Source organism: Muntiacus reevesi, chromosome 19 (assembly GCF_963930625.1).
Source record: "Muntiacus reevesi chromosome 19, mMunRee1.1, whole genome shotgun sequence".
NCBI classification, from domain to species: Eukaryota; Metazoa; Chordata; class Mammalia; order Artiodactyla; family Cervidae; genus Muntiacus; species Muntiacus reevesi.
The window spans coordinates 55,153,569-55,441,926 of NC_089267.1; positions in this window are offsets into that span (position 1 = coordinate 55,153,569).

Sequence of the window (288,358 nt, forward strand, 5' to 3'; positions counted from 1 at the left end):
AAAACGACGTTAAAAATGTATCCTATCTTATTTCAGAATATTGTGAGGGGTAGTTGACGGACGACAAGGTGAAGAGCCATCAGTATCAAATTTCAGTAGTGAAAGGAAAATAATAAGGTAATTCTAGATTCATCCATAGTGAACTAGTTTCAATAGTCATCTTTCCTCAAATCATGTCATATACGTGTTAGATGTGTTATTAAAGACATAGTGTTTTAAGTGTGACTTTACATACATTAATGGCTACAACTTATTGAGTGCCCACTTTGTGATAAACAGAATGCTGTGTGTTTTATACGAATAGTTTCTGCTGTTTAATGTGTTCTGCAGAATCTTTATGTCTCTTGTTCACTTTCACAGAGGGAAACAAGGTTCATGGAAATTGCATCTGAACTGAGGCCACCCCCATAGTGATTGGCATCTGGCACTGAAACCGAAGATTCTCTGGATGCTAAATTGATATTTTTCTCTTTCCTCATTTCATCTTCCCCCAGTTCACTTCCAAGGAACAAATTATTCTGCAGGGTAAGGGACAGTTAATGGATTTATTCCTGGTAGACTAAACCACAGAAGGTTTCAATAACTGGCCTGTGATGTCCCATAAATGAGTCAGCAAAGAACCAGACAGCAGGACAGAAGTGCTGGATCACGGTCTAAAAACAACCATAAAGGTTTTCTCAAAAACTCACCGCACTGGCTTGAGACATGTAGGGGAATATGAAGTCAGCTATCTGCCAATGAGGAACTTAAATTCTCACAGGTAAAACTAGCCTAACACAAATATTTAAAAAAAAAAAAAAAAAGCCTAGATACAGTAACACCTAAAATAACTGGCCTGATGAGAGAATAAGAGGATTCATACATTTATGAACTAACACGTCTTTAAGCACCAAAAATGATTGTTTCTTACTTGATGTTTCATGACATTCTAAACTCTATTACACACTTCCCTGGCTTCATCAACATAGCTTACTGCACACCATTTTTCCTTTCCTTGATGACTGGGGATCCTAACTCTGTGTATCAGCCGCTGTTCTGAGCTGTGGAAGCACAGTGCTTCCAGGAGTTACTGAGTCCTGGCAAGACAGCTGCCTGCGCACCAGTTGACCCTTGGTTTTAGGACTTCTAAGGTTCTTTTCCCCACACATCCTTCCTCCCCATCAGATATCCCCCCTTGTTACTCTCATGATGACTTTACTAATTCCTATCTGCTGCTTCCAGGTGTCACATGCAAGACCTGCCATGACCACATCTCTAGCTTATTTATTCAGCTTTATTTCCTAGGTTATTTTTCTCCTCCCATGAGTCTTATTCTCTATAATTATATCACAGGAATTCGGAAGTCCATTTAGGTTCTAAGCACAAATATATGCTCTTTCACACTTCCGCCACTCTGCGTTGAATGCCTTTTCCTTCACTTGTCCGCTTATAAAACAACAATCCTTGTCATTCTTTGAACCTAACCTAGAAATAAGAATCTCCAGAGAGATTTACTGATCCCATTTCTTGAGTCCAGAATAGAAATCATCAGACCTGTTTCTGGGCCACCCCAGCACTGGGTGAACTTCTCTGCATACTACCTGGAGCAGAAGGTAATTTTTTTGTTTATAAATTTGTTCTCTCTACTAAACTAGAAACTGTTTATCCACTTATGCCTTTATGGTGTCCTATAGAATAGGCATTCAATAAATGCCTGCATACTTAAGAAAATTGTCTTAGTTTTTACACACACATGTCCAGGCTCTCCTCTGCTATCAAGTGAGTGTTAGATTTACCTTAGCATTGCTAGTCAAACTTTGGCATGAAGAACGCATGGCTATTTCTAATTAATTGTGTACTACAGAAAACAAATACATTACAATGGACTTTCAGTGTGAGGAGATGTTTCACAAGCATCTTCCTGAAACAGCAAAGGTTTCAGGGAAGAAGTGAAGCTTGAACCAGCCCCTCTCACCTGATGGGCACAGATATTTGCTGCAGCGCTGGTAGGGAATGACTTGTTTATGGGGCTTACGTTAAGTGAATCCCTCCGTATCTCTGTAAAGATACTATATTGCCTTGTTGGTCTATTAAAAATAAAGTGTCTACCATAACGTTAAAGCTTCTTTGAGTTTAGCTGAGTCCCTTGGATTTACTGAGCGGCAGGCTCAGGGCCACCAAGGTGGCTCAGAGATGAGCTGAAGCAGAGGAACAAATAAAATCAGCTACAGTGGGGATTTCCTCGGTGGTCCAATGGTTAAGAATCCACCTTCTGGTGCAGGGGACTTGGGTTAGATCCCTGGTTGGGGAACTAAAAGCCCATATGCTGTGGGGCAGCTAAGCCTCTGAGCCACAACTACTGAGCCTGGAGCCCTCGGAGAGAGGAGCCCGCATACCTCAACAAAGGATCATGCATGCCACAACTATAAGACCCAATGCAGCCATAAATAAATAAGTAGCTAATTAAATAAATATTTTTTAAAAATCAGCTGTGGAGAAAAAATGTTGGGGTCATTTGCAAAAGCTGGGATCGTCTGTTCTTGATGTCCAGTGGGGAGGAGAGAAAAGCTCTGATTCTTTTTCTCCAAGCAGCTCTTACAGCTCTGGTGGTAAGTCTAAGATGCTGGGATGTGAGTCATTTTGTTCCTTAAAAATGGCCAATCAATAAAGTCAGACTGGATTCTCTGACCTTGGCCTCAACATCTGGCCACACTTTCAACTTCTAGACAATATGTATCTCTTGTGCTGTGCTGTGCTAAATTGCTTTGAGTCTGTCTGACTCTGCAATCCCAAGGACTGTAGCCTGCCAGATTCCTCTGTCCATGGGATTTCCCAGGCAAGAACACTGGAGTGGGTTGCCAAGCCCTCCTCCAGGGGATCTGCCCCACCCAGGGATAAAACCCTCATCTCTTTTGTCTCCTGCACTGGGAGGCAGGTTCTTTGCAACTAGCACCACCTGTGAAGCCATGTGTATCTCTTACTAAACCGTATTATCTTTCTAGAAGTTGAAAACTTCCAATTACTTTTCTCAGTAAATTTTTCCTTGACCCCAGATTTCACAGTATTACAAAATTAACCAATGCCCATTATCATCTAGGCAAAACCAATACAATATTGTAAAGTAAAATAAATAAATTGATTAATTAAAAAGAAAAGAAATACAGGAGGAAGAAATAGAAAGGTTTTGTTTCCTTTATCTAACCTTGACTCCAGCTTCCATCTTGATGCAATTTTCTGTTATGCTATGCAGCATTTGGAGAAACATTTCATGATACAGAAACCTCAAAAAAATTTTATGAAGTGAAAAGCAGTTCATCAAAAAGGACAGTCAGAGAGTCCACGGCAGCAGGTTATAAATGAATTCCCATCAGTAAGGGCACAAACATAGAAACCACTTATGTAAAACACAAACCAAAAGCAGGAGACCTTGGAATTGCATGTTATAACACTCAGAGCAATTTGTTTCATGTTTGTGTGCCAACGTGTCATACGAAATGAAGCCACAAACCACACTTCTAAGTGATCCATTTCATAAAGCCATTCTATTTAGGGCCATAATGCCTCTTTCCTTTAATCTTTTCATAAGATGATTTCCTTAGTATTAAAAGCAGGACCTGATCTAACATTTTGTTTACTTTATCCCATTTTAGTGATACATTAGCACTGTGTTAACCAACTTGCAGTGGCTTTCATTTGGAACCATAAAAAAAAAATGTTTTTATTTTAAGCCTCTCACCTTCACATTTCTTTTCTGCATTTCCTTCTTTGCTTTTCCAAGGGAACAACTCTCCACGCCTTCCTGATCAAGACAGACAACCTAATGGCTGAGTGGGCTTTAATTTCTAGCTTCTGGCATTCAAACCTGATTTGCATTGTCATATGGAATTATTTGGTATTCAGTACAAAACATTATTTCTTTCTCTCCTTTTCTCCTTCCTTTTCTAGACAACCAACCACTGGGAAATTATTGTCAAAGTCTTAAAGTGATTTCTCAATGATTGCTTGTTAGTATAACAATTTTTCTCTCAGTTCTGGTCGCTCTCCAGCTCCCTTCGGGGGATCAGGGGCTCCCCTGACGCCTCCAGCGGACACGGCAGACACACTCCACACTCACACACCTCTCCACTCCTGCCTGTGGCGCTCAGCGGGCATCTCAGGGAGCAAACTCGAGGGGTGAGGGGGGCAGGGGTGAAAAGACAAGAGTAAAGGAGGAAGGCTGTGAATGTGAAAAGGAAAAGTAAGATGATTCTTCACAGAGTTCAAGGGAGTTTTTCATCACCTGAAAAAGCCTGCAATGTTGGAAGATAGAGCGAAGCAAATGGAACGCTGGCGTTCAGGACACCCCCAGTGCAAACAGAGAGATGGACTGAAGTAAGCAGCTGTCGTTCAAGGCCAACAGTTAAGGGCTGTACATATGAAATGGGCTAAAATGAGTCCTATGGGGATGCAGGCTAGAGGCGATTTGTTCTGGGGGGTGGCGGTGCAAAATGGTAGGGGATGTCAGCACTGGTCCCATTTCAATAGGTGGAAGATTTGATGGAGGGAAAGAAAAAAGTGAGCAGATCGTAAAAAGAGAGAAGGAGAGGATCTGGGGGGTGAAAAGAGAAATGGGACTGCAAAAAAGGGAACAAAATGGCAAGAAACAGGGCCAAGTTTAATTTCCAGGGAATTAACCTGGGAAACACGTCTAACTGAGGAGGCTGTGAATCTAAGGACTTTCTTTTAAGTGCCAAAGGCATAAACTGATCTATTTAATTAGAAAAATATGCGTGTATTGCACTCTGAGTAATTTCCCAGAGGACAACTTGTTTCCTTCACAGCTAAAAGTTTTGTTTAAAGCCTCCCATCCCCCATTCTCCTTTCTCTGCCTCGGAGCCCACACCTCTTGGGCAGGTACTCGCTCCTACGCAATTATCATCAATGGGGATGTGGGTATGACCCTTCTTAGAGCTCACTTTTGTTTTTTTGGGTACTGAAATAGAAACACATTAACCTAGATATACCTGAGCCCTCCAGCTTTATAATCAGAAAGAAAAAAAAAAAAAAAAACTCAAAAGGCAGTTTCTTCAATGACTCACCAAATTTTCACAATGGCAAATAATTCGACAGGATAATTCAATAGATCTTAGTATCTTAGATGGTAGTGAAAATACTCAAAATAAAACAGAACATCCCTAGTCAATTCACAATCCCCTTCCAATAAGTGAGTAGTCTAAGAATATCTTCTCTGATAGCAGTAAGGCAAAGTACTTAGTTTATCTCGTACCTGTAATAAGAGGAAAATAGATTCTGAAGGTGGCCTGCAAATTGAGTCAAGATAAGCTCCTATTTTAAAAGATGCTACAGGCAAGACTGGAAATAGAAAGTTGAATATTTTAGCACAATTTTGCTCTTGAGGAAGGAAGTTTGATCACATTAATTGAACAAATACAATCATTTATTCAAAGAAGATTAAAATGCTCTAAATATGCTTCTTGTGTTTTCCAGTGAAAAAAAAAATCAAAGGGGCAAATATTCATTTCTAATCCATTTCTGCCTAATTTTGTACTTCTAGCTCTTTCTACATATTTACATATATGATATAGCCTCAGATAATAAATGGCAAATGGAATGTGATCAATTCAAAATAAACACACTTACCTAAGAATGAAACCAAAGCAGGACAAAGATGCAATGGATGGGAAAGAAAAGAAAGTTCGGGTATGCTGCTGAAACCCTGCAAATACCAACACTTAGTAGTTGAGAAACGTATTTTTAGAATCTTTGTGGTTCCTAAACAAAGTTAATAAAAATTTCAAAACCAGCGCAAGTTGTATTTTCCTTTCCTTTAATTCTAAAAACAGAAATGGGTAATCTTGGGACGCAGGGTAGAGTGACCTATAACCTGCTCTTGAGCCTAGTGAACTTTATTATCTGGAGACGCTGAGTCCGCAGTCAAATCCAAAACATTATTAGAAACTGTGACCAAAGATTCTTTCCAGGTAGGTTTCCTCACATGCAAGTGACCGGAGCTTGAACCTGTGTTTTGGTGGCTAAAGGCAAAGTATCTCATTATAAATAAAGTATGGAGTTTAAATGTCAAAGAAAGCTTTCTTAATATCTATTTTTGCACTGAATATTAAATACACTTCAGCTTACTTTTATGAACCCCTATGACTTATGGTTTCAGAAACATGTGTATGTAATTGTTCTGTTTTTATAGGTTCTTTGAATGCATGCCCCATAATTCTTTACACATTCTGTATGCCTATGTGTAAGTAACCCAAAAACTCAATGACTGTATTTCTAAAGGTTAACAAAGGCATGATGAAAGCTTTATTTTGATCTGTCTTTACTATTATTTACTGCTTCATGCAAACCATAAAACTGTTTTTGTAACTAACAACTAGATCTGCTAAAATGATCTTACCCTAGGAATTAGACAAACACAACTTGCAAGTTATTTTGATATCAAATCAACTCCAGTTTGAAATAGTTTCCCCAATTACTAACAGGCATGCTTTGCTCACATAAAAGGATTGATATCCCACAAACGTGCTGCCGTGCGTTTTTTCTTGGAAAACTCAAAATAGGATCTGTCAGGTATATCCGCTAGCGTAACAAACATGTCACCCAGATTTGCATTGGGAATTAAAACATTCTGTAGCCTGACAAAAGGCTGCGTGTCTCTAGCAGCCGTGACGAGAAGAAGGCATTGCAGTACTTGCATGTTGTGAGTTAAAAGTCCCTCACCAGTCAGCTTGAGAAAGCAATAGCACCCCATGATGGAGCATCCTTGAGTGGTATGCCACGCTGCCAAGAGCGGTGGCCGCATCCCCACCCCAGCCATCATCATCGGGCAAGTCTAATTCTATCTGCTGCAAGCCCGACATTGTCTTCTATTCTTGTATTTATACACCACTTATGTTGGAACCAGGAATGTAAGAAAATGCATGTGTAGATGGTAAGAAATGTCATTGATATTAAAAGTCCAACCCACATTTTCTCTAATGTCAATGTGAAACCATGGCATTTATAAAATAATACTACATCACTGTTTGATAAGCAAACAATAATATTAATTAGCTTACAGGACAATACCATACATCTTATCTCTATTATTGTAATAAAAAGAAGAGTGTTACTAGTTTAAATGAGAAGCAGGGCTAAGAGTTTCTCCATTTATATAGTATATTCTTTATGCACTGACTTAAATAATTTCACATTATTAGCCCATTTTTTAGTGTCCAAAGAATGCCCAGCAAATAGCTCTAACAATATTTCGTACACTTCAAAAGGGACCTGCACCTATTTGAATCATAGATAAGTGACAATCGAAAGGAAATCTCTTCTGCATAAAAGAGCAGAAATACTGTAATTCACACAGTTTTGTTTAAAATGCCACAGACTTCCCTTGTTTTTCAAGTCATTAATGGAAAACAGGTGTCAACTTATTAGCAGCTTCATAAAGGCAGTCTTTTAGAAATATTTCTTATCACTTAACTCTCTGTGTAATTCGGTCATGTCATTAGTTCCACAAGTAAGACTTTTCTGTAGAAAAAATGTGAGAGAAACCAAATAAAGTGCTCATCACCAAGGGATAGACTTTAACTTGTTCAAATGAAGAACAGATTGCCCAGCGAATGTTCTAATAACTTTACATTTTAAAACACAGTGTCCATTAAAGTTATTTATTAAAAGGGTTCCTTTATTGAGTAAGCGTTAACTGACATGCTAGATTCAACTCTGAAACATGAAATACAGTTTTTGCCTAAATATTTCTACACTGGCATAAAGTTCAATGAACCACATTCATCATAAAGAAATATTAGTACTTACATTCTTCCATTTTTATAAGACAAAAAAAAATACAAATCATGAATTAACATAGGCTACCATTCCCAAACTATAATTTAACACTTTTTGGGCCATCTTATTATATGAGACTACTGTTTTCATTTATTCCTTAATAATGCCTATTGTTACATTTAACAGTGCTTGCTGATGTGTTTAATAGTGTATATTGATATGCTAAGAATATAAGTACATCCTTAAAAATCAGAAGTCAGACATATATTCACATTCTATACCAAAAAGCAAAAATGAATGAATGCACTCTTCATGACGGACACTTACCTTCATGGATTTAATCTTCACCTTCAAGTGTGAGGGCTGAAGTTCATTATCCCACTTCCAGAGAAAGTAAGCAGTATAACCAAGTCATACAGCTAAGACTGTTAGAGAATTTGAAAATAGTTCTGAGTGACACCAAATGATGCTGCCAATGCTTGCTTTGAACGCTATAGCTAATTCTTCACTAGCTTTCTCCGAAATATTGATATACGTAATGTGAAAGGTGGCTGTACAGATTAACATTCTTTGGTGTTCCTTGAATTTTTTTTCTTCTATACCCTTCTTATTGAATATTCAAAAACTAAACATCTACCCATAGACCTGTGAGCCCGCCCCAGTCACAGGTGACTCAGTGCTGCCCCCTGTGGGGATGGGGCGAAGTGGCGTGGCTCAGTCGCGTCCGCCTCTCTGCGACCCCCATGGACCCGAGCCTACCAGGCTCCTCCCGGGGGATCTTCCAGGCGAGGGTGCTGGAGCGGGATGCATTTATAGGAAGGGATGCAAGCACACCTGCGCGCCATCCCGCCTGAGGGAGTTCCATTTTGTCATTACCCTTCCCAGAGGGGACGCTGTTCTGCAATCCACATCCAGTTACCATTTGTCACGGCCATCACCCCAAATGCTACCAGGATGTGTTTTATTATTTTCTGTGACAGGATTTAGGAATTTAGAAATTCATTAAACAGTTTCTTTTCTTTCTCATCTTCATTTATTCTTCCAGACAGAACAGACATAAGACAGAGGCGATGGTGGAGTCGGTTGCTAGACTAGGGTCTGGAGATAAGCGGTTTTCACTGAACTCGTTTACTGATGGGAGTTACCGAGCTGACGGGTCTCCGAAAGGGGAGGCATTCTCAGGATCTTTACGGGAAAAGACACGTGACTGGAAAGATGCATAAGGAACTGTCATTCCAGAAGAGAGGATAAACTGAGAGGTGTTAAGAGAAGCTGTCCTAGTCTTGGGATAGCATCCTTTCTCTGTTACACAGGAGACATCCCATGTGTGGCAAGGAAGGTGGGAAAGAAGTTTGGGCAACTGAAGAAAGAGCTAAAAGTGGACTGGTATACTAACTCCTCTTACCTTTCACTTCCGTGATGACTTTTTAAATTATTAAAACACTGGTATTTAGCATACACATTCAGTTTCCAATAATACAAATAGAAAACTGCTCCCCAAAAAGCATCTTTGACCTTTTGAAAATTTCACCTAAATCCTCTCACAGATAAATAGTAAATAGTTGTACTGGTTTAATACAACCTCAGTCTGAACTTTTCTTTCTAGCTCTATGAAATGGCAACTCACTCCAGTATTCTTGCCTGGAGAATTCCATGGACAGAGGAGCCTGGCAGGTAGGGTCACAAGAGAGTCGGACACGACTTGGCTACTAAACACCTGTGAACTTGTTACAGTCATTTGCCTTCTGGGAGGTTTTTTTATTTTATATAGAAATCATTCTGAGAATACGATTCTGCAAGGATTAAATGAGTTAAGGTATGTAAAATCCTTACTTGGCACAAGGGATGGCATTTTAGGAGTTATTAATAATTGATAGATGTGACTTGCTGATTTGGTTTATTGGCTGGTTTGTTTGCTTGCTCTCTGACAAACATATGTCCAAAATGCCTGCAAGGAATCTGACTATTCAATATTTTTAAATTAAATGGACAAATTAGCTTAATTCCTAGGGTTTTTTTTTCTCAAGTGAACTTTCTTGTCATTTACATGGCAGTCTTATTTTTAATAAATGCAACAGAAAGCTGCCATCTAAAAGCACTGAGAGCTGATGAATGGGACCAAAAAGTATGTTTTCGTAACGTTAGTACACAATGGCTCTCGCTTAAAATTGATCTCTTCAGTTTCAATTTTTAAGACGCCTCAAAGGCTATCGTGTTAGACCATTACTATGTACTAATCATAGATTTCATTCTTGAGAAAGCCCTACTAAGAAAGAGAAATCACTGGGATTTTTATAAAACAATCACAACAAATTTCTTTCTGCCCTCTTCCTTCCCCAGTGAAAATGAGAAAACAATATCATGATGAAAAGAAAAGAGGCTGGATTCGTAGATAGACATGCTCTGAAGAACAAAAGACAGCTAACAGTGAAAGATAATTCAAATAGTGGGATTTGATGTTCTTTTTCAGCTGTCCTATTAAATACTTTTTTTCTTTTTTCACATTTCAATTGCACCGAATATGAAAAGCCTGAATACAAAAGAAACAATAAAATGCTTGTTAATCTAATAACAGAATGCCAAGAACAGAAAACCTATCTTACCACAAAGTGTAATTGAGATTGCCTGCAACACAGACAGTTTGTGATCAAAACCTTGGGGAAAAAAAAAAAAGCCATCAATAGAAATGATGTTTCCACTGTGAGCTCATGGTCACAGCAAGGCTACAAGACCAGAGACATAAAGCCCTATTAATTGTACCTCCCAGGGGTCACCAAACATCTCTGTTTGCCTGTAAGAGTCCTGATTTATGCCTTTTATCCAGTGTAATTATTAATAGAGTTCCTTTAACTCCAAAAGTGTCCCAGTTTGGACAATAAATTATACAGTTGCCCTCAGCTTACCCCTATTCCTTTTTGCTTCCTTTTCCTTTCCAAAAAAAAAAAAGAAAAGAAAAATATCCAAAGCAAAACACCTGAGGGGCAAGCTATTTTAACTCTTCAGGTTATATGAGAGCCAAGAAAAGAGATATCTGTTGCTTAAGCTCAGCTATTCATTTGACTACCTTTCATTTTCTTGATGAAAATAGGGCTTCCCTAGTGGTTAAAATGGTAAAGAATCTGCCTGCAATGCAGGAGACCTGGGTTCAATCTCTGGGTCAGGAAAATCCCCTGGAGAAGAAATTGGCAACCCACTCCAGTATTCTTGCCTGGAGAATCCATGGTCAGGGAAGGCTGGCAGGCAACAGTTCATGGGATCTCAAAGTGTTGGACACACCTGAGCAGCCAACTTTCTTTTTTTCACTTTCCTTTTCTTAAAGCAGGGAAGATTTCTAGTCTGAATTAACTTTGATGTGGTCCCACTCATCCATGAAATATTTGGGAGCAGAACTAACCCTATCTTTTTCCACCACCCTCTCTCTCTCTTATGAATTTCTGCCTAACTCTAAGCTACAATGTTGAGTTCACATATTAAATCCTGTTTGAAATTTTAAGGAATTATACCTCACGTGAGCACTCCTTAATATAATTGCTGTGTGATATTTTTTTTTAACAAAAAAAAAAATCAGATGTTCAAGCTAGGTTATATAGCAGCCAAGAATAGTAGTTCATATCAGCCTCAAGAAAGGCCGAGCACCTTAGTGGAAGAGCCCTTTAATCAAAAAGCAATCTTCAGGGATGAGTTAGCAGTCGTTTGCCTCTGGCACTAACCAGATCCCCTAGTTTCATTGTATATTTCCACAGGAGTCTAAGGAAGACACACATTAGATCTTCTCACAGGTGCAGTCGAAAAAGCATTGCCTTCCAAGGGTCACATGGTCCTTCTAAAAACAAGGGGGTGAAGGTCAACAGCAATAAGAGCATCCAAACCAACAATGAATTCTGCAGCTAAAGTCTTGACAAAGAAGGGGAGAAATTCCCCCCTTCATAGGAACGTTCATGGCAAACTCAGGATGTGCAATTGTGAAGAAGAGCAACAGGAAATTTTGGTTTTTTTCATGGGAGGGGTTAGGGGTGCAAATCTTTGTTTAAAAATTATAAACTTACCCTTTTAGTTAGGAGGATATCCCTGATCTTTATCCAGAAAAGCTTCAAAACTGTAAGGAAAAAAAAAATAAAATTCATTTGAGGGCAAAATATTCTGGTATTGTAAAGATTTACATTGATCCAGTGGGTTTTATCTGTGGGTCTAGATCTATAAAGGCACAAGCCTCATTTCGTAGGAATGTGGTTCTTCATCATTTGCACAAAGAAGGCATGGATTGCATCTAATTGAGTTATTTTATTTATTTGTATTTCATTTATTTTCACATAGGCATAAAAAGAATGCACACACATATGCAGAAACAGATATCATAAAATTTCACTTTTCATATATATATCCGTATGTAAACACAGAAGCACCCTCACACACATCAAGTTTTCTAGCACATGTGGAAGACACAGTAAGTCTCCTCCCCACATTACGGTCTCATGACCGCTCCCCCAACATGGGGTCGCCCCAGAAACAGGACAGCAGGTAATAGCTTAGATTTGCTTAGATTTGAAACACCTGCCTCTTCTTTGGGTTCTGCAAGTAGCCTCGAGTCAAACAGGTAAGAACATGTCATGAATAAGGGTGAAAGGCTATAAATATGCCATGTTTGTGTTTTTCTCTTGGTTTTGTGTTTTGTTTTGTTTTGAACCTTCACTGCTTTGGGGGAAGTAATTAAGTGCTTTGGCATAAAAGATCTCATGCTGGGTGATAGGCTACATGGGAAAGAGAAATTAGAAAAAAGGTATTGAGTAATAACCACAAATGACTTTATAGACCATTCTGCTTGAATGTCAATAGAACTCAGAAGCAGAATTTGCAGATCATCAGCAATGACTCCCCCAAGAATAATCAGGAATTGACTATATAATTTGCCACTTGTAAACTCTTACCTGCCGTTATGATTTCTTAGCTGAGTGGGGAAAAATGGCATAGTGATGAAAAACTCCATATTATCAATGGCAGAAATTCCCAACTATAAAAGGCACTTACTATCTTACCAAAATTTATCAGCACTGAATTAATTTGGCAGATTCTTGATGATTTTGCCCAGTGATGAAGTACACATCCTATAGCACTGTACATATTATTGTAAGATGCTTCAAAGCTTTTGAGGAATGAGAGGAGGGCAAAAAATAAAATAAATATAACCACACATTGTTTAAATAATGGTTGTATAAAGAAAAATCATACTGGAAATAACTGAAGAATAAAAAATAACTTGAAGTACAGCAAAAATATATAGTCTGTCATGCTAGGCTTTGCACCAGAAGATGAAAAGTGTGTTTGGATGTATTTCTTTAATAGTGAAATATTCACTTAGGAGAAAGTGAAGCCGATAAGAAACAATAATTGTTTTATACAATATTAATTCGGTTACAATGACTTTCCCCCATATACCCAAGCTAATGAGCGTAATCAAAGAAGGAGCTGCTGAAAACAGACTAATGGTTTTGAAATTACAAAACCCTGCCTTCCAATTTAGATATGGAGTTCTTTAAAAGGGTTTTTTTTTTTTTAATTTCAAATTATAATCCATAAGAAAGATTTTTTTGGTCTATCAGAAATGTTTCCTAAGGCAGGCTGCACCTATATGTTATCAAAGTGCCTAAAAATAAGTTTTAAAAAATTGGTCATAATGGATTTAAAAAAAAAACAGTCACTTTACCCACATTATATTTACCACACTACAATTCCTGGGTGTGCTGGGCATTAGGAAACCCCAAGTAAACCACCTCAATGGTCATTAAGATACTATGCTAAAGAAAAATATTTCCCAACAGGAGGTACTAGTAAGTTAGCCAGTAGCATAAGAAAAGAATCAACATGAAAAATATTAAAAAGACAGCAACTGTGTCCAATCTGGATGTTTCTATTTAGCAGATAAAACATTGTTGAGCTACAATGATCTGTACATTGAAAGTCCAAGGGTTTAAGCTGGTGACAGAGAGAATTGAAAATTTTATTCAGTGCAATTTGACGAACACCTATTGTGCATCTAAAACATGTCTAGTTATATTCAGAGGAGTCTAAAAAGAAATCAGTTCTAAAATAAGGGGACTCACCCAAACCAGGGGTTCTAGATAATTGGAAATAGAAATCATCAGGTTCAACAGTATGTAAATAAATGTTTTAGGGGGAAAAAAAGCAATAATGAATATTTAATGGCAGGCCACTTTTGGCACTGATTTAAACACCTTATTAATAAATACTAGAATTTTCTAGATACCAGACTATTTTGAAATTTCACCTAAGACCAAGACTGCTTTAGCAAAAAAATAAAAAATAAAACCTCTCAAGGGGCAGTACCACAACTGCTATTATCAGACAGAGGTTCATTGACTGAATCAGTGACTTAAACAAAACCTGTTAACTTGCCTCAGAAAATATCGCTACTTACATGAGAACATAGTTCATCTAATTCCATATCTTTAACAGTCATGATCTCTTGGGTTTCTCCGTGGAGAAAGTGGGATCCAGGGTGAGAACACAGAGGAGAAGTTTGGGAAAAACCCAACACTGCATCTTCCCTGAACCGGGCTTTTGCCATTTTTTTAAATCAAAATTATTACCCCTTTGTCCAAGTTTGTGAGCAGAGGGAAGAGAGCCTGCAGGATGTTATTAATATAAGAGTGGTATCAGTAGAGATGCAAGAAGGTCCATGAAAGCGTCAGCTCTGATCAGTGGGGTCTCCCTGACAGCCCACAGCCCGTGGTATGGTGAGTTTCTCTGTCTTATGAGAGAGACAGCTGCCTTAACGTTAGGAGAATTGTCTCTAGGTAAATATTTATTCTAGATTTGGAAGGCAATTAAGCATCACCACATTCTCATGAACTTGTCTTCTCCTTTTAAAAATAAACGTTCTCCCATGAGGCTGCAGGAAAGCCCCATCAGATGGACTTTGGTTCCCTCACAGAGCGCTAGCCAGATATATGACCCATGTTGTATGTTTCATCGTATCATGTTAAATTACTGGGCAGAATCACATCAGACATGAAGTCTGTGTCTCTGTCTCACTAGGAATGATAATAATTACCCATCCGCACACAATGATAGATCACTGGATCCAAGGAGGAGGGTAGGCCTGCCTGACTGCAGGAGACATTCAGCTTTGCTGAACGCTTTGCTGTTCAGAAACTAAATAACGTGCTATCTCACTTAAGTTTTTGGGCGAGAGGAACATCAGCCGAATGAGAAATGCTTGACCCAGAATCTCACATCTGGGAGACAAGGACAGCAGAGAGCTTGGGGGTGTGGAGGTGGGGCTCCCAACAAAGACTGTGCAAATAACAGCAATTCATCAAAGACAGTGGCTTCTCTTCCACAGCTTAGTTTCTTTAAACACACTCACACAGGGAGCTAATGGCAGCCTTAGTGCAATTTCGTCAAATACAAAGATAACAGAGTACCCCTGAAAAAACTTCTGACTTAGCCAGACTGAAAGCTCAGCCCCTGCCTGAACTTGCTGCCAACTGGAGATGCTTCCTGCAAATCCTCACCTTCAGTAAAGGGGCAATGATGCTAAAATTGCTCTGGGCAGTTATAAAATTTTACTCAAATGCACTCTGCAAGAAAAAAAAATACACTTGGAAATATGAAGACTTCGACCAATGTTTGAGTTAATACATTTATGCCACTACCTCATTCTAGATAGATTTTCCTGTAGGTTTTAAGGCAGTGAAATCGGTGTATATAACATGCTTGTCACTTGGCAGACAAAAGACCTGGACAGTGGACTGCATTTTTCATGTTTTATGTTTCATGTTTCATCCAGATGTTTTGGCACTTTGGAGCCAGAATAATTTTTTTATTCCCGATGTGTCTCATTTCTGTTAGGACTGCCAGAATTCTGGCTGATGACAATAAGTCACATTAGCTCTTATCTTTTTCGGTTCAATTAATGTATCTATTGAAAAATCAAAGAGCAATTATGAATTTCTCTTCCAGTGAATTCTGCCCATGTATGAGGTGATGGTAATGATGGTGTGGGGGTGGTGACAGAGTATAACTTCAGAGTAGCTCTTCTGCAAATAATGAAGGCATGGATCAAGCATGGGAGAAAAAAAGCAATGAATCAACTACAGATGAAACGAGGGACTTGGTAAAAAATATAAAAACCTCAGGAGGAAAGAGAACAGGATTTGACTCTCTGTTCAACGACAAATATGCATATAAAGTAACTGTCCTTCATGCTAGAAGGCTAAGCTGCTAAAATGTCGGTTTCCGTGGCTAAAAGCCCCAGGCGCACAAATGAAAACCATGCCTTGGTGGGTGGCCTCAGTTGCTATTTACATTCTGCCGCCTCCTGGGGCCCGCCTCCGCTCCTCCTAGGGTGCATGCCACAGTTGCTCGCAGGGCAAAGCCAGAAGCCAGGTCATCTGTTGCTGGCTGTTTCCCCGCCTGCGGTAGCTGTTCCACTTGGCCTCTGGAATGCTCTGTTCTGGGAATTCTTAGAGTTTCCCATCTGCTTCCTTCCAAGCTTTGCATTGTCTCCCATTTTCAGCACAAAGTAGGAACTCAATGTGTATTTGCTGAACTGTTTAGTGAATGAATGAGTGAAAACATTATACTAACATTAAATATGACTCAGCAGTTGTATTATAGCTAGCATGATATCTGAATGAGCAGATCTCAAAGCAAGGTTATCCTCTCCTGCACTTCAGTGATACTATTTAACATGCCTTACTACCTAAAAACAATTCAATGCATATAAAATTTAACAGAAATTAGACTTTTAGCAACGTTAAGGAGCTTCCCAGGTGGCTCAGTGGAAAAGAATTCTCCTGCCACTGCAGGAGATGCGGGTTTGATCCCTGGGAGGGAAAGATTCCCTGGAGGAGGAAATGGCAACCCACTCTAGTGTTCTTGCCTGGGAAATACCATGGATGGAGGAGTGTGGTGGGCTGAGTCCCCTAGATCGCAAAGAGACAGGCACAAGTGAGCAACTGAACATACCCGAATGTTCTCTCTCTGTCATCCTCTCCTTTGATAATTTAACACTGTCTTAAGGTACGTCAGTAGGGTCATAAAGCTCGTTCAGTTCTCAGCAAAAGAAGAAACCAGGGAGCAAAGCAGCCAATGGCCTTGGCCAAAGCTTGGGCGAGACACAGTTGAGTTTCACAGAACTTTCCTGATAACGACCGCATCATTTTGAACTAAGGACGCTTTGATCTCTTTATATCTAGATCAAACCACATTTCTATCTTTTCCTGGTCCTCAAGCATTTTTGAAGATATTGAGCAATGTCTTCAGCAACAGCAGTGATAACTGTATTTCTGACCTGATCTTGACTTTAAGGGAAGATAATTTAAATGTTTCCATTAAAAATGGTGATAGCGTGTGATTTGTTTTGTGAGTGTGTGTGTGTGTGTGTGTGTGTGTGTGTACGCGCACGCGCGCTCAGTCGCGAACTACTTTGTGAGCCCATGGACTGTAGCCTTCAAGGCTCCTCTGGTCATGGAATTTTCCAGGCAAAATACTGGAGTGGGTTGCCATTTCCTCTCCCAGCTTTTTTGTCATATACTTTCTTAAAATGATTTTGATGGAAAAATGATGGAGACGGCATGATTATGAAAGGGACTTTTGATTCTAGGATCAAATAGGTTTGTAGATGGAATTTAGACGAAAAATATGTCACCCTCCCTCATCTTGCAGAGGTCCAACAAATTCTGAGTGTCCAGATGTATGGAGCCCATCCCTACAGACACGTTAGGTCTCCCTGTGTTTTCTGAGACCTGGAATCCTTTAAAAATCAACACTAAGGGGAATGTCGTGAATGTATGATTTGATCTTTCAGCTCAGCCAAATGGCTTACGAGGCAAGTAACTGCTATGCAGACCTTTGCAGCAGAACCTGGTGAGAACTGTCATTTTAGTCTGTTATAGAGGAGCAGGCCTCACCCTGCCACTCGCAAGTGAAAATAAGAAAGTTGGCATGTCAAAAGATTATCATAATATAGAGCCTTTCAAATCACAGTGGAGATTGCAAATCTGGCCACTTGCTTTCTACTCAATCAGTAATAAAACAGTTCTCCTTTTCCAAACTGGGATTGGTTTTCTCCGTTAACCCTCGGAAAAAAAAAAAAAATGATGCTTGGTGGGATATCCGAGATGGCACCTCCCAGAGCGGCCCCTGATGCCATGCTCCCACCAGGTTGAGTTGAGTTGGTATAAACTCGTTTATTTCCAGAACCAAACAGCTTATTGCTGTTAATGAAAAGAATGCCTGATCCAGGCAAAAAAAAAGCAATTTAGGTCTCTCCCATGACTTCTGGTTGCTGGGCTGTTCTTCGTATCTCCTCTCTCCCCGCTTAGAGCCAAATAAATCTCTGTGGGTTACAACTGGCAAAACCCAGGAAAAAAAAGTAGTTATAATACACATGTGGTCAATGAGGCAGCCTTTAAGGGAAAACACTGCTGATAAGATAAACAGCTTGTGATGTCCTTAATTATAATATTTCATACTCATTTAGCCATCTCCACATCACAGAGCTAACAAAGTGGATTTCAAACAGGAAATAAGGCTCCTTCCCACCAGCCCAGAGGCCTAATTATAAAATAGCAACCTACTTTTTCTGTAGTGGATACAGGGCTCTTTTTCTTTTTTTTCTCCTCCAACAGAATTTATTGAGCTCATTACCAGGCTGCTTATGAAGTGATTTGAAATGAGGCAACATTAAAGCCTTCCGTAAATCCCTTGTACTTACTCATCCTGACACTTTATTTGAACTCGGAGCACTGATATGGAATAACTGCCGAAGCCCCACACTTCTGACTCTATTATCTGACAGGAGGTCCAGAATCCAAAAAAAGAGAGAGATATCATCGAACTTTCTTAATCATCACAATAATGTGTCGGAAAGAACCAGGTACAATTCGGGCAACACCAGAGGGGCTTGGCTGCTAGAAGCCAGGCGAGTGTAACGTACATGCCTTACAGGAACAGAATCACATTAATCAGGCAGCGATACAACCCAAGGCCGCATGTACGTGTGTATTTTAAGAAAAATTGACAGATAGGCTTCAAAGCAGCAAAGCCCTGAGCTCCCTGTGTGCCATTAGTCCAACTCTAACTTCTGTTCCCAGGTAATCTGAGAGGCCGCTGTAGCCTGGCCCTCCCTGGGTTATCACTGAAGCTAATACAGCACAGTTAAAAACTGCATCTGCCAAAGTTTCAAAGAGGGGGGGAATATCTGTGAGGAAGGACACAAAAGTCTATGGAAGTTGACTATCTGTTATGTGAAAATGGTGCTCATTTTTGCCTTTTATTGCTTCTTTCCCTAGCTTACTGAACCTGTAATGAGTATCACTGAAGAAATATCACCTGTTAAAGAGAAATTATGTTTTATATCTCACTGGATCCTACATGTATCCTAAAGTGCAGTCTGTCTTCGAAAAATAACCATTTTAGGAGAAGATTCATGGAGGAGAGGGGATGAGTGTTCATGGGCGCACATGTGTGTGTCTGCATGGGTGAAGGGCGAGCGACCTAGCCTGCAGGAATAATGGGTCCCAAATGCAGTTCTAGCCTTAGAGAGAGGCCGTGTCTCTTCAGCTATAGCTACTCCTAATCCTTTCTATAGTCCACAATCCAGTGGCCAGACTTAAATGCAGTTGTATCATCAAGGAAGAATTACAAGAAACTTTTGAGCAACAGGAAGAACTTCTGGTTTTTCTAGTTTAGGTTTTGAAATAGTACCATAGCATGATAATATGTTCAGGGGAGCCCCGTTTGAAGAGAATATCAGAACATATGGTATCTCCTGTTACCCACGACATCTTCAACCTTGACAGCTAAAATGCCACGTCAAGTTCATTACATCTGAAATGAATACATGTCCTTCAAATGACTTCCTATAGGAAACTTATTCATCAGCATCCCTTAAGAAAGTATAAACAGAACAGACTTTTGAACTCTGTGGGAGAAGGTGAGGGTGGGATGTTTCAAAAGAGCAGCATGTATGTTATCTATGGTGAAACAGATCACCAGCCCAGGTGAGATGCATGAGACGAGTGCTCGGGCCTGGTGCACTGGGAGGACCCAGAGGAGTCGGGTGGAAAGGGAGGTGGGAGGGGGGATCGGGATGGGGAATACGTGTAACTCTATGGCTGATTCATGTCAATGTATGACAAAACCCACTGAAATGTTGTGAAGTAATTGGCCTCCAACTAATAAAATAAAATTAAAAAAAAAAAAAAAGTAAGTATAAACAAATGAGGGTGTAATATCTCCCTCAGAAGAGAGAGAAATCTGCCACGTGGTACAGTCTCCATCATGTGTACATATACTGAATGTTAATTACTCGTAAGGGTTGGGATTAAGGTCTGTAGAAGACTTTTTAAAAGTAAATCCCATAAATTCACATCCGGAAGAACTTTTTTTAACTCGAAGCTCTATAATTGGAAGAAGCAATCATGGGATTTAACATCTTCCATAAATATAAACTCCAAAAAGATCATATCTCCTCATGGTGTACCATTATTATATAACATGTGTATCACGAATAATATTGAGACGCTGTGCCTGGATTAAAGAAGTATCCTTTACCTAGGTTTGTGTCATGGCACTCTCCTCATTCAGCCTCTTAACACCTTCGTCTCATAAGTTATAAAATACTCGACATTACTGACCTCAATTTCTGCTCATTTTCAGTTATCCTATAACGCATCTCAAATCTCAGCATCACTCCACACTGTTCCACTAAGAACTTGAACTACCCTCCATTTCTAAGTAACTCTTACGAGACCTACTATTATTAATCATCAAATGCTTTTATTATTTTATCTCTTTTCTCCCAGTTTACCAGATCTCTTTTGTTTTTTGCTCATTCCCTATCTAGGCTCAATCCCATAGGAGTCAAGGCAAACAAAGTCATTTAAGTTAATGTTATACAGTGATTATGAACAAGGGCTCTGAGAGTATCAGAGTGCCTGGTTTACTCTTGAAAAGTGAAGTCACTCAGTCGTGTTCGACTCTTTAAGACCCCATGGACTGTAGCCTACCAGGCTCCTCTGTGCATGGGATTTTCCAGGCAAGAGTACTGGAGTGGGTTGCCATTTCCTTCTCCAAAGGATCTTCCTGACCCAGGGATTGAACTCAGGTCTCCCGCATTGTAGGCAGACCTTTACTGTCTGAGCAACCATACTCTTATCTAGGTCTAAACTCTATCTCCACCACGAATAAGCTGTGTATGATCTTGGGCAAAGTACTTGACTTTTGCGTTTTGTTCTCTCCATCAGCCAGAAGGTAATAAATACTTCAGCGTGCCATGCACTGTGGAAGACACTAAGGATTAAATATTAAAGTTGTTGAAAAATTTTAGGTAGAGAAATGATTTCATGTATCCTAGCTTCTTTCATGATCAGCTATGTGAATTTCAGCTAATATTAATCTCTTGATGCCTCAGTTTTCTCAACTTTAACATGGAGACAGTAGCAGTGACTTCCTAATAGGATTTCTGAGAAGATGGAATGAGATCATAATAAGCTACAAATAAATCTTAGCTATTGTGGTAACATATGCTCATGATATAATATTTTTGCACTACTGCAAATATTGTAGAAAAACGGCCTATATTCCCTGATTTTAACTGTTCCCAATTCACTTATTGAACCTTCAAGATTCAATTTTAATTATTCATTCATTCATTCATCTATAGAAGTATTTACTCAATGGTTCATAAGTGTGAGTCCTCTAGCAAGTGATGATGCTAAACAGTAAAGAAGACAAACATGATTTTTACCCTCCTATTTCTCACCAGTCAACTCAAAATAGGCATTTCCAATGATTATTCATAGTCTCTTCCTGATTAGCCTTTAATAAAATATTCAAAATTACTGAACAGCCCACTTTCATGGAAAGATTATCAAGTTCTCCCATTTCTTGGTACCCATGACACTATATTCCTTGGGGTCTTTTATTTGCCTAATCCTGCCTGCTAGCCCCTTTCTGCAACCTCAGTTGCCCACAGCCTCTTTCTATGAGAATATATTGGGTTGGCCAAAACATTCATGAGATCTTACAGAAAAACCCAAAAGAATTTTTTGTCCAACTCAATATATCCCTCTGTCCCTACATCATCTTTCTCATCAAAGTTCTCTGCTCTCATAGCTCCTATTATTACTTATTTGCAAATGACTCTTTATCTTCTAACCACTATACTCTCTTACCACTTTCCTGATTCTGTTCAATGCATCCTGGTGTCTGCATGACATCCCCATTGGGGTGCCCTGACAAGTCTTCCAAGTCAACATATGTTAAATTAGGTTTCCATCTTTACAAACACTCAATACCATCTCCTAAATTTCCTAATTTTTGTCTCATACCTTTCATGCAAAGATATGCTCAACAAAAGACAGAAATAGTATGGACCTAACAGAAGCAGAAGATATTAAGAAGAGGTGGCAAGAATACACAGGAGAACTGTACAAAAAAGATCTTCACGACTCAGATGATCACGATGGTGTGATCACTCACCTAGAGCCAGACATCTTGGAATGTGAAATCAAGTGGACCTTAGGAAGCATCACTGTGGACAAAGCTAGTGGAGGTGATGGAATTCCAGTTGGGCTATTTCAAATCCTGAAAGACGATGCTATGAAAGTGCTGCACTCAATATGCCAGTAAATTTGGAAAACTCAGCAGTGGCCACAGGACTGGAAAAGGTCAGTTTTCATCCCAATCCCAAAGAAAGGCAATGCCAAAGAATGCTCAAACTACCGCACAATTGCACTCATCTCACACGCTAGTAAAGCAATGTTCAAAATTCTCCAAGTCAGGCTTCAGAAATACGTGAACCATGAACTTCCAGATGTTCAACCTGGTTTTAGAAAAGGCAGAGGAACCAGAGATCAAATTGCCAACATCCATTGGCTCATTGAAAAAGCAAGAGAGCTCCAGAGAAACATCTACTTCTGTTTTATTGACTACGCCAATGCCTTTGACTGTGTGGATCACAATAAATTGTGGAAAATTCTGAAAGAGATGGAATACCAGACCACCTGACCTGCCTCTTGAGAAACCTGTATGCAGGTCAGGAAGCCATAGTTAGAACTGGTCATGGAACAACAGACTGGTTCCAAATAGGGAAAGAAGTACATCAAGACTGTGTATTGTCACCCTTTTTATTTAACTTATATGCAGAGTACATCATGAGAAACGCTGCGCTGGAGGAAGCACAAGCTGGAATCAAGTTTTCTGGGAGAAATATCAATAACCTCAGATATGCAGATGACACCACCCATATGGCAGAAGGTGAAGATGAATTAAAAAGCCTCTTGATGAAAGTGAAAGAGGAGAGTGAAAAAGTTGGCTTAAAGTTCAACATTCAGAAAACTAAGATCATGGCATCTGGCCCCATCACCTCATGGGAAATAGATGGGGAAACAGTGGAAACAGTGACAGACTTTATTTTGGGGGGCTCCAAAATCACTGCAGATGGTGATTGCAGCCATGAAATTAAAAGATGCTTACTCCCTGGAAGGAAAGTTATGACCAACCTAGACAGCATATTGAAAAGCAGAGACATTACTTTGCCAACACATTTCTGTCTAGTCATGGATGTGAGAGTTGGACTGTGAAGAAATCTGAGCACCAAAGAATTGATGCTTTTGAACTGTGGTGTTGGAGAAGACTCTTGAGAGTCCCTTGGACTGCGAGGAGATCCAACCAGTCCATCCTAAAGGAGATCAGTCCTGGGTGTTCATTGGAAGGACTGTTGTTGAAGCTGAAACTCAAATTCTTTGGCCACCTGATGCAAGGAACTGACTCTGATGTTTGGAAAGATTGAAGGAGAGAGGAGAAGGGGACGAGAGAGGATGAGATGGTTGGATGGCATCACTGACTCAATGGACATGAGTTTGGGTCAACTCCAGGAGTTGGTGATGGACAGGGAGGCCTAGCATACTGCAGTCCATGGGGTCTCAAAGAATCAGACACAACTGAGCGACTGAACTGAACTGAATACCTGAGATAGAACCCTTAAAATCACATTTCATTCTTTACTTAACCCACTATCCTCGTTTTTAACTTGTTTCATAGATTGTGTTCTACAGAAACTTTGTCTACCCTCAGGCCTTTTTGAAAAATATGATGGTCACTGTCCTGGTTGATACGACTCTTCACCTCTCACTTTAACCACAGGACTAGTCTCCTTGCTGTCCCATACCACACTACTCAGTCCCTTTATCTCTTGGTCCATCACACAAGCTACTGTGAGATCCAACTTCCTCAAGATCTACCTGGGTTTTACATTCCCTTTTATGAAAAATTTAAGGGTTCTCCATTGACTAATAAAGTATTGGGCTGGCCAAATGGGCTATTTGGGTTTTCCTTTAAGATGTTATGGGGAACACAAACTTTTTGTTCAACCCAGTATGTCAACACTCGTAAGCCTAATGTTTCATATCCTCTGTATTCTGGCCACACACGGCCTTCAAAAATAAGGTCTACATTTATATAACTCCATAGCATTTGAGTAGCATTTTGTACATATTATCTTATTTAATCTACTACTCATAAGATGTTGTATAATGTAGGTATTATAACAACATAAAAGTCCCATGTTATTAATAAATCTTAAAAGCCCCACAGATGGGGACACTAAAGATTAGAGAGTTTTAAGTTTTTCTTAAGTTACATAAGCATATCTGAACCAGAACATAGGCAGATTTGATGAGAGGATTTTGACCTAACAGTGCAATCAACACACTTTACTCTTGCAAATAATGATAATAATAATGATATCTCTCATTATCCTCCTTTGCAAAGCACAAATGTGGACTATTAGAAACCGTGGAAAGAAGTTGATTAAAAGGAATTAAAAGTCAGTAAAGCTGGGTTTAACTTTGGACTCTGTATTAATTTCCTAAGTCCATTAACCACTGCATGCTTTATTATATTTGTCTGCAAGACAGTCTTATAATTCCTGAAATGCATTTGCTTCACAAAGAAATAATGAAGAGTAATGGAATTACAGCCATTTTAAGTATTTAATTCTAAAGCATGTAGTTATCTTCTTTCATATGAGGCATCAAAGCATTTTATAATCATTAGGCATCTGCGTTATCCCTATTTTTACAGATAGGCAAATGTAAAGTCAAGTACTTTCTTTAAGGTCAGATACCATGCCATTCACTGTTGGATAAAGACTCAGAAACCTCAGCCCACGCACCCAGGTAACATTTTTATTTCAAAGTAATCTATAGAACAGCTTTACTTGAGAGAAAAAGGACAGCTTCATAATATCAGCTCATAATTTGTGTTCTTAAATAAAGCAACCATATATTTCATGTGGGTAAAGAAGACACAGAGTCAATGGCTCAAAACCTCAAAATATAATTTTTAAGAGCAATTATAATAAATCTTTGGAATTTCTAATGTAATTAAATCTTTTAGTACTCAAATCTATGTTCCTCACAATTCACTGTTTTCAAAAAGAGAGAGAGGAAAGGGGGAAAGTCAAGTAAAAATAAAAGAAAGGGGAAATTAAAAGGAAACAGCTTTAAGAACTGGATGGTGAACGATCGCCATGGTAACACACAACGCCCCATCATCACTGCTCATCACTAGAATGGGGAGGGCGGTTGCATTCTCAGCTCTGTGGTCGACAGAGCCAAGCAAAGGAATTTTGAAGAAGCAATGAAAGGCTACAGCTACTCCTTTCAGGATCAGCTGATCACGTTCCAGTTAAACGCTGTAAAACCTTTCTCAGCTCAGGAAAAAAGGCTCCGGAAAGTAACTCCCCAGCTGTTTTCTGCTGATAACTTGAGAGAAGTAGAAGAAAACTGTACCTGTGTCCTCTAGGAATTTCTGACGACCAGCCCACACAATGCTGAATGCAGAACTTAGAAAATCACTTTTGGTTCACAAGTATTCGAGATGGCTTTATCTCTTTGTGTAAAAAGGTATATCCTTTACAAAGACTCAAAGTGGCCTGTTGTTAGTCACAATCTGAAAAAAAAAAAAAATGGAACAAGAAGGGAAACCAAACTTAAAAGGATTCAATGATAAATTTCACACAAAGCTAGTATAATCCAAAAAGGAGGAATGTAGATGATTCATTGATTTATGTGTTTGCATGGGGCTTATCACGGCTTCCCTAGTGACTCAGTAGTAAAGAATCTGCTTGCCAATGTAGGAGGTGCAGGTTCAGTCCCAGAGTCTAGAAGAGCCCCTGGAGAAGGAAATGGCAACCCACTCCAGTGTCCTTGCCTGGGAAAGCCCATGGACAGAGGAGACTTGTGGGCTACAGTCCACGGGGTCGCAAAAGAGTTGGACCCGACTTACTAACTGAACAGCAACAACACGGAGCTTATCACGGAGCATTACTTACTGTACTCAGTGTGGATGTAAGTTTGATAATACTGTGTAGATCAATCATATATTCAATTTAATTAAGAATGAAAACACGGTGCTTAGTAAGTATTTAACATGTCTAGGTTTTCTTTCCTTAATTTACCTCCTTCGAAAATGTAAAGTAGAAGTCAGTTCATGACTCCAGTTTTTTTTACTCTTTGAATCTAAGTTTAATTTAATGAATGTCTAATCACCACATATGGAGTTGTGAAAGAATAATTCTTTTTCCCACCTGGTCCCACATATTTTACTTCTCATCTATTAGGTCATCTACCACCATTGTGAGTCAGATGTATGTCAAAGTATTTTTTCTGGTTTATTGAAAAATAGGAATATTAGTTCAACAAACTATTTGAGCCATTGAAAGAGCTCACGGGAAGTTTTTAAATTTGGTCTAAAAATTAGAGGAAATAAATTCTGCTTCTAAAGAACTGCATTATTCTTCAGTTGTGAAAACTAGTTCATTGCCCAATTCCAGACATGGGTCTGCCAACATTTATAGTGAAAATGCATATTCTTTAAAATGAGACATGTTGCGATAGAAACATTATTCCAGTTTGACACAATAGCTAACAAAACTTCAGTCCAACTGTGACATTCTTTACAACAGCTGAAAGAAAATATGTTTGCATTCAAAATAGTCTCTTTGTTGTTCATAGTGACAACATAGGTTCAGAATGCATTTTCTATTACTACATTTTATTTCATGCTTTTTTTTAACTAAGAGAAGTCAGAGCCCTGAATATAAATTTTAGCTTTTGGTACACGGGTTTCTTCTGTCTGGTAATATAGAATCATTCTTCAGACATAAGCAGTATCCATCAAAAAGACATAGTTAGGAGTAGATGTTTCATAATGTTTGACAGTTACAGTGTACTGCTTAATCTTACTTGATAAAGCATAAACTTGTTACAGCAGTTAATTTGAGCTTTTCATGGGTTTAAACACTTATCCTAACTATTAAATGGGAATTTTTTGTTTAATTTTATGTGTTTAGATCTTGAATGTTATTAATACACATGATTTTTCGTAATTTATAAAATTATTATGGAATATTGTTAATAGCTATATTGGGAAAAATACTGGAAAAGTAGTAGAATTTTTTCTAATTTTAGGACATGCTTTTAAATGTGAACTACACTGCTAAGAGCTAAGAAATGTGAAATTATATAATGGGTGTCAATAGAGCTATTAGGTAATTTTTTTTGTTTTTTTTTTTAAATCAATAGATTAAAAATCCATCTACACAGACAGGCCATCAGCAGGATTAATGTGATGAAATGTTCTTCTGGCAAGAAATCAACAGCTGGGTGAACAAAGATAGGTCCTTGGGTAACTCAATGTCACCGCAAAGATGCTGAGATGCGCAGATGTCTCCAGCATTATGGAATTGTGTGCCTTTTTATTCCAATTGCCATGTATTCTCAACTTACTGGGGATCAGCACAGAGGAAAATGCTTGGCCACTATAGTTTTTATAAAAGATTGAAGCAGGAAGAGTGAAAATGAGATGGTGAGTTTAGCGGGTAGAATAAGTAAGTAGAATGATAAATGCAAAGGCAATTTTTATTTCTGACAGTGATAAATCACACATGGGGTGGGTTCTGTCCAGAATTACTGCTGTGCCTGAACCAGTGACCCATTCGCTGTCTACCTATAGGAATAAAGATCACTTACTCTTCCTTCATCTCCTTTCCCCAGGTTATCTTCCTGAAAGTTTAAACTCTAACAACCACTCATGCTCTATTGAATTCCCTTATGCTTTCCCGAGTCTAGATCACTTCACAGTTGGTCTGGGAAGTGGTCAGGAGTGTTGATCAAACTAACTCCAATAGCCTTGATTATAGCAGGTCCCGCTCTTTAAAGGGAGAAGGTGAGAAACAGGCAAGAGAAAGGAAAGCTTGCTCTTCTAATGGGTCACAACATGTTCTATCTATGATGTCAAGCTCTCGAGCCCTAGGCATGAAAACCTCCGGTCCTTGATGGAATCCACAGTAGCTACATCCTTGACTACAGTAATGACATTGTTTAGAGCACTGATGCATCCACCTTCCCTTCTTTGTCATCGCTCTGCCCAACTCTGCCAAGATCTTAACTGCTACTCAGCCAAACTCATTTTCCAACTTACAGCAGTAGAAAAACCAAAATTCCCTTATTGTGGGAGGGAGGGCCATTGGAGAAAAGGGCTCATTTTTATATTCAGCTAAAAGGGCACCCTGCGGGGTACTTCTCAAGGAATATGCAAAGAACTGGTCTTTTGTTCACTGACAGTGTGGAAACTTCAGCATAACTTTAAAGATGGTGGAGAATGATGAGTGGCTTTGCAGAGGGAGGCGAGGCTCTAGTGCAGAGGGGTTAGAAGGAGGAACTTGGAAGTTTGGCAGATCTGGACTCCGCTTTCACATCTGTGCTCTTGGGTATGTTACCTAACTTAATTGACAAGATGGTGAGAATGGAATCCAACTCACTGAAAGATTTTATTAAATGAATATAAAGTGTTTAGCCTTGTTTCTGACAGCTATTGCCAACCAAAGGAGATCGAAAAGAAGTATAGTGCTCTAGCAAGGGTTCAGTAAAAGCATTTCCATTGGAGATGGATGTTGAGTGAGTTATCGTTAATTAGCCAGGCATTTTCTTCCCTGAAATATGTGTATCTTTGCTGAGTAAATGGAATACGGGCTTCGTCAAATCAGAGCAGACGATGTAATTCAGCTGGATTTCATTGCCCGTCATTTCCAATCACACTACATGGTAGGTGCCCTGAGAGGAGCCTTGTCCCCGGACAGCATACATCTCTGAGATCACTGAGGCGCCAAGCCCTGCGACCTTGTTCACACGGCCTGACTCTGCCTTAAAGACAGATTACTTGATACTTGCAGAACTGATGCCTGGATTTAATGTTAATACAAACTACAAGAGCCTTTGCTCTGCCATCAACTAAATTTATGTGTCCTGCCCTTTTCCCCCAGACATTTAAAAAAGGGAACATATAGCTAAGAAAAACAGACCAGACTAAATTTAAACTCATGGTCTCCATACAGTCTGCTTCTGTATCTACTGTTATCTTTTACATTTGTTTTCTGATACAAGAATACAATTTTTCTCCTTTGCACCTTTGAGAAATTATGGAAACAAATGCTTATTCACTTATGTGCACCATCAAATCCCTTTCCATGTGGTCCGCACAGGACCCAGACTGCTGACAGCCTCTGTGTACAGACCCGGGTGTGTTTATTTTGACATTCTCTTAAGTGCCAAGAGAAACAGCAGGGTGATTACTACATTTCTCCTTCCCTTCCCACTCTCCCACGCCCAAAAGTCAGCTCTAAATTTTTCATGATAACATCCCCATCAGCTTACAACTTTGTGTGTGTGTGCTTTTTTTAGCAAAAATCCAATGACTATGCTATATTTATTATTAGTCCTTAATGTGTTTTAAATGTTAATGAAATGGGAAATGCCCTCAGCCATCTCTAAATCTAGCATTTCTGACTAGTTTCTTGAGCTCACTAGCTTTGGAAGGCCAAATTTGGAAAAACTTAAGATCTCAAATTTTTGATTCTTTCAACAGCAGATGTATGTGGTTCCATTATTTATAAATAAGCTTAAAATGAAACAGATCGAGGGGTTAAAAAATAGAAAGCAGGAAAGGCATGTGACTGAGTTGAAGACCAAAACACAAAGCTAAGTAACTTGTCCAAAGTGTAACTCATTGACCAGGGTGCTCTGATGCTACCATAGTCCTGAATTCACTGAGGATTTTGTTTAATGTATTTCTCACTTTATTTGTTTTGGCCAAAACAACCATTTACTGAGAAGCTCAGAAATTAAAAGCAAAAGCTTATTTTTTTTTCCCATTGTGAAGGAGAGATGATCATTTCTCTTCATATTTTATTTCTTTCTCCTTTAATCAACTTATTTTACATATCTCAGGCAATACAACTACCATTGCTTTGGGAAGAGTATTTTGCATTTTAACAAGCCTTATTTTAATATATTAGTTGAGCAGTGTTATAAATAGACATTTTATTCCAGGGGTAAGGGTATAAACTATGATTACCTGAAAAAAAAAAAAAAAAAAACAACCAGAAAGAAGTGGTACAGATAACATTTCAAAAAGAGCCCGTGGCGAAGTGTACATTGGTACAATAATTCACTTCCATAAGTGAGGGTTGTAAAGCAGGACCAAAGGACAGTTTGCAATCACAGACTCCTGATGCAACATTTGTCATGATTGTGTGGCTCAAGATTGACATTATCTGGAAAAATTCCCTCACCCTAATTGTCTTCTAAGCTGTGACGTTTCTGTTGTAGTCTGTGTATTGACAGCCCCTCCTCTTGGGTACGATGATTGTAAATGAGAGAAATGGCTTTTCCATAAGTAGCTTTGCATTCAAAGAAACTCCTGTGTATGATTCAAAGAAACTTGGTACCTCACGGAAGATAGTTTAATAACCATGGAATCTACACGATTTTTCCTTCTATCAAAGAGCACAGAACATAGGGCCCATGCCAGGCAAAAGCAATGGAGGGAATATAAGTGGTCAGTTATGTCTCTTAGCTCTTCAAAGGAGGTCCAAAATATGAAGGAATGAATATTTAGAGACTCCAGGGCTTCAGAAGAGGCAAGCAAAGCTTAACTACTGAATGGTAGAGAAATACAAGATAATATTCTGCTAAAGCAATTCTCAAGACCCGTAACAGATCCGAAGAAAGAAGTGGCCAAACGTCATTGCATTTGGCTATATTACCATGTACCTAAATCTGTACTATTGTAGAAAAACTGACTTTCACAGGACAGTGGAGTTTGTGTATTAAAAGAACTGTGTGCCTAGAGGGCAGAGATATTTGGCAAAGTCCAGCCCATCTTTTTGATCATGAGTACAAGTGATAGGTGTCACAAAAGAGTAGATACCAGCTAAATGTTGGAGAGTAGAAAGACAAGAATGTGTGTGTGCACGCTCAGTCACCCAGTTGTATCTGACTTCTTGTGACTCCATGGACTGTAGCCCGCCAGGCTGCTCTGTCCATGGGATTCTCCAGCAAGAATACTTGAGCAAGTTGCCATTTCCTACTCCGGGGACCTTCCCAACCCAGTGAATGAACTTGTCTCCTGCATTGGCAGCAGGATTCTTTACCACTGTGCCACCTGGGGAGCAATAGAAACAATACTCAAAGCAATAAATTAAGGACCATACACCGTATAGGCTAAATTGGGTAAAATAATTACAGCCCAAAGGCCAAATATAGGCTCTGCCTCTTGGGTGAGTAAAGTTATACTGAAGATCAACCAGGTTCATTTGCTTCTGTGTTGTCCACGGCCGCATTCACATCACAGCAGCAGAGCTGGGCCACAAGGCCTGCGAAGGCTAAAATGTTTGCTTGTCTGACCTTTTCAGAAAAAGTTACTGGTCCCTAAACTAAGTAAAAAGGGGGGATAAATGGGTAAGGCTGACAAAGAAAGTGATGAGTTACTCCACCCAGAGCCTTAAAACAAAAGGAAAAAATATAATACCATGTCTAATCAGGATAATACAGAATGCATGGAGGGGAGTCATAGGATGGTAAAGATGATTCCCCCAACAGCCATGCCAAGATTACCAGGCTGCACTCTCAGAAGTTTGAACAAACACATTGCAGGATGAGAAGAAAAGGCTGTCCCCCAGAAAGCCATACAGTACAAACACACAGTCATTTCACAAACATCGGTTGAATCCTTATTGTTCTAGGCCCTGGACTAAGAAGGCACTGGGGATCTGAATGGCTGTGACAGATTTCTGCTTCTGCAGAGCTGGGTGGACAGTTGCAGAGTGGATTCAAATGGAACATGGACCTGGCCAGGCCAATGCGCCAACATTTTAAGAATTAGTGCAAAGAGCGTGCTTCCTCTTTCAGACAAACATCTTCATTCTAGTCACTGTCAGCAACCTAGTACTGGCTCAGCAAGCTCTTCACTGCAAGGGGCATCACTCAAACGAGATCTACATTTTCTTTTCTATGTATACAGTCAGAAAGTGCCAAGAGGTGGTCTGAAACAGAATAGATTTTCTTTTTTCTTATTGGAGTATAGCTGCTTTACAATGCTGTGTTAGCTTCTGCTGTACAATGAAATGAATCAGCTATATGTATACATACACTTCCTCCCGCTGGACTTTCCTCCGCACCACCCACACCTCATCCCACCCCTGTAGGTCACCACAGAGCCCCAAGCCCATCTCCCTGCTCTATGCAGCAGGTTCCCGCGAGCTGTCTGCTTTACTCATGGCAGTGCACATATGTGAGACCCAGTCTCCCAGTTCATCCCACCCACCTCCCCCTACCCTATCCACCTGTCCATTCTCTGCCTCTGCGTCTGTATTCCTGCCCTGCAAATATGTTCATCTGTGCCATTTTTCTAGAGTCCACATTTAACGAGTGCTTATTAAATAAACTTTTCAATTGAAGTTACTAATTTTATTCTCATCCTTATGACAGACCTCTCCGAAAGATCTTTGGTTCTATGAGAAAGAGGTATCCTATGCTTTGTGTTTTCTTCACCCTCTAATACAAAGAGAAATAATGAGTGGTTGGAAGACATAAGATGGGGAGGGAATGGCAAAGTTTTGAGACATTTGTAAACTCATTACTGAAAGTCACTTTTTAAACCATGGACTTCCTTTGATATTTCATGTACTAGAGCTACTTTATTATTAGGCATTAACTGCAATTCAGCTGGTAGAATCACTAGGTTCTGGAACAGACCTGTGCTGTTTTCCCACTTATGGTGGAAGCATCAACTCATACTATTGCAAGATAGCTTTCCCCTCAAATTCCATTTTCATGGACTACTTCCCTGAAAACAGTTAATGGTTCTGTGATACTTATTACATTAAATGTATAACCTCAGTGTCACATAAGACAAGCTGCTCTAGTCTGTCTTGTCCGTCCTCCAAGTTTGTCTCACACTATACACCCCTGTGCCCTGCTCAAGCCGATGGCCAGGCATAGCCTGAAAGAGAGGTTCGGCTCTGCCCCTTGACCTTTGCACTCTCCTGCTTGCTTCCCAGCTTCTCTTCTGAGGGCCCTTCACTCCTCTAGAATCTGGCTTAACACTAGGTTCTTTCAAAAGCTTTGTGATACTCTGCAAACTTCATCTCTAAAAATCCCCCTGATTTTCTTCTCTTCTCTACTTGAGGACTTACTAGTGTGTGTGTGTGTGTGTGTGTGTGTGTGTGTGTGTGTGTGTGTGTGCGCGCGTGCACCCGTGAACATTCAGTCCTGTCTGACTCTTTGCAACCCCACGGACCATAGCCTGACAGGGTCCTCTGTCCTTGGGATTTTACAGGCAAGAATACCTGACTGGGTTGCCATTTCCTCCTCCAGGGGATCTTCCCAACCCAGGAATAGAACCCACATCTCTTGCATCTCCTGCATTGGCAGGCAGATTCTTTACCACTGCACCCGCTAGGAAGAAAATATATTTTCTATATTACATATTATAATACATTAGTAATTATATATAATAAGATATTAGTAATTTTATGGACTTATGGACTACAGGGATAGGGGAGGAAAGGGTGAGATATATGGAAAGAAAGAGTACATGGAAACTGACATTACCATGTGTAAAATAGATAGCCAATGGGAATTTGCTGTACGTCTCAGGAAACTCAAACAGGGGCTGTGTATTAACCTAGAGGGGTGGGGTGGGGAGGGAGATTGGAGGGAGGTTCAAGAGAGACGGGACAGATGTACAGCTATGGCTGATGATTGACAAAAAGCAACTAAAGTCTATAAAAAATTAACCTTCAATTAAAAAATTTAAAAAAAATAATATATTGCTAATTTTATAGAATTGGCACTATATTATTATATATAATACTAATGTACTATTATATATACATATGCATGCATATATGTATACATATGCTGTCCTGTTGCTAAGTAACTTCAGTCCTCTCTGACCATTTGAGACCCTATGAACTGCAGCCCACCAGGCTCCTCTGTCCATGGGATCCTCCAGGCAGGATTACTGGAGTGGGTTACATGCCCTCCTCCAAGTGACCTCCCTGACCCAGAGATTAAACCTGTGTTTCTTACATCTCCTGCATCGGCAGGAGGGTTCTTTACCACTAGCTAACACATATTAGCATATGCATAGGATGTCCCACTGTTCTCATTCAGCCACTCAGTTGTGTCCAACTCTTTGTGACCCCAGGGACTGCCGCAGCACACCAGGCTTCCCTGTCCTTCACCATCCCCTGGATCTTGCTCAAACTCATGTCTATTGAGTTGGTGGTGCCATCCAACCAGCTCTTACTCTGTCATTCCCCTCTCCTTCTGCCCTCAATCTTTCCCAGCATCAGGGTCTTTTCTAATGAGACGACTCTTCACATCAGGTGGATAAAGTATTAGAGCTTCAGCTTCAGCATCAGTCCTTCAATGAATATTCAGGATTGATTTCCTTTAGGATTGACTGGTTTGATCTCCTTGCTGTCCAAGGGACTCTCAAGAGTCTTCTCCAACACCACAGTTCAAAAGCACTAATTCTTCAGTGCTAAACATTCTTTATGGTCCAACTCTCATATCCATACATGACTACTGGAAAAACAATAGCTTTGACTAGACGGAACTTTATCAACAAAGTAATGTGTCTGCGTTTTAATATGCTGTCTAAGTTGGTCATAGCTTTTCTTCCAAGGAGCAAGCATCTTTTAATTTCATGGCTGCAGTCACCATCTGCAGTGATTTTGGAGCCCAAGAAAATCAAGTCTGTCACTGTTTCCATTGTTTCTCTGTCTATATGCCATGACGTGATGGGAGCAAATGCCATGATCTTTGTTTTTTGAATGTTGAGTTTTAAGCCAACTTTTTTACTCTTCTCTTTCACTTTCATCAAGAGGCTCTTTAGTTCTTCTTCACTTTCTGCCATAAGGGTGGTATCATCTGCATATCTGAGGCTAATGATATTTCTCCCAGCAATCTTGATTCTAGCTTGATTCTATCCACCCCAGCATTTCCATGATGCACTCTGCATACAAGTTAAATAAGCAGGGTGACAATATACAGCCTCGATGTACTCCTTTTCCTATTTGGAACCAGTCTGTTGTTCCATGTCCAGTTCTAACTGCTGCTTCTTGACCTGCATACAGGTTTCTCAGGAGGCAGGTAAAGTGGTCTAGGAAGCTCCATAATATATAAGAAATATACTATGTATTCATGCCTATTGTGTATATATATATTATTAATGTATATATTAATGTATATATTACACATATAATCTAATTATCTTGCTCTCCCCAAACAGGGTGCAATATCTAAAGAGCAAGAGTCCTAGCACTCATACTCCCCACCCATCACCTGGTACCCAGGACAAAGGCCTGCAAATCCCAGTCTGAGTGACCGGCAGACAGGATGGCCCATATTGTATCATTTCTCCACCCCCACTTCTCCTGAGTGTATTTGCTGTCTGTGCCTCATTGTCTTGTCTATTTAATGCTCGGTTGTGCTCTCTCGAGGTCCTAACTCATTGCTGAAAAAGAGACATGGCTATGAAATCATCATCATAGGAGCACTTAGGCATTTTGCTGCAGGAATTGTGATTTAAACAATTTTTTGAGCGTGTATGTGCTGTTTTGTCTCATTATCTATCATGTTTGAAAGTAAGCCATTGCCTCTGCCTTTTCCCGATTTGCACAAGAGCTCAGGATGATATTCTGAGCCCAAAAGAGATATTCAGGGTCTTGAAATAAATAGGTTCCATCAATATTGGTGATTGCAGACTAATTCAGATGTGTTTTCCTGCAAAACATAGCAGGCTTTGTTTGAGCCTCATGTCAGATTATCCACGTTAGTGTTGATCTGCGGCAGAAACGGGAACTGGCTTCTCAAAATATCTTTTAGCTATTACCTATAAATGCTTGAAAGAATTCACAAATGCAGATACCTTGTTATGCATGCTGCTTTCTGAAACTGCCTCTGAGACACCAGATGGCACAGTGAGAGCTGTACCAGTGACAGATGATGAAGTGTATCAAGCCACATAAATTAACCTCATCATGGCCGTAGTATCAGATGCCACCGGGAAAATCAGGAGGACAGGGAGCAATGGCGCTATATTACCCATAGGGACGAATTTACAATCCATCTCGGGTCTCTCATGTGAGGATACAGGAACCCCAGATGGCCTCTGAGCTCTGAACATTTGTATATGCAGGGGTTGTTTAATCTTTCTGAAAATGAACTGACACTTTGGTCAGGAAGAAGGCTTTAGCCAGCACCAAAGTCATACTTCACTCAGCTCAGACAGCCTCTGAATATCATTAGAGGGAATACCCCCAGGCTTCCCCCGCCAGCATGCTATGGCGGTTCCAGGCCAAAAGGATTTGGGAGGGAACTGTTTCCTGGATGTGCTTCAACCCCAAACTAATGAGGCCATTCTGTGTGATAATACTGAGCTTTGTGAAGACACCAAGGGACTTTCTAGGAGACAGAACAACTGTCCACAAACGAGTTATGAGAGTATGAAAGCATTCAGAACCAACTGGAGCAAGAACAGAGAGAATCCCTGAAAGGGTCCTCTTACTCAGGCTTGTAAACTGAGATTTAGATCTCGACTGACATCACTGCTTCTAGAAGGTGAACTGCTTTCCTCTGAGCAGTTCTGTAAAGAAGCAATTACTCAAAATCACACTTACAGTGGGAATATAGAACAGCTCTTTAAAATGGACTGGCTGGACAGCAAAAGAGAAATAGAGATAAATTAAGAAAGTGTGGTCCTTCCCTGGTAACTCAGCTTGAAGAATCTGCCTGCAATGCAGGAGACCTGGGTTCGATCCCTGGGTTGGGAAGATGCCCTGGGGGAGGGCATGGCAACCCACTCCAGGATTCTTGCCTGGGAAATCCCATGGACAGAGGAGCCTGGCAGGCTACAGTCCAAAGGGGAACAAAGAGTTGGACACGACTGAGTAAGTAACACACAAGGACAAGTAGAGAGGCAGACCCAGGAGATCACACTAGGAGAGCGGCAGAGTGGTGAGGATACTGGGATTGCATAAAACCACTGATGCCAGAAGCGGAGAGGAAGACCGAGAGAACAGCTGCATGATCCAGGCACACAGTAGGAGACAGCCTGAGATGAGGCAGGATCCTTGTAGCCAGAGGACAGGACTTCTGAGGAGGGTGTGCTTCAGCCCAGAATTGGCCCTGGGGTCTTGAGCTAGGGCTGAGCCTGCAAGTGAGAATTCAAATCAGCTTGTCAGGAAAGACTCCTTAAAGCACCCATGTTCACTTTGATTCTCCCCCATAGACGTCGGCGCTCACCCTTATCCTGCCGTTGTCCATTGTCTCTGCGCCTTTTTCTCCTCCCACGTCTGTGACTCCTTGAATGTAGGAACTAGTATTTGCATTCTAAGTGTCAAGGGATGATCAGGGACTGATGCAAATTCCCCAAACCAGAATCACAGCAGCAGGGCTACCAGAAAGGCTGGAGGACCACGTGGAGCCAGGACCTACGAGAGGCTCAGCTCACCACAGCCACCTCGGGCCCACAAAGCCGAATATTTTACCATGCAGCCCTTTAGAGGAAAGTTCAGTGACTCCTGACCTGTGGAACCTGTGAAAATGCCGTGACCTAGGCCAACCCCTGAGACTCGGAAGTAGGGTGCAGGCGTGAGTATGAGTGTGTGTGAGTGTTTTCAGCTATGTGTGTGTTTCTGAGTATGAGTGTGTGTGTGTTTTCAAGTGAATATGTTATTAAAAGCTCCACAAAAAAAGTTCTGATATATAGAATTCACAAAAGAGAAACACCCAATGACAGCCTAGACAGAACTACTTCTTGTTTAAGTTGGAAGTTTAAATAAGCTAATATCATTCCAGGGACACTCAAAGGTCCTCCAACACTCAAAGTTCCTACTGAACTGGCCCCCATGACTGACCTTCCAACTGGAATTATTCTGTGTTAAAAGGCAGATGTTTTACTTCTTGGGGGCATTTTATATGAATTCATTGAAATTTCATGGAAAATACCTTTCAAAAATTAACTTTGGTTACTCCACAGGGTCAGGGGAGACTTGAAGGTATAAGAAGTAATTACAGGAAGGAAGTGGATTCAGGAAGAAATTGAGCATGAGGCGCTGCTGGAAGGTTGCTCAGCAGGGGTCCTCCTTTGGTGGCAGAGGAGGTAGAGAAAGGAGAATGAATGAAAGGCCAAAATCTCCAACATCATGGACTGCCGGGGGCGATTCTATGATTTTAAGAAGCTGTGGTGCTGGTGACTTAGTTGCTAAGTCGAGTCCGACTCTGCGACCACACAGACTGCAGTCTGCCCGGCTCCTCTGCCCATATGGTTTTCTAGGCAAGAATACTGGAGAGGATTGCCATTTCCTCCTCCAAGGTATCTTCCTGAGCCAGGGATCAAACCCGATCTCCTGCACTGCAGGGAGATTCTTTACCAACCGAGCTGTGGAATCTAACAAAAAATAACAAATGAATTTTTTTACAAAATAGTAACGATCTCATGATCTCAAAACCAAATTTATGGTTATTAAACAGGAAAAATAAAGGAAGTGATAAATTAAGAGATTGGGGTTAACATATACACACAACTCTAAATTGAAGGAGGAAATGGCAATGCACCCCAGCATTCTTGCCAGGAAAATTCCATGGACAGGGGAGCCTGGTGGGCTGCAGTCCATTGGGTCACAAAGAGTGAGGTATAACTGAGTGATTGAGCATGCACTACTATATATAAAGTAGATAACTAACAAGGACCTACTGTATAGCACAGAAAAATATATTCAATATTCTATAATAATCTATATGGGAAAAGAATCTGAAAAAGAATATATATGCATAGTATAACTGATTCACTTGCTATACACCTGAAACTAAAACACCATTGTTAATTACCTATCATTATATTGTCCAGTCACTAAGCTGTGTCTGAAATGTCTGACTTCAGTCCCTACGGACTGAAGCATGCCAGGCTCCTCTGTCCTCCACTATCTCCCAGAATTTGCTCAGATCCATGTCCATGGAGTGGATGATGCTATCTAACCTGCTTCTTCCGTCTCCTTTTGCCTTCAGTCTTTCCCAGCATCAGCTTTTTTTCCCCCCAATACTTGCCTATATATTCCTATGCTTTAATACATTTTTTAAAAAGTTGTTAGATCCCTTGTTGCTGTTTTATGGCTGTTGTTATTCTAATCCATGAAAAAGTCTCTTTAACTCTACCCCAAAGTGTATCTTAAATATCCCCTCCTCTCCACGCACACGGAGATGCCCTCACGGCCCCGCTGCCAACCCCGACCTGGGCTCTGAGCCATCCTCATCTCTCAGATGGGTCTGCAGTGTTGCTATCTCCCGACAGACTGCCTCTCAGATGCAGCAGCCTGCTCACTGTTCTCGCTTCCGTCCTTTCCACTTTCACCCACTGCCCACCCTGTGGCCTGGCTGATTTTTCTAAATACCATTCACGTCATGTTTCTCCTCTGCTTAAAATTTCCCCTTGGCTTCCCAGGATGCTTGGAATAAAATCCAAACTCTTCTTCCTAGCTCAGTGGGGGTAGGTGCTGCCCAAAGTCACAGAGCTAATTTGAGGTGGAGCCCTGTTTAGGTACTGAGCAGCTGTTTTCTGACAGGAGACCAGCAGATACTTTGCTCTGCCGGCCGGGAGCCTGCTTGCTCTGGCCCCTGCGCCCACACCCCTCTCCGCTCTCCAGGCCTGTCCCCGACCCGGCTCCCCAACGCCAGCTCCCGCCTCAGGTTTTATCTAGTCTGCTGGGCCAACCGGAGTGAAACAGGCCCTGCCTGGCCACTGTACCAGAGAAGAGAGGAAAGTAGATAAAGTGGAAACATACAGAGAAATAAACATATCTCCATGATAGTAAGAGCAAAAGTCAGTAGTGCAAAGTCCCCCCAAAATGAAGGATGACATCGGCGTGATTTTTCCTGAGATGTGAAAGACAGATAGTGGTGTGTATACACTTCCACACTGTTCTTCTTATCTACCCACATATGGCCATTTAACCACAAATCTTCAATATTCACCAATTAGATGGCCATGATTCGGGTCACAAAACTGCAAGTCTGGCCACAATGAATCAAAGCCCATCCCAGCCTGACATGTGGGAGGCCAGTGGTCCATTATAGGGCCTGGTTTAAGGACTCTATCCAGCAGGGCAGGTGTATACTGAATAAACTCTCCTAATCATACCCTTTCTTGGGAGTTAGGATACAAGACAAATAAGACATATATATGACATTATATATATATACATATACATATGTGTATATATATGTCATATATATGACATTCCATATAAGACATTATATGGAAAAGCAAAACAAGAGGAGCAGAAAAATTCAAAGAGAAGGTGGTACATGTGAGTCATGAGACTGAGAACAGAGACACAAAGGAATTTATCAAAAGCACAAGAAAAACAGACGTTCAGAGCTTTTGAGGGATTCTGAATAAGGACCCAGTTCTCCAGGAGGCTTGCATGTTACAAGGCTTTGCACACTTTCTTACTTCCAGTCCAACACATAAACATTGCCTGGGTCATGGAGGTCAAATGATGATGACTCTGTTTCCTGGACAACCCCAAGACAGAATTCCCCAACTTCCCTCGTTTCTTAGGCACGTCACTTGAATTTTCCACAGGACTGGTGTGTTTCATAGGTACTGCTTCTTCATGTTTCCTTGATGAGAAAAATGGCTCAGAAAATAAGTATGTAAATTTTCAAGTATAAACAAATTGTGTGGCTGCTTAATCGCTCAGTCATGTCTGACTCTTTGCACCCCATGGACTGTAGCCCGCCAGGCTCCCCTGTCCCCTGAATTCTCCACGCAAGAATACTGGAGTGGATTGTCGTTTCCTTCCCCAGGGGATCTTCCAGACCCAGGGATTGAACCCATGTCTCCTGCTTTGGCAGGCGGGTTCCTTACCCCGGAGCCGCCTGGGAAGCCCCACTTACCTGGCAACTTCCGTGTCTAAACCTTTAAGGAGCAAGTCAGGCTCCTCCTGTCTTGGTCTGTCAGTCAGCTGCTATAACGAAACACCACAGGCTGAATGACTTAAGTAACAGACATGTGTTTCTCACAGTTCTGGAAGCTAGCAGTCCAAGCCAAGGCTGTCAGAAAGGTGGTGTCTGGTGAAAGCTCTGCCCTGAAGTTGCAGATGACTGCCTTCTCCCTGCGTGTGCAGAGAGAGAGAGAGACAGGGGGTCATGGTGTCTCTTCTCACAAGGATGCTCCTCCTCTGGGATCAGAGCCCCACCTGGATGACTTTATTTGACCTTAAATGATCTCCTTAGAGGTCCCATCTCCAAACACAGCCAAACACAGTGGGGGTGAGTACTCCAGTGTAAGATTTTGGTGAGGACATAAACATTCAGTCCATAACATTCACTGCAAAAAAAAAATGGAGGGATTATAACTTTGTCTAAGATAGTTCATATCTTATGCCTTTTGTGCAAACAACAACTTTAAGAAAACAACAGTATATTAGAGTAACTTTTCAGTGAATCCTCCATTATTAGTATTGCAAAAGATAAGCAACTTATAGAAACTAGAGTTCCAACAACTGTTAAAACAGACTTCCATCCTGAGATCTTTTTAGCATCAGTACAGTGAAGATTCTCTCAGAGGTAACCTTGTGCTAATGTGACTGCTCTAAAAATAAAGGAATCAGGGGTTTTGCTTTCGTCAGACCTTTTCTAAGAGCTCCTAAACCTGCTGCCTTCACTCAGCTGGACATTTTGCTCAATGCCAAGATTATGTCAGGAGTTTTTATGTAAACTCTGGAATTTTGTTCACAGATTTAATGTGCCAAACCCCATTCCAACTGATGCCTCTAGTTCTGTGTCTTCACCCTCACAGAGAAAATCTCAGATGTCTATTTTCTCAAACAGAGAATGGCAAAATGCTCTATTTCTTCTAGAATGGAACAAGATTGTCCCCATTCATTTCCAAGTGTTTTTCTCCCTCTCAGTTTGGATAAGGCACTTGACTGCTTCTCCTCTTCCTACCCCACTCCGTGTGGATCTTTCATTACAGTCATCGTTATAAGAGAGCCTTTGCCCGTTGCCTGGCTATTTTCAGCCTGAGCTGCTCTAAACGTAGACGTTATTTTTCATGTCTTCATGAGGGGAGGTGGGCTCATCCTTTTACTCCACCACCTTGACCTCCCTCCTCCCCCAGCATCCACTTTTAAGGGAAAGTATGACAAATATGCCTGCTCTCTAGTCAGGCCTCTTTGCTTACCAGCATCAAAGACAACTTCAAGTGACCTTCAGTAGCAGACATTTATTTTCAGGATATGTACAAACAGATACAGCTTTCCTTCACTCTGAGAAAGAGCTCAAACTGGAGGGTGTTTCTCTGGCTGTAGGGACAGTGGCTCCAGGAGGCCACGGACCTCCACTCTAGGCTGGCCCCAGCTTCCCCTCCACACGGCTGTTCCCCTCCCCCGTACCCCACGTGTGTCTTATATGTTCACTTATTCCCAGTTTGGGCTCGCCTCTGACCTAGTTGCGCACATCACCCGGAGTAACAGGATGAGCAATGCGCGTGTCCTAATCCCCAGGGCCCAGGAACCTTACTTTATATGGCAAAAGAGACCTTGCAGGTGTGATTAGATTAAGAATGTTGAGGTGGGAGATTATCCTGGATTATCCAGGTGGGTCAAACATACTCATGGGGATCTTTACAAAAGAGAGGTAGGAGATCAGAGAGAAGATTATCCTGGCAAGGGAGCAGAGCGGGATTTAAAGACACTGAGGAGTCACAGGCGTAGAAAACAGACTCGATACCCAGGGGGAAGAGGGGGAAAAAAATACAACGGGATATCGGGACGGACATACGTGCACTACTATATATAAAACGGGTAACTAACAAGGACTCGTGAATAGCCCAAGGAAGTCGTCTCAACACTCTGTAATGGCCTATATGCGAAAAGAAACTGGTGAAGAGTGGGTATGCATAGGGAAGGAAACGGCAGCCCACTCCAGTGTTCTTGCCCGGCAAGTCCCAGAGACAGAGGAGCCCAGCGGGTTAGAGTCCGTGGGGTTGCAAAAGAGTTGGACACAGCTTAGCAACGAAACAAACACAAAACAGTATGAATATGTGCAACTGATACACTTTGCTGCATAGCAGAAAATAACACAGCATCATAAATCGGTTATACTCTGATTTTTTAAAAAATAAAAATAGTAAGGTACTGGCTTCAAAGATGAGGAAGCGGCAATGAGGCAAGAAATCCCAGGGATGCAGCTCTAGAATCTGGAAAAGGCAAGGAAAAAGATTATCCCCTGGAGTTTCCAGAGGAAACAGATTCTGCAAGCCCCTTGGTTTCAGCTCAGTGAAACCCGTTTGGGACTTCTGACCTCCAAACTGTGAGAATGCATCTGTGCTGTTTTAAACCACAAAGTTTGTTGTGATTTGTTTTCAACAGGAGAAAACCAATACCTTCAGCAAAACTTCACCTGCTGGTTGCTATACAAGGGATTTCTGCCTCAGTATCCGTTGTTAATGAGCTCCTTGCCTTGGTGTTCCTCGGTTTAAAGTCACAAGAGAGTTTCTTCCAACAAATTTAGTTTGTTGTGTATGTGTGTCTGTGTACACAGGTATCCCAGGTATCACAGGAGGGGGCTGGCCAGCCTAAGAATTGACTGGCTTGAGTATGGAATGAGCATGCATCAGCTGTGGCTGGGAGAGCAAAATCTTGGGATTACAAAACATGACTGCTTAACTACTTCCCTTTCATCAAGGGCTGCTGATGGAACATGGCCATGTAGAAGGGCTGAGGCAGGAAGAGCAGTTCCTTTGTAACTCAATTCTTATTTAAAAAATAACTTGTTAGCCTTCTGTCTCCAATGTAGTTGTGTCTAATTGATTATCCTTCACTTAATCTGAGAAGAGACATGTTCACTGAGATAAGATCCCAGGAAAAGACAAGTCCCTGGCTGATTTTTAGTCAACAACCCCTTCTCCTTGAATAAGGTCTGAAAGCCATGATCTTCTGTGAGCCCACCTATCCAAAAGCTTTCAGCTCACAGTTGTGGTTGAGAAGCAGCCTCGGCTCCCAGAGCAAGCTAGAGGTTTCCGCGCACAAATTGTTGGCTGTATTTCTCCAATAAATTTGGGAGAGGAGCCCCTATTCCATCCAGAGTGTCCTCAGGGAGCAGAGAATGCTGGAGGCTCGAAAAACAAGCCCCCACCATGGGAGTTAAGTCACATGCCGGTTCAGTGATTCACTTCTCAAGGGAGAATGCGGATCTATCTCCTGACTAAGTAAAGACTGTTTTTATTTTTGTTTATCAAAGTATCTAGAGCAAAAAGAAAATATCCTTGAAAGGTCACAGAGGAGATATATTTTTCCTAAACGTAAAAGCCAGCCTGCTACCTTCTCTTCATACTTCTTTTCCTTTAAGATTACACTAGAAATATTCCCTTTCCTGGGTAATATTTAACACTATATAATTGGTCAGTCTCTATGGTGAGAAAGCAGAATGTGAGATTATAGAAGCCTATAGATCTAATCTTTTAAGACAGTTATTCCTTTCATTATTTCCAATTGAATAACTAATAAAGTTAGTACAACCGAATGATCACCATTTGCTCATTTATTAGTCATTATATTATTTAAGAAGACAGCTCCCTACAGGATAGAATAGCAAATAATTTAACTTAATGCAAAAGATACATTCCCATTACACTTCTTTTTACTATGATTTTAAAGAACTGTATTTTAAAATTACATCTGGGTAAATTTCCAATAGGACAATCAAGTGAACATGAAAGTGAAAGTGAAAGTCATTCAGTTGTGTCCAACTCTTTGCGACTTCATGGACTTTACAGTCCATGGAATTCTCTAGGACAGAATATTGAAAAGCCTTTCCCTTCTCCAGGGATCTTCCCAACCTAAGGACTGAACCCAGGTCTCCCACATTGCAGGCAGATTCTTTACCAGCTGAGCCACAAGGACAGGCTCTCAACTGAAAATAGAATAAGATAATTTCTGGAAAAACTCCATATCAAGCCAAAGCATCAAGAATATATTTTACATTTATATAAATCTGCCTAAATATGCACATTTAGTATACTTGTATGTTGTATATCTTTGTGTATAAGTGCTTATTTCTGTAAAATAATATTTCATTCAGATTTTTATATATACATCCAGAAATAAATATTAAATATAATAAATATGGTCATTTGTCTGGAATTTTGTCTTAAATTATGAATTTAAAAGAATATATTTTTTCACTTTAGGTCACTCGGTGATGAATTTCTTCTTCGTATTATGATAACATAGTAGAGTGGTAACCTGAAATTAGATAATTTTCAAATTGCAACTTTTTAATCCTTTTAAAATTTTGCCCTCAAAATAAAGTTTTAAACTATACCTTCTTCATAATAACCATTTAAGTTTCAACCCTCATCATTTTTCCCTATAACCTCAGGTCAGTGCTGGCTAATGATGCTTAGAAGTGTAAAAATTCCTAAATGAGGGCTTGTGGTAGGAGAAGATGCAGTGGGCTCTAACAGTAAATTCATGGATAGAAGTGAGGTTAAAAGAGAGCCAGTAAAATTTTGTTGAAGATTCAATATTTTGGAAAAGTGATGAAGTACATAAATTTAAATAATGATTTCAACTTCTGAGTGATAAAATCATATTTTTCTGACTTCTTAAGGAAGATTGACTCCTACTGTGTTCTTCTTAGTAACTTAGATTTATATTTTCTGAATACATAGTAGCTAGTTGAGATAACTCAAGAATATGATGTCAGTCAAGAGAAGCCAAAAATCTGCATACTCGGAGTTAATTGTTCCCATAGTCACAGAATAGACATGGGTAGTGTAACTCATTTGTGCCATATTTCAGTTTCCCAATGACATGAGTATGGATACAAATTTACAAATACATTGTATTTCTGGCATTTGGAAAGATAGCAACTTAAGGCCATAAGACAATATTATGGAATTCACATAAGCCATTACCTACATTTCAGTTAATAACCGACTTCTGCCACAAAGCAAGTTGCTTACTCATTTATAGCTATGTCCTTTCCAGTGTTTTCTACCCTAATTTTTAATTATCCCCAGATGCTCATATTTCGTTTCCCATTATCTTTCCCCTGGTGTCTCAGAAGTTAAAGAATCCACCGGCAGTAGAGGAGACGCAGGATGGATCCCCGGGTCAGGAAGATCCCCGGAGGAGGGCATGGCAACCCACCCCAGCACTCTTGCCTGGAGAATCCCATGCACAGAGGAGCCTGGGGGCTGCAGTCCCTGGGGTCACAGAGAGTCCGACGCGACTGAGCGACTAACACACAGCAGCTGTCTATGCGGACGGCCTGAAGATTTTCCACAGCTAGAAGAATTTCCACAACTAAAAGCATAAAGAAGGGACCCCAACAAGGTACGTAGGCGGGACAGAGATGTGACACCGTCAGGAGCTACGACCCCCAGTCAGCAAACCACAAACGCGAGCAGTAGGAGTCGGAGAGCAACTCCTCAAGGGGCAGAGGGCCCCAGTCCCGCCTCAGGCTCCGCAGCCTGGTGGAAATGCACCCAGAAGATGACTCCCCAGAACAACTGACTTTGAAAACCGGTGGGGCTTATGTTTGGGACAGCCGCAGGGCTCCAGGAAACAGAGACTCCATTCTTAAAGATGCATGCAAAATGTCGTGTACTCCAAGCCCCAGTGCAGAGGAAGCAGTTTGAAAGGCCCTGGGTCGGATCCACTTGCTGATTCTGGAGCGCCTCCTAAAGAGGCAGGAGGCAAAGGGGACTCGCCCCGGGGACAGAATCTGGCAGCAGTCGTTTGGGGAAGCTCATTCTGAAATGAAACACTGGGTCTGGCAAAAACCTTTTTGGGATCCTTGTTTCAGTCTGTTAGTTCTGAGGAGCTGGATCCACCCACCAGCTGGCCTGCACCAACCCCCTTGCTCCCTTAAGCCACAAAACGCCTTCCAACGGGTCCACGCTCGCGCTGAGCACAGACAGTCACGTGGGAAGACCCAGCCTCACCCTCTAGCAGGCTAGAAGCCCTATATCCTCCCAGGTCATGCAACCTACCACACAGGAAGCCCCTCCTACCCGCCAGTGGATGGAAGGTTTTCCATCCATTTCTATTCCATTCCAAGAAGATGGAAGGTTTTATGCAAATCCAGTGAGCATAAGGCACAGCCTCAAAACCATGCAGGCCAGGACCCAGCCCCACCCACCCACCAACATGCCCACAATCTGCCGACCTGGACGTGAAAGAAAAGTGCATGTATCCCACATCGGGAGCGCCCCTAGAGGATATAGCTCAGACAATCAGAGGCAAGCAAGATATTGGACCCTATAGGTCATCTCCTACATAAGACCACTCCTCCAATATCAAGAAATGTAACTGACCTTCCTAATAGAGAGATGAACACAGAGAACTGGGCACAATGAGGAGAGATAGGAGTATGTTTCAAACAAGGGAAAAGACAACTTCAGAAAAAGAACTAAACAAGTAAGCAAAGTGGAGATAAGCAATCTACCCAATAAAGAGTCCAAAGTAAGAATCATAAAGATGTTCAATGAACTCAGGAGAGATTGGATGAACACAGTGAGCATTTAAACAAGAGGAAAAAGAATCAAACAGAGCTGAAAAATATAATAACTGAAATTTTAAAATACACTAAGAGGAATCAGCAGTAGATCAGCTGATACAGAGGAACAGATGGATCGGTGGTCTAGAAGTCAGATTAGTAGACATCATACGAGTTAGGAAGAAAAACACTTTTATAACTTAGAATAGTTAAAGAAACCTCTGGGACAACGTCAGGTATACTAACATTTACTTTATAGGGTTCTCAGAAAAAGAAGACAAACATAAAGGAGAAGAGAACTCATTCTGAGAAATACTAGCCGAAAATTTCCCTGACCTGGGGAAGGAAAAGGGAAATGCAGACCAAAATCACAGTGAGACATAGCATCACACCTGTCAGAATCGCTGTTATTAAAAGCACAACAAATAAAAGTGTTGCTGAGGATTTGGAGAAAAGAAACCCCCATGCACTGTTGGTAGGAATGTAAACTGGATGCAGCTTTTGTGGAAAACAGCATGGAGAGTTCTCAAAAAGTTAAAAATAGAACTACCATATAATCTAGCAATTCCACTTCTGGATATTTATCTGAAGAAAACAAAAATACTAATTTAAAAAATGCATGCCCTTCTATGTCCATTACAGCATTATTTAAAATAATTATAAGATATGAAAACAATCTAAGTGTCCATTAAGAAATGACTGGATAAAGAATATGTGGTATATATATATATATATGATATATACACACAAAATGTATATCATATATATAATGGAATATTACTCAGCCATTAAAAAGAATGAACTTTTGCTATTTGCAAGAACTTGGATGGACCTAGAGGGTATTACACTAAGTGAAATAAGGCAAAAAATGAAAGACAAATATTGTTTGATTTCACTTTATGTGGAATTCCAAAAGCAAAACAAATGAACGAATATAAAGCTGAAACTGAGTCACAGATACAGAGAACAAATGAGTGTTTGATGGAGTGGGGGGAGAGTGAAGGGTTAAAATGCATGGAGGGATTTGAACTGGGCTACAAACCTCTCATTATAAAATAAGTAAGCCACAGGGATGTCATATACCGCACAAGGAATATGGTCAGTAACATTGTAATCATGTTGTGTGGGAACAGATGGCTATGAGACTTATCATGGGGATTATTTTTTAATGGAAGCAAATGTTCAATCACTAGGTGGTATACCTGAAACTAACATAACATTATATATCAACTGTTTAAATATAAACATTTTAATAAACTTTAAAAATAAAATAGAAAACTTGATATTTGAATATGTCTGTTGAAAAATGCTGCTGCTGCTGCTGCTGCTAAGCTGCCTCAGTCGTGTCCGACTCTGTGCGACCCCACAGACGGCAGCCCACCAGGCTCCCCCGTCCCTGGGATTCTCCAGGCACGAACACTGGAGTGGGCTGCCATCTCCTTCTCCAGTGCATGCATGCATGCTAAGTCACTTCAGTCGTGTCCAACTCCGTGTGACCCTATGGACAGCAGCCCACCAGCCTCCTCTGTCCACGGGATTCTCTAGGCAAGAAGAGTGGAGTAGGTTACCATTTCCTTCTCCCTATTTAAAAGTACAACACACCAATTAAAATGTATAGGAAGTGCAACAGAGGAGACAAAAAAGGATGTTACCACGTGTCTCATAAAATAGAATAAGCCGAATGAATACATGTCAGGCCTGTTTTTGTGGTTACGGGGAAAAAGCAAAAAATATATAAGTGATATATCTGAAACTAGAGGAAAGTAAATAATTTTATTTTTCGTGAAGTGTTTCAGAGTTTACAAACTATAACAATTACAAAGGAAAAATATATTTTAACACATTTTTTGGTGTCTTATCCCTCTGGTTTCTTAAAATTCAAAGACCAATTTCCCAAGTTTACTGAAAAAGTCTTATTAGGATGAGATTCTGCTGTTCTAAGTCTCTGCCATTACTGTTAAAATAAACTTTTATTATAATAAACACTTTAGCATAAAAAGTCTATTGGAGAAAAAAATTTCCATAAGTGAGGAAAGATTCTTAGTAATTTTTCTTTGGGAATAAGTTTTCAACCATTTTTCTAGAAATAAAACAAGTATCTTTTCAGTTTCCATCTTTTAAAATGTCAATCCTTAAAGAAGAGTATGTGATTGTGAAATATTTATGCTACAGTCCAAGAAGAATGATTTAAGTTGACTCTGGAATTTTAAAAATTTCATTTCTAACAGCTTGATATCATTTCACTTAACTATCTTCTGTTCTTCCTCATTTCTAGAATGCCTTCTCAAATTACTAAAACCATAACTCTCACAAAAAATTTTCCCAAGAAAAAAGTATAGAAATGTCCATACAGGACACTCCATTTTATCTCCTACAAAGTGGAAATTGTTTTCATGCAGTAAATGAACAAAGGCATATTTATTCAACTTTTGCATACTGAAAATATGACATTATTAGAAAATGTCACTACAACAGGACCCATGGAGGCCTACAAATACAACCAAGTAGACTCTCGTCTGCATACCATTTAGAGAAATATTTAAATCTCACTCTTTTTACCACTAAATAAGGAAACCAGAGCTTCTATTTCACCCTCACAATTTACCATACTTAGCCTTCAATTTAGAGAGCAGTAAATCCCTTTCTTGAAACAAGAATTAGTCTAATGTAAAGAATATTAATTTGGAGAAAATCACTGAAAGTCCCTGGAAGTCTCACCCCCAAGGGACTCAGTGGAGAATGGAAAAACGATTTCTCCACCAGCCCCCAGAGAATCATGCAATCTGGTGGCTACTTTCTCTCGCTGGTCTACTAAATGCCAACCAAGATCTGACTTGTTGAAACCAGATGTTTGAAATGCTGGGATTCCCCCCCCCCCCCCCCAGGGGAAGCTATGAGGGGCAGAGAACTCTCCACCTCAGCAATGCTCTGAGGGAACAGTATAAAGAATACTCATTATCCTGAGTGGAGCATTAGCAGATCAGAAGATATGCCTTCTGCTCAAATGTGACCAAATGACATTCTGTAGAAATGGTGCTGGAACCAGGACAGATAAGATGAAAAATGGTAAAGGCGGCAAGCTCAACCTGAAGAAGATGGAATGTTTTATGCAAATCTGTTTTAACACATTGCTTAGCTGTTGCCTTCCCATCTGATACAATGTTTCACAGATGGACTCTGGAGAGATTATCATCAAGCTTGTGGATGAATGGATGATGGCTATCACCATGACATCTTGGAGATACTGAGGATGCAAACCAGTTCAAGGGCAGAGTGTCTCCAGATTTCAATTGCTCAAGCACATATTCTCAGGAAAAGAGCAAAATAACTGAAAGTTCCTAATATTTCAAACCATTGTGACCTCAGAGTTCATTCTTCCATTGTGTAATAATGAGACATTTAAAGTTTTATTCGTGTTACAATTAAGAGTTGGTTCTCCCTGAATGGTTACCAGATCATTGCGTTTTCTTTTCATAAATCTCTTTATTTCCCAATTATTTTCAACCTTTGAAAAATCATTCACTAATAATTTAGCTGTATTTTTTCTACTGTCACCAATTAGCCTTGGGAATCTGCAAAATAAAAAATATATATCAAAAAAGCCTAGAGGTCAATCATGTGTAATATACACATAAGGAAAGAGCTAAGTAGATGCCAGATAGCAATTTTTCAGCAGTTAGAATGAGTTCTAATTGTGAGGGGGTTGGATAATTAAACACTAACAGGCAGTGGGAATAAATTGGCCAGCTTATAAAAGGAGCCAAAAGAGCTCTTGGCTTTGCAATGAAGGAAGACCCTTTGACAGTTCAGGGAATAAAAGAGGAAAATCTCATGGTGATGATTTTACCCAAAGGAGACAAAAAGATGTATTAAGGAGTTTGAATTGTCTTTTGCCTGTTCCCCATTTCCTTGACCATGAAATATTTTCTCTATATAAAGGTTGTATATAAGACCCTGAGAGGGCTGCTGTTGACAAAATTTCACTGTGTAACAAAAATAGGGAGAACATTTCACCAGAACTTTCTCTCTAACTATCTCTATTTATATGGATATATTCCTATTCCTTATAGAATAGAAACCTTGTTAGTGGAGATAATGTTTTCTTTTGGTTAGTTTGATTTAGTTCAAGTTGTTCTACTATAGGAATATTCTTTTAGCTTAGATTGAGCTCAGTTGCGGGAGCATATATGAAACAGAAGCAGGAAAAAATATATATTTTCCTCAATAAAGGAATTTCTGAAATGTATGGCTATAAGTTTTTCCAGTAGTCATGTATGGATGTGAGAGTTGGACCATTAAGAAGGCTGAGTGCCAAAGAATTGATGTTTTTGAACTGTGGTGTTGGAGAAGACTCTTGAGAGTCCCTTAGACTGCAAGATCAAACCAGTCACTCCTAAAGGAAATCAGTCCTGAATAGTCATCGGCAGGACTGATGCTGAAGCTGAAGCTCCAGTACTTTGGCCACCTGAATCAAAGAACTGACCCATTGGAAAACACCCTGATGCTGGGAAAGATTGAAGGCAGGAGGAGAAGGGAACAATAGAAGATGAGACGATTGGATGGCAACACCGACTCAATGGACTTGAGTTTGAGCAGGCTCCGGGAGTTGGTGATGGACAGGGAGGCCTGGAGTGCTGTAGTCCACGGGGTCACAAAGAGTCAGACACGACTGTGGCTATAAGTGGACTTATTAAGGTCAGACAAAGCATGTGAAACTGTTTAAGTGTAACATTTCAAAAGGTCTCACCAGTATAGTTGTTAATACTGCCGAAATTGCCTCTTCAGGCTGTCAAAGCAGGCAATCTGATGAAATACAGGGCAAAACTTGCTGCTGTTAGTCAGAGTCCCGCTCACAGCCCTATCTAAACTCCCACACACATACACGTGCACACACACTTACACGCACATACGTGCTCATGCTCACATTCTCTCATTCCGTCTCTGACTCTCTCCGTCTCTCTCTCTGAGTCACACTCACATGGCATCTTCACCTCTTGGACTCTAGCTAAAATGTTAATATGTTGACTAACAAGAAATGGCAGAACCAACTCACATCTCTCAGGCTCATAAATATAACGACACTTAGATACAGAAGCAAAACCCCCAAAGTCTATTTTCCCATTGTTCTGTAGCATAAAGGAAGATTTCTCGGGTATCTCAGGAGACCAATAATCATAAACTCATCCTTTTTCCTCCCTACAGATTGGTTTAAGAATAAGTAGAGCATTGTCCACTTACACAGCAAAAGATCTGGAGGACAATCCATTGGGATCACTGAGTGGAAAATTAAAACCTACAGTAATCATTTAGCTAGAGAAACATATGAAGTAATGAGAATGAAGTGTCTAAGTGTAAGCAGAGGAACGTACTGGGATTTTTTAGTAGAAAATATGTCAAAAAGAAGGGTTTAAAAGAGACAGAATACAAACTGCAAAGAACTCAGAAAGAGAGGAGCATATTGAAACCAATGAAGCTGTTAGGAATGAATTCAGTAAAGAAAGAAAAAAGAGGAGCCTCAAAGAGAATCAGTCAGTTCTCCATCTATGTTCAGCATTCCGTTCATTTCTCTGTTTGGGAAATTAGTGTGGGGGATTCACAGGCAAAACAGTTTTCCTAGAGATTTTTAATTTTTTTAATTTAAAAAATTTACAATAGTAAATAGATAATGGCATGGCAGTTGTTACTGTGAAAACTAAGTAACCCCATGCAGCTGATCTGGGGACCAAGATTCCCTTGCTTCCTACAGAACTTGAAACAACTCCAAAAGGATGCATAAATACAGAGTAATCCAAACCAAAAACACGTGGCCTATGATTAACCTTTCCTTTATTGTTCCTGAGGAAGAATAGAAATAAAAGGAAATAGTCACAACAGATACAGAGTTCTTCTTAAGCCATGAAAATAGTAATTAGTAGTATCACTGGTTAACATTTGCTGAGTCCTTTCAAGGAGCCAGGCACTGTTATGCCTTTTCCATGGATAATTATTTTAATGTTCACAACAAGCCTATGAAAAAGACACATCAGTCAAGGTATAATCAGTAGACAGAAAGTACATTGTGTATTTTAACAGGGAGAATTTCATAAGAAGAACTGCTAGGTACTGAACTGAAGACAGAAAGGGACCAGGGTGTAGTTATTACTGAAAGCTGCTCTTACCATTAAGGCTTGAGGAACAGATGATGAATTTACAATCACTAAAATTTAAAAGCTTGAAGGAGTATTCTTGTGGAGCTAAATCTGAGATTGACGAGAAAGGGCACACAGCTTGGCTCAGTTCAGTTCAGTTCAGTCGCTCAGTCGTGTTGACTCTTTGTGACCCCACGAACTGCAGCATGCCAGGCCTCCCTGTCCATCACCAATTCCCGGAGTTTACTCAAACTCATGTCCATCGAATCGGTGATGCCATCCAACCATCTCACCTCTGTCGTCCCCTTCTCCTCCTGCCCACAATTCCTCCCAGCATTAGAGTCTTTTCCAATGAGTCAACTCTTCACATCAGGTGGCCAAAGTATTGGAATTTCAGCTTCAACATCAGTCCTTCCAATGAACACCCAGGAGTGATCTCCTTTAGGAGAGTCCAAGGGACTCTCAAGAGTCTTCTCCAACACCACAGTTCAAAAGCATCAATTCTTTGGTGCTCAGCTTTCTTTATAGTCCAACACTTTCATCCATACATGACCACTGGAAAAACCATAGCCTTGACTAGATGGACCTTTGTTGGGAAAGTAATGTCTCTGCTTTTTAATATGCTGTCTAGGTTGGTCATAACTTTCTTTCCAAGACTAAGCGTCTTTACTGCTTGGCTAGTGCTAGTATTTTTTATTAGGCTCAATGAAGCTGTTTCTATCTGCGCTGGAAAAACTTAAATATAAGTATAAATCCCTGCCTGCATGCTTAGTCATGCCGACTCTTTGCGACCCTTTGGAATTAGCCCACCAGGCTCCTCTGTCCACGGGTTTTCCAGGCAAGAATATTGGAGTGGGTTGCCACTTCCTTCTCTGGAGGATTTTCCCAGGGATCGAATCTGTGTATCCTGTCTCCAGCATTGCAGGCAGATTCTTTACCCACTGAGCCATCGGGGAGCCCACAAATCCCTGAAGTGCCTACAAACAATCTGTGATGCGAGTTGCGGTAACTCTAGCCTACCAACGTTACACAAAACAACTGCGTTTGGAAATGATTCCCTGCAGTTACACTTTCTTTCTTGTTGATGGTGCTCAGATTCCTCCTCCATTTAGCTCATGAGCAGTTAGAACGTGTAGCCACAAGACAGAGAAACAATGGATAGAATTCTTGCATTCTCAAACTCATTAAATCTCTATCATGTGCCACAGTGTACTAGACATTAAAGGCAGAAAGACATGTTTCCTTCCTTCAGTGGCCTTGTAATCTGACAAGTTCGGGGAAGCAAACCAGTGAGCAAGTGTTTGTAACATGATGTGACACAAAGAGGAAGCTGAGAACCGCTGGGGCGCCCGGCCAGGATCGGGGTGGGATGGCTAAAGGCGGCACGCCCTCCTACAGCAGATGTCTTCTGAGTCGAGTTCTGAAAAGACAGAAATGAGTCAAGTACAGAAATACGGTGCCGGATCTGATCAGAATTGAATGAGAGCATCATAAGGGGGTTCAAAGCCATAGAGCTTTATTACTTATACTGTGTTAATATTTTTATTAGAAAAGGCACATTGGAAGGGAGAACATTATACACTTGGAACCCTCAAGGTGTTCAGTATTGCCAGAGTAAAATGCCGGCCTAGGGCAGGGAGAAGGAAGTCAATTGAAGCAGACGGACAAATGGGCAGCACTCGGGTTATTAAAGTTCATATGTTGAGTTAGAGTTTGGACTTTCTTCCCTGCAGTGCGCTGATGCACAGGATTACTAGTCAGCAACGAAAAGGGTCAAATCACCAACACATGCTACAGTATGAATGAACCTCAATAATTACACGAGGTGAAGAGACCAAAATATTCTATGATTTCATTTATGTGAAATTTTATAGGAACTACAAAACAGCAGATCAGTGGTTGCCTGGAGCTAGGGTTCAGCGTGAAACTTGACTGCGAATAGCACCAGAGATGGAAGATTGACTGCAGCTCTTGGTCCAAGGTCAGATAAGTGAGGGTGCACAGCATAGAACAAAAGGATGGATGAAGCGCAGTAGGCTCAGTAGCTCGCATGTCTTTCTGCAAACCCAGCCTCGCTCCCTAAATACCTCTGGACTTCAGGCAGGATCCGGTGAGATGGTGCAATAATAATGGTGTTTTACAGTCGGTTTTACGCTCTCGGAGGTCTTTCAACAAGTCAGCTTTGAGAACATCTATGTGCCTGCAGGCTCAGTTGTGTCTGACTCTTTGCAGCCCCGAGGACAGTAGCCCGCCAAGCTCCTCTGCCTATGGGATTTCTCAGGCAAGAATTCTGGAGTGGGTTGCCATTTTCTTCTCCAGAGGATCTTCCCAACCTTGGGATTGAACACACATCTCCTGCATTGGCAGGCAGATTTTTTTTTTTTTTACCACTGAACCACCTGGGAAGCCCTTGAGAAACATCTACATATAAGGAAAAGAATACTGTTCAGATTTTAAAATTCTGAGGTTTGAGTTCTTGATTGAGGCCATGTTCAAGCTGCTTTTAAAAAATTACTGAATCTCTCTGCTTCCAAGTCATTAATTTATAGCTGGCAATAAGCATCCTACCCCATTCAGGAAGCTGTTTTGAGTAAATGATCACATAGGTGACTATCCAGCAAAGAGTATATCCTGTTTTAAGTTGTACTTTAAGTTTCCATGTCAGTATTTTTATCTTAACCTCTCAGGCCTTCGATTTCTTATCTACAAATAGTCCCTGCAACTTAGGATTTGCTTTCCAGTTCTAACATTCTATTCTGTCAGATCATCAGCAAAATGTTAGGTTTCCCAGAATCTTCTACTTCTGTGAGATTCTCACAGAAGTGATTGCACAAAAAGGATGAGCAGAATGGCTCTTTCATTCAGCACAGGCTTATCTAATGCTTACACTCAGGTTATATGGTGTTTGTGGGGTGGGTGTAAATCCAGCCTAGAAAAGGAAGATGACACATGGATGCTCCAGAATGGAATCTGCAGATGCTCAGAGAAGATAGAAGGCAGAGGACAGCCGTGTGGTGTTCTAGACAGAACGCCCGTTGTATCTAGGTCAAGTACACACATGCATCACCAAAATCTATTCAGGCAAGGGCTGAAATTCTAAAAATAACTCAGATCTAGCCCTAGTCAGGGCTTCCCGGGTGGTGCTACTGGTAAAGAACCAACCTGCCAACGAAGGAGACATAAGAGATGTGGGTTTGATCCCTGGGTCGGGAAGATCCCCTGGAGGAGGGCACAGCAACCCTCTCCAGTATTTTTGCCTGGAGAATCCCATGGACAGAGCGGCCTGGTGGGCTACAGTCCATGGGGTTGCAAAGAGTGGGACATGGCTGAAGTGACTTGGTTCACACTAGCACAGCCCCGGTCAACTGATTCTCCAACTTTCCCCATGATCTTGCCTTTGTTAACCAGCTCCCTTAACACAAGTCACTTCACAGTCTACACTGGGAAGGTGGGAGGGGAGAGTTTGAATGGAACTGATTAATTCTTTACTTAATCACACACTATCTTTCCAAGTGACCTTTTCCTATTCTCATTATTCCAGTTCCTTGTAAGAATGAACTTGTTCTATGGAACAATTAGCCTTCTCCTCTGTCTTGTTACATTCAAGTAACTCTGTTTTATAACACTCTGTAAGAAAAATGGTCTTCCCCCTTCCTTTGGTAAACTAAAGACAAGAAAGTGAATTAAGTTTCTGAATACAGAATAGCCCCAGCACAAATTACAGCTGCCGAAACTCTTTTCTTTCCTCTGACATACATGAAGAGACCATTCTGCCGCATTTTCTTGGGTCTTCAAGGGGATACCAAGCCAGTTCTGAGCAGCCATCTTTCTCTGATGAAAAACTGCTATGACCTCTACCCCGGGTGTTAGAAGACTCATCTATTTCTCACCTCATTCTTCAAAAGACTGAGCCAGCCTTGGAATATAGCAGGTAAGAGAGTGAAATACATTCCATTAAAAAATAATTTTAGAGGCAGAAATTATCTCTTTCCCTTCTGAACTGGCCCATCTCATAGAAGGAAAACACGTCAGAGGCCTAGACTTGAAGACAAGCCACTGAAATCCAAGAGAAAGTTAAGGAATATGCAAGTGTGGCCTTGGAGGTGTAAGTTTAAAGCAAATCTGCATAAATGCTGCATAATTGATAATGAACCAGTTACTGGTCTTGCAAAAAGCACTAATGAAATAGCTACTTTCTGCTGCATTGGCTATTCTGCTATTGTTAAGTGTGAGCAATTTAACTTTTTCAACTTTACTCACCAATTACACCTAACTATGTTTTGGAGCTGGTAAAAGCACCCTTGCAGTGCCAGGGCCTAGCCTATGCAGAATGATGAGGTTGGCACTTAGTCGATCTCTAGGACCTCCAGTAAACACTTTTATAGGGGCTGTTTGTTTGTTAATTATTGTACCAAGATCTTCATGTTCTTTTACTCCATCTTTATCAAAGTTCACTTTAAGAAACAGACCCAACAAACCCAATTTTAATAAGACGCTTATAATTAATAACAGCTTTGAAGTCCTACCCCTCTAAGGGTATTTTTGTTTTAATAAAACTATCATCTTAGACCACAATGGTAGTTGTTAAACAGGAGGGAACATCAAAATCACATATGGAGACCTGTGAGTGTGATCTCTCAGCCTTCAGCTCAGAGGTTGTGATTTCAGAGGTTTTGACTATGGCCTGGGGAACTCTGTGTGTGTGTGTGTGTGTGTGTGTGTGTGTGTGTGTGTGTGTGTGTGTGCACGTGCTCACACGCATCTGCATAGATATTCACAAACTTCCAAAAATGATCTGATGCATTCTCTCAGTGGTAAATTATAGGCTAAAGGAATGAATCTCTAATGGTAAACTTCCTATCACTAATCAGTTTGAGGGGTAACTTTGGTTGAGCAGCTGATTGGTGCCTTGACAACCACAAATTATAGAACCACCTCTTCTACCTGTATGCTAGACTAACTTGCTAAATAAAGAAAAATAGAGAAATAGATTAAGGACAGAAATTCACATTCCAGCTGGTGTTTCTCCACGCAATTCACATCACACAAAGTGGGACCTTCCAGGGTGAGGTATAAATCACTGTTTCAAGAGCTTCATTCAGACCTCGGTTCAGAATATTTGAAGGCAGAACTGGGAAATATACCTTAGAGAAAATGCTCTTTAGGTAAATAAAGTTGAAGAGCTTATATAGGAGTTAATGTTTTTCTCAATAATGATTCTTATGGTTATTATAAAGAAAGCATAAAATGTGTAATAGCCATCCAAATATAACCTATTATTAACATTGTCATATATTTTCCTACTTGTCTTCTTTTCCTATGCAATATATATGATTTTATATCTATTATGATGTTAACTGTCGGGAGCTGCCAGGATGCGCCCAGTCCGTGACAAGGTCATGGGACGAGAACGGAACCTGCAAGGCAGCTCTTCCCCGCGAGGTTGTTCTGGGGGCCCGGTATGTCCCTTTCTTCCTTCTGTCTTACTGTTGTTGGGCTTTCTATTAATTTTTGGAAATAATAATATATAGTAATAAGGCCTCACTGGAAAAGTCCAAGCCTTTTTGGAAATGCTCAAGATTGCTCTGGCTCAGGACACGACCATAAACATCAAGTCATAGAAGAAAAGGCCGCAGGTATAGTTTGACTGCTTGCTTAAAAGATTATAATGTTCTAGAATAGAAAAGAGTAGAGGTGTTTAGATGTAGAAGTAGATGTACTGCTTTAGTTTACCTGCTCCTTGATTGAAAGGGTTTTCACTATTGCTATTTCCTTGCTGCTATTTGTTCATTGTTTCCCTTTCTTTAAACAACATGGGAGATTACGGGTATTTTTGTAAAATTAGAAAATGGGGTATATAGGATTTTAATAGAAGATTTATATTAACCAGCTTCACTGTCATTATCTTACTATTAATAGAGGTGTTTTGCTGCTTTAGAGGTGTTTTTGCTGTTTAATAGTTAATCGTTGTAAATTGAGATTTTGTGGTTTCAGGTAAAGAAAAATACCAGGTTTTTCTCATGGTACTATTTTCAGAAATGTCAAACATGTTACTGTGACCCTTCCTATGTATTGTTTTATTGTCCAAAGAATTTACACTATACCTGAGATGTGTGGAACGTTGCTTTTGTTAGAGTGAGAATGTTAGGCCAGGGGCAAGAAGATTATGTACGGGACATTTAAGTATAAACCCTGTAATCGGAAACGTTGTAGATGAGTGCATAGGGGAAAAACACGGGGAAAAATATTGACAGAAACACAAACCAATATCTGATGTAATATGTGTGGCTTAAAGGGGAGGTAACGTTCAGTCTGTAAAAACTGAGCTATCCAAAAATGAAAACAAAAGCTACCTCTTCTACGCAACCTTCCGTGTGTATCTATCTGTCTGTCTCTCTTCTTCCTCACCGACGCCATGCATCTCTTGGGTACTTCTGGTCCTGCCGGGGCTGGACCTCAGCAGTTAACACTATTTTTAAAAGCTTTTCCCATATCATTGGATAGCTTGCAAAAAAGTAATTTTAATGGATATACTCTTTCCCTTATATATCAAGAAATAGAAGGAGTTTCACTAAATTAATCCCCATTGTGGGGACATTTAAGTTGATTCACATTTTTTTCCTATTAAAAATAAATAATAAGGTAGTGGATATCTTTATATGTACATCTTTGTTCTCCCTCTAAATCCTAGGAGTGGAATTGCTCTGATGGGTTGTGGTACGTTGAATATTTATCCTTAAACTGAAAGAGTACTGTGTCCTGCTCTTTGCAGTCATAGTATCAGCAAGAGTCAAGCATAAGTGATCAGAATGGAATAAAGATCTTGGAAGGACAAACTACAGTATTTCTAATTCCAAACGACTCGCCATAGCTTTAGTGATGGTCTGGCAGGACTGAAGCCCGGGAGCGTGCCTTAGGGTGGTCAACTGTCCTGGTTTTCCTGGGACTGAGAGGTTTTCTGGGGTGCAGGATCTTCAGTGTTAAACCCAGGAAAGTCAGGAAAACTGGGATAATTGGTCACCCTAGTCATCCTCTAAACTTTGAGTTTACAAAGAGTAAGTACTTGGAATTTTTGCTGAGTTTGGCATGAGTATATTAGGACACGGTATGAGTACTCTTCATTCTGCTTTTCTTCAACTAGTAAACTGAAGAGAATCAGGTATAACTGTTCATCTTTTATAAATTATAGAACTATACAGGTAATTGAAAAAACTGAATTAGGACCGTAATGCTACCAACTGAGATAGCAACACCACCTGTTTTATTGCCAAGCCCATCTAGAATTTTCACCACAGTAACAATAGCTCTTAAAATGCCAGCGATCTTTCACTTGACAGATTCTTATTAGGTATCAGGTTTGAGAAGAACTCGCAAACTCATCTCTTCTCCTTACTGGGCTGCTGCCTTTTCAACTCTTTTGAGTTCTTCACTTCTCATCTGCTCTTTACACAACTGGAAATTCACTAATGCCAGGCAATGAGGTATAGCTCTAACTTTTAAAAGATAAAATAAAATAATTAACTGGCAGGATGATGGAATCACTTCACTGACTCCATCTACTTCCCTTAATGCACATTGCTAATGCCTTCATTTCAATTAACTGTGAGGTCAGGATAGGGGGTAAATGTTTCCTTACATTCTGCCTAACATTCCAAAACGTTAAAGACAGCATTATCTCTTTCAGAGTCAATAATGCCCAGAATGTCGAACACCCAGGTAGCATATTCATATATAATACCAATCTTTACCTTCATGTTTCATGACGATAAGATCACACAGTAAACACAATATATTGATGATTAAAATGACATAAATTCTCAATTGTGGAAAGAATAGAAAATGCATATTCAATTCCAATTATCTTGACTTTTTTCAGAACTGGATCTGTCTATAAATTAGGAGTGGATTTATTGCATGTAATTTTTCCAGCAAACATATATGTTTAGAAGAACTTTAAACAATGTAGAATGAAATCTGGTTTAGATTATTGTCCTACTATATCTCCCTCTTTACTTGGAGAAAACTAAATGTTTTCCTTTGAAATTTAATTAATTCATTTATTAAATACTAATTGATCACCAAACCTATCCATTTCTGTTTGTTTGCCCTCGTGGACTCATTTCCTTTTTTAAGTCTCTCATTGTCACTTCAGGGATAGAGCAGAGATAAATGCACATGTTCAATTAGCCATGTTTACGCATAAGTCACTCAGACAATAATCAAAATAAGCCAGTGATTCATGAAGGTAGTGAGATCCCCATTACTTGATAGGTATTATCAGAGAGGGAGAATGTTTTTCGAGAAAGTGATGTAAGAGAATTACAACCTCGCTAGGAAAATCTTAGAAGATAACTGTATAATCATTTCAAACTCTCACTATGATACCCTGTTCAACAGCCGTGTGCTCCTGAGTGTGCAGTGGAATAGCAGCATTTGTGTTTACTTTCTTGAAAATATCAGCAGCTAAAATATTTACTAAAAAGTTATCCATGATGCCTCATTTGTCACTTAGATCTGAATGATACTCAGATTATTATAACTTTTCACAGTTCTGAGTACTGGACAAATTTTCATTAAGCACGCTTAAATTTTGGACATATTTGAGCCATATATGGTAGGATTACCCCACTGTCTTTTCCTCCTTCAAGACTTCTTATTTAAAACACCATGGTTTATCTATGCTTGCCAAGCAGGGTTAACTATTAGCCTATCCATGTCACAGGACCTTAAACTTTATTGTTATATATTATGGTAGACAGTTGCAAGGAAATAGTATTTTGAATTTCATATTTACAGCGTATGCTTGTAAAAATAGAACTTGTATTACACTTGCTGTTGTAGATTGAATAATGGCTCCCAAAGATGTCCACATCCTAATTCCCAGAACCTAGGAGTTATTTTATGTGGCAATAGGGAATTAAGGCTACAGGTGCAATAAAGTTTGCTAATCATCTGACTTTAAAGAGACTTATTTGGATGAGCCCAGTGTAATCATAAGGATCTTTAATCAGAAGAGGCAGAACTAGAGAGATGGTATCATGAGGAATACCTGAATAGCCATTGTTGGCTTTGAAGATGGAAGGAAACCTGAGTTTCCTTCCACGAGTCAAGAAATGAGTCAAGAAACATGAGTCAAGAAATTCAAACAGTTTTTGGAGGTGGAAAAAGTAAAGAAATAAAGAAAAGAAACATAGAGGATTCTCCCCAAAGTCTTCAGACAGGAACCCAGTCCTGCCAATACCTTGAGTTTAGCCTAATATGATTCATTTCAGACTTCTGACCTCTAGAACTGTAAAATAACATTTTTTGTTGTTTGAAGTCACTAAGCCTATGGTTCAATATAGGATCAATACAAAACTAATACAGTTGACTAAGAATTAGGGTTTTTAAATATAAATAACAAGGAGATCTGGAGAAGGACAGGTACTATTCTGTAATAGTTGCACAACATCATCACAATTCTCCATTTTGTATCTGAGTCCCTCAGTATCAATGAATATGAGTTTGGGCCAACTCCAGGAGATAAAGAAGGACAGGGAAGCCTGGAAAGCTGCAGCTCATGGGTTCACAAAGAGTCAGACATGACTTAACCAATGAAGAACAACCCTCAGCATCTGTTACTCAAGCGGTGGCTGATTACTTCTCTTCATGTTCAACAAGAAAAGAGCTTCCATTCAGGTTGACCACATGCCACCTCAGCTTAGGGTGCCCCACCAAGACAGGACTCTTTAGGTGGAACCCCTCATGGATCACTGACTAACTCGTAAGTGGTTTCCCTGAGTCAGCCACATGTAGGTAGCTTCCATGTAGTCCTTATACAGATAGCAAGGACCATAATGGAGAATCATATGGTTTAAGCATGATAAAAAGCCAATGTAAAACGAAAATGAGGTGATGCATTGAACTCACATGGTCTCCCACATAAGCATCCAAAGCTCATCTGCTAGTTTATCCTTTGAACTTCCAATTCAACTACATATAAACCATCTAAATCACAAGAATGCTACTCTTTATCTTAGTCTTAAAAATGTATTTGTTAAAAGGAGTTTTTCTATATCTGCTCTATCCCACTTCAGCCTCCAGTAATCCTTGGTATAAAGATGTGTTTGATGACTTTTTATAAAATAAGTCACAAGAATTATAAGGTCACTTGCTATGAAGAATATGAGTCAGCATTCTCCTTACAATAATATATTCTGTACTTAAGAGAGAATTAATGATATGCCCCTTCTTTTCTCTCCAGATTAGAGAGTCCAGTTTTTTTGACTTCCCTGTCATGCCTGTCTGAGACCATTCACCATACTGCTTGAGGTCAGACCTCTGAAGTAGATTCTCTGGGTTCATATTTCAGCTTCTTATTTTACTGATAGTATAATCCAGGGAAAGTCATCTAATCTGTGCCTTAACACTCTTGTCTATAAAATGAAAATGCTAATAATAATACTTTCCTGTAGGATGCTTATAAATTCTAATTAGTAATTTATTTATGAACTCTCAGAACATTGCAGAATCACAAACAGAGCTATATTGTTTAATTCGTTTATCTATTTTGGCTTTTTATCTCCAGCACTTTTTCCTCTTTTATCTTTCAAAGGTAACTAGTTCGTTTCAATGAAATAGAGGTGTTCCAACTTCTCAAATGTAAAATTCAATGATGATAAAATTCCAGGATTAGGATTAATTATCGTGTCCTAAAAATATACGTTTTATGACCAAAGATTAAACAATAAATATGCATTGATCAGTCATCTGAAAAAAAGCATTTTGATGATCACAAGAGTAAAAATGTCAATGTTTTAGTAATAATCACCATGAATATTAGAAAAAAAGGGGGGCTACCTTAGTGATAAAAAGCATAGTTTGAGTCACATAGATTGGGTCTAAAAATTGTCCCCACCATTGACCAGCTGTGTGACATATCAGTTACGGTAATGTCATTTGCCATAGCAAATAGACCTCAAAACACACAAGAGGTTTATTTTCCATTCACATGACAGTCCTAGGTAAATGCCCTACTTGTTGGGAGAGGGGCTTTCCTCCTTGTGGTGATTCATTTCCTTCCATCTGGAGGTCTCAGAAATCTCGGGGCTTTGTTCTCACCTGTACCTGATTGCTGGAACTTCCCAGGTGGCTCAGGAGTTTAAAAAAAAAAAATCTGCCTGACAGTGCAGGAGACACAGAAGATGCAGGTTCAATCCCCGGGTCAGGAAGATCCCTAGGGGAGGAAATGGCAGCCCACTCCAGTATTCTTGCCTGGATAATTCCAAGGACAGAGGAGCCTGGCAGGCTACAGTCCGTGGGGTCACAAATAGTCAGACACAACTGACCACATACACACAGACCTGGTTGTTGAAAAGGGAAAGAGTAAGTACACAGGACAAGCCTACTTTTAAAAACCTTGCTAGACAGATGGCATAATTCAATCCCACTCTCATTCCATAGACTAGAATTCCATCACATGAACACACCCCACTGCAAGAAAGGTTGGGAAATGTAAAATATCTTTTTTTGCTCCCCAAAGTGGCATTTCTAGAACAACTAGAAGTTTCTGACATGGTGACTGGACAAGTTACTTTATTCGTTATAGCCTCATCTTTGCTGTTTTTGCTATTTGTAGTAACAATAGTTATACTAATAATGGTTCTTGCTCCACTGGGTTATCATGAAGCATAAAGTGTACCTGGATCAGGTAAACTGCCTTAAATATAGATAGCTATTATTTTCAGTATTATTTCAAGGTAAATGTACTAATGATTAGAATAGTATTAGTATGTAAAATTTGAAATTTGTGTGTAAATCCGAAATTTGTATGTAAAAATAGATTTTTTTAATGTCTTAAGATTCTACTGTCTTGACTTATAATCTGGATTTTGTCATGGCTCACTGTACTGTTACCAATAAAACACTTATCAGATCAGAGGTTATTTGTTACTTCGTTTCTACTTTTCAAGAGTCAACCATTCACTATGAGATTTATTATCCAAGTTTTTTAATAAATAAATAAATAAATAAATAAAATATATGTACAGAAAGTCCTAAAAAATCAATCTGCTGACATAATACTGTGTTTTTACTGCTTGAAATAAGAAGCTTAAGAATTGAGGCATCAAAAATTTGTTTTACATTGATTCTCATTTTAATATGAAATTTTGTAATAAAAGTCACAAAACCTGTATGTTTAAAGGATCTGATCATCTCGTCCTGCACTTACGTAACTAAGGCTGCGCCCATCTCCCTTTACAAAGTCTCTGACAAGCTCCCAGTCGGTTTAGACCTGACCACCACTGCTTCCCAAGGGCACACAGCCATTCCTGGACAATACTGACCATAAGAAAGTGTCTCCTTACACTGGGTCAAAATTCTGCAACCTGGTTGTGTCTACACATTAGATCAAGCTTTGCCCCTTGTGACACATAAGTACTCTTCCAAATATCATCATTTTAGGTGTTTAAAGACTGTAGTAGTTTTTTAGGAATCTTGTATTCGTCTTCTAAGACGAAGCTTGCCATTCTTTCATATTTCTCACACTAGAAGGCTCAAGGCCTCCTCTTCATCACAGTGTTTTCCATGGACTTATTCCTGTTTGATGTAAACCTCTTATAATCCATTTCTCAGGACAGATAGAACTCTTTGTAGTGTTGAACTAACATATAATAGTATATTCTCATAGCTTCCATGAGTCCACATCAACATTTGACTTCATCACTCATATGAAGTAATGTTAACAGACACTCTGTGATGCCATTCTATAATTTCATCAAGGGCAAAATGTAGAAGGTCAATGTTTAGGGAAAAGGAAGAAGTAATAAGTCAATAATTTGAGAATTGTATCTATCATATTATGTCTGAAAGCAGCATATTCTCAGAAGAAAAGGTCCAGAAAACTTACATGTACACTTCTCCTAATAAATTTAGGAAATAGAATACATTATACTTATTTCTTGGAAACTCACAAAAAAAATGTATTGAATATTAAATGCATTCAGCAAACCTGTTTCACTTAGTTAAAACTCATTTGATAGTGAGACCCCTTAGAGGTATTTAAAGCCAGTTAGTGTCTCAGAACATTAATTCAAGAAATCTGAACACATTACTGGTGCACTCAACACCGGCATTAACACGTCGAGAGGGACTAGGTATTCTAAACTTTCCACCCACTCACTTGCTGATTCTACCCATTTAAGATCACACCAGCCAAACAGATACAAGTCTATGAGATCAATGAAAATGGTCAAGTTTAGATTTTTGTTACTTGTCAGGAAGATATCTTGAATAGAACAGTTCATAAAGAGAATTGACGATTTTATATGCCATATCTAGGATTTCCTTCCTTACTCATTCACAGAAGAAAATCAAAATTTTCTGACCTAAATTGCCTTTACATATTTAATTTGAATTATCACTGTATGTTGTATTGCATGGGGCTGTTGAGTGAATGTGTGGAAATTGTGATTTTATAAAGTCACTTTAACAGCTGGTTCTCCTAACTTTATCTGACAGGGAAAGAAAAACAGATAGTGACAGCAACTTTTGTTTCAGACATAAACTGGCATTCCCTTTAAAGCAAAGGTCAGAATAGAAAGAAAAGACTGATTCACAGAATCCTGGAAGATTACACATTAAAAGTAAACCCAGTTCCTCCACCGCTGAAATTTGAAAGCTTATTGCATTCCCCTCACAGCCCCTTCACGTGTAGAAATTGTGCTTCCTTTACCTCTCAAGTCCTAAGAGCCACAACCAACCCACGCACAAAACATCCCTGTTTATTTATGAGGCCAGGCGGGCTAAGATGAAAAACACTGCCCCCTTTATGCTATGGATGACTGATCTTTGATCTTTACCCCCTAAGACAGTCCTTCTGCAAATTCCTCTGAAAGAATTTCCATGACCTGCTGAGCTCCCATATCATTCTATTTTTAAACGCTTTGCTAAACTCCTTCATTTTTAATAAAATGTAACTGTTTCCACTTTGGACCAGTGAAGGGCCAAAAGTTCTTCCCAGGTTCTTCCTGTTCTCACATCTGATTTCACATAAAAGTTAGACAAGTTAAATGGATGAGAGCAGTGAAATTCCACCGTCCTCAGAGGAATAATGCCTCGGGCAAACTGAACTTAGAGGACAGTGTCGGACATATGGTGTTTGCTAATCAGAATTGTTTGGGTCAAGGAATAGGGTTGTGAATCTATGGAGAAGGATCTACGTTTGTTAAGGGAGGAGTCTCACTTTTCTCATCCTTCTATCTCCATCATCTAGTCTCTAGTCTGGAGAAAAACACGAGCTTTGTAAATGTTTGTGGAACTGAATTGCTCTGTCGTAAAAGCAATTACAGCGCTGAATGACAGAAATGTGCCAACTATCTGACTGAAGAAAGTCAGGGATGCCTTCAGTTGGAAATCACAAAAGACACTGGATCTCTTTTTGAAAAATAATAGCCATACCATCATACCGAAAATAGATTCACTACTTATTCAATAGTGTTTTTTAAAAAGTGTCTTACAGAGAGTTCTAAGAATGTTTTATACAGTTTACATTTGATCAACACAAGAACTCTGAAAGATAAGTAGCGTCATTGCCATTATCACCGGGGAAGGCTGAAATTCAGGTGAAGGATGTTGCTCACAGAAACGGTCCTAGATCCGGGATTAAGCTAAGCCCTGACTGACTCTCAAGCTGAGAACCTTCCCACGCCCTGTGCAAATGCATTGCTTTCTGTTGGCATCACATGGCATTCCTCTTATCTAGCATTCAAGCTGTTTCCAGAAAGGCAGCATTTTCCACACCATGCTCCAAGTCTCTCCACCTAACTGTACAAATGAATGACTTCAAAACACTGGGGTGGGTTGATCTGAATTACTATTTAATAGATGTCAGCTATTTAATAGAACTGAATACTCAGAAATGGTTAAGCAGCTACCAAGTGAGAAACCAGGTGGAGAAACTGACTCAGAAATGAGGAGGAGTGCAAGTTCTAGCTCAGAAAATGCCTCTTTTTACCCTATCTAAACACTCCTTACTTACTGTATAAATGTTAGTTCAGGATAAGAATTTCTTCCTTCAGTCTAGCCATTTATATGAAGATACTGAGATGCTTTTTTGCCCCTAAGTAAACTGTTTTATTTCATACACCAACTCCATAATCAGTTCCATTTAATGCTTCTCCGATTCTGTAAGAACAACAAAAAAGCGAGCTGTTTATTTGTAAACATATTTATTTTGTCCTAAGAGTAATCACCATATTTACATATTCATTAGAATTGGCACTTTACATGAAATGGGAACAGTAGTTAATGGCAAAATTTTAACTTTGTGGATGGCCAGTTTTGCATAAATAAAATGAGATTAACATTAAATTTGTATAGCAAATCTAAGTAAGAGAGAGAAAACACAGGCATATTTCCTTAAAAAGTTCCTTTAAGAAAAGAAACTAAGGAGTACTTTCAAAAATGCAAATAAATCAAAGCAAATACCTAACTTTAATATTTAAAAAATAAGAGCTGGTTTTTAGGGATAAAAAAGAGGCAAAGGTCTAAAATATCTAATTAATATAGAAAACAAATGAAAATTAAATTACTATAGGGTTACAGTATATAGAGAGAATTATAAATTATAAGAGAAAGATAATACTATATACAAAAGTTTAAAAACTGGATTAAATTTAAATATCTATAAAAACAAATGTAACCAGCAGTTTAGGAAGTAGAAGAATGTCTTGAGACAAAAATAAATTTTTAAGACTGTTTTTAGAGTGGTTTTAGGTTTACAAACTTATAGTTGAGTTTTAAGGATTCTCTGCATATTTTGCATGATAGTCCTTTATCAGATGCGTATTTAGCAAATATTTTTCCTAATCAATGCCTTGTCTTCTAATATTCTTTACATTGTCCTTCATGGAGTTTCCCTTACACATTCTGTCCCCAAACGTGTATAACCTCCCACATCATCAATACCACTCACCGCTTTTCACCAAGGATGAATCTACATTGGTATATCACAACTACCCAAGGTCCATCGTTTACCTTAGGGTACAGTCTTGGTATTTTACATTCTATGGGTTTGCACAAAATTATAACCGTCATTGCTATATCACACAGAAGATTTTCACTGCCTGAAAAATCCTCTCTGCCCTATTCATCTCCCTATTTTACCATACTTGGAAACCACTAATCCAGTTTTGTCTTTTCTAGAATGTCATATAGTTGGAATCATACAGTATGCAGACTTTTCAGATTGGCTTCTTTCACTTAATAATATGACTCAATTAATAATATTAACTTAGTAATATGAATTTAAAGTTCCTCCATATTTTTCATGGTCTGATAAGTCATTTCTCTTTAGTGTTGAATAATATTTTATGATCTTCATGTACCACAGCTTATTTAGGAATTATTTAGGAATTATTTATTTAGGAATTAACCTACTGAAAGACATTTTGGTTGCCTCCAAATTTTGGCGATTATGAACTTTTGCATCTATGTTTATAAAAGATATTCATGTATATAGTCTGTAATTTTATTTTTCTTATAATGCTCTTTTCTGGTTTTGGTATTAGAGTAATGCATGAGTTAAGATGTATTTCCTCTCCTTCTCTCCTCTGAAAGGTAATGCAGAGAACTGGTATAATTTACTTCTTTAAGGGCTGGTAGAATCCATCAATTAACCCATTGAAGCCTGTTGCTTTCTATTTTGGAAGGTTATTGATTAGCAATTCAGTATCTTTAATAGATACAGGCCTATTCAGATTGACCATTTATTCTTCCGTGAGTTGTGGCAGGTTATGTCTTTCAAAGAATTGGTTCATTTCATCTAGATTATCAAATTGCAGATGATAAAGAATCTGCCTGCAGTGCGGGAGACCTGGCTTCAATATCTGGGTCCGGAAGATCCCCTAGAGTAGGGAATGGCACCCCACTCCAGTATTCTTGCCTGGAGAAATCCATGGGCAGGGGAACCTGGCAGGGTTACAATCCATGGGGTTACAAAGAGTTGTATACAACTGACAAACACTCTTTTAGCATATCAGTCACAATTCCTTGATTGATTTTTTTTTTTGGTCATTGTCCTGGAGTTTGCAATATACATTTACAAGTGATCCAAATCTACCTCACATAACACTGTACCACTTCACATGTGAAAGTGAAAGTGTTTAGTCCCTCAGTCTTCACATGGAGTGTATTTTATAGCAACAAAATAATTCTAATTCCTGCCTCCCATCCCTTGTATCTTTCCCGTCATTTATTGCACTTAGATTAAAATATCAGAAATATACATAAACATGCATAATCAAATATGTTGTTGCTATTACTATTTTGAACAAATTGTCTCTTAGAGACCTTAGCATATTCATCACAGTTGTTTTAAATTCCCAGTCTGACAGTGCCAACATCCCTGCCATGTCTGGCTCTGACGCTCTGTCTCTTCTAATGCATGTGTTTTTTTGTTTGTTTGTTTGTTTGTTGCATTTTGATGTGTATTATAATTTCTTTCTTGACAGCTGGACATAATGCACTGGGTAAAAGAAACAACTTAAATAGGCCTTTAGTAATATGGTAATGAGGTCTGGGAGAAGCATTCTTTAATTCCATGATTAGCCATCAGTCTTTCAGTGAGACTGTCTGTAGACTGTGAACTTGACAAGTGTTTCCAGGTTTTTCGTCTTCCCTTCTACAGCTCAGAATGGCTAGAGTGGGCTAGAATTGGGTACTTCCCTCCTCTAGATCAGCTAGGATCTAGGAATACACCAGGGGGTTAGGCTCCGGTTAGCTAGTTTACAACGAGGGCTAGAATTGGGTATTTCCCTCCTCTAGATCAGCTAGGATCTGGGAATACACCAGGGGGTTAGGCTCCGGTTAGCTAGTTTACAGTGAGGGCTAGAATTGGGTACTTCCCTCCTCTACATCAGCTAGGATCTGGGAATACACCAGGGGGTTAGGCTCCGGTTAGCTGGTTTACAATGAGGGCAGGTCTTTTTAAGAAGAGCGTGGCCTCTGACAGTTCAGTGTGTAGGCCTCGGCACTTCCACTGCTGACTCTGGTCAGGGAGCTACGATCCGTGGCCAGGCAAAAAACAAAAAGCCAGGAGGATCCTCTGGCATGTTTCAAAATGACTCCTTTTCCCCTCCCCCTGCCAGAAACCTGAGTGTATTTTTCTCTGGAGATAAATCTCACAATGTTGTGAGGAAGGGGCTCCCCTACAGCTAGGACTCCTGGGGTTTTTATCTTTTGGAGTTTTATGCACTAAGCCCTCGGCAATTTATCGATTCCACTTCGGGTTTTCCTACCTCAGCATTGGTTCCCACAACTCTCTCTTCATTCTTCTCTGCTCTGATAAGCCATGGGCCGCTATATTTACCTGTGCATGCATGTGCGTGCTCAGTAATGTATGACTCTTTGAAACCCCAAGGACTGTAGCCTGCCATGCGCCTCTGTCCATGGAATTTTCCAGGCAAGAATACTAGAGTGGGTTGCCATTTCCTACTCCACAGGATCCTCTCCACCCAGGGATCGAACCCGTGTCTTTCGGGAACTGAAGCAGGGGTCCCCACATCGGGGCAATTGTCTGAGTCAGAGGAGAAACATTTAAGGATGGGAGGGAAACAGCTGATCCGGGGCAGCCTAAATGGAATGAGAATCAGACAGTCCTTGCCGCAGCCATACATACCCAGTACAAGGACGTAGATCTCCTGGAAGGTGCAGCGGCTGGGAGCTGGAGTTTAGGAGTTGTGGAGCAATCCCAGGACGAGGACTGCTGTGACTGTGGAGAGGCAGATCGAGGGGATGTGAGGGAGGAGACTGTGGTGGGAAATGCCTGTGGAGGAAAGCGGGGCAGCGAGGTGATACTGCTGAGTCACGCGTAGGGGCTGGAGCATCACCATAGCCTCTCTCCCCCCACACACAAGCACTGGCAGCTGAACAACAGAGAGGCTGGCCCATCAAAGGCTTGACCCGCTGATCTACAGAGAAGGACCCCACCCAGGGCGCCCCTTTAACTGCCTGACCCGGTGACCTACACAGTAGGACCCCACCCAGGGCGCCCCTTTAAGTGCCTGACCCGCTGAACAACAGAGAAGGACCCCACCCAGGGCGCCCCTTTAACTGCCTGACCCGCTGACCTACACAGTAGGACCCCACCCAGGGCGCCCCTTTAACTGCCTGACCCGCTGACCTACACAGAAGGACCCCACCCAGGGCGCCCCTTTAAGTGCCTGACCCGCTGACCTACACAGAAGGACCCCAGGCAAGGGAGATCATTAAGTGCCTGAATGGATGGAGCTATGGAGAAGACTGGCCAAAGAGGCCGTCTGACCGCCAGCTACAAGAGACTCGGAAACAGACCCGATAGGCCGTGACTCCTGCGGCGGAGGCGGTCCCTGTCCCTGCACACTCGGCGCCGCCGGGTCCCCGAAGCCAAGCAGCTGCGCCGCCCTCACGCTCAGCTCTCACGGGGGCAGGGCTGCCACGGGCAAAGGATGTCTTGCATCTGTGTGCGCGGGGTCGCTTCAGTAGTGTCCAACTCTGTGTGACCTTGTAGACTGGAACCTGCCAGGCTTCTCTGTCAGGGAGGGAGGGTCTCCAGGCAAGAATTCTGGAGCGTATTGGCCGATCCTGGTTGCCATTCCCTTCTAGAGACTGTATTTCAGCTGCCCTAGCCGCCAAACCCCTGAGCACCTTGGCTGCCAGAACCCCTGCGGCCCAGGCAGCTGCGCCACCTCCACGCCTGGCCCTCACGGGGGAAGCCCAAGTCCTCCAGGGCGGCCTCAGGAGCAAACTTCAGTGGACGACCTACAAGCAGAGGTGGAAATAAAACCAGAAGTGAAAGCCGGGGGCAGTGTGGCTAAGAAGACCCAAAACCCTCCCACCAGCTGTACAAGCTGCAGCTTAAATCCACACAATCAGCTAGGCAGACTCTGTGTCTGTGGAATATATAAAAGGTCACTGAGAGCCCCCACAAAGGAAAACGCACTCGTTCTGATAGCTGTGGGCGTTGGAGGCAAGAACACACAGGAGCAGGACCAGATTAGACTCTGAGCTGCTCCCCCAGCAGGTGCAGAGATCAGCATAGCGTTGGAGGGCATCCTAGGGAAGTGAGGTGGACTGTGACTCCCAGTGAGGGAAAGAATTCTGAGAGCAGTGATTCAAGAAAAACATTTATTACAATTATGTTTTGACTTGCTCTATAGATTCTTTTGAATTTTTTTTTTACCCTCTGCTGTAATTATCGATTTTATTGGCACTGTGAAATCTTATTAAGCTTTTAAGCTTTTTTTTTTTTCCCCTCAGTCACATTTTTTATTGTTTAAATAAACTCCTGCCTCCTCTGTGTTGGGCTTTTGCTAGCCTGGGGAGTTTTCCCTATTTTTTTTCTTTCTCTTTCTTTAATTTTAATTTTTTAAACCTATTTTTTTTCTACATTTATTCCTTTGTTTGCTTTTCCTACTGTTCCTTTCCTCTTGCAGTTAATCTTTAATGCATATAAATCTTCTTTATCTACCTCTATGTAATTTTGTTTATCTATTCTTTCTTTCTTTTCTTTCTTTCATTTCCTCTCAACATGTTTGTTAGTTTTATTTTCATTACTTTATTCCGCAATTAGCACCTTGCTTTAGTTTTGTTTTCCAGTTTGTGCTTTAGTTAGTTTTTTTCTGATAGATATAGTTTTTGGTTTCCTTTGTTCACTGGATCAATCTATTGTACTTTATTTTTGTTGGACTGTTTTGATTTTACTTATGGGTGTATATGTATATGTGTATATTCAGTCACACTTTTTATTGTTGTTATAAACCTCTGCCTCTATGTTGGGCTTTTGCAGTTCTGTGGAGTTTTCCTTTTTTCTTTCTTCTTCCGTTTTTTTTCTTTTCTCATTTTATATAATTTTAATTTTTAAATTTTTAAACCTATCATATTTTTTCTACATTTATTCCTTTGTTTGCCTTTCCTACTGTTTTTTCCCCTTTCAGTTAATATTTCATGTATGTAAGTCTTCTCCATCTACTTCTATTTAACTTTGCACAATTATTCTTTCTTTCTTTGCTTTCTTTCCTTTCCTCTGAACATATTTGTTAGTTTTGTTTTCATTGCTTTATTTCCCACTTGGCACCTTGCTTTAGTTAGTTTTGTTCTTAACTGGTAAATATAATTTTTTTATCTCCTTTGTTCCCTGGGTCAACCTATTGTACTTCATTTTTGTTGGACTGCTTTGACTTTGCTCATGGCTGTATATGTATATGTGTATATTCCATTATTTTAATTATTATTTGTCTGATTTTGTAACTGTCATTTATCTGGGGTTCATCTTTTCATCTTTGGTTTCTCATTTTTGGATATCTGTTTTAAACTCAGTGTCATGACAAACCACTTGTAGAATCTTTGATCCCTACCAGAGATCAAGCTCTGAGCCTTTGGAGTGGGAGCTCTGACTCCAAGATCCTACACTATCAGAGAGCTAACCCTAGGGAGTATCAAATAGCAAGAACTCACATAAAGGAAACCACTTGAATTCAAAACCAAGCATCACCCAACTACTGGTAATACCCTGTGCAGGACACCTCATCTAAACAACAAACAAAACAAAAATACAAACCCAACCATCAGCAGACAGGAGTACCACCTCACTCAGCCTCGCCCATAAGAGGAAATAGCAGACAAGCAAACAGGAACTCAGCACAAATCTTACCCTGTATGCAGCCGACACAAAATGCAGGACCAGCCTTAGGAGGGCAGAAACCAAATGAAGAAGGAATTCAACCTTGAAGCGTGGGGAAAGGAGACTTCAAATACAATAAGTTAAAGAATTAATAATGGAAAGGCAGAGAAATACTACACAAATGAAGTAACAAACTAGAAACACAGAAGTCCAAATAAATGAAAGGGAAATAGGCAAACCATCTGCAAAAGAATTTAGAATAATGATAGTAAAGATGATCAAAAACCTCGAAAACAAAATGGAGAAAATGCAAGAATCAATTAACAATGACCTAGAAGAATTAAAAAATAACTATACAGAGACAAACAACACAATTACTGAAATTAAAAATACTCTAGAGGGAATCAATAGCAGAATATCTGAAGCAGAAGGACGAATCAGTGGGCTGGAAGATAAAATGGTGGAAATAACTTCTGAAGAGCAGAATAAAGTAAAAAGAATGAAAAGAACTGAGGATAGTCTCAGAGACCTCTGGGGCAATATCAAATTCACCAGCATTCAAATTATAGGAGTCCCAGAAGAAGAGAAAAAGAAAGGGTTTGAGAAAATTTTTGAAGAGATTATAGTTGAAAATTTCCCCAACATGGGAAAGGAAATAGTCCGTCAAGTCCAAGAGACACAAAGAATCCCATACAGGATAAACCCTAGGAGAAACATGCCAAGACACATACTAACCAAACTAACAAAGACTAAACACAAAAAAAGAATATTAAAAGCAGCAAGGGAGAAGCTATAAGTTACATACAAGGCAAACCCTATACACTTAGCAGCTGGTCTTTCAGCAGAAACTCTGCAGGCCAGAAGGGAATGGCAGGATATATTTAAAGCACTGAGAGAGAAAAATCTACAACCAAGATTACTGTACCCGGCAAGGATCTCATTCAAAATTGATGTAGAAATAAAAGCTTTTCAGACAAGCAAAAGTTAAGAGAGTTCAGTACCACCAACCAGCTTTACAACAAATGTTAAAGGGACTTATGTAGTCAAGAAATATAAGAGAAAAAAAAAGATTTACAAAATCAACCCCAAACAATTAAGAAAAGGGAAATAGGAATATATATATATATACACATATACATATAAATTTCTTTGAGCCCCCTTTTGGGGGGGGGGGCAAGAATACTGGAGTGGGTTGCCATTCCCTTCTCCAGGAGATCCTCCTGACCCAGGAATCGAACCTGGGTCTCCCGCACTGTAAGCAGACGCTTTACCATCTGAGCCACCAAGGAAGTGTATATATATATATGTGTGTCTACATATACATACACACATATATATGTACATACATATATATATATATCAATAATTGCTTTAAATGTAAATGGATTAAATGTTCCAACCAAAAGACACAGACTGGCTGAATGAATACAAAAACAAGACCCATATATCTGCTGTCTACAAGAAACCCACTTCAGACCTCAAGACACATATAGACTGAAAGTGAGAGGATAGAAAAATATTTTCCATGCAAGTGGAAAGCAACAGAAAACTGGAGTAGCAATCCTTAGATCAGACAAAATGGACCTTAAAATAAAGAAGATTACAAGAGATAAAGAAGGACACTATGTAATGATCAAGGGATCAATCCAAGAGGAAGACATAACAAATGCAAATATCTATGCACCCAACATAGGAGCACCTCAGTACATAAGACAAACACTAACAGACATAAAAGGAGAAATTGGCAGTAACACAATAAATAATAGTAGGAGACTTTAACACCCCACTCACACCAATGGACAGATCATCAAAAGAGAAAATTAGTAAGGAAACACAAGTTTTAAATGATACATTAGATGAGATGGATCTCATTGATATCTTCAGGGCATTCCATCCAAATGCAGAAGAATACACTTTATTCTTAAATGCACATGGAACATACTCCAGGATAGACCACATCTTGGATCACAAATCAAACCTCAGTAAATTTAAGAAAATTGAAATTGTATCAAGCATCTTCTCTGGCCACAATGCTATGAGACTAGATGTCAATTACAAGATAAAAACTATAAGCAACACAAACACATGGAGATTAAACAACACGTTTCTAAATAACCAACAGATTACTAAAGAAATCAAAAGGGAAATCAAAAAATTTCTAGAAACAAATGACAATGAAAACATGACACTCAAAACCAATGGGATGCAGCAAAAGCAGTTCTAAGGGGGAAGTTTAGAGCAATACAATTCTAACTCAAGAAACAAGAAATACATTGAATAGACAGCTTAACTTTACACCTAAAACAACTGGAAAAAGAAGAACAAAAACAACAACAACCAAAAAAAAAAAAAAAAATCAGTAGAAGGAAAGACATCATAAAGATCCTAGCAGAAATAAATGAAAAAGAAATGAAAGAAACAATCATAAGGATTAATAAAACTAAAAGCCGGTTAGTTAAGATAAACAAAATTGACAAATCTTTAGCCAGACTCATCAAAACAAAAAGGAGAGAAGGACAAAATTAGAAATGAAAAAGGAGAGGTTACAACAGACAGTGCAAAATTACAAAGGATTATGAGACTATTATGAACAACTGTACAGCTTTAAAATGGATAACCTAAAAGAAATGGACAGATACTTAGATAAGTTCAATCTTCCAAGACTGAACCAGGAAGAAATAGAAATTATGAACAATCCAAATACAAGCACTGAAATTGAAGCTGTGATCAGAAATCTCCCAAAATCAAAAGCCCAGGACTAAATGGCTTCACAGGAGAATTCTATCAAACATTTAAAGAAAAGTTAATACATATCCTTCTAAAACTCTTTCAAAAAATTGCAGAGGAAGGAACACTTCCAAACTCATTCTACAAGGCTACCATCACCCTGATACCAAAACTAGACAAAGACAACACGAAAAAAGAAAACTACAGGCCAACATCACTGATGAACATAGATGCAAAAATCCTCAACAAAATTTTAGCAAACAGAATCCAGTGACACATCAAAAAGCTCATACACCATGATCAAGTTGGGTTTATTCCAGGAATGCAAGGATTCTTCAGTACACACAAATCAATCAATGTGATACATCATGCTAACAAATTGAAAGATAAAACTCATATGATCATCCAAATAGATGCGGAAGAAGCATTTGACAAAAGTCAGCACCCATTTGTGACTAAAACTCTTCAAAGAATGGGCATAGAAGGTACCTACCTTAACATAGTAAAGGCCATATATGTAAAAGTAAAAGTAAAAGCCTACGGCAAACATTATTCTCAATGGTGAAAAACTGAAAGCATTCCCCCTAAGATCAGGACCAAGACAAGGGTGTCCATTTTCATCACTATTATTCAACATAGGTCTGGAAGTCCTAGCAATAGCAATCAGAGAAGAAAAAGAAGTAAAAGGAATCCAGATCAGAAAAGAAGAAGTAAAGCTCTCACTGTTTGCAGATGACATGAAACTGTACATAGAAAACTAAAGATAGTATTAGAAAATTACTAGAGCTAATCAGTGAATTTAGCAGAGTTGCAGGATACAAAATCAATACACAGAAATTGCTTGCATTTCTATATACTAACAATGAAAAATCAGAGAAATTAAAGAATCAATCCCATTCACCAATGCAACAAAAAGAATTAAATATCTATGAATAAACTTACCTAAGGAGACAAAAGAACTATACACAGAAAATTACAAGATACTGATGAAAGAAATCAAAGATGACATAAACAGATGGAGAGATATTCCATGATCCTGGGTAGGAAGAATCAATATTGTGAAAATGACTATACTATCAAACACAATCTACAGATTAAATGTGATCCCTATCAAATTACTAATGACATTTTCACAGAACCAGAACAAAAATTTTCACAATTCATATGGAAACACAAAAGACCCCAAATAGCTGAAGCTGTCTTAAGAAAGAATGAATCTGGAGAAATCAAGCTTCCTGACTTTAGATTATACTACAAAGCTACAGTCATCAAGATAGTATGGTACTGGCACATAAACAGACATATAGCCCAATGGAACAAGATAGCAATAAACCCATGCCCAGCAATAAACCCATGCACCTATGGGTACTGTATTTTTCAGAAAGGAGGAAAGAATATACAATGGGGCAAAGATAGCCTTTTCAATAAATGATGCTGGAAAAACTGGACAGCTTCATGTAAAAGAATGAAATTAGAACACTTCCCAACCCAGGGATCGAACCCAGGTCTCCCACACTGCAGGTGGATTCTTTACCAGCCAAGCCACAGAGGAAGCCCCCTAACACCATAGACAGAGATAAACTGAAAATGGATTAAAGACCCAAATATAAGACTAGAAACTATAAAACTCTTAGAGGAAAATAAAGGCAGAACATTTGATGACATCAATCAAAGCAAGATCCTCTATGACCCACCTCCTTGAGTAATGGAAATAAAAACAAAAGGAAGCAAGTGGGGCCTGATTAAGCTTAAAGGCTTTTGCACAGCAAAGGAAACTATAAGCAAGGTGAAAATGCAACCCTAAGAATAGGAGAAAATGATAGCAAATGAAACAACTGATAAAGGATTAATTTCCAAAATATACAAGCAGCTCATACAACTCAATGCCAGAAAAACAAACAACCCAATCAAAGAGTGGGGAAAAGACCTAAACAGACATTTTTCCAAAGAAAACATACAGATGACTAACAAACACATGAAAAGATGCTCACCATCACTCATTACTAGAGAAATGCAAGTCAAAACCACAATGATATATCACCTCACACTGCTCAGAATGGCCATTACCAAAAAATCTACCAACAATAAATGCTGAAGAGGGTGTGGAGAAAAGGGAATGCTCTTGCACTGTTGGTGGGGGTGTAAATTGATACAGTCACTATGGAAGACGGTATTGAGATTCCTTAAAAAACTAGGAATAAAACTACCATATGACCTAGCAATCCAACTCCTAGGCATATACCCTGAGGAAACCAAAATTGAAAAAGACACATACATCCCACTGTTCATTGTAGCACTATTTACAATAACTAGAACATGGAAGCAACCTAGATGTTCATGGACAGGTGAACAGATAGAGAAGTTGTGGTACCTATATACAATGGAATATTAGTCAGTCATAAAAAGGAACACATTTGAGTCAGTTCTAATGAGGTGAATGAACCTAGAACCTATTATACAGAGTGAAGTGAGTCAGAAAGATAAATACCGTATTCTAATGCACATATACAGAATCTAGAAAAATGGTACTGATGAATTTATTTACAGGGCAGCAATGGAGAAACAGACATAGAGAATAGACTTATGGACATGGGGAGAGGGAAGCAGAGAGTGAGATGTATGCAAACAGTAACATGGAAACTTATATTACCATGTGTAAAATAGATAGCCAACAGGAATTTGCTTTATGGCTCGGAAAAATCAAAGAGGGGCTCTGTATGGGGTGGGGTGGGGAGGGAGCTGGGAGGGAGGTTCAAAAGGCAGGATGTACGTGTATACCTATGGCTGATTCATGTTGAGGTTTGACAGAAAACAATAAAATTCTATGAAGCAATTATCATTCAATTAAAAAATAAAAAGAAGAAAAAGACTAATTATAAAAATTAATTGTACTGATAAGTTCCCTTAAAGTTTTGGTGGCACAATGGTAAATAATCGCCTGCCAATGCAGAAGACACAGGTTCGATCCCTTTGTGGGGAAGATATCCTGGAGAGGAAAGACAACCCATTCCACTATTCTTACCTAAACAATTCCATGGACAGAGGAAACTGGCATGCAGTCCAAGGAATTACAAAGAGTCATACATGACTGAGCACACACACATAATTTCATCACCACAATTTTGGCAGAAGGTATGAAAAAAATGGAAAACTACCAAGTCTATTTTATAAAGCCAGCATAATGCTGTAACAACCTAGCAAAAAATCACAAAAATGATCATTATAGACTCATCTTGTATGTAAAAATAGATGTGAGTATTCTAAACAAATACTAGCCGTAAAATTTAAGCATATACTGATGGAACATCAAGTTCTGAAAAATTTTTATCTTATGAATGTGAGGATCATTTAATATTAGTAAAGTGTGTTAATAATTTGTCTCAAATCAACCAAATAAGAAAAGTATATCATCTTAATAATAAGGAAAACATATGGATACTGTGCAAAATTCTTTCCTCAATTTTTAAAAAAGTCTTTTTAAAAAACTAAAATTTCTTCTAATTATTTTTGTATACCCATGGTCATGCTACAAAAATTAAACAACACAGAAATCTATGTGTAAGAAGTGAAAGTTCTTGGTCACACTTGCATTTCCCACTTGTCACCTCCCCAGAGAAGAGCACTACAGTGGATTGTGCATATCTTTCTGAAACTCTTGCATGAAATAAATAACTAGCTGTGTCGATACACATACATATGTCTATATGTTTTACTTTTGCAAGAAAAACTTTATGTACACCCATTTACAAATAGAGACTGAATATTTTCAAATTACACACCAAGAACTTTACAAACAATGCCTCAGTGTAGAAATGTCCTTATGTTTTAATAAGAACAAGAACTGGTGACATGAAGGGTAAACACACCTTAGGTCTTACGTGTTTCTATTGCTGTTGTTTAGTCGCTAGTCCAACTCTTTCACAAGCGCACGTGCTGTAGCCCACCAGGCCCCTCTGTTCATGGGATTTCCCAGGCAAGAATTTGCAGTGGGTTATCAGCTCCTTCTCCCGAGGATCTTCCTGACCCAGGGGTCAAACCCACGTCTCCTGAATTGGCAGGTGGGTTCTTTACTGCTCAGCACCAAGGAAGTGTTAGCTGTTTTAACAATTAGCAAGTCTTTAAAAAGTCGTGTTGAGTTAAATCCCCACATACACTGTGTAAGAAATGTGCTTTTCTTCCAAATTCACCAACACTGGTTCGTTTCTGTGTGCAGAGTGCAGCTACAGAAAGATTTCCTGAATCGAAATTTAAACTTCATTACGTTTGAGCTGTGTGAACTTGAACCTCTCTGGGCCTCAGTTTCTCATCTGTTATGATGATTAAGAGATTATTTATAAAAAGTTCTTGTCCTCATTTTTAATTTAATTACTCTGTGGGAGAGCTTCGTATATATAAGCTATTAAGCCTTGACTTATTAGGTATGCTCTGTTTTTTAATCCCTGTTTTATGTTTGACAGACAATTATTTCAAGAGTGTTCACTCATTTATTTGTTGGTCTTTATCTTCCCACTGATTTGGAAAGCTAACATTGTCCTCTCTCTCTCTCTCTATATATATATATATATATGTATACAATATATATGTGTGTGTATGTATACACATTGTTTACATATTGTATACATATATATACACACACACACACATATATACATATATATGTTTTTATAAACGCCCACACATGCAAAGCAATGAGACATGAAATAGGAAGGGAAAAAGCAAAGTGCCCATAAAAGGATCTGGGTGGAACCTCCTCCCACACATGAGCATGGCATCCCTTATCTCGGGCTCCAAGCCAAAGGTGAGGAGGGGCTGAAATGCAGCCACCACTCTCTGGGACACACTGGGTCCTCTTCTTGACACATGTGTCTTCTAACAACCTCACCCCTCTAGGGTGCAGTTGCATTTGCCCTAAGGAAATTTGTTCTACTTTCCATCAAGGATCTCTACATGGACCAAGCCAACTGCCCCTGCAGAAACATCTACTTGAATAAGGCACTTCTTTCTTTTATTTTGGCACAAAAGTTACTTAATAATGCCATTTGCAGCAACATGGATGGGCCTGGAGATTATCGTACTATGTAAAGTAAGACAGCGAAACACAAGCATCACATATCACTTATGGAGTCTAAAAAAAAATGATACAAATGAACCAGTCTACAAAACAGAAAAAAACTCACAGGCATAGAAAACAAACTATGATTATCAAATGGGAAAGCAGATGATGGAGAGACATGTATTAATTAAGAGTTTGGGATTAAGAGATACACAAGACTATAAGTAAAATAGATAAAAATACAAGGACCAACCGTGTGGCACAGGGAAATATATTCAATATCTTATAACAACTCATGATGGAAAAGAATCTGAAAAGGAATGTGCATATATATATATATGAATTACTTTGCTGTAAACCTAAAACTATGGCAAATAGATAGGGAAACAGTGGAAACAGTGTCAGACTTTATTTTTCTGGGCTCCAAAATCACTGCACATGGTGATTGCAGCCATGAAATTAAAAGACACTTACTCCTTTGAAGGAAAGTTATGACCAACCTAGACAGCATATTGAAAAAGAGAGACATTACTTTGTCAACAAAGGTCCCCATCTAGTCAAGGCTATGGTTTTTCCAGTTGTCATGTATAGATGTGAGAGTTGGACTGTGAAGAAAGCTGAGCACCAAAGAATTGATGCTTTTGAACTGTGGTGCTGGAGAAGACTCTTGAGAGTCCCTTGGACTGCAAGGAGATCCAACCAGTCCATCCTAAAGGAGATCAGTCCTGGGTGTTCATTGGAAGGACTGATGCTGAAGCTGAAACTCCAATACTTTGGCCACTTGATGCGAAGAGCTGACTCATTTGAAAAGACCCTGATGCTGAGAAAGATTGAGGGCAGGAGGAGAAGGGAACCACAGAGGATGAGATGCTTGGATGGCATCACTGACTCAATGGACACAGGTTTGGGTGGACTCCAGGAGTTCGTGATGGACAGGGAGGCCTGGCGTGCTGCGATTCAAGGGGTCGCAAAGAGTTGGACACTACTGAGCAGCTGAACTGAACTGAAACCTAAAACTAACAAAACATTGCAAATCAACTATATTTCAATAAAACGTTGTTTGCTTCAGAATGATTAATTAAAAAAAATAAAAATAAATAATTTTTAAAAAGCCAATGCTATCTTGGAAATGAGGAAGCAAATTATCATTTTTCAATTATATAACAGAAAATCCAAGAGAATTTACTTAAAAAGTACCTCCATTAATAAAACCTGTTTAAAAGCCATTGGAAACATGCTATATAGCTATTTATATATATCTATTTCAGTCAGCAAAATGTTCAAATATATGACTTTTTAAAAAATCACTCATAATAGCAACCTCAAGCACAAAATTCACAGGAACATATTTAGTAAAGAATATGAAGGATGTAAGTAAATTAAATTATATAAGGTCACTGAAAATATCAAAGAGGTTTTGAGTGAACAAAAAATAACAACTTTATATACATCTGAAAAAAATACTAGAATAATGTAATGTGAAATGACACCAAAAATAAAATGTAAAGGGCATCTTTGAAAAGACAAGGCCAGATGCTACTCTGCAGACTGCTCTCCATCATCTTCTGACACCATAGCTACAAACAGGATCGGGAAGGGGCTAGAATTTTCAAGTTTGAGCAGGGCCAGGGGAAGAAAAATGATGAAGATAATGCTTTCTCAGCTGGCCCCTTGAACTCAATTTGAGCTACCAAATTTAGAGACATGAGAACCAAAACAATTTTTCAAGACCAACTTTGCAAATATCTGAGCAATGAACGATGGTCAGAAGTTAATCTCTTTGGGTCTCTGGCACAAACACAGCTGCCTATGAGTCATGATGACCGTGAGGCGAGCAATGAGGAATTGAAGAGACACTTCTCACTGTCTTTTCTTGGGTGACTGCCTGGCACCGGCGCTCTGCAAAGGCCGAGAGGAGCGGAAATCACACCCCTGGCAAGGACAGCCATTCCCACGTTGGGTAGAGACAGCAATGGAGAAGGCCTCTTTGAGGAGCCTTACCGGCTATGGTGGCCAGTGGAAGGATGTGGATACGGCACCCTTGGCAAGAGCAGTGGTCTTACCTTCGAGAGTAGAGAAGCAATGGAAGGAGACTTCCCTTTGAGGCTTCACAGACTTGGGAACATCTCCAGAAGAAAACAGAGGAGGAAAAGGAAAGATGTTGATTAGGGGTTCTGACCTCACCACTGACATTTTGGGTTGGATAATTCTTTGTTGGGGTGATGGGCAGCAGGACTCTCATATGTACCGTTAAGAAGTGTAACAGCATCCCTGGCCTCTACATATTGGATCCTGGTAGCACTCCCACCCCAATAACGACAACCAAGACTGTCTCCAGATATCACCAAGTGTTTCAGGGGGTTTGTTGGTGGCAGGGGATGCTGCAGAACTAACTTGATTAAGAACTGCTGATGCAGATTGCTTGGTTAAGAACTGGACTGAAACATTTAGACAGTAACCTTTTGGAGATTCTCAGAAATAAATGAGGGAGGGGCTTTGGTAAATACTAATTTTGATATGTACACACTTATTCCTAAATTCACATAGCAATGGGGAAGTGTATATGTCTTCCTACAATGTTAATGATGCTGTTTAGTGGATTAGAATGAATGGATGACTTTTATTATTGTATACATTTTTTATATTCTACAGTTTTCAGTTTTCAAAAATGAATACACTCTAGTTTGAAACTACTATAATATTCTCAAAAAAGTAGTAAAGATGCCAGAAAATATCACTGTTCTCTTTGAATTTATATTCTCTGTTCTTGGGGGACACAAAGCGAAGGGGAGGATTAAAACTGATCATTTGTAAATAAATGAAAACTAAAGGATAAAAAAAAATAATAAATACACCCCATATATTCACTTAACAGTTCTTTTGGTCTGCCTTTTATGTGCCAAATAGACTAGTGATGGCAGAGATCAGGGTTGGGAATTCTAGGCAGAGGATGTAGTGGTAGACAGTCATAAACAATAAGCCTAATAAATAATTATATGTTACAAAGTGATAAATTCCACTTTAAAAAAAATGAATGAAGAGGCAATAACTCTAAATAAAAGCCATTCTTAAAAACACAAAGAGAGCCAAGCGGATGTGGAAGCGCTCTGTCCTCCTTCATGACCACCCGTCATAGAGTCTCCATTCCAGAGTGTCACCGACCTTTCCTACAAAACGACCTTTTTGCAGCTTCTGGCTGCCGTGCTTTTGGTCCAACCCCTGAAGACCTCGTGAGTCCAATGGAGCTTCTCAGTCTAAGACAGTAATCGGCCTCAAGCAGCTTTATCAATAGGCTTTCCAGTCATTAGAACAGACACTGGCATCTATTTTCCGAAACCCTTATGGTCCTCATGGCCAGTTCATTACCTGAGGCACAGATTTGCCGGAAACTCCTGCCATGATAGCTGGAGCAAAACTGCCTCACGCCCTTCAGGAAGGCTGGAGCTTGGGGTCCGATCCTGGTTGAAGCGGTTAACAACCCTGTGAGTTGTGGCTGCCAGCTGGTTGCAACTTAACTTGCTGTGAACAGGGGTTATTAAATGACTCATTTAAACCTGAGCCAAACACCAAATAAATGGATAATGTATTCAAATGGGCTGGAGGAGAGGAATGGATGATATGATTGCTTTCATCTCAGTAATTAGGTGGATCGGGTCTTAGGTAAACAAGACAGCTACAGTGCCGGCAGACTTCGGGAAACAGCACACCTTCTCTGAAGTGCGTAGAGAGAAGACGCTGTGATGTTCATTTCACTAAAGCCTATCACCCAGGATCTGATAGCCTTTTCCATGACAGCAGCAAAATAGGTTTGGGGGAACTGGGTTAAGCAAATTGTCTCATGATCATAATTGTACTGAGAATTTTCAGCAAGTCCTCTTCAGTCTCTGCCCAAAGAACATCCAACTGAATATACTTTTAAACATTTTTCTATCAGTGCTGGATGAAAAGATAAAATAATAAAATAATACCGAGGCTTAACTTCATTGTTGCCCTTGCTGAAACCATTTTTTTTTCAAGTAGTTTCAAGTATGTTTGCAAACCTCAGAGAGGTCTGGTCCAGGCTGGCAGCCTTTGAAGGTTTTGTGGTAGACAAGGTCCTCATAAGCATGAAGATGTCTTGTTTCTGGTAAACTCTATTTTGAAAAAAAGAAAGAAAAAAGAAAAAAAACACTGACTTTACTTTGAAGACTTTGCATCAGTCTCCAGAGGCACACAGGGCAGCAGTCCAGAATTTTCTTGGCCGTCAAAGGAGGGTGCACATCAGTAACAAGGAGATAATGGCGAACTTCAGCAAAACAAAGGCCTGTCCCAGTTTTAAAGGAAAGACGGAACGACGGGAAACGGGAAGTGATCACCTAAGTCAGCTGCCAAATATGTGAAGGAGCTCCAGAAAGAGGGTAATGTTCCACTGGAAACGAGAAACTCTAATGACGGTCAGGAAACCAGGAGATAAGCTCATAGACCTGCTGAGTGCTCAGTGGTGATGGGAGGTGGAGCAGAGGCCTCTGAGTAAAGACAGGCCTGGAGTCCCGGCCACGGGGCCATGCCGGCATCACCGTTCTCAAGACCAGACCATCTTTTTGGGAGCTCTGTACAAAGATACCAGGTGGTACTGGAAGCCAGGCCTTCCCAGGAGCATGGAAGCAGGAAGAAAGCCTTCCAGAAGTGACTGTCAGATGCCCCTGAACTGGTTTAACCCATTTGAATTTCCCCTAAAGGACTTGTCGACTTGAAAGGAAGACCAAAGCGCTGTCCGCCACTTACACAGGCCACAGGGGCCAATCGTGATGGGAGAGCAGAGAGCAGGCCGGCAGGGCTGGGAGTGTGGGGGAGGAGGGCTGCTGCCAGAGCATGTTCCGCAGATGTGGGAAATGGTTACGTTCTGGACCAGGTACATAAACTTCCCAAACGTGTTATCCAGTCCAACAGTTAGGCAATAAAAAGTCACTCTGTATTTCACATTTCTGTTACATTTTTATTTTTTTCTATCTCATTGCTCTTGGGGTAAGATGAAACTTCTAAGACCCATCTTTACAGCCTTTGTTTGTTTTAAGGTCCAAATATTTGATATAAGTCAAAGTCATGTTTCTCTCTTGTTCACAAAAGATCATTCATTTCACTGGATACAGGAGATCCCAAAAGCCTGCTCTTGATTTATTCTGTGGAGAAAGCTAAAAAGAGAACTCTACTATAAGACTTCTTTCTTTTTTGCAGTTATATTGCAAGAAAACCTATATGAAGCATTCTGATGATGATTACCTTTGTATATTATGAGAGTATTTTAGGAGTTAGAATAGAATCTATCTTTTCAGATTTTTTTATGCCTAAGTGTCTCCATCTTAACAAAAATAATGTTTGACAAAATAATGTCAAAGAGGAACTTGGCAATCTCTGAGTATCAAAAATAAAAATAAAAAACAGTATCTAAACTGTGAAGCCATGACTCAAGAAAAGAATCGAGGTCACCTCACACTTTGAAATGGGACATTTGAGCAATCTTGGAAACAGAAGACTGTCTCTAGTTTGATAACTTAAAGAATCATTGATGGAACTGTTGATGAAATTAAGAATGAGCACAACTAAACTGCAGGAGCCAGCGCTCTGCCACAGCCAGGCCTGTGGGGAATCTCAACAGAAAAACAACTGTCACTTGCATCCGCAAGAAGATTGCTTGGCTCGCAAGGTCAAAGCCAGTCAAGAAATAAGAAACCATCACAGATCAGCATGACCCAACTTATAAAATATTATTGTTCGCTGAACGTGATAGACGATAGAAAAGGAGAGTGAAAATTAGTAAAAATCACTATCATTTATACTGCCTTTTCATAATCACAGTTCTTCAAGTGCCCAACATAAGGTATACTTGTTCAAGAAAAAAAATGGCTATTGTCATGCTTTAGATATTTTGTAACCACCATTTGCATATCTGTTCAAAGCAGTCTGTCTTCAAACCAATTACTACATACTGAATACCTGCACTTGGGGCTGTGCTGGAAACCAGGGTCCTCTCTCTGACACTAATGAAGGCTGTGGACGTCCCTCCCGTGGCCAGGGACACAGGCCCCTCAGAGCCCATCTGCGTTAGCGTTCGACTTTTAGTTGAACACCCGGTAGGTAGGCTTACCATTAACTACAACAGGACTAGAAGAGGAACAGCACATTTGGAAGAGAAGTCAGGCTCATTAATCGTGAGACTTCCACGTAACCTACCTGCAGAAGGGAATGGTTACACACTCAAGTATTCTTGCCTGCAGAATTCCATGGGCAGAGGCCCCTGGTGGGCTGCAGTCCATGGGGTCACAAAGAGTCTGAGCAACTAACGCTTCCACATAACCTACACTTCAAGTCAGACCACTTAAAACATAAGTGGTTGCCATAGTTGCTAACGTGAGCAATCTTTGTTCATGTGATCCACTTAAGAATAAGAAACTTAATCTTATTCAGATTCAGTTCAGTCATGCAGCCATGTTCAACTCTTTGCGACCCCATGGACTGCAGCACACCAGGCTTCCCTGTCCATCACCAACTCCTGGAGTTTACCCAAACTCATGTCCATCGAGTTGGTGATGCCATCCCACCATCTCATCCTGTGCTGTCCCTTCTCCTCCTGCCTTCAATCTTTCCCAGCATCAGGATCTTTTCTAATGAGTCAGTTCTTTGCATCAGGTGGCCAAAGTAATGGAGTTTCAGCTTCATTCATATTCCAGTGAATATTCAGGACTGATTTCCTTTAAGACTCACTGGTTTGATCTCACATCCAAGGGACTCTCAAGAGTCTTCTCCAACACGACGGTTCAAAAGCATCAATTCTTCGGCACTCTGTTTTCTTTACAACTCTTGCATCCATACATAACTACTAGAAAAACCATACTGTTGACTAGACAGTCACTGCAAAACTGATATTTCTAAAAGATTCTTCCATGTGATATATTCATCAATCAATGGAAAAACCAAGTCAAATCATGAATCACTGGCAAAATGTTCTATTGTATTCAAAATGACAACTGTTAAAGATACAAACCTTAGGGGATTCCAGTTATTCTCCTCTCTCTTTCTGTCTCTGTCTCACTCTGTCTCTCCCTCATCCCTCCGTTGACTCCCTGCCCCCCTCTTCCTCTCACCTCTGCATCCACATCTATCTCTGTATTTATCTATCTATAAGTAATGGATGACATCCAAATTTATTTTCACAAATACTGTTATTTTATAACATGAAATCAATCACATGCTTTGTGCCTTATTTATTAAATTTTAAAAATACTAATTTGAGAAGAGAGATAGTTTCTCTTAAAGTGACCTTAAAATTACAGGTGAATTTAGACAGTCGCACTAGGAAGTGGAAGGCCAGCCCATTTGTACTAGGGTCGAATTAAACCTTTTTGTTAAACTTCTCTTTGTTTTGTAACAAAATTCCTTATTGGACTCCATGGAAAGACCTGTAATTTCACTTCCTGGATGAGAGCTCAACTTTTAAATTAACATATAAAATATGCAGCACAAAGGATTCTATATATAATATAAGCAAATTTGAGCTATAACAAAGGCTTCATTATGTAGGCTGATTTTAGCGGATTTTAGCTCCAGGGGATATTAGAGATTTTGAGTACATTTAAGCTACTATAGCACCACTGTCCTCAGATTTAATTTTCCGAGAGTCACAGACCTGAAAGGAATTCACTAATTCACTTTTTCTAATTAAAGCTGGACTCCATTCCTTTGTTATAGACATTTATATTTAGTTATATGAATAGTTGATAAACACACTATTTCAAAGCACTGCAGAATGAATCATTTATTCCTCACTTGCTCTCCCAGGATGTTACCTTATAATAGCATCGTTTTCCAAACAAACAAACTCTTTTTAGTATTATTGTGCCACTATGATACAGTACAAGCTGCAAAGGCCCTTCTACCAAACCACACATATGCATATTTTTCTTCTTCATATTTAGAAGATTCCAGTGCAGTTGGACACAACAAAGAAACAAGATAATACCCTGAAAGCCCTCCTAGGATATGCCTCTGAGGTGCACAATTTCACTTCTCCAGGACTTCGTCCAGTCTCCTTATAAATTGTCCAGTCCTTGAAACTTCCATCAGCTCCCTTGGGTCGCCACCTCCGGATCTGTTATGTAGCTTAACACACTTTACTCTTCAAAAACTTCTCCTGACATTCAGCCCAAATGTTCTTTAGTCTCACTCACAATTAATACTCCCCAGGACTGACCTTTGTTGGAAAACAATAAACCATTCCTTTCTCTCCTGAGTGCTAACACTCTTTACACCCTGCGATTCCTCCCTAACTTAGATGTCAGTGGAAATATTAAAGTGCACACAAGATACACATTTCATTGCAGCTCAGCTCTTGGATGATAACAGTTCTTAACTTTCAGAAACCAATTCGATCATTGAGCCACGTGTTGAACAAACATTTTTTGAGCACCTACTGTGTACTCAGCATTGTGCTAAGCGCTGAGCCTGAGGGACATAAACCTGCCACCTACCCTCATTTACACTCTTCAAAACCCACTATGGTCATCCACCACACAGCTCCAATCATAGGCGCAGCATGAATATTAGTTTTCCTTTGCTGAAAACTTGATGATGTCTTCAGGTAGCAAGTATTGCATTTCAAATTGTGAGTGAAAACTAGACCATTTTAACCCATTCGGTGCAAGACCAGGCCATTTAGAACTTTTATTACAGAAACCAGAGACGTCTTTTGTTCTCTTGACTGACTAGGAACTGCGGCATTCTTTCTTTAAAATTTTTATTGAAGCATGGTTGCTTTAAATGTTGTGTACGTTTCCACTACGTATGCAGCCAAGGAATCAGTATTAGGAACACATACGTGAAGGCGGAGGTGTTAGTCGCTTCAGTCGTGTCCGACTCTTTGCAACCCCATGGACTGTAGCCCACCAGGCTCCTCCGTCCATGGAGTTCTCTCTGGAAGCATACTGGAGTGGGTTGCCATTCCCTCCTACAGGGGATCTTCCTGACACAGGGATCAAACCCGGGTCTCCTGCATTGCAGGCAGATTCTTTACCATCTGAGCCACCAGGGAAACCCAGATATACATATATCCCCTGGTTTTTTTTTTAATTTCTTTCTCATTTAGGTCCATTTTCAGAGACAGGGATGGACCTACAGGTTATCATACAGAGTGAAGTAAGTCAGAAAGAGAAGAACAAATATCTTGAATTAACACATATATGTGAAATCTAGAAAATGGGACAGACGAACCTACCTGCCAAGCAGACACAGACAGACAGAGTGAACTGCTGCATTCTTTACTTCAAACACATGCAGACAAATTATTTGGGAATGCTTTTGCTATGAGGGAACAGAAAGTTAAAAAGAAATCTTTTTCTTTTTAAAATCATTGTCCTAATTTCTCTGACTGATTTTATAATAGATGTAATTAAAGCTCTTAAAATGTATTTTTCAAACTGAATTTCACAAAATGGGAAAAAAAGAAAAAAGAAAAAAAATCCCCCCCTAAGGCAGAATATGACTCAAAATAACAGGCCACCATCCAGGTTCCCTTATAAAAGATATTAGTTTTTTCCTAATGCTGAAAAAAAGATTTTGGTTCAGAAGTTGGTAAATGAAAATGAAACAGAGAGACAGAGAGAGACAAAAGGACATGTAAGAGAAATGAGAAGGAAAAGAGAAGAGTAAATATTTGCAAAGCCCAAAGAACCCTCTGCTCACTAGTAGGCACTGTATTAGTGCTTATTAAACAAGGAAGGAAAGGCTGTTTGAGTGAAATATTTTTTAAAACAAAAACAAAGATAACATAGTTTAGGCTCTTACGCTTCAGGGCAGGGGAGGAGTAGTTGCTTTTCCTGCCTAAAGCAGCAGGAGAAGAACCAGTGGAGTTAAAGACCATCCCTTGACCCTCGTAGGCTTGATAGCATCAAAGCTGTTTTTGTTGAATAGCCACACTGTCTGGAAAGCTAAGATAGCTCATTCACGGTTCTGTAGATTTACTAGTGTGTAGGAAGATTAAAACAGGGGAAGGAAATGTTGGAATTTTAATGAGGTATTTCATCCCCCTCAATATGGAAGGAATTAATGTTGCATCAGTTACAAGATTATGTATTTCCTTTGTAACTTGTATTGACCTAAGAGCAACCATCTGAGTTATAATTCTTTCTGTCTTCTGTACACAAATTCACTTGCTTTGGCTCATTAATCAAAACCACCTGGTAATATAAAACAAATTGGACAATTAAAGAAATGCTACAGACTCGCGGCATTAAGACCGGAGCACGTGCTACCAAAAGATGGCCTATCCTCCCTGCCAGGGTGTCCGGGACTCTGCCAGAGAGACGCAAGCACCGTGTTCTTCATTAGCATCCATCATCACAACACCTAATCACCCAAATAGTGTTCAGTTTCCATAAGAAACAGTGCCAGGTATCTGTTTCAGAAACTGCTATACCCTAAAAACATGACTCAAACGTTATTTGCATTTTTCTATATACATATGCACTTACCAATTTCAGGCCATATATAAGTCCCTGATGTTTAATTATCCATAGAAACTCAATCCTTTGGAATGAACATTTGGATATTCACAATTAAGACACATTGAAGATTCATATAATGTCATGTATAATTTCCCACACATGTTACCAATTATTTGAAACACACTTAACAGAAAGCATACTGTAAACAAAATGCCATGAAAGCAAACGTTTTCTGAAAAATCATGAAATTTCTGAAAAATCACAAGTTCCCTTAATATTTGGCCAAATGATACTAAATTATCAAATGAACTTAATGGTAAGACTGATGCTGTTTTTACAAAAACAATATTCTAGGAGATAGCAAATGAATTCCATTAAGTGAGTTGGTCTACATCCACGTTCAGCAGCAGGAAGGCAGGAAAATCCTGGGGTCAGAAGAATCAAGATGGCTAAATCAGAGACATGGATGAGAAGTTGATATTGTCTCTCTAATGTTAATGATTATTTTTCATGGAAGTCATGACGTTAACACACTGACACTTGAGCTACCACACCAACTAAGGTCACTTCTATTTCAAATCTTCAAAGCAAAATTTGTGTTCTTTGAGAAATAGCAGAAGGACTTGCAGGTGTCTGTGAAAGTGAAAGTGCTAACCTCTCAGTCCTGCCCAACTCTCTGCGACCCCACCGACTGTAGCCCACCAGGCTCCTCTGTCCACGGACGTCTCCAGGCAAGAATCCCGAAGTGGGTAGCCATTCCTTTCTCCAGGAGATCTTTCTGACCCAGGGATTGAATCTGGGTCTCTTGTATTACAGGCAGTTTCTTTACCATCTTAAGCCACCAGGGAAGCCCAGATGTCTGTAAGGGTCTCCAAATCAGAGCTCTACCTGGCCACACATGGAACATGTTACACACCTCATCACCAGAATGAGCAAAATCACCAACTTTTCTGGCTTTTTAAAACATGGTATATACAGAAGGTCTAGACTCCCTTACTGTGTTGGTAACTCTGTGCTAGCTTTAAAAATATATTGAAAAGTTTTTATTCCATTCACTTATCCACAAAATATTTATGAAGTACCTACCAGGTACCAGACAAAAGTCTAGATGCTGGAGCCACAGCATTGAGAAACAATAAAACAGATTAAGGTCACTGCAATCATAGACACTGGGAGAGCAAAGAGAGGCTCGAGAGACTACAGAAGATAAACTGTATGGCTAGTATACAAAATAGTGATGGGGAAAATGAATGGAAAAGAACAGAAAATGTGGGAAGCATTGCAATGTCAAATAAAATGGCTAGGGAAATGGCGAGTGCAAAGTCCTTGAGGTCAGAACAAGTGTTCAGATGCTAGCAAGGAGTCCCAAGTGGCTGGGGCTGAGTGAGGGGAGGGAAGACGATGAAGCCTGAACTGGGGGCGGGGCTGGAAGTAGGGAGCAAACCTTAGAGTCGTGTAAGCCTATATATGGTCAGTCCAGCCCCTGCACACGCGTGCCTCCCAGGCAACAGTCATACACAAGGTATTATGGAGCATGACCCTGGACTTAGGAACCTGTGGTCCTGGCAGCCACGATGAGGTCTTCATATCTGTGCATTTTCCAGCAGTTAGAAATAGTTATCGAGATCCTGTATGACTGTGGAAACACTTTGAAGAGTGCAACATGTAAATAAAATATCGCTTCTGACTCAGAAAGGGTCACAATTTATATCTTAGCCTGAAATTGCCCTTATCAAGCATAATACTTTACCCTTATGTTATATAAAGATCACCTTGAAGTCACAGTTTTAATTGTCTGTGCTTTAATTTAAATCTTAATGTGATTATCAATATGAAATCCTCTCACTGTTATTTTGCCTCCACATCAATATAACCTATTTAAATTCCTGAGTATCTCCTCTTAACATTAGAAAATGACTATTTGATGTGGAACACCATCAAGAGGTGATTAGAGTAACTAGTTTGGTCAGTGGAGATGAGCAGCTGAGTGGAGACTTGCATCTAGCACAGCTGTGGAAATATCCTGGGTAAACCAGGTCATGCAAGACCCATACTCCTCTGGCCGTACTCATGGTTGCAGAAAATAGGTCTAAGAGCCATCTCGTTCTGGCCCTTTTCCAACCCAGTGATGAATCCGTTTATCAAAATCACTGTCAGGTAAATGTTCAAATGTTCTAAGACCTTGACCAGGGTATTCCTTAAACTTTAAGAGATGGAACACTTTGTAATGTATTTTCAAATTGAAAGTCACTTATCCTCTTAGCACCCCAAGGAGGTTTATGAACCAAATTCATGCTAAGAAATATTTTGAAAAGAACCAGTTAGGCTTAGATGGAAAGTGTCAACACAGTGGATTGCAGTGTACTTCCAATTCTATCTAAAATAGGTTTTCATAATTTAAAGTTTAGGGTTTTATTTACTCAGGAAAAAAAAAAGTAAATCTGAAGTACTGGAAACGGGATGCAATAAAGCTCTAGGATTTCATCCAGCTATTGCTTGGAAATAAAAATTCCCCAATGGGAATAGGTCTTTGAAATGGGACATCTGGGTTTTACTAAGTGGGTAATTAAAAGTTTGAAGTCTTGCCTGGAAAATGGGACAAAAGCTCAAATTACCAAGATAGGTGAGACATTCCCCACTGCCTTTATCATAGGAATGGCAGGGGTCCAGGCTCTAACAAAGCAAGGCAGAGAATGTGTGGAGCGTTAAACCACCCAAGGATAAAGAGAACTTTGAAATCTGATTTCTAGGGGATATTTTTCAGAAAGCATGCTATATTTCCCACAGCTAACGACACATCCTCTTTTCCAAGTCCAGCATGTAGTGACTGATGCACAGCCAGGTAAACCATCATCTTGAAACATCCTCTGTGCTTTACTGACTCATGATCAAGACCTGGGCTTTCCAGGACAGTGGCCAGGCACCAGCTCAGAAAGAAAGTCACCAGCTAGCTGTTCGCCTGGATAGCCTCCTAAGGCATACAGATGCACCTCAGATTCAAATGGAAGCTGTCTGACTGTGCTTTATTCTAAGGATGGATAAGGCTACAGGGTCCAATATTGAACTTAAATGAGACTCGGACTATGTATGAACTTTGAGTGGCCCTCCCAAACCAGCTCCTATAGGTCTTCTCCCTATATTCTTTATAACTTACTTAATTTTTCTGTGACATTTTTGTTTAAAGAACATTGGGCAGCACATCTAGCTGGGTTGAAGGATTAGCAATAATAGACCCAGAAAAATGCTCAGGAAAAATTGTCATTGAATCATCACAGTTCAGGATGTGCCTCATAGTAATGACATTCTACTCAGCAGGTTATTCCATCCAGGGGGACAGTTTATAATATTATCTGACAGTGAACATTAGTATCTTTAGTGTCTTTGCATCATAGTCTTCCAGGAGGCCATGAAGAACCATGGTTCAGAGCTTGAAATATTTCACTTCTCATACAACTTTGTAAAATAGTAGGAAAAGTGTAAAGTATAATATTATGGTAGAAATGTGAGCACTGTGCCATGCTAAGAAAATGTTCAGTTAGTTAGTAAGTGTAAATTAGTTTGATTTGGCACCCAAAGTAAGAATTTCCCAAGGCTACGCTCTAATGTCCAACATTGGTGCTTCACAGTTAGAATTCAGAAATGTTCAGCATTCATCCTAATGTTGCAAATCTTCTAGAAAAAAATTATTTTTCACAATCAAGGCAATCTCAATCTTATGGTAAGCTCTCACAATGGTTCATTCTTTTCATCATACACTAAAAGGGATCTATACAGCCGGAAAGAATAGATCAGAAAACAAGGCAAGAGGGTTCTCCAAGTTTGATTCTGTCCTTTCTAATGTTTGTGACCTTGAGCAAGATTCTGAAGCTCTCTGGGCTTCAAGTTTTCTTCATACAGGAGAAATCATGTGGCTATTTTACGTCGATCATGTTAAAATTTTGATTAGAAGCTGTTGAATATTTTACAGAAGGCAGTACAATGAGCAAACCATCTCACTAGGTCAAGGGCACAAGACCCGGTTCAACCATCTGCCTACTTTCGCCAGATGCCCTAGTCCTGCTTTTTAGGCCAGAAGGTGCTGGAGGCAGTCAAGCAAGACCAATTTTTTTTTTTTTTTTTTTTTTGCTTGCTTTCATATTTATCAGAACCCTCCAAACATCACAACTGCTACCATTTGTCAGTTGATCGGGTACCCCACTGAAACACCCTTGACCTCAGGAGCAAAAGGAGGACAGAACGATAGAAAGGGGGCTACTCACCTGGTTTCCAAATATCATGCCAGCTGTGGGTATGGGCAGTTGAGGATGAATCTCTGGATCTGCTGGCCCTCACACTCACGGACAACGAGATTGCCGTAGGTACCACCTCACTGGTAATTCCAGTGGACATGTGTCCTCACTCTCTGCATACATTTCATTACCCCTGCACTATTACCACCCGCCCCTAATCCCATCCCTCATTATCCCTCTGGTCATCTCTTTAAAGAGTCTAGTATCACAGGGCTTCAGATCAAGAGCAGAGAGACTAGTAACTTCTGGATTCAGAGGTGTGGGCTAGACCAAATGATATTTATTTTGTGTCCTCTTTGTACTAATTTTAAGTCATTTACTACTATTCCCACACATGCCTTAAATATGGGACAAAGAAGAAAACGAGGGAAGAGCAAAAAGTGAGAACTTATACTTTCAAATAGAAGTATTTTGGTGTCAAGTTTTAACCTCTACCTCAGATGGATATTAAGGATAAAACCTTATTGAGCAGCTAGAATAAAAACTGTGAATCATCAAAGTCCATTCTTTTGCTTATTCTGACTTTCTGCTTGATTAAATTAACACGTAGCTTTTGAAACCAGTTATACAACTCTTGCATTATCTCTTAGATTCTGGATTTTTTCAAAATCTTTATTATCAAATTGATCAATTTTGTAATCGAATAAAAGTGGTTGTACTTTTCCCCTCCACTGAAGGTATCAAAGACACGAAAATAGTTTTTACTTTTAAGAAAAGTAACCAAAACACAACTTAACAGATGCTAAAATTCTACCTGACTAGCCTGTGAACATAACATCTTAAACATTCTGCTAAATAAAACAATAAGATACATAGAAAAATTATGAAAACTCAGTAGTTATAAAATTTGTCTCATAAAGCTCAATGCTGATATCCTTTGGGGGTTTAAAAATTCCAGGACTGAACTACAGTATAAAATGCAAGGAGACTACAAACAAACCTTTTGAAGCGTTTTGTGTGTGTTTTTTTAATATGACTGGTACAACATGACATAATCACAACATGTCAAAGCACAAAATGTGACTCCAACGCGCACAGATCACACAGCCACGGACAGGACCTTGGAGCCCCCGCGATGCCACGGCCGCAATCACCCCCGACTCCAGTTTTGAGCACAAGAACATAAATGCTGAAGGTTCACGCGGCGCTTCGTGAGTTTAGCTCATAATTTAAAGCGCTTGAGGAAACGACAATGAAAAGCCAGAACCCCCTTCCCTTCAACTCACAAATGAGTGGCTTTGCCTTCTTCTCTGCTTTTTTCATGAGAAATTCCCAAAGAAACCCACGGCACTCTGCTGGCGCCGCCTGCAGTGAAACGGGGAGAAGCGTGACTCCTATGGAGCATCCCCGGGGCGTCCCCTCGGAAGGGTTTGCCTAAGTTCACAAATTCTCTCTTGTACTTCCGCAAATATCAGGGAGAGGTAAACATGAAGAAAGAAAAAAGTCACCGGCATAGGAAAAGGATCTTAATGAAGGAAAATAGACTGGAACTAAGAAGAGGGAAGTTTTAGCCTAAATATCAAGGGGGGAAAGAACTTCCTGATGAAAAACTCACTGGATTGAGGTATTGAATGATTTTTAAATGACATAATAATTTCAAACCCATTTAAAACTAGATATCTACAAAAAATACAAAGGATTTTTTTAAAGCCTCCATTAGCTCCTAGAGGAGGATTTATCTATGATTAGACAGATGTTTTTATAATTTAGCATTTTCTAGGATATTCTTTGACACTAAAAATTCTTAATATTTGCATAGTTTTTATAATTTGACAGCATTTTCTCTAAGCACTTTGGATACCTTAACTTATCCTCACAATAACCTTATTAAATTATTACTATTACTAACCCCATTTTATGGATGAGGAAACTGAGATGCCAAGAATCTAAGTAACTTCCGCAAAGGCACACAGATTGAGCAGCAGAAAGATTCAAACTGGGAACATAGCTCCAATATCTCTTGTGCAGAAAGCTGCATAAAAATATCTTGGTTTAAAATATCAACTTATTAAAAAAATTAATTAATTAATTAATTAAAATATCAACTTATTACATAGCTAATTCATCCTTGACCAATTATCATCATTCTACATGGTCAAATGAGGAAAAATTATGAAATAGGTAAAATCTATCGACTTTATACCTTTCTATGCTCTTTTCCTGAGCCTCATCTTCTCTTATGGAATTGTTCCTACAGCTCCTAACAATTAAGATTCTTTTTTTTTTTTTAACTTTCCTCCTAACAAAACCTACTGATAGTTGTCAAAATGATTTAATAAACCTATTCCAATGAAGGGCAAGTGCCCAGAAAGTGAAAGTCACTCAGTCATATCCAACTCTTTCAGTCCATGAGATTCTCCAGACCAGAATACTGGAATGAGTAGCCTTTCCCTTCTCCAGGGGATCTTCTCAACCCAGGGACCGAATCCAGGTCTCCCGCATCGCAGGCAGATTCTTTACCAGCTGAGCTATAAGGAAAACCCAAGAATACTGGAATGGGTAGCCTATCCCTTCTCCAGGGGATCTTCCTGACCCAGGAATCAAACTCAGCGATGCAGGGGTCTCTTGCATTGCAGGCAGTCTCTTTACCAGCTGAGTCATCATGTAAAAGAACCCTCTAAATTTTTTGCTGTTGTTTAATCGCTAAGTTGTGTGCAGCTCTACAGTGACCCCAAGGACTGCAGACGACCAGGCCCCTCTGTCCATGGGATTTCCCAGGCAAGAACACTGGAGTGGGTGCCGTTGCCTTCTCCGAGCGACCAGAGCCTCCTGGTAAACAGTCAGCGCCCAGTAAGTAGCTATTGAATGACTGCTGAACGTTTACGCACTGCCTCTCCCCAAAATTGTCTGAATGACTTTCCAGCACCAAAACTCCTAGGATTTAGCAGCTGGGCTTAAAAACTTTACATTAGTCTTCACGCAATTGAAATAATAACTTCAAATTATGTAACACAGTTCCGTAAACCTAATCTCACTTGCCTATGCGCAAGTCAATTCTAACGAGAGAGAGAGAGAGAGAGAGAGAGCAAGCAAGCCTGAACGGTATTGCCAAAGACTAAATCAAAGGTTAGTGTACCCTTTTACAGGGGTTGGGGGAGTGGAGGCAGTGTTTGGGGCATGGGGTAGAAAGTGTGAGAAAAGACAATTCTACACCCTGGAATTTCAGCTTTCAGTTTTTGGTATTCCACAAAAACCAAGAGCCAGCTCAAGGGAGAACATCTGCCAATGGCTTCCAAATGAAGGAGAGTCATTCTTCCAACAAGAAAATGGTGACAAAGGGTCATCTTAGACTGAGAAGAAAATTAAATTTTCACAGTGCCAACATCAGGCTTATTTTTAAAACATTCCCTCGACATTTGTACATGCACCGGGAGAAAGAGAATCAGGAATGTGGTTCCTCAGAATTAAAAGCATATTGGAAAAATAGCTCTATTAAGCATGGGCCTAATTTAAAATACAGAAGTTTTATTAGGTTGAGATATATAAAGCTGACATTTTTGTAAACCAAAAATGGTCGAATAGAGGCAATTCCACATGGTTTGACCTAAAAGAGTATGTCATATTAATCGGCAGGTGGCTGTAAATCACAATATTACCTAATACTTTTAAGTTGTGTTGGCTCTAAAGTGGCTTTCGGATGGTCGCATCGCTGGCAGATGAAAAGTTTTATGAGTGGCAAAGTCCTCCTTTGAATAGGCCTGCCCTCGAGCATTTATTCATTCCACAAGTATATCTGAACATTTACCATGTGCCATGCACGGCGCTCAAGGTCATTTTTCAATGTGGAAGAGTCACCTACTAGCTCCTGCTCAATTGTTGGCCCCAAGAGCCATCAACCGCGAAGCCCTGAGCTTGTCCAGTGTGGGTCAGATCAAAATCGCAGGGGGATGAGTGGTGATAGGAAACGACAGAGCGGAGTTGCGGGCCTGATAATGAGATCTATCTTCTTTTTTCAAGGGAACAAATGTGCATTTTAGACCCCATGACAAGCAGAGAAAGGGAGGCAGCCTAGGGAGAACACAATTTTAAAGAAACCCACCCAGCCCTGACTTGCAGTCACAGCTTTCTCCACCAAAAGAGTCATCTCAGAGAGCTGGAAAGCAAGGTTGAAACAGCCCTTTCCAGGCCCACGGGACATGGGCCTTGGACCTGTAGCAGCATCACCTGGGCGTTTGTTAGAAATACACACTCCCAGGCCCCACCCTAGACCTCCCCAACCAGACCCTCGGGCTGAGACCCAGGAATCTGAGCTTTAACAAGTCCTCCAGAGGGGCCAGGGAAGGGGAGCTTGCAGACTCAAGAAGCTGAGGATCTCTGTTTTAGGGGAAAGGAGAGATCCTGTCAGGGGAGTGAGAAGGTTAAAGCAGCGCGGGCCCCCACAAGGTGTAAGAACACAGGCCTTCCGGTCAGAAATACAAATCCTGCTGAATTTCCCATTTACACATGAAAACGTGAACGCTGTGTCAGTGAGCATTTAGTCAATGAAAAATAAAAATACAAAATAAAGCAAAAACACTGAGTGTTTCTTAGGTCCCAGGATCTTGGGACATCACAAAGGTTGCATTTAGTCCACAAGACAATCTTATCATAAAGCAGGTATTTAACAGGTACAGAAACCCTTGACACCCGTGAGAAGTGAAACACTGGGAGGTTAAATAACTTCCCATTTTCCGTGCATCTCGCAAGTCACGGACTCAATTGCAAGCGAGGCCTCCTGATAGCACTCAGCTATCTATCTGCTGCATTTCAAAAGACACCCTAGAGCACCATAGCCCTCATTCCCATTATGAAAACATGACCGTTTATCCGTACATCTTTCGATCAAAATACTGTAGCTCCCACGACAAGGTGAGAGGAACGAGGGACCGAGGCTCTCTTTGCGGACTTCCAACCCAAACCAAATCCTTTCCAGCTTCATTTAGGGAGAAAGCATCCACCGGAGAGCAAAGGATGCAGCGCCACCTAGTGGATAAATGTTCCTATTTATCTCAAAAGGCTTTTCGCCGGTGCAAAGAGCAGTGTAATGCAAATAGGCGCTCCTCTGGACAAATCACTGCAAAGCGAGCAAGCTCCGCAAGGAGCGGAGAGGCGGTTCACGAAGCTGGCTCCGCTGTGCTCCTTTCGGTCACGACCTCCTGTGAGCTGTCTGCGCCGCCGCCCGTCCTGGAGGAACCAGGACACAACACGCCCAGCTAGGAGCCCTGTTACCGCCATCTCTGCGCACCGAATCCTTATGCTCAGAGAATGCCACTGTAGGAATCTCCAGGAAGGACTAAGCTTGTGCAACAGAAATGCTAATTCTGCTTAACTACGCGGGCCAGCTAGGCTTCCCTGAAAAAGACACCCCTTTCATTGTCTGCACATTCTCCTGAAAAAGCCAGAGGGCAAGTGAAGAAAAGGAACACGAGACAGTGAAATAATTTGACTAGGTTCCTTTAGTGGCAGGGAGATCAAAATGACAGATTTTGCCAGGCTTAATCTGACTCTCCACTCAGAGCCATCAAGAAAGGGGGCACTGCCTCTGGCACGAGCTCCAGAGGTTGTCCAGATTGTTCAGGGAAAATTTCAGCTTCCTGCTATTTCGTGATCTGCTCCAGATAGATAAAATTCCAATCTGTTGCAAGCCACCCATGGCAGCAGCATTTTCCAAAGTGTTGGAAATATTTGCTGTATGGCAATGGGGTTCTACGTTTATTCACGCTTAGGAGACATTGGATTAAAAAAACAAACAACAGCAAAGTCTACTGATTGAATCCAGAGCCTTCTTCGCCTTTCCCTGGTAAATCTCCAAATGAAAGGTATGTCCCCTCCACTCCCTCAGGGATCTGGACAAGGACTCTGTCCTTCTTTTTCTGCCAGAGCACCCAGTAGATTGGGACACACACAGAAAACCCTCACCTAAAGTGGGCCCATCACGCCCCCTGCTTTCTTGGGACACAGCTTAAAGCGAGGCAGCCAGACAGCCTGCTGGGGTCATTGTGGTGGCTTTGGTAACGAGTCTTTAAGATAGCCCAACTAACATGTCTTGGCGAAAAGTTAAATATCCATGATCATTTTCCAATTTAATTACAAGTAGTTTCTCTTTATTTGGCTTCCCAGGTGGCACAGTGGTAGAGAATCCGCCTGCCAATGCAGCAGACAGAGGAGGTGCACATTTGATCCCTGAGTCAGGAAGATCCCCTGGAGAAGGAAACGGCAACCCACTCCAGTATTCTTGCATGGAAAATCTCTTTATTAGCCAGCTCCATCAATTCTGGGAAATGAGATCTCTATTCAACCTTTGTAGACAAGAAAGAACTGTCTCTTCTTCCGTCTCTGCCTTAGCACACATCTCTAGGTCTGAGGGTACTGCCTGCCCTCTGCCCCTCCTCAGAGTTCTGGAAGCCCCTCCTATGCATGGAGTCTGATTCTTCCCATTAGCAATGAGGGGGCCCTCGGTGGTGGACAGAGGACAGAGCAGGCGGAAGGCACCGTCTCTGGTCTCCAGGAGCCTAGATTCTGGTCTCTGGGCTTCTCCTGTCTGCTCAGCCTTGGCTTTACTCTCTGGTTCCAAAGACGGAGGCTCATGAGCTGACTTGCCTGCCCCCGCGGCAGCACCCAGGGGCCCCGCGTGGCTCTGCCCAGATCTCCCCGTGGTGTCCCGGCACGCCTGCAGCATCACCCCTGCCCCTGGTCTTTCACCGATCCGAGCGGAGGCCGCTGCTGGAGCTGCTCTTGGAGATTTGTGCTTGTGTTTTGCATTGCATCGCCATGTTCTCTCCTGGAAATGGCAAAGGCTGCTTTTTACTGCTTTTCCACTTTTTGTAAAAATAAGTACCAGAGAGAGACAGATAGAGAGGTGGAGGCCCCAGGAACCCGCATACTATCAATGTTCTCTTCAGTTCTGGAAAGCCAGGAGACAAAGAAGACGTCACCCAGTCACTTCAAACACTGAACAGGCTGGCAGGGACCATCCTAACTACAGCCCGAGGCATGGTCTCACAGCCTTTCCAGCCTCAGCCCAGCCAGTCACCAGCCAATGGGGAGGTCCTCCCCTGGAGACCCCCTTCCAATATCAGAGTGTTATGTTTATCCTTGCAGCACTCCTTCTTCCCACCTAGCTCCCAGGCAGGATTTCCTTTTATCACTCTAATATGACACAAAAGTGCCTCTCTTCCCAAATTACACGCAGGAGAGACAGAAAGAAATTCTCTTCTTTCTTTCCTCTCTTCTGAGCAGCATCGTCCATTTTCCCTGGGCTCAGATGACCAAGTTGTTAATGCAGTCTTGGGCTTGTGCAGAAACAGAACTGCCATTTATAACCTCACTTCTGGGAAATGGCCATGCCTAGGGCCCAGACGCAGGCACCTAGGGAGAGAGGCCTACTCCATGATTGAAGGCGTAAGTCCAAGGGTCACCCTGCCTTCTGATATATAAACTTTCAAAATGGAAGTTTATGAGTTGGGGACTTCTTTCATTTAGGCATTGACAGAATGATCCTCTAAAGCCATTGAAAATAAAAGATGGGGTCTGTTGGAAAATCTTGCTATCCAAGACTGCAAATGTGAGATGGGGGCAGGAGAGGCAAACCATGATTCCCAGGAGATAGGTGGCAGAAAGCCCAGTTCAGAGGGCGCAGAAGCTGACCTCTGACATCCTGAGTGACTACCACTTCCCATCTTGCCTTAATAAGGCTGGTCCTTCCTCTATGTCTGGATAATAAGAAGTGCGAGTTTCACACTTTGCTTTGAAAGGATGCTGACTCCTGCCTTAGATCTGGGGGGAGGGGTGGCAAAATCTCCAATCTAAATTCCAGGGGAAAATTAGATATTTACATCTCAGGTTTTTTGTTGTTTTTTTTTCCTTTCCTACCATTTACGGGGACAGAGATAAAACACCATTCAGTGAATGTCAAGAGTCTGTTGGTTTTAAGAACAAATACTAAATTATTTAACATGATCCTCAAGGTCCTGTATGACCCCCTACTTCCTGCCAGCCTCCCAAACCTTGGTCATATCACTGACCATGCCAGTTTGGCTGGTCCTCCTTAAGACCCTCCCAGTGCCTGGTGCTTCCTGCTAGAAGGTCTTTACCCAACTGTACTCTCTGCTTAGAATTCACTTATCCCTTCAAAAATTGTCCACAGCCCCCCTCACCCAGTGAAAACCTCCTCGTCCATCAGTTCTCAGCTCAAACGTCTCCTCCTCACCAGCTCCTTTCCCAGCCTTTAGTTGAGTCCTCCCACCCCACCCTTGCTGGGGACTTTCACAGCCCTCTTTGCTCCCCAGTGCTTTTCAAAATGAAAAGTGAGCAATTGCTTGGATAATTGACTGATTAGGCCTGTCTCCCCCCGCTCTCCTAGCAGAAAGAATTGCAGATAGAGGCAGCCAAATCGTGATATGAAGGAAGACACTACAGGCCTTTGAAACAAATCTGAAAGAAACCTCCCTTAGGTCACAGCTTCTGCAGAAAGGCAGTATCTTATAGAATCAAGGACACAGATGCTAGAGTCAGACTGCCTGGATCATCATCTCAGCTCTGCCACTTTGTCAAGTCTGTGACCTGGGGAAATTTGCATAACCTCTCTGTCAAGATTCCTTCTTTGTAAAAATGAACTATTTGCACTCTGTGACCTCCGAGCTCTGCTATTTGTTCTTGGTTTGGGTTTATTATGGTAGGTATCTGAGGCCCTGTAAACTTGTACTTCTTATGGACCAGACAGGATTCTCCGTTCATGGTTTGGGTTGTGGGATTTCGTTTCATGCCTTTAAATTAAGTATAGGGGAGCACTGTGCTTTCAATGACCATTCAGTGCTCTACATAAAGCTGATGGCCTTGGACTGAGCTCCTTGGCAAATGTTTTGGAATATAAGTTCTTTTTTCATTGCCAAAGTTGTGACCGCAACATAATTTTCACCAAGCAGAGATTATGGATTTTTTGGTAAAAAATTATTTACAAATTATTCTGGAGTCGTGATTGAAGCTCATTATTATATTTCCAAATTGGCTGTCTCCTGCTCAATCTGATAAGAGGGCAACCTCGCCATGTGGGGTGTCTTTCTTACCGCTTATTGCTGGTCTTTTCTGCATTTTAAAAACAAATAAACATGCATAAATATATAGAATGAAATGCAACAAGCTATGCAATTGAATCACTAGAAAAGCAGGGAGACAGCATGGAGGCTTTCTCTGGGTGCTCAGCCCAGATGTTTTAAATCAACCACCATAGGATCAATGAGGGTATGACACCATCTCATCTTCCTCTTGACTGCAAGGAATAAATTGGCCATGTGACGATTCAGGATGGCCTGGGGTCTCAGGCATCCTCAGTCCATAAATTCTTCGAGCCTGCCTCCCTTTACACTTGATGCACACCTTTTCAGCTGCTCAGAGGCTCCAGAGAAGGGCGGGAGCAGAGGCTGGGCATGTATTTGCTAATCAAAATTGGCTTCAATCTGAGTTTGGCACTTGAATTATGTCTCCTCCAATGAATGATTTCACCTGATATGACTGCAAATAACATCTGATTGTGTTTGTTTCTAGTTCTCTACCTTAGAGTTTAAATGATTTTCCTTACATTTCATCCCCAAGTTCATGAGATAATTTACAACCTGATATCTACAAAGTGACTCCATTTACTATTATTATAACCATGTCATTCCTCCAAAACTTCACTCTGGAATATTATGACAAAATAGCAAGAACATAATTTTAACACACATAAAAATTATTACCATGCAGCTGCGTAAGTATTTCTCTCCCGTATGAGGTCCACAATCAATTCTATTTGTGCATACGACACAAAGAGAGTAATAATTTAACACCCCTTGATGGGTTTTTTTTTTCCCCTCCTTTTCCTGAAATCTATTCAGGAGGTAGTAAAAGGCCTCCAAAACCTAAGCTTTGTGCCAAATATCTGCAACAGTCCTCCTGCACAAACTCGAACGAAATAATTAAGAAGCTGCTTAAGTAACCATTTGCCACAAACCAGATTGAGGGATTTGAAATATGTACAAATATTTTAAAATAACCCTCCAAAGGGGAAATTCATACTAATAAGTGAGGGCTGAGGCAGTGCCTGCTGCCAGCTCTGCATCCTGGGAGTACATATGAGTAAATATAAACAGGTTCCAACCTTTTTTATCTTCCCTAAGGTATCTGAAAGAAAGGCTCTGATTTTAACGGCTACAAATCTGGGGCAGAGCTTTTTCTAATAAGATTTCATAATCTTCACAGCACAATACTCTCTGTGAGAGCAATCCCAGGACTCGTAATTCCCCAGCAGTTAGTGTGCCAGGGTGAAGTTCTGAGTCTCAGATAACATTACGGCTGTGGTTTATGCCCTGATTGATAACATAGTCGATGGAAGCAACCTGTCCCAGAGAAAGGATCCAAAAAGCTTTGCATAGTGTTTACGATACAGATAACCTCCCGGCTGACATCCGTGGAGGAAAACCTTTGATGGATGAAAGAGGCTCGGAGATCCTGTGCACCCAGATAGCGCTGGTGAGTTTCTCGTATATCACTCTTTAGACAATTACAGCACTTTAGTCATTTTATTTAGTCACAAACGCTTAACTGATTTTTATAACAATATGTTTTGCAGAGAGTATTTGATAGATATAATGAAATCATTTTATGCTAGCTCCCAGGGTACAGGCCAGGGAAAATGCTGTTAAAAGACACCATTTCTTTGTCATGCATCATATTAAGTCTGTACTGTTACTGGAGCCTGAGTCTGAGTGTTTGAGAGCCTCCATAACCAGTACATCCTCTGCCTAATTCCTTGCTGCTTAAAAGGTGATGAGTTGACCCCAGCTTCAGCACTACCAGAGAGCTTGTTAGAAAGGCAGAATCTCGGGTCCCATCCCGCTCTTAGCGAAGCAGAAACTGAACATTAACCAGATCCTTCTGTGTTCCTATACACGCTGAAGTCTGAGATGCACTGGTCTATTACATCTTAGAGCGAGTTGCAGCCCCAGATTGGAGCCAGTAATAAATAGAAGGGAAAAGGATGTGGACACCAAGTAACCAGGTTTTTTTCACATCCCCTCACCCAGCATCCTTTCCATGGGAGTTTGGCATTGACTAGCAGTTCTAAACTGCAACTTAAATGGCTCCAGTGGGCCTTGGATTCCATGTAAAGTAGTAAACACATGAGCGTGTTATGCAAAAAAGGAAGAGAAGGCACTTCTAGAGAACCTGATAAAAGAATGTCCATGGTTTAGACTGAAACTTGTTAAGCTGCTTCAGGGCACTTTAATGAGTGTGGAGTGTGTAGAGCGAACTCTACGTCCTCTGAAATCTATCAGTTTCTCAGATGCCTTACCTGTATTCATAACTTTGATCTACCCTGATTCATTTCATTCCTAATAGGTTTCACTAGTCTCCCAGAGTATAGACAACTAAAAGAATGAGTTATGGTACACAAAAGGCTAATGGGGCATCCTTAAAGCAAAGAGAAACAACAAAAAAGAGAAAAAAAAATATTATTTGGACTCTAACTTCTGATGCCCTTGTGAAGTTTCTGGTTATAGAGAATTCAAGATCAGATGCCATGTGCACCCTCTTTAGAGATTAATCATGACTTGGAGAGGCTCTTAGCTGATTGAAATGAACATTAAGTTTTTGAACTGCCAAAGGGACTCCTTTAGACAACTTGAAAAGATCAATAACCAGTGTAAATAGCATGCTGACTACCTGCCTCTCCTAAAAACTGAGGTGAAGTGCCATGTGCAGAATGCTGGAGTTCAAATTGGCCAGCACCATGAAACCAGATGCTTCCAGAAAGCTTCCCAAAAGAGAAATGGTTTTACTGAAGAAAAAGTCTTTAACCTCCAAGTTGCAGGTTTCTGGAACAGAAATTATTAGACTTTTCTGTTGTTGGCTAAAGAGATGATTCAACTAGATTGTTTCCTTGAAATAGCAAGAGAGCCCCAAAGTTATCAGCTTTCATGTTTTGCAGGAAATAAAAAATAATAGAACCAGATTATTTTGTTTTTGAAGTTCTTGGGTCAGTCAAGTACAGCTCTGGGGTTCTATCACTATTTTGCATTCTACCAGGCCAGCTGGCAGCCAAGCTGGATATAGCAGAGTGCTTTTGTAAATGGATAGAAATGTCTAACATGAATGATAGGGCTCAAATCTTTTCAAAGCTATTATATTAACATACCAAAGATCCTTCAGCCAAACGAGGTCATAGGGCCATAAGCAAAAACCCCAAAGAAATATTGTTTGTTGTCTTTTGTCTTTTCCTCTAGCATTGTTTTACTTGATGAAATTGAATAACAACATCCACACTACAGCTTTATGATGTTTACGCTTTACAAAGCACTGCCACATATTCTTTTATTTAATACTCAGAGCATCCCTGTGAGAAATATGTTAACATCCCTGTGTTATAGATGAACAAACACAATTCCCAAAGCTCTGCCCAGCGTCTCATGGGTAACAGGTGAAAGGGCTGCTTTGTTTCCTTAACAGAGCGAGGTCAACACTATACTTAATTAAGAAGGAGATATGTCAACAGTCTCTCCCTAATCCCACCAGGAGAAATTAAAATTTTACAGAAAAGTATAGAAAGGCAGGCAATAAACAAAGAATTCAAGCCTTCGTGCAGGGTCATTTCCTAGAGTAATATCACTGCGAAGAGTTTTATTCCTTTATCTTAAAAAAATACTAACACATATATACGGAATTTAGAAAGAGGATAACGATGGCCCTATATGCAGGGCAGAAGAAGAGACACAGAAGTACAGAACAGACTTTTGAACTCTGTGGGAGAAGGGGAGGGTGGGATGTTTCGAAAGAACAGCATGTATATTATCTGTGGTGAAACAGACCACCAGCCCAGGTGGGAGGCATGAGTCAAGTGCTCGGGCCTGTTGGACTGGGAAGATCCAGAGGAATCGGGTGGAGAAGGAGGTGGGAGGGGGGACCGGGATGGGGAATTCGTGTAATTCTATGGCTGATTCACATCAATGTATGACAAAACCCCTTGAAAAATAAAAAAAAAAATAATTAAAAAAAAAAAAAAAATCCAATGCCTTGCTCTACACCGTCAAGCCCTTTTCATCACTCAGAATCCAGAATTAAGTCCTTCCTCCTCCTTGAAGCCTTCCTTGCATACCAGCCAAAAGTGAATATTCTTTCCCTCAAATTAAGATGGCAGGGATTTTGATTACACATGAATTGTGATACTCTGTCTGTGTGATGGTGGCTCATGTCCATGGCTAGCCTGACTATTTGATACATGGGCTCTAGAGTGTATGTATCTAGAGTTCCTGCTCTAGAGCAGAAACTGTTATCATTTGAGTAGAATAACACAGTCTTCTGTAGACCCCACAGACTCTGGAATCAGCTGTGTCTAGAGCCAGATTTCTCCATCTGGAGAAATGAAGTATTCCTCCCTTTCACCTCTCTCAGACTGCTCAATATCATAATGCCTCTCATTTTCACTATAGCACTTCTGAGTATCACCATGAAAATATGTATGTCAGTGCCAAACATTTGCTTCAGTTGGAGGCATGGGCTGCTAGCATGGACTGCAAAAGTAGGAAGTCAAGAGACACCTAGAGTAACAGGCAGATTTGGCCTCGGAGTACAGAATGAAGCAGCGCAAAGACTGACAGAGCTTTGCCAAGAGAACTCACTGGTCATAGCAAACACCCTCTCCTAACAACACAAAAGAAGACTCTACACATGTACATCACCAGATGGTAAATACCAAAATCAGATTGATTTTATTCTTTGCAGCCAAAGATGGAGAAGCTCTATACAGTCAGCAAAAACAAGACCAGGAGCTGACTGTGGTTCAGATCATGAACTCCTTATTGCAGAATACAGACTTAAATAGAAGAAAGTAGGAAAAATCACTAGAACATTCAGGTGTAACCTAAATCAAATCCCCTACATTTGTACAGTGGAAGTGACAAATAGATGCAAGGGATTAGATCTGATAGACAGAGTGCCTGAACAACTATGGATGGAGGTTCGTGACATTGTACAGGAGGCAGGGGTGAAGACTATCTCCAAGAAAAAGAAATTCAAAAAGTCAAAATGGGTGTCTCTGGAGGCCTTACAAATAGCTGAGAAAAGAAGAGAGGCTAAAGGCAAAGGAGAAAAGGAAAGATATACCTATTTGAATGCAGAGTTCCAAAGAATAGCAAGGAGAGATAAGAAAGCCTTCCTCAGTGATCAGTGCAAAGAAATAGAGGAAAATAATAAACTAGAGATTTCTTCAAGAAAATTAGAGATACCAGGGGAACATTTCATGCAAAGATGGGCACAATAAAGGACGGAAATGGTATAGACCTAACAGAAGCAGAAGATATTAAGAAGAGATGGCAACTCTACACAGAAGAACTATACAAAAAAGATCTTCATGTCTCAGATAACCACAATGGTGTGATCACTCACCTAGAGTCAGACATCCTGGAATGCCAAGTCAAGTGAGCTTTAGGAAGCATCACTATAAACAAAGCTAGTGGAGGTGATGGAATTCCAGCTGAGCTATTTCAAATCCTAAAAGATGATTCTGTGAAAGTGTTGCATTCAATATGCCAGCAAGTTTGGAAAGCTCAGCAGTGGCCACAAAACTGGAAAAGTTCAGTTTTATTCCAATCCCAAAGAAAGGCAATGCCAAAGAACGTTCAACTACCACACAGTTGCACACATCTCATATGCTAGCAAAGTAATGCTCAAAATTCTCCAAGCCAGGCTTCAATATTACGTGAACTGTGAATTTCCAGATGTTCAAGCTGGATTTAGAAAAGGCAGAGAAACTAGAGATCAAATTGAAAACATCTGTTGGATCATCGAAAAATCAAGAGAGTTCCAGAAAAACATCTACCTATGCTTTATTGACTATGCCAAAGCCATTGACTGTGTGGATCACAACAAAATGTGAAAAATTCTTCAAGAGATGGGAATACCAGAGTACCTGACCTGCCTCCTGAGAAATCTGTATGCGGGTCAAAAACTAACAGTTAGAACTGGACATGGAACAACAGACTGGTTCCAATTTGGGAAAGGAGTATGTCAAGGCTGTTTATTGTCACCCTGCTTGTTTAACTTATACACAGAGTATATCATGCAAAATGCTGGGCTGGAGTCAAGCTTGCTGGGAGAAATATCAATAACCTCAGATATGCAGATGACACCACCTTTGTGGCAGAAAGTGAAGAGGAACTAAAGAGCCTCTTGATGAAAGTGAAAGAGGAGAGTGAAAAAATTGGCTTTAAAAAAAAGCATCCAGTCCCATCACTTCATGGCAAATAGATGGGGAAACAATGGAAACAGTGACAGACTATTTTGGGGGGCTCCAAAATCACTGCAGATGGTGACTGCAGCCATGAAATTCAAAGACGCTTGTTCCTTGGAAGAAAAGTTGTGACCAATCTAGACAGCATATTAAAAAGAAGAGATATTACTTTGCCAACAAAGGTCCATCTAGCCAAAGCTATGGTTTTTCCAGTAGTCATGTATGGATGTAACAGTTGGGCTATAAAGAACGCTGAGCACTGAAGAATTGATGCTTTTGAACTGTGGTATTGGAGAAGACTCCTGAGAGTTCCTTGGATTACAAGGAGATCAAATCAATCAATCCCAAAGGAAATCAGTTCTGAATATTCATTGGAAAGACTGATGCTGAAGCTGAAACTCCAATACTTTGGCCACCTGATGTGAAGAACTGACCCATTGGAAAAGACCCTGGGTGCTGGTAAAGATTGAAGGCAGGAGGAGAAAGGAATGACAGAGGATGAGATGGTCGGATGGCATCACCAACTAGACGTAAATAAGTTTGAGTAAGGTCCAGGAGTTGGTGATGGACAGGGAAGCCTGGCATGCTGCAGTCCATGGAAGAGCAAATAGACATGACTATGCAACTGAACTGAACTGAAACAATTGATATATTAGGTTAAACATTTGGCAGCTCATTCAGTAGAGTTCATTCACTCTCTTTCTATTACATGACTATCTCATACCTTCCCATCCACCCCCCAGTTTCCAGTATCTTCTCTCTCCCATGACTCTCAGCTGATGAACTTCTTTCCATCCTCTAAGAAAGTGGGCGCATCACAAACCGACTCCTGCCCACACGACCACCACACCTACTGTCCCAGTTGTATCTGAACACCTGTAATCTAGTTTCCATCTTGTTACTTTGGTGAAGGGTCCATGTTCCTGTCTATTGCCAGCCTTTTACATTTTCTCCAGATCCCATCCCCTCTTGTCTATACAATCACATCACTGCACCATCACATTTCTCTCTCCTAATCATCAGGATTTTTCCCCCTTATAGGACCATTCCCATCAACAGTAAATATGCCAAAATTCCCCATGCTATAGCTTGGACTCCAATGAATAACAATTTTTAAAAACCATTCCTAGATCCCACATCAAACTCCAGCTACACCTCCATTCCATGTTCTCATCTACAACAGAAATACTTGAAAGAATTATCTACACTAATGTGTCTAACACCTTATCTCCTCACCTAGAGGCCATTCAATCAGCCTTTTATTACCAGCAAATGGCTATCCTCAAGGTCTTCTACAGTGTCCTCAATGCTAATTAATGTCAGCCTAATTCTCGAGGATTAGAATTATCCAGAACATGTGATACAATTGGGCATTTGCCATTTCTTTACAGTTTGTTGAGGTATAGTGACAATAAAAATCTTATATATTTATTGTGTGCAAGGTGATATTTAGATATACTTACCATAGTCAAACTAATCAATGTAGCCATCACCCTGCACAGCTACTTTTGGGGTGGGAGACGGGGGAACAGCTATGATCTACTCTTTTAGCACATTTCTAGTATACAAGTCAGTATTAATAACTGAAGAAAAACTAAAGTGCCTCTTGATGAAAGTGAAAGAGGAGAGTAAAAAAGTTGGCTTAAACTGAACATTCGGAAAGCTAAGATCATGGCATCTGGTCCCATCACTTCAGGGCAAATAGATGGGGAAACAGTGGAAACAGTGGCTGACTTTATTTTTCTGGGCTCCAAAATCATTGTAGATGGTGATTGCAGCCATGAAATTAAAAGATGCTTACTCCTTGGAAGGAAAGTTTTGACCAACCTAGACAGAATATTAAAAAGCAGAGACATTACTTTGTCCACAAAGGTCCATCTAGTCAAGGCTATGGTTTTTCCAGTGGTCATGTATGGATGTGAGAGTTGGACTATAAAAAAAGCTGAGTACCAAAGAATTGATGCTTTTGAACTGTGGTGTTGGAGAAGACTCTTGAGAGTCTCTTGGATTGCAAGCAGATCCAACCAGTCCATCCTAAAGGAGATCACTCCTGAGTGTTAGAAGGACTGATGCTGAAGCTGAAACTCCAATACTTGGCCACCTGATGCAAAGAACTGACTCATTGGAAAAGCCCCTGATGCTGGGAAAGATCGAAGGCGGGAGGAGAAGTAGCTGACAGAGGATGAGATGGTTGGATGGCATCACTGACTCAATGGACATGGGTTTGGGTAGACTCTTGCAGTTGGTGATGGACAGGGACTGGCGTGCTGCGGTTCATGGGGTCGCAAAGAGTCAGACCCGACTGAGCAAATGAACTGAACTGAATGTGTGTATATGTGTGCTTAAGCACCCAGTCATGTCCAACTCTTTGCGACCCCGTGAACTGTAGCCCTCTGTCCTCTGTCCATGGACAGGCTCATCTCTCCATGGGGTTCTCCAGGCAAGAACACTGGAGGGGTAGCTACTCCCCTCTTCAAGGGATTGTCCCACTCCAGGAATCGAACCCGGGTCTTCTGCAGTGCTAGCAGATTCTTTATCATCTGAGCCAGCTGGGAAGCCCAGTAGTCCTACACTGTATGTTAGATCTCCAGAACTTACTCACCCTGCACAAGTGAAACTTTGTGCTCTTTGACCAACATTTCCCCATCTCCCCCACTTGCCAGTCCATGACAAATACCATTCTACTCTCTCTTTCTAAGGGTTCAGCTTCACTTGTCCATTCTTGAGATGCTTTTTTTTACTTAATTTTAGTTGCCACACATTTAAAACTGTCCTTCTACATCACTGGCCTTTCTTTTCCCAGATCCAAGGCTGATTCTTCCTCTTTCTTGTCCTATATGCGTTAAAATGGCCCAGATTTAAGCCTACCATCTTCCCTACCATCATTCCCTCCCTGGGAGACCCAATCCTATTCCCTCTTGTCAAATAGACCTTGATATGCTGAGAACCTCCCAAACTTGCATCTCCTGTGAGAACTTCTCCCTTGAATCTAGGTTCACTTCTTCCATCTGACTTGACATCTTCTCTTAGCTGCCTAGTAAGTGTCTCAAGTTGAGCATGCATAGCAGTCCAGCTCCTTATCCTCTCACCTGTCCTTATGGCAGAGGAGCAACTCCATTTTTCACAACGGCACAGGCCAAAGGACTTGAGGTCATTCTTGCCATTTCTTCTTCTCCCACACCCTATATCCAGTTCATCAACCAGTCTTTGGACTTTTACTTCAGAATCCTGATTTTCTTGATGTGAATCACCATCATCCTATCTTTAACTGTATCCTAGGTTATCCTAACGTCTTCTGACTGATTTCTCTGCTAACTTCCTGGCCTCTACAGAATCATTTCTCTACACAGGAGGCAAGGTGACCTTTTTAAAAGCTAAATCCAAACTTGGCATGCCTCTGTTCAGAAACCAAAAATTCTGTGTCCCATGAGGCCCTAGAATTGGCCTTATCATTTCTTTGCCCAGTTTCCTCGACCTCATCTCCCCACCTTCCCCTCTCATGTTGCACTGACCTTCTGCTGTTCTGACAAGCCCAACCCACTCTCCCCTCAGTACCTTGTGCCAGATCATCTCTCTCTCTGAAAATGCCTTCTCCCCGATTTCCCCATTGCTTTCCTCCTCGGGTGTCAGTGATGATCACTTTATTCATCACATGACCGTGGAGGCCTTCGTTAAATCTCCTGTATAAAAACGTCTCAACATTCTGCATCCCTTGTTCTCTATTTCTCCAAACCCTGCATTATCATCTGGTATGAGTTATATTTACTTACTTATGGTTTCTCCTTGGAAGGAAAGTTATGACCAACCTAGACAGTGTATTAAAAAACAGAGACATTATTTTGTCCACAAAGGTCCGTCTAGTCAAGGTTACGGTTTTTCCAGTGGTCATGTATGGATGTGAGAGTTGGACTGTGAAGAAAGCTGAGTGCTAAAGCATCGATGCTTTTGGACTGTGGTGTTGGAGAAGACTCTTGAGAGTCCCTTGGACTGCAAGGAGATCCAACCAGTCCATCCTGAAGGAGATCAGTCCTGGGTGTCCACTGGAAGGACTGATGCTGAAGCTGAAACTCCAATACTTTGGCCACCTCATGTGAAGAGCTGACTCGTTGAAAAAGACCCTGATGCTGGGAGGGATTGGGGGCAGGAGGAGAAGGGGATGACAGAGGATGAGATGGCTGGATGGCATCACCGACTTGACGGACATGAGTTTGACTAAACTCCAGGAGTTGGCGATGGACAGGGAGGCCTGGCGTGCTGCAGTCTATGGGGTCACAAAGAGTTGGACATGACTGAGCAACTGAACTAACCTGAACCAAACTGACTTACAGTTTCTATTTCTCCTCATTAGAATATGAGCCTTATGGGGCTTCTTCACCATAGCACTGATATGTAGTATGTGCTCAATAAATGTTGATCGAATGAATGAATAGCAACTTCTGTGAACACCTAGGAGGAAGAAGAGATTCGTGTTTATCATTGTGTATTTGTGATGTATATGCCATCAGCGATGAGCCCCCACAGATGTCAGTCCAGGCTAAATATCCTAGCCATAGTAGACCTCCTTTTACCACTTAACAGCTATTGAGGACGAGGATGATATAATGACTTTTAAGGCAAACAGAGAACAGTGCAATACACTGAAAAACACATGGGGAAATGACTTTCTTATTCTTCAGATACTCTGTAATAGTTACTTGGCTTAAAAATGGTGAAACTAAAATTTTGGACCCTAAAATATAGCTGCCCAATATGCCAGCATCTTTTTTATATTGTTCCTTACAAAAAATACAGTGCTTATAAAGAACAGTTACTATCCCCTCTGTTCTAGCTCCTGTTTGACTGTTTCCTGTTGTTAGAGCCCATTGTGAGAAATAATGCAAGCTTTTCATCATCAGCTATTAATCAACAGTTACTTCACTCAAGATTTACTGGTTCACAACCCTTTTCTAGCCATTTTCTGTCTAGAAATATTTGCTTCATTTTCATAAAGTCCTATTAGTAAATTCTTCAGCATCCCAAGTAACCATAATGATTAAACACATAATAATTGTAAATTGAAAATCTACATACGGGATTAGCTCAATTACTCATTTTGTGAATAATCAAATCCCCAAAGAAACTCACATTCCATTGCTGTGTAATTTATTCTGGAATTGTAAATACAGCAACACTTTATGTATGTGGGCTACACCAATTTGGAATTTGAAGACATTCAGACAAGGTGAGCAACGAAGGTTATCTTTGATTAGGATGTTCTTCTTAATAAGGTTGAATAAATTAATTTCATAGCAAAATATAAAGGGGAAAAATACTTGAGAATAAACACTCTTTCAGAACTCTTCGAAATAGGAATAAGGTTTCTGTTTTGCTTTGGTTTTTTAAGGTAAAAAGTGCTTAAATGTTCATTCAGTTACTTCAATTTCATTTAGTAAAGTTCTAACCTAATAGCAGAATCAACTTTGATACAATGGTGCCCTCAACTCTTTGATTTTATTATTTTAGGCTATAAATTCTTCTACTCAGCACTAATCCTGTAGCCTACACTAAGGTATAATTATTGTCTGGCTTGTAGTAGTAGCTTAGAAATAATAGACTAAATCTGAAGCTCCATTACATAAATACTGAAACTCAACATGCTTGCTATTTTAGACTTGTTTTTCCCCATCTAGTCTGAGTTAGTAACGTTTCAGTACATAAGAATACTCTATGTGATGAAACCTTTTAAGGATCACTAATATTTTTTGGGCAACACAATTCAGGTGCAATTTACCTTTGATGAAATTATTTTAAAGCGAACATATTTTGGTGAATTTTATTTTTTGTCTTTGAGACATCAAATTCTTTTCTCAGTTAACTTCGCTAATGCAAAATTAATTACATTGTCTACCTGCATGAAAATTGCAAATTTTATGTTCCACTGTAAGAATCATTACCTATGTATATGAAGTCAATACTCAGGTTGAGTTCAACTGGGTTTGAAAGACTTTCAAAACTGGTAACTAAGTTGGAAGACACAGCTTTAACCTTCTTGTGCTAAAAAAATTCAAAATATTTCTCCTTATTGACACTGAATATTTATTAGCTCACTATTTATTGGCTTGCTTGTTGTTTTCATTACTTGAAATGCCTCAAGGAACCATCAGACCCACAGATCAGATAATTCAGGCACAAATCATATGAATTAAAACTATCTCAGCAGACACCATGTTGGTATGTGGGGAAAAAAATTATATTTTGCACCTGATGGTCTGCAAACTAGCAGTTTGCCTTCCAGAAGGGGAGGGAATTTCAGTGACAAGGGTCTTCTGAAACCGTCTGTGTCTGCTTCCCTGAGATTCAAAAATGGCCTTGTACATTCTCTCCGAGCCTCAAGGCTTGAAAGTCATCCAAAAGCTGGGGACCAATCTAAAGTAGATTGGCTTATACCCAAATTTAATGAAACTTCCTTAGAGGAAACTGATTTCCCTCATTATCCTTTATGTAGATAATATGTGGAATTAATTCTCCTTCACTAAGTTATCATTACATTGAGCAGACAAACACAGATATAATATTATTAAAAGTAATGGAACGAGTTCATTCACTGTTAACTTTAATGGTTTGTATCTTCTCAAGTGTCCCTGAGAAATGCCTCTGTCTCATCGCTTTAGCAGATTAAAGGTCAGGGCTAAGGTTACCACATTTCATGCTCACTAAAGAAGGATCTGCACTCTCTCAGGCCTTACTCCCTTGGAGTTTAGAATGAAGCTGACCTAAAAGCAAACATAACTCTTCTAAAGACTTTCTTTCCAATCATAGTGGTAACAGACACAAAATTGTATTTCTATATATTTATTTTGCAAAGTAATTCTAAAATATTTTATTTTTGTAATGAAATTATAAAGAGACATATATGAGATATCTAACCTTTGTTATAGATTCTTCCTTTCCGCATCTTGGAAGTAGTATTTCTTAGTTAATATTCAACAATCATACGTATATGCTTATTAATATTCAGAGTGAGTAAAGGTTGGGCAGGTAACACCTTTACATTTTAAGCATCAATCTTGTTGTTCATTTTGCTGAAGTGAAACCTAATCAGCCTTTCTTTGCTGCAAAAAAGCTTTTACTAAGCATCTCTCAGCTGTGTAAAAAAAGAGAATTCCAGAACTGTAAATGCAATGGAAAGAATATACACTTACACACACATATTCATACATATACACTTGCATATATAGAATATAAAATATGTATTATATACTTATATGTAAAATAGAGATTTTACGTTTAATATATATAGATTACAATAGATTGTCACAGAAACATGTGCTTACTCTATTTTAGTTTCATTCTGCAAGTATTTATGAAACCTCTGCTCTGCATTAGGCATTGAGTTAGTACAGAGAATATAAAGACAAGCATAAAAGTTTGTGCCTTTTAGAATAATTGAGAAGGCAGACTTAAATAAATATTGATAACTGTTATTACATGAGAACCACTCAACATGTCAAAAACAAAGTTGCTGGCATAAAAAATATTAAGAAAAGCAAGACTTCTGAATGAAATATAGAAACAGGGATCAAATTTACCATCCTGTTTGAAGAAAATAACTAAAATACCAGACAAAATATGCAAATGCATAGTCATCAACATGTTAGAAATAAAGGTGAGTGACTGCCAAAAAAAAGTCATGAAACAAATAAGGGGAGCCTTATCGTTGCTCTAGCTTACTCCTCAGAGAAAGTTCCCAGTTTGTGAAGCAGGGAGAGGAAATTCAGGCAAAGTCTATTGAATATTCTGAGTTGAGGAGACAAGTAAGGAGTTTAGAAAACCCAACGTGACTGGTGTTTGCAGGGTGGGATACTGAAGAGGACAAAATTGCACAGAAAGAGAATTCCAAAGATTTGCAGATGGTCCCTGCTTAAAGCAAGCAGAGACCAACTTGCATTTGTTACCAACATGCCTTCGCATGCCACTTGCAGCAGTGAAAGGAAGCCAAGTTCGGTTCAGAAGCCACACGCAGCTTTCTTCTCTGATCAGCGAATGGAGAGGTGCCCGCCCGTGATCCAGAGCACATGCTCTTCGTGCAAAGCCGTCTTGGGGCTGCATCACGGAATTCTCCTCAGCAAGGAGGGGCAGGATTCTTGCAGGTTGGGTGCGGTTCTGCCGCTCACACTTCAGACCACAGCCCTGGACGCGGCATCTCTGTGCGAGGCCCGTGGTCACCACACTGAATTGCAATGTTCTGCGCAGCGCTTCTGCGCACACCCTACGCCGCTATTTTGCACTAGGAGCTCTGGTTGGAATGCCAGGTGTGAGGCCTCTGCGCATGGCAGCCTATGAGCCGGTGACACTAGACTAAGCGCAGAAGGAAACAAAGGTTGGACTTTTTTACCCAGATTCTATTTCTATTCTCTGGGAATTGTTAATGGGCTTTGCCAGTGACACATTCTTGTCAGGAGACTACCTGAAGCCAGGAAAGGAAATTGCCAGAAGGATTAAAGATAATACTACCAAGGAAACATATAAGACCAGGAAGCATGCCTGCGCTCAATAACCAAAATGGAAAATTTTATAATTCTTGGCATCAGAGGACTAAGAAGAGTATTGCGTGAAACGTGGGGGGGGCAAGTAAACACTGCTCTACTCTCACACAACAAAGCTTAAAAAGAAAAAAAAAAAAAGATTTAAACTATTACCAAGTACTTTAACAGTATTTGAGTACAAAGTTCAAGAATATTCTTTCAGAAATACAACAATACCCAGAATCACAATGTCTGACACCCATAAAAAAAGTGTCAAGTATACAAAAATGAAGGAATACATAATATAACAGAGAAGAAAAAAGTTAACCAATTAAGCTAGACCAAATATGATATAGATGGCATTAAAAAGTAATTATAACTGTATGCTATATATCCAAAAGGCTAATGGCAAGAAAACCCACTGAAAAATAAAAAAATAAATAAAATAAAATAAAAAATTAGCTTTGACCTTCAAAAAAAAAAAAGAAGATATAAAAAAGACCCAATTTGAATTTCTAGAAGTAAAAGTTAAAATTTCTGCTTTGTAAAATACATAGGATGAAACAACAGATGACATTTCAGAAGAAAAGAAAGTTGAAAATATAGTAGTATGAACTATCCAAAATGAAGTACACAGAGAAGAAAGTTCCTAAAAGGGAAAGGAGAGAAAAAAATATTTGAAAAAATAGTGTCTTAAACCTTTGCAAACTTGATAAAAAATATAAACACACATTTCAAAGAAACTTAATAATCTAAGCACAAAATATATATATAAATAAAACTATAGCCTGGCACATAAAAGACAATTACTTAAAACCAGTGATAAGAAGGAAATGTTAGAAGCAGATATAAGTAAAGAATTATGTGCAGAAGAATAGATATATGGATGAAAGCAGATTTGTGGGAAGTAATGAAAGCAAGTAGACAATAAATCAAATTTCTTTAATAAAATTATTAGAATTTTGTTTCATACAAAAATATTTTTCAAAAGTAAAGATGAGTTACGTGTCCAGTCGCTCAGTCATGTCGGACTCTTTATGGTCCCATGGGCTGTAGCTTGCCAAGCTCCTCTGACCATAGCATTTTCCCAGCAAGAATATCGGAGCGTGCTGTCATTTCCTACTCCAGGGGATCGTCCTGACCCAGGGATTGAACCCACGTCTCTTGTGTCTCCTGCATTGGCAGGCAGATTCTTTACCACTAGCACAACCTGGGAAAGCAAGAATACTGGAGTGGGTTAAAGATAAGCTAAGGGCTTTTTAAAAAAAGTTAAGACTTTATTTTTTAGAGTGGTTTTAGGTTCCCAGTAAAACTGAGAGAAAATTTCAGTGATTTTTCCATATCCTTCCTGACCCCAGGTATGCATAACATCCCCTGTTATCAACAGCCCTTTCTAGAGTGGCACATTAGTTACAATTGATGAACCCACATTGACACATCATAATCTCTCAAAATGCATAGTTTACATTACCATTCACTTTTGCTGTTGTACATTCTGGAGATTTAAACAAATGAATAATAGCATGTATCCGTCATTATGGTATCACACAGAGTATTTTCTTGCCCTAAAAATCCTCTACAGTCTGCCCGTTCATCCCTCCCCTCCTACTTTCAATCTCTAACAATTACTGATCTTTTACCATGCAGGACTTTTTCAGAATGCAAAAACTGAAATAATTCACTATAAGCAAAACTGAACTACAATAAGTATCAAAGGATATCCCTCAAGCAGAAAAAAAGTGATATTATATAGAAACATGGATCTTCACAAAGAAATAAAAAGCAATAGAAATGATAAATGCATGGGCAAATATAAAGGCTTTTATTCTCATTAAATATCCACAAAAGATAATTGCTTAAAGTAAAAATAGTAACAGTATGTTTTGGTATTTGTAATATATATATAAAGTAAAATATACCATGTTAATAGCACAAGATGTATACTGTAAGAACTAAAGGAAGTTTGCATTTCAAAATAAAGTTATAGTTAATAAACAAATGAGTCAAAGAGGAATCATAAAAAAAAAATTAAAAAAGAGGGAAAGGTGAATGGGAATACATGAGGCAAATAGAAAACATATAGCAAGATGGAGTACTTAAACTAAACCATAAAAATAATAACATTAAATGTAAGTAATTCACATTCCAATTAAGAGGCAAATATTGTAAAATTAGATAAAAGAGTGAAATAACTATGTGCTAACAAGCATAAGGTGTGCATGCATGATCAGTTGTGTCTGACTCTTTGTGACCCTATGGACTGTAGCCTGCCAGGCTCCTCTGTCCATGATTTCCAAGGCAAGAATACTGGAATGGGTTACCATCTCCTCCTCCAGAGGATCTTCTCAACCCAGGGATTGAACCCAAATCTCCTGTGTCTCCTGCACTGGCAGGCAAATTCTTCACCACTGAGCCACCTGAGAACCCAAATATAAAAATGCAAATAGGTTAAAAGTAAACAGATAGGGAGAAAGTGTCCCAGGCCAACGCTAATCATGGGAAGGTACTAGTAACTATCTTGATGCTGTTGTTTGTTGCTGTTGTTTAATTGCTAAGTTGTGTCTGACTCTTTTTCAACCCCATGGACTACAGCCCACCAGGCTCCTCTGTCTGTGGGAATTCCCAGGCAGGAATACTGGAGTGGAGTGCCATTTCCTTCTCCGGGGGATTTTCCTGACCGAGGGATTGAACCCGAGTCTCTTGTGTCTCTTGCATTGCAAGAAGATCCTTTGCGGCTGAGCCACCGGGGAAGCGCATCATGATATTAGGGGACATAAAGCAAAGGTGATGGCAGGAACAAATAGGAATGGATTGTAATGATTTTTAAAAAATCATCAGGAAAACGTAACAAACTTTATCACTTGCACAGAGCTTTGAAATATTTAACACATGAAGCATAATATGAAACTGAAAGCAAAAATAGACAAATTTGCAATTACAGTTGGCAGTTTCTATACCTCTGTCTCAAAAATAGCAGGAACAAATAGAAAATCTATGAACATATAGAATACTAGAACAACAACATCAACCAATCTGATATAATCAAAAGTTACAGATTAAACTACCCCAAAAAACAACAGAAAACACATTGTTTAACATGAAAATGAAACATACTGGGCCACACAAAAAATCTTAATAATTATAATAGAATCAAGTTATTGAAAAATTTGTTCCCTGATAGTTTATAGCTGTTTAGTCGCTCAGTTGTGTCCGACTCTTTGCAACACCATGGACTGAAGCACACCAGGTTTCCCTGTCCTTCACCATCTCCCAGAGCTTAACAAACTCATATCCTTCTCGGTGATGCCATCCAACCATCTCATCCTCTGTCGTCCTCTTCTCCCCCTGCCTTCAATCTTTCCCAGCATCAGGGTCTATTCTAATGAGTCGGCTCTTCACATCAGGTAGCCAAAATGTTGGAACTTCAGTTTCAGTAACATGCCTTCTAGAATATTCAGGATTGATTTCCTCTGGTTTGATCTCCTTGCAGTCCAAGGGACTCTCAAGAGTCTTCTCCAACACCACAGCTCAAAAACACCAATTCTTCAGCATTAAGCCTTCTTTATGGTCCAACTTTTACACCCATACATGCCTATTGGGAAAGTAATATCTGCTTTTTAATATGCTGCCTGCCTTTCTCATAGTTTATCTTCCAAGGAGCAAACATGTTTAATTTCGTGGCTGTGGTCACCATCTGCAGTGATTTTGGAACCCAAGAAAATAGTCTGTCACTGTTTCCATTGTTTCCCCATCTATTTGCCATGAAGTGATGAGATCAGATGCCATGATCTTTGTTTCTTGAATGTTGAGTTTTAAGCCAGCTTTTTCCCTCTCCCCTCTCACCTTCATCAAAAGGCTCTTTAGTTCCTCTTCACCTTCTGCCATTAGGGTGGTGTCATCTGCATATGTGAGGTTATGATATTTCTCCTGGCAATCTTGATTACAACTTGTGCTTCATCCAGCCTGGCACTTTACAAGACGTATTGTAAATATAATTTAAATAAGCAGGGTGACAATATACAGCCTTGACGTACTCCTTACCCTATTTGGAAGTAGTCTGCTCTTCCGTGTCCACTTCTAACTGTTGCTTTCTGACCTGCATACAGATTTCTCAAGAGGCAGGCCAGGTAGTCTAGTATTCCCATCTCTTGAAGAATTTTCTACAGTTCGTTGAGGTCCACACAGTCAAAGGCTTTGGTATATCAATAAAGCAGAAATACAAGTTTTTCAAAAAACTCTCTTGCTTTTTCAATGATCCAGTGGATGTTGGCAATTTGATCTCTGGTTCCTCTGCCTTTATCTAAAACCAGCTTGAACATCTGAAAGTTCATGGTTCACGTACTATTGAAGTCTGGCTTGGAGAATTTTGAGCATTACTTTACTAGCATATGAGATGAGTGCAGTTATGCAGTAGTTTGAGCATTCTTTGGCATTGCCTTTCTTTGGGGTTGGGATGAAAACTGACCTTTTCCAGTCCTGTGGCCACTGCTGAGTTTTCCAAATTTGCTGGCATATTGAGTGCAGCACTTACACAGCATCATCTTTTAGGATTTGAAATAGCTCAACTGGAATTCCATCACCTCCACTAGCTTTGTTCGTAGTGATGCTCCTAAGGGCCACTTGACTTCGCATTCCAGGATGTCTGGCTCTACGTTGGTGATCACACCATTGTGATTATCTGGGTCATGAAGATCTTTTTTGTATAGTTCTTCTGTGTATTGTTGCCACCTCTTCTTAATATCTTCTGCTTATATTAGGTTCACACCATTTCTGTCCTTTATTGAGCCCATCTTTGCATGAAATGTTCCCTTGGTTTCTCTAGTTTTCTTGAAGAGATCTCTAGTCTTTCCCATTCTATTGTTTTCCTTTATTTCTTTGCATTGATTGCTGAGAAAGCCTTTCTTATCTCTCCTTGCTATTCTTTGGAACTCTCATTCAAAGGGGTGTATCTTTCCTTTTCTCCTTTGCCTTTTAGCCTCTCTCCTACTCACAGCTATTTGTAAGGCCTCCTCAGACAACCACTTTGCCTTTTTGCATTTCTTTTGCTTGGGGATGGTCTTGATCACAGCCTCATGTACAATATCACAAACTTCCATCCATAGTCCTTCAGGGACTCTGTGTATCAGATCCAATCCCTTGAATCTATTTGTCATTTCTACTGTATAATCATAAGGGATTTGATTTAGATCATACCTGAATGGTCTAGTGATTTTCCCTACTTTCTTCAACTTAAGTCTGAATTTGGAAATAAGGATTTCATGGTCTGAGCCACAGTCAGTTCCCAGTCTTGTTTTTGTTGACTGTATAGAACTTCTCCATGTTTGGCTACAAAGAATATAATCAATCTGATTTCGTTATTGACCATCAGGTGATGTCCCTGTGTAGAATCTTCTCTTGTGTTGTTAGAAGAGGGTGTTTTCTTTTTTTTTTTTTTTCTTTTAATTTTATTTTATTAGTTGGAGGCTAATTACTTCACAACATTTCAGTGGGTTTTGTCATACATTGACACGAATCAACCATAGAGTTACACGTATTCCCCATCCCGATCCCCCCTCCCACCTCCCTCTCCACCCGACTCCTCTGGGTCCTCCCAGTGCACCAGGCCCGAGCACTTGTCTCATGTATCTCACCTGGGCTAGTGATCTGTTTCACCATAGATAATATACATGTTGTTCTTTCGAAACATTCCACCCTCACCTTCTCCCACAGAGTTCAAAAGTCTGTTCTGTACTTCTGTGTCTCTTTTCCTGTTTTGCATATAGGGTTATCGTTACCATCTTTCTAAATTCCATATATATATGTTAGTATGCTGTAATGATCTTTCTCTTTCTGGCTTACTTCACTCTGTATAATGGGCTCCAGTTTCGTCCATCTCATTAGAACTGATTCAAGTGAATTTTTTTTAACGGCTGAGTAATATTCCATGGTGTATATGTACCACAGCTTCCTTATCCATTCATCTGCTGATGGGCATCTAGGCTGCTTCCATGTCCTGGCTATTATAAACAGTGCTGCGATGAACACTGGGGTGCACGTGTGTCTTTCAGATCTGGTTTCCTCGGTGTGTATGCCCAGAAGTGGTATTGCTGGGTCATATGGCAGTTCTATTTCCAGTTTTTTAAGAAATCTCCACACTGTTTTCCATAGTGGCTGTACTAGTTTGCATTCCCACCAACAGTGTAAGAGGGTTCCCTTTTCTCCACACCCTCTCCAGCATTTATTGCTTGTAGACTTTTGGATAACAGCCATCCTGACTGGCGTGTAATGGTACCTCTTTGTGGTTTTGATTTGCATTTCTCTAATAATGAGTGATGTTGAGCATCTTTTCATGTGTTTGTTAGCCATCTATATGTCTTCTTTGGAGAAATATCTGTTTAGTTCTTTGGCCCATTTTTTGATTGGGTCATTTACTTTTCTGGAATTGAGCTTCATGAGCTGCTTGTATATTTTTGAGATTAATCCTTTGTCTGTTTCTTCATTTGCTATTATTTTCTCCCAATCTGAGGGCTGTCTTTTCACCTTACTTATAGTTTCTTTTGTAGTGCAGAAGCTTTTAAGTTTCATTAGGTCCCATTTGTTTAGTTTTGCTTTTATTTCCAATATTCTGGGAGGTGGGTCATAGAGGATCCTGCTGAGATTTATGTCGGAGAGTGTTTTGCCTATGTTCTCCTCTAGGAGTTTTATAGTTTCTGGTCTTACATTTAGATCTTTAATCCATTTTGAGTTTATTTTTGTGTATGGTGTTAGAAAATGTTCTAGTTTCATTCTTTTACAAGTGGTTGACCAGTTTTCCCAGCACCACTTGTTAAAGAGGTTGTCTTTTTTCCATTGTATATCCTTGCCTCCTTTGTCAAAGATAAGGTGTCCATAGGTTCGTGGATTTATCTCTGGGCTTTCTATTCTGTTCCATTGATCTATATTTCTGTCTTTGTGCCAGTACCATACTGTCTTGATGACTGTGGCTTTGTAGTAGAGTCTGAAGTCAGGCAGGTTGATTCCTCCAGTTCCATTCTTCTTTCTCAAGATTACTTTGGCTATTCGTGGTTTTCTGTATTTCCATACAAATTGTGAAATTATTTGTTCTAGTTCTGTGAAAAATACCGTTGGTAACTTGATAGGGATTGCACTGAATCTATAGATTGCTTTGGGTAGAATAGCCATTTTGACAATATTGATTCTTCCAATCCATGAACACGGTATGTTTCTCCATCTGTTTGTGTCCTCTTTGATTTCTTTCATCAGTGTTTTATAGTTTTCTATGTACAGGTCTTTTGTTTCTTTAGGTAGATATACTCCTAAGTATTTTATTCTTTTTGTTGCAATGGTGAATGTTATTGTTTCCTTAATTTCTCTTTCTGTTTCTTTCCAAAACTGAACCAGGAAGAAATAGAAGATCTTAACAGAACCATCACAAGCAAGGAAATCGAAACTGTAATCAAAAATCTTCCAGCAAACAAAAGCCCAGGACCAGATGGCTTCACAGCTGAATTCTACCAAAAATTTAGAGAAGAGCTAACACCTATCTTACTCAAACTCTTCCAGAAAATTGCAGAAGAAGGTAAACTCCCAAACTCATTCTATGAGGCCACCATCACCCTAATTCCAAAACCAGACAAAGATGCCACAAAAAAAGAAAACTACAGGCCAATATCACTGATGAACATAGATGCAAAAATCCTTAACAAAATTCTAGCAAACAGAATCCAACAACATATTAAAAAATCATATACCATGACCAAGTGGGCTTTATCCCAGGAATGCAAGGATTCTTTAATATCCGCAAGTCAATCAATGTAATACACCACATTAACAAATTGAAAGATAAAAACCATATGATTATCTCAATAGATGCAGAGAAAGCCTTTGACAAAATTCAACACCCATTTATGATTAAAACTCTCCAGAAAGCAGGAATAGAGGGAACATACCTCAACATAATAAAAGCTATATATGACAAACCCACAGCAAGCATCACCCTCAATGGTGAAAAATTGAAAGCATTTCCCCTGAAATCAGGAACAAGACAAGGGTGCCCACTCTCACCACTACTATTCAACATAGTCTTGGAAGTTTTGGCCACAGCAATCAGAGCAGAAAAAGACATAAAAGGAATCCAGATAGGAAAAGAAGAAGTGAAACTCTCGCTGTTTGCAGATGACATGATCCTCTACATAGAAAACCCTAAAGACTCTTCCAGAAAATTACTAGAGCTAATCAATGAATATAGTAAAGTTGCAGGATATAAAATTAACACACAGAAATCCCTTGCATTCCTATATACTAACAATGAAAAAACAGGAAGAGGGTGTTTTCTATGACCAGTGTGTTCTCTTGGCAAAACTCTGTCAGTCTTTGCCCTACCTCATGTTGTACTCCAAGGTCAAATTTGCCTGTTACTCCAGATATCTCTTGACTTCCTACTTTTGCATTCCAGCCCCCTATAATGAAAAGGACTTCTTTTGGGGTGTTATTTCTAGAAGGCCTTGTAGGCCTTCATAGAACCATTCCACTTCAGCACTATTGGTCAGGTCATAGACTTGGATCACTGTGATAGTGAATGGTTTGCCTTGGGAACCACTGAGATCAGGAAACGAACAGAGATCATTCTGTCATTTTTGAGACTGCATCCAAGTACTGCGTTTTGGACTCTTTTGTTGACTGTGAGGGCTACTCCATTCCTTCTAAGGGATTCTTGCTCACAGTAGTAGATATAATGGTCAACTAAATTAAATTCTCCCATTCCAGTTCATTTTAATTTGCTAATTTCTAAAATATCAATGCTCACTCTTGCCATCTCCTGTTTTACCACTTCCAATTTACCTTATTCATGGATCTAGCATTCCAGGTTCATATGCAATATTGCTTTTTATAGCATTGGACTTTATCTCCACCACCAGTCACATCCACAACTGGGTATTGTTTTTGCCTTGGCTCTGTCTGTTCATTCTTTCTGGAGTTATTTCTCCACTGATCTCCAGCAGCATACTGGGTACCTACCGACCTAGGTAGCTCATCTTTTGGTGTCCTAACTTTTTGCCTTTTCATACTGTTAATGGAGTTCTCAAGGCAGGAATACTGAAGTGGTTTGCCATTCCCTTCTCCAGTGGACCACGTTTTATCAGAACTCTCCGCCATGACCCATCCGTCTTGATGGCCCCACAGGGCATGACCAAGTGGGGTTTATCTCAGTAATGCAAGGCCACAAGTTTGTTTTCATATTTAAAATTTCATAAATGTCATTCACTTTGTAGACGAACTAAAAAGAAAAAGCAATATGGTCATCTCTATAGATCAGAAAAAGTTTTTTGAAAAAATTCAAAATCTAGCATCTATTCCTCACCAAATTCTCTATAAAAGTTAACTTCCCCAGTCTGATAAGGAGAATTAAAAAAAAAAACAAAAAACTACAAACCAATCGCACAGTTAATTATGAAAGACAATGTTTCCCCCCTAATATAAGGAATAATGCAATCATTTTCTTTTTCACCATTTCTAGTTGACATTGTACTAGAGATCATACCTAGAGAGTAGATCAGAAAAAGAAATAAAAGTCTTTCACATTGGAAAGGAAGAAAAAAACTAACTTTATTCAGAGATGACATGACATTTATCTAGAAAATCCTATGGAATCTACAAAAAAGCCACAGAACTAAAAATGAGCTTAGCGGGTTACGCAGTAGAAGATCAACATACAAAAGCCAGCGGTCTTCCTACCTAGTCTAACAAGATGTGGTGTGCCTGTGTGCTCAGTGCTCAATCGTTCTGACTCTTTGTGACCCCGTAGACTGTAGCCTGCCAGGCTTCTCTCTCCATGGGATTTTCCCAGAAAGAATGCTGGAGTGGATTTCCATGCTTTCCTCCAGGGAATCGCCCCGTCTTCCAGGCGATCTTCCCAACCCAGGGATTGAATCCACTTCTCCTACACTGACAAGTGGGATCTTTACCACTAGCACCACCTGGGAAGCTCATGAGCCTCCTGAGCATGATATCAAAAAACAATGCCATTTACAACAGCGAAAATAATCTGAAGCACTGAAATAAACCTGACAAAGAATTTACAACATCTGTAAGCTTAAAACTGTAGAACATTGCTGAGATGAAGAATACTTAAATAAATGGAGAGATATTCATGACTGAGAAGATAATCTAAAGCTCATGCAGGAATGCAAAGGACCCAGAAACCATTTGGGAAAAGAAGAACGTACTTAGAGGATGGCACCAGCTGAGTTTAGGACATAAAAAGCCATAGTAATCAAGAGAGTGGAGGGCTGGCATTAAGATAGACAAATAGGTCAACGGAACTGGATGGAGAAATATATCCACATATACATCACCAGTTAATTTTCAGTAAGGAGGCAAAGACAATTCAGTGAGTAAGGATTCAACAAACCATGCCAGAGTGTTCATATTCAATATGCAAAAGATGAATTTTGATCCATACTTTACATTATAGATCTAGTCTAAAAATTTAAAACAGTTTATCTGGGAATGATTTGGTAGTTTTTAAAACAGTTATACATACACTTATCACACAACTCCGCCATTTCAATTCTAGGTATTTACCAAAAGTAATAAAAGGAAATATCCCTATAAAGACATACATGGCTATTTATAGCTGTGTTATTTGTAACTGCCCCAAATAGAAACTAACACAAATGTTTATTAACGGGTAAATGTATTAAAAGATTGAGATAGATCCATAAAATGGAATACTACTCAGCAATGAAAAGTAATAGACTGTGAATACAGACAACAATATAAACTAATCTTAAAATAAGCAAGCTAAATAAAAAACCAAAACATGCAGATATGCTATATGTATGAATTTATATAAAATTCCAGAAAATACAGAGTATCTGATAGTGAGAGAAAGCACATCAGTGATGGCTTGGGAAGATCGGGCAAAGGAAGAGTCAAGTAACGTTGGGAAATGTTTAGTGATGATGAATATCTTTTATGTAATCCAGTGATAGTGTCATAAGTTTATAACATTCAAACTCATTAAAATGTCAATTTTAAACATGTGTAGTTTATGTCAATTATACCTCAATAAAGCTGTTAATAAAAGAGAGAAGGGTTTTGTAAATCCAAAATTTAATGTAAAATGTAGATCAGAAATGAATCCCAGAGTTAGGCAAGGAGAAGTCAGTTTAAAGAAAAAAGAAAAGATAAAAAGGGAGAGAAACTACAGAAGGAAGTGTTTTTCAAAGTATTGCAGGGCTTAAATAAGTCATTCAGAAATATAGTGGAGAAGGTCAAGCCATTTGACATTTCTCAGGTACTGGTGATTTTTAGGAACACAGCTTGAAAAGAATAATGTGAAGTCATGTTAAAGTCAGTCTTAAGATGTAAATGGAGGTTATAGAAGAGACATGGTCAGAACACTCTGATGAGGAATGAAAAGAAAGGGATTAGGGAACAGGAGTCCAGGACTATAAAAAGAGGGTGTTCTGGGATGTGAATCCTCAGGAGTGTTTGACAGCTGAAGGCAAGCAGCCTGCGGAAAGGAAAACTGGAAGACTTAAGAAAGGAAGGAATAGATGAAGCAAAACTTTAGTTACAGGTCGGTATGGAATTAAAGGGCTCCCCACGGGGCACAGTGGTAAAGAAACCACCTTCCAATGCAGGGGATGCAAGAGATACAGGTTCAACCCCTGGGTCGGGAAGACCCTCTGGAGTAGGAACTGGCAACCCATTTCAGTACTCTTGCCTGGAAAATTCCATGGACAGAGGAGCCTGGTGGGCTACAGTCCAGGGGGTCACAAAGAGTTGGACATAACTGGGCAACTGACCACACCAGCACATGGAATTAAGAGTGAAAATGAATCAGGACACTTCAGAAAAGAGAGATGGATAGAAATCCTGGGCAAAATAGTTAAAGAAGAATTAGTAAAGAGGGGTGTTCATATAACGAGAGTTCCTATCTTCTAAGTGAAAAAGAAGGTCAAGGTAGCTAGCCAGGTTATGCTAGGCACGTTAGGGGACAGTTACAAATTTCGAGTATTTGCTATAGAATCATCTGGAGATAAGTAAAATGTCGGCAGGTAATACTGAAGGCTCAACCAAGTTTAAAAAAAAAATCACAAATTACTATAGAGAGAGCCAGCAAATAAAGAGATATGGTTTTCTTTATTCAGAGAAAACAAATGGTTAGTTTGACCCAGAGTTGGAGGTGAGCCAGTGACTATAGCCGAAGGTCAAGAGGGAACAGATTGTGGTTGCTTCTTAAAGTGTATTCAAAATGGTTTCCTTGGCTCTGACACATCCATCCATTTATCACAAACAATATTTACCTAGGGTCTGGTAGACCTGGGTTGTGGAGCATGCAAGAACAATTATCTTCAATGAAGGTTAACAGTTTATAATCAGTAGGAGAATAAATACATTTATTGATTCCTGTTCTTTGCTGTGGACATTCGGCTGCAATTGACTCACAGCATCTAAGGGCCAGAAGAGATTCTAAGGGTTATAAAGCTCAACACCATCATTTTATTGATGATGAAACAGACATAGACTATGCTGGAGATTTTTCCAAAGGTAATAAGAAATAAAACAAGATCCTTTAGACCCTGGTATTTTAACCACTCACCCAACTTCTTTGGCAAAGTCGCTAGTCAACTTTAAAGGCAGGATAAAGGACATTATACCTGAAAACACCAAAATATGTGCATCATTATGGAGGAAAATTTTCTTAGGGAACCCTGCTCTAATGATGACTATAAAACTGCACTAGGCAGTTGCCATATCTATATATTCAAAGAAACTGGATAAAGTAAATTTTAAACTTGGGAAAATATCATATTAGATTATACATATTCTTAGCATACTCCAGCTATCATACTGTACTTTTACATTTACAACTGAAAATATGTGACTGTTTCTAATAAAACTATTTCACTGCTCAGTTTTTCCAATTTCTAGCTAGTTTCTTCACTATAAGGAGTTTATTTGGACTAGAAATTCTGCATTTTCAGCAACAAAGAATAGGATCAGAAAGTCATTCCCAAATGGGAAATGAGATTATATGTTCCTTGAGGCCAGGTATCATGCTTATTTTATTCACTGCTGTATTATGCAGCACTGAGAACATTATCTGTCATATATTAAATGCACAAAAGTATTATTGAATGAACTCATAAAGTGAGACAGATGGACACAATTGATCCTACTGGATTAAGAACATGGTGTCCAAAGTAAAGGTAAATGCAGACTTCACTCATGGAGACACTGAGGGATGCAGAGAGGTCTAACCTAGCAGGTGTAGGTACAGGCAAAGGGAAACTTCACTAGTTGGTACAACAAACACGACCAAGAATATCCAAAAGCAGAAGAGGTAGGAGTTGTTTTTTTTTTTTTTTTTTTTTTTATGATTCAGTGGCATCATGGGTCATGAGGACTAGTCCGTGGCACACAGAATAATCTTTGTAAGATACAGGTGACAGGAATAAATTAGGGGAAAATCAGTAAAGTAGAAAAAGCACCATATCTGAAGTCAGAAACATTGGGTTTGAATTTTATTTTTGTTTTTAATCAACAGTGTGGACTGAGCAATTTGCTTGGCCCACTGCTATTCTATATCCGTTTTCTTGCTAATGGACCAGTAGCCACCTAATTGTCAAAACAGGGATAGGGTGGCTTAAACAACAAACATTTACTTCTTACAGTCACAGAGCCTAGGAATGCTAAAATCAAGACTGGCAGATTTGGTGTCTGGTGAGAGACTACATCCTGTTTCCTAAGACAGTCCTCTCTCTGTATCTTCCATGTCGCAAATGGGGAGAGGAAGCTCTCTAGGTCTCTTTTGTAAAGGCACTAATCCCATTCATGAGCACTCTACCTTCATGACTGCATCACTTCCAAAGGTCCCATGTCCAAATATCATCAATCAGGGATTATAGTTCAGCATACAAATTTGGAGGAATGCAAACATTCCACCTATAGCATCATTCCAACCTTCAATTCCTTCTCCTTTTTTCTATGTGTTGTGTAATGACGCTAGCTAGTAACCCAAACCAGGATGGTCCTGGATGCCTCCATCTCCCTCACCCTTATATACTCAAGCAGTGATTTCATCTTTATTTTCCATTTCTTAAATATTGTCATGCATATTCCCTTCTTTCTTCTATAGGCACTGCTGCCCAGGTTAGACTAACCTCTTCTTCTTCTACTGTTTCCTACTGTAACTGTAATGTAGGAGACCCCAGCTGGATTCCTGTGTGGGGAAGATCCACTGGAGAAGGGACAGGCTTCCCACTCCAGTATTCTGGGGCTTCCCTGGTGGCTCAGCTGGTGAAGAATCTGCCTGCAATGCAGGGGACATAGGTTTGATCCCTGGGTTGGGAAGATCCCCTGAAGAGAAAGGTTACCCACTCCAGTATTCTGGCCTGGAGAATTCCATGGACTGTATAATCCATGGGGCTGCAAAATTGGACACTATATGTTACATATATTTAACCACCCTACCCACACCCCAAAGGATAAAGTCCAAACCCATTATCATTGTATGCAAAAACCTTTCATGACATGAGCCTTATTATCCCTTTAGTTTTATCTCAACACCTTCCCCTCGGTCCCAGTCATACTGAATTACTTGCTGCTTCTGTGTGTACTCCCCTCTTTTGTTTCATGGAGAAAACCATCCCCACCAGAGTCACTACATCCCCATTCTTCCTTTAGGGCTCAAATCAAGATTTTCTATGATACTTGCCTTGGCTGCATGGCTTCTCTGGAAAGAACAGACCACTGTCTCTTGTGCATTTAATTCTCTTACAGGAGCCACATACTGTCTTTCTTTCTTTTAACCATGACTTTGAGATTCCTCAGAGGTCAGGAGCTATGTCTTCGTTACCCTTAATTTCTCAACACAGAGCACAGTGCCTGGCACATAGAAAGTACTTAACAACTGTCAGAAGGACAGATGATTGGATGAACGAATGTGTCAGAAAGTTCCAGAGGATGAGAAAATGGACATGAGCAGAATTTTAAGGTCCAGGCTGTGAGTCAACATGGCAACCTATGTCGGCTTATTTCACACCCTGTGTCTGCTTTAATCTCCCAATTCAAATCCGTTATGTATAGAAGTCTTGGTTTTGAAAAATTACACCAGTGAAGCTGCCCTCTGGCACTACTGGATCGCACATCAGGAGAGCCGGGAACCAGCTGCCCGCAGGAATTTCTTTTTTTTTTCAAGATCAATTTTCAATTAAAACAGCAGGGAGCTTCCATCTAAATAATTTTTTGCTTTGTTAAAAGCTTGCAACCTGGAATGAGTCAATCTCAAAAAATAAACAAATACTATCAATAATTTGAATTAGGAAGCTTCACTTCCACCCACATAAACTGCTTGTTCCTCTAGGAGAAGTTCATGATTTCCTTTCCCAGTGGTTTATCTCATTATTTCAAAGTTCTATAGGCCTTATTCCAGGAAGATCTTGGGCTTCTTAAATACAAGTCAGAGAATCTTCAGAGCTGGACTGGTCTTTAGAGATATCTAGAACAATCCCTTCATTTTTACAGATAAAGAAACTGAAATCTAAAGACTGTAAGTACCCAACACCACACTTCCTGTGAATTCAGGTCTTTCGATTCTCACCTAGTTACACTTATCACCCTCATCATATTAGAATCAAATAAAATCCATTCAAAGGAGGCAAGATGAATATCAAACCCCAAACACTCCCTAACTCTGCCATCATGGGAAATCTTGTGTTACTAGAAAGTTTCTCAATGTTCCGCCAGTCGTTTTACAACAGGCTAGTTTGTAAAAAACACACATCCTTTACCACATGTATTAAGACTGGTGCAGAAGTAATTTCAGCTTTGCATTGTTGAAATGTGAAATTTGATATTGGAATACATTCTTAAATAAACATGGTTATATTATACATCATTTTTAATGCACATTTCTTGCTTTATATTTTTTGCTAATGAATTATTATTTGCTCTTTATTTTATACCTATTTTAGACTATGGAAATGATGTTAGACAAAAAGCAATTTTGAGCTATTTTGTTTATTTGTGTTCAAAATGGGACAAAAAGCAACAGAGTCAATTCATAATATCAACAATGCACTTGGTCCAGAAACTACTAATGAATAAACAGCACAGTGGTGGTTCAAGGAGTTTTTGCAAAGGGCATGAGAGCCTTGAAGAAGAGGAGTGCATTTTCTGGCCGTCGGGAGTTAACAACAACCAACAGAGGATCATCAAAGCAAATCCTCTTACAAATACACAAGAAATTGCCCAAGAACTCAACGTCGACCATTTTGCAGTCATTTGGCATTTGAAGCAAACTGGAAAGGTGAAAAAACTTGATAAGTGGGTGTCTTATGAGCTGACTGCAAATCAACAAATAGCTATTTTTTTGAAGTGGTCGTCTTCTGTTATTCTACACAACAACAAACAAGTTCTCAATTGGATTGGATGTGCAATGAAAAGTGGATTTTATACGACAACCAGCAACCACCAGCTCAGTGTTTGCACAGAGAAAAAGTTCCAAAGCACTTCCCAAGCCAAACCCTTTCCCAAAAAAAGGGTCATGGTCACTGTTTGGTGGTCTGCTGCTGGTCTGATCCACTACAGCTTTCTGAATCCTGGCGAAACCATTTCATCTGAGAAGTATGCTCAGCAAGTCAATGAGATGCACCATAAACTGCAACACCTGCAACTGGCCTTGGTCAACAGAAAAAGCCCAGTTCTTCCCCACAGCAACACCTGGTTACACACCAAGCAACCAGTGCTTCCAAAGTTGAACGATTTGGGCTGTGATGTTTTGCCTCATCTGCCATATTTACCTGAGGTCTAACCAGCCAATTACAACTTCTTCAAGCATCTTGACAACTTTTTGCAGGGAAAACGTTTCCACAACCAGCAGAAGGTAGAAAATGCTTTCCAAGAGTTCATCAAATCCTAAAGCATGCGTTTTTATGCTAAAGGAATAAAACTTATTTCTCATTCACGAAAATGTATTGATTGTAATGGTTCCTATTTTGACTAATAAAGATGTTTCTGAGCTTAGTTATAATGATTTAAAATTCAGGGTCCAAAACCATGATTATTTTTGCCCAACCTAGTAACATGCATTCTTATCTCCTCTTTCATGGAATCCTCACTAAAGAATGGCACTTTTCTTCCTTTTCATCTATGAACTGAACTGACAACGGAGAAATGACTCAAGGAATCTTATGGTCCTTTGGTCTATGAGGTACTGTGCTTTATATGAAATATTTGCTATTCTTTTAACTTCACTACCTGGATTCTACCACTTCTCCCTCTTTAAGGTGATAATTATAGTAATGACCTCACCATCAGGTATTTCTTGGGAATTAACAATCAACTGAGGTTAATGGCCCACAGAATAGCCATGGTCCATCAACTCCACCCAGCCTGTCATTAATCCCCAGGAAATGTCCTGCTTCCCAATTGTTATTGCTTAATTTAAACTCTTTTCATTCTCATCAAGCCTTACAATATTGCTACCTCCAACAAGAAGCTTTGTGTTTTATTAGTCCGTGTCCTAATGGTTCAGCAAGGGTTATTTCCCTAACTGGTGATCACATAAAACTAGAATGTACCTTATTAAAAGTTACCTTAATAACCATTACAACATCTCCAGACTTTTTAATACTTTATGTGTTTTATATATGACTTTTAAATCAACAAATGGGATAGGGTACTGTATCCTTAAGGTTAGAACCTCCAACTCATTCTCCAAATCCCTCTTAACCCTCTCCTCTCTCTTTACCTTACAAAATAAATCTAACTACTTTATTTATTTTAACAAGTTACTCTCCCCATTTAAAGTGGTTTTAAACTTCAAATGGTGTCATAAGTTGTCTACAACACTACATGTTACATACCCCTTACAAGCAATTTCCAGACATTACACAGCCCACATCACGGCCACCTCTTTTACTTGCTATACGATTCACTGCAATGCTTCATTTCTTTCAAAGATGCACAAAGCTTTGCTGGCCCTCTTTCTGGTTCATTTCCTTCTTCACTTTGATGAATGGAGCTACAGCCAGGCTGAGAGAGGTGAGAGTGTGAGGCACAGAGAGAGAAGTCTAGGGATAATATGTAAATATCCAGAGCTCTTTCAGCATCAAAGCATCAAAGTCAACTTCAAAAATACAGCTAGATCCCTATTATGAAAAATATATGTTGTCAACAAATAGTATTTAATAAAAATGGGCTAAAATGATACCAATATTGTCATATTTTTACATGTGTATGAAGCAGAGCAAGAAAAAGCTGGGGGTGGATGAGGGATAGGGGCCATGATTTTTGTTAATTCCATTAATAGTTCTTTTCATACAAATAGAAGACAATAAAAATATTAAGGATTCAGACACAAGTATAGTAAGACATAAATGGGTACCAAGAGACCCAGGAGATAAGAGCCTCAGTCTTACATTTGCTGGTCATTAGTTGTATGACTTTTAACTGGTTGTTTATTCTCTCTGGATCTCAGGTTCCTCATCTAGAAAATAAGGTGTTGAACTACATGATGTTATCATTTCTTCTTAACAGCAACTCAGTTCAGTTCAGTCGCTCAGTCGTGTCTGACTCTTTGCGACCCCATGAACCGCAGCACGCCAGGCCTCCCTGTCCATCACCAACTCCAAGAGTCCACACAAACACACGTCCATTGAGTCGGTGATGCCATCCAAACATCTCATCCTCTGTCGTCCCCTTCTCCTCCTGCCCTCAATCTTTCTCAGCATCAGGGTCTTTTCAAATGAGTCAGCTCTTCACATCAGGTGGCCAACGTATTGGAGTTTCAGCTTCAGCATCAGTCCTTCCAATGAATATTCAGGACTGATTTCTTTTAGGATGCACTGGTTGGATCTCCTTGCAGTCCAAGGGACTCTCAAGAGTCATCTCCAACACCACAGTTCAAAAGCATCAAATCTTCGGTGCTCAGCTTTCTAGATAACTAGATAACAAGAGCAACTGGATAAAGTTTATCATTTCTTCTCTTGGCTTCCCTGGTGGCTCAGACTGTTAAAAATCTGCCTGCAATGCAGAAGACCTGGGTTCAATCCCTTAGTAAGGAAGATTCCCTAGAGAAGGAAATAGCTACCCACTCTAATGTTCTTGCCGGGAGAATTCCATGGACAAAGGAGCCTCAAGGGGTACAGTCATGGGGTCGCAAAGAGTTGGTAACAACTGACTGACTAACACTTTCAACAGAAACAGTTTATGATTATTTTAATCCATAATCAACTGTTTGAATAATCAACTGTCAGAATTTAATTATATCAAGCACAGATTTTTATCAAAATAATTATTTTCTTCTACTTCAAGCTTATATCTGTACTTATATGTTTACTCATTCATCAAGTAATAGATGACATCCTATTAGAATACATACTAAGCCGGGTAAGCAGTATATAATACAGTGGTGTAAAAAGAAAAAGTACATGGAAGGCAGTAGGTGATTCTTGCTCTTATACCATTTGCCTTACAATTTAGTGGATAAAACTTTAAATGATACTAATGATAATAAGTGGAGATAGGTAAGAAGTGAAGAAGGTAAAAAACATAAAATAAAATGGGCTAAGACAGATAGTAGATAAACTGAGAACAGAAGAAACTGGTTGTGTATTCGAGTCCAAGGTAGCCAAAATTGCTGGGAGAAGAGGTGAAGTTGGCAGGCTAGATGAAGCTGGATCTCATAGTTCAGAGTAAGGAGTTTGAGTCCTATTTGAAGTAGAATAAGGCACTATTGGTGACTTTTAGTAGACAATTGTTAACTAGAAAATTCACTGCTGACCTTTCCAAAAGGAATATAAAAATAGTTTTATTCCATCATTACATTAGCAATAGAAAGTATTTCACTTAACCAGGTTTGAACACAACTTTTTAAAATTGTATCTTTTAAAAAACCTGTGAGCAACTATGTTAGGTAAATGACTATGATGATTAGTTAAGTTATATCTTTTATGTCAAATTTCTACTTATGCGAAGAAACCCAAGTGCTGCTTTTACCTCCAAAATGTGAAATAATTCTCACTACGATACATTTTACAATTATTTGGAGAGGATTCAGAATTCCATACAAGTCAAATGGATTTATCAAGGGAGAAGGGACTTAATCTATGCAGATATGCAACTAATAGAATGTTCAAAGACAAGACCAGAAATTAAGAGCCATTGAGGACATTAATGAAAAAAGGAGGCAGCCGGGTTTGGGCAGCCAGATCTCACTAGTGACAGCAATAAATGAGCTTACTTTGAGTTTCAGAACTGTTTGGCATGTACCAATCTACTATGTGAGATATAATCTTCAAAGGGAATTGATAAAAGCCTAAGCTTTGGGGACTTCTAAACTCAGACTGGGTAACACATTAGGAAGGATTTTCAAGGAACCAGTTCTGCACTAGGAAGAAACTGAACTCCATGACATGCTTCATCCTTATACTTTTCTACTGTTCAATAAAACTTTAAAGAACAGGGGAGGGGGAATTATTCATAATTCTTTTTATCTTCACATATACACAGTTTTTTCAAGGATAACTGTACTAGTACAACTAATAAAAGTGAAAATATAACTTGCATTATACACTGCAATTTTAGATGTACAGTGGGTTGGATGACATAAAAGCAATAGATGCAATTTTCAGTTGACTGGATTTTAAGGAATCATGATTCTTTAATGGGACCTGAGGAAAATTATTTAGCTTTTTTACCACTCAGACTTTTCAACTATAAAAATGGGGGGAAGTAAGGGTGAAATTCTATACAGCATGTTTACGTATCAGGGATTTTTGTCTATGTTGCTCACTTAAACCCAGATTGTGAAATAGTTCTTGAGATATAGTAAGCACTCATAAATGTTTTTTGAAATAATGAACCAGTGAGTTCTCACATATGTAGAAAAACATGTATAAAAATATGTTAATGGTATGCAAATTCGCCAAAACTCTGTTATAGATTGCAACAGCATTTAAAAAAAAAAAAAAAGGAAAAAAGCTTAAAAGAAGCTTCTTCATCTTCCATGAATGATTTGAATGGAAAGAACATGAACTGTGAAGTCACACAGATCTGGATTGATTATGAGAGGTTCATCACTTATACTAACTCTGTGACATTGGAGGACTGATCTGGTCTGCCAAAGTAGGAGATGCAGGAGACACAGGTTCAATCCCTGGGTTGGGAAGATCCCCTGGAGGAGGAAATGACAACACTCTCCAGTATTCTTGACTGAAGAATCCCGTGGACAGAGGAGCCTAGTGGACTGCAGTCCATGAGGTCACAAAGACCCACAACTGAGCACACTCCACATGCAGGCATGCGATGACACTGAAGATGTCAAATATGGTACAACTGAAATTTGCAAGAGAATTTAACTGAGCTAAAATATGAGAAAACACTGAATATTATATTGCCTGACACATAATGAGCCTTCATTAATGGTCACTTTTTCTCTGCTTTCAATTAAATTCTATATTCCTATATACAACTTGGCCAATTACTCACTGATTACTTTCAAATAGAATCTTTGCTTCCCTGTTATTCTTGGCTGAGGCTGTTTGGAGCTCACAGCATGTAAAAGCAGGAACTTGATATTTGAGTTCTACATGTTTAGCCCAATTCTCTCTTTGGTAAATTTTTATATTCAAATGTGTTAATGTTAAAACCCTCAAAAGGAACCCAATTATAAACAAAGCTCTTAAAAAAGAATGTTAAATATTAGAACATGTCTCTGTTAATCATGGATATATTTTTGTTCTTATAGATATATGCACACATAAAATAAAGCATTTGTTTGATTGTGAATTACAGCTTGTCAAGATTTGGCATCAATTACAAAAATCCAAATTGAAAAAAAAAATAAAGGAAATAATATAATGCAACCCACATCCTTACAAATACAAACACAAATAAAACACAAACAAAAGGTCCACCTAATTTTGAAATTGTTACATTTTTGCTTGCTTTAGTTGCTATAATTCTAAAAAGAAAAAATAGATGAGTCACTCAAGTGGATTAAGTCCAGTTAACATACATGTTATCTTTCACAAATCGTCTAAAGAAATATTTGTGGCAAAGATAATCACTGATGGTTGAGTTTATTGGAAAAACTAATTCTGAAGTAGATCAGGAATTCCTTCAAAGCAGTAAATACACTTAAAAACATCTAACCTGTCAACTGTAAATGGAGGAACAGTGTTGATCCTGCAAAATTTTTTCACTGTCACTCTGAAGTAAACTAAAAAGAACCAAGAAAATGGTCAGCACCATGAAAACTATAAATTGCTTTTAGGATTTATATTTTCTCATCCTTGAAGTAGCATTTAATAAAATAATCTGGTTCTCACTCCAATTCAATCATTGTAGAATAGAGATTCTCAAAACCAATTTGCTTTTATTTCTTTACTGAGTTTTAAGCACCTTTCATCCTTAGAACCAGAGTCTTGTTATCAAAAAAAAAAAAAAAGAGGTATTTGTCCATAAGCTCAATAAGATTTATGAATTTTTGAGAGAAAATAGCAATGGCCTGCAGTGGAGATGTTCTTCTTCCTAAGTCACTTGTATGGGCAGCCCATAAAATGACACTAATCCCTGGGAATTTGCTTGACCTGCATTTGTGGGGGTTTTACTGTTGTTCATCTCTTGATGGAGAAGAGCAGGCAGGGAGCTGGTATTTGCTGAGCATTTACTCTGTGCCATATACTTTACATACATTATAACATTGTATCCTCAGACAACCTGAGCAAGAAGAAGTTCATATGCTCACTTTACATTGGAGAAATTGAAAGTGGCAGAACCTGACCTAGGCAGGGCTTGAATCTGTTGACTTCTATCTTTCCAATAAATCATCTCCATGACACACCTTCACCTGCGAAGATAGCTGAGGACAGCTAGGAAAAAGATACACTCTGCCAGGAAGATGTGGAAGGCCTGCACATTTCAAAGACAGGTAATTATTTCAGCAAACAGCCCAAAGTACAGAGCTGGCATTAGCAAAGGAGTTGTAAAAGCTTTAGTTTAGCAAAGTAAATTTTCAACTCTTCATGAATTCTTCTTGTCTGCTCTCTCATGTATCCACAGACACCACAGATCTCAAACTTTAACTTGTGATTCCAGAGATATTTCAGGCAAATATTTACAAACATTTTACCTCAGATGTGCCGCTAAGGGGATAACAAGAATCAGATTTCATTTCAGCATCTCCCACTGCTGTGGTCAGAATCATAGTAAATCCAGGGCGACAGTAACATCTTCCACTTGTTGAGAGATTACAAGTCATTATGCTGAGGGCATTTCAAGCATTATATTAATGAACCTTCAACAACTTTTTGAAGTAAGAACTATTACTTCTCCCACTGAAAGGTGTAGGTGATATGGCTTAAGAGGTTAAGCAAGCCAGCTGAGATCCCACAGCTGGTGAGTGGCAGTTTGGAGATCCAGAATCTCATATGTCGGACTCCCGAATTCATGCACATGGTGCTCTATGCCCCCATCACTACTTGGCTCCCTTGGTCTCTCCTCCCGAAACTTCACCTCCACCCAAAGATGGGTTTTTATTCCGGCTTCAGAGTGGGTACCACAGAAGTGATGGCTAGAAAATGTTGTCAGATTATACACTAATTATCTTCTGTAATTTATAAATTGTATGCAGCTTATACCAAAAATATTCTGCATTTCCTTTTGTTGAAATCAGCTTTTTACCACCTTTGCCAGGCCCCACATAGTCAAAATGTGTCCATGATATTAAAAAGGTTTGCTAAACCCAAAGATAAGAAGGAGTTACCTGTCTCTCAAGCAATATGATTCAGAAACAAAAGAGACCACCCATGAGAGAGACAAAAATGTGTTCCTATTCATTTTCTTCATTTATCTTTTTTGGATTTTCCAATTCCTTTGTTAAAGGAGTGCCTTGGTATCTTTCCCCTTTTATTACATTAGCTCTTTCAGACTTCTCTTGTTATCAGCATTTTTCCCTATCTTAAAAGCAGAGTTATGAGTTTTCTGTCCCTTTAGACTTTATAAGAGAGTAAAAAAATATAACTCTACAGAGACTTTGCCTTATTCAATTTTTTTACTCAACTTGCATGTCTGAATCAAATCATTCCAGTGTTAATTGATTGGAAATAGTGTTTACTAGTTCGCAACTAGAAATAAAATTTGATGGATTTGACCTTGTTCCTCAGGACATACATTACCAAATCCTTACTGGGAATGACATTTTTAGAGAAGGTAAAAATGGAAGTAACTGGATGAATTTTGTTGGTGTCTGAGTTCAAAGGATGTGTGTCAGAATGTGGAATACACTTGATTCTCACAGACACTCTGGACATGCTGTTATGTGTTATGAATATCTAAAGTAATGATATTCTTCCCCAGTGGCTCAGACAGTAAAGAATCTGCCTGCAATGTGAGAGACCCAGATTCGATTCCTAGGTCGGAAAGATCCCCTGGAGAAGGCAATGGCTACCCACTCCAGTATTCTTGCCTGGAGAATTCCGTGGACAGGGGAGCCTGGTGGGCTCCAGCCCATGGGGTCGCAGAGAGTTGGACACAACTGAGAAGAAAGCTGGCTTTTCCCCATTCCCTCAGCAAGCTCCTTCTTAGTTTCATAGTCTCTCTATGGATACATCAGCGGAAGTATCTGCTAACATGTCCGCAAACTTTTAACACCAGAATATTGTGTGACCTCTGACAATTTTTAAAACTCACAACGTTGGTAAAGAAAATACAATCTCTGTTATTGATAGTAAGTTTTCTTGTTTTTCCTGCCAGTCATCCTGATGACTTGAATTACTAACAGGATGACTTCCTTTTAACTGCAGAAAATATCCCCTCTAATTTGGGTTTAAAGGGGTTTCTAAATGACTTGTATTTCCTATGCACATGTGGAGAGTAAATACTCTATTGAAACTTGAGATTTGCTTGCAAAATTAAAATGAAGCAAATAATGCTTCAATGATATAACTTCCTTGACTTTTTTTTTAACCAAATGAAATAGAGGATCATCGGTTAAAGCTCAGGCACTCCTGTGAAGCTGAAAATACTTAGCATTCAAATTTTAAAAAAAAAATTGCCATAGGTGGAAGGTTTCCACTTCTATCTTTGATATAAATCAACCGGAAAGTCTCAGGAAACAAAACTAGGGTATTATCTCATGGTCTGGAATCATCTGGCCACAGACCCTAATTCAGAGTTAAATATGGACAGCAGGCGGCTTTAGTCATGGCAGATCCCAGCTGGGAAAGAAGGAAGCTTCCGCCGTTGTCCTGGATAACCTGACATTTCTGTCCATCTCTCCAGCTATAAAATACACGTTAAATCCTTGCTACATAGAGCAGTCATGTTTTTAGGATTACTAGAGAGATATCAGAGCCTTAAATATTCACTAATTGGATTTCAAAAAGATGATCTGATATCATGACTGTAGAGTACCAACATAGAGGGAGAAAACGAAATCAGTCTGGCCTTTTCTCTGAAGGCCCCCATTTTTCAGGATCTGGGAAAATTACTACTATTTCAGTAGTAACAGAAATAACAACTGTTTTTTGTTTTAATTAAGAGGATAATTAAAAGCAGCTTTAAACCTCTTTACAGGGTCCTGTTTTTTTGTTTGTTTGTTTTTTTCCATGTTCTCTAGTCTTCAAAGATTATATTATCCCCAAATGTATTTCATATTCCCAAATAATGGTTCAAAACTCCATCTTCATAACCTCAAGAATCTAATATTTTGCCAAATCCTTCTCTCCACTGAGGATCTTTTTATATGTTCAATAAACAGTTAGTGAAGCAGAAAGATACACTCTTCTGTACACAGAAATGGTACATGAAGAGTTTTCCAAGGAATAATTAAAAGCAGAATTTAAGGGCTATTTCTATGTCATTCACACTGTGTGACTTAAATTGCATTCCACCTCATATCTAGGTAGGATCCTTGCTCCCTGAGCTCTCAGGAGACAGTGTATATTTCTCTGTTATAGATGATACTTAGCACAGTGGAGTGTGAAGGCTCCTCTTTGTGACTCTTCCTATAAGACTCTTCAAAGCATGCCAATATGTTCTGTTTCATAGTCCTAACATCTATCACAATTCTCAGCATATCAACAACAATCAATATATATTTATTGTTAATATATTGCATCCTTGAAAGGAAATCTTTAGCGTTAGAAATTTAGTTGGTGATAGCAACTGTACCCAAGTGTTTATTTGTAATAGACTTAAGTTTCTTCAAATTTGATCTGATCATAGATTAAAATATTATGAATATCTCCCCTTTATTGTTAGAAGACTCTTAGGGGGCTTGGTCGCCTCAGCAACTTTGGTTTTTACATTCATGGGAAAGCCAGAATAACATGAGTGATGGTGTTTATTGACCACATGCTGCGCTGTTCTAAGGCACTTCAGTCAGTGTCTGAATCTGTCCAACCCCGTGGACTGTAGCCCTCCAGGCTTCTCTGTCCATGGGCTTCTCCAGGCAAGAATACTGAAGTGGGTTGCCATGCTCCCCTGCAGGGGATCTTCCTGACCCAGGATTTGAACCCATGTCTCTTACACTTCCTGCATTGGCAGGCCAGTTCTTTATCACTAGCGCCAGCTGGGAAGCCCTTATTGATCACCTAAGTGTTGTAGTGAAGTTGCTCAGTCACGTCCGACTCTTTGTGACCCCATGGACAGGGGAGCCTACCAGGCTCCCCTGTCCATGGGATTTTCCAGGCAATAGTACTGGAGTGGATTGCCATTTCTTTCTGCATATTGATCTCCGCAGTTCGATTCAGTTCAGTTCAGTCGCTCAGTCATGTCTGACTCTGCGACCCCATGAACTGCAGCACATCAGGCCTCCCTGTCCATCACCAACTCCCGGAGTTTACTCAAACTCATGCCCATCGAGTCAGTGATGCCATCCAGCCATCTCATCCTCTGTCGTCCCCTTCTCCTTCTGCCCTCAATCTTTCCCAGCATCGGGGTCTTTTCAAATGACTCAGCTCTTCGCATGAGGTGGCCAAAGTATTATAGTTTCAGCTTCAGCATCAGTCCTTCCAATGAACATCCAGGACTGATCTCCTTTAGGATGGACTGGTTGGATCTCCTTGTAGTCCAAGGGACTCTCAAGAGTCTTCTTCAACACCACAGTTCAAAAGTATCAATTTTTAGGCACTCAGCTTTCTTCACAGTCCAAATCTCACATCCATACATGACCACTGGAAAAACCATAGCCTTGACTAGACGGACCTTTGTTGGCAAAGTAAAGTCTCTGCTTTTTAATACGCTATCTAGGTTGGTCATAACTTACATTTTGCTAAATACAGGAAAGAGAGAGAAAGAAACTGATTTAAGTCACTTAGCATTGTGAGGTAGATGTTGAATCTGAGAGAAAATAGATTGAAAAGTATAAAAGGATTTACTGCACAAGTTAGACATTTTCATGTAATTGAGATTCTAAGTAATATATTTTTAAAAACTAAAATGATCAATCACGTTCTAAAATATATTCTTGCTGTTCAAAAATCTTAAAGTCTCTATTTTTTGTTGTTGATTTATATCTCATATCAAAACCTGCTTCAGGTCCCTCCTTCAGCATCCACTGTATAATCTGCATTTTAGATTTTTTTCAACAAGAGGAACAAAGTATTTGTGCATGAAGTTACATTAAATAGGCCCATCTCATTTTTTACAAGGTCGCAAATGAGTGTACTCCCAGCACCTCTCCATTTGAATATAAACCCTCTAGGTCAATAATTTGTTAACGTTTTATATAGTCTCAGAAGCCTTACTTCAGACAAAATCTTACTATAATCTTTCAAAACAAAAAAGTGCCTACATGGCTCCGCTTCCCTAGGCTGCTACTAGGGCTCAAGGTAAAGTTGAAAGCTGTTGCCCTAAAGATCAAGCTGATTCCTATAAGAAATGAGCTCTTAGAAAATCTTCAGGTAAATAAACATCAAGCCCAGTCTTATTGACATTTATACATAAAACAAATTACTGTGAAAAGTTTATTTATTGTAATTAGTTTATCTAAATAACTTCTATATTTCTAGGATGATGAGAATAGACATTGGTTCCCTTGTGTCTGTAAAAAGGCAAAAATAGGAAAATGAAGCAGTGATTGAAAATTAATGTGTTCAATTATTCTTCTCATTTTCATTCTTCTAATTTAATTTGGCTTCCTGGGATTGTCAGTATGTTATTAAAACAATCTCACAGTGCTAAACATACATAAAAAAATGTCAGGTTATAGTAGCTCTATATCAAATATTAATGCACAATGTATATTTCATTTTATAGTTTAGAAATTTCTTTCACATGATATTTAATATTTGCCTGGTCCTTGGCAGCAAGCATCCCTATTTTTCAAATAAAGAAACTAAGGTTCTTCAATGTGGCTAACTATAAAACAGGCATTTATAGTAGGCTCAGAATTAAATTGTTCATACCCAAAAAGACAATTTTTTCTATTCTGCATCATTAATAATTTTTGAAAGGGTAAAATTATGACCCTCAGAAAAAGATAAATGAATACGTGCCAAAGGTTTAATATAACTTGCTAATGAAGTAACTAGTAAGATGCTAAAACCAGTCCAAAGGTCATTTAAGTATCTAGATCTATGAAGGCAATTTAACAGATAGCTGAGTTAGACACAAAACTGGTTAATGTCCAACATAGTCAAATCCCACAACTTTGGGTATTATCTGTCTCATCACACTAAAAGCATTTACAAATCTACCACATAAAAGTCAGCAAGTTAACTACTGCTGATACATACTTTAAAAAATAGCCAAAAAAATAAAAAGTCAAGCTCAGCTCTATTACAAAAGAATACCCAGTAATCTCTTTTGCTTATTTCTACATTTCAGATAATTTTTGACAGTATATTATAGCTGCTTTACTAGAGACAGAAGAAAACTTAAAGACACATTGCTTTGAATGTCCAAATAATGGGAAATTGGCTATGAAAAGATGAGAAATTACAGTACAGGGCAAGCTTGGCCTGAAGGCTTTAGGAATAGTAGCTATTAATTTTCAGTGAGGGAATCAAGTGTGTCTGCCTAAAAGGAAGAATTGCAAATAATGCCAGACTTGGAAAATAACCACAAGAGCCATAAACCAAAAGTTTGTCTTTAAGAACCCATTTTCATTTACTATTTCACGGGGTTCCTGCTCTGTGCCAAGAGAAAAGAGTGCTCAAATAATAAAGATAAAGTCCCTGCCTGCCCTTCAGGCCATCCCTGTATTGAGGGGAAACTAGTTCTTCAGCAGTAACCTGGTTATGATACTAGTTAAGTTTCTATGGAAGCATAGGTGAGGGACTCCATTTGGGACGTGAAGAGAGTAGGAAGACTTCGTGGAGAAAGTGTCTAGCCATTGAACGCTGGTCTGAAGGAAGCATAGAAGTTATCTGGGAGAGGGGAAGGGAGTACTCTGGGGAGATTCATGGGCTTTTAAAGTGCTGAGGGTTGTAGAGCAGGAAGTGAGGGTGGGGTGAGAAGTAAGAAATGAGATTGGGGAGCCGTCAGCAGGAAGACAAGTTAGGGGCTTCTCTGCACTGCTGAGATCACTCCATCCTGCAGGCAAAGCAGCCTATTGTGGCATTTTCCACTGAGAAATATAGTAGGTCTCTGGTGGCAGGATGAAGAAGGGGCTTAAAGGGAAAGGGAACCGGAAGACCAATTAGGAGACTGATATGGTTATAAATAAGGAGGTGATAATGGAGGTAAGAAAAGCGATCTAAGGCTGTGATAAGAGGCTGGGGGGACGCGGTTATGCTTCCTGGGGATGCTCGCCTGACTAGCTGACTTTCAGCTTACTCTGTCTCCCTCTTTGACAGCAGAGGAGATGGTTTTCTGCTGTATGGGATGGCTTAGCTGGAAGAGAACCGAGGTCAAGTCTCCCCTGGGAGCCATTAGCAGCAGGTTTGGGGGGGCGGGGGGCACGCAGGCTTCCCTCAGATGCCTGTGAAGCCCTGACAGTCCCTCGCCTTCGGGACACCTCCCGCTGCACCCCTGCTTCTCTGCTCTCCGCTGATCCCACTCCCTGACCCGAAGTCACAGACGTTTATTTCTTTTCTTCACTTTTTAGTTTTCACACTCTGGGCTCCATCAATGACTTCTGAGAGGAAGCGCCTGTTCATAAAAGAGCCATCCATTTCCACACACGGCAGACAAAGGAACTTCAGCAGCTTTATTCCGCAGTTTCTTCACAATTGCCCATTTCTTTCTCAGGGCCAAAAAAGTTTAATCGGCTTTGAAATCCAAATGAAACTCCCCAGCACTTGCTAGGTACTTCATTTTGAAAGTGAGGGAGTCCAGGGGAAACAGCTTTCTTCAGACGCCAAAGAAAACTGGAAAGCCCTTCTCTCCACCTAAATCCATCAGCTCTCTCAGCCTTAGTTCTTCCCCAAACTTTTCTGTCTTGACATCTCCAAGGAAAATGCACATTGTCAGCTTGACTGTTGTTTGTTTTTTGGTTTTCTTTTCTTTCTTCTTTTTTAAATTCTTTTCATGGTACTCAGCCAACTCAGTAAGAGTTACTCAACAGGTCTCCTGACATTCTGAGTGGTGCGGAAATGAAAGCACATAGACCCAGCTGAAATGCAGAAACAGCCCATGGGTGCTGAGAACCTCAAAGATGCTTTCTAAATTTGTATCCTTCAAGGCTTGAGACCTTTAATTAAGAAAGGATATACATATAACAAATGTAGATGAATTCCCTGAAGTTTCAAGTAGGGACCCCAAGATTATGCCAGGGATAAAAACTGTGCCTTGAAAATTCTTGATTGACTCCACTAATGAGAGCCTGAGATTTCTCCGTCATAACCCCATGCCTATCTCCTGATTAATTTCCTTCCAATACTTAATCTTCAGTGCCTGACACTTTAACCACTAAGCTTATTATTCTAAAAATAGTATTCTTGCTGTGCCAACTTAGCAGATACACATGTGACAATCTCATTTCTACATCATTTCCTTGAGTGTTTAAATGTTAATATCAGACTTGTACAAAATGTAGTAAACAACCATCCTAACAGAGATGAGTAATTTTTCATCCAGCACTATGTCCTAACTCCTGTATGTGAAAGGATTTCCACAAATTTTTCCACTCTGAACCCTGAGTGGAATGGATAAATGTTCTTTTACGGGAACAAAAAGGAAAGTCACTATATTTCCATCTGTGAACAGGAATGGATCTCTAGCTATACAAACCGATCAAGGTAGCTTATACCACACCACCTTGGGCTGTGCCATGTCAGTGAATTTTTATGACAACATCTAAGATAAAAATAAATTATGGAGGATTTTTATCGAGACTCTAGGTTAAGAAATTCATTATGCTGGGGAACAAGGCAAGAGTCAGGCATCAAGACAAAATCAGAGGGGACAATTTTAAGTTGGATAATAAGATGAGATTTATGTCTCAATCCTTTTTCCTCTCTGGCAGTGATAGGTGAATGGATACACAGGAAGATATTTCCGTTCACATAAAACCTTTACCAGGAAAAGGAGACATCGTTCCACCTCACTCTAGTCTACTGGAAGCCCAGCACTTGTAGTCACGAATGCGGTTGCCTCGGTCCCCCTGATTTTCCTATCATTATAAGGTGCCGCCTGCCATCACCACCTGCTGGAAACACGGGCCTGCTTCCTGGGCACGCCGCTCCCTCCCCCACAAGCAGAGGCTGCAGTTGCTGGAATGAAACACGAGTTTGGATGCTTGCCAGTGGGCCCAGGGACAGGCGATCAACAGGAGAAACACACTGACCTTGGATTTCTCCCTAGCAGTCTTTTAAATGAAGCTCTTTACTTCACCTCACCCTCTGTTCCACCCCCCCCCAAAAAAAACAAACAACAAAAATCCCTGTAAAGTACACATATAATATTGGAGGCAGCATTGTAAGATGCAGTTTTCCAAACGCCAAATCTCCATGGCATGTTACCGCACACCCCAAAACTTTTTCTCTTCCTCAATGTCATATTAATAACTTTTTAACTTCAGTGGTTCAGATATGATAGAAGGATCATTTCATATCCATATGAAGGCATATTCACTTCATATGCTTCACAAGTCTGGGAAAGCATAAACACAGGTGAACGATATTGTACTGTCAATATTTTTCCATGCAGACCCTAAGCAAGTTGCAGTGAGCTATTTACATTCTTGTGTGTTGTGCAAGGACCCTTGAAATTGCACCACTTAATTATGTGACAACTGCTTTAAGACAGTCAGAAAATATCGCATGCATCTCTCTTTATCCTCTTACCCACCACAACAAAATAGAGAAAAAGATGGGACATGTGCAAATTAAAAAATCTTTGGGTAGAATATTGCCTAACATAACACATTGCTGCCATGTTTCCATAATGCAACAAACTATTGGTGTCATCGGGACCTCTGTGTCACCCTTCATGCGTTCAGTTCTGTGTCTCCAGCTCAGGGTTGCATTCTCTCCCTCTGCGTCCAGCATTATCCTGCAGGCAAGACGCAAACCACCCAAGATGACGCACTCAATAACTTGCCTTCCTGGTTCCTTGTAGATCCACCTTTAAGGACATTCTCTTTCACTTATACACAGCCATCCATTTTACGTCCATATTAAAGACACTGACTCCTCCACGTCTAAAATATAAATGTAGACATTTTGCTCTCTCACCACAGATTTGTAATGTTCTGGCATTCTTAGGCTTCAGTACAAATGAACTTTTCTTCAAGCTTTCTGAACCACAGTCCTATCTTCTCTCTCCGTCTTTATCAATCCCCTACAGGTTTCCTTTTCTCATCCAAGTGAATCCACCACTCCCAGAATGCTGCTGACCATATCATCAATTTCCTCTTCCTATCACCTTCCTGTCCACCCACTTGGCAAAATCCAGAAAATCCAGTGTCTGTCAAATGAGGCAGATTGCCGCCAACATTAAATAGTAGTCACCAGTCTCAACTGGGAACTCAACAGCGTCCGATACTATGCTCTCTTTCTCTATCATTCTCTCCAGTTCTCCACCAGAGCTAGTTCAAACATTGTGGAACTGAAGAGATGAGGCTTGTGTGAGATACAGGTGTTGGGGTATTGGTATACAGGTGGTAAGTGAAGCCACCGGATGCAAGTGCCCAGGGAGAATTTGAGGAGTGGGAAGGAAATGGGCTCAGGGAGGAACTTTGAGTAACACTAATATTGGAATTGATGTTCAGAAGAAGAAAGCACTGACCTGCAAAAGAAACTGACAAGAAATGGCTAAAACTGGGGAAGAAAACCAAAGGAAAAGTGGCAGTGGTTTTGTCAAGCAGATTGATTATAGCAAGAAGGAGAGGACAATGAAAATGTCAAACGTTATTGACAGAACACATAAATGCTATAGACTAACCCTCCAGGTTAAAAGACAGAGATGTCACCAAGGATGGTGGAGAGGGAGTTTCAGTGGGAAAGTGGGCAGATGCCAGATTTCATCAGGCTGAAGCCTGAGAAGGGTATAAGGAGTAGGAGAAGGGTATAATCAGTTCTGACAAGACGTGTGGATGGGACGGTAGACTCAGGAATACTAATTGAGAAGCATCATCTTGAGATAGAGGGTTGCTATCAACCCAAAACCTACCTTTTAAGTGTTTAAGAGTGACTGGACAGCCTGCAGAGACGACCTGAGATTTCCTCCAGAGAAAGAGAAAGAGCGTCTACAGAGTTGAGTGGAAAGGGGCAATGGTGAGGAAGATGGCGTTTTCTCTGTGCATCCATCAAAAAGAAAAAACAAAAATACTGTTCGCTTACGAAGACTTTACTAAGTCCCTTGCTTGTTTGCCATTGCTGTCAGCATGTGCTCAAACTCTTTAAAGCGGCTTAAAGCCCCTTACTAAACACTTGTTCCAGCCATGGGGGACAATTTCTGGTTCTTGGAATGTTTGTCCCTCCCTTCCTCCCCTCCATGGTTTTGGATACAAATTTCCATCTTCCGGGAACTCTATCTCCACTATTGTCCTGGCCAACACATACCTACCTCTCATTGTAGAATGGCTTCCTCAAAGGAAGCTTTTCCTGTTTCCAAAATCAAGGTCAAGGGCCCTGTCTCCACATTCCCAAAGCACCCTGCACTTGCCTATCACACCTTCTTTCACAGCTTATGCTACAGCTGGGTCTGGCTGTTTCTTCCACTGCAGGTCTGAACCCCATGAGAACAGAGGCCATATCTACCTGATTACCATTAATTATACCTCCAGAACCTAGGACATGGTTTGATGTATAATTGCTCAATAGAAACAATTACCCAAATGACAAATGGATACAATTTAAAGAAAAGCTAAAGCATTTGTTTAATCATATGACAATTTTATTCAAAATTAGCTGAGATCCTTGAAAATAATGTTTTATTTAGATAAAATAGATATAATAGATAAAATAGTGTTTTATCTATTACTACTATAGTTTAAACATTTTCGATGACATCTAATACTTCTTCCCTTACTTTAGTCATTTTTATAGTACATTTCATATTTTAATAAGGGCTTTCCAGGTGGCGCTAGCGGTAACGAACCTGCCTGCCAACGCAGGAAACATGATTTATTTATTCATCATGCTGTGAGAGCTCCTTCTCTAGAATGTAAGCTTCCTGGGGCCAAAGACCCTTTCTGTTTTGTTCACTGATGCATCCTCATATTACCATGCCCTGGAACATGAATAAATAAAGGGATGAATGTAATGTTTCTCCATGTTCTTTTCATTTATTAGGAATCTTATAATATAAGATATTTTACTGTATGTCTGAAAGTATGTAAAATAACTTATCATATCAAACATGGTGCAACCTAACTTATTTCCATTCAAAATAAATTCACTTTATTATGCTAAGTGAAGCAAGTCAGACAGAGAAAGAGAAATATTGCATAATATTACTGATATATGGAATATAAAACAAACTAGTGAATATAATATAAAAGAAACAGACTCATAGATACTAAGAATAAACTAGTGGTTACCAGTGTGTGTGGGGGGGTGGAACACAGGGGCGGGGAAGTTGGAAGTACAGACTGTAGGGTGTAAGATAGGCTAAGGATGAATTGTACAACATGAGGAACATAGCCAATATTTTATAACTTTAAATGGAAAGTAACCTTTAAAAATTGTTTAAATTTTTAAAATTTAATTTTGAAAAAGAAATAGCAACAGATAAAACAAACAAATAAAATAAACCCAGTCCATCCAAAAGCAGCAGAGCTACTGTTTCCAACAGTTACATTTGAGAATACTACCGTGGGGGACAATAAATTCAGTGCTAATTTTAACAGTAGATAAAGTTAAGTGGGAAACCTGCAGTATTACATCGCGTTTACCTCCCTGATAGGAAAAAGGATAAAACTTTCATCTGCAGAGTCAAAACTGTTCTTGCAACTGTTCTCATATAGGAATTTATGGCAACACTCCTTGCATAAAGCACACAGAGTCTTACAACGGATAATATCTAAAAATTACATTTTTTCACTAAAGGCATAAATAAAACGGGCAAGAGGACAATTCTCACATCAACAGAGGGCACACCACTTTGTCATAACTCAGCAAAGGCATTTTTGTAAAAGTCTGGTGAAAGAGTCTAAACACTCTGCTTTTGTCAGTCTGAAAATACAGGGAAAGATAATCTTTGTTGATTAAAATGAAAATAGAGGCAAATTAACTTTTTATTGTAGACATTTAAGAGGCAAGTTTTAAAACAGATAAATAACTTTTTCATATTGAGACAGCAGTACCTCTTTATTAGTCAGAATTTGAGGAGTAAAATAATGTACACATGCAAAGTACCCCAAATCCTGCCACTCCAAGAGAACTTGCACATCAACCCAAAACACACACACACACCTTTTCAGTCAGCTATGTCTGAAACGAAATTATAGCTCTCCTTGAAGTTTATGATCCACCTTATACTACATAACTATATGTATTTTATATTCTAGCTGAAATAAAATCTTAGTATCCACAATATTTTAATTTTGTTTTCTCTCTAATTATAAATACACTGTGACCACCATTCACTTCATACCAGAGAGCATGTGATTTATACAGAGTATCTATACATCTGATTCTTGAATAACATGAGTTTGAACTGTGTGGGCCCACTTATAAGCAGACATTTTTTTTCAATTAGTAAATACTACAGTACCTCATGATTCACAACTGGTTGAATCTGTGAATGTGGAACCACAGACATAAAGGAACCATGGATATAAAGGGCTAACTATAAAGTTATGCTCAGATTTTCAGCTGTATCAAGGATTGGCACCCCCTGACTTCCATGTTGTTCAATATATTATACAAAATATATAGTTTAACTTTCTCACACTTCATTACTAATGAGTCATTGTAACCTCAAAGTTCTACACTATATAGCATAAAACAAGATAAGGTGAGCCTGAAAATGCTTTAGATTTGTTAATTCAACTGTCCCCTCCATTCAAAGAACTAAAGTATCGCTTGGACTTATAGTTATTACTTTGTATTTTCAACATAGAATGTCACTAGACCAATCAAAATATTTTACCTGCAAAATACATCTCTGAATAACTAAACAAGTTAATCTCAGTCAGTCAGTTCAGTCGCTCAGTCGTGTCCGACTCTTTGCGATCCCATGAACCGCAGTACGCTAGGCCTCCCTGTCCATCACCAGCTCATGGAGTCCACCCAAACCCATGTCCATTGAGTCGGTGATGCCATCCAGCCATCTCATCCTCTGTCATCCCCTTTTCCTCCTGCCCTCAATGTTAATCTGCTGACCAATATATTCTAATCTTTAAAATAAAGTATGCTTTCAGCCTAAAGGAGAATGCTAAATTTTAAGGAGAATGCTAATCTCTTTGGGATAACCCAATATCCTTTATGAGCTCCCCTGATAGCTCAGAAAGTAAAGAATCTGCCTGCATTGCAGGAGACCCGGGTCTCTGGGTTGGGAAGATAACCTGGAGAAGTAAACGGCAACCCACTCCAGGATTCTGGCCTGGAGAATTCCATGGAGAGTGGAACCTGGTGGCTACAGTTCATGGGGTTTTGAAGCTACAGTTCAGACACGACTGAGTGGCTAACATTGTCACTTTTGTTTTCAATATCCTTTATATATCCAATTTCTCATGAGAGCAAACCATGGTGCAAATTTTAAAACCACAGCTCTAATTTGGCACAAAAACATTCTATGCTTCTATTTCCATTTTTCCGAAGTCTCTGACTTGTTTACCAAGTTGTTTCAATAAAAGGTTTTAAAAGAGCAGTGATAAGATGTTGTTTGTTTTATACACTTTGAAATCACATTTTATGAGACCAGTTCTGCCTGTTAAGAGTTTAGCAGCAGTATTTAGAGACATGTTTACAAATATATATACTATACTACATAATAATAAATGAATCAAATAAAACATTAAAAATTGAGGTTCTACAATCTGGCCACACAGATGACTCTTATCTGCTGTGCCAATGTTAATGATGAGTTGATGAACACTGAAATATCCTTGAGCTAGTCTAATAATCTAGTCAATAATATGAAAGAGAAACATCAATGATTAACATAATTGTGTCTGAATCTAAATCACTCTTCATACAAAATATTACTTTGAGAAATCCTAGCTCTGTAATTTAGGCTGTTGAGGGAAATGTAGCATGTTTTTCTAAACAATGTCTAATAAAATGATTGGTCTGTTCATCTGAGATAATGAAGTATCTTAGTCTTATAGATGAGATTGGCTTTGATTTATATGAATCTTGAAGGAATTAATTCCAGCCAATGGTTTAGCAAGGAAAAGAGACCATTCATAATTCTGGTAAGCTCGGGTGGTCATAACAAAATGCCATAAACTGAGTGGCTTAAAAAACAAAAATTTATTTCTCACAGTTTGAGGACTGAAATCCAAGATCAGGATTCTAACAATGATCAAGTTTTGGTGAGAATCCTCTTCTTGGCTTGCAGAAGCTCTGTGCTTACCTGGCCTTTCCTAAGGGAGTACAAGTTAAAAAAAAAAAAATCATTTCTTCTTCTTTGTGTAAGACTACAGATTGTATTGGATTGATCCCCATCCTTATGACCTCATTTAACTATAACTGCCTCCTGAAAAACTTTCTCCAGATATAGTTACATTATGTATTAGGACTTCTACATGTAAATGGAAGGAAATAATTCACTTCATAGCATTTTTCAAAACAGTCTTTGAAGAGTCTAGCAGCAATAAATTTTCTTAGTGTTTAAAATTTTATTTTGACAAAACAAAAATGTAGGGCAAATAAAGTTACTAGCTCCTTGGATGGAAAACTTTCTAGCACCTGAGAAATATGTAGATGATTTTAGGGGATGAATTTTTGAAACAAATATTGTTTGAAAGAGATAGAGATTTGAGTTTCATAATTCTTCTTAACATTCATGCAATTCATTTAACAGATATATACTGAGTTCCAAAAATGTACCAGGCATTGCCTGATGCTTTTAGTATGTTTCCTAAATAAAGCAGACACAAACCTTTGCCCTGATTTAGCTTACTTTCTAGGATAGGACAATAAATGACTGATAAGCTTAAAAATAATTATTTTAATAGAACATTAGATGTTGAGCACTGTAGAAAAAATAGAACAGGGTAAGAGGAGAGGATACTTGGGGGTATAATTTTAAACAAAGTGATCAGAATTAGGACTCTTTGAGAATATGACAATTGTATCATATGTAAAGAACATGAGGGAGTCACATATGTGAAGATCTTATCAGAAAGGACATGAAGACACACTCACGGACTCTCAAATTGATTCCAAATAGCTAAGGAATTATTGCATAGTGTATTCGATATAGTCTAGGTATTATGGATTTGTAAGAAGGTAAAACAATACTGAAATGAAGACCATCCTGGATGGTTCATTCAATGTAAAGACTTTGGTCAAGGCTGACGATAAATAGACATGAGGGATGGTCTTCACATTACAAGTCTGATTTAGCCAAATATTTGGCATAGAGATAAGTGTTAACAATGGTGGTATACCAAGTGAATCTAATGGCCTAACAGAAGTTTTTGCAGCAAATTCTATTCTGTTGAGCAAATTCTGTTAAAGATATGATAAAATTTGAAAATCATATATAACTAGAATATCAGTTACATTTTGCATAAAATAACTCAATTAACATGAAAAAATATTTTAGCACACTGAACTAATGGGCTATTTTGTTTGAAGGGCTTATTGATGGCCATGTAGTGTTCTCCACCCAAATGCAGAGGTCAGGAGAAGGGTCAAGAAGATTGGGATCCACAGGGAACCATCTGCCTCTCCATCCCAAGATAAAGCGATAGTTCACTGGGTCCCAAAAACATATCTGTCAACTAATAATAGACAAATGCAGCCAGAGAGAAGAGAAAAGTAACAAAGGCTTAGAGATGTAAAAGGAGAATCTACATAGGTAAGAGAAAAGAGATCAAGAGAGGATGAACTTTATGCTTAAGGTACAAAGGCTAAATCTACTAATAACTGCAGACTAAATAATGTCTTAGAGCTGAACAGGCAGATTGAAAATTTCCCCTCCATTGTGAGAAGGCTTAAAGAGGGTGATTAGAAGTGGTCCTAAGGGGACTTCCCTGGTGACGCAGTGGTTATGACTCAGCCCTTCAATGCAGGGGGTACAGGTTCGATCCCTGCTTGGGGAACTAAAACCCCACATGCTGCAGGGAATGGCCAAAAGAAACAGAAGTGGCCATAAGAGAGGGACAAGAGCATTCTTGCATCTTCCTCTTAACCCACCGAGCGCAGTGAATGTTTCTGATGAAGGAAGGATGTGGCTGTTGCCAGGAAGGAACCCAACAGCATGTCTGGGGAGACGTGGTCCTCCTTTAGCCATTTTTCAATACCTACGCTGCTCCTTTGTCCTTCTGAGGATATTGAAGTGGGTCTAGCCATGGTGATGGACTGAATGTCAAATGGGAAAACTTGTATAATATTAACATAAGTCCAATACAGAGTGAACAGTGTTGAAAGGTCATAAACACATTTTACCTGAATAACAGTTGAGATAATAACTGAAGATACTTGACAACTGAGGTAATAAATGAAAATATTAAGTCTATGAAAAAGAAGGCACAAAGAGACCAAAAGAATTGTATAATATTTAATTGATTGTCAAGTAAAAAGCAGATTTGATGTGTTCTATAAGATCTCAGAGGGTTGAACTAGATCTTCCTAACAAAGGTTATAAAAAAACTTTAACTTAGTGAAATGTAACAGGGCTGTAATGATTTAGCCACTCATATAGGAGATTTGCCATAACATACAGGAGTGCTAGGACAGAGCAGTACTGAAGACAAAAGTCCTCTCCTATCAGCTCGTTCTGGTGGGGGAGACGCACAGATAAAGGAAGTAGCAGCAGTTATTATTCTTTAAAAGGATGTGATCAGGGAAGTGTGAGGACCTGTAACCAAAACACACCTTTCTTAGGAGAGCCAGGGAAACCTTTTTCACTGAGGAGATGATAGAATCAGCTGATCACAAGAGGGGTGGGAAAGTCAGAGCAGGAAAGACAAAGGATCAGAAGCACGACGCTTGTGCAAGGCACAGAGAGAAGTCCCATGAAGTACAAGCAGAGGGAAGGAAGAGTAAGGATGGTGAGAGGCGCAGTCAGGGAGGAAGGAACAAGTCAGATCCTGCAGGACCTCGTTGGCTATGATGAGGATTTCGAATTTTTTCCTAAGAGCATTGGGATGCCTCTGATGAACTTCAAGCAGAGGAGTGAAATAATCAGAATGTGTGATAGGAAAAGAGTAACAGAAGACCAGCAGGAAAATTTGAGACCATAAGTAACTGTAAATGGCTTCCTTGTCTAGGAATAGAAGAAAAAGAATGAATGAAGAAGACAGAGTCAGTAGGAAACAGAAGAGAAATATGGCAGCGGCTGCTAAGTCGCTTCAGCCGAGTCCGACTCTGCACGACCCCACAAACGGCAGCCCACCAGGCTCCCCTGTCCCTGGGATTCTCCAGGCAAGAACACTGGAGTGGGTTGCCATCTCCTTCTCCAATGTATGAAAGTGAAAAGTGAAAGTGAAGTCCCTCAGTCGTGTCCGACTCTTAGAGACCCCATGGACTGCAGCCTACCAGGCTCCTCCATCCATGGGATTTTCCAGGCAAGAGGACTGGAGTGGGGTGCCATCACCTTCTCCGAGAAACATGGCAGCCATCCACAAAAAGAATTGTTTCCCACCTGATGGAGCTCACGAGGGTTCTGTGACATGGAGACAAAAGAAAGAATCAGGCTTAGCGGTGGGTGATGACTGCAGGGCACGTGAAAGGGGGCTGAGGAGCAAGAAATTTCCTGGGGTGAAATAGAAAAATCTTTTAATTCATCTCTATCACTGTGGCATGCTGGTCTGAGATGCTCAGTTCAGGGGAAAGAGTGAATTACTGCTCATCCCAAAGAAGAAACAACAACTCTGTGCTAGAAAGAGAGGATTGCCTATGCGTTCAGCCTCGCCCTAGAAACACTGGGAGCCTGAGCCGTGAATCCAGAGAATCCCAATGGTTCATGCTTGACCAGAAAGAAGGAAAACATCCATGGTTGTTACTTCTGAGGCCAAGTTCACGGTAGGAGGTGGGAATGGTATGTTATGCACTGAATGTTGGTGTCTCCCCAAAATTTGTATGCTAAAAGCCTAACCCCCAAAGTAATGGTATATTGAGATGGGGCCTTTGGATGGTGATTAGGGCTGGATGATGTTTTTATGAAGCAATTAGGGTTCAATGGGATCAGTGCCTTTCTAAGAAGAGACACCAGAGAACTTCCTCTTCCTCCCTGTGTGTGTTCACACAGGAGGTCACGTGAGTGGGTAGCAAGAAGGCAGTCATCCTCAAGCCAAGGACAGATCTCTCACTGGAAACCAATGCTGCCAGCACTCTGACCTCCAACTCCAGCCTCTAGATGTACGAGAAAATAAGTTTCTGTTGTCTAAGCCATTTTCTCCAAGAGCAATCCTTTGGACTTCATGGTCTTTTATTTCTGTAGGTGGTTGATGGATAATTCTAACTCATTTTGGAAACAGAATGTGGTTCCTGAAAGCATTTTTGTTTTCTTTTAACCAAAGGACTCAGTATTGATGTTGGCCCTAGTATTGAAAGGAACTGATAGGAATAAATATTTCTATTTCCTGCACAGAGTAATGTAGGCTAGCATAGTGGAGGTAAAATAAGCTGGTTAGAGTTTATGGCATTGGACGTATCAATGAAAATGCATAAAGGAGGCCAACTAGAGGTTCTGAAAGGCATAGGGTCCACATATCTATTGTCTCTTGAATTTAAAAAAATAATCCTTAAAATTCAAATACAGGAAAAGGGTGATAAGAGGAGAGCCAAAACACTTCGTATTCAAGTGTCTTTCCCAAGTACTCAGGTAAATAAGCACAATTCTCACATAATTCCTGACGATCCAGAAGGCAGCCTAAGAGTCAATCTAAGTGGCTGAAACTTCCCAAGTGATGTCACTTGGTGATGTCACAACATCAATGAGTTAGAGGAAATAGGAGACATAGAGACTGTAAACTGTGATAGCCTAATTTGAGAGTTACAATGAATTTTTATGTATGAATTGTCTTGTAACAAGATAGAGGGACAGATCATATTACCAGCAGTATCTGGCATCCATCTGGTTGATGTGCTTTGTTTGGGTAACAGCCTGTCGGTAGTGGGCTAGGGGCATGAAACTTAAGAATCTCAAAGGTGAGAACTGCAATCACTTCAGCATCCATGCCTCACTCTGTGTGTGTCCGCAGTCAGTCAGTCGTGTCCGATTCTTTGTGACCCCATGGGCTGTAACCCCCCAGGCTTCTCCGTCCATGGGAATTTCCAGGCAAGAATACTGAAGTGGGTTGCCATTTCCTTCTCCAGGGTGTCTTCCCAATCCAGGGATCGAATTTGTGTCTCCTGCACTAGCAGGTAAATTCTTTAGCCCTGAACTACCAGGGAAGCCTCCCTCTATATGTACAAGTACATTAATACTACAACAGCTCTAGGAGGTAAGTTAAATTATCATCCCCAAGTTACTGATGAGATGAGACTGCTGCTCTTCTACCTTGAACTAATGGTCTCTGGGTTGTCACAGCTATCAGAGCAATTCTACGAGTGGAACTCTTTCATGTACCCTATGGTACTCTGTCCCTTGCAGAAAACATCTGCCTGGCAGTTTCGGGCTATCTGACAGAGAGTGGCCCCAAAGAAGGATGGGTCATGGTGAAGAGTTCTGACAAAACGTGGTCCACTGGAGAAGGGAATTGCAAACTACATCAGTATTCTTGCTTTGAGAACCCCATGAACAGTATGAAAAGGTAAAAAGATAGGACACTGAAAGATGAACTCCCTAGGTCGGGAGGTGCCCAATATGCTACTGGAGATCAGGGGAGAAATAACTCCAGAAAGAATGAACAGATGGAGCCAAAGCAAAAACAACACCCAGTTGTGGAAGTGACTGTCGATGGAAGTGAAATCCAATGCTGTAAAGAGCAATATTACATAGGAACCTGGAATGTTAGGTCCATGAATCAAGCTAAATTAGAAGTGATCAAACAGGAGATGGCAAGAGAGAACATTGACAGTTTAAGAATCAGTGAAAGAAAATGGACAGAATGGGAGAATTTAATTCAGAAGATGATTTTATCTACTTCTGTCGGCAAGAATCCCACAGAAGAAATGGAGCAGCCCTCAAAGTCAACTGAAGTGTCTGAAATGCAGCTCTTGGTGCAATCTCAAAAATGACAGAATGATCTCTGTTCATTTCCAAGGCAAACCATTCAATATCACAGTAATCCAAGGCTTTGCCCCAACCAATAATGCTGAAGAAGATAAAGTTGAATGGATTGATGAAGACCTACAAGACCATCTAAAACTAGTACCAAAAATTCATAGCTCATAGGGGACTGGAATGCAAAAGTAGGAATTCAAGAGATACCTGGAGTAACAGGAAAATTTGGCCTTGGACGACAAAATGAAGCAGGGCAAAGGGTAATAGAGTTTTGCCAAGAGAACACACTGGTCATAGAAAACACCCTCTTCCAACAACACAAGAGAAGACTCTACACATGGACATCACCAGGTGGTCAACACTGAAATCAGATTGATTATATTCTTTGCAGCCAAATGGAGAAGCTCTATACAGTCAACAAAAACAAGACTGGGAGTTGACTGTGGCTCAGATCATGAACTCCTTATTTCATATTTCAGAGTTAAATTGAAGAAAGTAGGGAAAACCACTAGACCATTCAGGTATGACCTAAATCAAATCCCTTATGATTATACAGTGGAAGTGACAAATAGATTCAAGGGATTGGATCTGATACACAGAGTGCCTGAAGAACTATGGATGTAGGTTGGTGACATTGTACATGAGGCAGTGATCAAGAGCATCCCCAAGGAAAAGAAATACAAAAAGGCAAAGTGGTTGTCTGAGGAGGCCTTACAAATAGCTATGAGCAGGAGAGAGGCTAAAGGCAAAGGAGAAAAAGAAAGAAATATCCCTTTGAATGAGAGCTCCAAAGAATAGCAAGGAGAGATAAGAAAGCCTTTCTCAGCGATCAATGCAAAGAAGTAGAAGGAAACAATAGAATGGGAAAGACTAGAGATCTCTTCAAGAAAATTAGAGATACCAAGGGACCATTTAATGCAAATATGGGTACAATAAAGGATAGAAATGGTATGGACCTAGCAGAAGCAGAAGATATGAAGAGGTGGCAAGAATACACAGAACTGTACAAAAAAGATTTTCATGACCCAGATAACCATGATGGTCTGATTACTCACCTAGAGCCAGACATCCTGGAATGTGAAGTCAAGTGGGCCTTAGGAAGCATCACCTCTAACACAGCAGGGGGAGGTGATGGAATTCCAGTTGAGCTATTTCAAATCCTAAAAGATGCTGTGAAAGTGCTGCACTCAGTATGCCAGCAAACTTGGAAAATTCAGCAGTGGCCACAGGACTGGAAAAGGCCAGTTTTCATTCCAATCCCAAAGAAAGGCAATGCTAAAGAATGTTCAAACTAGCGCACAATTGCACTCATTTCACATTCTAGCAAAATAATGCTCAACATTCTCCAAGCCAGGCTTCAACAGTACATGAACCATGAATTTCCATGTTTAAGGTAGATTTAGAAAAGGCAAAGGAACCAGAGATTAAATTGTCAACATCCTCTGCATCATGGAAAAATCAAGAGTTCCAGAAAAACATCTAATTCTGCTTTACTGATTATGCCAAAGCCTTTCACTGTGTAAATTGCAACAAACTGCAGAAAATTCTGAAAGAGATGGGAATACCAGACCACTTCACCTGCCTCCTGAGAAATCTGTGTGCAGGTCAAGAAGCAACACTTCGAACCAGACATGGAACAAAAGACTTGTTCCAAATCAGGAAAGGAGTACATCAAAGCTGTATATTGTCACTCTGCTTATTTAACTTATATGCAGAGTACATCATGCAACATGCTGGGCTGGATGAAGCACAAGCTGGAATCAAGATTGCCTGGAGAAATATCAATAACCTCAAATATGCAGATGACACCACCCTTATGGCAAAAAGTGAAGAATTAAAGAGGCTCTTGATGAAAGTGAAAGAGGAGAGGGAAAAAGTTGGCTTAAAACTCAACATTCAATAAATGAAAATCATGGCATCCAGTCCCATCACTCCATGGCAAATAGATGGGAGAACAGTGGAAACAGTGACAGACTTTATTTTCTTGGGCTCCAAAGTCACTGCATGGGGTGACTATACCCATGAAATTAAAAAACGCTTGCTCCTTGGAAGAAAAGTTAAGACCAACCTAGACAGCATACTAAAAAGCAAAGACATTACTTTGCCGACAAAGGTCTGTCTAGTCAAGACTATAGTTTTTCCAGTAGTCATGTATGGATGTGAGAGTTGGACTATAAAGAAAGCTGAGCACCAAAGAACTGATGCTTCTGAACTATGATGTTGGTGAAGACTCTTAAGAGTCCCTTGAAATGCAAGATCCAACCAGTCCATCCTAAAGGAGATCAGTCCTCGGTGTTCATTGGAAGGACTGATGCTGAAACTGAAACTCCAATACTTTGGCTACCTGATGTGAAGAGCTGACTCATTGGAAAAGACCCTGATCCTGGGAAAGATTGAAGGCAGGAGGAGAAGGAGACGACAGAGGATGAGATGGTTGGATGGCATCACTGATTCAATGGACATGAGTTTGAGCAAGCTCCAGAAGCTGGTGATGGACAGGGAGGCCTGGTGTGCTGCAACCCCTGGTGTCACAAAGAGCTGGACACAACTGAGTGACTGAACTGAACTGAACCAATAGAGAATAGTTCCATAAGCCAGAGTTCCAAAGAATGACACTCAGTGCCCTTCCAAGATAAGGAAGCATCTAAGTTATGATATTCAGTCTGGGCTGTGGCCATGCAGCAAGCTAGGAAGAGACTTACTTGCTACTGTAAACCAAGGAGGGTGACGGATCCAGATGGTGGCATCCGTGGGCAAATTCAAAACAAGGACAAAGGTTTTGTTCAGGAAAACAAATGTCAGAAAATAAGACCACCTTTACATCATTACATCCGGTGGAAATTCTAACTTTTGGATTTAGTCTTTCCTCAGACTCATGGTTTGATTTTTCTTTTTTGGTGGTTGGTGGGGAGGAGGTCGAGCAAGCAGGAGCTAGGGGATGCCATATTCAACAAGATACTAAAGTGATTTCTTAGGGAAGGTAAAACCCAATGGCCACTTTCTGTGTAGAAATTTTCAACAAAGCTTTTGAGGTTCTGTCTTTCCCTGTGACTTTCCTAGGGACTTTTGCTCCATAAAAGCTATAGACTTGCTTTGCTTTCTTCTGTGTTCCTAGCTTCTTCCTACACTTTATCTGCTAATAAATATTTGTCAATTAAAATGAACTGAAGGAAATTGCAGAGTGAGATTGGAGGAGCAGACTTCTTTTTTTTACCACATGAGAAAGGAGATCTAGGTTACAGTATTCAGGTCTCTTGGAGACACAGCCGTATACATGAGCTTCTAGTATCCTCAGAGACACACTGCATCATACCTTACCCCCGGCAACACATCAAAGGATTGTTGGCAATACCTTCAAAATCCCTCCCCTACAGACGCATAGACTAAGAGATTCACTCTTATCACCCACTTCTCCCTACTCCTTGCATCGTGATGGCAAGACTTTGGCAGGGGGGCGGGGCAGGGAATTAAAGTATCTATGTCTTCATTAAGTTCCTTTCAAAGTGCTTAGGGACCAGTGACAGAAGGAAACGGCCCTGTTAACAGTTCCCTTGGAACTTCTTTTTGATCTAAGCTGTCCCCTTAATAGAGAGCCTACCACTGAAAAGCATCTGCATCTCATATCTTCCGCTTCCTAGGTAGTCCATGGAGGTCCATCAACCACCCCCGGTAGCAGGTTAGATCCCAATGGGATACCCGGGAGCTATCTGGAAAGGCAGATAAATCTAGCCTCCCTGTTTGAGAAAACAAAAATTGTTGAACACAATAAAATTGGTTAAGATATGTGACACAATATTCTTGGCTATATGAATCTTTAGAAACCTTGTAAGTAATAAAATGAATTAAGAACTATATTATGAATAGCTATTGTACAACAATAAATTAACAGACAAGAAACTCAGTATCTGACATTAATTAATATGAATGTGCCAGTAGCAGTATACAAGGAAAACACACAAAATGTAGGTTATCCTGTCTTTATATGAATGAATCATAAAGCAAAGAGCACCACTGAGCTTTCTAGTTTACTTATATTAACTTCAGATATTAGCAATTACAACTTGTGCATGCAAAATTCCATAAAAATGCAAAGCTACCATGAAATAGAATTAACAAGGAGCTTTAGAAATTCATTAAACAGAACTTGAGTAGCAGCATCGCTTTTCTGGCTAATACAGGAATGTGTCTCTGCATACACTATTTATGACACCATTTGAGACTTACATAAAATATAAGTTGAGAGAATGTGTTACCTTCAATAATTTACAAAGGTAGAAAATAATAGCAAAGGGAATTGAGAACAAACCTTACCTTTTCTTATACTGTAATATACAGATATTGCATCTGTGGCTTCCAGTACAGATTCTTAAGTTGAGCCCAGAGAAGCCTTGCATTCTGAAGAGATTAAAGGGTATCTTAAAAAGGAAGTAAAGATGCTGTTTCTGGTACATAATCATGTTTGCAAACATGTTAATCAAATCCGGGTGCTTGATAAGTTGATAATTAAATTTACAAATGATTGGAAATATTTGCCACAGAAAGATTTAAAATCATTCCTGAAATCCTAATGACAGCTCCAGCAATATGTGTATGCCTCTTGAGGGCCCAGTGAGGACAGGTGGTATTAAAAATATAATTAGTTTTAAAGTACATTAGATTAAATTTTTTTCTGATGATTCATTCTCTCTTCTTTATATTCACCTTTCAGGTCATTTCCTGCTTCCTGAATAAAGAATCCATAACTTGAACTGCCATATGAATTCGCTGATTTTCGTTCTATCCAGTCAGTTCCAAAATATTCCATGTCCATTGAAAATGATGTGTTTTGAAATGAAAAGATTAAGCTTTTGCATTAAATAATACTTAGGGCTATCAACAGATTTGAAATCTGACAAAAGGCACGTTGTTGAAAATAAATAAATAAACAGAGTAGAAAGCAATTGAGAAGTCAGTTGAGGTCACTATAAATTTTTTTTTAAATTAATTTAGTTAGTTCTAATTTTAGCTCTTTCATGCAGTTTCATACCAGATCTGATATATTACAGTTACATGACAAAAGTATTCTGGTTGAATCAGAAGTTTTAAAATGATGCATGAACTTTCAGTTGAATTAAATGAGTTTCTAACAGAATTTCCAATCCCTTGTTGAAAAAAAAAATGCCAGCTTTCCAATTTTGGGTGGCTGCAGCTAGCAACACCACATGGAATGTTCTTTTGAATGCATACTTTAAAATGGGGTCAAGGGTCTTAGGAATAAATTGGTTGGCAAACAATATCAGTGGTGCCCTGGGCTGACCTTGCATATAATTGTTTGCATAGCAGAGCTGAGGAGCAGCAACATGGTTAATCTGTACATGTTTATTTCTAGCCATCCAGGGACCGCAGGGGTCAATATGATTTACTAACAATCGCTAAAGGTTATTAAAATTGTTGTACAAAGTTGATGGAAAGGTGTTATTGCTTTTGTAATAAAAAATGACTTTTTCATGGAACAGTTTACACATAATTTTTTATTAGATTTTACTTCCTGTCCTCCTCCTCACCCCTTTAGAGTTTCACGGTTGATAACAGTTGATTATTTGTGCTGTCTAGTGGCATTCTTTATTTTTTATTTGTATAGTACCATGGATGGGATTGTACTTTCCAGGACTTAAATTATAAATGAGGCAGCTCTCTGCCCCAGATAGCTCCAAGGCTCCTGCCTTCACAAAGGATACCAGGAGGAAAGTAATCCATTTGCCCTCACAATAATATGATCATGGCAACTGTTCAAATTAAGAGATTTGAATGATACTGGAACTTTCATACTTCTCCAGATTACTCCAGGCAGCCAAAGAGATGCTCTTTGAAAATGCATCAAATGAATTGCTAACCTTTTCCCCCATGAAAATAGAGCCATCAGTTTAGAAAAATCCCATAGCCATCAGCACACTGAGATAGAACAGCCCAGAAGCCTAGCAAAGACTACATGTAGGTATAAAAAAAAAAAAAAAAAGAGGAAAAAACAAAACAAAGAGGAGTAACAGAAGGCAACGGAGCATTACCATCACAAAACATTTATTAAAACAGCATCAGGCAAGGTACAACATAGATACGGTCCCTGCCCACTGGGAATTTAACATCCAAGATGTCCCTTGAGGAAAAGCCCAAGAAAAAAGTTATTCAAGAATGAACTTATGCAGAGAAAAGACATGTGAAAAAACCATAAATATAGGAACTTGCAGAAAAGATGTTTTTTAAGAGGTTAGTTCAATTCAGTTCTGTCAGTTCAGTCACTCAGTTGTGTCTGACTATTTTCAACCCCATGGACTGCAGCACGCCAGGCTTCCCAGTCCATCACCAACTCCTGGAGCTTGCTCAAACTCATGTCCACCAAGCTGGTGATGCCATCCAACCATTTCATCCTCTGTTGTCTCCTTCTCTGACAGATGATTTTTAATATATTAGTTCAATTAGAACACTATTATGGAATATAGGTTATGATCATATGCATCTAATATAATCAATATAATGCTATCTCATTGCTTTATCATAGCATGCTTTATTTCCCACTGACGTGAAATGTTAGTCACTCAGTCATGTCCAACTCTTTGCAACCCCATGGACTGTACCCTGCCAGGGCCCTCTCTCCATAGAATTCTCCAGGCAAGAATGCTAGAGTGAGTAGCCATTCCCTTCTCCAGGGGATCGTCCTAACCCAGGGATCAAACCCAAGTATCCCACATTGCAGGCAGATTCTTTATCATCTGAGCCACCAGGGAAATCCCACATATGTAGGGGTAACTAAAGAAAATTTCTCCATGTCTGGAAACTATTTTTTAAAACCGGCAAAAATTTTAAGTAGGAATATGATTTTAAAATAAGTAGGCAAACAGATCTCTCCACGCTTCTCTGGCGGCGGCTGCTAAGTAGATTCCTTGAGCCCCGCTCTGTGCCACCCCGGGGACTGTAATCCACCATGCTCTGGCAAGTCGTCTTAAAGCGGTAAGGGGAAGAAGAGAAGAAAATACATTGTCCCCAGGGAAACAGAGATGCCTGAAGCTCTGGATCACAAACTAGGAGGAGGCTCTAACAAAAGCACTGAGGCCCAGCACAGGTGTGGGACGATCAGGATCCAGGATGTTCGAGGCTACAGACAGCAGGGGTAAAAGAGATGGCCAAACACAAATCTAAGAGTGTCACACCCTATTTAAAACAATACAAGGCAAACAAAAACCAGTAACTTATTTGCAATTTGGGAAAGATTTGTGGGAGAGTAAACAGTATTTCACTTGACTCCATCTGGAACAGAGTCTTGAAAAACGGGCTTCCCTAATGGGTCAGATGGTAAACAATCTGCCTACAATGCAGGAGACGTGGGTTCAAACCCTGGTTTGGGAATTTCCCTTGAGGAGGGAATGCAACCTCCTCCAGTATTCTTGCCTGGAGAATCCTGTGAACGGAGGAGCCTGACAAGACATGATCCATAGGGTCACGAAGCATAGGACACAACTGAAGCAACTTAGCTTGCTTGAAAAAACGGAGAGTGGGGTTAGCTCAGCCTGGGGGCAGGCTGGGAGCAGTGAAGGGGGAAGAGGAAAGGTTTGGCAATGTGAACAGATCCAGAGTGGGTATCACATCTCTCTGTCTCACTCTGTCTCTCTGTACACACACACACACACACACACACACACACACACAGAGCACACATAAAAGTAGACAAACACACTATTATTCATAACCAGGATTTCAGCTGTCCTTGCACTTCCCCAGCATGAACGTTCTAGAATAAATAGTCAAGAAAGAAACTTTCCACAGTCAAAAATAGGTGATATAAAGAGAACCAGCAAAAAGGACATAAGCAACAATGCCACAAGGGAAAAATAATCAGGGGAGCGCTTGGAGATTCACATAGAAGATGAAAAATGCTCAGCAAAAAACAAACACAGAAATGTAGTAATGAGCAAATAAAAATGACATCACCTGGATTTTCAAAATTTAAAGAGACAGTTTGCTTTGCCAAAGAGAACAAAGAAGAAATATGGATAATCAAGGAAGCAATCTTAATAATATAGAAGATGAAACCTGTTGAGGTGGAGAAGCAGTGTGGATAACAGTAACAATGAATTATCTGAATAAAAATTAGAGATACCAAGAAAACATTTCATGCAAAGATGGGTACAATAAAGGATACAAACAGTATGGACCTAGCAGAAGCAGAAGATATTAAGACGTGGCAAGAAAACACAGAAAAACTATATTAAAAAGATCTTCACGACCCAGATAACCACAATGGTGTGATCACTCACTGAGAGTCAGACATCGTGGAATTCGAAGTCAAGTGGACCTTAGGAAGCATCACTACGAACAAAGCTAGAGGAGGTGATAGAATTCCAGTTGAGCTAGTTCAAATCCTAACAGATGATGCTGTGAAAGTGCTGCACTCAAAGGTCAGCAGTGGCCACAGGACTGGAAAAGGTCAGATTTCATTCCAATCCCAAAGAAGGGCAATGTCAAAGAATGTTCTAACTCCTGCACAGTTGCACTCATCTCACATGCTAGGAAAGTAATGCTCAAAATTCTTGAAGCCAGGCTTCAACATTACATGAACTGTAAACTTCCAGATATTCAAGCTGGATTTATGAAAGGCAGAGGACTCAGAGATCAAATTGCCAACGTCCGCTGGATCACAGAAAAAGCAAGAGAGTTCCAGAAAAACATCTACTTCTGCTTTATTGATTATGTCAAAGCCGATGACTGTGTAGATCACAACAAACTGTGGAAAATTCTGAAAGAGATGGGAATACCAGACCACCTCACCTGCCTCTTGAGAAATCTGTATGTAGGTCAGGAAGCAACAGTTGGAACTGGATATGGAACAACAGACTTGTTCCAAATCTGGAAAGGAGTACATCAAAGCTGTACATTGTCACTCTGCTTATTTAACTTCTATGCAGAATGCATCATGAAAAATGCCAGGCTGGATGAAGCACAAGCTGGAATCAAGATTGCTGTGAGAAATTTCAATAACCACAGATGTGCAGATGATCCCACTCTGTGGCAGAAAGTGAAGAGGAATAAAGAGCCTCTTGATGAAAGTGAAAGAGGAGAGTGAAAAAGCTGGCTTAAAACTCAACATTCAAAAAAAGAAGATCATGGCATCTGGTCCCATCTGCATGGCAAATAGATGGGGAACAATGGAAACAGTGACAGACTTTATTTTCTTGGGTTCCAAAATCAATGCAGATAATGACTGCAGCCATGAAATTAAAAGACCCCTCCTCCTTGGAAGAATAGTTATGATCAACTCAGAGAGCATATTAAAAAGCAGAGACATTACTTTGCCAACAAAGGTCCATCTAGTCAAAGTTATTGTTTTTCCAGTAGTCATGTACAGATGGGAAAGTTGTACTATAAAGAAAGCTGAGTGCCAAAGAATTGATGTTTTTGAACTGTGGTGTTGGAGAAGACTCTTGAGAATTCCTGGGACTGCAAGGAGCTCCAACCAGTTCATCCTAAAGGATATTAGCTCAGTTCAGTTCAGTTCAGTTGCTCAGTCGTGTCCGACTCTTTGCAACCCCATGAACTGCAGCATGCCAGGCCTCCCTGTCTATCACTAACTCCCAGAGTTCACCCAAACTTATGTCCATTGAGTCGGTGATGCTATCCCACCATCTCATCCTTTGTTGCCCCCTTCTCCTCCCATCCTCAATCTTTCCCAGCATCAAGGTCTTTTCAAATGAGTCAGCTCTTTGCAACAGGTGGCCAAAGTATTGGAGTTTCAGCTTCAACATCAGTCCTTCCAATGAACACCCAGGACTGATCTCCTTTAGGATAGACAGGTTGGATCTCCTTGCAGTCCAGGAGACTCTCAAGAGTCTTCTCCAACATCACAGTTCAAAAGCATCATGCTTCAGTGTTCAGCTTTCTTTATCGTCCAACTCTCACATTCATTCGTGACTACTAGAAAAACCATAGCCTTGACAAGATGGACCTTTGTTGACAAAGTAATGTCTTTTCTTTTTAATATGCTGTCTAGGTTGGTCATGACTTTCCTTCCAAGGAGTAAGCATCTTTTAATTTCATGGCTGCAGTCACCATCTGCAGTGATTTTGGAGCCCCAAAAAACAGTCAGCCACTGTTTCCACTGTTTTCCCATCTATTTGCCATGAAGTGATGGGACCAGATGCCATGATCTTATTTTTCTAAATGTTGAGCTTTAAGCCAACTTTTTCACTGTCCTCTCACTTTCATCAAGAGGCTCTTTAGTTCTACTTCACTTTCTGCAATAAGGGTGGTGTCATCTGCATATCTGAGGTTATTGATATTTCTCCCAGCAATCTTGATTCCAGCTTGTGCTTCATCCAGCCCAGCATTTCTCATGCTGCATATAAGTTAAATAAGCAGGTGACAATATACAGCCTTGACATACTCCTTTTCCTTTTTGGAACCAATCTGTTATTCCATGTCCAGTCCTAACTGTTGCTTCCTCACCTGCATACAGGTTTCTCAACAGGCAGGTCAGGTGGTCTGGTATTGCCATCTCTTGAAGAATTTTCCACCGTTTATTGTGATCCACACAATCAAAGGCTTTGGTATAGTCAATAACCCAGAAATAGATGTTTTTCTGGAACTCTCTTGCTTTTTTGATGATCCAACAGATGTTGGCAATTTGATCTCTGGTTCCTCTGCTTTTTCTAAATCCTGCTTGAACATCTGGAAGTTCATGGTTCATGTATTGCTGTAGCCTGACTTGGAGAATTCTGAGCATTACTTTACTAGCGTGTGAGATGAGTGCAGTTGTGCGGTAGTTGAGCTTTCTTTGGCATTGCCTTTCTTTGGGACTGGAATGAAACCTGACCTTTTCCAGTCCTGTGGCCACTGCTGAATTTTCCAAGTTTGCTGGCATACTGAGTGCAGCACTTTCACAGCATCACTTTTTAGGATTTGAAATAGCTCAACTGGAATTCCATCACCTCCCGCAGCTGTGTTAGAGGTGATGCTTCCTAAGGCCCACTTGACTTCACATTCCAGGATGTTTGGCTCTTGGTGAGTGATCACACCATCATGATTATCTGGGTCATGAAGAATTTTTTTATACAGTTCTTCTGTGTATTCTTGCCACCTCTTGTTAATATCTTCTGCTTCTATTGGGTCCATACAATTTCTCTCCTTTATTGAGCCCATCCTTGCATGAAATGTTCCCTTGCTATCTCTAATTTTCTTGAAGAAATCTCTAGTCTTTCCCATTCTATTGCTTTCTTCTATTTCTTTGCATTGATTGCTGAGGAAGGCTTTCTTATCTCTCCTTGCTATTCTTTGGAACTCTGCATTCAAATGGGTATATCTTTCCTTTTCTCATTTGCTTTTTGTTTCCCTTCTTCACACAGCTTTTGTAAGGCCTCCTCAAACAGCCATTTTGCTTTTTTATATTTATTTTTTCTTGGGAATGGTCTTGATTGCTGTCTCCTGTACAAAGTCATGAACCTCTGTTCATAGTTCATCAGGCACTCTATCAGATCTAGTCCTTTAAATCTATTTCTCTCTTCCACTGTATAATCATAAGGGATTTTATTTAGGTCACACCTGAATGGTCTAGTGGTTTTCCCCACTTTCTTCAATTTAATTCTGAGTTTGGCAATAAGGAGTTCATGATCTGAGCCACAGTCAGCTCCCAATCTTGTTTTTGCTGACTGTATAGAGCTTCTCCATCTCTGGCTGCAAAGAATATAATCAATCTGATTTCGGTGTTGACCATCTGGTGATGTCCATGTGTAGAGTCTTCTCTTGTGTTGTTGGAAGAGGGTGTTTGCTCTGACCAATGTGTTCTCTTGGCAAAACTCTATTACCCTTTGCCCTGCTTCATTCTGTACTCCAAGGCAAATCTGCCTGTTACTCCAGGTGTTTCTTGACTTCCTACTTTTGCATTCTAGTCTCCTATAATGAAAAGGATACCTTTTTTGGGTTTTAGTTCTAAAACATCTTGTAAGTCTTCATAGAACTGTTCAACTTCAGCTTCTTCAGCATTACTGGTTGGGGCATAGGCTTGGATTACCGTGATATTGAATGATTTGCCTTGGAAAGGAACAGAGATCATTCTGTCATTTTTGAGATTGCATCCAAGTACTGCATTTCAGACTCTTTTGTTGATTATGATGGCTACTCTGTTTCTTCTAAGGGATTCCTGCCCACAGTAGTAGATATAATGGTCATCTGAGTTAAATTCACCCATTCCAGTCCATCTTAGTTCGCTGATTCCTAGAATGTTGATGTTCACTCTTGTCATCTCTTGTTTGACCACTTCCAATTTGCAGTCCTGGATATTCATTGGAAGGACTGATGTTGAAGCTGAAACTCCAATACTTTGGCCACCTGATGAGAAGAACTGACTCATTGGAAAAGACCCTGGGCTGGAAAGATTGAAGGAAAGAGGAGACAGGGAAAACAGAGGATGAGATGGGTGGATGGCATCACTGACAAGATGGACATGAGATTGAGCAAGCTCCGGGAGTTGGTGATGGACAGGGAAACCTGGCGTGCTGCAGTCTGTGGGGTCACAAAGAGTCAAACACGACTGAGTGACTGAACTGAACTGAACTGACTCTGACTAGAAGCAACACAAAAGGAGACTGGAAACCGGCAAAATTCTATCAGGATGATAGGAGGATGTGATGTAGGAAAAAACAAAGTGAAGTGAGAATGAAGAGTCAAGAGTGATTTGGAATGAAATTATAGAAGGTGGGCAAAGAGCACTTGTGTTTACTAGTGAGGTATATGTGCTCAATCCTGTCTGACCCTGCGTGACTCCATGGAGTGACTGGCTGCAGCTCACCAGGGTCCTCTCCTTGTAATTCTCCAGGAAAGAATGCTGGCGTGGGTTGCCATCTCCTTCTCCAGGGGATCCTCTCATCCCGGGGGTCAGACCGAAGTCTCTTATGTCTCCTGCAGTGGCAGGCAGATGCTTTATCACTAACACCACCTGGAAGCCCTTACAAGTGATAGGCGCTGGTAAATAAGAACCAAAACAACAGAACAAAATTAATATTTAAGGCCATAAGTAAAGAAACTCTTCAGAAATAAAAAATATAAGAATATATAAAATATAAAGGCACACTGTATTACAGAAAAATAAAAACTGATTTAGAACAATCTACACAAACACACACCCTAATAAAGTTGCTGGATTTCAAAGATAGGAAAATCCTTAGTAAGACCAAAAAAGTCACTACATGTATAAAATGCACACACACACAAAAACACAACCTGTATTAGATTTCTCTCTATCAACATTAAAAGAGTGGGCAATTTCTATGATATATTCAAAAAAAGAAGATTTGACTCATAATTATATTCCTAGGTAAATAGTTTTTCAAATAAAATGAAAAGACACAAGTATTTACAAACATGCCTTTGAAGATGAAATTAAATAGAAAATAAATTTCAGCCAACAAAGTGATAAATGGAAAAGCTATGTCAAAATGTCTGGCAGTGAGCATTGAATCAATTTAAGAGGAAGACTAAGATCAAAACAAATGTGAGGACTATGATTGCAGAAGAGAATAAAAATGTCATACATCTTGACAAAGAAGAAATGAGAAGGCAAAGGGGAAACCAGGACTTTTAGAGCCAGGGGAGGTCAAGATGTTTTAGTTGGTAAATGAAGTACTAAATTGATAAATCAAATAAAAGAGCTATACATTTATTTGAAGTTATAAAGATAAACACTGAAAAAGGAAAAATTAACAGAAATCAGTTTTGTCATTATTTAGAATGTATTAACATGAAAATATGGCAACAAACCTAAGGCAGAACATATATATTTTATATAAAATTACAAATAAGATGCATTCAGTCATTAAAATAGACTCTTAGATTGGACTAGAAAGCAAATCTCAATTATATGCTACATTCAAGAGAAATACCCAAAACACAGTAACTCCAAAAAAAATGATAAAAACTAATAAATAAATCTGAGAGTTGTAAATGATGTATCAATAAACACTTCGTCAAGAGAAAAAGTAAGAGAACACAAACATGCAAAACAGGGAATCATTATACAAAAATAACCCTGAACATAGGAAAATAAAAGAATCTTAAAATTTAATATGCTTAGTTGTTATAAATAAATTTAAGAACGAGAATAAAAAAGATAGAAAAGTGAAAGTGTTAGTCAGTCAGTTGAATAGTCAGACTCTTTGTGACCCCATGGACTGTAGACCACCAAGCTCCTCTGTCCTTAGGATTTCCTAGGCAAGATACTGGAGTGGGTAGCTATTCCCTTCTCCTGGGGATCTTCCCAACCCAGGGACTGAACCTGGGTCTCCTGCATTGCAGGCAGATTCTCTGTCATCTGAACCACAAGGGAAGCCCTAAAAGATTTTTCATTGGAAAATATAAATTTGATAAACATCATAGAAGAGAAAGTCTGTGCAGAAATAGAAAACATTACTCAAGCCCAATACACCGGCATTGTGCTGGGACCAGACAGATCCAGAAGAAAGACCAGAGGAGAAGATAACTCTAAGGTGACTTTAAACGATCCATGGCATAGAAAAATAATGAAAACTTCCAAAATCTTTTTAGAAGAAAAGAACTGAAATATTTCCAAATCATTCTCACTTTCAGGCATGGTTGCAAAAAACACTACATAAAATGTTAATAAACAATAGAATAGGAAATAAAAAATTTTCTGTGAGAAGATATGGTTTACTTTAGGAATACAAGGAAGTTTATTGTCAAATTTATTTTCCTTAATAACATATTTAAAATGAAAACTTATACTATCACTTTTATGGAAGCCTAAGAGTCATCTAATAAAATTCAACACTTAATCTTGATAAGACCAAAATTCTTAATAAAACATAGCTATGTATTTTTCTAATAGCATAGTATATATCTTAGTATGATAATATTCAAATTCGACCTAGACAAATGCATCATGCTTTATAGGGATACACTGAAAGCTTTTCCACTAAAGTCAGAAACACAATATGAACATCTTTTATTTCCATTATTATTTAATATTTTCCTAGTGTTACTGGACAAAGCAATTAGATGATATAAATACATAAGAGGGATAAGAGTTACAAAGGAGTCTATGAAATCAAAATTTTTATAGATAATATTCTTAACCTGGATAATTCAAGAAAATCAACACTATTGTAAAATCTATGAGGAGGTGGTTTGGCAAAAAATAATTGGCAGAATATAACTTTCATTTTTAAACCAACAATCATTTAGAAGACGTATTAGAAGAAAACAAAACATTTTCATTGCAACTGAAAATATGAAAATTTACAAAGACAACTAACTAGATCCCCAGTCTTTATTCTCTCCTTCTATCCAAATAACAGAACTCTCTGAGTTCTGTTGCATGCATGTTTTCCCACCTGAACAAGCCTTTCTTTCAGCTAAGTGCACTATCTGCCTATTTAAGCGGCCAATAAGAGTGTGCAAAAATAATATGAGAAGCTTCGTGATCATCTCCTTAAAGAATCTAAGTCTTTTTCTTTCCTCTCCAATAGTCTTAAAGATGGATTTAATGCTAGTAAAATGAATTTAGCCACAAGAACAAAACGAATACCCTGGGATTCCCAGGTAGCTCAGACAGTAAAGAATCTGCCTGCAATGCAGGAGACCCAGGTTTGATCCCTGAGCTGGGAAGATTCCCCTGGAGAAGGGAATGGCCACCCACTACAGTACTCTTTCCTGGAGAATTCTATGGATAGAGGAGCCTAGCAGGCTACAGGCCATGAGGTCGCAAAGAATCAGACATGACTACTGAGCAAGTCACACTTTCACACTGAGTTTAGCCACAAGAACAAAACTCTCTAAGATAGCAGAACAAGAGAGAAGCAACCAGTGTTCCTGAAGGATCTAGCTGAGCCCAGAACCACTCAGCTCTGAAATGTTACATAAAAACAAATTTATCTTGGTGTTTTGTTTGTTTCTTCACTTGTTTGTTTAGACAGCTATTGTTTGGCAGCTGAGTTCATACCATAACTAATATCCTCAAACAGGTGAAAGTTCTGTATGTTCTATGTGCTGAAATTTTAAAGTACTAATAATTAGCAGAAAAGTTTTGAATAAGTTGAGAGTGGAAAGTCACATATTGTTTTAAATAAGATGACAACATCCCAAAGATATGTGTTCTTCTCTGGCTAATTGACCAACTTAACACAATTTCAACAAAAATTTCAATGCACTTTCTTTGCAAATAAGGATACTGAAATGGAAAAATTAATAAGTAAATTCTCCATAGAAATTCTGCCAAATAATATAGAAAGGAACCTAGAACCATCAGATAATAAAACATATTCTAAAGTATCTATTGCTGCTACATAAATGGGACAAATTAGTGGGTCAGAATACAAACTCCATAACAGATATCAGCAATAAATGTGATATTTCAAATCAGTGAGAAAAAGATATATTGAAGATAAATGATACAGACGTAGCTTTCTAGCTATATGAGAAAATAACATTGGACTCGTATCTTAAACAAAGATAAATTCCAGGTGACCAAAGATTATTTTTAAAAATTTTAAATAAAGCCCCCAGAATATTTAGACGAAACATTTTTTAATAATGATTCCTCAAAGATTGAGAAGGAATATGTTAAACAAAACTTAAAAACTAGATGCTATAAAAGAAAAATTAATAAATTTTACATTCACAAAATATAAGGTATAAAAGCACCTTAAATAGTCGAATGACAAAAGCAAATATGGTGAATATTTGTAACTCATGTCACAGACAAAAGCTAATTTTCTACTATTTAAAAAAATTCTTATAAATCGATTAGAAGAATACCAATAACACTTTAGGGAAAACATAGGCAATACTTTGGCCACCTGATTCAGACAGACAACTCACTGGAAAAGTTCCTGCTACTGGGAAAGACTGAAGGCAAAAGGAGAAGGGAGAAGCGGAGGATGAGATGGTTAGGTAGCATCACCAACTCAATGAACCTGAATCTGAGCAAACTCCAGGAGACAGTGAAAGACAAGGAAGCCTTGCATGCTGCAGGCCATGGGGTCACAAAGATCAGACACAACTCAGTGACTGAGCAACAACAAAGGCAAATATTCAGTTTAGGAAAAAATGCAAATGGCTATGATAATGTGCTAGTCTTTCATCATGAGAAATAAAATAGGGCTTGCAGTGAATAATTGCTGATTCCAGGTCTGTGGCAGAAAATATACAGAATGTACCTGGTATACCTGGTTGTGCCAGGAAGCAATGAAATTATCAAGGACTAAATGGTCCATGACGGAAGGGACACAGGAGCCAGTGTGAAAAGACTGCCTTTGGCCAATAGGTAATGACTGGAGCTTGGAAGGGAGTAATGAATGCAAATGACTGAAGCACAAAACATAAAAACTCAAGAGTTCTTACTGACAGCCCCTCAATAAGCAAGAGAGAGGGGGAATTGCCTGGTGGTCCAGTGGTTAGGACTCCAGTTTTGTTTTGTTTTGTTTTGTTTTTTAAATGCCCGGGGTGCAGGGGATTGGGGGGAAAAGAAAGAGAAAATCTAAAATTTAAACAAAACTAATAGAACATCACTAGAAATAAGTAGGGCCCCAAATCCCTATACTGAAAACGGGCATTTATAAAGAAATAATTCATTCTGCCCTTCTTCTATGAAGTATACCTCAGGGAAATTAATTAGCCCTAATTGATCGGAAAAGTTATTGTTTATTCAGATCAGTGACTCAATCATGTCCAACTCTTTGCGACTCCATGGACTGCAGCATGCCAGGCCTCCCTGTCCATCACCAACTCCCAGAGTTTACTCAAACTCATGTTCACTGAGTCAGTGAAACCATCCATCTATCTCATCCTTTGTTGTCCCCTTCTCCTCCTGCCTTCAATCATCATGGTCTTTTCCAATGAGTCAGTTCTTTGCATCAGGTGGTCAAAGTATTGGAGTTTCAGCTTCAACATCAGTCCTTCCAATGAATACTCAGCTTGGATCTCCTTGCAGTCTAAGGCACTCGGCTTTCTTTATAGTACAACTTTCCCATCTGTACATGACTACTGGAAAAACAATAACTTTGACTAGATGGGCCTTTGTTGACAAGTAATGTCTCTGCTTTTTAATATGCTGTCTAGGCTGGTCATAACTTTTCTTCCAAGGAGCGTCTTTTAATTTCATGGCTGCAATCACCATCAGCAGTGATTTTGGAGCCCCCAAAAATAAAGTCTGTCACAGTTTCCACTGTTTCCCCATCTATTTGCCCTGATGGAACTAGATGCCATGATCTTAGTTTTCTGAATGTTGAGTTTTAAGCCAACTTTTTCACTCTCCTCTTTCACTTTCATCAAGAAGCTTTTTAGTTCCTCTTCACTTTCTGCCATAAGGGTGGTGTCACCTGCATATCTGAGGTTATTGATATTTCTCCCAGCAATCTTAATCCCAGCTTGTCCTTCACCCAGCTCAGTGTTTCTCATGATGTAGTCTGCATATATGTTAAATAAACAGGGTGACAATATACAGCCTTGACGGATACCTTTCCCGATTTAGAATAAGTCTTGTTCCATGTCCAGTTCTAACGGTTGCTTCCTGACCTGCATACAGGTTTCTCAAGAAGCAAGTGAGGAGGCCTGGTATTCCGATCTCTTTCAGAATTTTCCAGAGTTTGTTGTGATTCACACAGTCAAAAGCTTTGGCATAGTCAGCAAAGCAGAAGTAGATGTTTTTCTGAAACTCTCTTGATTTTTCGAAGATCCAACAGATGTTGGCAACTTGGTCTCTGGCACCTCTGCCTTTTCTAAATCCAGTTTGAACATCTGGAATTTCACAGTTCATGTACTGTTGAAGTCTGGCTTGGAGAATATTGAGCATTACTTTCCTAGTGTGTAGCATGAGTGCAATTGTGCAGTAGTTTGAGCATTCTTTGGCTTTGTCTTTCTTTGGGATTGGAATGAAAACTGACCTTTTCCAGTCCTGTGGCCACTGCTGAGTTTTCCAACTTTGCTGGCATATCTAGTGCAGCACTTTCACAGCATCATCTTTTAGGATTTGAGATAGCTCAGCTGGAATTCCATCACCTCTACTAGCTTTGTTTGAGATGATGCTTCCTAAGGCCCACTTGACTTGGCATTCCAGGATGTCTGGCTCTAGGTAAGTGATCACACCACTGTGATTATCTGGGTCATGAAGATCTTTTTTGTATAGTTCTTCTGTGTATAGTGGCCACCTCTTCCTAATATCTTCTGCTTCTGTTAGGTCCATACCATTTCTGTCCTTTATTGTGCCCATCTTTGCATGAAAAGTTTATTTAATATTGCTTATTAAAAAATTCTAACTAAAACATGATGAAGGAAAGGTAGAATTTTTAAAATTGCCATTCTGCCATTCATATAATAAACTATTCAAGCAATAATCATATGCATGAAGCCATTTGATAAAATGTAAATGAGGAACTTTACAAGGAAGGGATCAGGTTATGACCTGTGTCCACTGGTCAGCAGTCTGATCATCACAGAAAGTGCAAGAACAGGTTTGTGTGCCTTATTTTGATGCAATATGAAGCCCTGCCAACATGTGGAGCCTGGGTTGGCCATAAATTATTGGGTTGGCCATAAAGTTACTTAGGATATTTCCATACCATCTTATGGAAAAATCTGAAACAACTTTATGGCCAACCAAATATATTTGTTGTTGCTGTTCATTTGCTAAGCTGTGTCTGACTCTTTGCAAGCCCTTTCATACTGTTCATGGGGTTCTTGGGGCAAGAATACTGGAGTGGCTTGCCATTTCCTTCTCCAGGGGACCACATTTTATCAGAAATCTTCACTATGACCCACACATCTTGGGTGGCCCTGCACCTCATGGTTCACAGCTTCATTGAGTTATGCAAGCCCCTGTACCACAACAAGGCTATGACCCATGAGAGGAGGGATAACTTACCAGCATAGGCTTAACCCAACATATGCTGGGTATTAATGTTTCTCTACAGGGGAAAACCAGATGAACACCAAAAGGAAGCAAGCAGACAAACCCAGAATATAGGACCCTGCATAGGACAATTGATCTAGTTTCTATAAGTCAATATCAGTAGGTCAAAATGAAAAGGTATTGGTCTAATTTGAAAGAGAGTTAGGAGACATCAAATTCAAATGCAATGGGTATAATTTGTATAATTGAACAGATCAACTTATAAAAGCACAATTTTTTTTTCACATTTGGGAAAATATCAGCTGATAAAAAAATTACTTTTTATTAAACAATATGAAGCAATAGAGGTTCATTAGTCAAGATTGCAGCTTTGTGGTTATACAATAAAATATTTACATGTTATAGAATGAAATTAAATGATATTTGAATCTTTTTCTAATACCTCAGCATTGAAAAATAAAAATGTTAAAAATAAAAAAACAAGAGCAGAGAGAACACTGAAATAAAAGTGGCAAAATTCTGGTAACTGTGACTATGACTGGTGGTTACAGGAAGGTTCATTCTTTTTATATTTGTGTATCATGAGGTCTATTTTTTAATCAGTTTTAATTTAAACCCATGTAAGGAAAATTTACTTTCATATAATGCCAGAGGGAGGGTAAATAATAAATCCTATGTGGAGAATATGGCAGTATTTATCAAAATTTAAGATACACATACCTAGCATTTTTACTCTTAGGTGTGTTTTCTGAAGAAATACTGTCACACATATGAAATGACATTCACTGGAGCATTGTTTGTAATTGATTTAAAGCCACTTTAAGGTCCATAACTAAAGACTAATCTAACAAAGTATCACACAGTCAACGAAACACTCTGAAGCCATTAAATAAAGAGGAGAGAAGTAGGACAAGCAAAATAGCAGATAAGAAAATCTCAATACTATGTGTTTTTAAAGCATTTAAAATAATCTGAAGCCCTTTTATGACCATGGATAAGCTTTCCAGAGGGTAAGAAAACCCCTAAGACTAGAACAAAGCAGAAATAAGAGTCCAGGGCAATAAGCTGAAGCCACTGGCTGCCCTGAGGCACCTCCAAGTTCTGTCTGACCTAGAACACAGTTTCTCGGTCCCTGATTGGTGACTAGTGAGATTTTGAGGCAGACAATTCTCTGCTGTCTGTCCTGTGCATTACTGGATACTTGGAGCATCCCGGGTCTCTACTGGGGCAACAGAGGATGAGATGGACGGATGGCATCATTGATTCAGTGGACATGAACTTGGGCAAACTCCAGGAGACGGTGAGGGGACAGAGAGGCCTGGCGTGCTGCATCCATGGGTCGCAAAGAGGAGGACCCGACTTGGCAACTGAACAACAGCAACAAAGATCTCTGCTGCTGTCAGAGGCAGCTTTCCCCAGCCTGTTACATTAACCAAAAAGTCTGGATTTTGCCGAAGGAATTCCGTGAGGCCAAAATTACCCCCAACTGAGAATTCCTGATGTGGAGTATCAGTGGTAAGGGAGTTCTAGAAAAGAAAAGTCTGAAGATTTCCCTCTCTCAATAAGGCTGAAATCCATTGAAAAGAGGAGTAAATATAAGATCTAACCAGTAAAGTAAGACAGTAAGGAAAATTATCTATCTTTATATTCTGTTTACAAGGTCTGAAGAAATAAAACACAAGTTAATAATTTAACTAAACACAGACATACTTTGGTAGTAGCAACTGACAAGTAAAAACACCCTCAGAAAGAAAGTAACAAAAATACAATCTTCAAATAATTCCCAACAAATTTCCAATAAACAGAAGCTTTCTGAATGTAAATAAATCTGCAACCAAATACATGATTAAACAAAATACCATAAACAAGAGTCAGTAGAAACAACAATCCATAAAACTAGGTACAAAATATATACAAATATAGCAATTATCAAATACAAACTATAAAATAAGTATATTCAGTATCTTTAAGAAACTGAAAGAAAATGGAAAACACAAATAATTATATAGTAATTATCAAAAATTGGCAGAGACTTGTAGAATAGTTTAAATAAAACCTTTAGAAATTTATTACATAGAATGACTGGAGAGTCCACTGAAACGAACAATCAGAGTAGTCCAGAAAGTATGAAACCATGCTTGATGCAGCACAGAGAAATTGACTTGTAAACTGTGAAATTGAGCTTAAGACTCTTAAAGGATAAGATAAGAATATCTAATATACATCATTAAACTTTTAGAGGGAAGCAGTAGAAAGAACGGAAGGAGAGTAGGTAAAGGCTTAAAATTTTCCAGAATGGTTGAAAGACAGTAGCCCTCAGATCCACAAACTACAAACTATTAAGCAAGAATAGTTCATATTCTAAAATGCCATCATGACAGATAGCAATAGCATTAGCTCCCAGGTTGAGTGCTTACTCTATACTAGACACTATACAAAACACAGTGCATAAATTCTCTTAATTAGCAAGTAACTTTTTTATAAAAGGAAGACAGATGGATCGACCTTACAAATTAAAGATAATACATTGCAAGAATCTCATGAGGCAACAAAAACCAATGCAAACTTCCAAACTCATTCTATGAGGCCACCATCACCCTAATTCCAAAACCAGACAAAGATGCCACAAAAAAAGAAAACTACAGGCCAATATCACTGATGAACATAGATGCAAAAATCCTTAAAATTCTAGCAAACAGAATTCAACAACATATTAAAAAAATCATACATCATGACCAAGTGGGCTTTATCCCAGGAATGCAAGGATTCTTTAATATCCGCAAATCAATCAATAAACCACATTAACAAATTAAAAGATAAAAACCATATGATTATCTCAATAGATGCAGAAAAAGCCTTTGACAAAATTCAACATTGATTTATGATTAAAACTCTCCAGAAAGCAGGAATAGAGGGAACATACCTCAACATAATAAAAGCTATATATGACAAACCCACAGCAAGCATCACCCTCAATGGTGAAAAATTGAAAGCATTTCCCCTAAAATCAGGAACAAGACAAGGGTGCCCACTCTCACCACTACTATTCAACATAGTTTTGGAAGTTTTGGCCACAGCAATCAGAGAAGAAAAAGAAGTAAAAGGAATCCAGATAGGAAAAGAAGAAGTGGAACTCTCGCTGTTTGCAGATGGCATGATCCTCTACATAGAAAACCCTAAAGACTCTACCAGAAAATTACTAGAGCTAATCAATGAATATAGTAAAGTTGCAGGATATAAAATTAACACACAGAAATCCCTTGCATTCCTATATACTAACAATGAAAAAACAGAAAGAGAAATTAAGGAAACAGTAACATTCACCATTGCAACAAAAAGAATACTTAGGAGTATATCTACCTAAAGAAACAAAAGACCTATACATAGAAAACTATAAAACACTGATGAAAGAAATCAAAGAGGACACAAACAGATGGAGAAATATACTGTGTTCATGGATTGGAAGAATCAATATTGTCAAAATGACTACACTACCCAAAGCAATCTATAGATTCAATGCAATCCCTATCAAGCTACCAACAGTATTTTTCGCAGAACTAGAACAAATAATTTCACAATTTGTATGGAAATACCAAAAAACTTCGAATAGCCAAAGTAATCTTGAGAAAGAAGAATGGAACTGGAGGAATCAACCTGCCTAACTTCAGACTCTACTACAAAGCCACAGTCATCAAGACAGTATGGTACTGGCACAAAGACAGAAATATAGATCAATGGAACAGAATAGAAAGCCCAGAGATAAATCCACGAACCTATGGACACCTTATCTTTGACAAAGGAGGCAAGGATATACAATGGAAGAAGACAACCTCTTTAACAAGTGGTGCTGGGAAAACTGGTCAACCACTTGTAAAAGAATGAAACTAGAACACTTTCTAACACCATACACAAAAATAAACTCAAAATGGATTAAAGATCTAAATGTAAGACCAGAAACTATAAAACTCCTGGAGGAGAACATAGGCAAAACACTCTCCAACATAAATCACAGCAGGATCCTCTATGACTGACTTCCCAGAATATTGGAAATATAAGCAAAAATAAACAAATGGGACCTAATGAAACTTAAAAGCTTTTGCACAAAAAAGGAAACTACAAGTAAGGTGAAAAGACAGCCCTCAGATTGGGAGAAAATAATAGCAAACGAAGCAAAAGACAAAGGATTAATCTCAAAAATATACAAGCAATTCCTGCAGCTCAATTCCAGAAAAATAAATGACCCAATTAAAAAATGGGCCAAAGAACTGAACAGGCATTTCTCCAAAGAAGACATACAGATTGCTAACAAACACATGAAAAGATGCTCAACATCACTCATTATTAGAGAAATGCAAATCAAAACCACAATGACGTATCATTACACGCGAGTCAGGATGGCTGCTATTCAAAAGTCTATAAGCAATAAATGCTGGAGAGGGTGTGGAGAAAAGGGAACCCTCTTACACTGTTGGTGGGAATGCAAACTAGTACAGCCGCTATGGAAAACAGTGTGGAGATTTCTTAAAAAACTGGAAATAGAACTGCCATTTGACCCAGCAATACAACTTCTGGGCATACCCACCAAGGAAACCAGATCTGAAAGAGACACGTGCACCCCAGTGTTCATCACAGCACTATTTATAATAGCCAGGACATGGAAGCAACCTAGATGTCCATCAGCAGATGAATGGATAAGGAAGCTGTGGTACATATACACCATGGAATATTACTCGGCCGTTAAAAAGAATTCATTTGAATCAGTTCTAATGAAATGGATGAAACTGGAGCCTGTTATACAGAATGAAGTAAGCCAGAAAGATAAAGACCAATACAGCATACTAACACATATATATGGAATTTAGAAAGATGGTAATGATAACCCTATATGCAAAACAGAAAAAGAGACACAGAAGTACAGAACAGACTTTTGGACTCTATGGGAGAAGGCAAGGGTGGGATATTTTGAGAGAACAGGATCGAAATATGTATATTATCTATAATGAAACAGATCACCAGCCCAGGTGGGATGCATGAGACAAGTGCTTGGGGCTGGTGCACTGAGAAGACCCAGAGGGATCGGGTGTTGAGGGAGGTGGGAGGGGGGATCAGGATGGGGAACACATGTAGATCCATGGCTGATTCATGTCAATGTATGGCAAAAACCTAGACAGCATATTAAAAAGCAGAGACATTACTTTGTCAACAAAGGTCCATCTAGTCAAACCTATGGTTTTTCCAGTAGTCACGTATGGATGTGAGAGTTGGACTATAAAGAAAGCTGAGCACCGAAGAATTGATGCTTTTGAACTGTGGTGTTGGAGGAGACTCTTGAGTCCCTTATACTGCAAGGAGATCCAACCAGTCCATCCTAAAGGAAATCAGTCCTGAATATTCATTGGAAGGACTGATGCTGAAGCTGAAACTCCAATACTTTGGCCACCTGATGCGAAGAACTGACTCATTTGAAAAAACCCTGATGCTGGGAAAGATTGAAGGCAGGAGGAGAAGGGGATGACAGAGGATGAGATGGTTGGATGGCATCACCGACTCGATGGACATTAGTTTGAGCAAGCTCCCGGAGGTGGTCATGGACAGTGAAGCCTGGCGTGCTGCAGTCCATGGGGTTGCAAAGAGTTGGACATAACTGAGTGACCGAACTGAGCTCAACTGAACTGTAAGCCAAAAGAAAAAAAAAAAGTATAAGTAAATTGTCAAGAACAATCAGACTTATGATACAGATTTAGTCAATCATTTCTATTATGCAAGCAGTTATCCCAAGGAATGTAACATTGAATACAAAGAACTTTTCAGTTTTATCAGACAATTTTGTAGCAAAGATATAAGAAATGTATTTTTCAAATTTTTATTTAATACTAAGGTGTTAAACAATATGCCGAAGGAGACCAAACCACTCCCTGACTCCACCAATACTCCACAGAAATTCCTAATTTATAAGTGATGTTCTCTGAAAAAGAAAATTTCACATGCTTTTCTTATAGCTTCCAACAGAAGGAAATAGAACAAATCTCTTTCTGAATCACCACAGTCTAGCTCTTATTCTCAAATCAAGAGAACAAAAATAAATCCAAACTGAGCCCTAGGGAGGGGTTTACAGTCAGGAATCATAGAGGGTGGGTGAGGAGGCAGAGAAGACCAGAATCTCCATCAGTGGGCACTGAGGACTGGCCTTTCATACGAGGTGAGCCTAGGATAAGAACCAGTATAGGAAATAAGGAGGTTCCAAAGTGGTAATAAATAGATCCATGGACTGTAGCCTGCCAGGCTCCACTGTCCATGGGATTTCCCAGGCAAGAATAATGGAATGGATTGCCACTTGCTTCTCCAGGGTATCTTCCTGACACAGAGATTCATCCTGGGTCTCCTGCATTGTAGGTGGATTCTTTACTGATTGAGTCACCAGGGAAGCCTTCTGAATACTGTAGTAGATACCATCACAGAGGGTGCTTTACGTGATGCTTTTCTCAACAACCCCAGGTGCAAAGTGTCCTGCCTCTTGCTTAAAGAGGTCAAATGAGACAGAAGCACTTGAAGGACTGACTGAGATTATTCTACAGTAAGTGGTTGAAATGCCGTTTAAACCCCGAGTTTCTCTAGATAATCTTTCGAAGACTGGTGATTTTGGTTATTTACCTTTAATAGATAAACCTATATACTGAAAATGAGTGGCTTAGCCACAAATGTGTGAAAAGTCAATCAATAAAAATGGCTTGGTGGTATCAATTTCAAGTAAATTTCTCTTTGGTTAGTATTAAAAGTCAACTTTGCTACTCCCCACACCATCTCCAAGTTCACATAAATTGTTCCTATCACAGATGAAAAATAATTATTTTTGAAAATTACTCATTCATCTATTCAACAAATATTTACTAGGCTCCTAACTATCCCATAGTTGTGCCATATAGTGATTGCCACAATGACTATAAATAGCACAGACATGATCATATATAGCTTATGGTCCAGGAGGAGGTCACTTAATTATCTTTATCTGAAATATGGAAAAACAGATCTTTAAATATTGGCTAATTTATTCCCATAACCAATAGCGTTTTTCCTCTCCATTTACCAATATAGTTATACAACTTCTTAGAGACACAAAGGGAACTGAACGGAATAAAATCAGATATTATGACTTTGGAATACAGATAAGTATTGTACCATCAAGCAATTGTCCAACTCAAATAACAGTGAATAACAAAATCAAATTTGGTCATCATACAGCTTTCTCAGGTTTTTCAAATTGGTTTTATTATCAACAAGATGCATCTTCTAAAGCAATTAATGGTACTTCTTAACTTTGAATTTGGCATATTCTGTGCTTCAAAAGTGCATTGTTAATAAATGACTACTTTATTGACTCATTTCAGAAAAGTGTCACTAAACTTACCTTATCCATCTTCGCTGCACACACAGAAAAAGGGATTTTGGCAAGCACTGATACAACTGCGTAGGAGGGAGATTAATGGAGAGCAAATTGGAGAGTAATTAATCAAGCTGCATAAGAAAGGGGAAAGAAGAAACAAAGATGCAAGGTTTGACAGGAAAATTCTAAGCTCTTTGTACTTGGCACCAGTCAAAAAAGAGAGGCATAATAGGGCTGAAAAGTTCATGAATATGCTCCAATTAGTCTGTATGTGCACTGAAATGCTTTTTAGTTTGGTTCATTTAAATCTGAAATTCCCTTCCCCATTGATGTCAGCTAGTTAGCCAAGATGGCGCATTACTGTTATGATCACTGCAGCGCACATAATTTAGATTTATCTCTTTGGGGACTCAGCTCCACCCCCTGCTAGCTAATATGCTCACCATGTTTAATGATGCAAAAAATTTCCCTGAGTACAGGTTATTTATCTTTATCAGGGGCTGCATTTGGCTGGCTGTCTGTTATCAGCCAGAATATTTGCTCCTAAATGGTTGGTTCTCATCCATATTCCAGGGCAATCCTGAGGCCCATATTATCACTCAGATTTGCAATGAAAGTGTTTTAGTTCTTCAAATATACCTTAGTAATACTGATTTATGAGTATGAAACAACTGAAATTATGATTCATTCTATGAACCCTAAAATCACTGTCGTGAAATACAAAATCAATACAAAATCTAAGAAAAGATTTTCTTTGGGGGTGGTGAGTGGGCCTGTAATAAACAATAAAGGAATACAAATATATTGCAAGGAAAACCGTTATAAAGGATTTTTAAGTAATGATGTTGCCAAAAATATAACCTGAGAAGAAAAACCTAGAGATAAACAAGTAGGTTCAAAGAAATAAAATCATCAATAACCAGGGGCCATTATCATCATCGCTCCAAAATTAAATGAAGAAAATAAGATTGAATGTACTTGACTAACTGGTGACGAAACACAGGCATTCGCTTCCTCACATGAACCCAAACTCGAACTCAGAGATGCATAGTATTGAGGGGGATGTTGGTAGTTCTGAGACTATATTTTAAAATGACAAGAAAACTTTAAGAAGATAGAAGATTTTGAAGTACAAGAGCATAAGAGGACTTCAGGGAATAATGTGAGTGTGGAGGGAAAATCCATAGTTAAGCTCCTTTTCACCCTCAAATATCTTGGGTGGATCTCTGCCCACCCATTTCAAATGCAAAGCAGACAGACAGCAATGTCAGCAGCCTAGCCCAGGCTAGATGGTGTGGGAACGCCAGGGTAGAGCTCTAGCTGGCTAAGGTAGGGGTTAGGTAACATTTACAGGCAGATGTGGAAGCAGTGACGGAGTTTATTTTCTTGGGCTCCAAAATCACTGCCGACAGTGACTGAAGCCATGAAATTAAAAGATACTTGCTCCTTGAAGAAAAGCTGTGACAAATCTAGACAGTATATTAAAAAGCAAAGGCATCACTTTGCTGACAGAAGTCCATATAGTTAAAGCTATGGTTTTTCCAATAGTCATGTCCATTTGTGAGAGCTTGACCGTAAAGAAGACTGACTGCCAACGAACTGATGCTTTTGAACTGTGGTATCGGAGAAGACTCTTGAGAGCCCCTTGACAGCAAGGAGATCCAACCAGTCCATCCTAAAGGAAATCAGTCCTGAATGTTCATTGGAAGGACTGATGCTGAGGCTGAAGCTCCAATATTTTGGCCACCTGATGTGAAGAACTGACTCATTGGAAAAGACTCTGATGCTGGGAAAGCCTGAAGGCAAGAGAAGAAGAGGATGACAGAGGATGAGATGGTTAGATAGCATCACAACTCAACGGATATGAATTTGAGTTAACTCTGAGTGACAGTGAAAGACAGAGGAGCCTGAGGTACTACAGTCCCTGGGGTCACAAAGAGTTGGACACCATTTAGCAACTAAACAACAAGGTAACCTCCAAACTGGAGTCTACTGGTCCAGAAAACAAGTGAATTCCTTTGGGTTAAAGAAGTGAGATTGGATTCTGTTCACAAGTAGGAACTTGAAAGTACAGTATTCCGTGCAACAGACAGAAGCATGGAAATGCATACACAGTGAATTAACAAAAATATCAGTTTAAAAAAGTAAGAAAGACCACATATTGTATTTTACACAATATAAGTATCTCTTTTGTCAGACATCTTTTGTGCTTCTCTCCACATATTTTTCTTCTATTTTTTATTCCCATATATTGCCTCAGCTGTACCACTTGCCTTTCATTCCTGCCCTAGAGGATCACATTTGATGCCTATAGAAGACTGTTTTCAGTTGCTAAATTATGTATGAATCTTTATGACCCCATGGACTGCAGTACACCAGGCTTCCCTGTCCTTCACTATCTCAAGGAGTTTTCTCAAACTCATGTTCGTTGAGTCAGTGAAGCTATCTAACCATCTCATCCTCTGTCACGCACTTCTCCTCCTGCCTTCAATCTTTCCCAGCATCAGGGTCTTTTCCAATGAGTCAGGTCTTTTCCAATGAGTCAGCCCTTTGCATCAGGTGGCCAAAGTATTGGAGCTTCAACTTCAGCATCAGTCCTTCCAATGAATATTCAGGGTAATCATTTAGGATTGACTGGTTTGATCTCCTTGCTGTCTAAGGGACTCTCAAGAGTCTTCTCCAGCACCATAATTCAGTTTGAAAGTATCAATTCTTCAATGCTCAGCTTTCTTTATGGTCCAACCCAGTCTTCCTGTGTTGTAGGCAGATTCTTTACTGTCTGAGCTACCAGGGAAACCCAATAGAAGCCTATTTAGTTTTATGATGTGTATGCAAAAACAGCAGAGGGCAAAGTTTGACCAGGGGTATAAAGCAACAGTTAGATAAATCCTCCCCTCTCCCACCTTTGGGGCAGATAATTCTAAGACACTTTCTCCACGGCTCTTCAGAGGGTTCCTATGGAGATCAAGCCTCACTTCCCTACAATGGCAACCATCCTAATAACATACTTTATGACACATTCTTCATCATTTTTCCTTGAGATCACTTACCAAAACTAACTCTTTGCCTGTAAACCCTCATCTCCTATTGTGGTTTGAATGGGTGGAGGGATCCTGACTATATCATAACATTTGAATATTTTTAAATGAATTCACACAGCATTATTTAAATGATATATTTCGAGGATGTACAGCAGACTCATTAGAATGGGTCCCTATGTGGGGAAGGAATAGAAATAGGTGTTATGATCAAACAGCAAGCAACAGAACGAAGGAGAGAGGTTCGTTGTATGGAGCAGTGTGCCGGGAGCTGAGAAGAGTAAACGTTATGGTCCCTGGACCCTGGATCAGCAGGAAGAAAGGAATGTAGGAAAAGAAGAATGGAAACAAGGGTCAAGGACCCACTCTGTCAAGCTCCATTTGCACCCAGACCATCCAGAAGGGGCCTCCTGATGTGCACAACTGCTCAGCTGATCCCTTGCTGTACCTGGGGTTCTGGGTTCTGTCTTCTTTGCTCAGACTCCTCTCTCTGTCTCTGTCTCTCCCTCATCAATTACTTTTCCTTGTATGGTCACACCCTCTCTGTACAAGACTCACTGTCTCTACAATCCAACAAGAAACCAATAAACAGACAAATCACTTGTAAGTCTTGAGAGGGTGTGTATCCCTTCAGAAATAGAGGGATACTGAGGGAGCACAGAAGTAAGAATTTTCACTTTACACATTTAAGGGTATTAAGCCATGGGTATTAAGCCATACATTAGAAAATATTATCCACCTCTCCTCAAATCATAAAACTTGGTAGCATTTTTAAATGAACGATGCTTAGAAAATGATCATGATTTTTCCCCTGGTACATTACAAGTAAAATTCCTTATTGTAAAACCTTTCAGGGAGAAATTCAAACTGGTTGTGACCCTTTAAAATGCCGAGGTCATGAGGAACAAGAGAAGACTAGAGAAACAGTTACAGATCAGAAGAGACCAAGGAAAAATGAAGGCTTGATGCAACATCACTTGCTGAATTGGGTCCTGGGATATTGGCTGATCTATCTGTTTTGCCTCATCTCTTATTATAACTCATATAGCGACTCAGAACAAAGCACCTCTTCTCCCTACTGCCTTGCACACTTTCCCAGCCTAGCACTAACAGTCCCAAACCCCTGTAACCTCTCTCCTGCGATCTAAATTTTTCAGTTTTTTCAAGGTACAGCTCACTTTCCATCTCTTTTACAATACTTCCTCTGATTAACACAGCCTATGATTTTTCTTAGAGCCTCAAAATTCAGAAAGCAATTCCAGTCCACAACATGCATTCTATTATTTAATTGATTTTATTTTATCTTTCACTAGTCTCTAGATGTTTCTTGAAGTTATCTCTTGATGTACAAATTATATTTTGAAATTCTTGAAGCCAGAGTTATCTTTTAGTTTCTGTTAGGTGTGTGGGTGCATGAGTATATGTTTTTATCTTCTACAGCACCTAATCTATTACCAGCTGTGCATTTGCCATTTAATGAATCATTTTCTCCACTACCTCATTGCTGGGAATCTTAGCATATTTGGATTGATATTTGTGAAGGGATTAACTGATATAAGATGGAAAGTAAATGCAGTTGTCAATAAAGTTCTTATTGCCGTTTGGTGAAAACAAAATTATGTCCAAATTCTGATGAAAATACTTGAAAGAAGCAATTTCCCCAGAAAGCTTTTAATTTGCTAAAACACTGAGACATACAGATCACACTGAAATGGACCTTGGCCGTGTACTCCCTGACGCCACTGTTTATATGGTGTAGATTCTTTCACATCAACAGGTGAAAAAATCTGGCGTGTATTTTATTCAGAGGTGTAATGAGATATTAGTCCAGCAGCACAGGTAACATTACAGAGGATAAAGGGATACTGAGAGGCACTTGCTCAGTGACACTGATACATACCATATGACCTCCAAGAGGACTGTGTTGGGGAAAGTCGACTTTTTCCCAAAGTTACTTATCCCATGAGCACATGTATTGTCCCAACTTCAACCTTTTCTCCTGACTCTGCCTCCACTGGGTAAAACGTGGGCCATTACACCTCCAACCCCTTTCTCAGAACCTTTCATGTCTTTGATTCAAGATTTATGTTCCTTCCACAAAAGTACACAAAAGGGAAGCTGGAATGGCTGAATTCTTGCCTCGTGATGTAAAATGATTCTTAGATTATAACATATCTATAACCAGCATATTTGTATAATGGAGACATTCATTCTGATTTTAGTTTATGTGCTGCCAGAGCAATCATGAGATATTCTGAATCTACATTAATCAAATTTTTTGTAAAAGTGGAAAAAAAAAAGGACACTTTGCAAAACTTATGTATTAGCATATCAGGGAAAAAAATGTGTTTGGAGACGCTACAAAACAACCAAGATTGTAAATGTGTGTATTTTCATGGAAGGGGGAGAAAAGACAAGAGTTTAGATGTTGTGGGTGGGGGGTTATTAACCTATTTAAGGCAAGTCCTACATATGTACTTTGGAAAATATCTCAGTTCCTTAACATGATGAGATGCTGGTTCCAGATGATTATAAAGAATGCTGGCCTCTGACTGTGGTTTCTACAGTCAGACTGGGAAACACAGTCCACCTTCCTATGACAGTCTGATCTGTCTTTCCTGTTTGCCGTCTTCCTTTGAAATGATCAACAGAATAGTCCTTGTCTGTGGTCTTCTCCAAATCCATTCCAAATCAGTTGGAATGCACTCCATCCAGTTTTGGTGGAGAGTTAAAAACACACCATTAGGTTCCCCTCTTGATACAAGGGGTGCTCACAACAGTTGTCCCTTCGGACTCCAAATGACATATTCCTTCTAAGATGAGAATGCAAATCAGTAGAGCAGTATCACTGGCATTTGCAGGCACATTTTAGGTAATTAACATGTCAACATACAAAAGGCAAGAGACTTCATATGAAAATAGAGATTTCTGTATCTCTGACTTCTTTTGAAAAATTATAGCATATGTCAAAATTCTTACTTATCAACCAGGAGGGAGCCTTGCTTTAGATAGCAAGTAACTTCCCCCCAGGCTTGTTGTTTGTGCTTAATACCTCCCTGCAAGACTGCTTCCTTATAGTGTAACCGGGGCATTCCCTTCCACGTTATTACTCAATACGTGGGAAAACCAGCTTGTTTGAAACTCTCATCATCAAGTCCTTGTCATCTTTATCGATGTCTACTCAGTTCCAAGGTCTATTAAGAATTCTTATAAATTCCTGAGACCTTGAACTTCAGTGTTCATAGGTAGATGTAATCTGTGGGTGTGTTTCAGATGGAGTAAAGGGGATAACAATGCTGGTGCACCATGGGGCTAATGAAGGGCAAATTTGCACATACGCCTCTGAGCATTTTTGTTTATTTATCAAAACCCCTAATATAATTAGGCTAAGAAAACTGGATAATTTCAGAAAAATTTTGAGATATTTTAGCACCCTTTCTGGGCTTTTTGAATTTTAATTATTATTCAGGCTTTTAATTTTTAGATTAATTTTTGTCTTCAAATTATCTGGTAATATTTTAAGAATGTTAAAATTTTGCTTCCGTCTCTAAATTAAATGTCCAAAAGCAAACTGGTCACAAATGAATGAGTCTAATCACTAAATAAATAGTATTTTTGACTAGCAAGCTAATTTCCATTCTCCCCAATTTTATCAGTTTTTAGCAAAGTTACATACTGATTTATTTTTCAGCCAGCAATTATATCTTCAAATATTTAATCACGCTTCTACAATGACTTTAAATTTCAGCAGCTACCATATAGTTACTTTCACTTAAAAATATGCCACAAGAATGAAGAAATGGTTAAAGTTTGTGTGACGACAACATTAAGATTTTAAGTATTTTAACATTGGAATGAGAAAGAAAACAGTGAACCACAATTGTCAGAATCATCATTAATCACAGGCATTACTCTACCAGTTGTCCTAAACATCCAATTCAGAACTAGGAAGTGATTTTTCCTATTTCAACTAATCACTTTATGAAGTTCAAGCATGCTCAGTGGTTGATCACTATCAGTGTAAAAAATGATAGAGTTATTCTTTCAGCTTAATCTTTGAGCAAGTGAAATAAACCTAACCAGCCATATTTTTAAGTTACCAAATAGTAACTAAAAATATTCTATTTTTATCATATTCTTGTTCCTGCCATTTAATAGACTAATAGAATTCCTCCAAGATCATTGGCACCTTGAATATAGGTCTGAGCTATGGGAATGAAAAATAGGGGAAAAAATACGTGTCATAATTGAATACATCAGGTTTGAATACATCAGTTTTTCAAATCAAACTAAATGGTTCTAGGTGAAACCTAAGTAATAGTTTTCCCAAATTTGACAAGCCTAATATGACAGAATGAAAACTGAAAGTCAGTATAAAATTCTACGCTTCTTAGTTAAATGAATGACATATAAATTATATCTAAACTCTGGGTATCTTGAATCTATTATTATATAGTCAAAATCTCAGGCATAATAGTCTTGTAGGCCTGGAAGTAGAGCAAGGATTCAATGATTCAGTGAGCCTGAAGATAAAAAGATAATCACCTTAAAGTGACTCTTCGATGCTTCCCAGGGAAATGAGCAACTGGCGCATCATCTTCGAGGATTAGGAAAGTTAAAAGAGATGAACAATCCAAAGAAAGATGTGTATTCTGACTCCTGGCCTCTTCTCAGGAAAGTCATAACGTATTCAGGTGGACACATTTATTAGTAAAATATAGACTTAGATCAACAAGAAAATCTAAAAACTTGCAAGTAAAACATAGTTTCTATACACAGATATTTGAGGAAAATAAGTTACTAAGAAGACCATTCTTACAATGTGGCCCAAACATTTGAAAGACAAGAGTGATGACGGGATGGTGGCTGTCACATTGGGATGCGATCAAGCACCCCCAGAGAACATCATTCAGAGTCTAGCAACACCAGCAAACGAGAACTCTCTGACGACACTTTGAAAGGAACTTCCATCTAATTTGGGGGGAAAATAATACACAGCAGCATTTTCCAAATGTGCAGAGGTGGAAAAACAGAAAATTCAGCTAAAATGTTTAGACCATTGTGGGAATAGGCTCACTTTAATATGCTTTTCAATTCTGAACACATTGGCAGTGCTCAAAACACATTACAAAAGTAATAACATGATAATGGAGTTGGGAATCCTGTAAAGGTTACATAGAATTCAATTTATACATCAAAATGCCTAAAAATCAAACTTAGGCCAACTGCCTAAAGGTATTGGATTTTCACTACATTGAATAAGACAAGGATCTCATAACCATGAAAATAAACAGTGACCAATATGCCCAGGGCCTAATTTTAAACTATTTAGATTCTCTTATAAAACATTCCTTTTAAAACACTTTTTTCCTAAAATTTTCATCAAAATCTAAGCTTAGGTGCTAGCAAATCTGATCATTTGATGATGGTTAATTAATTCCAAATGTAAAGATGCAGAAATCAGGATAGCTCATAGAGAGATGGCACTTGTCAACCACATGATTCCAATATTAAAATTAAACACAAACAAGCAAATAAAAACATTGACATTTTTAGTTTTAAAATCAGCTGAATTATTTACTTTAAATCTTTTAAATATTATTCTTGTGACATGATTACCAATGGAAATAAACAAGATGTTGAACTAACAGGCATGGCTATTTCCTAATGCCCTTTGTATATATTAGATACCAGTTTGTAAATTTTGCTATTTCTTAAGATGATCAGGTAAATAAAAGTAGATACCAAAAGTTTTTTTTAAATGTTCATATGTGGATCACATTGATGGGGTACTATTCTTCACACTGCTCTTTTGATCCTCTCAACAAACCTAGCAGATGGGACTTAATATCATCCTCATTTTACAGATGAAGAAACTAAGGAGAGAAATACAAATTCAAAAATGTATGTATGCTTTCAGAAAAATGAGAAAGATCACTATTATTTAGCTAAGCAATAGACCATCTATGGTTCAGTTGGCAGAATAATAAAGCATAGTTTAAGAATTACCAGTTTAAACCATAGTGGATAATGTTTAGAGAGCAAGTTATCAAACAGACCTCGATGGTTCTTGCATTTAATAACTTTTTGTTTTAAAAGCTTTGCACCTTATTTAAAAAGAGAACTTTAATAAGTGAAATAAGTGAGGCAGAGAAAGATAAATGCTATATGATCACACTTTAATGTCAAAGCCTGAAAACATACAAACAAATAAGCTCATAGATCTGGAGAACAGATTACAGTTGGAAAGAGAGGGAGTGGGTAAAACAGGCAAAAGTAGTGAAAAGGTGCAAACTTCCAGTTATTAAATAAGTCCCGGAGAACAGCATTGTGACTATAGCTAATAATACTATATTGCATATTTGAAAGTTGCTAAGATAACAGATCATAAAAGTCTCCTCATAAGAAGAAAACATTCTGTAACTAGATGGCAACAGATGAGATCTAGACTTACTGTGGTGAAAATTTCATATTAGGTACAAATATTGATTCATTAAGTTGTACCCTTGAAACTAATATAATGTTGTAAGTCAATTATACCTCAATAAAAAATAATTTTAGAGCTTCCCTTGTGGTCTAGAGGTTGAGAATCTGCCTGCCAATGCAGGGGACATGGGACCGATCTCCGAGCCAGGAAGATCCCACATGCTCTAAAGCAACTAAGTCTGTGTACAACTTCTAGGCTGTGCTCTCGAGCTGGCGAGCCACACCACCGAGCCCGAGGACTGTAACTGCGGAAGCCTGTGCACGCTACAGCCCGTGCTCTGCGACAAGGGAAGCCGCCACCGTCAGCCCGCACGCCACAGCTATGGAGGAGCCCTGCTCTTTGCGACCAGAGAAAGCTTGCACACAGCGACAACGACCCAACACAGCCCAAAAAACAAACAAACAAATCTTTAAAAATATTCATTTTAGTTCATCACAGCACTGTCTATAATAGCCAGGACATGGAAGCAACCTAGATGCCCATCAGCAGATGAATGGATAAGGAAGCTGTGGTACATATACACCATGGAATATTACTCAGCCGTTAAAAAGGATTCATTTGAATCAGTTCTAATGAGATGGATGAAACTGGAGCCCATTATACAGGGTGAAGTAAGCCAGAAAGATAAAGACCAATACAGTATACTAACACATATATCTGGAATTTAGAAAGATGGTAATGATAACCCTATATGCAAAACAGAAAAAGAGACACAGATGTACAGAACAGACTTCTGGACTCTGTGGGAGAAGGCGAGGGTGGGATGTTTCGAGAGAACAGCATTGAAACATGTATATTATCTATAGTGAAACAGATCACCAGCCCAGGTTGGATGCATGAGACAAGTGCTCGGGCCTGGTGCACTGGGAAGACCCAGAGGGATCGGGTAGATAGGGAGGTGGGAGGGGGGATCGGGATGGGGAATACATGTAACTTCATGGCTGATTCATATCAATATATGACGAAAGCCACTACAATATTGTAAAGTAATTAGCCTCCAACTAATAAAAAATAAATGAAAAAAAAATATTCATTTTAAAAGGGGAGAGAGAAAAGAGAGCTTTAACTTTTACGTTTGAACCTATTTGCAGGCAGGAATAGAGAAACAGACATAGAGAACTTCATGTGGATGGGGAGGCAAGGGGAGGATGGGATGAACTGGGAATTGGCGTACATGAATGCCCATGTGTAAAACAGAGAGCTAGAGGGAAGTTGCGGTAAGCTCAGCTTGGGGCTCTGTGCTGACCTAGCGGTGGGATGGGGGAGGAAATGGGCAAGGGGAGGGTGCGCATGTGTACATATATAGCTGGTTCACTTTACTGTACAGCAGAAACTAACAACTTTGTGAAGCAACTATACCTCAATTAAAAAAGAAAAGACACTCATCAGAAACATCATTGCTCAGAATCTCAGATTCAATCTCAGGTCTGGTCACTCAGGCTGAGGACTGTATGCTAGTCCTCACGGCTCACCTTGTCCTCATTGAAGACAAAGTATCTCAGAAGAAATAAACAGCTTCTAGAATATGTGTTTTACAAATCAAACTAAAAGGTTTCAAAATATTATAGCAAGTCAAAATTTAAAATACATTTGTGCCCAAGAGAGCTCAGATAGATAAATTTCAAACTCATAGGATGCTAATAATATACATAGCAAAGTTCATGGAAAATAGTGAGTCAAGATATTTTGAAAGTAAAATGCAGAGAGAAAAGGTTGTCCAGGATATCCAGATTATATCAGCATAGTGCTTTGTACATTTGAATCACTTAAATATTTATTACATTAAATGCATGCATGAATAAAGGAGAATGAAAACCAAGTCCCATTTCCTAGGCAGGAAAAGTACAAGTAAAAGTCATTCGGAGAAGTTACTCTTTCCCACCAAAATATCTTTATTTTATCTGGAGAGTAGGATGCCTAATGTCAACAATAACCAAAATCACAAGAATAAATAGAAGACCTGCTCCTCTGGGAACCAGGCTCAGATACTGCGTAGAGATAAAACAATTAAGAATTCCAGCTAATGTTGTTGGAGTCATGTACACTGAGTACATAAGAGTAACTGCTTCAATTACTAGTCAACCTCTTTCTGATTATCTTTCTAGAACTGAAAAAAAAAGTCACCTCTTTTAGTTTCAATCTTATGTACCATATTTCTGAAATGTATTTTAAACTAGGTTACTAAGCTAGTTAAATAATAGGAGCCCTCACTTTCTAACAGCACATTCCAACAGAAACTAAAATAGTATTTTAACAATACATTCAAATCTCCAAAGAAATAATCATAAGCAGTTTTGGAAATGTTTCATCTTTATGTGGCTTATCTTGGGCCTATACGATTACAACAAATTTTTATATTGTGATCTTGAAAGAACAGTGATTTGTATGTGTACATAGAGGGTGAAACAATAGGATTATGCCATTGGCCTCTCCTCTCACATATTTTTAGACTCTCCAAATTTTCTTTATTGAATATATTTAAATTTTATAATAAAACATGAATATATAAACTGGATGTATATCAGTATAGATACACTGACAGAAAGGTCTCAGAAGAGAGGAAATCTCTGATGGTTGACAATTCTCCTAGAAGTTTTTGGCTGCTCTACAAAGTCCTATCAGAACACATCTTTCAATCACTTATTCATGACTGATGTGTATGATTTCTTTATATTGTTACATGTGTACTACTCTATCTTATTATGAATATTATAAAACTTGCTTTTGGCATAAATGAGAGAATGGCATAAAATAAATACTAGTGGAAGTTCAAACGCTTTCACCTCAATGCATTATTGTGTTCACCACAGGGTGACATGTATTCCGCTTTGAGTTTCCCTGCATTAGACCACAAAACAGCAACAGAAAAGAAACAAAACAAGAAAGAGGATTCTGAAAGAAAGGGTATGACACTGTTATTTTGGAATTTTCAACACAGAATTCATTACAACTAGAATGTGAACTAGAACATACACACACACACACATATATATGTAAGGACTAACCTAGATTTTTTAAAAATCTAAAACTATTGCCCTTGTCCCAGGTGATGCTAGTGATAAAGAATTTGTCTGCCAGTGTAGGAGACTTAAGAGACATGGGTTTGATCTTTGGATCAGGAAGATCCCCTGGAGAAGGAAGTGGCAATGGACTCCGGTATTCTTGCCAGGAGAATCCCATGGACAGAGGGGCCTGGTGGGCTATCGTCCATGGGGTCACAGAGAGGCAGACACAACTGAGCGCCTGAGCACACAAAAATACATTATTAAATTTCAAGGAGAAGAAGCTGAGATCACATTAGTTTTATTGAAAATATACCTGAAGTTAGAGTATTTTTTTCAAAACCTCAGATTGCTTGCATATTGCCTGTGTTTTAAAATCTATGCCATTTTTCCTTTTATTTTTATTCTTTCCATTTTATATTCCCACATTCACTGTTTCTACTCTCCTTCTTCAATCTGTTACGTTGAAGTATTCATTTAGCAAACTACCACTCATGAAGTGAAGTTGGAGATCCTCTATCATACCCTTCTTGGAGGAGTTAGTTTCTCAAGGCCATCCAGCTAACTAATAGTAAGTTTGGGACTGAAACTCAAATTCTCTACCTGTAAATACAGAGTCCTTTGGAAAACTCCAGGAGCAAGTTTCCTCGCATCATTTTGAGTTCTTCTAAAATACATATACACACACACACACACATATATATATACATACATACATATATATATATATATACAAAACATGTGAAGTTACCTCTATCTAGCTAATCTATTCTGATGGAAAGTGGTCTCTGAATTTATTATTTCATAAACACTATGTTCTGGTTCATATAAGGCCAGTAGTTTAAAAATTATTCCTTAATGCCAAGTTTACTGAGGTTAATTTTTCCTTTATACTTTGAAGCAGTACTGTGAAGCACTTTGAAGTCACATTTTAGAAACCTATCCACTCCGCTTTTCTTCTTCCTATAACAATTTGTGTGGTTTATTTCATTTAAGCATAAGTTATCTTCTGAGAGGGTGGGCATACACACCCCCAAAAAACAAGACTTGAACCTTTTGTTTTTACTCAAGGTCAAAGCATAGGGCTCTAAGTAATAGATATCCTACTAAATGATAATGATGAATTTGAAAATCCCTGTTTCAAATCAAGGCATGTGTTACAGAGAGAATATTAATGGCCATTAGCATCATCCATCTAAATGCTTTTATCTGAATTAAAATTTCACTTACCATAGCTTTACTGTTTTTATAAATAAGAGATTGGACTTAAAATCACTTATTTGACAAGTCTATAGCAAAGTTCAATGTTGTGTTTAAGAAGAAATAAACTATAAGCAGAATACAATATATTTTTGTGTCATTAGCTAATTCAATCAGACAACACTGTCACTGGTGTTTGCTTCCCTACTTCGAGCTCGGAAGCAAGGAACATGTGGTAAGCAGCAGTATGTGGAAAAAGAGCCCCCCCCCAAAAAAAAACAACTATAAACATAGGAACAGGGCACAAAGAAGATAGCAGTTTTATGGAACTTTCTTACTGGACCAGTGTTTAAGACTTCGCATTTCCACTGCAGGGGGTGAGAGTTCGATCCCTGGTTGAAGAACTAAGATCACACATGTCTACAAGCAATAAATTCTGGAGAAGGTGTGGATAAAAGGGAACCCTCCTACACAATTAGTTCAAATGCAAATGGTACAATCTCTATGTAGAACAGCACGGATATTCCTTAAAAAAATGAAAATAGAGCTACCATATGAGCTGGCAATTTTACTCCTGGGAATATATCCAAAGCAAACCATAATTCAAAAAGATGCATGTACCCGAATATTTCTAACATTTCTTCCATTAGAAGAAATATAGTAGCCCTCACAGTCAACAAGAGTCCAAAGTGCAGTGCTTGGGTGCAATCTCAAAAATGACAGAATGATCTCAGTTCATTTTCAAGGAAAATCATTCAACATCAAAGTAATCCAAGTCTATGTCCCAATCACTGATGCTGAAGAAGCTAAAGTAAAATGGTTTTATGAAGGCCTACAAGACCCTCTATAACTAATACCCAACAGAGATGTCCTTTTCATCATAGGGGACTGGAATGCAAAATAAAGAGATACCTGGAGTAACAGGCAAGTTTGGCCTTGGAGTACAAAATGAAGCAAGGCAAAGGCTAACAGAGTTTTGCCAAGATAATGCACTGGTCACAGCAAACACCCTCTTCCAACAACATAAGAGGCAACTCTACACATGGACGTCACCAGATGGTCAACATGGAAATCTGATTGATTATATTCTTTGCAGCCAAAGATGGAGAAGCTCTATACAGGCAGCAAAAACAAGACCAGGAGCTGACTGTGGCTTAGGTCATGAGCTCCTTATTGTAAAACTCAGGCTTAAACTGAAGAAAGTAGGAAAAATCACTAGGCCATTCACGTATGACCTAAATCAAATCCCTTCTGATTATGATTGTACTGGGAATGACACACAGATTGAGGGGATTAGATCTTCTAGACAGAGTGCCTGAAGAACTATGGAATGGAGGTCCGTAATATTGGACAGGAGGCAATGGCAAAACTATCCCTCACCAAAAGAAAAAGAAATAAAAGAAGGCAAATGGTTGTCTGAGGAGGCCTTACCAAGAGCTGAGAAAAGAAGAGAAGCAAAAGACAAAGGAAAAAGGGAAAGATATACCCAACTGAATGCAGAGTTCCACAGAACAGCGAGGAGAGATAAGAAAGCCCTCTTACGTGAACAATGCAAAGAAATAGAGGAAAACAATAGAATGGGAAAAACTAGAGATCTATAAAAATGATATTGATATGGAATCTAGAAAAAATGATATTGATGAACCCATTTGCAGGGAAAGAATGGAGACATAGATGTAGAGAATGGACTTGCAGACACAGTGAGGGAATGAGAAATGAAGAAAAAGCGTCAACATAGATACACTACCATGCATAAAATAGATAGCTTGTGAGTAGTTGCTATATAACACAGGGAGCCCAGCTTGGCCCTCTGTGATGACCTAGGGGGGAAGGAGGCTCACAGGGGTGAGGACATATGTATACTTACAGCTGATTTGCTTTGTTGTAGGGCAGAAACCAACACAGTATTTTAAAATATGTTTCCAATCAAAAAATAAATTTAAAAAAAGAACATTGACGAAAGAGTTAAAAGGAAATAAATAGAACTAAAAAAACAAAAGTGCTATTTTCTTTGGGTCTCCAAGAATGAGTTGGCTATTGTCACGTGCAGTCCAGGAGAAGGACATTCCAGGTCCAGAGACAGCATATACAAATGTCGCAAAAGAGAGAAACAACTTTGGATTCCAGATTTAGAGAGAAATTCAGAACACTTGGAAAGCAGGAATTGAGAAGGTCAGGGCTGACAGGAGAGAATGGGGAACTTGTTTATGGCTCACAGAAGCCTGTGACTTTTATACTACAGAAGTGCGACCTTTATACTACATGGATCCTGTGGAGGTGTACATAGAGCAAATTGACTGTCTCTGGGTCTAATTTTATTCTGAGTAACTTTGATGTGGGGAAAGGGGCAGGACCAGCAACTGTAGCTTTCTTTATTTCTTATAAATCTCCATTCTAGCTGGTGAGAAAAAAACAAAGAATAAAAATGTGTCAGTTAAAGATAACTTGGTTTTATCTGGCTTTAAAAAAGAGCCACACATATGAATCGTTTCAAAGTTTAAACTCCCTATCACATGTATGTCTATGGCTGATTCTCCCTTTTAGGGGCGTCTTCCTCACGTCCTTAGCCTGGGTTTGCCCAGGACACCGAAGCTTTCCAGGGAAGCAGGAAGACAGGTCTGCAGGGAGCTTGCCCTCTTGCAGGTCCTTGCCAGCCCTCACTCAGACGGCGGTGCTGCTGGGCATTAAGTGTGGCTGTTCTGGTCTTCGGGGGCACATGCCCCTGATCACCTCCTCCCAACCCTCTCTACCTGACATACTTGCGCCCTTAAAGCTCCCACCCTCCTGCACTGGTGGAGATGGGGAGTTATTGGTTTCTTGTGGCCACACTCTGACCCTGGGTAACAAAAAGAACCATCCTGGTTCTCATTTGCCTAAATAATTTCCTCCATCCCTGCAGACAGCAACCCAACGCTGAACAAGGATCTTCTTCAACAAACCTGACGACTTCTCAGGAGTGCCTAGATAGGCAGGACACTACTTTCCACCTTTCCCCAATTCCTCAAAACCCATCTGATTTGTTCTAGAACATTCCCATCTCAAGAGTTGCAGCCATGCAGTAGGAACCTGGACATTCAAATCTCAACTCCTCCCTGTCGCCTTTCCTGTCCAGACTGCTCTCTCAGGACTGGGGTAGGAAATGTGGTGTCAGTATGTTAGTGTCAAGAGCTGGCTTTTTTACATCAACCTGCCTCTGGTTCTCTATTTCAGATGTGGTAACACACATGTTTCAATGCTATTCTCTCAAATCACTCCACTCCCTCCTTCTCCCACTGAGTCCAAAAGTCTTTTCTTTAAGTCTGTGTCTCCTTTGCTGCCTTGCGTGTAGGAGGGAGGGAACACACATAAGCCTATGGCCAATTCATGCCGATGGGTGGCAAAAACCATCACAAAGCTGTAAAGTAGCTATCCTCCAATTAAAATAAATCAATCTGAAACAGAACTGGCTTTCTTCTTTTTCCCAGTAAAACAGAATGGATAGTCATTCATTTAAGTGAATTGTGAGGCACAGCTAACATTAAAACAGAAGTCTCTGCCTAAAGTATAATGTATAACAGGTAAAATTCTATGATGCTATTTGGTCCGGTCTGACAAAGGTGAGTGTGTAAAGGCTAAATCTATAAAGGGGTATTTGAGAATCTAGGAAACCCTTTGATGACGCAACAACCTCAAGCTTTCAAATAAAAGTAAAGTCTCATTGAAGATGAAAGAAGTCTAGTGATTTAAGGGTTCATACTGTCTTAATTACAGGAAGACACTAGGAAGTAGGCAGGCTAGGAAGGGAAGAATTACATGTGAATTGTTAACAGAGCACAAAGAGACGATGGGGCCCAAACTAAGATGTGCATAACCGAGATGGGGAGAGGAAGAATCTCAGTGATACTTAAAAGGGTGGAAACGGCCCGGCAGGAATTTGGCGACCACTTGGATGTGGAAATGTGCAGTTAGAGAGAGAACTGAGGATTATCTTAAGTTTCTAGCTTGGACAACCTGGTGGGTAGCAATACCAGCAGTCTTAACAAGGGATACAGGACTGATGAGTGGGTTAGGGTAACAGAGTGAAACAGGTTGAAGTTCAGTCTGGAGTGGTCACAGCAGGAGCTGTGACACTTAACTCTGACCAGGAAACATAGGTTGCATGAAGAAACAAGCATATCAGGGAATGTGAAACAGACAACACGCTAAGGTTTGAAGTCAGCTCCTCTTTGTTCTCCAAGTAAAACAAAATGCACCACCATTCATTTAAGTAATTACAGGACTGCTGTGACAGCGAGACAACAAGCTAGGCCGACAAAAGAAAAGCAGCAAAAAAAAAAAAAAAAAATGCTATGCAGATTATTTCCAAAAGTCCGAATATGCACTGTTAAATGCAAATTACTTTACCTTTTCTATCGCGTCCTAACATTTATTTGAGAAATGTTTCATAGGGAATTATCAAAAATAAAACTAAATGATATGTTTATTCATCTTAATAATTCACCATAAAGGCCTAAAAAACAAAACCATCATAATTTAAAGCAATTCATGATAACCTGCCAAAAAACTTTGCCTAAGAGGCAAAAACCTAAAAATGAAAGTGGGAATGAGTTAATATTAGGTAGGAAACCAAAACAAAATAAGCACTAGGTTTTGTTTAGTGGTTTATTTGTTTTTTTTAATATATAGGGTTAATATGACAGGGACTTGAAGCAAAAGAGTTAAGATAAAAGTAGCAATATCACACAGGGAAAAAAAAAAATCCAGTATTTCTCTCCTGCTTAACAGTTTAGTCCCATCATTCATTTCATATCCCCAGGACTCATTAATGAATGAAACGGATATACCCGAAGGATCTAGTGAAATTCTTCAGCAGAAATTAAATGGAGAAAATGACAAGTTACGGATCCCATATTCTTTCTAGGAGTACATTGGGCTTCCTGGAGCTGCACTGGCCATAGCCAGCTCTGTCAGTTTTTTAAAAATGCCTTAAGAAAGTCATAGGTTAAAAATCAGGCTTTGAGATCATGTTTTAATTCTTTTCTACCTACTGGAAATAATGAAAGGTTAAATATATCTGATATATCTTCACAAAATTATGAATCAAGGAATTAAATTGGAGAGGTCTGAATTTGGACTATAATTGATCCTACTATCTATCATAGCTTAAAAGAATATGGCTCTTCTCAAAGGAAGCTAGCTTGTAGTTTGTGTCTGAGGCAGCCTCAAGAGAGAAAAATCCAAATCAGCTGAGTCTGAGTAACAACACGGGCCTGCCCTGCTCCAGGCAGAGCTCGCAGGGGCACCCAGGTTGCGGTCTGCTTGGCCAGAAAGACACGGCAGTGGTTTTCTGTGGCTGCCATACAGACTACGGCCAACCAGGCCGCTTAAAGCAAGAGCGCTTCATCCTCTCTCAGGGCTGGAGGCCAGAATCTGAAACCAAGGTGTCGGCAGGATTGCTTCCTCCGGAAGGCTCTGAGGGAGTAACCATTCCATGATTCGACTCTAGCTTCTCGCAGCCGCCAGCAGTCCATGGTGTTCCTCCGCATTCCTTGGCTGGTAGAACCATCACCCCAAACTCTGTTCCCTCTCCACATTGCCTGCCCTGTGTCTGCTTATTTCCTTTTCTGGCTCTTCTAAGGACACTCTTATCAAATGTAGGGTTCCCTCTAATCCAGTCTGATTTTATTTCAAGTCTCACCTTAATTTTATCTGCAAAGATCATATTTCCAAGGATCCAAATGAACATGCATTTTAGGGGAACACTATGCGACCCACTCAACATGCTTACCAGGAAGAAAAGGCAAAACCAAGAGAAGAAAATGAAAGGACCACTAGTGACACTATTAGCAACTTAGAATCAGTAAATTGCCATCACCAAGACATGTAAACACCAGGATTTCCAAATCAAACCCCTTCTAAAAGTAGACGTGGTCGTAGAAACAGAAGAGGTATACATCATTAAATGGCCTGACAATCGGACCTACGTGGCTTAAATCCTGATGAGATGATGCTGAGACATAAGAGATTGGAGGGAAATTATAGTTAATTTAAATGGAACAGATGCACATATTCAGGCAAAGAGGATTTTTTTAAATTTCTCTGGTATAATGTAGCCCATTTCTTCATGCTGATAAATAAATTAATGCTGAAATTATAATTTAGTATTTCATTATTAAATAGACACACTATTTTCCCAGAAATTATTAGTTGTTTGTTTTGTTTTCAATTTCTAAAACTTTCTGTATCTGAATCACTCTGTGTGGAGCTTTTAGGCTCTGCAATTAATAGATATAAGCTGCTATACATAAAGGAAAATTTCAGAAAAGAAACTTCACAGATTTAGTTGGAATTTTACTAAAAATTCAATCAGGCTAGATGATCATGCTGTGTATTTCGACTGAAACTTCTGACTATTGGAGGAGGTTATAACTTATAACCTTATTGTCCTTTAGGAGATTCATCCATTCAACCAGTATTTATTGCCAATATTTGTTGAACATCTATTTTCTATTAGACATAGTTCTAGGAAATAGGGAGAGGCCAGGGACGGAAATAAATGAATGCTCTGTGTTCAAAATGTTTATTGTCCAAATAGAATAAAAATGTAAACAAATACCTAAATCATTTCGACAGCAGGAAATGGTATACAGGAGCTATGACAGGTAATGAAAGAGCTGCTGGCATGTGGGGTGAGGTTTGGGACTTGCACTCTTTGAGCCGAGAGGTAAATGATGCGAAGGTCTGGAGGGAAGGCCTGTAGACTCGGAGCAGAAGCGCAGGCTCCCGGAGCGGGAGGAGCTGAGCTCGGCGCAGCCGGCTCCCCCGGAGGGCGGCCAGAGGCCCGGGGGTAAGTCTGTCATCGGCGCTCAGAAACCAATCTGCTCCGAAGTGAAAGCGAAACTGGCTTCGTGGAGGGGCGGAGCTGGTCCCCTGAACCCCAAGCGGAAGAAAGAGACGCACTGGCCCACAGGTTCCACCGAGACAGAAGAAATCAGAACACTGCAAGGACTCAAGCCTCCAGCTCCAGCAAGTTATTACTCAAGTCCGGCCGTCAGTGCCAAAGATGCTCAGCTCTCTGAGCGCAGCTGGCCTTGGGAGCAGGATAAGCTTCTGTAACAACAGTCCCCGAATACCAAGTTAGACTCTTTCTTGTGTTACTGCCCAAAGGCAGCAAAACAAACCTTTCAGGCTCAACGCGGCATTCTACCACCCTTAACACCTGACTTCCATCTTTGGCTTGAGGCGGTAGATCCAGTGACCACTACTTCTCAGGAAAGAAAGTGAAAAACAGAGTGGAAAACAACGTTAGTCAAAGAAATAGAGTAAACTTCTCTCACTCCTGTCTCATTGTCCAGAAGGCAGTCACATGATCACATCTAGGTGCAAGAGGCTAGGAAATACAGTTTCTCGCCAGCTAGACGTTTGCCGAGATCGAATGGATATTGGAGGGCAATTAGCAATTCCTGACATAAATTAGGAAAAGTCATTTTGTAAGAGGTTACAGCCATGAATGGTGGTGGAGATGGAGGTGGGCTGTCATCAAAGCACTGTCTCAGCTGCTAACCAATGGCAGTCCACTTAAGAGATGGGGATACAAATGAGAACAGCAATCCAGAAGTGACCACTGAATGCAGCTGGTGAATCACTGAGTCCTTGCTAGGATGATCAGTTACCCACAGTGAAGTGGGAACAGAGGTACATACGAGAAGAGATGCGCTCTCCAAGCCCAAGTGTAGCAGTCAGCAAAGCTGTTTCCAAGCATCTGGCCCATGGGTGCTAAGCCAGAGATTAACTATTATTTTCACTAATTCTTTGCCCTCCAGACTGAGGAAAATGTTCTCGGAACTATCAATGATATCAATTAAAATTGTTGTAAGTCTATGTGAATACATTCAGTTCCTGCAGTTCCAAACTCTAGGTTGCTAGAGTTTGGATATTGGATTCAGATAAAGAGGGATGCTGAATAAGCCAAATTTCTCTGTACTTGAGCTTTGTACAGAAAGACCTTAGATAGCAGGGGATAGCTATAATTGTATTACTGGATACCATATTACAAGTCCTACTGCTTCCCCATTTGATAGATTTTTTTTAACTCTGCAAGAATTTTTATTGGCATATTTTATTATCGTGCTTATTCTAATACAATTCTAGTAAATTTCTCTAGTTAATTTCCATTGTTCCAAGTAAAATTACCTATTTCCTGTTCTTCCATTGCTCTAAACTGCCAAGAAAGTATTTGACTCTCTGAAAATTCTTATGTTTAGACATGTGACTTATAAATTACCTAAGGATGATCTACACATCTGGATAAGGGCATGGCAACCCACTCCAGTATTCTTGCCTGGAGAATTCCATGGACAGAGGAGCCTGGCAGGTTACAGTCCATAGGATCACAAAGAGTCAGACACGACTAAAGCAACTTAGCATGCATTCATGCATGATACACACATTGCTTTTTCTTTTAATTGTTACCATCAAATATTTATAAAGGAACTACTTCATATGTATATTTGCGCATATTTTGTGAACCTGTGGCATATTCATTGAAAAATGTTTACCTTTAAGTGATTTGATTTAAATAGAAGAGATTAAAAAAGATATATGGCCAACTACTCCCTCTCCCACCTCAGCATCTTGACAGCTGTTCCCCAAAAGTGGCAAGACAGGTGAGGTGAGTAGATAGGGACTGGTTTATAACCAATTTTGTTAAAATTACATACATGATTTTTGATTAAAAAAAAAAAAAGAATGTCCCTGCAAAAAAAAAAAAAAAGAAGAGAAGAAGATGGTGGAGTAAAAGGACATGCACTCGTCTTCTCCTGTGAGAAATCCAAAATTACAAATCTGCTGAACCATCAACAGGAGAATGTAGGATCTCACCAAAAACAGACGCCCCACATCCAAGGGCAAAGGAGAAGCCCTAGCAATACCGTAGGAGGGGCAAAATCGCCTTCAGAATCAAACCCAATATACACCAGGGACGCTCGGAGGGCTCAAAACAAACCTCATGCGCACCAGGACCCAGAGACCCCACAGAGACTGAGCCAGAGCTGTATCTGAGTGACACCTGCTGAGATATGGGTCACGATGGCGTGATCACCAACCTAGAGCCAGACACCCTGGAATGCCAAGTCAAGTGGGCCTTAGGAGCATCACTACGAACAAAGCTAGTGGAGGTGATGGAATTCCAGTTGAGCTATTTCAAATCCTGAAAGATGATGCTGTGAAAGTGCTGCACTCAATATGCCAGCAAGTTTGGAAAACTCAGCAGTGGCCACAGGACTGGAAAAAGTCAGATTTCATTCCAATCCCAAAGAAAGGCAAAGCCCAGAAAATGCTCAAACCACCGCACAAGTTCACTCATCTCACACTTTAGCAGAGTAATGCTCAAAATTCTCCCAGCCAGGTTTCAACAGTACATGAACCATGAAATCCCAGATGTTCCAGCTGGATTTAAGAAAGGGAGAGGAACCAGAGATCAAATTGCCAACATCTGTGGGATCATCGAAAAAGCAAGAAAATACCAGAAAACCATTACTTCTGCTTTATTGATTACAACAAAGTCTGACTGTTTATATCACAACAAACTGTGGAATATTCAAGAGATGGGAATACCAGACCTCCTCACCTGCCTCCTGAGAAATCTGTATTCAGGTCAAGAAGCAACACTTCAAACCAGACATGGAACAACAGACTTGCTCCAAATCAGGAAAGGAGTACATCAAAGCTGTATATTGTCACTCTGCTTATTTAACTTCTATGCAGAGTACATCACGCAAAATGCCAGGCTGGATGAAGCACAAGCTGGAATCAAGATTGCCTGGAAAAATATCAATAACCTCAGATATGCAGATGACACCACCCTTATGGCAAAAAGCAAAGAAGAACTAAAGAGCCTGTTAATGAAAGTGAAAAAGGAGAATGAAAAAGTTGGCTTAATATTCAACATTCAATAAATGAAGATTATGGAATCCAGTCCCATCACTTCATGGCAAATAGATGGGGAAACAATGGAAACAGTGGCTGACTTTATTTCAGGGGGGTTCCAAAATCACTGCAGATGGTGACTGCAGCCATGAAATTAAAAGACACTTGCTCCTTGGAAGAAAAGCTAGGACCAACCTAGACAGCATATTAAAATGCAGAGACACTAATTTGTCAACAAAGATCTGTCTAGTCAATGCTATGTTTTTTCCAGTAGTCATATACGGATGTGAGAGTTGGACTATAAAGAAAGCTGAGCGCCAAAGAATTGATGCTTTTGAACTGTGGTGTTGGAGAAAACTCTTGAGAGTCCCTTGGACTGCAAAGAGATCAAACTAATCAATACTAAAGGAAATCAGTCGTGAATATTCATTGGAAGGACTGAAACTGAGGCTGAAACTCCAATACTTTGGCCACCTGATGCAAAGGACTGACTCCTTGGAAAAGTCCCTGATGGTGGCAAAGATTGAAGGCAGGAGGAGAAGGGGATGACAGAAGATGGGATGGTTGGATGGCATCACCGACTCAATGGATATAAGTTTGAGTAAGCTCTGGGAGTTGGTGATGAACAGGGAATCCTGGCATGCTGCAATCCATGGGGTTGCAAAGAATCAGACAGGACTGAACAACTGAACTGAAGTGATATTTGTCTTTATATGGTTTGGATGGGAATTTAATCTATTTTATTACTAAAATACTAAAGAACTGAAATGAATCTCTATTAGTCTCAAGGTATGACAATGAATCTAACATTGAGATGTAGAAGGAAGAAACTCTGTCATTGGCTGGGCCAGCCAGCCTCTTTCTTGTACTCTTCTTCTCCAACTCCCCCCTGTACTGAACTGGTTCATCAATCAGATAAAGCAGGAACTTCTCCAACCCTTGTTCTTCTCATATGTAAACCACTTGTACATAACTCTGTACCCCACATTTACACCCCTTCAAAATATACAGGGGACACCCACTTGGTACCAGGCTATTTCCTAAGCACCAGAGAGACAGTAATAAAGAGGCAGGCAAGGTTACTTTGCTCACAGAATTTCCATGTTAGTGGTTTTGCTCTCTAAATTATCTTTACTACAGCTTTCACCTGGAGTACTAGCCCTTGGTTCCCACATTGATTCTCAAATGTCAGTTGATACATTTGCCCTCCATCATAGCTTCCCATTGGGATAGCAGGAGCTACTTGTTTGAATTCCCAATCCAAATCCCATAGTTACAAGATAATCCCCTAGCCTTCTTTCCTACTTAAGGCTCTACTCTAATAAATATGTTTTCCAGTTCTTTCTTATGACTTGAATCACATCCAATTCTTGCCAGTTTCCTGAGTTAAAACCCAGAGACATTTCATTAACTGCAAATAGTCCAAATATTGGAAGTGAGTATCCGGCAACTTTGGCTCATCTAGCCTTTGAACATCACATGTCTAGGTCCTTGTGTGTGTGTGCTAAGTTGCTTCAATCATGTCTAATTCTTTGCGACCCCATGGACTGTAGCCCAACTGGCTCCTCTGTCCATGACATTCTCCAGGCAAGAATGCTGGAGTGGATTGCCACGCCATTCTCCAGGTGATCTTCCCGACCCATGGATGGAACCTGCATCTCTTATGTCTCCAGCACTGCCAGGTGGGTTCTTTACCACTAGCACCACCTGGGAAGCCCTATCTAGGACCTTATTTTTATACATAAATCACCAGTTAGGACCCACTGGTACCTAGACTTGTGAATGCAAAATCCTTATGGTCTCCATGACTTGCTTACTTGGCTATACATTCTCTTTTGTTTCCTGTAGTTGAGAAAAACATCCCTCTCCTCACCGTACTGTCTCTTGTCAAACCATTCATCAAAAATAAAATTGTGGACAAAACCATAGCCAAAGAAACTCCCGCATCTTTCCCTGCAACCCCTTCAAGGACGTAAGCTACACTCTATTTGTAAATTATCATCCCAAGTTTGTCACTGCACGATGGAATATAAATTTATTCAATTATGACTGATGAACAGCATAGGTTTCTCTGGATCTTGGCTTTGTTGTGACATCAGTCCTTCTCAAAAGGCCATACTCAAAATAAATGTGCTGCTACTACATTGGTTCATAAACCATTAAAAGGAGCAGTTGGTCATAAGTTAACATTTTATTCAAACCCACCATGTTGGGAAAAAAACACATATCAAAAAAATTAACCTCAAAGTGAAATATTTTAATTTAAATTATATTATCCCTTACTCTGTATTTTCCTCTGTAACTACACTGCTAACTGATGCTATAACTTATTTCAACTCCATCCTTTCTAAAGTGTAACATATCCATCTTGCTGAGACACTTAAGTTACAGGCAGTTTACTCACATTAGATCTCATTAGCAATTACACTAGTGTTCAAAATACATTACTTCGTTTGTCTCATAGCCCATATAGTTTTTTACATAATGAATTAGACCAATTAGTCTCACATGACAGAAGGAAATCTTAAATAACACTGTCCTTACGTTAAGACAAGCTTGACTGAAGCACAATGAAAGAAACTGTAAAATTAATTTGCTTTATAAAATGGATAGCAAAAGGAATTAGATAACCAAACTTCAGGCTATAGGTTTGCGGTTGGGGTTAGGCATCAGAGAGAAGTAGCAAAAGAAAGGATAAGGCCTCACTCTGTTTTCTGCAAGACATGAATTCATTATTTGCATAGCTAAGGGCCATGTTTAAATGTCCAAACTAACTTGCTTATAGACTTTTCAATTGAGACCATAATTGTCCTTTGGGAAAAACCTTGCTGATTGTAATCAGCAAGAAGTTTACAGCTATCGCAGTGATCAGTAGCTAGAGATTTTTGGAAGCACAAAAGCAGCTCTCCAACCACGTGTCTATTTCACCTAAACAAGTCCTTTAGTTTCTTAGTGATCCTCATACTTCCTTCAAATAATTCTTTGCAACACGGAATCCAATTTCCTATCTGCTATCAGAATCTCCTTCTTCAAACTTCAGTTAGAATCATAAAATACAGGGTTGATAGGTGTTACCCAACAAGGGTAACCTGAGGAGCAAGTCCTCAAGACCCTCCCAGCACTTTCTCCATGCGCCCCGTGACCCCGCAAGGAGACTGTGCCCTCTCACTACCGGTACAGTAATTATCTGTCTTCTTTGCAGATCATAATTACTCTCCTCATTGTTCGATCAAGGACTGTCGTGCAATAAAATGACCATGGGCTGGTTGGCTAGTTGAAAGTGCCCCCCCAGTTCTCCCTTTATGGACATAATAAATTGTGTCATCTGAGGAGTCAACAGAAGATACAAATCTGGTAGCAAATCCATTCCTGAAAATATGCACAGAAGCCTGGAGGCAAAATTTGACCCAATCATTCCTCTTTAATCAAGGTGACTCTTAATGTGTCTTTTTTAATGTCATAGCAGTTAAAGATAATTTATCACTGAAAGGGGAAGTAAAATTAGGATTCTGAGTCAATAGGGAAGGAGGTTTTCAAAAAACTCTCACACTATGAGAATGAATTTTCCTTTTCCTTCTAAAACAAGCATCTTTTCAAAGGAAGTGTACGTTAGAGAAAAGAAATCACCAAGACAATAGAATTAGTCTTTTGAACATGTCTGATTGGACAGTTCATTTTCCTACCATTTTCTTTTGCTTTTACAAAAATATCTCACATACAAAAAGTTATCTACCAGGCTTCACTAATGCATGTGACTTATCTTCAAATTATATATTTTAAAGTAACATAGTTTTAAAAAAAATTAGGCCTTTGAACATGCTTATCCCTGGCAGTTTGGAAAATATTGACTCCAGTATTTATCATTCAGAGCTGAACTCAGAGTGTCAAGAATTTGCCAAGTTAACTTTTCTTTTTCTCACTCCCAGAGTTCCACAAAAGTTCTCATTATACCTGGTGGGCAACTCAGGGAATCGTGTACCGCTGAGTTAGGACAAAATAGAAATGTTAATTCAGATTTTGCATCCTTAAGAGACCTTCAATATTGCCTTAAAAGCTCAAAAATGACCCAATTTTACCAAATGAAAAATGCAGTATGTCCTCTACACAGGTGGTTGAAAACTCATTTCAATTAGTCTTTATTAATGAATTCCTGATATTTAGCCCTCTGATAGTCACATTTGAAGATCTCTAGAATTACAAAAAACATCCCCTCTCTCGAAGACTGTGCAGTCTACTTAGGGAAGCATTTATATATGTTAAACAAATCAAAGTTATATCAGAAATTATAACCAAAGGTGACAACTGACTCCACGAGGAGAGAAGAGATCAAATTGAAACAAAGATGATGAAAAGATGGCCCTGAGTCTCCTCGACGCTAGGAAGGATTTGGATATGGTTCAGGGATCCCATATGTTCTCTCAAGAGAATTTTTCACTTTGCCTAATTGATCTCCAAGTAAAACTCAGTCCTTCTCATGTCTAAGAACCTCCCTGGTACAAAGGGGCCTGTGGCTCCCATCTGCCCTCAATAAGCAACTCACACTATGTGGCCCAGAGTCACACAATGAGGCTCTTCCAAAGAAACAGTCAGGGGCTGCTTTCTGCTAGCCAGGATTCAGTCGTCATTAAAAACAGTAGATCTGCAGTATCCTGAATATCTTTTTTTCTAACATTTATACCAGTGTTATTGTTTTCAGTGGTAAAGTCCCATCGGCTTCCCTGCTTTCTTGGATGATGATGGTCGAAAGCCCATCAAGGCAGACAAGTCCCCAGTGATTGCTGCAAGTCAGGGCCTCCCTGCGCAGTGTCTCAGCATCACCTTGTATGCTTGGACAGCACAGGCCAGAAAATTCATTTAATCTCTGATGTACTAAGATGCTGACTCTACAAGTACACTCTCCTGTCATTTCCAAGCCCAGTGGATTTGCAGTGATAGAGCTAATGTCATTTGGGTTTCATCAGCATGGGTGCGGCCTCCACAAAGACCACTTCAATCTTCCCTGGGATTGAATCATTCAGTTCTCCAGTCCCACGTGTAACCCATACCCAGGGAAAGCCTGTACCTCTATCTTAATCTAGGCAAAAAATAACTGCAGTAATATATATTGGACACTTATTGCATGATTATTATGTGCCAGTCACAGCACCATGAAATTTATGTGTACTAGCTCATTTAATCCATAAAGTCATGCTGCAAAGTCACACTTACATCTCTGTTTTATGGATAGGAACCAAGGCTCAAAGAGTTTAAATGACTTATCCAAGGCCACTTAAAGTAGCTGCATCATATTCCTAGTTCATTTCTGATGCTGGAGCTAGCATAACTGTAGGGCATTGTTTAGTGATGAAAACCAAATCTCTCTTGTTCTTTCTCTTGCAGAAGAGTGCTTGCCAATTTTCTGTCTATCAGAGAGCACCATAAGACACTTAAGGGAGAATGTTGTTTCTGCTCCATATACTTTGAAGACTATGGGAAGCCCTTCGAAATCATAAAATCTTAAACTGAAAGAGACCTTAAGCATTAACTAGCCCCAAACCCATTGTTTTTAAAAATATATATATATATATATATCCTTAGCATCAAGCAGTTCCTTATCAGCAGGGCAAGGTTAGAAGCTATAATTTCAAATCTAAGTGGCTATTCTTCTCCTATTACCTCACATAGATGTCACATTACTTTAAACACTTTCTCCCTGAAATACTTAGAATAGTGAAGATGTTACAAGCTATTGTAACAAGTAAATTTCAAAATGTCATGGGCCCAACACAGTCATCGCTCATCTACAGTCCAGCGTGGGTATGTCTGGATAGCAGGTGGCTTTTCAGCCTTCGGATGACTACCGCCCTGGCCAACAGCTTGGCTGCAACTTTGTGAGAGATCCTGAGCCAAAACCATCTAACTAAGCCACTCCTGGGCCATTAATCCTAAAAAAGCAGTGTGAAATAATACCCACTCGCTTACACACTTGCTTGCAGTTGCTAAACTTGGGAGTACTTTGTTAGGCAGTGTGTGCTAAGTTGCTTTAGTTGTATCTGACTCTCTGCAGCCCCATGGACTGCAGCCCTCCAGGCTCCTCTGTCTGTGGGATTCTCCAGGGAAGAGTCCTAGAATGGGTTGCCAAGCCCTTCTCCAGGGAATCTTTCCAGCCCAGGGATTGAACCCACATCTCTTATGTCTCCTGCATTGGTGGGTGGATTTTTTACCACTAGCACTGCCTGAGAAGCAAAGTAGATAACCAATGCACACATGTCAAAGTATTTTTGCAGTGTATGTGACACAGAGCTCAAAAAATGTTAGCTTTCCAGTACTAGAATCTACTAACATTCTACGAACAGTCAATAATGACTGCGACTTATCTCCCAGTCAGGATGCTTTTCCTCCTGCAGCCTCTCCCTCCTCCACCTCACATCCCATCTCAGAAATTCCTTACAGAAGGGGAGAGTTTATCAGAGGCAACATGTGAAAAGACAATGACTCAGAATATCCTTAACTATTAATAACAAAAGATATCACACCAAGGATCTCCAAGCATGATAAATAAAAATAGCATTCGTATCTATATGAGCTTCCCTGGTGCCTCAGACAGTAGAGAATCTACCTGCAAAGCAGGTTAGATTCCTGTGTCAGGAAGAGCCCCTGGAGAAAGGAATGGTGACCCACTCCAGTATTCTGGCCTGGAGAATCCCATGGACAGAGGAGCCTGGTGGGCTACCATCCACGAGGTCACAAAGAGCTGGCCACAACTGAGTGACTAACACACTACAAAACAACGTTCATGTCTGTATATATCACAGTGAACTGCAGAGTCTATAGCCAAACAGAAATCCTTAGACGTATTCAGAGAAGAAAATCATCTTCCAATATGTGACTACTTAATTGCTGACTTGTTCTGCAGCAACAATGGAAGCCATAAGAGAATGGATTGGTATCAGTCTTCTGTCTACCCAGAATCAATACCAATTGAAATTATCTTTTAAGAGTAAAAGCAAAATAAAGATATGTTCAAACAAACTAAATCCTGAGAGCAAACTATCAATACATTTCAACTAAAGGAAACTCAAAGGATATACTTCAGGTTCAAGGAAGCTGAGCTCAGATGTAGGTTTTAAGAAACAAGAAAGAATGAAAAGCAAAATAAGTTGTAATATTTAGGAAACTTTTAAAAACACGAATGTCAAAAAATGTTCAAAACTGCATTCAAAACAGATAGAATTTAAATATACAACAGTTATATTTAAGTAGGGAGGAGATAATTGAGATTAAAGTAGCTGAAGTTGTTTTGTTTTATCTACGACTAAATTTAAACAATGGGAAATTAAGGAGGCATATGATAATTTCCAGAGTCATCACTAAAAGAGAAACGGTGCATACATTTTGAAAGATTATGGGAAGAAATGGAGAGATAAATCAACTTGAAAGAAAACAAAACAAAGCATTCAACAAGTATGATAAATGGAGAGTAGAAAATAAAATGTTGGATTTAAACCTCTATATATAAGCAGTTATACAAAATACAAATGCACTAAGTGCTCTATTGGAAAGACTGATTTCCAGATTGGAAAAAGAAAAAAACTGCAATCCAACCATATGCTCTTTACAGTAGACAAATCTAAGATGTAAAATCCAGAAACCTTGAGAGGCAAAACACCATTCAAAAATAAAACTGGTGTAGCTATACTAATTTCCAAAATAGATATTAATGCAAAATACATTAGAGACAGAAAGGGCCAATTCATATAAATAAAAAATTTTATTCACCAAGAACATTTAACAAATTTGACTTTGTGTGCACCAAATATATATTTTTCAAAACATATAAAGTAAAAGAAAGAATTTCAAGAGAAGAACAAATCCACATTCATAGTGGCATATTTTAATATTTCTCTTTCAGTAACTAATAAAATAGAAAAAAAAAGCCTTAACCTAATGGGTATATTTAGAACACTGCACTTCACACGTGCATTGTGCACATCTTTCCCAAGAGCACATGGAACATTTACATTAGGTAAGCATAAGCAGGATCTTATAGTTAAGTCCCAATAGCTTTCAAAGGATTGTGATAACACACAGTATGTTCTCTAAACAAAGTGGAATTATTCTAAAAACACAAAATCTATATATGTGAAAATATGCTAAAAATAAACCAATCTCTGAGTGCTCCAAAGAAATAATGAAGAAACATATGATTTAAATCTTAAGCATTTTAAACTGAAAAATAATATAATACTAATTTACGGATCAAACTTGTAGTGATGCAGTTAAAGCAGCACTTAGGGAAAAAACCATTGATTACATGTGTTTATTAGTTTTGGGGGATCACAAAAAGTCAGATGACTGAACAGCGACAGCAAGTTTTTAAAGTTTCAAAATTAATGAAGTAAATATACGAAAAGTTAAGAGAAACTCAACAAAAGTCAAAGATAAAGAAATAAACAAAACATTTAACAAAATAAACAAACATATAATAGGATAAAAAGTTCTAAAAGTTTATTCTTTGAAAACAATAAAGAAAGCACAAATAATCACCATGAAAAAGAAGACACCATTTTACTGCAAATTTCCCTCTGAAAGAACTACTGTGAACAACTTAATGCCAATAGACTTGAAAATTTAAGTGAAATGGATGACTATTTAGGAAAAATAATTTTTCAAGGTGGACTTTAAAAAATAGAAAATGTCAGTAATTATATAAATATTAAAACATTGAATCAATACTCAAAAATCTTTCCACAAAGAAAACTTCAGGCCAAGATTAACTCTCTGGCAATCTCTACCAAATATACGAAAGCAATAATTCTAATACTATCAAAACTCATCCAGAAAGAAAACTGGGAAGATGGGATAAAATAGCCTCCCAACTCATTTAATGAAGTCAGCACAAAAAAATCTGCACAGACAGTACAAGAAAGAAATGCACAGGCCAAAGTCACTTATGAACCTAAACCTTCTAAATACAACAGTAGCAAATAAAGTCCAGCCTATATGATACAGACAATGCATTGAGACTAAACCATATTTATTCAAGGAATTTGTTTGATTTAACATTCAAAAACCAAAGTAATCACCACATTAATATATAAAGGGGGAAAGATAATAGTAAGACCATTTGAATAGAGATAGAAAAAAAATTTTGATAAAATAAAAATGCTAAATACTTACAATTAGATTTTTAAAAATTAAGTGACTAGGAATCAATCTAACAAGAAAGTCTCTATCTTAAAAAAAAATAGATAAAACTTCATCGAAAGACATTAAAGACCTAAATGCTTCAGGAAATGAATCATTTTTAAGGATTAGGAAAACCAATATTATAAAAATGAACAGTCTCCAAATTCATCATTAGATTCAATGCAATCCCAATTAAAAACTCAGTCCTTTTTAAAGATTTTTGCAGAAAGGGAGAAATGGTTATTAGAATTAATATTCAGAAAGGGGAAGAAGAGCCAAGACAACAACTCAATAAGAAAAAAATAATTTTAAACTTATCCAACTAAACACCAAAATTCATTAAAAATGTAATACTGGTACAAATAGAAAAAAACAGGCAAGTGAAACAAAATAAAAAGCCCATCAAGAAACCATACTTGTATGGATACTTGTTTTATAAGAGACATACTAGTGGTAAGCAATGTGGATAGAACAACTTTTAGACAAATGGCATTGGGACGATTTGATGTGCAAATGGGAAAAAATTAAATTAGACCTTGAAGTTAGACCATATACTAAAATCAATTCCAGGTGGCTTAAACATTAAATAAAAGAATATTAAGCTTTTATACAATAATATAGAACAGTATCTGCATGACTTCAGGGTAAGGAAAACTTGCCTAAGCAAGTCACAAAAGGCACCAAGAAAAAGGACAAAACTGGCAAATTTACTACATTAAACTAAAACTTCTCATCAGAAGACATCACAAAGAGAATGAATTAGCTAATACAGAGAGAAGGAAGAAAACACATGCAATGGAAGACAACACAGAACACAGGAAAGAACACAGAGAGACAATTTTAAAATGGGCAGAAGAATGAAAAAGCCGTTTTTAAAGAGATCCAAATGGCTAATAGACATACAAAAAGGAGCGTGAGGTCACTGGTAGCTAGAAGAACATATTGAAACTCTGGTTCCTATTCAAACATGTTCATAGTAGCATTTTCCTTAGGGACCCCAAACTGAAAAAAATCTAAAGTAGCAATAGAGTGGATAAATAATGATGGCACATGGAAATGCAATGTTAGGAAATACTCTAAAACAGTAAACATTACTAGACTGTGGTTACATAAAACATGGACGGATATCATAAACATAAAACTGAGTAAACAGGGAAGACAGATTCAGATTCAATGATTTAATTCAAAAAAGATTTTTTTGGGGGGATATAATAATAAACATTTATTGAATAAGTAAATTAATAATAACAAAAACATCACAGAATGACTAGGAAGAATCTTAATATGAAATGCATAGGGCCATTAGAAAAAAATACACCAGCAAATTTGGAAAACTCAGCAGTGGTCCCAGGACTGGAAAAGGTCAGTTTTCATTCCAATCCCAAAGAAAGGCAATGCCAAAGAATGCTCAAACTATCGCACAATTGCAGTCATGTCACACGCAAGCCAAGTAAAGCTCAAAATTCTCCAAGCCAGGCTTCAGCAATACATGAACTGTGGACTTCCAGATGTTCAAGCTGGTTTTAGAAAAGGCAGAGGAACCAGAGATCAAATTGCCAACATCCGCTGGATCATCAAAAAAGATGGAAAGTTACAGAAAAACATCTATTTCTGCTTTATTGACTATGCCAAAGCCTTTGACTGTGTGGATCACAATAAACTGGAAAATTCTGAAAGAGATGGGAATACCAGACCACCTCACCTGCCTCTTGAGAAACCTGTATGCAGATCAGGAAGCAACAGTTAGAACTGGACATGGACCAGCAGACTGGTTCCAAATTGGGAAAGGAGTACATCAAGGCTGTATATTGTCACCCTGCTTATTTAACTTATATGCAGAGTACATAATGAGAAATGGTGGGCTGGATGAAGCACAGGCTGGAATCAGGATTGCTGAGAGAAATATCAATAACCTCAGATATGCAGATGACAGCACCCTCATGGCAGAAAGTGAAGAACAAAAGAGCTTCTTGATGAAAGTGAAAGAGGAGAGTGAAAAAGTTGGCTTAAAGCTCAACACTCAGAAAACTAAGATCATGGCATCTGGTCCCATCACTTCAAGGCAAATAGATGGGGAAACAGTGGAAACAGTGACAAACTTTATTTTGGGGTCTCCAAAATCACTGTAGATGGTGACTGCAGCTGTGAAATTAAAAGACAATTGCTCCTCGAAAGAAATGCTATAATAAGCCTAGAGAGCATATTAAAAAGCAGAGACATTACTTTGCCAACAAAGATCTGTCTAGTCAAAGCTATGGTTTTTTCCAGTAGTCATCTATGGATGTGAGAGTTGGACCATAAAGAAAGTTGAGAGTCAAAGAATTTATGTTTTTGAACTGTGGTGTTGGAGAAGACCCTTGAGAGTCCCTTGGACTTAAAGGAGATCAAACCAGTCAATCCTAGAGGTTATCAACCCTGACTATTCATTGAAAGGACTGATGCTGAAACTGAAGCTCCAATATTTTGGCCACTTGAAATGAAGAGTCAACTCATTGGAAAAGACACTGATCCTGGGAAAGATTGAAGGCAGGGGGAGAAGGGGGTGACAGAGGATGAGATGGTTGGATGGCATCACTGACTCAATGGGCATGAGTTTGAGCAAACTCCAGGAGATGGTGATGGACAGGGAAGCATGGCATACTGCAGTCCGCAGGTTCACAAAGAGTCAGACGGGACGGAGCAGCTGAAAAACAGCAACAGATGTATACAAACTTTTATCTACTTTCATGCATATGTACACACATGACCAATTATAAGAAAAGATTCAGAAGTGATGTATCACACAATTCAGAGTGAGCAGTCATTATCTTATGGGAGGGAAAGAAAGTTCTAATAATCAAGAAATGCACAGAGGATATACTTGGTCTTGGTAATGTTCTATTCTTGACCTTGGCCATGATAATGCCCATGTTCCCTTTCTACTATTTACTAAACTATTCACAAGAAAATATTTTTAAAACTTAGATGAAAAAGACTATCCTCTGCTTATTTGTTTTTCCCTGGTGGGTCAGTCCTAAAAACTATGCTATTATTCTTCAGACTGTCCACACAAGATGGCCATATATATAATATATACCATGCCAGTGGATTTCTTACAGAGACAAGAAAGGAGATTAAAGTAATGATTGTATCAACAGATTCATCCAGACACTAAAAATGTATTTGTAAAAACCCATATACTCCTTGGATAAATAGTCATGATTCTGCAGCATTTGAAGTTTCCTCCGAGGTAGTTCCATGATGTGGAACTGAATCATTAGCCAGCCCCTCAACATGTAACTTCCCTTACCTGTGAAGAGAAGCGGAAAATGAAGTGTTTGGAGTAGGACAGAAAATTCTCGTTAGCTGAATGCTGAGAGAATGACACAATGGCTATTTCTGAGATTCAAATACCTCTTAAAGAAGTCCCGAGGGACGTGGCAGTCCCTACACCTCACCAGGTTGATGACGATTACCTGGAGACCTTTAAAAAGCGCAATTGGTGAGCAGTGGGACACGGAAGCGCAGAGAGCCTCAGAGAGCTCGCTGTGAGCACAGATATGCTTAGGGAAGCCCCTCTCCCGTCCTGTGTGAAACCGTCTTTTCATCACACTTCTCTCTACCTTCTCCATTAATATATACTGATCTCTCACTAAATACTGACCTCGCTTTCATCTGGCTTTGGGGCAGTCACAGTGATGATGAGGGACGGGGGCAGAGAGGGATGCCAAACGGGCATCGACCAAAGATTTCTGATTCTAGCAAAAGATAGAGGAACAGGGACCACATATACCCACCAAATCAAATAGCTACAAATGGGACCAAATGTCTGAAACAGTGATTTCACACAGCAGTCAATAGGGAACACAAGACTGCTCCCTGAGGAGAGGAACCAAATTAAGCTGAGCCCTGCCATAGTCCCAGCTTACTGCCTAGAGAGCATCCAGACCGTGGGGCAGGAAGGAGGACCACGGACAGCGTTCAGTTGTGAGGAGACACAGATCACAGGTGCTGGAAAGGCCACAGCAGCTGGAACGTGAAGGTCACCCTAAGCAGGAGGAGGGAGCTGGACAGAGGGCAGGCTCCGGGAGCTTGCGGCAGGGTATCTCCAGGGCTTTGGCTGAGCCCCGCTCTGCACATGCATGAGAAAACCCACCAGAGCAGTTAAACCAGAGGTAGAAATTGCACAGAGGTAGGGATAGTTTCTGTTCTCACCTGCCAGAGTGATAAGACATGTGGAAATGCACAGAATGCTCAGAAAGTATTACCTTAGTAAACGGGGCTAAATTAGTAACAGATCAAAGGCAGCTCCAGATCTGCTATATAAAAGCTTAAAAGGAAGTCAGAAGGATCCTACTGAGTTCATGTAACTACCTGCACACCAGAACAAGCACCATCGTTATTTGAAAGAATGTAATAAAATCCAATAGTGTAACATTCATAGTGTAGGTCATCCAGTCAATAATCACAATATATGGCATCCAAAGAAAAGTGATGCTCTTTACATTTTCCTTATAAACAAAAAAACAATATGATCCATAACCAGAAAAAAAAATCAATCAATAGAAAGAGACACAGAAATCACAGAGATGACAGAACCAGTAGACACAGATATCAAAACAACTTTTATACATTCCAAAAGTTAAAGAACATAGAGAAAAAAACATGAATATGATGAAGAGACAAATAGAGGATATTTAAGGACACAAATAAAATCCCTAAAGATGGAAAATACAGTATCTGACATTAAAAACACACTGAACAGAAATTAAAAGCAGATTCGATACTGCGATAGAAAATGTCCATGAAACGGAAAGCATAGCAATGGAAACGTGTCCAAAATGATAACATGGAAAGGAAAAAATGTAAATGAACGCAACACCAGGAATCTGTGGCACAAGTATCAAGCAGCCTAAAGCATAAATTTTCAGTCATCACAGGAGGCAGATAAATACTTGAAGAAATAATGGCTGAAAATTCCTGGAACTTGATGATAACTCTAAAACACATTGATTTAAGAACCTTGAACCAGAAGTAGACGCAATGTAAGGTTTTAATTGAAAAACAAAATAAAGAAAGGTGAATATTTATATAAAATGGAGGCTAAGAAATAAATGTTTAAAAAATATACAAAAAAAAAAAAAAGAGTAGATGAAGGGGAAAAGTCAGATTTGCCTCTGCATTTAACCAAACAGTATAGCAATGTCTCCATGATCAAATATTACCAAAAGAAAATGAGGCTAATAAACTGCAGAGCATAATCCTAATCCTTGTGACAGAGAGAAAATATTAATAAATAAGGTGTTTGTCTTGAATTAGTTTTTAAAGAGTCATATCATGAGACAAACTGTGTGTGAAAGTGATTTATTACTAAGTATTTCCAGGAGGAAAAAATGGCAGAGGGACAGGAAGGGAAAGGAAGCCAGGCAAAGTGACCTGAAGAGGCCAGCCTGGGCTCGTTCACGTGGGGACCCTGGCCGCAGCGCTGGCGGTGCAACAGAGCTGTCCCCCTCAGGGTGTGAAGATGCTGCAGGAGCTGAAGCCCCGCCCTCGTCAGTCACCCACGGGTTAGAGAGTCTATCTTCCACCCCTCACACACCCATCCCTCTGGGCCAGCACACAAGCAAAGCCTGGATGCACCCGTCTGCAAAGACATACCCACTCTGGTTGTCAAGAGTAAAAGCTCAGCTAAAGCCGGTGTCCGCAAAAATAGGTGCACACACCAGAAGGAGAAATCTAAGAGTATACTGGCGGGATGCCAAGGTCTTCTGCTGCAGCGCTCATTAAGTCAAAGGAAAACGACAGGATGCTTTTAGACAAACAAGCAATTGACAAATAAAACAAATAAAAACAAAAACAAATAAAAAAGTCAATGAACCTAACAAAATATGCTGATCCTTACAAGTAATCAAAGAAATACAATTAAAAGACTAAAGAAATAGCATGTTACATTGATCCAACTGGCAACATTTTTAAAGACTATTAATATTCTAGGGAACAAGATATACTTTTCAAATGCTAGTAGAACTATGCTGCTGCTGCTGCTGCTAAGTCGCTTCAGTCGTGTCCGACTCTGTGCGACCCCATAGACGGCAGCCCACCAGGCTCCCCCGTCCCTGGGATTCTCCAGGCAAGAACACTGGAGTGGGTTGCCATTTCCTTCTCCAATACTTGAAAGTGAAGTCGTTTAGTCGTGTCTGACTCTTCGAGACCCCATGGACTGCAGCCCACCAGGCTCCTCCGCCCATGGGACTTTCCAGGCAAGAATTACTGGAGTGGGGTGCCATTGCCTTATAGGTTGAGGTAAACTTAGAACAGGTAATATAGAAACACACCTTAAATGATATAGTGCATTAAAGCAGGGTTTCCATTTCTGTGATTCTGTCCTAAGGAAATAATTGCACATGTGGACAAAGATGCATGCAAAAGTATGCTGAGAAAAATATTATTTTATTGAATCTCTCAATTTAGAGATTTGTTTTTAAAAATTAAAATGCATCCATATAATAGAAAATGAATGCAGCCATTAAAATGAACACAAGACTTGTGTTTGTTTAAAAAAAAAAAAAAAACAGCTTTAACCAATCTTCTCTTACATGTGTATGTGCTTAGTTACTGAGTCATGTCCAACTCTTTGTGATCCGGTGGACTTGGAGCCCACCAGATTCCTCTGTCCATGGGACTTTCCAAGCAAGAATACTGGAGTGCGTTGCCATTTCCTTCTCCAGGGGATCTTCCTGACCCAAGGATGGAACTGACGTCTCCTGTGTCTCCTGCATTGGCAGGCAGATTCTTTACCACTGAGTCACCTGGGAAGCCCATCTTCTCTTATACAAACACAAGCGCACACACACACAGACATCCACCCTGAATTGCTTCTAGAAGGTCTAGTCTAGAACCATACTCTCAGCAATTCCCAAAGTGACTCTCCACCTTTGAGTCAGTTTATTCAGTTACAAGAAAACCTGAAAGCCATCCAGAATGATGTGATATTTTAAAATGTACTTATAACTAATTTAATTAAAATAATTATTGTTAAGAAGTTCAGAACATCCTTGAATAAATAGTGACTTGATAAAAAAATATTTCTTGGTAATTCTAAGATTTCTGCTGATTCATTTGAGGTCAAGTTCCTCCAGTAATTATTTCACTTATTCCATATTTTGATTGATTCTTCGGACCCACAGCCACCAAGCTGAACAGACAGCACACAACAGCAGAAAACAAACTGTTTCCTCTAGAAGACACGTTCATTGCTTGCTCTGGGGCCTCCTTCCAGTCCCATGAACTGGGGCATTGGGAAAACAGACCAAAAGAAACACACACCACATCTGATCTCCCCTAAAATAACTGTCCTTCAGATTCTCCAATAATGGCTCTTATTATGTCCTAGCCTCCAGCACATGAAATCCTGAGTTTACCAAAGGTCCTTCTAAAGTGAGACTCGGGCATCCCTGGTGGTTCAGATGGTAAAGAGTCTGACTGCTAATGCAGGAGATGTAGGTTCAGTTCTTGGGTTGAGAAGATCCCTTGGAGAAAGGAATGGCTACCCACTTCAGTAATTTTGCCTAGAGAATCCCATGGATGGAGTGGCCTGGCAGGCTATGGTCCATAGGGTCACAAGAGTTGGACACGACTTCGCAACTAAACCACCAAAGTGAAACCCAGGATGCACTGAGCATGGCTGGATCGAGTTTGTATCTTTCTTCAACCTACAGTCCAAAAGTTTATGAATTCTTAGAGTGAGAGTGTCTCTGCTGATGTTAGAATTTGTAATTATGAAAATCACTAAGTATTCTATATAAGCTACTATCAAGTCAGCCAGTCACGTACTTCATGAAACTAGTTTAAGGTTTTACCCCCTAATTACATTTCTTTTCCCCCTAGTCAATCAATATCATTTTTACTCTTAATTCTATAGTCCTGCATATTCACTATGCAGCTATTTGTAATCATAAATTTCAGAAACAAGTACTCTTCCTTTCCTCTTAATATGTATCATATAGTACAGTATGGTATAGTATAGTATAGTATAGTTTACTAAATATTGAGTTTGTAAAAGAAAAAAAGAAAAACAACCTGCAGCAAAAAAATATTAATAAGAGGGAGACCAGGCTGTGAAAAAAAGGAAGACAAAAGTTTTGAAATGCTGACGGATAACGTGGATTCCAAGTGCACACTTGGTCTTTGGAGTACTTGCCATGGGCTTTTAAACGCATAGACATTGTTGAATGGATCTTATTAGAGCCATGGCTTTTTCTCCTCCAAAAAAAAGCAGAAATAGTTTACTTGAAATTATTCCACACCTACAACTAAAGCTAACTCTGCCTAAAGCTAAATTTTAACCAACAATTATTTTTGCAATTTCTCGTCCATTCAGAAAATAATAATGGGTGGCACAACCTGCATGTTTACAGAATTAATGTATTTCAATAAAGTATCCCCTCTGAGAAGGAATAGTGTGGTGCCTTATATAAGTACCAGGGGAGAGACTTCTGTTGTAGAGTCAGTTTTCCATAATTTATATTCTAGTTCTTATATTTACTGTGTAGCTTCATTATTTAACACCCTGTGCCTTGGTACATCAGAAATACATCTGTAAGAATGCTAAACTATCTGTAAGATTATATCTTGAGAGCTAACATTTATTGTGTATTTATTATGTACCAGAAACTGTTCAGAGAGCTTTAAAATTTTGATTAATTTAGTGATCATAAGCTGGCTTAAAACTCAACACTTAAAAAACTAAGATCAGTCCCATCACTTCATGGCATCCAGTCCCATCACTTCATGGCAAATTAGGTGGGAAAAATTGGGAACAGACTTTACTTTCTTGGGCTCCAAAATCACTATGGATGGTAAGTGCAGTCATGAAATTAAAAGGTGCCTGCTCTTTGGAAGAAAAGCTATGACAAATCTAGACAGTGTATTAAAAAGCAGAGACATCACTCTGCTAACAAACTCCATATAGTCAAAGCTGTGGTTTTTCCAGTAGTCATGCATGGATGTAAGAGTTTAACCATATAGAAAGCTGAGCACCAAGGAATTGGTGCTTTCAAATTGTGGTGCTGGGGAAGACTCTTGAGAGTCCCTTGGACAGCAAAGAGATCAAACCAGTCAATGATAAAGGAAATCAACCCTGAATGTTCATTGGAAAGATTGATGCTGAAGCTGAAGTTTCAATACTTTGGCCACATGATATGAAAAGTCAACTTATTGGAAAAGACTCTGATGGTGGGAAAGATTGAAGGTAGGAGGAGAAGGGGGTGACAGAGGATGAGATGGTTCAATAGTATCACCAGTGCAATGGACATGAGTTTGAGCAAACTCCATGAGATAGTGAAGGACAGGGAAGCCTGGCCTGCTGCAGTCCTGGTGTCGCAAAGAGCTGTACATGACTGAGCAACTAAACAACAAAAAGATAAGTACCCATTTCACACCTAAGGACTATAAGACAGAGAAGTTAAATAATTTTCCCAAGATCACACATTCAGTAAGTAGATCCCAGATTTAAACCCAGTCTGGATCCAAGATACATGCTTGCATTCATGACACTGCCTACTTCTCTCTAGAGTAAAAGTAGTGCATACCTTGAAGGGTTGTTGTAAAAACTACAAGAGACATTAAAAGGGAAATGCTTGGAATAGTTAGAGTTCAAATATGTAGCTATGGTTACTGTTTTAAAATGAGACATCTTTCTGCCTCTAATAACACATTCCCCACACAACTTTCAAAGAGTTTTCAATGTATCTCAGGACAACTTATCATTTTAAAATACTACATCCATTTGAACCGTTTCAAAATGATAATTCATTTCAAAAATGGCTTAAGCCTAGTGTCCCTTATAACGTGTAATAGACACATGTACTAATCCATACAACACACATCAATTGAGTATCTAAATAGAGTGTTCACAACTAGAATTAATTTGAAATGCATTTGGAGAGTTTAACGTTTAAAGAAAGGCCCAGATAAATTCTTTCTCCGAAAAACAGCTCTTTTGAAACAAGAATGGTTTACCTTACCTACCCACATCAATATATACTTCGTAGCCTTAGGGCAGAGCTAAACTAAGATGGTGTCAAAAGACAAAGGTAGACACATCCTGACCTTGTTGGCTACCAGAGGCCACGGGGCCATGATGGAAAAGTGACGATGTCTCATATTCACGATCATCAAGCAAGCAGCCAGTCACCTATTCTGAGGAAGCGCTTAAGAGAAAACAAAAAAATAAAAAGTGACATCTAGCTAGCAAGACAAAGCTTTTGTTTCTTCAAGAAGTAAAAGTGAAGAATGAGAGAGAAAACGTGGCAAGCCAAAACTATGTGCTTCTGCAAAATGAACAAATGGAGAGAGTGAAAGAGGGTAAGGAGAGGAAATACAGTCCCCTGGGTTTGTCACTGTGTCTGTCGTCTGCTGGCAACTGTGAAGAATTCTTTGCTAAGGAGCTTTGCTAAGAATTCTTTGTCTGAGCCTGTGAGACCCTCAGAGACACAGGAAGTATAACACTGTCTCCTCCTCAAAGGAAAGGATTGAAACCCTGACCAGCATAGCCAATAGTCTCAGTGAGTCCCGGGACAGCCTGGACAAGAAGCCAGAGGAAGGAAGCCAAGAAGGGGGTTTATGAGTCCCTGAACAAGACCAATAAATCCTTCAGCACGTGGGTGTCACGGCCTCAGCCTGATGGATGGGTTTATCTGTCCCAAAGGGCAAATAGAGATCGTTCTGCCTTTGGCCCCACACAGAGGTGAGACAGAAGTACAGTGTTCCCTCTCCTCGAGCTTTCTTCAAGCGTATGGCATGTGTCCCACTCAGTATTTCCATTTCTCTGCCTTCCAGTTTTAGCATTGAAAGATCAATCTTAGATCTTCAGTGTGCAAGGAGCGTGTCTACTGTCCTTAGACAGCAGGACATCCTACCTTTGAACTAAATTATAAAATATATAATACCTCCATGAATTCAATTCACTTGAAAGACAGTAGTAGCCTCTTCTTGCTCCTCATAATCAGCATCAATGTAGCATACCTTGGATCTTCGTCCGGAGCTCTTTGAAAACGTATAGAAGACAGTATTCACCAGTGCAGATGCAAGCAGTGTTAGAGCATGACTCAGGCATGCTTCCTATTCACTCATCACTGGATATAAAACCAGGTTGAATGTTGGCCAAGAGGCCCCAGGAGCAAAGTGTTCACCCTTATCACAGAAGGTCAGCCCACAGAAAGGTGTCTTTTTGAAACAAGGACTGAGTTTAGCTCTGCCTCCAAACAGCTGAAAGAGGGTTACGAGTGTGACCTGCACAGAAAGAATGAGGGTGGAAGATACTCGGATGCATGTAAAGAACACACTGCCTTGAGAAGCACCCAGTTCCTAGCCTCATGGAGTATAAGTAGAAGAGTCTAACCTTACGGTTTTGATTGCCTAGGCACACGTTTCAAAAACACCCACCTCGAAGAAGCACATCGCCAGACATGAGACACATGCACGCATGCGTGTGTTGCTTCAGTAATGACAGATTCTGTGCAGCCCTACGGACTGCACCCTTTCAGTTTCTTCCATCCCTGGGCTTCTCCAGGCAAGAACACAGGAGTGGAGGCCACGCCCTCCTCCAGGGGATCTTCCTGACCCAGGGGTCTCCTGAATTGGCAGGCAGGTTCTTTACCACTAGTGCCACCTGAGGAGCCCATATAGCAAACCAATTGCTTAAGGAACCAGGTCACCCCCGCCCGTGAAGTTCTCCTTCTAGAAAGCTGTGGGTAACCCAGATAACAGATCGCTTCTATGACCCTGCTTCAGTGATCCCTGCTGACTCCCTGTTCCTGCTCTTAGCATTTGAAACTCACCAATAAAGAGCATCCCTGAGAATTCCCAGATACCCCGCCTTTGGACGCTGATAAACGTAGAGCCCCAGGTTCTATCCTGCCCTTCTCTCTACCCCCACCTTACTGTGTGACTTGGACACACAATGTACCCTTCAGGACTAGTGAGTAATAACTTGATCTTCAAAGTCCACCAGTGGTTGTTAACTGGGTTGAAATCCATCCTGCTATCAAGCTAAAAACCACAAGGGCTGGTCTAGCCACAACACTGGTTGCAGCACAGGAAATATGTGTGGGGTTTGCCACAAGTATACAGGCCTAGGCAAGTGCGTAAGCATTCCTAGCCAATTGCATCACTAATGACAAGCTGGAACCAACACAACACCTGGATAATTTGTTGCCAGAGATGTCCTGATCTCCTTCATCATTCCTTGCTACACAGTCATCTTTTAGAAAGACCAGACACCCTGCTAGCTCTGCCCTTGCTGGCCCCTCTTCTTGGAATGTTCTTCTTTGTTTATATGGTTTTCTCCCTCTCTTCATCCATAACCATGTCATTCTTATCCCAGGAATGCAAAGATAATTTATATAAAAAATAATCTATTAGTGAAATATGCTATGTGGACAATCTAAAGTAGAAAGAACTAAATGATTAGTTCAGCAGTTGCAAAAAAAAATTTTTTATAAAATTCAAGACTCGTTATTTAGGACAGAATTACTAGAAACATATAGTGTATTATAGTAACAGAAGGAAAGTTTCCTTAACCTGATCAAAGGCATCATTCCAAAAGCTACAGTAATCAGCAGTCTGTGACCAAATTAACACCGAGGTCAGACAAAAGACAAACAGCCTTCTAATCTGGTTTCTATTCAACACTGAGCTATGTATCCTAGGTAATACACTAAGACAAGGAAAAGAAATGAGTCTAAAGAAAGACCAAAATATGTAATTATCTACATAGAAAATTCAGGCAGACATACAAATACACTACTAAGGCTTTTAAATAGAGCATTCCCATATACAAGTATAAATAGCAACAACAAAATTTGAGTGGAAAAAAAGCCCTTCCTTATTATAGCAATCAAAAATTTTAGCTACTTCATAATAAACCTAAGAAATGAGATTCAAGAACTCTATGGGAAAAAATTATAAAATGTCAGGAAAATATGAGTGAAGTACACAAAATATGACCCAAATAAGCAAAGCACACTGACATGGTAATGGATTAAAAGACATCATATTATAAAGATATCAGTTTTTTACAGATTAATCTATATAATCACAGTACTCAATTTAATAAGCCTGTGGAGATTTTCATGGAATTTGATACACAAAAGTACAAAATTTTAAGAATAGTTAAAATCATTTTTTATAGGAACAAGTGGGAAAACTATTTCTAACAGATAGATATCAAGATGTATTTTGAAGATATTGTGCAATATCATATATTGATGCAAAAATATAAACATTAATGAATAAAACAGAAAGTAACCTTGCATAATTGGCTATTTTAATATGACAGAATTGGCATTACAAAGCTATGAAAAAATAGAATATTATATTTTAAAAAAATAAAATACTGCTCAAAAAATTTTGCTAAGACAATTGGTTGTCTATATGGAAAAAAATAGAAAAACACTTTATACCATAAACAATAATAAACTCCAGCAGAACTAAAGATCTATGCATAAAAATGAGCATTTTGACAATTTTTAAAAGAAAATGTAGACGTATGACTTATCAACATGGTTCAGATAATTTTAGGGCAGAATTTCCTAGACAAGATGCCAAGAAGCCTAAGCCATGAAAGAAACAACTGCTACATTGAAGTAATTTTAAAATGTTAAACTTATTCAACAAAAACAGGTATAATCAAAATAAAAGATAAGTCATGAGCTTGGAACAGATTTTTGCAACCCATATAATCGACAGATAACTATTATCCAAAAATATAGATAAGGAAATAAATAAGGGAAAAAAAAAACTTCAGTAGAAAACTGAGCAAAGGATAGAAGCAGAAAAGGAATCAAAATGGGCAAAAAACACATGAAAAAGGCTCTCAGCCCAACTGGTAATAAAATGTAAACAATGAGATGCCATTCACTCCCATTTCACACCCACCAGATTGGTAAGGATGTCCAAGTTGGCAACGATGTGAAGCAGTGGAAATGCTCAGGCGCTGACATTAGAAGCACGAATTGGTCCAACTGTTTGGAGAGCACTTTGGCAATACTGAGTAAATCTGCTGGCATTCATTCCTTATAAACCAGAAACTCTTCATCTTGAGATATTTTTGCACATTGTACTCAAAGCAATGAGTGCAAAAGTGATCCTTCTCTTATTGTTTGTGTTGGTCATTGGAAGAAGTAATTACTGGTGAACAGGAGAATGGATAAATATATGATAGCATATGTAGGTGATGGTGTATGATTCAGCAATTAAAATGAGCAATGATATGGCATCTCCAATAACCTGTGAAAGTATATCAACTCCAAAAACATACTAACAATAATAAGAGCAAATACAGTGTTTGCAATGTGCCTGGTGTTGGTCTAAGTGCCTTACATACATTATTTAGTTTCCTTCACATTTATGTTTAATACCTACCACAAGCAGAATACATCGACACTATTACAATCCCATTTAATGGATTAGGAAACTGAGGCTTAGAAGGAGAGCAGTGACTCACTTTAGGTCATGTAGCTTGTTAGTGTCAAAAGAGTTTTAGACCAGTCTGGCTCTTAATTTCCTAATTTCATTCCTATAACTCCTTCTGAACTTTTTTCAAAATTGCATAGTATAATACCACTTATATTTATCTAAAAGTGGTAAAACCATATCACGCAATGTCCAAAAATATTCAGGTATATTAAAGATTTACAGAAAACATAAATCATAAATATTTAAATACTTTATAAATATAAATCATAACACTTTATAAAAATTGAGAACACAAGTCCCACATCCTAGGTGTCTGACTCTATCCTTCACCCCTGATGCCAGTCCCTCCCAGGTAAAGAAGCATGAGGTCATTGGCTGTGACTGAAGACCTCCCAATGCACTTCCCGCTTCAGTTCACTCCCCTCCGGCAGTGGAGAGCCGCGCTGGGTACCGCAGTCACTTTCAGCCTCTGTGTCACCGCAGCCAACGTCGAGCGGGCTTTGATATGTCTGCGACTGTAGCAGGAGTGTTTGAAGAGACTGACAGTGTAGACGGGTGGGGGTCGAGAAAGGGAAGCCAACGCCACCCCTGCTCATATCCCGCTTCAATTTCTACCCCCCGATCCCAGCTTTAAATGGGCTCGTGCAGTCGAAACCACCAGTTTGGGCTTCACCACAGGCTCAGCCTACAATGTGGACACTTCAAAGACTTCAAAGGTAGGGGACAGTACCGTGTCTGCAGTGAAACCAAAAACGTGGGATTTAGCAGAGCTTCCGGAGGGTGGTTCAAGGGCTTGAAGTGATTTCCACTTAAATACAGTGTAAGTGAGTGAACAAAAAGAGAATCAAAAAATAATAGGCCCGAGGAAGAAAAAAAAAATCTCATTTTTCTCTTTTGTTAATGCTATAGAAATATCAATCCAGAGGGCTTGGTGAGATTTTATAAAGCCTGATCCGTGAATCTGAGCCTGACTTTCAGCAGCAAAATTCAGGAAGCTCTACTTTTATGCTTTTCTACTCGGTTCCATTTTTAAATAATTGATAGGTAAAAAAAGAAAAGAAAGGAAAATTTAATAGGCGACTAGTCTATGCCAAGTTGTATGCTAGGTACTTTTATTTACATTTCATCTCATACTCATAACAACCCTATGAAGTAGTATGATTATTTCCAATTTACAAATGGGTAAACTGAGATTTCCAGTGGGTCAGCCAACTGGTTCCATGAAGGTACAGAACTGAATTCAATGCAGCTTTTATGAAGCTGAAAAGTTCATGCCTTTCCACCACACCACACAGCTTTATGATAATTGAATATGAAAATGGCTAACCTAATAAGCCAAAATACTGTAATTACTCCTTGTTTAAAATACTCATTTTTAAATTTATATACAAGCTAAAAATGCTTTTTGGATCTCCTGAAAAACTCACTGGGGGCGGATATTGTTTGATTTTGGTTTCCTGTGATATGTTTAGTGGTTTCATAAGGTCTTAACTAGCGCCCATCAATAGTAATGGTGTGTGTTGCAATGGGGGTCTGGGGGCCTCTGAGTCCATTCTCCGAAGGTTTTCTGAATTCTAGTGTTTGGGTTCTAAACAATTAGGGAAACTAGACATGGTTACAGTAAGAGCCTTTCTAATTGAAAAATATGGGGTTTTTAAAACCAATTTCTCTACGAACTGCCTTGGCAACATGAACATTGTTTAATTTTCATTCTGAATTAAAGATTCAGAAACCTGAGTAATACAGAGACTAATGATAAACTGAGCTGAGCGGAGAATCCTCTGAGAGCCATAGTGATGTATTAAAACAAGAATTATTTTGTACACTGCGCTGTACTTCAACATTGGACCCTCAGCAGACTGCAAAATCGCTTTCCAGATAATGAAATTATAAAAGAATTTTAATTTCATGTTAGAACTTGTATTACAAATTACTAGGAAAAGAAACAGGGGAGAATAATTTTCAAGCAAATTCCTCCCGTGGATTGCCAAGCCGGTTGGACTTTCTGCTGAGAAGACTTGTGAAAAGCGGTATCAGAGGCAGCAGAAATACTTTAAACTTCAAAACATAAACTCTGTTTAAGGGCAATGAATATGCTTAAATGTCAAGGACATTTCAGGGCTGTGATTCAACAGTACTGAGAAGAATCGTTTCCAAAACTGTGCTAGATGAACATCATACTCTTTTTGATACCATGGATGCCATCCTAAGAGGGCCCACTGGGCCAACGGCAAGGCATTCTTGCCTGGAATGAGCGCACAGACCTGAGCAACACGAGGAGGATCACACTCCTGCATCTGTGGAGACTGATGCTGCCAGCCACATTTCCACGGAGGTAATAAACTGTCCTAGTCCCCAGAGAGGTGAGGAGCCCATGGGGTTACAAATTAGCTGGGTTAGATCAAATCCCTATAGATGTGGACTTGGTCTGTATGAAATATCATGTATCAAAGCGTCCCCAGTTTGATGAAGCAAAAAGGAATGCCCTCAAAAGCCTAAGGCAGTAGGAGTCATCGCTGAAGTACAAGAATGTTTAGGAGTTGCTTTTTAATGATTGGAATCTTCTCCATCCTTGGGGCTTGGAATTCTTTTTATCCCCACATCTCAACACCACTGAGGAAACTAGGTGTTCTCCTAATGAGTCACACCAAAATTAGGCATGAAAGCCCTTTCAAATAGGTAGAAGGATTTTCACTGGCCCATAGGAAGAAGTGCCTGCCAAAATCCCAAACTGATTCCAGCCTATCATAGATGTCCTTTCCTGTACTAAAACCCAAGACTGCATTCAGGTGTCAAGTATATTTCATCAAAATATTCTTAGCGCTCATTAAATTAAAACAATGTGGGTCACAAATAAGCTTAACTGCTAAATAAAATATTATTGCAACATTATAATAAGCGTCATGAATATATTGAAACACATCAGATGTTTCAATAGAGAACAGACATATATATATATACATATATATATATATACACATACATACATACTTGTATATATGTATCTATATACACATACATTCATGTCTACATATATTAAATTTGGCATAATTTGAAAGCTTTGGAAATTATTTGATGCAGCAAAGCAGCAAGTTAATAAATGAACTTTCTTTGACATAGGTGTTTTTTCATTCATTAGCCTAAAGAGAAACATTCTACAAAATGATACCTAGCTTATTTGTCTAGGAAACAAATTTACAGCTGGATCATCTCATTTTAAACCTGACTTTAAATGCCCTTCATAAATATCCTCAAAGCGCAAAACTGCTATAGACTGGGAAAACTAGAAACATGAAGGCAAAAAACAACTAAGGCAAAAGTAGATATGTGTGGTTTAATGTTTGCAAATTCACCTACCTTAGAACTCATGTTTAAATGCAACAATAAAATCATGCCTCTAAAATCCATTATTTTATTCTAAATTCAATTTCAGGTCCCAAGCACCTCTAACATGCTGTTAATGTGATGTGAAATCCACTGGAAATTCACACCAAAAGAACTTTGGTGGTAAGGAAAAGAACCACCATGCTCCTCAATTCCCTTTCTGTTGCTTTGTTACCAACAAAGGGCAGTGTATCATCGTGAAAAACCTCATAACTCCCAAGTATGAAGAGTAATTTCTATGAAAGAGGCAGAAGATAAGCAGAGGGTTAATAGCCAGTGTCTATATCCAAAGCCATCTCAGCCCCATTACCTAGGACCTGAGGGTCCTCAGGCATGTTACTCAGCCTTTAAATAAGGACAGCATGGGGCCCATCTCACGGAGCTGTGAAGGAAAAAGACAATAGTACCTGTAAAGCTCCTATACTTTGGCCATCTGATATAAAGAACCAACTCATTGGGAAAAACACTGATTTGGGGAAAGATCAAAGGCAAAAGGAGACGGGGACAGCAGAGAATGATGTTTAGAAACCATCACTGACTCAGTCAACACGAATTTGAGCAAACTCTGGGAGATAGTGGAGGATAAAGGAGCTTGGCAAGCTGCAGTCCATGGAGTCACAAAGAGTTGGACACGACTTAGTGACTCAGCAACAACCTATAAATCTCTCAGCTTCAAAGTGGCCTGGCCTGCTTTTGTCTTCATTATTATTTTAATATTATTAATTAATATTATCTATATTATTATTGTAAATGTCTCTTGCAACATGCATGAACTCATAGCACTCAATCGGTTAACTAGATTTAAAAAAGCAGGCACACATATGGAAGGGTAATCTTTGAGATATTTTCTTTTATTCTCACTCTATTCTTCATTTTCTTGGTCAGAGCAAGCCTTAGGGTGTTAGCAAAAAAAAAAAAAAAAAACCCTTAATCACTCTCTAGTATTTGGTTTCAAAAGCTTAAACTCATTAAGGGTCTTCTCAAAGATTTTCCAAGATCATGCAGAAAACTGAAAATAGTAGAATCTGTATCCTCCTCCTCCTAGGGCCCCAGGAAGGTCTCCAGACCTCAAAGAGGTATTGTTTCACAGCACCTGATGGAAGCTGGGTTGGGATTTCTGGGCTCAGCAAAGATTCCCAGAACCAAGAGTGGCCTAGAACCAAGAGAACCATTTAGAACCAAGAGGATACCAGGTTGACCAAGGAAGGCTGAAAGCTAAAGGACTCTCCTTGAATATGTTGCTGTATATAAAATTCTGAGCTTTCCTAACCTACTCAGAAGAGGGGACCCAGTGATGAATGGGACTGAATTCCCCACCACCTTGGTGTGGTGGACATTCAGGAGAGGACTTCCTCAATTGTTAAAAAAAATAATGACATTTCTCAACAATTGTGTGAATACATACACATATATACAGATATATGTGCAGTGTGCTCATGTGCAGTTGCTCAGTCGTATCTGACTCTGTAACCCCATGGACTGTAACCCACCAGGCTCCTCTGTCCGTGGGATTTCTCAGACAAGAATACTGGAGTTTCTTGCCATTTCCTCCTCCAGGGGATCTTTCCAACCCAGAGATAGAACCTGCATCTCCAGCATTGGCAGGCAGATTCTTCACCGCTGAGCCATCAGGGAAACCTTATATATGTGTATAGTAAGTGGGTGTTAGTTGCTCAGTCATGTCTTATTCTTTGCAGATCAATCCCAAGGACTATAGCCTGCCAGGCTTCTCTGTCCATGGAATTCTCCAGACAAGAATACTGGTGTGGGTAGTCATTCCTTTCTCGAGGTGATCTTCCTGACCTAGGGATCAAATCCAGGTCTCCTGCATGCCAGGTAGATTCTTTACTGTCTGAGTCACGAGGGAAGCTCTATAGATGTGTATATACATACACGAATATGCATGTATATTTACATGCACATATATTAATTAATAAAAATTAATAAATTCATTCTCACTTTGATAATTCTAGAAGATGGAATTCTTAGACACTAAAGGGAAGAGATGACAGTGACAATGGCAAATCTATTCTTCACAATATTCATACAAAACAGAATTAAACTGATCTAACTTCCAATAAATTTTTCCTCTTCACATTACTGCCTTTAAAAATATCATATCTCAGAGGGCTCAGCAAGTCGATTGCTTATTGACTTTCCAGTGGGTCCATATAGTGTAATGAGTGTTTATATCTCTATTTTAAAATTACTTATTGGATTTTTAAGATTAAACAAAGCATATGAGAAAAATTATAGTGTTGGAAATTGAGAGAGTTGGTCAAATGAGTACATTATTATCCTACCAAAACTATATTTAAGCTTTTTAGAATGAATATTAAAACACTACAAAGGATGCTTTTAAAAAGGCTTTTACAGCAAGCAGTTCTTAATAAATTGACTATCTTTTAATAATTTTAGTTATTATAATATGAGCTCCTATCCCCATATAAAAGTCTAATGGCCTTCTCTAGATTAGGTAATAAAGTCAGTTCCCAATATGAATGAATTTGTGCTATTATATAAGAGCTATAATGAGACTTTCCCAAAAAACTTAAAAATAGCAGGAAAAAAATCAGAACTTTTGACTATGATATAGTGTAATCAGAATATTATTAGAGAGGCAAAACTGCAAATGGCACTCCTCTATTTAAAGTTCTTCTAAAGTGTCCTGTTACCCTTAGGTTAGAGCAGAATATTCTGAATAGAACCTGTAAGTTCCAGCTTTGCCTGGTCCCTGCTCACCACACCAGCTTGAGCACGGGCCACTTTCCTATTCACTTGGTATTCACACACTTTGTTCCCTGAGCTGGAACCGTCATTTCTTGCCACCTGCACCACTCACCCAGCCAACAATCTCCCACCTCTTCTTCTACCCTCCATATTCTCCTACAGGGCCCTGCAGACCTCCAAAATACTCGTTCTTCATGTAATCCACTGTTGTATGTTTGACCCCCTACGTGTTGTATTTATTCACCATTGCTTTGAGCCTTATTATTTAGCACCAGTAACTCAGAATCACATCTGCTGAAAGAGTGACTTTATCGTGAAACCTGAGCCCAGCTTCCCTGCGCCAACAGCAGTAAAGTCCTCTCTTCCACCACCACACAGACATTGTAAAGAAAGTTCCCTCCTCACAGTGAGACAGAGGGAATCTCACTTCTCACCATGATGACAGTCTGTGAGTTCACAACGGATGTATTACTATTTTACCCTTAAATATCAAATATTACATTTGTTTGGGGAAGATTTTTCCCACCCAACCAGCAGAGATAAACAACAATTAGCAAATCTGATGTCTTGTAATGGCACTTAATGTCAGAAAGTGAAGAGAAACTAGAGCCTCTTGATGAGGGTAAAGGAGGAGAGTGAAAGAGCCGACTTAAAACTAAATATTAAAAAAACTAAGATCATAGCATCCGGCCCCGTTCAGTTCATTTCAGCCACTCAGTAACATCCAACTCTTTGAGACCCCATGGACTGCAGCACGTCAGGCTTCCCTGTCCACCACCAACTCCCAGAGCTTCGTCAAACTCATGTCCATTAAGTCGGTGATGCCATCCATCTGGCCCCATTACTTCATGACAAATAGTGGGGGCAAAGTTGGAAGTAGTGACTGATCTCCTCTTCTTGAGCTCTAAAATCACTGCAGATGGTGACTAGCCCCCACTCGCTCCAACTCGAGAAAGCTGGGCACAGCAAAAAAGACCCAGCACGGGCAAATAAATCAATAAAAGTTCTTTAAAAAAGATTAAAGCATGTTCTTCCATCCCCTACATAACTTTGATAAAAAATTTCCCTTGGAAAAACAATAGCACTGAAGTATGTAAAAACCTCACATAGAAAACATAAAGCAGAACATAAAGAATACAACTAAAAGTATAAAGCTTTCATGGGGTAAACAAATCACCTCTATAGAAATTTGGAAACAAGGAATTCATATTCACCAGAACAAATGGCCCAGAACTTAACTGAACCACATAAATCAGAATATAACATAATCAGTTTTCACTCTACCTATTTATTGCTTTTGATGAAATTCTCTTACCAGGTCCTACTGAATTTGCCATTATCTGCCAAACCTGAAATAAAATGATTTTTTAAATTCCCTAAATAACATTTGAAATGCATTTTAAATTTAGGGTCCATTTGGTTAGTGTTCTGTATTCCATTTTAGGCACAATGCTAGACTATCCCGTATTTATTTTCATGGCTTTCTTTACTTATTTGGCACTGTTTAGTTCAAATTGTACTTGTAAAACCTAAGACAGACAAATGTTTAGGTCACATTTATTCTGGTCTTTTAAACTGCTCTGTTGTATCTATACAATAAAACTCAAAAAGACGTGGTTTGAGTAGTCGTGAGGACTTCTATTCATTTGTGCCAAGTTCCACATTATATTTATCTCCTTGCTATCACTCAAACACAGGCTTGATTCATGAAAAAAGTGGGCTTTGTGGTACCCTCGGAGTCCATTCTTCTGGCTATATAAAATTAACTCCAGTTCTCTTTGCCTTTGTCTCAAAGTTTTTTTGTTTCTTTGTATTCTCTAGTTGCATTTCTTCTATTGCTCAGTGAATGAGGGAAAAAAGCACGTAAGAATTCAATGTGTAAATTCTGAGTCTCAGGTCCTCAGAGAGCCTGTTTCTGCCTCGGGTTCCTTAGACCAAGCAATAAAAATGCTCCATGAGGTGGATGTTTGTAAGACTGTGTGAAGAGGCCTCTTTTCTCTTAGTCTTAAATTACAGGATTGTGAATCAAGTTAATTTTCATTCAGCCTTATCTATTTGGAATGGAACACTTCAAATTTAAAACTATTTTTCTTTTCATAAGCCTCAAATGAATTAGATTTCAATGTGTTCAAGTAAGTGGAAAAAAGTAAAGTGACAATTGATGGTATCACCTGGCCAAGAAACAGCAGAGGTGGATCGGCCCTGGTGGAGATCCGTGTTGGGTCCTGTCATCGGACGACCCAGCCTGTCTTGAGAACCACAAGACCTGCCAGTTTGGCAAATCAGGATGATCATGGGAATTAAGTCAGATGGAAGGGCAAATATCACACCATTTACATGTGGAATCTTTAAAAACTGACACAAGCAAACTTATTCACAAAACAGAAGCAGACTCAGAGACTTAGAGAACAAACGTGTGGCTACAGGCTGGAGGGGAGGGCCTGCGGAGAGGGGCAGGTTGGGAGTTTGGGACTGACGTGTACACACTGCTGCATTTAAATAGGTAACCAGTAAGGGAGCAGGGAGCTCTGCTCAGTATTCTGTACTGGCGTAAAGGGGGAAATCATTCGAAAAAGAATAGATACAGGTAGATGTATAGCTGAACCATTTTGCTGTATGTTGAAACTTACACGACATTGTTAATCATCTCTACTCCAACATAAATTTAAAAAAAAAGAAGCCTGATCACCCCTGAGGATAGCAGTAAGCCATTCACATGGTTCAACTTCCCAATACCTGTATTCTGGAGACAGCACACAGGATCTTGAGTGAGGGGACCCCTCATTTCCAATCACTCTTGTCACCATGAGGAAGATGTATAGATGCATTTCTTGAGTAGGATGAAATTTTGTTAAAAAGATATTTTAAATCATTCAAAATGAACATATTCTTTTCACAAGTGCCTACTCAGTGTTGGGAGGACCCAGAAGCCAGGGGTGGCAGGGGTTTAACCCAACGTCTCATTTCATGAAGTTGGCCTTCTGCAAGAGAAGAGCTTGGGCTGGGTGATCCCCACCCCACCACGCAACATGAAGACGTAGAGAAAGTCTGCAGACTTCAGACCTGGGCAGACTTCAGACCTGGGAAGACCCCCCAAAAAAGGAGCTGAAGGAGCAGTCATTTCTTTCTCTGCGTTGAGCTCGAAAAAGCTAACTCGAGAAGACTGAAAGAGGCTTCACCATTTTAGCAAATGCTTTCTCCTCCTCCTGTAGCTGCTTTTGTGAAAAGCAGAAAGGGTCCTCAAAGAAACTTCTGAGAGAGTTGCTCGCAGGCTTTGACCTATATTGTTGTTACTGTTGTTTGGTAGCTCAGCCGTGTCCAAGACTTTGTGACGGGCTATGGACTGTAACCCACCAGGCTTCTCTGCCCACGGGATTTCCCAGGCAAGAATACCAGGTTGCCGGTTCCTTCTCCAGGGGAATCTTCCCAACCCAGGGATCAAACCTACATCTCCTGCATTGCAGGCAGATTCTTTACAGGGGAGCCCCCAGTGAAGTATCTATATAAGGATGTGTATTCTTAAGGAGTTTGCTTTTGAACCAAACCTATGTTAATTTGTATTCAGCTGGCATTTCAACCAACAGCCTACAGTCTCACAAGTACTTCTGAGGAGAGCAGTTCCAGGAATCTGAGGGGCTGAACAGAAGAGATGAGTGAGAAATGGAAGTGGGCATCAAGAGCAGACCGGGCCATGAAGCTTCAGTAGATCAAAAAGTTGCCTAACATAAAAAAGAAAGATGAGAAGGAGCTAAGGACTTCAGAGTCAGAGAATGATCAAATTAACAAAGATTTAATGTATTTGGAGGCTAGGATGTCACAAACCATGCATAAGTTATTTTGGGTTTCTTCTTGATACCTTATTATTTCCATGCTCAATGACGTTTGTTTCATGGGTAGAGTCTCAGTAGTCATATGCCATATTCATTAAAATTTTAAAAATGAGAAACCTAATATAGACCTTGTCTACACAGGGGCCAGACCTCTTAAAAAGCAGCACAACATCACCATCTAGTGTCTAAAACCTAAAAGTTAAATCAGATGCCTTGTTTTCTCGCTTAAGTTGTATCCATCTCTTTCGATCCCAAGGACTTTAGCCCACCAGGTTACTCTGTCCCTGGGATTTCCCAGACAAGAATACTGGAGTGGGTAGCCACTCCCTTCTCCAGGGGATCTTCTCAACCCAGAGATCAAACCCACGTCTCCTGCATTGACAGGTGGATTCTTTACTCCTGAGCCAGTAGGGAAAACCCTATAAAATGACAAAGTCACTGACCTATAAAATCACGCAGGATTCTCTAGAAGGAACCAGTATTCAATAGGTAAGGAAACAAATACTGAAAGCTTAAGTGATTTTTTTTTTTTTACTTATGCTTACAAAGCTATGACAAGAGAGACTTCTTATCAACCAGCCCAATCCTGGTGTTCCAAGCTCAATTCAGTGAAAAATGAATGAGCAGCCACTTAGTATTCATATGTTCTCAATAATCCTGGAATGTGTTGGAAGAAAAAGCAACAAGAGGGGGAGAGCCTCCTATGTACCAGTCTTCACCACTAATCATCAGGATCTGTCCTCAAGTTTGAATATTTTGATGATAGTTGGGATGTTACCAAATGTAGACAACCTGTTAAGAGAAACTTAAATAAATATAAATGTGATTAAATAAGCATCCAATCTCGTCCTGGCACATAGTAAAACAACAGAAGCATTAGGTGAAGGCAAAGTTATTAATAGTCTACAAGATTCAGTACATCAATATCAAAGGAAATGGATACCTTAACCACATTTAATATTTAGCTTACAAGTAAAAATGATTTTTACTGCTTTTCATTGGGATATAGTTGCTTTGCAATGCTGTGTTCGTTTCTGTTGCACAAGGAAACGAATCAGCTCTATGTACACATACATCCCTTCTCTTTTAGGCCTCCCCCCGCCCCCATACGCCACCCCTCTAGGTCAGCAACAGAGCATCGGGCTGCGGTCCCTACACGGGACGGCAGGCTCTCATACACGCGGCAGGGCCCACACATCAATCCCAATCTCCCAGCTCACCCCACCCCAACTCCTACCATTATTTAAAACATTTTACTTCTCTTCACCAGCTGTTCCATTTCATCTAAACCTTCAAAATGCAGATCATAACAGGAATTCAAAACAATGACTGTGGTGGTTTCCTCTATGAACTCACCTTTGGCAGCCGATTTCTTTATGAGCCACTTCAGGAGGCTATGGCTGAGGTTGGAGAAGAGCTGGGGAAGCATTGGGATGGGGTTCTCTTTTCCTTCTCATCATAGATCCAGCATCAGACGGCTTGACTGTAAGTCTCTGCCTCTGTTGCCCCAAAGGGCTTCCTTTTTCATTTCGGGCTCCTGGTTTATCAACACCCCGTATTCAGTATAAATGGTGGAGACAGCTCATAGTGCTGGCAATGCTTTTGGCGCCTACCATAGTTTTGATTCTCTGCACCTTAGCTGACCACTTATGACAAAACCCCCTGCTGTGAGAGCCCCAGCTTAGCTGGAGTCCTGGCAGGGCCCCCCACTGCCCTTCCTGCCCCATTTCCACACTTGCCTGAGGGTTACAAGGTTTTAATCAAAGGCATAAAGCCAGAAATTCTTAAGAAGGGGCAGGGAGCTTATCAGAATCACCTAGGGAGATTATCCTAATTATAGCCCCCCACACACCTCATCTTTTCCTTGCAGAGGGAGTGTTTCATAGCCCTCAGGTATGTTAGGGAGGGAAAAAAGAAGTTGAAACCCATTGGCTTCAAGCAAGGAGAAAGGTGAGGTTAATCTTCTTTTGATTTAGATTGAAAAGACTTCAAAAGAGGGAAATGAAAACTTGTCTCCTAAGGATGAAACTATAATAAAACCTTAATTAATTTGGACCCCATTAATTCAAAACGTGTGATAATTAGAAAAATGGTTAGGTTAAAGTTTACCTTTCCTCTAGCTGGGGAAAAAGGTGGCTGCAGATTACTTTCCCACACCTAGGAAAAATGAATTTGCTAAGCAAATTAATACTTACACAGAGAAAAACATTTAACTCCTTGAGCAAGCAGTTTTCAGAGAATTTAGTTAATTCTAACACATCAACAAGTACTATTGTAATTATAAATAATCTCTGGTCATTAGAGTAGATTCCCCCAGGGACCTTTCCTAGGTATCACTTGAGTCATCAAAGTTATCTATTGGAGTTAATGAAATTAAATTTCTTCTCAGAATTCCACAAGTCTGACAGAGCTTCCCTTCAGTTCAACTGGATTTTTTATGGTTTTACTGAATCCCCCCTATGGGTAAGCTCAGAAGGCAACCTTAGCATCTCTTACCATTTGTGTCATCATATATATCTAAATATGTTCAGGTCTTTATTTCAGCAAAACACAAATAGACAACACGTTTAAAAAACAGGAATTAAGGATGGGAGGAGTCCAGCTTGGCAATACATACCTACAACTGGTTCAGCAACAATCAGCAATATTGGCTTAAAAATATAGATGTGTTTCCTTGAATGTTCTTGTAGTACCATAGTTTGCGAAAAGGTGTTTCTTGGGATAGGGGTTAGGAGAAAGGAAGACGGTGAAGAGCTCTATGGACAAAATATTTGGGGAAATGATAGCTTAAACAAGTTAAGCAGGTTGCTATATGGCAGGTCTTCAAGAGCCTTCCTGGAGGAGGAAATGGCAACCCAGTCTCGTATTCTTGCCTAGAGAATCCTCTGGACAGGGGCGGCTGGCAGGCTACAGTCCACGGGGTCGCAAAGAGTAAGACATGATTTAGCAACTACATAAGAGCCTTTCCTACACAAATAGACAATGTCTACTTTCAAGCGAGTGGTGCAATACTTTCTAAAGTTACTTTAAAAGAAGTCCTTTCTTCAAAAAGCAACCTGGGAGCACTATCCCAATGCTCCATTAATACTCTTTGGAAAACACTAAACCAGTTATGTGGCAATTAATGAATATCCTCAGAATACCAATAGTTAACCAAGATTTTCTGTTGCCTAATTATTTCAACATAGCAAATAGAAATAATAAAACATTATACCCTATATTATTATATTCATCTACCCTATTCCATTTGAGTTTCTTACAATTGCTGGCTGTACCCTGAGGCTTTATGAACTGAAGTTCCTGTGGTTTGATTTAAAATATTTTAATTAAGTGAAGCTTTCTGCCCCAAGGCTTTCTAAAGCAATTTTCAAAACCTCAGAAACAAACAAATGTTGGACCAATGGCATTACCATTGATAAACCACGGCCATTTTCAAGCCTTCATTTCTTGCTTTGTTTTACTATGCATAGAAATATTTTATTTGAAATGACAACAATAAATCACAGAGTTAGACAATGTAGGACCAAAGTTATGTGCCGTGGGAACAACGAGAAATACAAAGTTCACCACAAAATGCCTTCGGCCACTGGAGAAGTCATCTAACACAGGAGTGGTTTTACCTCTGTAACAGGGAAGACCCAAATCTGACTCCATGCTGGATCTGCTTCTTTTACTTTAACCTTTGTCTTCCATTGCTTCAGTTACTATAAACACTAAAAAGATGCTAAGTAGACATATAAGCATACAAAATGGCCTGCCTCAGGGAACCTGACCATCTCTCTGAATGTTAAACCAAAGCGCCTTTGTTCAGCTCACAGGGAAACACCCTGTCCCTCTCCACCTTTGAATGGCTGCAGGAAGGAAGAAACTAACAGACCCACTCCCCGAGGCTGGCCAAACCAGGAGGTAATTTGCAAGACTTAGGACCTTTTTACTTCCTCACCTTCTCCCCGTCTCTGTTCTTTAAAAGAAACTAGCATCCAGACCCTGAGAAGATGATACTCTAGGACTCTAGTCTGCCATCTTCTCAGATGCCCATCTTTCCGAATAAAGCCGCTAGCTCTTGCCTCAACACCTCATCTCCCAATTATGGGCCTGCGAAGCATCATGCAGACCAAACTCAGTAACACCTGTATCTAACTTAAGACTGGGGTCATCAGTGTTTCCCTGGTGAAGAGTTATTTGCAATTTCCCTTCAAAGTGTTAGGTTTAAATTTTAGAGGTGTGCATATTCACTTTTTGTGTGTTTTATAGCGACTCAGCTATGGTTGGTTTCCTCAAACTGTCCCAGGACCAGTAGCTTCAGCATCACAAAGAAAAAAAAAATAGAAATGCAAATTCTAAAGTGTAAACTTTGAAGTCATAAAGACCTACATTTGATGTTCCTTAATCTTTCTAAGCTTTAGTGTCTTATCTATAAAATAATTTTTTAAATATTACCTTCCTCAAGGGATTGCTTTCAGGAAAGGAAAAACAAGATGATATATACGAAACACTTTCCTGGTGCTGGGCAGTGTTCAGCATGAAGACAGGTGTCTCAGACAGTAAAGAATCTGCCTGCAGTGTGGAAGACCTGGGTTTGATCCCTGGGTCAGTAAGATCCACTGGGGAAGGGAATGCAACATACTCTAGTATTCTTGCCTGGAGAATCCCAAGACAGAGGAGACTGGTGGGCTACAGCCCACGGCTCATAAAGAGCTGGACATGACTGAGCAACTAACTCTTCTGGTCCCACTGTTTAGGGGAGAAAGGGAGCCTTGATTTAGGAGGAAAACAAACCTTCTATCCTTTCCCTACAAAGTTCATTCTTGAATGGCTATCTCAGGCACCCTAATATGCTATGAATGGTTTTCAGGTGTGCCCCCAAATTTTGATCAGTGTATGAAACTGGTCTTTGCTAGGCTGGCACATACACTCTGACTACAGTGGCCAGTGGACAGGACATTTTGGTGAGCAGGTCATGTGGTTTGGTAAGAGCAGAACTACTACAACTCACCGTGAATGAGGTAAGAAACACCAGGTTTTTGCCCCAAAAAGAGTTCACCTTGACTGAAGCAGATGAGAAGTTGGCCTCTGGAGCAGGAGAGAGTACTGTCAGGACACAGGACTGTGCCACGGCCTGCGGAGCAAGGGGACAGGAGAGCAGCGAGCATTCATAAGAGCCAGGCCTGTGACTTCTCCACTGCTGCTTTATTTAATCTTCCTAACACCCCATGCGGAGAAGGCAACGGCACCCACTCCAGTACTCTTGCCTGGAAAATCCCATGGATGAAGGAGCCTGGTGGGCTGCAGTCCATGGGGTCGCTGAGAGTCAGACACGACTGAGCAACTTCGCTTTCACTTTTCACTTTCATGCATTGGAGAAGGAAATGGCAACCCACTCCAGCGTTCTTGCCTGGAGAATCCCAGCGATGGGGGAGCCTGGTGGGCTGCAGTCCATGGGGTCTTTGAGAGTCAGACACGACTGAAGCAACTTAGAAGCAGCAGCAGCAACACCCCATGAGAAAGGGCCTACTCTTCTTCCCCACTTTATAGATGCCGTCCTTAAGGAAGGGGCCCGAGATCATGGAGCCAAGAACCCAGACCTCCCTCTGGCTCAGGACCTCATTACCACTCCCCAGCCTCAGCTTTCTGTCCCTGGGGAGCTATTATAGACACTGTACATTATCATTAAACCGTAGCAGTGATTGTGTTGAAATTATTGCTGAATTGCTTCTCTGTTTTGTTTTGAGATTTTCAATTCCTTCATGCATGCCACCAACATTTCTAATATCCCAAAGTATGCCAAGAACACAGAAAGGCTGATAAACACCAGGCAGGTTTTACTGATAAGTTTCTACTCAGGTATTCTGCCCCTGCGCCTTGCCTTCAGAAACCACACCGTAAAGCTTCAGCCTCCTTTGATCCTGCCTTCCACTAAAATGAGTTTCTCCAGAGCGGGTTTAAAGCTCATATTTGTATTCTACCTGGAATTCCCACAGTGACCTGAAGTCGCATTTCCCGCCTTCCCTCTTGGAATTCTCCCCATGGTTTCTGTTTCCTGCTTCCCCGGTCTGAATTCTTAATTGGCCTTATCTCCCCTTCATCACCTCTGGCCCTGCTGGCAACCAGTCCCTGGAGAAGAGCCTCAGTTGCTACAGAGCAGGGACGGTTCTCCCTCCGTTTTCTGGAATAACCCAGGGACTGCAGCCCGCACACCAGGAGTCAATTGAACCCTCACAGCTTAGCACTTGTGAGGCTTTTCGACCCCCCACCTGCTTTTCCAATATCATCTTATCAGTTCCCTTCTGATCCAACCCATTACATGAAACTGAAGTATACTTCATTTATTAGCTGCTCTTTTAAAATTCTGTTAAGACGCGGAGAACGGAAAAAGGCGGAATGATAAACGCTCAAAAATGGAAATTTCGGTCATTTTGGGAAAGGGGTGTTGAAGTCTGAGTACTTGAGGGGTTTCATTATATACTTCAAAGTAAAATTAACACTATTTCTGGGTTTTATTCATGCCTTTTGAAACACATATCCACGCTGGCAGCATCCGTCTCTTACTCTTAGTAAACTCGTATTTAAGACTGATTGATCCTCTTACCTTGCACTAAGACTTCTTGGCCTTTGAAGAGCATTTCCTATATCATTAAGACTTTCATTTCCAGTTCTTGAAATAGATAACAAACACCACTTTTTGAGTTTTGCGGGAGAGTTTCGCCCTTGTAATTAGCAAGCACTTCGGGGTTCTGAACTGACATTTTGTTCGAGAGGCCATCAGAAGAGCTAATTAGGCTGCATCTCTTTGCTTTGGAGCTCGTGGCCTTGGTAGAGCCGCTCCTGCATTCAGAACTTCGTGAGTTGGGCTGGGCTGCCCTCAGGCCAAAGCAATCCCTAACACACGATGCCAAGACTTCAGCCGAGTTACTCAGCGCTCTTGCTGTATCTATTTTATGTGGCCAAGCAGCCTGCAGGAGCCTTAAACCGACACCAGCCCCCTCATGCGAGAGACCTGAATACAGCCCAGAGATTCATTAGTACATAAAAGTTCCCAGTATGACTTCCCCAACAGCCCTCGCAATCAACAGTCTCCCCTACTCCTAGAGCCTTCCCCTTCTCCTTAGGCACACTCCATGGGAGTCTAGTCTACCAGAACCCTTTCCTTTTTGGTGTGAATTGGCCAATCTGACTTTAACCTCAAAGCACTCCACCCACAGACCCTAATAAAGGCACGTCCGCTAGACACTGCCTGCCTCTCCGCCTACACTGCCTTGACTCCCCTTGTGGCCCCTCAGGTACTTCCTCCAGAACCTGCGGGAGGTAAATATCTCTATTTCAGTTTCTCTAGCGGCCTTCTGTTGCTCCATGGCTCATCATCCAGAACCCTGTGCTCTATGTAACAAACAGTAATTTAACAGTCATGGCATTCAGCGACATGACTGGAATGCCCAAGGATTCCGGGACACCTTTGTGTCTTTATCAAAGATGCACTCAGAATTTACCTGCATAAACAACAAGGAGAGAGATCAAGACAAGGTAGAGTGGGTAGGTTTTTATAATTATCTCCCCATTAATTTAATTAAAGGTAGAAAAGACCAAATGATATTCTCAAAAGGAATTTTTTCCAGTGCACCTAATTATTTGGTTTCCAAAAAAATAAAAACAGTGGGTACATTGTTAGTTCTAGGAACTCACTCTAAGGACAGAATGAAGGCACTTGGTTTTAGGAGATTATTTGTCTTAATTTTGAGATCCATCCTGCACATCGTCACAGGAGATTTAGAGGATGCTAAGCTCCTCCAATTCCTGACTCAGAAGACATACGAGATTTCTTTATGCTGTAGTTAGTGTCATAACTTATGTGTTGAAAAGCATTTCTAACACTTCTTCTAAAAAGTTAATCACAAAACCCTAGCTCCTCTAGCAAAGCATTAACTGAAGACCTCAAATGTTTGGCAATTAGGCCTCAGCTGCCTTTCTGATGTGCCCTCCTGCTGAACCTCCCCCATAGGTCTTACAAAGGAAGCCTCCAGCGTCTTAATCCCAGCTGCATGTCACCATTCACAAGATTACCAGGTCCAGATTCTCTTCATAATCTTAAAACACAAAAGGGAGTCTTTTCTGCCTAACTTGGAGAGAAGGAGAGAAAGACAAATCTCTCCCTTTGTCCTCAGTTCAGGCTAATCAAGGTTTCCATCATCTTAACCAACTTCCCCAACAAAACCACCCAGATCTTTCATTTCTTTATCTACCATGACCTCAAGATGGCATGAGCCAGAGTGCCGTGGATTACTTTCCCTATATTCATGGAATCTTTCTTCTTCTTCTTATGCTCAGAGTAGCCCCTTTGTTAACTGAATCGCAGCCCCTACAAGACATGTAGGTGACAGCATTCCTGAGAAAGAATAAGGAAAACCTATGGTATGAAATACAAAATCAATAGACATCTTCAATGTCTGATTCATGTGCTAAAAGAAACATACAAGGTTCACTGAAGTTACGATCCTTCTCCCAAGACTTCTCTTTCTAATGGGATTTCTTTTAGCTGTGACTATTATTTTTACTCTCAGTAAAAGTGAAACCTAGGACTTTCAGATGTGAATTTGTTGCTGATTCATGTTTCATTACGCCTTTAAGTTGATACCTGGAAGACATATTGATAGTGTTGTCTATATCTGTAAAGGCAGCGGCAGTGTAAGTGGCCTGAAAATGTGAAATCAGAAAAAGTAATCTGTGCTTAAGCATTTCATAACATCCCAGAAACCACAGGCCAACAGAAAACGTAGCTTTCATTTGTGGAGAAAAAAGGTGAGAGATGTGAGGCAGGCCATGGTCAGCACTTTGATGCACTTAGATAAAATTGCGTCAGAATTTAACAATTAGCTACCTGGTAGCACCTATGGATTTACAAACAACCCTTTCTCCCAACTGACTGCTTCCATTTATACCCACAATGGGCCATTTTTCCCACATGTAGATGAAGTAATTGCCTTTACAGTCTTAAAAAGCGAGTTGTTTTGAAAACTTACTACAACACCACAACTCATACAGGGGGCCAGCTCCTCCTCGTTTTCATTTCTGTTGATTTCTCTTCCCTGACCATGGAGAGCTCGGTGAAGTCACCGATCAAGTGAAGCAGGACCCTCCGATTGTGTGCCTGTGAATTCACACCTATTTATGATTCAGGTACAATCACTGTCTTCTGTTAGTATCACCTTTCTTGCTTTTGGCAAGGAGGAAAAGAATGAAAGAAAAAGACAGAGCGCCTGTAATTTTTGGCATTTTAAATGTTTGTTCTCAATGACAATTCTTTCATAAATAAATGGCATTGTGTAAAAGGAGAGTGTTATTTCTTAGCACATATTCACTTGGTTTTGCAGAATAGAATCCTGTTACCATTGAGAAGCTGTTCTGGGACAGTGGTTTTTCATGAGCTCCAGGAAAGAGATAACATTGCTATCCTTTTCCTTTATTATTTCAAGATTTACATGGAATATTTTACTTGAACATTCTTTTCCTGTAAGATTCCTTTCACTGTTGTTCCTTCATTATTAAGCAATTCTCTATCTTGCACATTGCAAAGGCATTTGCCAGATTTTCATAGTTAGATTCAGACATTCTGAATGCAAAATAGCACAATTAGTAACTATTTTACATGACAGTATTTGGATTTGCATCTGGCAAGATTATTCCTACTCATCATTTTATTTCTTTAGTCTCTTATATATCTTTTGTATACAGTATCCATTCAAAATCATTTATGGATTAATTAATTGATTAATAAATACATTCAAGTCTATGTTGTCGTGGTTGTTATTTGGTTACTAAGTCATGCCCAACTCTTCTGCAACCTCATGGACTGTGGCCCACCAGGCTCCTCTGTCCATGGGCTTTTCCAGGCAAGAATACCAGAGAGGGTTGCCATTTCCTACTCCAGGGAATCTTTCAGAACCAGGGATCGAACACACATCTCCTGCATTGGCAGGCAGATTCTTTACCACTGAACCACCAAGGAAGCCTATGGTTCATAGAAAATTGTTTTCATTTGAACTTTTCTGTAGAATATGGACCTTCCACGCTGCCACAGTTTCTTTTCAAAAAGCATCTCACTTCCTCAGATGTCTATATGCTAAAAGAACAATTAATGTCATCACAGAAAATATAGACTTTGAACCTATATTCCAGCTTATCCATTGACAGTTGTATGATATTGGAAGTTAAAAATAGAAATAACAATACTTACAGAGTAGGGTTATTCTCAGAGCCAGAAATAATGTACTTTAAATGACTGTCACACAGCAGGCATTCTCTATGACGAGATCAGTATTGGTTTTGCACTAGAAAAACTATCCAAGAAGCCGTGATCACCTAGCATGCTCACCAATTCCTTGTGAAGAAAGCATCAGTAAACAATTTCCTAGGTGTGATCTTTGGTTTTTAAGACTGCAATCAAGGTCATCACTTGAACCAAGGTTACAGGGCATGGGTTGGCCAGCAGCCTGTGACATAACCTAGAGTGAGAAATTTACCCAACAGCAAAACTATAATAAATACTGGCAACTAAGTACAATGCGTCCCCTATGTGCAAACAACTTCCATTCCAAGAGCTAATTTGTTAAGTCCAATTTGTCCATAAGTCCATCAAAGTCAGCCTAGTACCCAACTAACACAATCAGCTTTAATAGGCTTATAATACTTTACACAAGTAATACATTAAAAAAAAAAAGAAAACATTTTTAATCTTACAGTACAGTACCTTGAAACAAACAGTATTCAGTACAATAGCTGGCAAACAGGGGTTGGCATCGACTGAACAGACAAGAAGAGATAGTGGCTGGAGGAGGAAGAGATGGTGGGAAATGGCAGAGCTGAAGGATCATCAGCAATAGGGGATGGAGGGCAAGCTGCACTCTCATTCACGCCTGCCACGGAGGACATCGACTGCAGAGGTTCTGCTTCCTTGCTGGTTCAATTCTATCTCCCCTCTCGAAAACATGATCCAGTGATGATGTCTGGGTAGTAGCTCTTTTTTTTTTTTTTTTTCTTTTTCCTCATCATAGATGACTTGGTGGCACTCGATTGCATTCTGAATGGCCGCTGCAAGCTTCAGGTACCGTTCTCCATGTGGTCGGGTCCCACGTCTCAAATCCTAACAGTGCCTCCTCAGATACAGCACAGCTGCCCCGACTCCTCTCTCAAGAATCTGAAAAGATCTGCAGAGAAGAGGTCCTCCTACCAGCTCGTGCCTCTTCTCTTCCTACTCAGCCAAGAAGTGAGCACGCATTTTTAATCTCAGTAGATCCAATTCTCTCTTCAGAGACTTTACAACTTCTAAGGAGAGACTGAGGTCACAGGAACAATTGGCATTCCTTTATTTTACCACCTCCCTCCCCATCACTCACTCCGTTCTGACCCCACTCCTTCCTTCTACACAGGTGTAGGTTTTACCTCCCTCTGCGGGACTCTTCAGAGAAGGCAATGGCACCCACTCCAGTCCTCTTGCCTGGAAAATCCCATAGACGAAGGGGCCTGGTGGGCTGCAGTCCATGGGGTCACAAAGAGTCAGACACGACTGAGCGACTTCACTTTGACTTTTCACTTTCCTGCACTGGAGGAGATGGCAACCCACTCCAGTGTTCTTGCCTGGAGAATCCCAGGGACGGGGGAGCCTGGTGGGCTGCCGTCTATGGGGTCGCACAGGGTCAGACACGACTGAAGCGACTTAGCAGCAGTAGCAGCAGCTAGACTCCTGCTTCAGGACATCACGTGGCTCATGTCACCCAGGTCTTTAGAACCTTCCCATTATTCTGTTCCTTTAGGGTGTTTCCTGTCATTTCTGCTTTCATTATTGTTCCCAGTACGTATCACTACTCATTTGCTTGCTAGTGTAGACTCCGTTTCCCCCAATAATATTTAAGTAAAACAAGAATTCACTCATTTTAGTGATGACCTGATTGTGGAGTGGCTATGTTAACTAGATCTTTTAGAGTTGACTGGATTTTCTCTGTTCTAAACCTGACTCATTAGATATCTTACCCAACTCCTAGCTCTCTCAGATCCTTTCAATGCATTCTCTTCTTCCATAAGTTTCCTAGGATGTTTAATTTTGTTTTGAATGAAAGGACCCTGGGCTACGTACTTCTTTATTAATGTTGGATTTCACATAATTTCTTTATTAATGTTGGATTTCACATAATTTCACATAATTCTTCACTCAACCCTGAGTAAACACCAAAAAAATAACAAAAAAATAACAAAAAAAAACCTGGAAACTCACCATCCCACAACTCCCCATCTTAGGAAATCCTTTCCTTCTATTACAGATGCTAGTTCTGCCTGCCGGGGCAAAAGTAAACCAACTGAATAATGCCTCTTTCACTAAGGAAATTAAATAAGATTAAGGTAATCAACACAAAGATTACATGAACAGTCAATGTTATTTACCTATAAGTAGTTAGTTGTATCCCAGGCAAGGCATTTATTAATCTAAATGAATTCAGAGTTCCTAAATGAACATTGAATAATAAGGGGCTTTTTTTTAAGTTTATGTTATGCCTCTTGCCTGGTCCAGCTTCTAATCTTTCCCCAACATTTTGTACATCTTCCCCTCTCTGTTAGGACAACAAAGAGAAGACAAAGAAAACTTTTTTATTTTTTAAAAAAAAAAGAGGAAAAAAGAATAAAAGTACTAGAGCAATACAAACATTGTTTAGCAATTTCCAACCCCACACCCCTCCCCACCTATTTCTGTATCATGAGTCTGTATAGGCACTGCTGTGATCGATTATACACCACACCTTGTCTGACATGACACCTTGGCTAGGCGTGACCTTATTCAACTAACACACATTTGCTAGTAAAATATCCACTACTTCCTAGAAGACACAAAACCTTGAAATTTTTAAATTGGAAGAGAATCAAATTTTTTTAGCTAAGAAGAACAGGACAGGTAAATAGAAAAGTAAGATGATTTCAGAATAAGTAAAATCAGGCAATAAACTAAGAAGTTTGGAGCAAAATAGCACAGTCCTAGATAGATAAGTGAGAAGAGTCTCCAGAATAAAATAAGACTAGGTTTTATGATACAGTATTTACCTATTCCTCATGCAATTTGCAGTGATGTGTCTTTGTGTGGTTTTGACTGTGCTAAAGAAAACCAGCCTAGGAGCATGTGGCTGTGTGATGATCTGCTAGCCTAGAGAGGAAGAGGAAGACAAAGGGGTCACGTTCCTGAGGCCGCAGCATGAGCGGGAACCCCAGCAGAGCTGAGCAGCCAGGCACGAGCAGGAGTCTCCTCTTTCCTTTGAGAACCAGGCTGCTCAATGGTTCCCAGCCTCCGAGCATCACCGGCCCAAAGCATCCCTGACCTAAACTGTGCTGCACAGCCCCGCTTCCTATCAGGTATAAACCACTCCTGCTCCCACTACATCCACGCCTTTTATCTCCTTTAACAAAATTATGCTAATGGGAATTCTCTTATTCAAATAATTCCTAAAACCAATTGTATGGAGTTATTAGCTAGCCCTCTTAGATAAAATTGTACTGCTTTGCTAAAAGTGAAGAAGCAACAGACAAGAAAAGCACTGGACAAGCATGTAAGAAAACTAGTTTTCACATGAATATATTTCTCATATATTTCCTGTCTTTCTACTTCCGTAACTATGATATGGTTTAGCCTTTTGTCACCTCTAAATCACACAACTGCCAGTTCTAACTTCACCACCTAAATGTCCCTCACTTATAAACACCACCATCCTCCAATTCAGTTCTCGTGGTCCTAGACAATCTTTCTAAGCAAAAGGCAGAGAGTAGGAATCCCATTGCGGGTACACAGATATGAAATATTACATTTAAAAGCTTCAGAAATTGCCGAATAGGTATTTTCCTATCTCAGGATTTAGCAAAAGACATATCAAAGAAGTACATTTAAAAAAAAAAAAACAATAAAAAACCAGTTTTGCTGTGGTTTATACTGGACATAAATAAAGCTGTATCATACTAATGCCTTTGAAGCTATTGTCAGATATCATGGTATCTTGGATTCTACTATTTCAACCCCAGTATTTATATTTTCTACATTGTTGTAGTACTAATTATAATGTTCACATATGATGCAGTGAACTTTTAGAAAATTCAGGTCAAAATTTACTTTTATCCCACAAATCCAACTCAGTAGCTAGAAAATGAAAATAAAACATCAAATTCAATTTTAGGTTTGCATTTTAATTTTGGAGCTTAAATTGTTTTGGAGCAGAAGTAGCAATTTTCTCTTAAAATCCACCAACATTTTAAGCAAAGTGACAGTGAAGAGATTGTAGCGGTCATCTTTACCAACACATGATATTGATCCCATCTGAGAATGAAGCCTTCATCAAGGAAAGCAGAGCCCAGAGAGGGACATAAACAGATTCTTATTAGATTACAGAGGAGCTAAATCTAGCTCTGCTTGAAACCAATTTATTAGCTGAATATTTCAGGTGAATCAGGCAACATGATGCCTTTTAGCAGTATAAGCTCATTTTCTAGTGCCTGAAGAATAATGGCTAGTACACAAGTCTATTCTTTATGAGATGGCTTCCAAGGTAGCTCAGTGATAAAGAATCTGCTGCCAATGCAGGAGACACGGGTTCAGTCCCTGGGTTGGGAAGATACCCCAGAGAAGGAAATAGCAACCCAATCTGGTATTCTTGTCTGGGAAATCCCACGGACAGAGGAACCTGGCAGGCTACAGCCCACGGGGTCACAAAGATTCAGGTGTGACTCAGAAACTAAACAGCAACAGCATTCTTTACACGATATCAAGGTGAGAAAGGAAATATGAGAAAGGAAAGAGTGGCTTTCCTCCTGTGTAAAATACACACCCTCTTTGATATGGAGGATTTGTCAGGCTTTCATTGTGGAACTTGGCAGAGGTTGACTAGAGGGTGCAATCTAATCATTGCACCCTACCGCAACTCCTCTTTTAAAGGAATTTGTTTACACCCCGTGGGAATCCAGGGCCTGCTCCCATAGCCTTGAAGAAAGGGCAGTGGGTCACAGGATGGCCTACCAGGCCTAACTGGTTTTACCAGGAGTGGACATCGTACTCAAACTCGCTGATCCAATTCTCTCTCCTGAAAAATTGATATCTGTATCTGGTATCTGGTGACACTTAGACTAAAAGGGCATACCTTGGTGTGGACATTTTACATGCATGCTTATTAAAAAAATAAATCAAACCAACAAGGAAGAAACATCTTGCAGAGGAAACAAAGAATTAAGCTAAATATACAGCATGTATCAAAGAGACTCAGAGAGGCAAAAGTCCGTTGCTCTCAGACTTGTTCTCATTACACGCCCCAGCCATAGGCCTCCTGAGGCCCGGCTATCTCGTTTGCCCTTGTAATCATTCAATACATTCCACTCCGGCAGCTTGAGCTAGTTTGAATAGGTGTCAGCTACCTGCAACCAAACTCTCTCTGAAAAACAGCCCACCTAGTGTATGTGAAATTACTTGAGATCCTTTCAATAAAAAAGCCAAATCAATTCAAAATATGAATAAAGGTGGTTCCAACTTTTAGATTCAATTTGTGTTTTTGGTGACCTCATCTTCAAGAGAAAATCCACAAAGGCAAATTCTCTTGCATGTGCACTGTTTACAGGTAGTCCATTTCAGGTCCTTAGGTTTAGTTGTTTGGACGTTCATGGAAACCATGGACTGATTCAATATAGGCTGGGAAAATGAAAAACAGGTATAAGGACCATGTTTTTAAAGCATGAACTCAGATGTACTTATGGGTACTTTTCATCAGTGTGATCCTTCTAAAACCCTAAACTGATTATGCCATTCCTTCTTCAAATCCTCTTCATAAGCACTCTATTTTCTTTAAAATAAAATGCAAACTTATAGCCGCTTGGTACCTACTTCCCTCTCCAGTCCCATGTCCCTCTCGATTCTTTATGCATACTCTGCTAACACTTCTCAAAGTCTTTGAACACAGTATCCCTGACTTTAGCATAAAATGAACATACTCTTCCGGGGTCTAGAGGAATCGCCATAAGCTGCTCTTGCAAGTGCAAAGTTTATGTGAAATATTCATGTTCGATTGCATAAATACATACTTCTATTCAATATTATGTACATATTAATATTTGTTCCAAGATGTATTTCCCCAGAATTGACAGTCCATGATGAGTTTCAAGATTGTCTCGCTTTTTTCTCTATCCCTAGTGTCTGTTAGAGTGGCTAGCACAGATTAGGTGTTCAATAAATATTTGCCAAATGAGTAAATACAAAAGTCTGCATGGATAAAATTATCTATTTCATGCTCTTATCTATCTCTGGCACAAAACTTGTACAACAGCTTGAGAAGCAGGGCTCTGGTCATTATGAACTGTTAGTCATCTTGTAACTCAATCCAACACACTCTTCAAGGTACAATTAAATGTCATCTACTTGAAGGCTTTCTTCCACCGCTCAAAGGAAGAGTATTTCTCCTGTACTCTGTAAGCATCTCTATTATAAAATTTAGTATATTGTATTATAATTATCTGTCTCCTTCCATGTCCTCCCTACAATACTGGAAATTCCTGGAGGCAGGGCTTCCCAGGTGGCTCGGTGGGTAAAGAATCTGCCTGCAATGCAGGAGATTCAGGAGACATGGGTTCAATTCCTGGGTTGGGAAGATCCCTGGAGGAGGCCATGGCAACCCACTCCAGTATTCTTGCCTGGAGAATCCCATGGACAGAGGAGCCTGGCGGGCTACAGTCCATGGGGTCAAAAAGAGTCAGACATGCCTGAAGCTACTGAGCACACACACATGCACCCTCCAACAGCACCAGCATCCGGATCATGGTAGGCTTGAATGAACATCACGCTGAAAGGATAAATGAGTGGATAATTCAGATGACCTGGCACAGACACGTGGTTGCCATTGTTAGGGGCCTTTGCAGGTCACGCTAAATGCAGACAACAACATAGTGAGGAACTCTAAAGCCTGAGAGACATCTCTGACCAAAAACATCATCTGCAACCTTTCCTTTATAAAAACTGAGTGGATGATGAAGTTAAGAGCAGAAATACTTTCAAGGCAGAGAAACCAAATTTTTTTTTTTTAATTGCGTGTGCACCTAGAGCTTGGAGAAGGAAATGGCAGCCCACTCCAGTCTTTTTGCCTGGGAAATCCCATGAACAGAGGAGCCTGGTGGGCCACCATACCTTCACAAAGAGTAGGACATGACTGAGCGGCTGACCATGCACATACCTAGAGCTACTATACACTTCTGGGTCCCTCACCTCAGGGAGGCTCATGAACCCCAAAAACAAAGCACATTCCTCCCCCTGATCCTCACCTTCAGCTGCAGGACCTGATACTCAAAGAGGCCTGGTTACCACTGCCAGAACCTACACCCAGTGGTGAAGGGATTCCAAACTTTATTCTTAGCACGACCAAGCAGTTAAATATGCTACAAAATTAAACACTAATGAATTTGTCTGACAGCCCAAATATTTATCTTTTGCTGTAGAAACACCAAACAGAGAAAATAGAAGTTTATGCAGTGTGGGTCACGGGTACGTAGAATAAACAGCTAGTGCAGTCTGTACCCTACTCAATGTTAGGAAACCCTTCCAACATCACTGTGTCCTTTATAATCTATAACACTTTGGGGAATCTGGAAATTGTTCTGCTGCCAAAGCATAGTCAGGGAAGGAGGGAAAACATGCCAGCTCCTCTTAAAGCAAGCACAAAAGTGCCATTCTCTCATCCAGCGAAACAATAAGATTAGCTCTTTTATCGCTAATTTTTCACTCTCCTCGCCTACTTTGTAAACACGGCATGGATGACTTTGCTCCTTATCAGCTGCAAACGGAATCTGCCTTTGTTGAAGCACCGTCAATCAGCAGGCTTTCTGTGCACACACTCAGTGATAGACCCAGCTGAAAAAAGACAGACTTTCATTTTCCCCAGCAATATCAGAAAAAAAAATAAAAAATACAAAACAGAATGAAAAACAAAAAGGACTCTTCTGTACAGTGTAACCTAGAGTTCATTTACTCTGCCAGACAGAAGGAGATTAAAAACCAATGAAGGTCAAAGCTATTAACATCTGGATCAGAGGGCGTTTTGCCTGTTAGGATCCAGTTAGGCTGGGCCTTTGTAATTGCCCAGTTTGTTTCCAACATGTCATGTAAACACTAACATTAGCTAAAGCCTGGGTGGCCTCAGGCTCCACATAGGCTGCTCAAAGGCCAGCTTCATCTTTGATTGGCAACGAAAACACACCATTCTTATATACCAATTTGAATAGTCAATGAGCCTCTTCATGTTGCTGGTGCCACTTGATCGTGGCATTTCCAAATGGACCGTAATTTAATTTCCCTTTAGGACTCTTCTGCTGTACACTTTTCAAAGTCTATGATTGACAGCTTCCTTGCACACTAGGCAATTTTGAGGGCCAGCACATTAAACTTAACAAAGAATGCCCTTGATCACCAGGAGAGACTAAGGAAATGTGAGTGCTAGTCCAGAAGATAACCTTTTTGATTAAATTACTGTCAATACACCAGGAAACAGCTTCTTCCTCAGGCTCTGGCAGTAACATCTTTTCTTTGCTCTTATGCTTCCTAAAAAAGGTGTAGTTTTGAGAGCTACAACTCTGAGAACATTTCCTAGACTAAATTGACTTCTCTCTACTCATATTGCCCTCACCCATTCCAAGCAAAAAAAAGGCATTTGTAAGCTGTAAGCAACTTTGAAAGAGGGCCCAAATCCTGCAAAACTAGCTAAACAATATTTACATTTCTGTTATCATTGATACATGTAAAGGAAGCTCTTCTATTTTTCAGACCTCCATTCTCTTCTCTACCTACACATACATTCATCTTCAAATCCCAAATCCTTTTGAAGTTCTCTGCGACTACACCAAACCTCAGGAGTCTTCCAACGCTACGAGTGCTCCTCACTCTTGCAGGCTTTCTGTGTGGACGAGTATGTGCTGTGTTTAGCTGTTCAGACGTGCCTGACTGTTTGAGACCCCATGGTCTATAGCCCACAGGTTCCTGTGTCCATGAGATTTCCCAGGCAAGAATAACGGAGTGGGTTGCCATTTCCTTCTCCAGTTGACTAGTATAGTTTGCTATAATTATTTGTTAATCCCCACCTCTCCTGCCAGTCTCTAAGCTTATGAAGGACAGGCTGATCATCTGTTTTTATCACCGGCGTCCAGTACTTGGGACTGACTATGAATGAATGAATCTTTGGAAAAGCAGAGACTATTTCAAAAAGAGGACCGCTCCTTTACTCCCAATGGGGCTGAAGTTATTTAAATTAAGCATACATGGCTGCATGTGTCAATATTAGCTATATGAATGTTATAACCACCCTTAATAAAAGCTTATATATGCTAAGTCTTTGTATATGTATTTGAGAATTTGAAAATTTATAAAGTCTTCTCACCCTCTAGGTTATTTTTTTTTAATTTTATATTCTCTGTTGCATTTTCCTACTACCTTGTTTTGGTTAGACAGTTTAATTGCAAGGAGACAAACCCTCCACGAAGTTAGCCTAAAACATGGGGATTCTCAAAAATCTCAGCCCAGGCTGGGGAGAAGTGCAAAGACAGACATCTACTCCTCTGTTCTAGTTTTCGCTTTTGCTTTTCAAGTACCTGTTCATTTTCTTCTTCACATATTTCTTCTTCTACATAGCATAACACTGCTGCCTCAACACTGCGGCTCCAGTCCTTGAGTTTTCATAGTATGGCAGACCCAGAATGGAGAGCAATTGTTCAATCCATATCCTGACTTGTTCAATCCATACCCCTGTCTGAATTTGGGGGATAGAAAAACTGGGTGGCCCAGTTTGGGTTTCTGCCTCTTGTCCAGTCATTTATGGCCAAAGTCACAGGACGTTGCCCCCTTATCAGGGCTGAGTGGGCTATGCTCTCTAAGATGGGGATGGACAAAAGCAAGCAAACAAAAAGACATCTCCATTACATGCATTGCTAAATGCTTTTACCATGCACAAAAAAATCTGAATTCATTGTTTTATTATTTATAAGTCCAAACTAATATTTATTGAACATTACTTGCAAGGTTTTAAGCCTACTAGATACAAAGATGACTTGCAGACTCGGTGAAGAAGAAATACACAGTTCAATGAGAAGACAGACAAGGGAAGAGTTAATTAAGATATTAATATATTGTGATGTAATACAGGATAGTGCTATCTTTTCAACAGTGTCATAATATTTAAATATTCACATGCAGAAGAATAAGTTTTGACCTAAACCTCACATTTCAAATAAAAATTAACTCCAAATGGATCAGAGGCCTAAGTGGATAATGTAAAACTATAAGAAGCTTAGATAAAAACATGAGATAAATATGACCTGGAGCTAGGCAAAGTGGTCTTATATATAAAACCAAAAGCATGATCCATAAAAGAAAAAAGTTTGATAAGATATTCCTAAAAGTGTGAATATACAAGACTGTGGGGGGAAATATTTGCAAAGCACTGATGAAAACAAGAAATTAAATATATAAGAATTAAAAAGGAGGAAACAAACTATTCACAAATAATAAAATTGTCCTATGACCTACCTTTTTAAACATTTTTTAAGTTCTGTTTTTGATAACCCTGACATCTGTTTCATGTCTCAGCATGTTGTTGTTCTTGTCTGTGTTTTGTCTTGGTATTCGTTAATTTGATTCTATATCCTGACAAGCCTGATCTGTTTCCCTTAAATGTTGGACATAGTGAATGAAAAATTGGAGAAAATCTGAGGATGTTTCATTCCCTAGGGAAGATGCAAATTTCTTTTGTCCAGCAGTTGGACTTGGGCCAGATGTCCTTGATCCAATTAGGAAATGAGATATTTCAAGATGAGGTTTTGTGAGTTTGTTCTTGATACTCCTCTGCAGCTTCCAGAAATCTTAACTGAAAGGATAAAGCATTTACTGGAGCCCCTGGTAGAATTCACCTATAAAACCATCTGGACCTAATGTTTTCTTTGTGGAAAATGGCTAAAATAGTAATGTAAAAATCTCCATGACAATAAGGACTATTTAAAGCTTACTTTTTCATCTGATGTCAGTTTATAATGTACGTTTATATTTTCCTGGGAAATTTTCCATAAACTTTGTTTTCCAATTTATTGAGAATAATAAAATCATGCTTAGTATTCTAATATTGTCTCCTTGGGCTTCTGTGGTAGCTCAGCTGGTAAAGAATCAACCTGCAATGTGGGAGACCTGGGTGCAATCCCTGGGTCGGGAAGATCCCCTGGAGGGGAGCATGGCTACCCACTCCAGTATTCTTACCTGGAGAATCGCATGGACAGAGCAGCCTGGCATGCTGCAGTCCCTGGGGTCGCAGAGAGTTGGACATGACTGAGCGGCCAAGCACAGCATTATCTCCTTATCTCTGTTGAAGCTGCTTTTCTGTTTTATTCCATGTATATGTGTCTTCTCTCTCACTCTCTCTCTCATGTATTTTATCTAGGTCAATCTTGCAAAAGATTTTTGTACCTTGTGCTGCTGCTGCTAAGTCGCTTCAGTCGTGTCCAACTCTGCGACCCCATAGACGGCAGCCCACCAGGCTCCCCCGTCCCTGGGATTCTCCAGGCAAGGACACTGGAGTGGGCTGCCATTTCCTTCTCCAACGCATGAAAGTGAAAAGTGAAACTGAAGTCGCTCAGTCGTGTCTGACTCTTTGTGACCCCATGGACTGCAGCCCACCAGGCCCCTCCATCCATGGGATTCTCCAGGCAAGAGGACTGGGGTGGGTGCCATCGCCTTCTCCGTTTTGGACCTTACTCATTCGTCTTTTCAAGTGACCTATTTTGACTCTTGTTTTGCTCAATAGTACCTTTGTTTTCTGATTCATTTTTTTTTAACCTACTTCTATTATTTTTCCCATTCTACGTTTATTCTGGAATTTATTTTTACCTTCTAACATTAGCAACTTAGCTCATTAACTTTTAGCTGTTTTTGGGTTTTTTTTGGTGGGGGTTTACTAATATAAACATTTTAAGTTACAAATATTCCTTGAAACACATTTTCAGATTATCAAACATTATAAAATAAAATGTTTACATTAGCATTCAGTTAAATACATTGTGGATTTTTGTATTTTATTTCTTATTTGGATAACTTTTATTAAAGAACAGTTTATTCGTTTTGAAAGTGTACAGTTATGAGTATCCCCTTTTTACTGATTTTTAATTGCATTCTGATCAAATAATGTAATCTATGTGAAACCTTTTTGAGATGTGCTAAGATTTGCATTATTGCCTAATTATGTTTTTTTAAACAAAAGTTTCATGCTTGCTGGAGAAAAATACATACAATATAATTGCAATTTCATTAGATCCATCTTACTAATTCAGTTGTTCAAATACCTTTTTTTTATTTATTTTTATTTTTATTTTTATTATTTTTTTCCTATTGGTTCCAAAGAATTCTTTTTGAAATCCCCTTCTATAACAGTGAATTTGCCAACTTTTGCTTTTTGTGTTTAGAGACTCTTCCATCAGGTGAAATATCACTAGGTAAAATTTTAGCATCTCCTTGGTAAATTGAATCTTTTATCATTATGTGATTATGCTGTTTACTCCCGTATGTTACTTTGATCCTTATATATACTTTTATCTGCTTTTTCTAGTCGTAGTTTAGATATCTCAGCTTTCTTTTGGTTAGCATTTGCTTAGTCTACATTATGTCCTTCTTATACCTTCACCTTCTCTGTAATCTTTTATGAAATCTCTCATAAACAGTATAGAGTTTGATTTTTTTATATACTGTCTGACAATCTTATCTGGTTGGTCAGTTTAATCCTATGCATTTATATATTTGGATTTTTTTCTACTGTCAAATGATTTTTCATTTGTCATGTTTTTTTGTGGCTTCTTTCTTCTTTTGGATTGTCTGCTTTTTAGATTTTTCTTATTTAATTTTCTGGAATTTGTATGTATCATTTATAGTTTTATTAGTTGTTCTTGATATTTTATGATAATATTTAGAATAACAAAGTCTATAATTAATGTATATCTCTACCCATCTTCTAAAAATCACTAGGTTAAAGTACTGAAACTTGATTCAAACCCCACACCTGGATTATAAGCTATTATTGTTCAATACTTTATATATCCTTTGCTAGTGCTATTATTTTTTAATTCCTCACATTATTTCTGATCTTATTACTATTATTATTTATTGTTGTTTTACCAAGTTTGTTTTGCTAATCTAAAAATGTCTTTACCTTTAGTCTTGAAAGGTATTTTCCTTTATATAAAATTCCAGGCTCACAGTTATTTTCTCTCAGCATTTTTATAAATTATCTCATTTTCTTTTAGCTCCACTTTTGCTATTAAGAAATTTGCATTAATTCAGTCATTGCTTTGTAGGAGAGTTCTTTTTTCTCCACCTGTTTTTAATATCTTCTGTTTGTCTTCATTTCTCTACAGTTACACTGTGGTGATCTAGATGAGATTTCTTTTTATTTATTCTGCTTGGTATACAACGTGCTTCTTTTATAAGTAGATTTACATCTCTTACTAGACATTATCTCTTCAAATATTTACTTGTTCCCATTCTCTCCATTTTCTTGTTCAGGAAGTCCAATTAGATATAAGTTAAACCATAAATTCTCCCTTTTGAAAACTTTTCTTTTGCATTTTCCTCTTTCTTATTTTTCTATGTTAGATTCTGTATACTTCTTCCCCCGTCTATCTTATTTCTAATTCTTCCCTCAGCTTCCTCTAACCTATTGATAAACATCCATTTTGTTTCCATTTTGATGATTATAAATTTACCTGATCATGTTAGATAATAATTTACTTCTGGCTTTGTATTTCAGAGTCACCCTTTATCTCTTTAAAATATTTTATATATAACTATTTTATTATCTGTTTTTAAATATTCAAATATTCATAGTCTTTGTAAAGCCACATCTGTTTTTTCTTTTTCTGTTAATCTGTTAGTAAACTGTTTTCCTATGCAGTTGATAATTTTTTATTGCAAATTTATATTTGGCTAAATTTAATCTATATGATTCCTGAGAGGTGTGAAGGATATATTTCTCCCAGGAATTTCACATTGGCTTCCTTTTGCTGTCTGGGATGTTATCCCACTTAGCTATCTTTTTTATTTGCTCTAACTGTGGTCTCTTCTCTCTATGAGGTAGCATAAATTCAAATCCCTAACTTGCACAAACAGGTTTCTTAATTGACTATCTTCACAGGCTGGCACACGTTTTGCTACCCATACTTTCATAGAATCATGCGTACTTTATGTGTCCTAACTCTATAAACGTGGCCCAGGCGAACTCATCTCCCCCACCCGACCGCCGTGACTGACCACCCTAGCTTTGGTCCTCTTTCCCTCTAACCTCCTCAATTCTGGTTTTCACCCAGGGGATTTTAAAATTTAACCCAGGAGTGAAAACTCGTACCAGCTTATGCATCAGTATTTGTCTATATCCACAGTTTCAGATTTTCTTCAGTATTTCCGGTTTTCAAAGATTTTTCACAATTTCCATGTGGGTTTAGCAATACATTTTAAATTACACTCGTTATAATTTATTCACCACCTGAGTGTTTTGCATTAGTGCAAGGTTTATGGAATCCTTGTCTTTGATAATGCCAGAATTAGTTAGGTAAATGATTACTACTTTTCAAAATTTATTGAATCAGCTAATATTTCAACTTTTATTGACATTCTCTGGACACTTTAAAAATGTGTGTTTTTCTCCTAAAATTTAGTGTTTACTATTTGTTCATTGGACCAATCTTATTCACTTTACTATTGTCTCCCATATCCACAAATAATGTTTTAAACTTGTATTTTATTACTGTTGATACTAGGTTATTGGTACATAGATCTTCATTGTGGATTCACTCCTGTAAAATACCCTTCATGTTGTTTAAAGGCTTTTCCGCTAAATTCAATGTAATCTAATACTAAGATTTTGATCATTCTTTTTTTTCAGTACTTCCTTATGAAGCTTTTGTTATTCTTCAATATGCAGTCTTTCTTTCTTACTTGGTATTCCCTGTATGCAGACAGAGTTGGATTTTAGCCAACTACTTTTAAATCTTTTTTACTCTGCTGAAAGAAAGAAATCTCTAAGATGATTATTTTTCCTTCTAGGATTTGATATGGGAGAAAGAACATACCCTGAATCTGGAAATAAATGAGTTTTACTATTGATCTTCCTCAAATTAACTTTCTGATTTTTGAAACTTCCATGAAACATCTGGTTACCTCTTCCCAACTGTTAAATTAGAAAAATAGTACTTTCCCCATTTACCATCCAAGTTTTTGAAAGATAAATACAGAGAGGTTACCAAAATTGTACAGAAAAGGTATCGTAACTTTTAAAATGCACTTTATCTTTTCTTGTTAACTTAATTGGGAAGAGTTCGATTTAATCTTTTGTAAATTCACAGCCATCAATGAAACAGTCCAGTAACTTGCCAAGTCCAGTATGACTTACTACGTCATAAATCATGATGGAAAGCTGAGACCACTGCTCTGAACTGCTAGAAAGTAAGATTATTTTGAGGACAAGAGATACAGTCATGCAAAGTACTCATTACAAAATAATTTGTGAGTTAATTCTATGTTACTGATTAAACTGGGCCAAAAATAGCTTGATGCTAATTCTGATTTCTGCTCTTGAAAGATTGTATTTGTATTATCTGAGGATCTTTCATTTAAAAGTGTTGCCTTGCCTTCTGATTCCTATAATTTCTCTTTTGTGCTTTTGATTTCTTTTACAATGTTCTCAAGATTCATTGTCTCCGTCCCAAGTCTCTTTTGTTCTTTGCCTCCCAAATATACTGAGCTTGTTTTATGCTTCTGCCTAGAGAATAGTATATGACTGAGTGTGGCTTCTGGTATACTTCCCAGGTCATTTACCCCAAATTTATTTTAGCCTTTATTTCAATTCCATAGCCCACTGCCATTGTTTTACTCAGTAAAGAAGATGGAACTCATGCAATTTATTGACCAAGAAGTAAATTTTAAAATACTGACCCATGGGAAGACTATTATTTTCTCATTATCCCTTACCCAAGAATGTTTGTGGCCAAGAATTTCAGGATAAAAATTAAGGATGTAAATTACAATCTGGCCAACCAGAGTTATTGGATCTAACATAGAAACATTGGAAATATAACAACTTCTTTGAAAACTTCTAAGCCTGTCAGGAATTATGGTTTCATAGAAGGGTACTGTCTAATTTTAACCTATTTCCTATGCTGGGCAAAAGAAGACAAGGCAAGAACTCAGAAATAAGTCTGGGATGTTTCTAGTCAATGCTTTTTCCCCATGAAATATAGAAATTTTCTCCTTTCGAACTGGAAACATTTCTTAACAGATTTTCTGTTAAAGTTTAAACAAAGTTGCAGGTTAACAATTGAGGGAATTCTGTGTGATCATAGGGTGCTCAAGTCAGAAATACTAGACCTGAAAGGATCCTGGGAGTCATTTAGCCCAAACTTCTACCCAGCAAGGGCTTCCCTGGTGGCTCAGATGGTAAAGAATCTGCCTGCAATCCAGGAGACCTGGGTTTGATCCCTAAATTTTGCAGATCCCCTAGGGAAGGGAATGGCTACCCACTCCAGTATTCTTGCCTGGAGAATTCCATGGACAGAGGAGCCTGGCGGGCTACAGTCCATGAGGTTGCAAAGAGTCAGACAAAACAGAGCATCTAACACTTTTACTTTTTCTACACAGTAAATGAGGAATGTTATTAATAATAAAGACATACGTTTGAGGTTACATTTCTAAAAATATTTATCAGAATACACATTGTAAGCATGTGAGTCACGGTTTAGACATCTAGGTCTTTGTCATCTGTACCATAACTAGTTTAATTTTCCTATTACACAAAAAAAAGCCAAAGTCAACAGAAATTGTGAGAGTTAAGAAAGTAACCATCATCCAAAGAATCTGATCACAATTTTAATCCCCTAAACTACTATAGACTTGGATCACAGATGTTTTCAGAACCTCCAGGGAGGTTGTGCCTAACACATTTCTCAAAAGCTGATAATGGGCACGAGCCCATAGTTTAAAGGAAAAAAATTCTCAAATAAATCATGTTATGGGCATTAAGGGCAAACAACATTCTTTTAAAGTGAGGCAAATTTTAATTGGATTCCTGAATCTCTTTTCAAGAGGGGCCCTCAGCACCATTAGAAGGCATCATTCTTTCAGATGACAGAAAAATGTTCATGTGGGTGGACTCTTGGCACCTTAGTCCCCACGTTTCTGTTAGAGGTTGAAGTTGCTTGATGAATTCCAGAAGCTATATATGGCAGTCTATATCTATAATATGATAGAAGAAGCATACAATGCTGGCTATTCATGGTAGTGCTGCCAAAGACTGCTTCTGCCATTTCTATTAACTTGCAAAGTGGTTCTCTAGGCACTTTGTAGATTCCCATGAGTCGACCACTTCTGCCTTAAACCTTTTCCTTAGAATCATTTTGAAACAAGTTTTTAAAAGAAGACAGGAGCAAGAGAAATTTCTATTAATTTTGGAGGCTTAAGCAACATTATGAAAGAGGTGACTAGTACCTTAAGCATTTGTGACCTGGTTTCTTTCATTTTTACTTTGTCTTATTTTCCCTTATTCTTCCCTTGTTACTTTCATTTTTTAGTACAGTATCTAGTATCAAGTATCTAGTATTCTCCCAAGAAATATGCCCCTCTCCCCCAACCATTAAACATGCTCTTTGTAAAGGATTCAGTATAGCAATTATTCTGAAGTATAAAAGACAGATAAGGTTTAGTTTGTCAACTTCCCTAAGGTTGTCAGTTATTTTTAAAAAGGAAAAGCAATCCTGTTAAGTGTAATATAAATGACTTAAGCTCTCATTATGGAATGCCAGGTATTAGATAGTACATGTATACTTCTTGGAAAAGGTAGAGTGATATTTCAGTATCCAAGAATAAAACTGCTTATTACAAAATCAACCATATAACTAAGAGATGAAAGTTGTGTATTAGTATGTAAAAGGGATCCAGTAAGCAAAAAATACCCTCTTCAGTTCTGAATCTGAAAAAGCAGTAACAACAACAAAAGCAACTTAGGGAATATTATCATTCTATGGAATCAAAGTTCAGTCTCACGCTCTGTATTTCTAGAAGGAACAGTCTCAAGAAATGTCTCTAATGGGCTTTGAGATGAGGTCAAGAATGAGGCCACATGCACTGTTCCCCATTTCTGGCTGTGAATTGTACTATATATTCACATGCACCTCTCCCCACAGAGGTCTGAGGTGAAGCAGGCTATGTTTTGAAATGGTACTTGGGGACATAAAACAAGTATGGAAAATACCACCAAAGATATTTAGCTCAGTAAATTAGTTATTGTCTGAACACTCCCTTAAGAAGTAAATAATATATTAAATATGCTTTATGTTCTCAAAAACCTTTAGTTTGCTGACTCTAAATAATAACTACATGCATTGTTCTCATGGTACTTTTATGCAAGGATGTATAAATAAGTTCCCAACAGTAATTCATTAATCCTTGAACACCCCCACTGCAGTGCCAGGGGGGAGAAGGGTGAGGGTTGTGAGAAACACATGATAAATGTTTTCTCCTGGGGTGGTTAAATTTCCCAGCACTGACTTCGCTTTTTGCCTAGAATCTGAAAATAGTGTGTTAGTCCTACTTGAACTGAGAGTAGGAACAAGAACAGTTAGCTTGTTCCCTTATTGCCAGCTTTGAATAAGTCACTTTGATTCCTATGTCTGAGCTACATACATCTCTTAAATAGCAGGGTTTTGTAAAATATGTCCAAATTTCATTAGGCTTTGATGTGTTCAGATGAACTAGATTATTGCAAAGGCACCTGGCCCCTGGAGGTGTTCTCAAATGACTACCAAAACTTCATCTGAAAATGTGTGTGGAAATCACACATACCCATTATAACATAAACTTATGAGTGGGAAGAGATAGTGAGTACCATGAAAGAATCAATATACACAAAATTCTAGCATTCCCAAACCCCAGACCAGTGCAGCTACATAATATGCCAGGTACTAAATGAACATGTAGGTTCCCTTCCTCAAGTTGCAGGAAAAAAAAAAAATTGTTTTTTTCTCTTGACCTATCATCAGGCATCCCTGGTAGCTCAGACAGTAAAGAACCCACCTGCAGTGAGGGAGACCCAGGCTCCATCCCTGGGTCAGGAAGATCCCCTGGAGACTGGCTCTAAAGTTGTAGTACCTTGGCTTGGAGAGACTGTTGTGGAGAGTGCAGACCCTCAGAAATGTTCCCGGTTCATGTCCAGCAACTTGGTGCTCGTGGCACAAATACAGACCACCCCCCGGCCCCCTGAGGTCCAAACACCACCTGGAGGGGAGGGCGGCAGCAGGAGCTGGCAGGATGAGGATGCAGCAGGGCCATAACCTGTTGTGGGAGGGCAGAAGGACAAGGCAGGCACACACACTGTGAGCCATCAACGCTCCAGGTGCGTGCTGCATTTTCTCATCAGGTTTCACTTATTAAAACACAGCTTCAGAGATAAAATGATCAGTAATTTCAAGATGGCCACCCCTGAGCATTATTAAACCCTATGCCCACTGAGCTACTGCAAGAGTCGTTTGCCCAGGAAGCCAGCACTGCGCTAGAAGGAATCAATCCGGAAACCAGGAGGAAGAGGATAATACTCACAACATAAATACAACTTTGAGTTACCTGCAAGGAGCTCTCTAACCGAGGATGCACAGAGAAAATTGTGAAATGCCATGTTGTCGTTGCTGTTGCCATTTTATTGCTAAGCTGTGTCCAACTCTTGTGACCCCATGGACTGCTGCCCACCAGGCTCCTTTGTCCTTGGAATTTCCCAGGCAAGAATACTGGAGTGGGTCGCCGTTTCCTTCTCCAGGGAAACATCCTGACCTAGCGATCAAACCTGCGTCTCCTGCACTGGCAGGCGGATTCTTTACCACTAGGTCGTGCTATAGAGAGACACAAATTAAGACCTGAATACACAGAAAGATGTTTTATATTAATGAATGAAGATGAAGATGACCATTAAGACGTGAAGTCTTCTCCCAAACCAGTCTACAAATTCAAGGCACTGCCAATAGGGTTTTTAGGTATAATTAGGCAGATCAATTTTTTAAATTTATATGGAAGAGAAAAGTCTGATAGTATCAAAGTTAATTCAGATAAAGAACAAAAGGAGAGAGATTTCTAGATCAGATTTTAAGACACAGTTTTATTCATGCAGAGAAATAGTGATAGATCAATGAAACCAAAGTTATACGGAAAATTATCGTATAACAAAATGGCATTACAATTCAGTGGGAATTAGGCAACAAATAGTAATGAGATGATTGAATTTTTGTCTGTCTAAGTGTCGATTTAGATCCTTACCTCATACCATTCATTAGAGTAAATTCCAACTATTCAACTGCCTCTGTCTCTTACCCTGAGTTCAGGTGACCTTGTCTGTACTGCCGTCTCAAAGCTGAGTTTGATGAACATATGGGATGAGGGAATATGAGTAGCAAGAGAGTATTGAACCAAGAGCCAGTCATCAAAACAAGAAAAATAAAAATTCCCAATGGCCATAAAAAAATTACAGGAGAGTAAAGTTATAATATCAGTGTATTAAATGATTTTTAAATAAACACACAAAACACTCATTCAGCAGGGAAAAATTAACATTGGCAAGTTCAATATTTGAGATCAGAGAATTAAGACTCAGACTGGGGTAGATATTTGCAATGTTTCTAATTAATAAAGGATCAGAATTCAGAATATATAAAGAACTTCTATGCACAGATTCAAATATGAAAAACAACCAACAGAAAAATGGGTCAAATGATAGAAAAAGGCAATACACAGAAGAGGAAGCCCATATTGACAATAATTATTAAATATATACATATATATGTTTATATACTTGAACTCACTCCTAGTCAAGGGGTGCAAATTAAAACAATAATGAGACATCATTTCACACCAAAAAGAAACAGAAAAAAAAAAGTTGGCAAGGACATGGGTAGGCAGGAATTCTATACCTATGGGGTGAGATTGTAAATCGGCATAAGTGCTTTGGGCAACGATGGAAACAGTGACAGACTTTATTTTCTTGGGCTCCAAAATCACTGCAGATGGTGACTGCAGCCATGAAACCAAAAGACATTTGCTCCTTGGAAGAAAAGCTATGACCAACCTAGATAGCATATTAAAAAGCAGAGACATTACTTTACCAACAAAGGTCTGTCTAGTCAAAGCTATGGTTTTTCCAGTAGTCATGTATGGATGTGAGAGTTAGACTCTAAAAAAAGCTGAGCCCTGAAGAATTGATGATTTTGAACTGTGGTGTTGGAGAAGACTCTTGAGAGTCCCTTGGACCGCAAGGAGATCCAACCAGTCCATCCTAAAAGAAATCAGTCCTGACTATTCACTGGAATGACTGATGTTGAAGCGGAAACTCCAATACTATGGCCACCTGATGCGAAGAACTGACTCTTTGGAAAAGACCCTGGTGCTGGGAAAGATAAAGGGGACGACAGAGAATGAGATGATTGGATGGCATCACTAATGTGATGGACATGAGTTTGAGTAGGCTCCGGGAGTTGGTGATGGATAGGGAAGCCTGGGGTGCAGCAGTCCATGGGGTCGCAAAGAGTCAGACACGACTGAGCTACTGAATTGGCTGAATTCAAAATTGACTGAATTGACTGAATAAAGACAAAAATGCATATGTCCTATAACTTATCAATTCTAAGTATATTTTGGTTGCAATCATTGCTTGTGTGATCTAGGACTCATGTGCAGGGTATGGATTGCTGCTCTAATTCTAATGGCAGAATGTGGAACCTACTCATATATAGCTCCTTCTACCCATTGGATGAAGTTTTCTTTATTTCATTTTGTCTCAACCTCAAAAGTTACACTTTCTACTTCTACTACTTTAATAGCTGGTCTCAAATTGTTTCGCAATTATCTTCTATTTTTATTTTTTATTGAAGTATAGTTGATTTCCAATGTTGTGCCAATCTCTGCTGTTGGAGCAAAGTGGCTCAGTTAAACACACACATACATTATTTTTTATATTATTTTCCATTATGGTTTATCCCAGGATATTAAATATAGTTCCCTGTGCTATACATTAAGACCTTGCTGTTTATCCATTCCAAATGTAACAGACATAAAGAACGGACTTGTAGTTGCCGAGGGGATGGTGGGGAGTGAGAGGGATAGACTAGGTTTAGGGTTGGTAGATGCAAATTATTACATGTGGGATGGATTCAAATGTTTAATGTGCTTACTCAAATTAAAAGAGCCCTCTTCTTTTTCCATACTGCTTTTATTATGTTTTCCAATTTCTTTGCTCATCTTTGCTTACTGAAATAGCACTAATCCCCTCCTTGTCTCTAACTTTTTTTCTGACACTTATGGTTGCTCATCAGAATTCCACGACCAGTCTAACAGTCATCCTCATTAAAAAAAAAATCTTTGGTCTCATTTTCTTTTTGTTCTGCTTTTTGCTTTAATGGTCTACTGCTTATCTGTGACATGGCTAAAAGAATATTTGTTTTTTATGTATCTTCCTCAGGACTTGATATGCTCCATTAGCTTTAGTGAGAACTCATGTCTTCATTCAAGCTGAGAAAATCCTCAGCCATTATGTCATCAACCACTTCTTGTCCCTTGTTTTCTCTAGTTCTTCTTTTGGGGAGGCAGCACAAAGTCTCCAGCCCACAAGAAAGGATGCCACAACCAGTTAAAATAGCTGCCATCCATAAACCACCAGCACACCCAAACTGAAGTGAGGAGGAGACTGTCATTGCTGTGTGGAAGTGGGGCTCAGATTCCCAGCTGCCAGAGCCCCAGCTCCGGTCTTTGCAGATCCCACATGGTGTAAACTGTTTGAGCTTCAGTTGCTGCCCACTGTTCTCACTTTATGCTTCCCTCTCTGTGTCTGTCATCTGTGAATATTCCACTGTATGTTCCAAAATTAATTATGAAATCAAAATTATTCTAGTATAGTTTAAAAGCACGTGTATATGTTGGATGAACAGAAGAATTTGTCCTTCTACTTACTTACTCTATCAGAAAGACTTATACCCAAACTTCTAAAATGTGCAGATATTAAAAACCAGATGCAAAAGCTAATTAGAATTGTGTGCTCTAAGGTACAAATGAATATATCTTGTAGCTGAGGGGTCTGAACCATCTGAATGATCCCTGAGGAATTTTTTCTGCTGTGTTCAATGCCATGTTAATAGGAGAATGAGCCAAGAATCCTCATATCACCGTTGGGATGGTGACTTATGGGTGGGGCATGGAAAGTATTTTCTCCAGCTCCGCGGCCCTTGGTATTTCCAAGATCTGGCCTCCCATTCCTGCAGCTCGTCAGCCTGTCGGCATGCCCTGGGTCTGGCCTGAAGGAGGAGGAGTTATTAGATTTGCACTCCTTTGAAAGGCCAGGTGGTCCGAGGCCAGGAGCAGGCTTCATGTGCAGTGTGGGTAGGAGGACAAGCAGGGCCCACAGGGGGCACGCGAGGTGTCCGCGTGGGTGGGGCTACAGGGGAGAGAGGAGTATCAAGCTGGTTACTGTTACATTTGATAAATTAACCTGAATATCCATGTCTATTTTACTAAGGTAGCTCTTCCCATTTGAACTAGACACTTGCTATCTGAACTCAAAAACTGAAAAGATTCAGATAAGGAGGAAGAAGCACAGATCCACAGAAATCAAGTGCCTTGCTCATGTCACAAGACAAGGAAATGGCAAAGTTATCCCAGAAAACCTGGAGTTTATCATTTTTAGCCTCTTTGTATACATAGTAGATAAACTCCCTGACTTATCTCTGAGTAAACACTACACCCCGGGAGCTCAATACTGCTGCAGTCACCCCCATTGCTGACCACTGTATCTTATTTTACAAATGAGGGTAAGCCTCACCCATCCATTTATTCATTCATCTTTCATACCTCTCTGCTTCCTTCCTGGATGTATGCAGTGCTATTATAATAAAGTTGAAATATACTTATAAATAATTGCACTTTTAAGCTTACCTCTTGCATACACAAAATAGGTATAAAAATATACAGTTCATTATCATAAAGTTTATTTTCCAATAATAATCCTCGCTATCTAGTGCTTTGCTTTTTTTTTAACCTTAAAGTGCAGAAATCACAAGTTAAAAGAGCCTCATCTGAGTGGAGAATAGCTGGCTCTTTGTACAGTGTGAGCTAAGAAACAAAATATCCCATTTTTGGTCAAGCAAGGAGGCGGTGTTTCCTACGTGGAGCCACACACTCAAAAAAAAAAGGTAAGCAGGCTACGCCAGGTCTCTGTTAAGAAAGGCAGAGGAAAGTGAAGAGAAGCAGCGTGTTAGCATTTTCCACTGAAACGGAACAAATGGGATATAGATATAATGTGCCCGAGCTCACCCTCAGCTCCTCAGTCATGTCCGACTCTGCAACCCCATGAACTGTAGCCTGCCAGGTCCCTCTGTTGCCTGGAAAAGTGGAATTTTCCAGGTAAGAATACTGGAGTGGGTTGCTATTTCCTTCCCAGGGGATCTTTCTGACTCAGGGATCAGATGTCTCTTGCATCTTCTGCATTGGCAGGAGGATTCTTTACCATTGGGCCACCTGGAAAGCCCACAGATATCGACATAAGAGGAAATTTAATACAGGAATGAGCCCCTGTGATTACAAAGGCCAAAAGCTCCACCCTCTGCTGTGGGTGAGCTGGAGAACCGGGAGAGCCAACAGTGTAATTCAGTCCCAGTCCAAAGGTCCATGAATTAGGTGGCTGATGATGTAAGCGCCTGTCTGAAGGTTCCAGAACCAGGAGTCCTGACTCCAAGGGCAGAAGATGAGTGTCCCAGCTCAAGCAAAAAGAGCAAATTTATTCTTCCTCTGACTTCTTGTTCTTTCAAGCCCTCAATGGAATGAATGATACAAACTGGCATTGGGGAGGATGAATCTTCTCTACTCAGTCTGCTGATTCAAATGCTAATCTCCTCCAGAGATGCCCTCACAGACTCATCAGGAAATAAAGCTTTACCAGCTCTCTGGGCATCCCTCAGTCCAGGGCAAGTTGACACATAGAATCAACCATCAAAAGTAGTGTTCCGTGGGCCCTCCTTTTTAGGACCGATACTGTACTCACCTGTACTCAGTCCCTTCCTACCAGCTCATTTAATTCATTTCCCATTCCTCCAGATAGGGCAAGGGGCAAAGGTGTTCTGAGAAGAGAATGAACGTGCCCATCACTGTACCAAAGCCACATAGCAGAATATGAACATGAACTAATGGATGAATAAACCCAAAGCCTCTGGTCTTCCCATCCAATCCTCCCACTACCTTAGCATCACACACACACACACACACACACTCACTCACTCACTCACTCACTCACTGATTTGCCCAGAAAGCAAAGAAGAGTACTTGGGTTTCAACCATTTCACAATATCCAATTATCGTAGTTTGGTTTATCAGGTAACAAATAGTCCTATCCTGGAGGACAAGAAGAATCTGAGTCCTGGGGGGCTAGCTGGAGAATAAGTCAGTTTAAACAGAGGGGACGGTGCCCAGGGAGCTTACAGGATAGAGGCGCCAAGCACTGGGAGGCGGGAGGATCCTAAGTGCAGACTTGGCCTTTTTTCAGACCTCACCTCCAGTCTTCTGTACTTGCTACTTCCACCCACGGTTCTCTCCAGCTCCTCCAACACTTTCAAAGCCATCCTGTGTCCCACAGCTTAAAGATCCAGACATGGAAATCTTCGAGGCTCATACCCACCACTCTTTGAAAAAGTTCAACAACAACAAACTCTCAAAATGAATCTGAGACTTTACTTTCTTCTTACATGCACTCTTTCTGTTTGAATCATCCAGAGAAATGAAAGAAAACAAAATCAATCCTATTTCGTGTTTGGATTTCAGCAAAGTGTGAGAATTATTTGAGCCATTTCCTTGTCCTACATAGGGAAATATGTTTTCCATGATATGGTTGGCTAGAAACACATAGGTAAAATAAAATCTTCAAACTACTTCCCCTCAGATCCAGAAATGATGAGCAATTTGACATCCTGTATCCCCTGACTGCAAACCAGAAACCTCTCTGTCAGAAAAATATTCTTGCAATATTATACCTCTAATGTTATGGGAAGTTGTTTGAGGCAAAAGGCAGCCATAATAATGGGATTGTGTTTCAAAAAAGAGCCAGCTATAAGGCCATGCTGTAAATGAAAAGCATCATAAAAGGAACATTACCACTCTTAAAAAACAGTGAGACTGCTCAAATAACTCATTGCAGGCTATTTTTATAGTCCCCTAATTCTGTTTTTAAAATCAAATACAACTCTAAAAAATAGCTCACTCCAAGTTGGGGAGAAAGCCAAACCACTTCAGTTTATGAAGAATCTCAAATCTTACCAGCTAAAATTCATTCATTCATTCATAATTCATTCCAAGAATAATGTATGAAGCACCAATTATATGTAAAGTATCTAACTAGATGTCTTAATATTAAGTGTATTAGTATTGAATCATACTTCCCATCCAGTATTTTATAATCAAACAAAGGCAATAAGATACATATTTTTTTCTTTTAGTACATTTAGCTTATTATACTTTCTACTAGCGATATATATATATAGAGAGAGAGAGAATGTATAATAATAAGGTGTAGAAAGTATAATAAGCTAAATGTACTAAGCTGCTTATGTAGAAAGTATAGCAGACTAAATGTACTAGGGGAAAACTAAGCAAGAAAGAGAAGTTGGGAAAAGTCAGTTCTGGTTGTGGGCATTCTGGAAGACTTCATGGAGGAAGCGGCATTTGGGCTCAGCCTTAGAGGATGCAAATAGAGGGCAGGCTTGGTAGGAGAGACAGTGTAACAAAAGGAAGAATCAGAGAATGTACTCAAGGCGAAGTGAACTATTCCACTCAACTGGAATCTGAAAGAACTGTGGGAGAAAAGCCCAAAAGACAGACTAGGGAATAATCACAGAAAGACCAACATTCTAGGGCTTGTCATCTGTCCCCGTTGTCCAGGGTACCTGCTGAGAAGAAAGGAGCCCAGGAATTCAAGGCGGCTCCATTGAGTCACCTGCTTCTTAGAGGAAAGCTAGAAAAGGACTCACAAATCTTATATAGTCCAAGAAGAGCTAGGAAGACATTCTCTCTTTTCTTAGTTATTATGATGTTCAAGTCAAGATTCTAGCAAAGAGCAAGGTCCCCTGGCATGCATTTTGTGAACCTCCTTCATTTCTGGTTTCACCTTCGTTTTCTTAGTCTCCTTTTCTTTCTGTTTCTAGTGCCTCACATAAAAAACACATTTCATGTTAACATGTTTTTATTAGAAAGCAGTGATCAAATAAACAGATGCAACATAAAGATTCCAATGAAGGACACAGTGGAGAAGGGAAGGGTGTGCCTCCAAATGAACCCATTTTCCAGAAGTCAAATGAATAATGATCTCCCAAAACACCATTCTATAAATTATTCTCTGACAATCATTGACTGACAGCTATGATTTCTACAGCTAGAAATGCTTTTCGTAGGTAATTTTGTTTGACCCTTGCTCTACAAGGGCAAACGGCACTACTTTATATAGTAATATGTCTTTTACATAAGAAGAAATGAGATCTCTTAACATGGAATTGGTAAACAGGTAGGGAAAAACATTTTTACCCAATGTCACAGCAACAGCCAGATCTGCTTCTGCCATGCACCCAGATGAACGGTTATAGCAGTTCTGTGATGCACCATCTCAGAGCAAAACATGCCAAGTCAGAGTAACCCGGTATGTACAAATACGACACGACCATGATAGTGGCAGTGATGATGGGTAAAGAAGCACGCGTCCTAGTGCACCAACAACTTACGCATCTCCAGATGACGAGCCATTCATGCCCCAAGCGGGTATTTCATTTTCATTAAGGTATAAATAAATCTGAAGACCAAACTTACAGCCATTAATGTATGACCCCCAACACTTTCTACTTACCTCAGCATTGTTCTAGATTTAAACCAACAAACATCAAGGACCATATCTGTATGACTGCACGCATGCTGAAACACATTAAAAGTAAATAGCAAGCCAGTGATCAGTTAGGTCGAACTAAAATATTTGTAACCACTGGAAGCAGTAACTATGAACGTGAAAATCAGGGAATCAAAGCTGAAATTCCTCTGGTCCTATAAAATATGTGCTATATGTTTTGAGAAGAGATAGTGGATTACACGCATGGTGGGTTAGTTGTTTTACCTATTGTACAGTTATCTCAGCAGCTGTTGAAATTAACACTTCATTGTAAAACACAGGCCTGCACGCCATGTGAGGGACAGCATGGGAGGAGAGGGGTGTGACTTCTACACCAGCATGGCCAGGGAGCCAAAGGAAATCCTTACTTTTAAATATGAATACATCTCGTTGAGGGATCTTCTAGCATTTAGCTTGACCCATATGTATTCTCCAG